This window comes from Oryctolagus cuniculus, chromosome 12 (assembly GCF_051225735.1).
Source record: "Oryctolagus cuniculus isolate XC-2025 breed Fujian yellow rabbit chromosome 12, ASM5122573v1, whole genome shotgun sequence".
In the NCBI taxonomy this organism is placed as follows: Eukaryota; Metazoa; Chordata; class Mammalia; order Lagomorpha; family Leporidae; genus Oryctolagus; species Oryctolagus cuniculus.
The window spans coordinates 6371312-6659669 of record NC_142878.1 but is presented as its reverse complement, the minus strand read 5'-3'; the positions used below and the strand labels follow the sequence as shown (position 1 = coordinate 6659669).

Below are 288358 nucleotides of genomic sequence, written 5' to 3'. Positions count from 1 at the left end.
GCACCTGTTCTAGTCCTGACTGCTCCACTTCCAACCCAGCTCCCTGTTAATCCTCCTGGGAAAGCAGAAGAAGATGGCCCAAGAGCTTGGGCCCTTGCCATCCATATAGGAGATCTGAACAGAGTCCCAAGCTTCCGACTTCAGCCTAGACCAACCTTGGCCATTGCAGCCATCTGAGTGGTGAGCCAGCAGATGTAAGATCTTTGTTGCTATCTTTCCTTTATCACTCTGCCTTTCAAAATAAATGAATAAATATTTGGGGGCAGCATTGTAGAGCGGCCAGTTAAGCGGCCCTTGCATCCCATATGGGTGCCAGTTTGAGTCCCAGCTACCCTACTTCCAATCCAGGTCCCTGCTAATGTGTCTGGAGACATTCAGGAAGCAGAGGAAGATGGCCCAAGTGCTTGGATCCCTACACCCTCATAGGAGACCTGGATGGAGTTCCAGGATCCTGGCTTTGGCTTGACTCAGCCCTGGCCCTTGTGGTCATTTGGGGAATGAACCATGGAATGGAAGACTTTATCTCTGTCTCCCAAGTAAATACATTTTTAAAGGTTTAAATAAATCTGAAAAAAAAAAAAAAACTGATGAGTCTGTATCCCCTGACTGAGTATGTGGGCAGGCTGGAGAGCATGGCACAAGTGATGTTTTCTGATTTCCTAGACTAGGCCATGAACCTTGATATGCCTCCTGGACTGCTTCCACCTGAAGTCCTGATACCACACTGTGCAGAACTGGAAGGGTCAAATGAGGAGGCCACATGCAGGTGTGTTTGCTGACTCCTCAGCCAGGGCACAACCAGCAGTCACAACCCCCCCCCCCCCAGTCTGTGAGTGAACAGCCTTTCCCATGACTTCATCTCCAAGCCATCAAGATATTTCCAATGCAGACAGCTTGTCCCTTCTTCTTCGTGGACTTTCTGGATCCCTGACTAGCAGAATCTCTGAGCATAGCAAAAGATTGTTTCCTGCTGCCATGAAGTACAGGGTGGTTTATAGCAATCAAATTAGAACCCTAACTCTACAGCATTATCCCACGGAGCTCAAGATTCTTGAAGTTCTAGCCATAATGATCCCCTCTCTTACTGCCTCACAGCAATAATTTATCAGATGATACACTCAGAATTGGGCTTGGCTGAATACAACAGAAACCCAACCAAAATTATTATCCTTTGTATTAACAAGTCCAAAAGCAGGCAGTTCCAAAGAGGTTACAGAATTCTGCACCACCATCAGACTCTGGCACTTCCCTCTTTCCTTCCCAGCATCCCACAGTGTGTCCCTTCCACTCTTGTGTTTACAGAGTGGTAACTACACCATGTGATTCGCACAATCTCAGTCACAGCAAAATCAGAGGAGAAGGGTCAAAGGCCATAGGCACGCCACACCAGGACAGTTACCTGTGAAAATAAAAGTTTTCTTCAGAGCACCACCAACAGATTGTAGCTAGTGTTTCTTGGCCAAAACCGAATAGACGCTTCCAGCTACAATGCCTGAGAAATTAGTTTTCTCGAGTGAGCCCACAGCAAAATGGGGTAATCTTGCAAGGGATGCAAGAAGTAGACAGCTCATACATATGACATAACTCTACAAGGCCCTTGAGGATTGTGAGAATGGGAGGAGAGCCCCCTACTTGTTGGCTTTGCTATATAGAAAATGAAGGGAACAGTGCAACATGGAGCAAAGACAGGAGACTGGAATTAGGGATTCAGGGGCTCGAATTACCACCAAACTTCAGGGCAGTTCTCCATGCGTACTTGAACAGACCCCGTCCCCTTCCTCCTTCCTCACATATAATTCTGAAGAACACCTGTAGGATACTGAGAATGCAACCCTGAGGAAGGCAGAGACCCCAGTGCCACAAGAAGCAGGATGTCTTAGCGCTTTAATCCACCAAATCGATGTGGTTCCTGGGCTTGAAGACACAGGACACATTGCTTTTCAGCACCTTTTAGCTGTGGTACAAATAGGCACAGGTGGAGGCTCCATCTGCCCCAGGCAGCATTCCTGAGCCTGCAGGCAATGCTTCAGAATGAATCTTAGGCTTCTGCTGTTCCTTGCTGCCTCGCTGTGAGTAATGAACCCACTTCATGGAACTTGTGTGAGTGTTCTGTCTCAAGGACTCAGGCAAGTAGGTCCCCAAGGAACCATGAACCTGCTGCCCAGAGCTGCTTCCTCGATGGCAAACTGGACATTGCAAGAGTATCTATAGAGTGAGGTTTTATCTCCAGTTACAGCCCCAAGCAAATCAGAAGTCTTATTGTACCTAAGTCTTATTGTACCTAAAGTACCTGCTATTCTCTATAGTCATCCGTCAGGTTTTCAGCCACATTGCAGGGAGAGATTTAATTGCCAGTCACCCTGAGCTGGTCCAGACCCTACTGCAGGAGCAATCCCTACACAGATAGGCCAAAAATCTATCCAAAGTTCAACCTTTACTTCAGTTTAGTACTAAAATTTCTGCCTCAGAAGGGGCTTCAGCCTGGTTACCATGACCTGCAACCTATGTGATGGCATGCCTCCCTACTGCCACTGTGTTCCTCTTGTAACGCCTCTACATGCCACGACAAGAGCCTCTTCTCCTGCAGACTGATTTCCTGCTGGAATAAAAGATACCTGTGGGGACCGGCGCTGTGGCTCAGCGGGTTAACACCCTGGCCTGAAGCGCTGGCAACCCATATGGGCGCCGGTTCTAGTCCAGGCTGCTCCTCTTCTGATCCAGCTCTCTGCTATGGCCTGGGAAAGCAGTAGAAGATGACCCCAGTCTTTGGGCCCCTGCACCCATGTGGGAGACCCGGAAGAAGCTCCTGGCTCCTGGCTTTGGATCAGCGCAGCTCTGGCCATTGCAGCCAACTGGGGAGTGAACCAGCAGATGGAAGACCTCTCTCTCTGTCTTTACCTCTCTCTGTAACTCTGTCTTTCAAATAAATAAAATAAATCTTAAAAAAAAAGATACCTTTGTCCCCTCTTTGTGGAGTCTGGCTTTAGAATTGATTTCTCCCCTTGGCTCCTTGTCTGTTGCAAATAGATCACTTTGTGTGACAACTCCTTCCAGTGCTTTTCTTAGAACACATCAGGAGACGAACCTATACAATTTTGGGTGTGTGACAGTTATGGTGAAGATGACATGGGAACGCCATGTGACACCTTTGGAAGCCATGTAATTTCATCACTTCTGCAACTTGCTTCAAGTCACAGCCCTGGAGGCAAACGCTAAGTGCAACCTCACCTTGGGTTTGCCCTGCCCACAGTTTGTGGTGCTGACCTTCAAAACTTAGAGGAAGATGGAAGCCCAAAGGTAGAAGTTCTCAGACATCAGAGAGCCTGGAGTGAGACCTTCTTCAACGGTCTCATACAAGATTACTGCAGCACCTTTACAACCTTATTTTTTTCAAGTTTCCAAAAACAATGGAAGTCTTACTTATTACCAGGCTAAGCCAGGTTTTATCACATATACTGAGTCATGCCCTCATTCAAAACGATAGATTCCAAGAATCTGATAAGCAGATCTCAATGGTTGGAAGAATATGAGCTTAATGTCTCCATAACTCAGCTAAATTGAACCTAAAAGAAATCAGTTCTTTCAAACAGCCTACTTTTAGGTCAAGGAAAAAATATTTTACTAATGCAGAAAATACTTTGCTTCAGTAAATTGACCTTTGCCTGTGTTAAGAATGGAATAATAAGATATGGTAAGAAATCGTGGGCTGCTTGCAAATCCTAAACAATGTGTTGGTCCCCACTCTAACAAACTACAGAACAATTCACACCATGAAGAGAAACACTAGACTGCTACTGATTGAGCAACTCAGGAGTAGGCAGACACTTTGTGTTCTCTTCTCCATCTATGTTGGCAATACAAGGTAGCAGCATTTGTAGCGAACCCTCCTCTGTAAGAGGTTTCTCTTACACTGCAAATGCTCAGCGTCCTCCTCAGTTCTCCTCGGTTGACCTTGTGCCTTGAAACCAGAACAGGCTCTGCACCAAGATTAGTATGCAGGGAAGTAATGAATGGCACTGAAACATAAGTGGACAAGGAAAGCACCTTCTGTTCTATGAAATAATCATCCTGCCTAATAATTATTTAAATGACTCTTTTTGATCGACTGAAAAAGGGCAAATAGAAGCTAAGGATTATCTTTCATAACTAAATTCAAGTAGCAGACAGCAAAAACAAGGCCCCCCTTAAGAGGAAGTGGCAATAGGCAGATGCTATTTTGATGTTACCAGCTAGTTTACACAAATTTGTTTGCATTTTCAGCTTTTGTAAACTGGAAAAACATTACAGCTGAGTAAGGAGTAAGGTAGAACCCCCAAACTTCCAAGTTATATTCAAAGGGCCAATGGATGTCATTGTTCTCCCTAAAGCTCTCCCTCCTCACTGTGCTATCCTTGCAGACACACAGGGACACAGTGTAAACAAGTTCAGGGAGGAAAAAAGTCTTTGCTAAAAGACAAGTACAAGGGTTTTTTTTAATACATTCATATTTAGGCTGCCAGAAATATACCCACGGTGACATGAAACACTGTTTTCCTGGGGCTGACTGGACACGTTCAGACTTCTTAATAGCATTCCTTTTTTAAAGATTTATTTTATTTGAAAGGCAGTGTTACAGAAAGAGAGAGTGACATACACACAGTGATCTTCCATCTGCTGGCTTATTCCCCAAATGACTAGAAAGGCCAGAGCTGGGCCAGGCTGAAGCCAAGAGCCATGAGCTTCTTTCGGGTCTCCCACATGGGTACAGGTGCCCAAGTACTAGGGCCATCCTCTGCTGCTTTCCCAGGCTACTAGCAAGGATCTGGATCAGAAGTAGAGCAGCCAGAAATGCAACCAATGCCCATATGGGATGCCAGTGTTGTAGTCGGCAGCTTAACCCACTGTGCCACAGAGCCAGCCCCTCAAATAGTCTACAGCTACTGGAATTGTTTCATGTGTGCTTCTATAGGAAATTGGAGCTACACTTTTCTTAGGAAACAAGAAACAATCATGCAGTTTTGGAAGCCATACAGTATCCTTGGGTAAGTCTCAACTATATCAACAACATATTTTCAAAAACTTTGGCAATTGGTAAGACTACTAATAAAGTTATCATTTCTCTCCTTCCTCATTATTTAGTCCTTCCATCCTTTCCACCTTTCAGTTACACAGGAGTTAACCTGGATAATTCCTAGGATAACAAAACACAGACCGTTTATACTGAAGTTGCTTTCCCATATCTGAGAGCATCCTGGAGGATCTTGCACCTGGGACATGGAAGGAACAGAGAACACAGAGTGCAAAACATATAAAATGAACCCGTTGGAGGATTCATGGAAAGATCATGGTCTAGGACATTTTTAAAGATGTATTTTATTTATTTGAAAGACAGAGCTACAGAGAGAGGTAAAGACAGAGAGAGAGGTCTTCCATCCGCTGGTTCACTCCCCAGATGGCTGCAATGGTGGGAGCTGCGCCTATCCAAAGCCAGGAGCCAGGAGCTTCTCCCAGGTCTCCCACGTGGGTACAGGAGCCCAAGGATTTGGGCCATCTTCTACTGCTTTCCCAGGCCATAGCAGAAAGCTGGATCGGAAGAGGAGCAGCCAGGACATGAACTGGCGCCCATGTGGGATGCCGGCGCTTCAGGCCAGGGCATCAACCGGCTGCGTCATAGCGCCCACCCCAGGACATTTTTAAAAAAAGTAATTTTGAGAGGCATATGAAAAAAGTTGAAATACTATTCTGGAATTTGGCAAGGGTGATCACAGATAATATAATGTACCATCCCCTGGGAGGGTGGTTGCCATGGCTTCCTCCAGGCAGCCTGGATTCAAGAGCACAGTGGGTTAGAGTGGATGCTTCCAGCAGAGTTTGAGCAGACAGGGCAGTGATTTCTGGGGCTAGCAGTAGTAGAAGTGCTTTTCCCAAGTATCTGCTTGTTGGACTCTCCTTGTCAGAGGCCACTTTCTCCAAAATCTTTCCCTGAATCTCAGGTTGGGATCCTCGGAGCCCTCCTTCACAACTGCGCAGCTTCATTGCTCATTCCCTATTTTCATTATAAATTGATGATGCTTCTGATGTGGCATAAGACATCACACCATAGAGCCCACATCCACTCAACACCAACCAGAAAAGGCAGCAGGAACTAATGATACCATCATGAGCAAGTCTGACACAGTCTGCTCTCAGGAAGTGTGTAGGGTTTCAGGAGAGGCAAACAAATAGTACATAAGCAAACAAACAAAAAAATGACCAACAAGCTCCCCCTGGGATAACATGCAGTGTCTTGACAAATATCAAAAGTTAGTCACAAAACATGAATGCATAGAAGGTAACTACTTACACGTTTCTCCATAAAAACAATTACCAAACCCTTTGTTTACATATGATTTTTTTTTTTTGGAAAGGCAGAGTTAGACAGTGAGAGAGAGAGAGAGAGACAGGTCTTCCTTTTCTGTTGGTTCCCCCCCAAATGGCTGCTATGGCTGGCACACTGCACTGATCCGAAGCCAGGAGCCAGGTGCTTCCTCCTGGTCTCCCATGCAGGTGCACGGCCCAAGCACTTGGGCCATCCTCCACTGCACTCCCAGGCCACAGCAGAGAGCTGGACTGGAAGAGGAGCAACCAGCAAAGAATCTGGTGCCCCAACCGGGACTAGAACCCAGGATGCCAGCGCCGCAGGTGGAGGATTAGCCAAGTGAGCCGCAGAGCCGGCCTGCATATAATATTTAAGATAATAAGATCAGCAATCATATTTTCAGAATTTAGCCGTGACACTCTCACTGCCATTGAAGTAGACACTGTTCCTAGGTGTGTCCGACTTCCCTGCTTCCCAGCTTGTATTCATCTCTGAGCAGCTCTCATGATGGAAGAGGGGCCTCCAATGGCGGCTGAGTGAAACCTGTCCATCAGAACAGTAGTCGGTGTATTATTTGCAGGGTTTAACTCCTGCCCCCAATATCTCGCAATGCTCCTGGCTGCAATTCGTATTTTCTGTGTCTTTCTTGTTCATGTTGAATTCACTATGTTCATTATTCGAATCCAGTATTTCAATTCATTATACCAACAGTGTTTTTCTCCCCTTCTCGTTTCCAATTGTTTTTCTTTTCTCCCCAATATTCTCCATCCATTTTCATCCAGGAATTTCATTTCCATCTCAAAGTCTGTCTGCACTGTACTCTGACTTTCATTAGCATCTTATCTTGGATTTTTTGGAGTTGTTTGGTATGATTTGGACATTTTCAGAGCTTTAAAAATTCGAAATTGATAAACTCTTGCATAAAATTATTCAATTAAGAAAGTTAGCTCTCATAAATGTATGCAATATAGTAATTTCTTGTGTTAGATACAAAATAGATGATGCTTTTGCAGTGTTGCCCAGAATTTAAATTTAAAATATTACATAAATAAATTATCTTAAAGGCATATTATGGGGGCTGGCACTGTGGCATAGCGGGTGAAGCCACCACCTGCAGTGTTGGCATCCCTATGGGCTCCGGTTCCTGTCCCGGCTGCTCCACTTTCAATCCAGCTCTCTGCTGTAGCCTGGAAAAGCATTGGAAGATGGCCCAAGTCCTTGGGCTCTTGCACCCATGTGAGAGACCTGGAAGAAGCTCTCCTGGCTCCTGGCTTCAGATCAGCTCAGCTCCAGCCACTGTGGCCATTTGGGGAGTGAACTAGCAGAAGGAAGACCTTTCTGTCTCTCTCTCTCTCTCTCTCTCTCTCTCTCTGCCTCTGACTCTCTGTAACTCTGCCTTTCAATCCTTTTAAAAAAGGGCATTTTATGTATGGGAATAGTCACCACCTTCCTGCTCATCTCTGAGTTAGTGTGAAAACTTAGAAATCCGTCACTTCTTTCTGCAGGTCATCAGATGTTCCGAAATTCACTGGCTGGGCAGGCATTCTCAATTCCAGTGGCACGTTAGAGTCATCCATTCTCCATTCCAGACAAATCAAAAAACAATATCTTTGAGTGCATTTCCATCAAATGTATCTTGTAAAAGTTCCCCAGGTGATCCTAAAATGCAGCCAAAAATGAAAACTAAAAGAAACAAACAAAAACAATGAAAACTCAACTAGATCTCAGAGAAGCATACAGAAGCATCTGACACGTGCAGCATGTGAGAAGCATGGGAAGAAGAGAAAAACACAGTAATGACGTAGACTACCATGGGTGTATAAATCATGACTTCTTATACCTGCATTTCCTGACATTCTGACATCTGAGACCTGGCAGTTTGCTAAGACCACCCCTCTCAGAGCTGCCAGTTCCTGCAGAAAGAGAGGTATTGACCTGCACATGTGCCTTTCACTTGCAAACTGACTCATCCAAAGCCCACACCCCAACCACCCCGTTTATCAGGCTCTTATATACCAGACTACTATGCATCTGCTCTAGTCACTGCAGTGCAGGTGCTGGACAACCAGGGACAGCCCGTATGCTCCGAAGGCCACCAAAACTAGTTGAGCAGCCAGGCCTAAATCTGCTCATTTGCCTTGCCTCTCCCGTGAAAACCACATTTAAGGTGCATGCCCACATGTCTCTTTCCTCTGCCTCCTGACCAGTGTCAGGGCTTCCCCACGTGGCCCTAGGGGTCTCTAAGGACAAAGCCCCTCCTCCTTCATGACAGTCATTGCTGTGTCTGCACATCTTACCTAGCTGGTATAAACAAACTCCAAGTACTTTCTGAAACAGGAAGGAAGCCTTCTGAGCAAAGACGATATTTATGCTGAAACCTGAAGAATGTCGGGGGAATAGCTTTCAAGAGGAAGGAACCTGAAAACCCGTGGAGAGATCTTCACAAGCTAACATCCTGAAAATGGGCAAGAACCTGGCTGAATGGGAGTAAGTGAGAAGGAGGCCAGCAGGCAGTGTAGACTTGAAGGCAGACTCTGGGTCATTATGTGTGGACTTGTTTTACAAGTGAGAAGGAGAAATACAGTCCATCCCTGACAAAGGGGGTCGTGGTAACTGAAATCCTTATTTAAAAACTTCCTGATTCCTAATTCTGTACAAATCTCAGAGGTCGATGCCACAAGAAAACAAATCTCTCTTCCATTTTAAGTTGTTAAGTCTAGTAGGAATGGTGAATAAGCAATTAATTCTAACTTAAGGGAGCAGTGAAGTAAAATTATTTTATTAGAACTTAAGAACTTCAACTTTTAATTAATCAACTTATTTGAGAGGCAAAGAGAGATCCCAACCATTGGTTCACTTCCCAGATGCCTGTAACAGTCCCCAGCAGGTGCTGAACTGAGAGCAGTGAACTCCATCCAAGTCTCCCACGTGGGTGGCAGAAGCCCAACTACTTGAGCCATCACCTGCTGCCTCCCCGGATGTGCACTAGCAGAAAGCTGGAGTGAGCAGCCAGAGCTGGGTACTGAACCCTGGTATTCCGATGAGGGAGACAGCCATTGTATTCTGTGCCTCAGCCACTAGGCAGAAGATTCTGAGCTGCAAAGCTTCGTGGGCACATCAGGGTTTTTATGTATAAAGGCTGCTTTTACTCACACTCCTCCCTATTGTTCTCATCTTGTAAAACTTGGTTCATTGCCTGTTTGATGGAGTGAGGTTTCCCAGCACTGTTCTTTTCATCCTTGTATTTTACCCAGGTTTTGTTTTGCCACTTCTTCCCTCAATAACGCCATATTCAGCAATGAAGGTTTACATTTGGTTACCTTCATTTTGGTTTTTTTTCCATTCCACGGACCCCTTTCTTCTCTTCCCCCTCCCAAGGGTTGCACTTTGAAATTAAAATTACAGGCCCTGATATTCTTCCTTTTGTAACTGTCAGATGTAGTTTTGATCTTTCTGCAGTTATCTCCTTGTTTGTGTGTTTCCTGTAAACAGCTTGCAGTTGAGCTTCCTTTTGAAGCCAGCCTGAATCAAATAAAGATGTGGCTCCCCCCTCCCTGGGCAAACCCCTCACCCTACCACACCGCCATGCGCTGTCAGGCTGCCAGGGTAAAACTCTGGCCCACATTTCACTTTGGGCTCCACTTCCAGAAGAGAGGACAAAAAGACAGCCTGTGGAGTCAGAACCAGGTGAAGATGGTATGGGAGCCACGCCCCACCTCCACTGGGGACCTCTGCCATTTCTCAAGACTTTTCTTACGTCCTCTGACCACAGGTTTTCTGTAGCAACCAACTGATTCTGCAATTGAAACAGACTTCACAAAAGGCTCTCAAAGTGGACACTAGCTTGAATGAAGCTTTATTAATTAAAAAAATTTTAAAAACTATAAAATATTGTATCACAGACTATCGCAGATTCAAGAGAATCCACCAAAAAAAAAATACAAACTATACTTGACATTCACTGAAAAGGCCATTTTTTAAAAAATCTGTTCCTGGGCCAGAGCTGTGGTCTAGTGGGTAAAGCCACCACTTGTGGTGCCAGCATCCCATATGGGCACCAGTTTGAGTCCTGGCTGCTCTACTTTTGACCCAGATCCCTGCTAACGCATCTGAGAAAGCAGTGGGAGATGGCCCAAGTGCTTGGGCCCCTGCACCCATGTGAGAGACCAGAAGTTCACAGCTCTGACTTCAATCTGGCCCATCCCTGACTGTTGCAGTTATTTGGGGAATGAGCCAGCAGGTGAAAGATCTTTCTCTCTCTCTCTCTCTCTCTCTCTCTCTCCCCTTCAAATAAATAAATACTAAATCTTTTTAAAAAGGAAAGAAAATCTGTTCATAACATCAGATAAATAAAAAAGCTAGTTCTATGAATTTTAGCTGTTTAAGAAAAAATGAGTAATACATTCATAATACAAGAGTCCTGGTTCCATTATGGAAAGTAAGAGAACCTGGGAGAAAGGGAGATTTCTAGGAACTTCAGCCTAGGGTAGGATAAATGCATAGGGAATTGTCAATCCTGGAAAAGAAGCAGGCCTGGCCTGATGGGAGCAGCCCCAGAAAGTTGCCAGTGAAAAAAGCAGCATGATTCCCATTGGGCATGTCCACTCTGAAGCACAATTAGAAACACCAGCATGACAGATTTTCCCCGCAAATTGGAAGGAGAGCAGATACATTTCTCGCTCTATAGTTCGATCACAACAATTCCTTCCAAATCTAAACTTTCCGTCAAAAGAAAGCTATGTGTTGGATGTCTCCATCCAATCTTGTGTTTAAATCAATAAGCAAACAGAAAAGATACCATGGAAGAAGATGCACTATTCACTCTCCTGTCATTTTCTGCTTGCGTGGGGGAGGCGGAATGGTGACAGGTTGAAACAGTTTATTTTTTATGCCTGCACTGTTTTATGCTGATCTCTTAACAATCACCATTTTCAAAGTTGTGTCACTCAGAAAGCAATGTCCTATCCTGTTGGCTCAAACCAAAAGCTTTAGGTAACAATGAAATGACAGCTGCCACTCAAATGCTTTGCAAGTTATAATCACTACAGAAGTTAAATAATATATCAAGGGACTCTCTGCCTTTTATGACTATAAAAATAGGAAAATAACTACCACAGTGTTTACAATATTGCAAGTATGATAAGTCTGAATGTGTCACAAACTCTTTCCAGCTGTACCTCCCACCAACTTTAATTTTTTTTTCTAATTTCTAATTTCTGCTGGTACATGGATGCTGGGTAATTGGTGCCGAGATTTTTTTCCCCCTCTAACGTTTTCTTGCCAAATATATCATTATGAGATTCTGCAGTAACAAGCATTCTTCTGTTCAAATTTATATCAATTACTTTAGGACAGTAATTCAATTGGATGACCCACTGGATTTTGAAAGACTTGCGACCATGTCAAAGTGACGACCTTTTTCCTTCTCTCTCAGCCAAAAGCAATTTTTTAACAAGAAGCCCTGGAAAGAAATGCTGGTTTAATAATTAGTTATTGATCATGGCGCGTGCCATGGTGAACACCATTGGATTAGTCAGAGACCAGCAAACCGGGACATGGGCGTTCCCCTTGTCAAGATGACCAGGCAAAGGGAAGCTCGGACTGACAGAGTAAGATATCAAAAACAACTTAATTAGCAGCCTTTCCATCTTTGGTGGGGATTCTTCTCATCTTCAATTGCAGACGTAAAATTTTTAACCCGGGTATATTCAAAGCCAAACTATCATAAGGAGCTGTATTAATATAAAGCAGTTTAATCATGTGCCCTTGATTTAAAATGCTATAAAAGACCAGATATGAGTTAAGTAGACTTGGAAAACACTAAAATTGCTTTGAAACAACACCATGCAAAGTTATTTTGATAAATTAACCCTGCTTTGGCCAGCATTTTTGCCTCACTAAGATACCATTAACCCGTGTGCCCTGCAATGCCCATTAGAAACAATTTGGACACACGCAGAAGGAGACCATAACAATTATGGACAGGAGCTTTAAGAGTATAATTGACTTTTCTGAGTGCTAATTTAGGCATCACTTTAGGGCTGCATAAAAATCTCTACATATGCGCCACTTAATGGAAGGAGAAACTTAAAAGAATGATTTTATTGTACTTTGAGGGGGAAAAATGTTTCCATTAGTTGTACAATTTCTTCCTAGAATAGAAAAAAATACTGAAAATGCACTGCAAAGTGACCGCTAAGACACAACTTCCAGCCAGTCTGGAGGTGGCCCTGGCCGGTGCTTGTTGCTAACAACTGCAGATGGGAAGGTCCTGCCATGCTCTGTAATGGATGGGTTTTCAGTTGAAATCAACCAGATCCATGATAAAGTCACCACAGTACAGGAGTACTCTTAAAAATAGCATCATTTTAGAGAAGATTATGTGAATCCGGAGCAGATGAATGAAATCACTCAATTCCACCCCAGTGGTTTTACCTTTTCAGGGGTCACCTTTTTCCCGGGGGGCGGGGGGAAAGACACACTAATTTAGCATCCAATTTCAAGTAGTACTGATCATTCCAGAGAACAGAATTGCACCTAAATGTTGGGACCATTTCGGGTCAACACAAGAAAGAGATACACAATATTCAGCTCCCTGACACAAAATGGAAAGTCATATCCCATGACTCTACTTTTTGCCTATTACAAAAGATGCTCAGATCAAATCTAGGCAATGATTTGATCTGCAAATCAACAAAAGCACAAGTCTAAGATTTTTCACAACTCAGATTGGAGTTCACATGGCTTCTAGCTGACCTCAGATTCTCTAGCATAGAGAATGTGTCTCTAGCCACATAACAACATGCTAGAATCCCTCTTTAAAGATCAGACAACTACAGCAATCAAGTTTATCACTGCACTTTTTTTATGTTAACCTGACATTAGAGGTTAAAAAAATCATTGGTCATCGACAGGCTGAAGTACATTCCTATTCATATTAATTATAACTCTCAAGAAAACCAGCTCAGCCATTTTTATGCATGTGTAAAAGATCAAAATAATAACTGAAAAAACAGTCACAGGTGAAGAGTCCTGGGCTACAAATAAAGTGAGCGTTTTCTGGTCTTGATTGGACCTCTACTGAGCTGACTTAGGATGTCACGTCAGCTCTCTGGCCTTCACATTTGTAAAATCAGAAAGGTGTCTAAATCCTCATGTTCCTGCAGTAGCAGCATCACCCGGGAGCTTATAAGAAGTGCAGAAACCTGGTGCTGTGGTGCAATGGGTCAAACTGCTACTTGCAATGCCTGCATCTCACATTGGAGTTTTTGGTTTGGGTTCTGGCTGCTTCACTTCCAATCCAGCTCCTTGCTATTGCACCTGGAAAAGCAACGGAAGATGGCTCAGATACTTGGATCTGGCCACCCATGTGGGAGACATTGATGGAGTTCCTGGCTCCTGGCTCCTGGCTCCGACCTAGCCCAGCCCCAGCTGTTATGGCCATTTGAGAAGTGAACCAGCAGATGGAAAATATCTCTCTCTCTCTCTCTCTCTCTCTCTCTCTCTCTCTGTTTGCCTCTTCCTCTCTCTGTGATTCTGTCTTTCAAATAAATATTAAAAGAAAAGAAATGCAGAATCCTGGACCCATTCCCAGCTCTAATAAATCAGAACCCACATTTAACAAGATCTCTAGAAGTGAAATCCTAGTCTAAAAGATCTTTAAGATCAGTTTGAATCTTTGATGGGATGTAGGTAGAGACGAAGCCCTTAAACTGAAAAGCATGGCGCAACACTTGTGTGTTGTAAATTGTGGTGTGTTTGTTGTGTGTTGTATGTTGAGGTGTGTGTTGTAGTGTGTTGTGTGTTGTGGTATATGCTGTGTGCTGTATGTTGTGATGTGTCTTGTGGTGTGCTGTATGCTGTGGTATGTGGTGTGTGTAGTATAAAATAGTGTGTGTTGTGGCATATTGTATCTTGTATGTGTGTTGCATGTTGTGGTGTGTGTCGTATGGTGTGTTGTGATGTTGTGGTATGTTGCGATGTCATGGTATGTTGTGTGTTGTGGTGTGTTGTATGCTGCAGTGTGTGTTGTATATTGTGGTGTGTGTTGTGTGTGTTGCAGTGAGCGTGTGTGCTGTGGGGTGTGTTTATGCATTGGGGGGTATGTATGTTGTGTGTGTGTGTTTATTCACTTTCAAATGTCATGGATGCCTGTGAGGTTTCCTGAGCCTGCAGGGTGCATTCGTCTTGTCATCTATGGCTTCACGTTCAACTCAACAAATGTGCTGTCAAATACCCCAAGCCTGAGCAAAACGGGATGAGGTCCCTGCATGTGCGGAGTCGTTGGCCGACTTAGATGTTTTCCACTGGGGTCGTGGCTCAAAGGATGAAAACCTCTTTGCCACGAGAGCTCATCTAAGCTCACATCCAAATTAGGACAGTACAAGAGAGAAATAATCTCGTCTGTCTTGCTTTCGCAGCATCACCTGATCTGTCAAGTCTGTCTTTAGTACCCCCGTGCCAAGCTGACAGCTCCCCCGCCCGCCTCGCGGTATCTGGCTCGGCGGGGACAGACGCCCCAGCCCTGAGAGGATCCACTTACAGTCCCTGCCGAGGTGCTAGCGGAGAATGAACAATAGAAGGTTGTCAAGGCCCACAGCCAGCCCTGAACGTACGAGCGCAGCGCTGACAGCAAGGGCCTCAGAGGGTAAACTGCTTTGCTGGAACTAATTAAACAGATGAAATTATTACATGAATATGCAGATGTTGTTTACATTTTACCATATGGTATTATTTCAGGTAATAACTCGCAGGAGAATCCCTTCCTCTCATCAAGAGGAAATGGGTTGAAAAGGAGGCCCCGCGTGTCACCTTTCCGTTGCTAGGCAGACACTGATAAGGCGGGTTCCCTCTCAGAGTCGCGGGAGTGTGCAGCTCGGACCCCTGTGGCAACAGCAAGATGAGGCTTGGGCTTCTGTCTGGAAGCACTGGGGCCGGGTAGGGGGGAGCCGCCTTGGTTGAGCTCAAAAATGCTTCCAGCTGCTCTAAAATCCACCCCGAGGTGGAGGAGCACCGGCCGACCAGCCTGCTGTCAGCCCCCAAATGGCATGAAAGAGCATGCTCTGTGCACACCTCCGTGGCAGCCACCTCCTCCAGTCGCAGTGTGGCCATCCACCAAAGCCACTGGATCGCAGGCTGCTGGGTCAGAATCAGGCTGTCCAAACAGGTGTTACGCTGCAGAGTTGCTGCCTTCAGAGAAGCTGAGCAGGAGAGGGGTAAAGTGCCCCCAAAGCCAGGGCTGCACAAGGGACCAGAACCCCTGGGCCTCCCACACTTGCCTCAACCCATCTGCCCTCTCCTGCCTGCCTGGGTTAGTCCATCTGCATCCAGACACTCGGCCACCCGACCTTGACCCAGCTGATCAGGAAGGCCTGAAGATTTTGCCTGCAAAATGATCCTCACCCATTTTCCTGCCATCATCCCTAGTGTGCCCTGGCCAGGCCCCCAGCGTGTCTGGGTAGCAACAGCAGCTGCCTCACAAGATCTCCTGTGCTAACCCCGCCATCTGCAGTCTGCCCTCCCCTCCACTGTTAGAACTTGTCTGAAAGGCAAGTCTGGTCAGGCCTCAACCTTGCATTAGAACAGTCAATTATTGCCTGTCCCTGGCTTCAGCCCTGAGTCAAAACCTCAGACCTGCTTTACAGCACGGCTCCAAGTGGGGTCCTCTTCTGTATCCTACCCATTCTAGCTTGCTTCCAACAGTCTTTTAAAGATTTATCTATTTTTTTGAAAGGCAGAGTGACAGGCAGAGAGGGAGGGACTGAGAGAGAACAGAGATAGAGACAGAGACAGAGAGCCATTGGTTATCTCCCCAGATATCTACAAAAGCCAGCCAAAGCCAGGAGCCCGTAACTCCATCCAGGTCTCTGGGGCCATCGTCCACTGACTCTCAGGCACATAAGCGGGAAGCTGAACTGGAACTGCAGAGTAGCCAGAACTCAAACCTGATGTGGGATCCAGGCTGCCTAAGCAGCAGCTTAAGCTACTGTGCTACAACGCCCGATCCCTGGCTCCGGTTTTTACCTGTTTAGGCTTTTTCCTACGCCATCCCTCTTCCCTGGGACATTTCTTCTCCTCCTCCTTCTCCTGCCTCTCGCCTCTTTCTTCCTCCACCTTCTCTTGTCTCCCCAGCTAAAAGCTAATCATTATCTTCTGTCTGTGTTGGGATTTTAAAGACATTTTTACTCATGTCATCTGCACCCCCTCCCCGAAAAACAGCTCTGCATTATTTACAGCTTCAGGATACTCAGACTTGAGATCCTTCTCTGAGTTTATCCATCTTTCCTCAGGCGCATGTCAAAGACACATGGACATACACACATGTAGTCTTTCTTCTGAACCTGGGATCTTATTAATCATGCTACTCTACAAGTAGCTCTTATCACTTTACAATGTTATGGGCACTATCTAGATCCAAAGACAGAAACGCATCACCTTCTTTTCAATGATGCAAAACATTCCATGTTGCACACACATTATCATTTACTGAACTATTTTGCTATTACTGAATAATCAGGATTTTTGTCTTTGTTAAGTGAAAATGATGCTACTACAGATTTTCTTGTGTGTAAGTCCCTACATACTGATGTCTGTACTCTGGAATGACTGATTCCCCAAAGTGGGACTACTGAGTCTAAAGACATGTGCTTTTAAACTTAATAGATATTTCTAGTTGCTTTCCAAAAATGTCGCCATTGTCTATCTTCCCATCAAGAGTATGTAAGAGTCTTCATTCACACACACCCTTAATGATGTCATATTGTACATTTTATGTAATGCTTACTTCTATTTTCCTTTTGCCAATAAAAACATAAAAATCTGTTCTTTGTTTTCATTCATGATTCCTTCACTCTGAAAAGACAGTGACCTTTTACTAAGATCTTAGTAAAAGATCGTTGTCAGATTTCTTCCTCCTTGAATTCTATGCTGACATTCCTTTCCCACGTTTTTACTGAGTTGTTTGTCTGTCTTGAATTTGTAGGACTTTGTTGGCGAATTCTTTGTCACTGATGTGGCAAATGCAGCTGCCCAACCTATTTTTCCTGTAGAGCTTCTGGGTTCCCCAAGTCTCTTCATAAGGTCTTTTCCTTTCCTAAGGTTATTGTTTAGTCAAATCTTCAACAGATATTTAACTACTTCATTTTTATGTTTCTTCTTTCTCTAGAAAAATATTCTTCGTTTCAATATTATTTTTCCATGTGAACTTCAAAATCTTTCTGTTACATTCTTTACACATTCTTCAATAAAAACTGAATGAAATTCAAATTAGAAACATATTAAATGTATTAATTCAAGAAACTTTGATATAGTATGACATTGTGTGATAAAAATATTACTCACTATTTTTTTTTATTTGTATCTTGTTTTCAACCTTCAATGAAATTTGGAAATTTTCTTTAATCCTAAGAATTAAATTTTTTAAATCCTAGGATTCCATGATTAATTTTTTCCTGGGAGTTTTATTTTTTATTGCATTATTGTGAGTGTAATTTTACTGTTCTTTTAACTGATTATTACTAATACTGATATTTATGAATAACTGTTATCTGATTAATTCTAATTACTCATATCTCATCAATGTTGGTAGATCTTAGTGATTTCTCTCACATTTGCCAGTTATACAATAAAATCTTTTCTCAATAATTTTACCTGTTTTCAATAATTATTTCAGCTTATTTTATTTTCTTGCTATATTGCTTTGGCTGAAACCACCCAAAGAATGGTAAATAATACTAACACTTTGGAAACCTATGCAAAATATCTGAATTTAACAGATAATTTCAGTATTCCATAATATCTGATGTTTATTAGTTATGAGATAAATACTTTATCATATTTAGTAATATTTTATGGTTTATTAGTAACAGCTACTGGATTTTAGAAATTACTTTCTTGGACTCTATTGATTAAATGAATTATACTTGTTGATATGATTAATCATGTTAGTAAAACTCCAGATGTTGACTCTTAGAATTTGTTAGTTACATTATGTGATTCTAACAATACACTACCAAATTTAATTTGTTAATATATTTTTAAATTTCTATTTTAAGCAAAATTACATCCTTGGATCAGGTGTTGAAATTAGAGTTCTGCTGGCTTCGTCACCTGGACTGGAAAGCTTTGGAACAGGCGGGTGCAAAGCCTCGCTCCTCTGAGTCCGCTTTGCAGGTCAGTAGCATTGACATCAGCTGAGCTCCTCTGAGAACACTGACACACTCTGCTGTCCAGACCTACTTAGTCGAAATATGCAGTTCAACAAGATCCTTGGTGGTTTGTGTGCACAGTAAGCTTGGAAAGCTCTGGCATAAATAAGTGATCCTTATCCACTTTTCAAAGGTTGTGTGATACTCAGCTGGAAAGCCAGCTACCAAACACTGGAAGATCATTGGTGATCTCCTCAATTTTTGTTACATGCTTGTTGGACCACTGTTTTACTTATTCTTGAATCAAATTTGAGTGTTGCATTTTGCTGACTACTGTTCCTTCTCACTTTTCTCTCTATACCCTTCAGTCCTCAGTGCAGACACACCAGTGTCCAAGGATGGGACACCCAGCGAGCACTCAGTGCCCTGCCACAGCACTCTTGCACTTCACTTCTGTAACTCTTCTTCGTCTGTCATCACACTTATCATAGCTTGATATGTATACTTATCATACTTATCATACTTGATCATAGCTGCCTTCCTCTCAAGTAGAGTGGCCAATCCCAAAGGGAAGAGATGGTGCTATTCTTGTTCATTTTTGTATTGATTGATATCAAACGAACTCTCTACACGTAACAGACCTTTAAGAAGCATGTTCAGTGATGCCTGGATGGATGGATAGATATACGGATGAAAGGCAGAGAATCCTTAAGGGCAGTGGCCAGTATGTAATTATATCTGTGTCCCTTGCACATTTTGTAGTTCTCCTGACACATGCAAGAAACTCCAGTTGTCTTGTAAAACATAAAGTACAAGTTTCAAAGTGATGAAATTGTGCTATTGGAGTGCACAGGTGAGCCTACCCACTCACACTCTAGGAACGTATTTTGTTCTTAATTTGATAAGTGGTATAATTTAAAGAATTTGTAACTCCTCTTATGTTTTCAACATTCATACCTACTTCTGAGAACTTCAGGAAATTGTCACATAAAAAGAGTGTTTTGGAATTAGACAACAATAATTTAGTGCCAGATATGGAAAATAGAGTATATGTTCAAGCCTAACAAGACAATTTCAAGTTTAAAAAGAAAAAAAAGCAAATGTCAATATAAAAAAAGAAAGCAAACTTCTTGGTGGCACACATACATGAAAGTCAAAGTCAGAACTGAAAGAGCAGTTGCTGAAATGTCTTGAACACGGAGCCAATGCACAACCTCTGGGCAAGCAGAGGCACAGGGGAAGTATTAGCTTCTGTATTTGAAAATTATGTAGTTTGGCCGGCGCCGCAGCTCACTAGGCTAATCCTCCGCCTAGCAGCGCTGGCACACCAGGTTCTAGTCCCCATCGGGGCGCCGGATTCTGTCCCGATTGCCCCTCTTCCAGGCCAGCTCTCTGCTGTGGCCAGGGAGTGCAGTGGAGGATGGCCCAAGTGCTTGGGCCCTGCACCCCGTGGGAGACCAGGAGAAGCACCTGGCTCCTGCCTTGGGATCAGCGTGGTGCGCTGGCCACAGCGCACCGGCCACGGCGGCCATTGGAGGGTGAACCAACGGCAAAAGGAAGACCTTTCTCTCTGTCTCTCTCTCTCACTGTCCACTCTGCCTGTCAAAAAAAAAAAAAAAAAGAAAAAAAAGAAAATGACGTAGTTTATCCTTTCTTGCCATTGCTCAATTCATGGATATATTGTTTCCAAATGATCTTAAGGCCTTGCTTGTAATTTATAGTATTGCTTCTAGGAGGGGTGTAGGCATCTCAGGAAGCTATGGGTGAACTCCAAATAGAGTCATGACTCTGAGAAGACTGGCCAGATGGAGCCCCAGAGCAAATATTGAAGTGGACACTGGATTCAGTCAGGGTTCTGTACATAAATGGAACCAGCAAGGGGTGTGTGTGCGTGTGTATTGTTTATTTAAAGAAATTGTGTCACGAATTAAGGAAGCTGGCAAATCTGAAATCTGTAGAGCAGGTCAGAAAGCTAAAAGCTCCAGCAGAAGATGGTGTTGCAGTCTTGAGTCTGAAGCCTTCAGGACAGAGCAGCAAGCTGGAGACTCGGGCGGGATTTGTTGGTTAAACTCAGGAGACAGAGTTTCTTCTTCCCTGGAAAGGTTCGGGCTCTGGAGTCTTCAACTAATTAGATGAGGCCCACCCTGATCCTCGAGCGCAATGCCTCTACTTGAAGTTGAGCACCTCTAAAAACTTACCATCTGTGTCCCCCTCACATGCTCCCTTTTCAGGCCTTCCTCACGTTTCTCCTGGTCCTTACTCCTGTGAATTTATCGTCCTTTTGAGACGCAAATGTTCTGAAAAAAAGCCACTTGGTCAGGCTGATTTATACTAATTTGTAAATGCTAACTGGGATTTCAGAAACCAAAATAAAAACTTTCTGCTTTTTTGGAGTGGACTAGGGGTGATTTTTAGGAGCCACTTACACTAAACCAGGGAATCACAAAGCAGGTTAACAGCAGAGCTGGCGGGTGACAGAAGCAAGCACAGTGGCTTGATTCAGAACAAGGGGTCACGTGTTGGAACTCCAGCAAAGTGGGCAGTGCCTAACTTTTGTCCATCTTCGTCACACAGGAGCAGTCTCAGTGTTGCCTCATTTTTCACTTTTTCAAGAAAAACTAGAAGCTCAGATTTTTATGGGACATTTTCCAATCATGAAAACTGCTGGCTGCTGAGCAGATAGAAGCCTAGGCACTCCCACCCACGAACCGCAGGGCCCTCTGCACCCCTTGCCACAGGGGAGTTGAGACTGTGGCTCTTCCGGGGACACTGCATGTCCAGCAACAGTTCTATTGCTATGGCAACAGAGGGTGAATGGAGTTGAGTGAACAGTGACAAAGATTCTATCCCTGACAAAACCCCAGCAGGTTCCTCTAAGTCCTCCTCTTGAGCAGGCCTACAACATTGTCTCCAAAGATGAGCAAGCGCTAACACAGATGCTCACAATTCAAGGCCACATCAGTATCGGCCACTTAAACTTCATTCCAGAAGCCCCCAGAACAGGGCCCATCTCCCACCCTCCCTGGAAGAGCAGGAGTCTGACTTTCTTAAGTCCCAGTTAGCAAAGCTACCTGGACGTCACATGAACCAATCCATTCCTACTTCCTGTCATTCTCCACTTCCCTAATTCTGCTGAGCCCATCTTCCTCTCTCTACTCTTTCATTCTCCCTACAAAATGCCCAGGAAGCTCTGTGCAAATGAAAGTTGAATTCAGTTCACGCTGAGCTTTTTTTTATTATCGATTAAAACCCATTCTTATCACGTTAGTCTCTGGCTTTCTCTGTGTCTGAGAATGGCTGCAATCCCCACAGCAGTGGAGCTGAGGTCCATATCTACCCCCCAAGGATCATGATCCTGTGGCCAAATTAGTCTATTGCTTTATCAGCAGGATAGAGGAGTGTAAGGACCAGGCCGGAGAATGTGAGGAGAGAGAAACTGACATTCAAAATGGGCTAGGCCAGACGCTGATGTATTTTGCAAAGCCCATGTATATGGGTAAGGGTTTCTATCCTCACAAGTGTCGAGCACATGGGCAAATGCTGTGATGCTATGCACACAGTTTGTGTAGAAAAACCAGGACTCTGTTGGGTCTGGATGTGAATGGTGGCAGGGAAAGGGCATGCGGGGCACAGGTAGATACCAGGATTTAAATGGCCTTGTAGTCCATCCTGTGTGATATATAGGAAGTGAATAGTCGTGAGAGCTTTAACACAAGCCAAGGAAGTACCTTGATCATGTCTCTTGTCGTCTGAATTTTGGGTTTTATCTCCCAGAGGAAGAAGCTGTCCTTACACTGGCCAACCACCTGCAGAGCGAATCCCACTGCCACGTAGGAAACCAGGAGTGAAACCCTGCTGTGGGCCTCCTGGCACAGGCTCCACTCCCCGCAGAGGGTCTGTGTCTCTGGTTTCTGCGGGAAGAGTGCAAAGCATCTCTTGCTGTGTGGGAATTTCCTGCTAACAGAAGCGGGAGGAGCATGAAAACACCTGCTACCAAGAGCTGTAAAACAGGCATCGCCGCGGCTGGAAACTTACCTGCTCATTGTCAGTGAGAGTACTCCAGATTGCTCGTGTTCAGACCAACACTGACACTTGTTGACATTCCTTAAACCCCCAGCTGCTGCCTGTGGGGCCGTGAGCCAGGAGCATGACACAGTCCCAGAGAAGTGTCGGCCTAAAATGAGAATCAGTGGAAAGTCAGGCATCGGTTAGCAGGAGCGTGGATGGAAAAGTGTTGCGCCCGTCGGGAGGAGCAGTACACAGTATATCATGAAGTGATTCCATTTTCATCCAAATCGTCAGAATCCTGAGGTCCACATTTGGAGTAGGATTAGGGTAGGTTTTACACTGAAAGGCTCAGTATGTGACCATCCTGGATACAGCTCTGTAAAACAAAAGTTTTATTTTTACTATATTTATTTGAAAGGCAGAATTACAAAGAGAGGGAGAGAGATTGAGAAAGAGAGAGATAGGCCATCCACTGCTTCACTCCCCAGATGGCCACAACAGTCAGAGCTGCACTAGTCAAGGCCAAGAGCCAGGAATTCCATTTGGTCTCCCACATGGTTGGCAGGGGCCCAAGTACTGGGGCTGTCATCTGCTGCTTTCCCAAGAGCATTAACATGGAGCTGGATGGGAAGTGGAGCAGCCGGCACTCAAACTGGTGCTCTGATATGGGATGCCGGTGATGCAGTGGGTTAGGCTGTCCACCTGCGTGACGGCCTAACCCACTGCATCACACCACCTGTAGGCCTCTTACATGATGAGGTCTTTACATTCTTTGGGTCACACATGCCTTTGAAAATGAATAAAAGGTGGAATGAACACACGTTTTGTTGGATGCATGGTGACTCAGAAAACACTGCCTTTGAAGATCCTGAAGGTGGAAACCACATCTCAGCACAAAGCAGGACCGACCTTCACTCTGGTTGGGGAAAAGCATCCAGGAAGTGTCTCAGGGCTCCAAACAGCAGTTCCTCATTTTCCAGACTCCCGGGATCCCAGAGCTGAAACAGGAGTCATGTCAGAGGAGTCAGGGGTTGGCTCTACTGGGGGATCCAGGAATGACCGTAAACCAGAGTCCCTGCACATCATAGGATCAGGCACCGAGCTACGTTTCTTGGAAGACACACTTGGCAAGAAACGAGGAAATGCTCAGCATCTCCAAGCCCTAATAGTGTTTCAGATGGAATTGGCAGCCATTCCTTTTCTACGTTTGAAAAGGGATTCATAATTTTGGTTTCTTATTTATGTAAAGGGAACAAATTTTATGCACTTCATATATACATAATGATGCTTCCCACCCTTCCTCCCTCCTTCCCTCACACCCTCTCTCCCCCATCCTTTCTTTGTTATTTTTCTTTTAATCTTTACAATGACATACTTTCAGTTTACTTTCTAATCGCAAGCTTAACCCTCCACTAAGTAAGGATTCATCAAGTACTAAGCAGAAAAAAAACCCTGTTCCTCAGAAGTATAGACAGGGCCATAAACAATAATGAAATGTCAAAATGTCAATTTCACTCATAGCGTTACTTTTTTTTGTAGTCTGTATGTTAGTTACCACAGATCAAGGAAAACATGAAAATTGTCTTTTTAAGACTCCTTATTCCACTAAGCATAATGGTTCCCAGTTGCACCTATTTTGTTGTGAAAGACAGGATGCCATTCTTTTAATAAAGATACAAGTGTGCCTTGTTACTTATGAATATGAAATACAGTGCTTTTTTTTAAGTCTCATTCTAACTGTTGCTCTGTTTTGTGGTGAGATGAGGGTATTTTTTCTTAAGATTTATTTATTTATTTGGAAATCAGAGTTACAGAGAGCAAGGGAAAGACAGAGAGAGAGCAAGAGAGAGAGAGAGAGAGAGAGAGAGAGAGAGAGAGAGAGCTTCCATCCACTGGTTTATTCGCCAGATGGTCACAATGACCACAATGGCCAGGGCTGGGCCAGGCTGAAGCCAGGAGCCAGGAACTCCATCCTGGTCTCCCACGTAGGTGCAGGGGCCCAATCTTCCATGTAGGGGCCCAATCTTCCTTTCCTAGGCCAGTAGCATGGAGCTGAATTGGAAGTAGAGCACCCTGGACATGAACTGGAGTCCATATTTGAGGCCAGCATTGCTCGCGATGGCTTTACCCACTATGCCACAATGTCAGCCCCATAAAATATAGTTTTCAAGTCACAAGTATTTTCAGAGTTCTAATAGACTTCCATTGGTTTTATTATGCAAATTAACATACCAGTTTGCTAATAGAAAATAATTAGATGACTGTCTAAAGATCTCACAGATTAAACAATCCATTGCCATTCTTATCTCCCCTTAGGTCAGGTATATAATTTTTAGGATCACTCCTCCACCTAGAATTTTAAAGTGTTTCCATCTTGATGGTATGGTTTGTCTGTTTTGGAAACAATAGAATGAATTGTTGCTGGCATTCTAGTAACTAACTTCTGTTTTGATGGCTTAATCTTTCTGATTTTACAGTCCAGGATTTTCTGGCTGGAGTCACAAATCAGATTCTGAAAGTCACTTAACTTTACATTCAAAGTAAAGATTTCAAGATGAATCTGTTCTTGGTGCATCCAAGGTTCAGCTAGCCTGGAGAAGCCAGTCACACGCAAGAAGCCAATCTTGCTCCAACTTAAGTGAGGATCTCTGTGAACCCAGGCGTGAGCACATCGTGCCAGCCCTGGCCATTGCTAAACTGAATTCCACGGCGAAAGCTGCAGCTGAGAATGGAATCTTTGCAGGTTCCCTGGGTTCCCAGCAGCCAGTCTCTCTATGAATGTACTGACTTTTGTAATATGCATGCAAAGCCGATGCTACAACTTGCAATTACAGTTTTCCCGTGGAAAAATAATCCAGTGACCTTTTCTTTTCAGGTTTGAAGCATTTTTTTTGTCCCACAAGCACAGACCTCTGAAAAAGAAACCACATCTTAAATTAGCTAAAGATTCAGTCTGTTCACTTCTATAGTGAGCGGGAGATGTGCTGTGTCCTACAAACTTTTCAAGCTTGCATTCTCCAGCAGGTGTTGCTAATGTGGCCGGGCCATTTTACTGCACTAGATGATACAGGTGATTTGCCAGCATCTGCTGCAAGACAGAGTGATTTTCATCTTGCAATAGTTTCTATCGCTCACAACAGGTTTATTAAACGTCTAAATACCAAGCATTTGTACACAGTGGTGTACGTACAGAGAATGAGGCCTATGGAACTCACAGCCTTCCTGAGCAGACAAACAACATACAAATTAGGACAGCAAGGCAGGTGCAATGACTGTCAGGCTTGGAGAGTCGCCTCACACAGTGGGACCGTTCCCCTTCATGCAAAAACACCGCAGCTTCTGTCCAACAGAGAAAGTGTCTGAGTCAGCCCTCATAACTGAGTTTTTGTGTGTGTAGACGCTCACTGGGCACTCTGCATGGAGGAGCTAATATGGCATTAAAAGTCTCTGGGTTCAGTCCCTGGCTTTTTTATTTTCCAGCTGTGTCACCCTAACCAAGTGATTTGACTTCTCTGTGACTGAGTTACTACATCCATAAAAATAGGATTAATAGTAGTCCTTGCTCACAAAGTTGATTATAAATATTATGTTGTAAAGAGTATAAACAGGTGGCCAGTGCCGCGGCTTACTAGGCTAATCCTCCGCCTGCGGCACTGGCACACCAGGTTCTAGTCCTGGTCGGGGCACCGGATTCTGTCCCGGTTGCCCCTCTTCCAGTCCAGCTCGCTGCTATGGCCCGGGAGTGCAGTGGAGGATGGCCCAAGTCCTTGGGCCCTGCACCCGCATGGGAGACCAGGAGAAGCACCTGGCTCCTGCTATCCGATCAGCGTGGTGCTCTGGCTGCAGCACGCTGGCCGCGGTGACCATTGGAGGGTGAACCAACGGCAAAGGAAGACCTTTCTCTCTGTCTCTCTCTCTCACTGTCCACTCTGCCTGTCAAAAAATAAAAAGAGTATAAACAGCTACTATTAAGTATTTAGACATCATTTTTCTGCAAAATAGATACTTGTGAGTGAATAAATGAATGCATGAGCTCATTTATAGCCTTTTATAATCCAAACTGGACTAACTATGATGAATAGTGAATTTTGTGAACAGAAAAAGTGAGCCAGGATGCACTTTAAGGTGTTCATTTGTTTCTTCATTTAAAAAAAGACATTTATTTATTTGAAAGTCAGAGTTCAAAGAGAGAGAGAGATCGATCGATCTTTCATCTGTTGGTTCACTCCCCAGATGGCCACAATAGCTAGAGCTGTGCCAATCTGAAGCCAGGAGCCAGGAGCTTCTTCCAGGTCTCCTACGTGGGTGCAGGGGCCCAAGCATTTGGGCCATCTTCCACTGCTTTTTCCAGGCCCTTAGCAGTGTGTGGATCACAAGTGGAACAGCTAGGAGACAAACTGGCACCCATTTGAGATGCTGGTGTTTTAAGCTGCGGCTTTTTCCACTGCGCCACAGTGCCGGCCCCAAGTTGCCTCTTTTGTAAGATTTCTATGAAGACTAAGAGGGTTTTTCGCTCTCATTTGATAGAGGCAGAGCTGGGATCTCTGCTGGATCCTAAATACCACTTCATTCTGAAGAGAAACCCATACAGCAGGTATTGTTGTTCCTATTTTACGGTTTTTCACGGATGATGAAACTGAATCAGCAGGCTGACTTGGTGGTGGAGCTGACACTCAGTTCCTGGTCTGTCTCCCCCTCCAGAAAATGGCTTTGCTGCTGCTGGCTGGAAACGCCCGGGCTAGGGTCAGAGAGAGCTGCAGAAGCATGGTCAGGACAGAGAAGCTCTGTGGCGACAGAGCAGAGATCACAGTGCTGCAGCCCCTCACAGCCCAGAGGCTCTGTTTGCCTATCTTAAATTCACTTCTCCACTTTGTGAATGGTGCTGCTCACGGACCAAGCAGCAGTGGCTCTAGGTGATTCCACCAGGAGGATTCAGACGTTTTCGTGAGTCTGATTCATTCCTAGATACGGACAGTCAGGGACAGATTACAGGCTGGCTGTGTCTCGTGCTTGCCTCCCAAGTCAGATGACACGATAGTTTTTCTTGGCCTATGACTGGCCAAGAAACCATTTTTATGCCTGTATGGTGGCTGCAATGCAGTCGTGAGTCGATCCACCATGAAATGCATGAAAACTGGAATTTTTTTCCAGTGAGAAACTCCCGATGGAAAAAAACACAAAAATATGGTATATCTACCATTTTTATATTATTAATAATTTAGAAGCCAAATAGAATTTTTTTAAATCAAAGGGTAATTATTTATTGTTTGTCCGTAGTTTGTTGTGTGGGGGTACAGGACTACTTCTGACTATTTGGGGTAGTTATATTCAGGCAACATGAGTCCAAAAATAAACCCTAACCACACCTATGTTTCCAGGCTGCCCAGAGTAGGAAATACATTTCCAGAAGTTGGGGGCATTAAGAATCAGCCACAGATGCTTTTCCCTTCAGGTCTACGCATACAAAATAAATACCTAGAATACAGTAGAAATTCCAGGAATATATATTAATTGAGGACATAAATGAGGCTGACTTCAAGGAATTAACCACAAACTTAGCACTGGCAATTTTAGTACAAGCTGTAATTTAATCCTACCTCAAAACATATTTTAAAACATATTTTGCTAATTTGTGATTTGTTCTCAGAAAGTAGAAAGGAGACTTAGACTTATATGCTTTCTCCATTGTCATTATTTCACTAATGCTTCAAGTATTAACAGAATAGGCAGTAAATTAATTATAATTATCAAGCATAAAATACATTAATGAAACATAGTTTTAAAGTTAATAACATTATGTCATTTCAAATCTTGGAGCAGTCTGGTTATTTCTTTATCTTGGTGAATGAATGGGGAATTCTGTACGCACAGAGCCAGCATTTTGAAAGAATGCATTTCTAGTGGCATTGAGATTTTTGCACCTGTAATTATTTTGGGGTACAAAATTGGCTACACCAATAATTGCTCCTATAAACAGCTAATTGTAGCTGCTGTTAGCCACTTGTGGGTGCAATTAGCCGTTGCCCTTAATCTTCATGGAATGCCCAAATCTCCCTGTAATTAGTCAATTGTAGATGCTATTACTTTCACAGGAGAGAAAAGACTGGATTATCGCCCTTAAAAAATTTTAGGCCAAATCTTCAACTTTGAATTTTATCTGATAAAAATTAGAGAGAAAAATAATTCTACTTATTCAGGAAACTGGAAACAGTTGTAGTGTCACTACCTGTATCTTAGAGACTGCTTGTCATACGCAGGCCACAGGGATGTCTTTATAACACATGTGTAATTAGGTCCCCGATTTGTTAACTGGCATTATTATTTTTATTTTTTAATGGTACTCCTACTGCAATTGTGTATAAAGAGTTCAAAGTCTCTTGGGATGATGGCAACAAAATCCTGCTATAGAAGACCTCAACATCTGGGAAGTTTTGTTTTTTGTTTTACATAATGAACTTCTGAAGCTTAATAAAAGTAGGAGCAGACCATCTGAAACTCTGAACTAAGACTTTGCTCTCTCCTCTAAGTTGCCAGCATGGAGCATGCTGCTTCCCTCTGCAGCCTCAGGAGCCTCTCCTGGATCATGGAAACAATGCTTCCTCCAAATCACCAGGTGGTTGAGGGAATCACCCAAGCAATGCATGAACAGGACATGCACTTGATACACGGCAAGGAAATCTCTGCTCCTCATATTCATTGCCAAGCACAGCATCCATTTCACCACGGCGTGGAGAGGTAGCGTGGCTATCTACATTTGTTATCTTTGTTATTTAGGAGGCTAAGCTAAACGTGTTTTAATTCGTGGCCATTACCTGTTTTGTCATGCATGAATTTACAGAATCGTGATATTTGCTTTTTACCAAGCCTGACTGTTTGAAAGTAGAAACTTTCAGTAGTGTGTAATTAACTCCAAGATGTTATCCTGACGAGCATGCACTTCTATTACATAACTCCACCCTCGGAAAAGTTGCAAAGGATTCTTAGAATTCGAATCCTCTGAGCATTTTCACAAGTCAAATGTTGCTCCCAATGAAAGGTAAGATGGCATCTGGAAAGCTGCCCAGAAACCATGTCCTCAGGCCAAGCCCAGCGTGCTGGGGTTATAGTACCAGCACTTGTCCTATTATTTAATTACAGAACGAAAACTCCAAAGCATTTTCCCAGCCCTGGCAAAATTTGAAACATAGTGTTAAACAATAGTGTTCAACCATAACGTTTCTGGTTTGGGCACAAATCATTCGCTGCGCACAAAAGATTCTGTCTATCCTGATTGTCTGGCGTGTGCTCTCACATGTCTGTGTGTGTGTGCACGTGTGCATGTGTATCTGTGTGGATGTGAGTGAATAATGTTGTCATAAAATAGACCGGAAGCTTTGGGAGCTTGAAGCAATATCTTTCTCCACTAAACTGCTTTATTACTGCTATCCCCTCCCTCCTGGGCATGCAGTCAGCGGAGAATAGGCCAAATTGGCAGTCGTTTTTGAAGAGCCTGGCAGGCCTGAGATCCCTGGAAGTCCCCAGCCTCCATTTCTCTCCCAACCAGTCCTTGGAGGGTCAGCAGCCACCCTGGCTCCCGAGTCCCCATTTGCCTGAGCTGGGTCAGGAGTCAGGACCAATATAAATGTGTATCTTAGAGACAGACTATGCGGGCGCTCTCCACCCCTGAGGTGTTTCCACAGTGACAGTTTCTTCGATTGCTTTCTTCAATCCCTGACTTCCCCATGCATCGTGCCAGAATTCTTTCATGTGGCTGGAAGCAAGGGGTTCTTCGGTGATCAAAGGGTTAAATTGATAACATAGTTTTTCTAAAAGAAAATAATAATTTGGGGAGATGTGTTGACTGTTGATAAGCAGACCTGAAATAATAATAGCAGAGCCTGCTTATCACGGGCAGGCAATAGTTCTATGACAATGTTCCAGCTGATGAAAAAAAATGGGAACAAAAATTAAGAGTGACAGTAGTGTTAGAAACAAGCCACAAATTCGATGCTAAGTCATAAAATACAGCCTAACCCAATAAGCACATGCTACCGTTATTATATTAATATTGTTAAAAATATCATAACATTTTAGAAATGGAATGGAGGTGGAGGGACACTTTTTTTAGAGGTAATTTTCACTCCATGTGGCTTCAAGGAAAAGGATTTTTTTCTTAAGTAAAACTCAAACTTAGCACAGTGAAGAACCTGACTCAGACACAGCACAAGTACCGGGTGCTCCCATTTCTGTCTTCTTCACAGAGGGGACAGGAGAAGGAGGTAATATTAATGGAGGGCTCTGAACGAGCCGATTGCTTTACAGCTGTGAGGTCAACTAGTCATCACTCAGTGTGGGAGATAGGTTGTATCCTCCACATTTTGGAACCTGGGACACCGAGTGTAGCTAAGTCACTTTTCAAGGGCAACACAGCTAGTAGGGGGCAGAGCTGGAAACTTAATGGCTGATACCCAATGAACTTTGTAAGTCAGCTGCTGCAGGGGCCATGCCTAAGGCCAGGAGGAGGAGGAGACGGCAGGAGAGGGTCAGCCGTGGCCCATGGGGAAGGCAGGGCCTGTGGGATCAGGCCTGCTGCGGCTCCTTGCCAGCTGACTGTCACCACTTCCAGCCAGGCAGGTTGATTTTTCCAGAGAAGCCAAAAATCCAGGTTCTAATGTGCAGTCTCATTTTTCATACGTGAGCACAAGTGAATCAGGCTACAGCCCACACATAGCCCAAGGCCCAGACCCCTTTCTCCTGTTCCACACTTTCCCTACGAAGAAACTCAGTTAGGATTGATTCGATGGGGTGTGTTTTGACACTTTGCAATTGATGCCTTGTTTCCCTTTAGGTATTTATCCTCCAAGAAAGGTTTTCATTCTAGGTGCTCTCAGCACAGCATTATATCTCCCGTTCAGAAATCCCTAATCACATCGCAGATATTAATTGCAGGCCAATGGAGAGGTGCAGTGTCACGCAGCAAAGAGAGCACTGGTCACTGAGAATCTTTTAAATCTGGTCCCGGGCAGTGGAGCCTTATTGCTTTAGGCGCAGCTAGTGTGGGCTGTTTGACTTTTAAAGTTCAGATGTTCACATTGGTGAGTCACTGAACTTGATTGAGTTTTCAGTTTGTTAGACACACACAGACACACACACACACACACACTATTAGGTGCTCTACAGTCTCGCTCAGGTTTCCAGAAATGAATGTGGTGGTGGTTATGTGCTTCCACGGGCTAAATAAAGCGCCATTGGTAGCCAGGACTCCTGTTTACCTCACTTGAATACGGCCAACAAGCCCATTAAAATAGGAGGGTTTGTATACGTTTCACTTTTACCAAAAATAATTTCCTAATATTTTTGATCTCATAAGCAGCCATGTAAACAAGAGAAATGAGCTCCCCACTGGCTACACATTTTATTTCCATGTTGGCTGCTTTTCTCACCCTTCCTCCCAGCCCTCCGTGTGTGATAGGCTTTCATTTCAACGAGACATCAGAACTTGACTTAATAGGCAGCAAGGGTAAAATCGCCAGCTCCTTACACGTAGGGAATCCTGAGGTGCATACAAGCCGCGTCCTGCGATGTGATAACGTAATCTAAAGCCGGGCCCAGCCTGTCAGTTCAGGTCTAAAGGGATTTGATTCAGTGTCAGAACCTTTGGCTCACGAGGTCACTTTCTGTTCTTGCTTTTCTCATAACAAAAGCAGAGGGGGAAGGGACAGTGCTGGAGTGTGTGTGTGTGTGTGTGTGTGTGCGCGCACACACACACGTGTTTTTTCAGACCTTGTGAATTCCTCAGCTGCTGTGTGTCGAGCTCAGGGCCTTTATTTCGGCCTCCTGGAACATTTTCATTAGACGGAGGCCTCTGAAGCGCGCTTGAGACGTGGATTGTGCAACTGAAACTCTTAGGCCTCTCCAGAAGCAGCCTGATTGAAATCAGCGCTGTGTCAGGGCCTGTCATATCTCAGAAAAGACATAAAACACACGGAAACATCAATAAGCAACAAGCTTCTGACAGCTCTGAGACATTCCAGCTGACAAGAAGAGAAAGGGGGTGAGGTTAGGGCTCAGGGGGGATATTTAAAATGCCTAACAGCCCGCCGAAGTGTTGGCAGGCTTCAGGGAGGCCGGCAGAAGACAAGATAAAGTCTATCAGGTTATCACCTGGTTGGAGGTGGATTCCTCCTGGCAAGGCCACCGGGATGAGACAATGACACACGGCTTGCTCCGCGCCCCACCCCCCCTTTATTTTTAAATGTTTCCAGGAATCAAGCTACGTTTATAGTGTTACCCAGACAACGTTTGTGCAAGACAAGATTAAAAAAATGTTAAAAAGAAAAAAAGGAGAAATCTGTGAGTTAAAGAATTCTGCTTCTAGCTACAATGTACAGAAATCAAAAAGGATTAACAAGGTTTTTTTTTTTCATTTAATTTCCTGTACACCAGAAGCTTTTGTTAAGAGATCAGAGATATTGCTATTTATTGAATTTTTAATATGATCTTTATTAAAAGGCAGCGCACATGTTTGGTTTTCCTTCTGTCTTTTTTTTAACATGCATGGATATAAAAATCAAAGCCCAGAAATGAACTATGGTTGTTTGATTTCAGTGCTTTTATAATATGGGTGAGGATTCAGATATAGCACGTATTTAAAATTTTAAAAAGAAAACAGATAAATGGGCCTCTATTCCTTTTAATGATTTTTGGTCTCATGGACAGAGAATTGGTCATTATTTGTTAACCCTTTAAGTATTTTAGCCGGCTGGAGGGCTTGGAAAAACGTCTTCTGGTCCAGTGTGGTTGCTCACGGGAAAGGGAAGGGAGAGACGGGGCAGTGGTCTGGTCTCTGGTGAATTCTCTTCATGGACCGGACAGAGTACATTTTCTTCCTTGTGAAGACCCCCGGCTGTTATTCAAAGGGAGCGCTCTTCAGTTAGGCTGGAACGCGTCCTTGGAGTATGAGAATTGGTGTCCACGGGCCCTGAAGTCATCAATTACAGACTCCAAAGGAGTGGGGGGTGTTGTCCCCTCATAAATTTGCAGGCAGGGGCAGTGCTTTAGGCCCTGGAGATCACTTCTGCAGTCCCCCATGCGTGTGTGCAATCTGCCTTTTGCATGCTCAGCTCTTACCCATTTCATGTCAGTTATCCTATTCTCATTCATGCTTTCATGTAAAACCTACTACTGTAAAGAAAACTGTAGAAGATACACGAGAAGGTGGTGTGCTGGAAAACCCAACAGCCTGACCTGAATTCATTGCCTGAATTTCTCAGGGGCAACTTTTGGTTACCACTCAATGCCAGTTTTTCATCTTTGAAATGAGAACAATAATAGCAGGAGTTGTTGGGAGTGTGAAATGAGATAGTTCACATAAAACTACCTCTTGGAGCATACAGGGCTTCTCAGCTTTGTCGTTTTAATACAAGCAAAAGGAAGGGAGAAGAAGAACCCAGCACCAAAGAGAAGAAAATTAATGGCTTAAAAACTTGGGCTATAATTGGCAGCTTGCAATGGACAAAAGGATTACAGTGGGCCTCTCTCTCCCAGTTTACTACTGCAAATGACTGCTGAGTCCCTTCTGGCCATGAAATCGTTGTGGACAACTGTTGGTGTGAGCAGCCAAACGCATATTACTTTGAAGGACTAATTACAACAATTTGAAAATTTATCTGATTGCTAGTGTGTCTAATGGGTCCCTTTACGTTGTACTATGTCCTCTGACTCTGACAACTGTTTATGAGATAAGGAATATGTTCAACCCCATATTCTGGATCTTCGAAACCCCAAAACGTTTCAGCTGTTCACCCACCATCTTAATAGCAACAGCTCTTGGTTTTATTAGAAGTACACCCCCTTTTTTGTCATTTCCCTTGTTCTTGTCACACAAGGAATCTGCAGTACTAAAATTTTGGGAAGAAGCCAAATGACAGAGGAGGTAACAGCAACAGAGACAAAGCCAGGTCTGATCCCGGCATTTCCATTCTAGACAGAGTCTTCAGTCCAGTGTGGCCCTGGCTCCTGCAGGGCCTCGGCGTCCTTGCTCTCTCGGATATTCTAACCTGTTCACGTTGTTAGGTGACAGAACTACAGCAGAACTGGAGCCTTAGGAATGCCTGTGCTGTGGTTGTGTGTCCTCTTTGCATGCCCTCATGTTTGGTTACATAGGAAACCAAATTAAAAGCCACCTTGAACCTGATTGTAAGAAATTGGATTGAAATGAGTGGTTTTCCATAATGATTACCTGTATTGGTAATCCCCGGAGTCTACACTGTGAGCAAGTAATCACTCAGCTTTCTGGGCTCCACTGAGAAGGTTCCTTCCAGGTTGAAGGAAATGAGGAATTTTAGTAGAAATAGTGGCTGGGGAGGGTGGGGCTTGATTTTATTTGTGTAGAAAATATAATCACATTGGGAAAATTACAGTGCCCATTACTTTTCAAAAGGAAGAGAGTTGATGAGATGGATAATGTAGAAAGAAGATGTGTTTCTACATTACTCAAGCAATAATTTCAGATAGTGAACATATTAAGTGCGTCCCATGATTTTTCATTATACTATAAAGTTTAATGATAATTTTTCATGTCTTAAGTCTTGATTATAAAATTTAACACCCTCTTCTCTGGATCTTGACAAATGCACAATTTCATAGCACTGTGCTAGAGCAGTAGGTACGTATTTTTATTGTGAAGCAAAGCATATTCCATTTAATAACTGAGTAACGACATAAAACCTGGGGCATCTGCTGACAAGTAAGTGTTACAAATCCCACAATTCCAGGAAATGCTCCCTCCTGGTGTGGGACCTGGGGTAAGGACACACAGCTGTATTCTTGCCAAGCCACCATTTCCTCCTCTACAAACCAGGAAAAGCACAAATCACTGTGAGGATGAAATCAACTCAGGAAGAGTACTAAGGATGAAATGAAAGCCCAGGTAACAGTAGTTACGACTGCCGTCATCATTAAACCATATTTGCAATATTGTTCTAGATAATGGAGCTCATGTGGATGCGCTTGGCTTTGCTTATCTTTGTTATTTTTAGTTCTACTTATTTATCTGAGAGACAGAGAAACAGAGGAGGGGAAGGCTCCCATCTGCTGGCCCACTTCCCAAACGCCTGGAACAACTAGGGCCAGAAGCCAGGAATGAGGAACTCAATCCAGGTCTCCTACACGAGTGCAAGAACCCGACTACTTGAGTCATCACTGCTCTTTCCCAGGACCCATGTTACCAGGAAGCTGCAATTAGACGCCAGAGCTGAGACTCAAACCCAGTTACTTCGATGTGGAATGCTGGTATCCTAAGCACATTTTAAGCACTAGACTGAACTCCCACCTCCAGCTACATTGTTAAAAACATTCTCAAGGGGCCAGCGTTGTAATGCAGTGGGCTAAACTGCAGCCCACAGCACCACCATCCCATATGGAGGCTGTTTTGAGTCCCAGCTGCTCCACTTCCATTCCAGCTCCATGTTAATGTGTCTAGGAAAGCAGCAGAAGATGGCTCAAGTTCTTGGGCCCCTGCACCCATGTGGAAGGAGACCCAGAGAAAGCTCCTGGTTCCTGGCTTCAGCTTGGCCCAGCTCTGGCTGTTGCAACCATTTGGGGTGTGAGCCAGTAGATGGAAGACCACTCTCTATCTCTCTCCCTCCCTCTCTCTCTGTAACTCTGCCTTTCAAATAAGTAAAATAAATCTTTAAAAATATATATACAAGTAAATAAATAAATAATAAAACGTTTTCAAATCCAAGCTCTTGAATTAACATATCACTATTTTTTCCTTCCAGATTGCACTTATTATTCATCTAGGAATATAACTGATTAATTATCTGAGTCATGACATATCATAGCAAGTGGTATAATCCAAGAATCTTCTATTCTAAGAATTAAATATAATGTTTATTTTCTGAGTTTCTCACTCTATAAACATCTTTATATTTTGCTTATTAATTTCATTAAGACCTGCAAGATTTTGAAGCATTACAGTGATGGATAAAACTACACAAATAAAATTCATTCTTCTAATCAGATTATTCCTGGATATCTCATGATTAAACTTCCTGTAAAACATTTATGTAAGAAAAAGTATTATTTTTTATTCCAAAAGGAAATAGGAGAGCAGGCCAAAAAAAAGATCTTTAATGAAATCTTATTTATGTGCTCTTTTTCCTATGTTTTCAAAATAATGTTCCTCCAACTGTATATGAATCAGCCCATCAGCATTAGTACAGAAAGATATATAAAGCAAACAAAAATATCCAACAGAATGAATCCAGGCAGAAATGTTGGGGCCCTATGGACTGATATCTGTTACAAAAAGACTCAAAAGTCCCACCAATCTAAATCACACCCCCTGCAGCATGCTCAGTGACAGGACAGAACAATGCCATCCCCAGGCTTACTGGGGCAGCAGTCTGACAGTGCTCACATCATATTGATTTCCTGGCTCCTTCTGTTTGGGAAATGAATTGCTACTGCCTTCATAGGTATTTTCCGTCCAGGCATATGACAGAAAAACATTGCAGACGTCTCAGAAGAGGACTATTCTGAAACAGAGGTAGCTGAAAAGAGTTGCTCACTGAGTATATTTCTATTTTGTTTCTTCCTTCCACACAAAACAGATTTTGCCTTTTCTATTTTTTGTGTATCAAAATCATATTAAAATAGATGGATTGTAGTGGCTGTCCCTCAAGAATTTTAGTGAAGTCTAAATAAAATAGAACTTGTAAAGTACTTATTGCAGTGCCTGACCCATCATAAGCATAGCATAAGTGCTTTCTATTTTTAAATGTTACCATATCATTATAATAAATCTAAGTGTCCAGTTCCAGACAGCAGTAAATCATGTGTTGCAAGAAATGAATTATTGACAATAACATTGATACAGAGACTTCTTGTTAATTTTGAAAACATTACATAATTTTGAAATAGACTTAAAGCAACTGTCTAATTATAATTGATGATATTCAGTTAATATAGGTTACAAAGAGTATGAGATCCTGCCACTGGAAAAGCTCTCTCTTTGATTTTCATACAGATGTGTGTGACTGTGTGAATAAATAGAGAACTGAAAAGCAGAGATTGAGAACTGATTGGCATCTGGTTTACTAACCTGATCATCGATTTGCAATGACGATTAGGAGGACAATACAGAACAACTCATAACTTTCTTCAGGAATGAGGAGAGAGAAATGACCTCAAATTATTATAACAGATTAACAAATATTTATGCTCACCCCTATTTGGAAGCAAAGCAAACCACTAAGAACTGAGTTTCCAATCTATCTCTCTCTCTTTCTCTCTTCATTAAAGGATGCTTTGAACAAAAGTTTGTATTCATTTACACATATTGAAACCAAGAGATTGGAGAGAAAATGTTGCAATAAGCCTGGTTTTTAATGCAATGTCCCAGTGGAGAATGTTTATAATTCACCAAAGAAGGGAAACCAAGTGTACGAAGAAATAATATTGTGAAAACTTCAACTCAGCTTTCCAACCATTTTCATTCGATACTGTAGTTATGGTTTAAAGTTATAATTCATACTCTAAGCAATTAAGATCTAGCTAAAAGGAAAAAATAAAACAGCACACTATCCAAGTGAAAAAGAACCCTGTTAGGATGAGTGCAAACAAGCAAAGTTAGAAATAAATACACGCAGGCAGAAGGTGAGACCTGCCGGCAGACACACTGGCCCATTCTCTTTAACAAGTCATACTCATGGGAGAGAGAAAGTTCTGAACTGAAGGACACACACAGGCATGACTGCCCGATTTGGTGTGTGGTCCTGCCATGTGCCGGGGAAGGGACATTTGGGGTCAGTTGCGTAATTGAAGCCCAGCCTGAGTATTAGCCCGAGAATGCTTACTGAAATGGAAATATGCACATCATCCGCTGGAAACACAGATTGCAAAACAATGTTTATAGTATGGTGTCGTTTTACTACAAAATGCACGTGTGCAATGACAGCCCCAAGGTATGCAGGAGCTGTTCACAGCAGTGATATCTGTAATGATGACAGATTTTTAAAAATGAACTCTACTGATTTTCTATCTACCTTGCTAAAAGAGCACTGAGCATTGCCTTTTTGTATGTGTTATGGACTCAAACACAAGTGGTTAAAATGTTCCCCTGAAGTGGACACACCCAAGCACCATGTAATCATTGTTACACACACTGTGAAAGAATCGTCTGTATTTATTCATCAAAGTCAAGTACATTGGTGACTTCCTTTTACATTTATCCTACAATCAGTACTGTTTGATGAGTTAGACAAGAAAACTGATTTATTTTTCCATTGCATATACTTAGGAGGTGTACTTCAACCCCTGATGGAAACTGCCTGTGTCCTGAGGTCCCTCAGCTGTTCCTACATGGACTAAGGGAAGCCTGTTTGGTGCCTCTTGGTTCCCAGGTTCGCACTACTGTGCTGGAATGTGACACTGCCACCCCACAACTCCAATTCACCTTCCGTAATTTCCAAGCCTTCCTGAGAGAGGCCCCCTCTGTGTGACTTTACTTATGAAGACAATTAGAGAAAAAGCATCCACATTTATAAACAGTACTGCAGTGCCCCGTGCTCCCTTCTGCTTCTGATTAAGAACTATTATTTATAAAAGGTTATCAAATTCTAAGTAAAGTTCATTCTCTTGTTGTTTTTTTTATTATATCACATGTACCCATTTTTAATTAAAGCGCCCTGCATTGTAATGAGTTTACAATTTATTTGCATTCAATTAATGAGCTTTGGAAAAGAACCATATCCACACACCCTCCTCTGCTTGTTCCCTTTTAAAATGTTACAAAGATAATTATTTGTGGAATCGAAACTGAAAAGAGGAGTTTCAAAAACATTTCCATTGCATTGCTTTAAAAAAAAAAAAATCTTTGTTACAGTGATGTGCCTAAACCCGAGTCTTGGTTTCTGATGCAGAGCCATGATATGGAGCAAGCAACATAGCCTTACTTCACCAAACTCACCAAGACTGGTGCAGAGTCCTCATGAAGAGGAGGACATGGCCCTATCCTGGGGAGACTGGGCAGCTGGATAAGCTGACCCTGTTGGGAAAATTAAAAGCTGTATAATCCTTCCTACATGTGAATTTGCTATGAATCCGACTTTACTGTGTTTTCCCTTCTGTTGTCAGTGGAAGGAATACCCATCCCATTTTCTTGACTTCTTGCACTGAATTAGGTCTCCTGAGGTTTCATTTTAAGGAGGATCCCCTGGGATTTCGAGTGGCTTTAGCTTTCTACTTTATGCATTTGGAATATTTCACATTATCTTAGCTTCCTTCGTGGTTCCCTTCCCTTTTCGATTCTTTGATGTAGCATTATCTTTCTCCCCCCATGACGAACACTCTCGACAGCAATAATCCCTTTCCTCTGCAACAAAAGAATCTGGACTTTTTCATTAAAGTCCAGTTCAGCAAAATGCAGCCATCTGTTTGACTCTGTGTCTTAAATGTCGCGTTGCTTTGATGAGAGCACAGATGCCCAGCCGGCAACTGTACAGGCAGAATTGGGCAGACACTGAGGGTGCAACTTCTGGGACACCTCCTAGGTAGACATTTGGACCTGAACCAGTTTATTCTTAATTGATGAAAACAAGGGGCATGCTTAAGTCATTTTAACATCTTTATTAACCTGTATCTTGGCTTGCTCTTTTTGAAGATTAAATCTGGTCTTTGTCTCTCTTCTTTTGTAGTTCGCATTCAACTCTTGTCTGAAAATGTTTCTACTCCTCCCACTCCACTCCCTTCTGAAGACCCCGGCTCTCAAGGGCCCCTTATGTGTTCCCCCAAACTTCTTGGTGTTTGATTTTCCCACTCCTGATTCTACACTTCCTCCACACTGGATGTGAGACCTGGGGTAATGTGCCTCCCCCCGACCTCCACACACACAAGTGGGCCCTCCTCGAGCTCCGAGTCCCACCTCTTTCACGAAGCTCTCTTTATGTGTTTCATGGTATAGGGAGTGGTCTGGGGAAGTGGGTGATGAGTGTATTCACATATGTAGTTGTGGGTGAGAAAATAGAATGGGTAATTGGATTTTCGAACAAACAGGCTCATTATCCAAACTCAAAACACTAAAACATGAAATTAAGATCAATGGTTATGTATCACTTAATTCTGTCATATATTTCAAATTCTGCAAAGGCAAGGGTCATGGATTTTGTTTCTCTGTATCCAGTCTCTTCCAACAAGGACTTAACAAATAACTCAGAAGGCAGCAGACACCCAGGACACTCCAGGAGGAGAGAGGTGCAAGATAACATTTCTGAGTTACATGAATCTTTAGAGAACCCTGGGGGAAGAAACCTCCAGTTGGCTCAAAAGAGGAGCGACTGAGAAAGACCTGGAAACTTCTCCATCTCAGGTTTGGAATCAGCATTCCACTTCCCTTGTTTCTGATTGCAGCCTGGGTCAGTATATTTTTACAGAAATGAAGTAAGTTTAGATCTGTCTTGTGATTCTTCTTGGCATCCGCATCTTGCTGACAATCCTTTGGTTAACCACTGACCTTCTGTTCAGCACTTGGGCTTTCATTGAGTTCTGTGGAAATCTAAAATACCTGCTTGGGGAAAAAACTACAGGCAGTGGCATATAGGATATACCATGTTACAAATAGACTAGGAAGTCAATGGACAATCTTGAGGAATTTTATAGTATTTGATTTGACCACCTTTCTTTTGTTTTTTTTTTTTAAGGATTTTTATTTATTTATTTGAGATGCAGAGTTACAGACAGTGAGATGGAGAGACAGACAGAAAGGTCTTCTATCTGTTGGTTCACTCCCCAAATGGTCGCAGCAGCCAGAGCTGGGCCAATCTGAAGACAGAAGCCAGGAGCTTCTTCAGAGCCCAAGAACTTGGGCCATCCTCTACTGCTTTCCTACGCCATAGCAGAGAGCTGGATTGGAAGAGGAGCAGCCAGGACTAAACCCAGCGCCCATATGGGATTCCAGTTCCTCAGAAAGAGGATTAACCTACCGCACCAGAGCACTGGCCTGACCACATTTCTTGTCGTAAACAAAGGGTTCTGAAATTTGGAGTCAAAAGAATACATACATATCCATTTGCCTTCAAAGTATATTTTCCTAGACACAAAATGCACAGTTACCAGTTGCAAGAATGCTTTTAGCAGCTGCTTTAAGATGATCACACTCTAGAAGAGAACTTAAGCCACAAAACAATATTTATCCAGTTGCAGGGAGAGATCTACCCAGTAGAAAAATTGGGACCCAGATCAGCCAAAACAACCTTGCAAAATAAGAAAAAATTTAGAGAAGTCACATGTCCTGACTTCAAATCATATCACAGCACTACAATAATCAAGACAGGATGGTATAAGGGTAGACAAACAAAACAATGGAATAGACTTGAGGTTTCAGAAGGGAACAGAACCCTTTATATTTAAGATCAACTGACTTTTGACAAGGATGTCAAGACAGTTCAATGGAGAAAGGATAATCTTTCAACTAGCTCAGAGAAAACTAGATATTCACAGGCAAAAGAATAATATTGGACCCCTACCTCACATCATATGGAAAAATTAACCCAAAATTGATCAAAGACCTAAATGTTATAATTAATAGTAGAAACACTTAGGTGAAATGAAGAAGCTAATTTTTATGATCTTGGATTAGGTAACCATCATATGTGATGCTGAAGCAAAAGTGACAAAAGAAAAATTAGATAAATTTGTCCTCATTGCAATTAAAAATTTTTGTGCTGAGATGAATTTTGTGATACATTTCACATCATAGAGCCTGATCTGAGCCCCAGTTACTCTATGCATCTGATACTAGTTCCTGCTAGTGCTCCTAGGAGGGAATGGATGATGGGCCAAGTACTTGGGTTCCTGCTACACATGTGGGAGACTCAAATGGCTCCTAGATTTGGTTTAGCTCAGCCTTGGCTATTGTGGGCATTTGGAGAATGATCTAGCAGATGAATTCTCTCTTTCTCTTTTAAACAAATAAATAAATTTTTAAAAAAAAAAAGTTGTTGTGCTTCAAACAAATAAATCATAAAAAAGACTGTTGTGCTTCAGTGTACACTACCCATACAACGAAAATACAACCTACAGAATGAGAGAAAATATTTTATGTCAAATGATGGACCTGTATCCAGAATGCAAAACTCTTACAACTCAAAAAAAGACAAATAGCCGATTAAAAAATGGACAAATAATTTGAATAGAAATTGCTCCATTGAAGATACATAAATGGCTAATGAACACTTTAAAAGATGCTCAATATCACTATTCATTAGGGAAATGGGAATCAAAACCAAAATATGATATTACTTCACTCCTACTAGGAAAGCTATAATCAACACACAGATAATAACAAAGGTTAGCAATGATGTGAAGAATCTAGAATCCTCATACGTTGCTGGAAAGTAAAACGAACCTTGGGAAAACCACCTGATAATTCTTCAAAAGATCCAATAGAGTTACCATATGACTGAGCATTTACACTCCCAGATTTGTACCCAAGAGGCAGAAATCAAGGTCACAGAAAAGCTTGTTCATGAATGTTATTATTAGAATTTTTTTCATAATAACCAAAAAGGGCCAACAACCTGAAAGTCGGTCAGTTGATGAATGTATACACAAAATGTGGTATATCCATGCAATAGAATGTTATGGATTATAAAAAAGAATGATGTAATGATACGTGCTACAACAAGGTAAACACTTTGGAAACATTGTGCTCAATGAAAAGCCCTTTTAGTGTGTATGAACCCATTTATATCAAGTATCCATAAGGGTAAAATCCACTGAGACAGAGAGTAGATGAGAGGTTGCCAGGAGAGGATTACAGGGAATGACTGAAGTGGGCATGATATTTTTTTCTTGGGATGATCAGCGTACAACTTAGCAAATATACAAAACCCATTGAACCTTAAAGGGATGAAATTTAAAGTGTATGAGTTATAACTCCAATAAAGCTGCTATTTGTTCAAGGACAGGATTACACAGAAAATGACCAGAAAGCTGAAACACAAATGAAGACAGGCTCAACTGCAGTTAATCAGGGAAATGCAATTAAAATCATAATGAGAGATCTCATATCCGCTTCAAAGTACACCATTGCTTCAAAGTACAATTGTTGGAAAACTCAACACATCTGACCATTCTAAGACTTGGTAAAGATGCCTTGTGATATAACAAGAAATCTCATACAGACTAGCAAGACTTGAATTTGTTACAGTCCATTTGAAGGCAACCTGGCCACAAGTGGTTAACCTGCAAATGCACATATCCATTGTCTCAGCAATCTGACTGCAGATTTAAATCCCAAGAAACCCCTGAATGTGCCTAACATCCACCCATAGGTCTCCTATAGCAAACCACCAGTAACTGTATCTCTATCAAAGAAGATCTATTCACATAAACTGGGACCTTTCTGTACTGTCCAATACTGTGCAGCAAGCTAGATGAATTACACAGGTCTCTATGAACAGATACGTATAGTTCATCAAGTCAGAAAAAAAGGCAAACAATAGGTGGAGTTTGATCCCATTTGTTGCCTAAAATGCACCAAGTAATTTTTGCACACGTATTTGTGTATGTTTGAGTTTGAACAGAAGAGCCCCCAAAGATTCATTATTTAGATGATTATTTCTGATAAAGGAGAAAGTGCTTGACTTTTATACATATTGTTAGTGTACTTATTTCCAAAGAGAATTTTGTCTATGTATAATAAAAAGGAACTTCAAAAGGAAGGTTGGAAGGGTATTAGGAAAGACTGAGGGAAGAAAGGAAAAAGAGGGTGGGCAGAAAGCAGCAAATCATAGCTTATAAGGTGGGGAGGGAGGCTGCCTGTCACTTTCTTTGCCCCAGGGAACCGCAGAGTTTTGTGACCATTAAACTCACAGTTATGGCTTTTATTGATTGAATTCTAATTTCTGTGTCTCTACAGAAAAAATTTCCATGAGGGCATCCACAGAAATGGCTATTAAAGAACCCTCTTCTTGAAAATTATGAATTATACTCCCCCATCATCAATAGAGCAAACCTGTTGGATTAAAGCTATCAAAGGTTGCTCACCAACCAGCGAGGCTGCACCATGAACAGGCTCTGCTCGCCGCTCCCTCTGCTACTTTGATTTAAGAGCATTAGGAAACTGTGTAATTTTTTTGGTCCTCTTTTTATTTCCATTATAATTTATGTCTGTGGGTAAGCATTTTATTTTATCAGAGACATGGGGCTAGAGTTATTTTCCAAGGCGCTTGAGTTTTCCTTTGATGCCACTGAAATTAAAGGCAGAGCAGCAAGAGAGTACCCATGCTGTTTGTCAAAGAGTCAGAGGTTAGAATTACATTTGCTGCCATTTATTGTGACTATTCCGTGCCAGTAGTTAGGGTAGCACTTCTCACGGGCAATGCAGTATTATTAATATTGCAGACATCAAAACATTTGTGAATGGGATATAATTGACTTGTCAGTCACATTAACAATATCCCCTATGGAATACCCTTCCAACAATGGCCAAGCAGAATATTCTTAGGCTATTTACATCTGATTCTATAAGTCTTAAGCCTTTGAAAAATACTAAAGATTTATTTTAGCTTTAACACAAGAACTAAGATGTAATTTTCTGTGTGTAATGTATAGGAAGGTTGATAGCAAAGCTTATTGTCAGGAATACCAAGAAACACTTCTGAAAACAAAGGATTGCAATGATGAATTAGAAACCAACCACCATCGTCCAAAATTTTAGGTGATTTTTCAAAAAGAATTAACATCCTTTAATGTTACATGATTATGATAAGATTCCACAAATTTTTAATTAAGTTTTGGGTAGACAAATAAAGTAAATACTTAGAACTATAACTAAGCTAAGAGTTAAAAGATTCTATGAAGGGGAAAGACATAAATGAGCCTTTTTAAAATTGTGCATAAATAGAGAAAGACAGAATTAGCCAAAATGTAAAATTTGACTGTGACTTAGAATTCTACCTTTTTATCAATGTAAATTTTATCATGAAATGGATCTTGAGGCAGGAACAATGCTCTAGCTAAAAATAAAATTAATACCTCCACCAACTGTAATGAAAAATTAATAGGGGTTAGTAAATGCATACATAAATACTTAAATATCCATAACAGAAAAATTCAGATGGGTTATTAGGAAATCACTGTCTAAATGGTAGATAGTATTTGTTTCACAAGCAAATGGGCTATTTTTAATAATTACATCCATGTTTCGAGGAAAAGAGAAAATTCTCAAATTAATTTGCTGTGAATTTTTTCACTGTGCAGCCCGCCGTTCTCTTATTCAAATTCTTACAGAAATATTTAATTATAAGCTATCTTATGTGTGTAAGAGACTTCACTTTTTATTTCACCTACATGATCTACCCAGCTCAGAAAGAATTCTCTGATCCCTGGACTGAGTCCTCTTATCACATGAATAAATACACTGAGAGTTAATTGTTAGATGGAAACGTTTCAATGACATTAACTGACAATTCCTGCTCCATGATGTTTTGGGTTGTCCTGAAGCCTCTTTCATCTAGGTCAGCATCACAGGTAAAATAAGAAAGGGCACTGGCCCTGTGGTGAGCAGGTACTGCCTGCAGCGCCAATATCCCTTACGGGCGCCAGGACAAGTCCTGGCTGCTTCTCTTCTGATCAAGCTCCTTGTTACTGCACCTGAGAAAGCAGTGGAAGATAACCCAAGTTCTTGGGCCCTGAACCCACATAAGAAGCCGGGATGAAGTTCCTGCTCCTGGCCCAGCCCTGGCTGTTGCGGCCACTTGGGGAGTGAACAAGTGCATGCAAGGTTTCTGTCTGTCTCTCTCCTCTCTGTAACTCTGATGTTCAAATAAATAAAACCTTAAGGAAGAAAGGAAGGAAGAAATAAACTATTTGGGAATGTTTCACAAATTGTGGTATCCTTATTATTTAATGATTAGTGAATTCACCTCTAAGGGAAGTCTTCTGTCTTAACCCACTGACTGGCCTCAGTGTCTGGGTACAAAGATACAAGAAAACACTTGAACTGCTTAACAGACCTTTTCATTCATACAACAAACGTTTACTGAGTAGCCACTGTGAGGCAGGTGATAGGAGGTAGTGAAGGTGTAGAAGTGAGCAAGGCTGGAGGGGAAGCACGTGTATCACATGATCATGCACGTGTGGTTACAGCCTAGGGAAACCATGAGAAAAGGAGCCACGAGACTCTGTAACAGGACTATATCCGGTCCAGGCAGTGGTGTTGGAACATAGGGACTCACAAGCGCCGCAGGCAGGAGGACCTCGTATTTTGAGCCCCTACCTTGCATTATTGCTTATAACTGCTCTCATGAGTGACCTGCGCCTTCTGAGTCAATTGGAAATGCTGGAATGTGCAGAATGTGCTTGGGTCCCGGAGGACGGCAGGGTCAGCTCTGTGTGTCCCAGGTCTCTTGGGAGTAACAATGTCCAGGTGTAGGGTGGCTGGAACCAGGGCATATGATGAAAATTCTTAAATTTTTAAGCTACATATGATAACAATCTAATAGAAAGATCCACTCTTGAAACTAAGAAATATAAATTTTCTCTGCTATTTCGATGTAGAAAATCCAAAAATTCTGATTTTTTCCTAACCATAATATATTTTGTCCAATACAAATGTGAACAGTGCACTGCTTACCTTCCTAGATGATAATTAAAAATTGTGACAAAGCTACCTTTCCTCTTTACCCTAGATAACTTCAAGTTTGAACAACAGAAATATTTGGGAAAATATTATGGAAAGGAGAAATAACCAAGAACATTCTGTTGTCAAAATTTACAAACAAAAAAGACAATCTTCCCTCATAAATAATTACATACCACATAAAAATGTTGCATATGTGTTTACATATATGCGTATATTATATATAAATATAATGTGCTTTTTTATATGTTACGTGCAACTTACCATACAGCCAGTATTAAATCTTAAAGTAACCTGTGGGTACCTGCCGGTTTTTCATTAACTTCAGAATGATTTTTTCCTTACTACACTTTTGAAATCTGAATTAACTTTCTGAATCTTTCAGTATTCCAGCCTATCTACATAATGACCCTTCATACCGTGATCTCTGAAAGAGATCTCTGAAAGAGTAAGAATAAATGTGTGGAAATGGTTTGAAGATGGAAAATGTTAATTTTACAAAGGAACAGTGCTCCAAAGTTTTAGCCTGTGATATTTTTAAGCAGGCTGAGATTGATAACTCCGGTCATACCTGCATCCTAAAGCTAGACCTCTTTGTGTGCCTTCATAAGGGAAATGCTTGAAAATTATAAGGCACATTTTGGGCAGAGTTGACCAACAACCTGTGTTGAAATGAATAATATCGTGGCATCAAGCTAACGCAATTCCCTTTAGCCAGACTTGCCACCACCAAATATCCACCTTTTGTAAGGTTATTATGATGGCTTAATTTAATCTTACCATATGCACAACATGGGTATGGTTACCAGCTGATAACGAAACTAGTTGCATTCATTAAATAGTGCTATAAATCTCTCTTCTGAAATAGCGATTCTATAGCCTTCCAGCAACTACAATAATGTAATGCTTAATCTTTTTTCTGTGATATTCTATACCTGTAGCCTGCAGCTACATTCACTGTAGGTGTTGGGGTGATATGAAGTCCTTGCAGCCCTGTGAGAAGGCAGTGGTGAGGTTAGAAGAGCTAGAGGTATGTGAGGGAAATGTTGGAAGCTAAAGAGACCCCGAATGAGCAAATCTCTTCTCCACTGTGGATAAGGAAATAAAACACATCAAAACTCTTACAGTACACTTTTAAAGTCCCTCTGTAAGACTGTCCCTTTATATTTTCATCAATCTACTCTTTTTCTGAAAGCAACCCCTTATCATTTCTCTTCGAGGGGAGTCAGGAACTCTTGAGACGTCCAGGTATGTGATTCTTCTAATGCTGGTTTCGTAATCTAAAGAATGAACATTGAGAAAGTCGGTTCTTGTGGCATTTGCAATCTCATTTAGAGCTTCGTTCTGCTGAAAGCTGTGTAATGTTTTAAAGCACAAACTCCACAATACATTTTAACCAAACTTGCATTCTTCTAAGAAATTTTCCAGTCTTCTAATCGTTGGAAGCAGAGAAAAGTAGTAGATAATCAGGTTGCATTTTTCACTTGGGAGGGTCTGCCCGTTTATTGTAAAGCTCTCTTTTCTATAAACATTCTCTATATTGAGAATTAAAATGAAAAGAGAGAAAAGAATAAAACCTGTTCCAAAGATCTCAAGCGTGGACAGAGGTGCTTTCTTCCTCTGTACTGGCAGTTTTAAGATTAAGGGCCCCAGTAGGCTTCTCCGAGTTATCAACCTTGTCCAGTGGCTGAATATTCTCTGCAGAATTTGTTCTACAGAAATTTTCTCTGCATAGCTCTGTCTTCACTCTAATTTTTATGGCCGTGAGCATTTCTGAAGCCTCTCAGAATTACTGGCATCCCGATTATTTTCTCCTCTTGGATGAAGACCATGAAATCACAGAGCTTTAGGTAAGCAGACACGCACAGGAGTTGGCCAAGCCAACTACAGGGAAGTTGTTTCAGTGAATTGAACCCCAGGGGGTGCCAGTGTTGCTGAGCTGGGAGAGTTTAAGAACAAACAAGTGCATGCATTATTTTTATTTTATTGCATTTCATTTGAGGAAGATAGCATGGTTACAAGAAACAACTCCTTTCCTCGGTCCCTTGCACTAAAAGCAGACTCTACTAGTGAAGTCAAATGGAATCTTTATGAACAGAAAATTAGCTTATGATGCTTAAGACTGACCTAGAGAGCTTAGATTCACTGGAGCCAACCAGAAATCAATCAACGCTGACTCACCTGGGGAGCCCTCAGTAAGGCAAAGGAGCCTTAAGCTTAAATGGGATGTCACCATTAAAAGGCTGTGAACAGGGCCGGCACTGTGGCATAGCAGGGAAAGCTGCCTCCTGCAGTGCCGGCATCCCATATGTGCGCAGGTTCCTGTCCCAGCTGCTCCACTTCCAACCCAGCTCTCCGCCATGGCCTGGGAAAGCAGTAGAAAATAGCCCAAGTTCTTGGTCCCTGCTCCCACATGGGAGACCTGGAAGAAGCTCCTGGCTCCTGGCTTCAGATTGGCACAGCTCCAGCTGTTGTGGCCACCTGGGCACCTGGGGAGTGAAGCAGCTGATGGAAGACCTCTCTTCTCTCTCTCTCTCTCTCTCTCTGCCTCTCCTTCTTTCTGTGTGTGTAACTCTTTCAAGTAAATAAATAAATCTTTAAAAATAATTAAAATAAACATAAATTAAAAATAATAGGCTGTGAAGTTTTCTCAAGTGGCCCCTGCCTTCCTAGCTCTCTCAGGAGAAACTGAAACCATCCCTGTGGTCGCCTGTCCATGCCCTTCCGAAGAAACTTGCTTTAGGAAAATCGGACATGCCAGCAGACTGAGTTACAACATAACAAGCAGGAGCTGCCTTGCCTAGCTGTGCCGGCACCCCTGCTGGGGAAGGCTGTCTCCCCGAGCTCAAGGGCTCTGATGGCATTCTCCCATGAGCACCAAATGTTTGGTTTGTATGAACAACCCAATAGCATACCCCTGCTTTAAAAAAGACACAAGTGTTGTATGTTTGCTGGAATATACCCCTAGCTCCTGATCACCAACTCTCAAATCTAAATTCTCCTACTGTTTACCAAAGGCTTGCATGTGTGTGAGGGAAGGCAGAGGTGATGGTGGATCTCAAGCTCAACTTATGTCCAGGGCTTTCCAGGGCTGACACAGGACATGTTCATAAGAAATGTGAACATGCAGGTATAAATTTTATGATGCCATGGCCTCAGCCCCAGACCGGACCTCCGACTGCCCAGTAGCTCAAACATCTGCAGCCTTGAGGTGCTCCCTTTCTGGCCTGTCCACAGCCCAGCTGACCTACTTCCCCCAGACAACCTCTCTGGCCCCCACATACACTAACACTTCCTCAGAAATGTAACCCATTGCAGCTCTGCAGGTCTCTCCCTCCTCTTACCTGCCATCAGGAGACCGCTTGGAAAAATTCTTGTGGAAGTCGTGAAGTCACACCCAACCGTTGGGCCTCACATCTGACCTTGTGTACGCCCACAATGAAAGCCCCTGTGCAGTGTCCTATCACCATACTACTCTGCAAAATGGTCATTTTCAGAATGGCCCCTGTGCCTTGGGGTTATTATGAGGATTAAATTAATGTGAAAAGCCCTTAAAGAATGCAAATACTGGGCACTGAGTAAATAGTACTGCCTCCCTTTCATAAGAATCCCCCTGTAATGCACCTGCAGTCCATCCTTTGCTTGAATCCTCATTTTGAACTGCAATCTGCATTTCTATTTTTTTTTTTGAAGATTTGTTTATTCATTTGACAGGCAGTTACAAGAGGGAGGGGGTAGAGAGAGAGAGAGACAGAGGGAAAGAAAGAGAGAGAGAGAGAGAAAGAGAGAGAGAGAGAAAGAAATCTTCCACCAGCTGCTTCACTCCCCAAATGGCTGCAATGGCTGGAGCTGGGCTGATCTGAAGCCGGGGGCAGGAGCTTCTTCCGGGTCTCCCATGTGGGAGCAGGGGCCCAAGTACTGGACCCATCTTCTGCTGCTTTCCCAGCTGGATTAAAAGTAGAGCAGCTTGGACTTGAACCAGTGCCCACATGGGATGCTGGTGCTATTGACGTGGCTTTACCTGCTATATCAGCCCCTGCGATCTGCATTTCTGAAATGATAACAGAAACAGTTAATGGAGAATTTTCTGGGGACTGGACACTGTACCAGAGTTTGGGAACATGACCTTCTTTAATTCCCAAAATGTCCCCCTGCACCCATATGCATTAGAACTGACAGAGGTGGAAACGAAACACAGGAAGGTGAAAGTAGACACTGTGGCATAGGTGAGATTGCAGATTCTCAGCTGGGCACCAAAAGCCTCGGCCTCACTACCAGGAAAGGTTTGGGACATAACCAATCTCTGGTAGTGCCACTATTACGACAGGTGTGGGGAGAAGGCAGAATGCAGTATAGATTTAGATACCAGCAAAGCACAGTTAAGGAAATAAACAAGAAAGAAAATATGAAAATGCAAAAATTATGTAGAACAGAATCTGGCATGTAAAACATGCTTATTAAATAAGGGTTGCATCTAGAGCTGAAATTCAGTCTATACACTCAAGGCTGTAGCTTTGTCAGCCATTAATAGACTCTGCCTTACATGGTCTGTGCCCAAGTCCTCTATTAAATACTGTGAATACCACATGAGTTGAATAAGATAATTTAATATATATGTATCCCTTTATTTCAGTCATAAAATGTAATGTTACCTTGAGCTTCTTACAATTTAGGTTTTTTAATTTCAGAAAATAAACTAAGCTCAAATCCATGTACCTTAATCTGAAATTAGAAATTTAAATTTCCAACTACAGGATACATAACCAATTAAAATCCATGATTTTGGCTTTTAAAAATGTCTTGGACTTGGGCAGGTGTTTGGCATAGTGATTAAGATGATGCTTGACTCTCTGCTGTGGCCCGGGAGTGCAGTGGAGGATGGCCCAAGTGCTTGGGCCCTGCACCCCGGGAGACCAGGAGAAGCACCTGGCTCCTGCCTTTGGATCAGCGCTGTGCTCCGGCCACAGCGCACCAGCCACGGCAGCCATTGGAGGGTGAACCAACGGCAAAGGAAGACCTTTCTCTCTCTCTCTCTCTCTCACTGTCCACTCTGCCTGTCAAAAAAAAAAAAAAAAAAGATGACGCTTGAGATGCTCACATCCTACATCTGAGTGCTTGGGTTTGGATCCTGACTCCACTCCCAGTTCCAGCTTCCTGTCAGTGCACATCCCACAGTGATGGCTCAAGTAGTGGAGTCCCTGCCAACCATGAAGACCAGGACTGAGTTACCAGCTCTTGGCTTTGACCAGTTCCAGCCTTGTGACCATAGCAGGTGATTAAGGAGTGAGCCAGTAGATGGGAAGTCTCTCTGCATGTGTCTGGTTAGCGCTTCCCCCACCCCGTCTTCCTCCTCCAAAATTAATAAAAATAAAATTTTAAATTTCCTTTCAAATTTTGGATGATCTAGTTAATGCTACCTCCAAAACTCAGATCATTTGATTTAAAGGATTTGGAATATATCAAGCCCAGATGATGCAATTTTATCAAGCTGTAGCAGGGATTTTCTGGAATGGGGTCTATTGCAAATATAAATTTTATTTGCAAAAGCATTTCTTAGCAAATTGAGTAGGGGCGTGGGAGAAACTGCTCATGGAGGGTATGTCTCCCATCTAGACTGGGTTCCTTCTCTTTCCCTGTGGGGTTACTCATCCTGGATGTGTTTCTCTCTCACAGCAAAAGGAATAAGAACAGTTTGAATCAGTCCTCATAGCTGTGTGGCAGGAGTCCTTGTTGGAGGTTTAGTGGAGAAACGAGTTCTGGGCATTACTTACAATTTGGAAGGGATGTGTGGCCCCTGGGTGCTGCATTGAGATTTGGGTCTTACAAAGGAAATGAAAAAGAATGCTTCCTGGGTTTTATCTTCCTGAGGCTTTTTATGTGAAAGAAAAAGTTTTTGAACCTTGACTATGTCTTCTGGTACAGATAATGACAACCACTTAAACTGCATTAAAAAGTGCTGAGGAGCTGATCCCGGTACCTAATGATGTTACTCATCTCCTCGGCGTCTGATTGACACTAAAAATAATAAATTAGAACAGAAAATGATTTTACAAGATCTATGGGCTGACGGGCAGGCTGAGTACAATATCCTCCATTACACTTGTCACTGAATTCTCTGTGGCTCAGACCTGAACAAGGAAGACAGGATGACACTGTGATTCCATGATTTTTGTCGCCAATCCTTTATCTCTTAAACATGTAAAAGTAATTCGCCTGGTGACGAATTCAGGCAATGAAAAGGGGGACAGAATCATTCTGTTTATACAAACATTATTTTGGGCAGCCTACTGCACTGGCTGTGAAATAATAAATTAAAAACCGTCATTCCTGGACTACCTAGGATGTAGCCTCAAAGACACCTATTTCCTTCACCTGAGCTAGTCAACTTATAAATTCAAAATCAATCGTTATATCTGTGGAATCCCTGGGACTCACGTGGGAAACAATATGAGTTGCCATCCTTGGAACTATCACATATAATGCAAGGTTTTCTTTAGGCCATTATCAAATGAAAAATTAATGTTCACAATTTATTGACAAGATAGTTGGATAAATTTATGCCACAGGGTGTATTTTTAATTTTGCTATATCCTGGTAATTCTGATATATCATGATAGATTTGCTCTTTGATTTTCTTCAAAAATATAAATTTAAAATATTTTTACTTCTCACTTTAAGTAATGTCTGTGAATCATTGAGGATGATTTTTAATTTTGATTCATTCAATAAGCTCTCCCAGTGCAAAGATTTTTCTCCATGGAAGTCCTTAACCACGGTAGCCATTTGCAGCTGATGATTTTTTTATATAAATAATTTATAAAGCTACTATACACTTATACTTTTACACTGAGAGAGAACAGAATTGCATCTTAAACTCTATTTACAAATTTACCTTGGCAGGCCCTCTTACTGCCAATAGGAAGCGATGTTGCATATTTAATTTGCTCTTTTGTTACATCGGGGCTTAGGTTAGTTAATTTCAATTTTCGATTTCAAAAGCTATCAAATATGGCTCAGATGAGAAATCAATTTTTCTCAGCTGCCTCTGTTTTTGTGATGGGAGGCGTCCCATTGGCTGAAGCAGAGTCATGTGACATGGCAAGAGATTAGTTCACCAGACCCCGTGTTGCTGCCACCTCAATTACTGCCTGCCTCTTGTAATTTAGCCTTATAACACCTAATTTCAAGACAGAACTCATATTTAATTCATGAAAGCTTCCACAAGAGTAATTGTGAAATAAATTGCCATAGAAGATATCCATTTGTGACTCATTTTAATTTTGTATGCTAGGAGCATGCTATTTATTCTACTTGTTTAACACTTTAGCACAAACATTTTTTTAAATATTGAACTTTATGCACTGATAGCTTCATGCTTTGCACCACTTGCCCGCATTACATCATCTCTTTTCCTGGGATTTCCTTTCACCAAACTTCCACCCAGTGGTATTTTCTAAGGTTGTTAAAATCAAGAACTTATAATCTCCTAATGATTGAATGTGTTGTTATGATCTGCACAGAACTTTAAAAGTAGCAACTAAAATCACAAATGACAGCAGATAAATGGTAGTTACATGACAAGGGCTCATTCAAAGGGCTGAGAAATAAATAGAGTTTAATTTAAATAATATTTTAAACAAAGGCATTCATGACACATATTGACATTTTCATTTCAACATTGGTATATATTTTAAAATTCTTGAACCAAAACATATATATTTCCTGTATAGACACACCATTTTGTCCTTTTCCTCCCTGTTGCTATGCCAACAAGGTGGGTGAGGCCTTCTCAACTGCCAAACTCAGCTGTCATCCCTTCACCCTAAAAGCCTTATAATTGCTTTTATTTGCATACGACAATTAGGCAGGATGGCTCACAGCGAGAAAAACCAACCTTTCTCTCCCCAAGTGCACACAACGCCAGCCTGTAATTTATAAAAGATACGCGCCATGTGGTGGAGCACTAAAATAGAGTGATGAGTCCTTTCATCTGATTGTAAGCCATTAACAAAAGAAAACACCCCCTTTCAGGCTATAAAAAATGCCTATCTGGTGTGAACCTGCAGAATCACAAAGTGTCCCCCTCCCCATCCCCCCCACATAGACCCTTCACAGTCATTATCACATTGAACTCAAAAGGAGCCCCAGTAAAAGAGTTACATTTGGGTGTTTATGAGTAACGGGGTGCAAATAAAATCCACACTGGGCTAAAACTGCACCCACAGCAGTTGGGATTTGGGGGTGGATTTCCCTTTCTGTTTCTTCTTCTTAAAAAAAAAAAGAAAGAAAGAAAGAAAGAAAGAAAAGAAAAGAAAGAAAAACCTTGTTTGGCATCGAATTGCATGTTGAAATGTCATGTTAATATAGTCATTATTACCCTTTTTCTTCGGGGAAACCATGACAAGATTTTCCAATCAGCATTCCAGTCTGCGAAAGCTCAAGTCAGGAGGAATGTGGATGGTTTAAATCATCCTCTGTTTCGGTTTTCAAAAGGTCTTCAAAAATTAGTGTCTAGTGTAAAAGGTCAAAGCAGGGTTGCAAATCCTTTCAGTGGTTTATTATCATCATTTTTTCTTGTGACTTTACTTCTAATTATGAAGATTTTTTAATTTTATCCTTACGCATGGCATAGAATCTATGACAAAATTTCAAGCATTCTTTCTTCAGTGATATTTTAAGTGATCAGTTAGGCTGGAGGGTTTTGCTAGCCTTTTCTTGGGGAGTTTGTGCCATTAGAATTGACCATATAGAATGAGTATCAAATTTGGATGTCATTTTCTGTAAATTGTCCCAGCTTTAAAACTGTTATTCAGAACACTAAAATTGTGACCTCTTTCTCTCTCAAAGAATCTTCCAACCAGCTGTCAATGTTCCATTTTTATTCACTACATCCTGAATAAATATTGATCATATAGGGAATTGGGGTCTAGAATCTGCAAATAGATATAACTCATTACAAATCACACAGCTATGTTTCTATTTCTGTGGCTTAGAGGAGAGTGTAATTGGAATCCTGTTGAAATATTATCTAGGTTAACTTTCATAACTGAGTTTTCATTCAAGCATACAGAAGTAAATTATGCTGAAGAATCTGCTAAAACAACAAAATATAAAAGTGAAGAGAAACATACGAGTAACTTCAAAAAGCAACAGTGAAATTAAAATCAAAGCACTGGTTATCTAGTTAAAAGAGCCAAATTCCTTCATAAAATTATGAAAAGGGATCAATAAAACTGAGACACAAAATAAATTTGCATGAAAGAAAAAAAGGCTTGAGCAACAATTCACAAAAAAAATCTATAGCCAATAAATACATGAAAAATAATGCACCTCAACGTAAGGAAAGAATCGCAACTTTTAGAAAAGATACAGTAGAAGTTTTCAGATATTAGAATGCAACAATCAAAACAGTGATATTACCTTATCAGCAAGGATGTGAAGTAACCAGATCTGTAATATACAGTTTACTGACACATGCATTGTTACAACATTGGCAAGATACAATGACATTTTCAATGAGTACATTATTTGACCCAACAATTTCACTTCAAAAATTTATCCTGTGTTAGTAATCAAAGAAGAATGAACAAACCTACGCAAGGATGATTTCACATAATTGCTATTTTATTAACAGCAAAATTTTGAAATAAGCTAAATTTGTTAAGTAAGTTATGCTAAGGCCCTACAGTGGAATATCATGCAACCATAAAAAAGTGGATATTGATGTCTTTTTTTACATGATTATCAATTGATATATGCCAACATTTATATATATAGTTATTTGCATCTATGCTTACATATTTAACTGAAAACTAAGAATGTGAAATTAGTGTTTCACTAATGTAAATATATATTTCTAAATATCTGCCTATAGATAGACACTTCTGAATGTGTAAGAGTACACACACACGATCACATTTTAGACATACACGAGGACTTTGAAAGATATACCACAGTCCATTAGGAACTACACTGCAGTGAGGTGGTCAGAGCTCACAAGGCGACTTCAAACCTCTGCGTGTTGTTTCAGTTCGGCACAAGCTTAGCTTTCAGAGAAAAGGGTTCCGTTCAGAGTAGACTTTCACTGAATCGCGTCAGAGTTTGTAGGACAACGTGTATTAAAACTTTTGCGATATTGCTGTTTCTTTTTTTTTTCTTTCTGGGCCCACTTTATACTCTTTCTCTTTCCTCAAACCCCCACATCTAGTTGCTGTTCCCTCTTCACCTGTTGTTTCCTACAGCACCAAAACTCTCAATTTAGTAGAATTTCTTCATATACTAAAGATTCATCCAGAAAAGGATAGATGCTACACTAAAGATTTAGAAGCTTGAGACTTCCCTGTAGGATTTTTGATATTAATTAAGGAAGAAGGAAAAGTAAGATACATGCCTTTCCCAGAGGAGAGCTTCCTGTGTGAAGAGAAAGCAGGTAAGAGCAAAGAACGGAACTCTGACGGAAAACCTGACTCCTGTCGTCCTGCTGAGTGACGCAGCCTGTTTACTCGTGGGTTTCCAGCATGGCTATAGTAAGTGCTGAATAAATACTCATGGAATCATCAGGATGAAACGAGACGCATCCAAGTCAAGCAGGAAACTCCGTAGCCTACACTGTTCTACTCTTGCTGAACTAGAGCAGAGTGGGTAACCTTTAAGAATTAAACTGCTGGTTTCCTCTCACAGGCAATGTGAAGACGGAAACTCAACTGTTACCTGGATGAGTCAGCCAACAACTACTCAACTTTTTACACATATTTATATTTATTTTACACATATTCAGGTGTGTGATACAGACATTATTTGGCAAATGACTTAATTAAGTTTTGCTGGACCTACTTAGATAATTTATTCTCTACTTCATTTTATACCTGCTCTGAGCCGGAAAATTTTCAGACCCAAAAATAAAAGATTTAATTAACAAAATTTTTTTTAAAGTCTTAGGAAATGACTCCTACTGGAAACATGAATAAAAATTTCAGCCCTATTAATACTTGAAAAATATTCTGCATTTCATCTACATATTACACACAAATGAAATTCCTTAACATCAAGGAAGCCTATTATCTTCATTGACTAACAATGTATGTTGCTTTTAAGGGTTTTTCTTTCCCATAGAAATGATTAATTGCTCTATGCTCAATTAATTTTGTAGGACATAGAATATGGTAAATTATTGTACACATGGGGTCAAATGAAAAGTTTTTAAAATACAACTCTGATGTAAAGCAAAGGCACATTTTTTAAATAAAAATATGAAACATGAGAAATTGAATAAAACCAACATAAATAAGATGACACTTTCTAGGATTATCTAGAACATACTTTGGCAATTCAATAGATTAATGCCAATTTGGGGTTCTATTACCACGTTAAAAAGTAACAGCTCGTGCATCTGCAGGGAAGCATTGTGGTGCTGTGGTTTCATCAGGCAACCCAGAGGCAAGGCGAGACTTCTTGGAATGCAAGAAGAAATACAGCAAATGAATTTTAAACCTATTTGGAAAGAATGTGCGTGCTTTATCTGCATTTCATATAAACTGCTTATTATTTTTTAAAGTTTTCAAAAGTCTGAGTCTTAAGAGGGCTCTGCATACATGCTGTAAGTTTCCCTTAAACACAGAGCATTATTTGGGGGATGAAAATGCACATGGGATGGTGTCAGGAGGAAGAGGTTTGATGGGGCCCTAATTTTGTGCTTTGTCTGCTTCCCCTAAGTTGCCCTTGGTTGGTTTCTGGGGCAATGGAAGCTAGAAATGGTGACAGCCTTGGGAATGTAAAATTCCCTCATTTTCCCCCCACAGAATTGAAGATGCCCATTTCATCTTACTAGGTGTTTTGTTTCCATTTCTGTTTCTCCCGAGACAGTGAGGATACAATTGTGAGGAATCATTAGGCGTTATTGTTTCTCATTATTGTGGTTCCAGTCACACAGTAGCAATGCAGAACTCACTGGCACCATCTGATGAGGTTTGTTGGCGCGATGTTTAAAACCTCAATTCCTTTGGAGCAACTGTCCAGGCTGAATGGGGTGCCTGTTGGCTGTGATTTCTTTATAGAGCTTTCTTTCTTATCTCTTTTTCATTTTCTCCCCACAGCCATAATAAAAAGGAATTCACGGCTAAGAACTCTAAGTCTTAAATGAAACCTCGTGCACAGTGAATATTCCTGAGACATTAATAATAAATTTGGAGATGGACAAGCAGAGGCTGGCCCTGCTCCCCTTTGTATCTCGGCCCCTGGTCCGTGAACTGCAGACTTGACTCTGACACTTTAGGGAACAAAGTACCTCCAGCACTACCTCTCCCCCCTCCTCAATTCAAACCTCATCTGAGAACTCCTGAAATGAAGCTGTCACTCAGGGCTGCTTGGGGACCTGTCAGCACAACATTGAGCCTTTTCATTTTGATGGGTCAGCCTGCAATCCCCTTGAAAGAGAAGTCGGTGCCACCGTGGTTTCTCTTTCCACAGGAATTCTGAATTCTAATGAAACTCCAAACCACTCAATAAAGGCGGAGGCACGAGGAAGTAATCCAACGCAGATCTGAGTGAAATTTGTGTTTTATCTTTTTTTCCCCAGCCCATTATTCTAATCGCTGAGGTGTCTCACAAAGGGTGGGTTCGCAGGGCAGGCGCAAGAGGAATGAGGTGTCCTTTGTCCTGGTGCTGCGACGAGAGTACGGAGCGGCTCTCTGGAAATGAGAGGCCGTGGCTCAAATTTCCTTGGGTAAACACCCATCCACCTATTGTCGCTTGCACCTACAGTGTGACATGTACATTTCGAGTGTGTGCTGGGCTGAATGAGAACAGAGAAATCCACATTAACATAATTTTTTATTATTATTTCATGTGTGGATATGAAACTGTTTTTACAGAAAACCTCATGTGAACTTTTGCCATAAAATGAAGAAAATCCCATTGTTACTTTCTACAGCGTGATCAGAAATCAGACATGCCTCCAATGTATCGTGTGGACAGCATCTTGCAAGTTACTGTTTTCATTATGTTCTTTCAATAAGCTCACATTTTTTAAATACTTACAGTGAATGGTATATACTATTCATGTACTGGAATGGTTAACAGAACTTCTGTAAGGAAGGCATTAATGTAATTGCCCACTAAATCTGCTTGTCAGCAAATTTATATTTATGTAGCATACCTTAGAATTTTAAATGTTAATTCAAATAAAAAGGTAGATCCTCAGAAGTTCACGAGTAAATTTTTATCCCATATGTAATGTATTTATATAAAGAATACATTGTGTCCCTAGCTCATTTAGAAAGATAGATGATAGATAAATAAACTATAGACTGTACATTATCTCTCTATGCATATATACAAAATAAGAAAGATTCGTGGCTTCTCTACAAGCTCAACCCCAGGTAACCTTTGTTTTTGTTATTTAACCTACATGAAGAGCTAACAAGCAATATTTAAAATACATCACCATGTCCTCCCAACCTTTACGATTCTGCAATCCTATTTGTGTTACTTAAAACCTGGGAGCTACCAATCTGGGTTGTCTTCTTCCATGATGACACGTCACCCTGAATGTGTCAGTCGCCTGTACTTTAACTGTCCAGAGAACATCTGTTACAGCTCCAGGTGCCTCAGTGTCCAGACGTCAGTGGTTGTGTTTTTCCCAGATGCTACAAAGAACGCAAGCGACCACTGCACATGAAGCAGTTCCTCCCCATGCCACCGGCTGCTTTTAGCATAGAGTCAGAGGCACATTGGGAAAAAGACCACAAATATTAAGTTACAATTTTTTTCCATAATGCAATTTTGTTCCTTATGAATCTATTACTAGAGAACAGTGAAACAGTCTTTTAAAAATCATAGTCTGCTTCATACAGGAGGGTGGAAGAGAATGAGAGTAGAAAGAAAGTAAGAGAAAGCCAAGAGTTACAGCTTCTTTTTCCTACTCATATTCAGTCTCACATGTGGAATTTTAGGATGAACTCCAAACTCAGGGCAGTCTTACTTGTAAATCTTGATCTTGGATAAGGTTGATTTAGAAGATCACCGTGTGATGGGATTTTTGACATCCTCCCTAAAGCTAATTATTTCTCTTTTCTGATTTTTCCTAGGACTCCTAAATGTATATATCCCCACCACCACACACACATAAAATGCATCCCCTTTTATCTTAATTCAGGTTATGAAACCATCTGTTAAGTAACACACACTCACATACTGGTACTTGGGGAGAACTTTAAAATTACACACCACAGAGGTTTCAAAACTCTCAAACAATACATACAGTTCTCTCTACCACTGCAGAAGCCACTTACATTGCCAGAGGCTTTATTTTATTATTTAGTAGTATTTTCTAAATATGCAGTGTAAGGAGCCAGTGGGAAGTTTGCATTGGATTTCAGTTGTTTTATTTTCTGTGGCTCAAGGAAAGACATACAATGTCCACACTCTTCCATCTCTTCTAAAACTCTACATTTCCTGTGAGAGAAATTATTTTCCTGTACATTAGGGATACACACCCGGTTTGAAATCTAGATCATGAAACGTGGCTGGCTGGTTAGCCGTTGCTCACTCTCAGTCTATCTAATTCAACTCCTGGATCGCTATCCTCCTCTAGTATTGAGGTAAATTGAACTGGCTATAACCTGACACCTGCTTAAAAAAAAAAGCCTACTGCAATATTGACCAACCACATCTATGTTTATGTGTGCAAAAGAGTGTTTCAACAGCTTCATTTTCAGTGCTCCTTGAGAGAAGACATATCCCAACCTGGAAATTCACTTCTGAAGCTTCTTAGACATTTCAAATCCAGAGAAACATTGCTCATTTCTGACGCAATATTGCAACAATTCATAAAATAATATTCACCTATATTAACTTGTGAAACATGCGATGAGAATGTTTGCATTCAGATAATTCCTCAGATTGATATTTTAATGTCAAGTTGCTTAAACTATCCAAATACAGACTAGCCTATAAATCAGATTTTAATAGACGAAGCTTGCATTTGACAATTCGATTTGCTTGTGGATGTATTTAACCATATTTAACCATAGAATTAAAATTGCTTGCCTTCTCCTCCCTAATAGTAGCTGTTATTATATCAAGAGATCTAGGCTTCCAGGTCACATTTCTGCCCAGAAACCTGGATCCAAGTTGGAGTTTTAAGCACACTGTGAGTAAAAACATCTTGTTGCACACAACTCAGTTCTGGGTTTTGGGAAGTGCCCCTAGTCAATGATTTCACTGAGGCAGAAATATACCTGTCCACACCTGGAGAGCCGAGGAGGCTGCCTTTCATTGTCAAAGTAGTTTTTTCTTAGAAACTATTTGTCAAAAGTTCTTTTTTATTTCAAACCACATTTTTAAAAATTAGTTACATAGTTGAGAGGCAGGGAGAAAGAAAAAAAAATGAGCTCCCATCTGCTGGTTCCTTCCTCAAACGCCTATAATGGCCACCTCCTCCCTTTCCCCACTCCCAGTCAAGGGCTGCCAGTCCAGTCTCCCACATGGGTGGCAGGGACCCAGAATCCTGAGCCATCACCTGCTACCTGCCAGGGTTTGTACTGGCAGAAAGCTGGACTCAGGAGTGGAGCTGGGTATGGAACCCAGGCAGCCCAATGTGGAATGTTGGCACCCTCCACAAGGCCAAACACCACCCCATCTGCCCAAAGTTCCAAAAAGTTACATTTATTTACTGTTCTCAGCCCTGCTTGGCAAAAATGACCCACTGTTTACCTCCCGTTCTCCCTCCTTTTGGTAGATCCATCACCATTTCCATGAGTTTGAGCTGAGTGTTCCCACGGAAGGCCAGAATTCTAGACACCAAGCAATGGGCTCCAATCTGGTGTCACATGCCCTTCCATCCCAAAGAGAAAGTCTCCTGGAGGTATTTTGCCCCATGTGCCCTGAGCAGCCAATCAGGCAGGATGCTATGCCTCCATAAGAAAGCAGAAAGTGCCGGAAAGTGATTTGAAGCTGGAGGCAGAAGATGCCATGGAAGTAAACAGTAATTTTATTAATTGCCTCAAAATAGAAAGTGCTGAGCTTAAATCAATGCTACTTTCTTCAGTGTAAACACTAAATATAACATGCAAACTGATATGGATAAAATTAACTTGCAGTTGCTTTTCAAGCTGGTGAAATACAATTTCAAAAAGGGGGGATATTGCCAAATCTCAGTTGCTGCTTTCTTTCTTGTGAATATTATCTGTTCATTCAGGTCTTCATTATACTTCTCAATCGCATTGGAATCCCATTGCATCTGCTTATTCTTGATTTTTATCAATGGAAAAAATTATTAAATTCCCATGCAACATTAAGCACTGAGATAATATACATGAGGGCTGTTGAAGCAACAGCCTGCCACCCTCCTCCTCTCCTGCCCTCACTCCTCCCTCCAATTCTAATTGTATGTGTGTGTATGTGCACTCACATGTGGAGGTGTGTGTGTGTTTGCGTGTGTTCTCCACTCTCAGGCTCTGTGTGCAATATGACTGCCACTGACTGCTCACAGTATGCTAAACAGCACTGAATGGGTTAATTGGCATTTTAAAAAGGTAATTGTAAAGTGTAACGGGCAAGGTTATCACCAGAATTGGGAGGTGGAATGCAGGTCTCCCACCCACTGGAGACTCTCACATCTTGAAGAGCAGACTGAAGACAAAAGTGATGCCACTGCTGTTTCTTGATTTTCCTTTCAGCTACAACCGCTAACCCCCAGTGCTCTTTGTTGAATTGACTGCATCAAGCCAGTAGTTACAGAGAGTATTGTGTGTTGTGTCCTACCGCAGAATTACCTTGGGACTTGATTGTAGCATAAATATGCAGTAAATCATTATATGTGTGGAGTCTTTAAATCATGCATAATGTATATACACAGCATTTGTTTGGAAAAGAGATACAAAATCACGGGAGTCTCCAAGAGACGGATATATTTTAAGACACTTCCATGACTTGTAGCATGGAATCTAAAATTTTTAAATGAGCTTTTAAACAGGTAATTGTAACGCATACATAAATGCCATTTACTGCTGATCACGATTACCCCAAGATAGAGATGCACCTGCCACAGTGGCGGTCTGCCTCTGGCATCTAATGGAACATCTTAGTTTAACTTGGAAAAGAAAGTGTTTCGTTTGGAAGCCAGCTTCCATTACATCTGAGTAAAGGAAAGGCAAGGATTAAAGGGGGATTGTTACACAGTATGACAAACTGCAGAGGCAAATCACACTTTAACTTACATCAGGATTAAACATGCACTCTTCCAGGTTCACACAGTCACACAGAGACAGATACACAGAGACACCCAGGGCTCCACACCCTCCAAGTGGAAGACACCGTCTTTCACTTTTCTATCTCTCTCAATAGATTACTGTAAACTTAATAGGTGGTCAAGAAACTCAAACTCAGTGATTATGTGAGCTGAAACAGAAATAGAAAAGGATCATGGATTTAAAATAAAATATTATAAGAGTCTGGACTTTGGTCACATCAGAAACTGATCTCTTGGCTATTAAAAAAATACAATTCCAACTCAAGAAGAATAAAATTAAGGATATGGTGAAAACATGCTTTCTCATGATAGTAATTGATAGTAATTTTCTGCCAGTGGCCTTATTCTTGTCTTGATGTGGAAGAGGGGATGGCTATAAAAATGGATAAATCTCTCGAACGTCCCATGAATCTTCGCTATAGCAGATGAGATGGTATCAATCGGCGTCCCATCCTTGACTCACACGCACACCCTGTCCGATTACCCTTTCTTCCCCTTGCCCAGAAGCATAGCCCTAGAACCCGTCTTTACAGAACAACTCCCATCACCTCAGGGTTTGCTTGCACAGGAAAGCTGGGGCCTTGGCATATCTTGAGTGTGGCCCAGAGGTCTCTGTCGGAGCCTCCGAGTTCAGGCAATGCCACATTCACACACACGGATGCACAGACTGTGAATTGGCTTTCCCCTGTGCAGCAGCCTGCAACAGTGCAGGAATCCATCCCCAATCCAGCCTTCTCTCCTGCAGGCAGCTTCCCTAACAGGGGAAACAAAGTAGGGGGGATTGCACAGGATCAATACCTCTTCTGGTGCAAACAGAAGGGTGAACAGAACTGTATTCATTTTGGACTCCGAAAATTGCTCCTTTTTACCTCACCTCCTTGCTATTTATAAAAGAAATCTCAATTAATACCCAATTAGTATAATTAGCAACAATTTACTGTGACTTTAATAACTTGGGATAATTTCATTTAATCTAGTTCATATCCGTAGCCAACATTACACTAATAAACAGTTGCATTCCTGTTTGCTTTTTTTTGGACTGGTGTAGATGGAGTTGCCCACTCTCCTGAATGGAAATTCCTTGATGAGTCCCACCTCATGGCCCCCTTCACAGGTGTGCATTAAAATGGCTTCCAGTGGAATTCTACTGTCAGTATCGGAAACACATGGACTGCGCTTCCCCTTTTAACTTCTGCATCTTTACTTACTGTGCCCAGGCCTAATGCAGTATAATTGAAACAATTTTATTGTCTGGAGCTATTCATTCTAATGTTTCAATGACAGAAAATACTGGTCAATTTGACAAGTTAATATGACTTCAGTGGTCATTTGAACTCCTTTAAGCCATTGGGTGCTAAAATTGCTTGTCACCTCCCTTCACCTGCAAACGGAATTTAACCAGGATCTGAGGCTGGGAGGAGGCAGTGGGGGGAGTAGGGTGGAGAAACTTTTCCACTAGAAAGCAGTTCTGTCAGGAGGAATTGCAAGTTTTGATAATTGATAGGACGCTGCCCCTTTGTTCAACAGCAAGATCTCTCTCAAAAGCCACACTTGACTCTCGAACTCACCACCTTCATCAAAAGCTCCTAAACTTTGTATCCTGTCTCCTGTTATACAGGCCTGACCAGTCTCCCTTCACTCCCCTCCAAATATATGAAATGCTGTTCTTAAAAATACCGAGTTCCTAAGGCACCCAATAAGGTGAATCATTACTTGGAACAGCATTCTAAACCTCACCTTGACTGTGTTGCCAAGCCCATGTTGCCAACAGCCATCCAACACAATCCCAATGCAGTAGCTCGCAATAGTAACTGCTTTTCAGGTAAGCTATGAAAAAAAATGGAATTATCTTTTCCTTCGTATTTCTGGATTGTTCCTACATGACCTTAGAATAGATTGCTTTAAATAGAATGTTTTAAGTACGTTTACATATAATGAAAAATCCACTTTTTCAACTACCTAGCTTCAGGTTTTATTTTGCCTAAAAAGAGTTTGGATTGCATCATGGGACCCAGTGTTGTTCTTTTCTATATGTTTCCAAGGAAACCCTTGATTCTAACAGCATCAGGGAAGGCCTGATCAGTGTTTGCTGATCTCTTCTTACTGTGGTAAAAACTTTCTTTACAATTTTGGCTATAGAATCTTCTTGAAAAAAAAATACCCTAAAAACATGTCCTCTTTCTTAAGGAGTTGAATATATCTTTTTATTTCATTGTTGGCTGGCATCACTCTGGCTCTACTTCTAGGACAGCACAGTTGCCACCACACAACCTCTCCCCTCTCTGTTCTCACCGTGTCCAGCCCTGGTTGGTTGAGTCTGAGCACTTCCATTCTGATGTCATCACCAGGCGTTTACAAGACACCGCTGCCTAGCACTGGAAGTGTGCCCACCTCCATAGGGCCAATACATGCCCTTTTGCCACTTCTCACACCAGCATGTAAATAAGTGGTGAAAAAAGCACCACTCTCAACCAGAAAAGTCAAAAAGTTTCTTGGACTTTTAAAAATTCTTTCTCTGCACCATCAATGCTGTTCCAAAAAGATAAAATCCAGTTTATAGTTGAGCGAAGGAGCAAGTAGAATGAATCTGTCACTTGTCCACGCCACCCCGAAGAGCCACAGTCTAGGGTGTGGGTGGATGTCTTAGATGAGGAATTCAAGGTTCTCCACTAAAACCGACTGCCTGAGAATCTTGGGACTTAGACGATGCCATTGTCTTCACCTGGTTGAGGTTTTCCTCATTCAGGTCCTTGGCTTTTCCTGGTGCTCAGACCTCTGTGGAGTGACCATGCCAAGAAGTGTTCCTGGCAACAGAAGGAGGCCTGGCCGTGAAGAGGAGTGGCCTCCCTGCCCGTGGTGCTCTACAGTCCATTTGTGCAACTGCAAAGGGCATCATGCATTGCATGAGGGGAAAAAGGAGGAAAAGGGGGGGGGGGGATGGGATCAAAGTACTCAGTAAGACACATCAGAGAGATTATGCAGACAGGTTTTAGAACCCCTCTTGGAGTCCCTGACCAAAGAAGCATTTAGTCCTAGGTCTGCAGCCAAAGACAGCGACATTGTACGTCACTCCCAGCCTATGCTGCCATATCGTGTCCTTTCTCTCCCTGAGAGTCATCAAAAGTCACTATTAACAACAACAAAAAAAAGTCTATCCCTTTAAAATTAGATCACTGCTTTGTATTAATATGCAGAATGAGTTGTCAATTGACCAAGCAACAAATGTACTTCCTCATCTCCTCATTTTCACTTCTATCTATGAATATTTTAAAACCCTAATGTGCACTTGGCCATTTGGGTTTTAAGCGAAGACTTATCACAGTGCAAAACCCTTCATTTTTATCCCTTAGCTGAGGGCTTCTTTTTCCCTTTTCCAGGGTGTCATTAAAAATCTGATGCCAAGAGCCAGGACTTGGCAAGGTTTGCAATATAATTTGCAATCTGCAGTGTTTGCTGGCTAGCCCCCGCCTGCCCCCCCTTCTCTTCTTTTTCCCCCCTTACCAGCCTGCCTGCTAGAGTCAATAGGGGGCATCGCTCATCTGTCTAAAAGAAAAATAGCAGCATACTAATTAGAATTCTATTTGCCAGAAGCCTCGGAGTTGCTGTGCTTATAGATTTCAAGCTTCTTTTGTTTGAATTAAATTGCCAACTTTTTTTTCTTCCTTCTTTGCCGTAGCATGAGAGAGCGGGTGCCTTATTTGATTGAAGGGGGGTAGGGGAAGGTTGCGCTGGGGAAGGGTCTTAGCTATGAAAATGCTGAGGAAATGTCAGGGTTGTGCTTTCAAATGCCTGGTATGCTTTTCAGGGGCTGACTCCTGTCTTTCGCAGAGTTGTTTTGGGGGAACTGGTGGGAAGGTGGAGAAGCTCAAAGGGCAGAGGCTAGCTCTGGCGCTGAGGCCCCCAGGCTGATGCTGAGATTCTGGGGGAGAGCTGACACTCTGGCCCTGAGCAGAGCCAGATGGTTCGTGCTCGGATGAAAACCTTGGGCTGGGATCACAAAGCTGGTTCACAATGGAGCACACACTCTCCCGCTCTGCCGGATTCTCCTCCCGTGGGTGGAGGGTGGAGCTGGCAGGACCCAGATGCAAAGAAAGGGGCAGATTGAACATGAGCTGTTTGTGCGATGCTTTCGAAACTAAAGTTCTCCCAGCCCCTTCTTAAAATACCAAAATCCCCCAGGAGGAATCTGGAAACAATATCCGTGTTCTATTTGCAGAATGACAGGCAGCAGAAAATTTGAGGCTCCAGAAAAGTGCTCCGATGTTTCACTGAGCAGCGTACGGTGATTCAGCACAATCCCTGGAACTAACCAAATGGAAGTCTAGACCTGGGACTCCAGCCTCGCAGACACTTAGCAATTTGCCTCTGCACTAAGCAAATATAAAGGCTCACAGCAGCTCCTGATTAAGTTAATTGTCCTTGGAAGCAAGGAACATAGGCCCTATTGGATACCAAGCACTTGGCAATGAAATTTACAGTGCAAATGCAATTGTCTACAAAATAATAAGATATTATACATATATGTGAATGTGTAAAGACAAAATTGTGGTAAATATAATAACATTGTATGGACTGATAGAATATAGAGATTGGGCTCCTAGTTTCAAGCAATTCTATCATGAGGAAAAGATTTTGTTACAAAGAAAAATTGGGCATTTTTGTATCTGTATGGTAGGCATTGGGTCTAGCATTAGAGGGCTCTATCCACCCCAGGCTCCAGTGAAGAATGCCCATGCTCGTTATATAGTGTAAGGTATATACTGCCTGTTTATATAGTTGATACAGTATGTTAATATGTATGTATGTATATATGTTTTATATATATGTGTGTGCATATGTACATATATATATGTATATGTGTATATATATATATATATAGCCTGCTAAAGCACTAAAAAGCCAAAAGGGATCTTCATGAATTGAAAATATAAACCATCACCTCTGTTGTTAAGGCTAACTTCTTAGCTCGTTGGTCTAACTTCTTAGCTCATTGGTCTACTTCTGCTTTTACTCACCATTAGACTGCCCAATTCCAGAGAAAATGACATGGGAGCCAGTTCACAGGTAATTATCTCAGGGAAATCTGCTGAGCGGAGTGGCTGCATGGACTAAACGTTCTTGCAGATGTGAGGACGCGCTCCTTGGAATGCACATTTTCGTTACCACAGTCTGGGGTCAGGCCTTGCCTAAGCAAGAGCTTACTTTGCATACGTCTCTCAAGAAGGCAATATTTTAAGCTGTTTAGAAATTGCTATTCTTGTACCTGAAATCAGAATTTTTAGTTGCACAGCTATTTCTTAGTTCTTCAATACACTCCTTTAAATTTCTTAAGCACACTCCAAGCTGGGAAGCAAAATATTGATGCTTACAGTATCATGTAAAGCCTGGAGCCAGCTCCATTCACATCTCTTTGAATTACTTTTCCAATTCTAAGCCTCTAAGAATCGAGTCCTCCTTTATCTGCTCTTGTTATAAAAAGTGGCAGGAGGCAGAGTGGCAGAATGACCCGCAAGATGGCACCTGTCACCAGGGGATTTCTCCTGCCTTCTGCAGGCCAAATTTTGTTTGAACTCACTGTGGCCTCTGTCATATCCTCAATTTCTCTCCGCTCTTGGCCCTACCTCTTAATCCCTTCTTGCAGGCTGAGGCTGTTTACCCGGGTCCCGAAACCTTTTCCTTCGAGAAGCCAAAGTAAAACTTTAATTTGAAATCTGAGCTCAGAATTAAGCAGCAGCAGTGGTGACAGGGTATTGGAGCATGGGCTGGCTGCAGCAGTCTTCCTGGACTTAGAGTCAGTGGTGGAGATGGCTGTCTTAAGACTTTGATTTTTCCCTGTGGCCTTGACCTAACCCATTCAGACTCCAGGCCTGAAGGTGAACGAGCCGACTGGAACACGAATGAAGCCATGGGGTTTGGGATTCTTTTAAGGCACATGCGTGACAAGCTGCTGAAATGTGAGTATCTTGAGACTGCTTTGCGTTTCAACCCTGGCTAGAGTTAAGCAGAGATCTATACATACTCAAAACAAGTTCTCACTGTGCAAAGCAGTCCAAAATCTAATGGAGGGAATAGATCATGTTTTCTGGAGAACTAACAGGTTGAAAAGAGAAAAGACTCATCCCTCAAGACCGGTAGGAGCATAATTTCCTCCAGCATTCGGCAAATCACAAGGTTGCTGTTTCTGCAGCCACTGAGACTGTGGTTTGAAGAAACTGGGATGTGCAGGAGTTTGCTATGGAAACGAGTTGACTTCCGCACATTCCATCAGTCCATGTGTGGGACAGCCTCTTGTGCTGGCCAAAGGCTCACTTTATTGAGACCCATGAACTATCTATAAACATTAAAGCCATCAACTTATTAATATAAGGTTAAGGACAATTATTACCTTATCAATATTCTTTGAAATGAACTCACTTCAAACAGCAGAGACTTTCCATTTCATATTAATTAATAATACCATTCACAATCATTAAAAGCCAGGCTGGAAAAGAGGGCACAGTACAGGCAGGAGCTGGGCTTGGGCGCAGCTACTCATGCTGCCTGGTCTGGTAATGGCTGGGGAAACAGCCAACCCCTCTGCACCAGCAGTCTCGTCCTCCACAACCAGCCCCTACAGCACGGCCTCTTGCGGCAACCCCTGCCTGGCCAAGTCGCAGAAGGCAACAGAGGAAGCTCGCCACCGGCGAGGAACAGTGATCCATTGTGCAACAAGCCCCCGCCTCTCCCCTCGACCCCTCGCAGTCGGGCGAGCCGGGATTCTAGGGCTGCTCCTCGCGGCATATTGCCCCACCAGCTTCTGTAGCCTTTCAGCAATGGCACTAAAGTGGGTCTTAAAGTATTGTAATTAAACTCATCTACAGCTGCTGCAGTGAAACGAACGAGAGAAATGTGTTGTGTGTCAAGGACAGCTACCATCAGTGCTTTTTCATAGTCTTTAAAAAAAATTATTGTCATTTGCCTGTGTTTTGTGGGCGAACACCATGCGTTCTGCTTCTTTTAACCAGCCTGCTCATTTGGGAGTCACTTTTTAAGGTCAGCCAATGTACATTAATTCTGCCACAAATCAAAATTTATTCCTCAAGCTAGAAATGACAGGCCTACACAATAACACATGAAAAAAGTCATCCATTATTTATTTTAGAAAAGCAAAAGGAACGGACTGTCTTCTTGAACATGGCACCAGTGATGTGTCTGTGTGTGTGTGTGTGTGTGTGTTGTGCCAGAAGTACTGTCCCCTACCATGTCTCCTTGCTTTTCTGATCATTTTAATCTTTCTGCACTGGCAGGATTAAAAAGCAACAACAACAACAACTTTTTTTGCTCCTCTCAAGTGGAATATAGTACACATCTTTTCTTCACATTTGCCTCCTGCTCACTTCTGGTGTCTGATGCTGTTCTCTCCCAGTGGATGAGTCTTTTCTTCCTGGAGACATTGAACCATGCAAGGAAGGGAAGGAGCAGGTGCAGAGAGAGAGAGAGAGAGAGAGAGAGAGAGGGGCCAGAAGAAGACATGGAGATACTCACTGTGTGTGCATCTATCTGTCTCTAAGCAGGGGTTGAATATCATTCACTGAGACACTCCTCTCCCTTTTGAGCTGGGCACAAAAACAAGCTCATGAAATCAAACAAGAGGGCAAGAGCTTATCTTCCCCCAACAAATTTATCAAGAGAGAGTTTGTGGTTGGCTTATGAAACTGTCATGGAGGGACAAGGTGGAGATCAAATGTACTGAGGAGGTAGGAAACGAAGCACAAACTTTGCCCAGAGCTTGGGGACAATGATGCTCAAAGATTAACCCACCCTCTCAATTAACACCTCACATGAAAATCCCCGCAAGGTCATGGGATCTGAGCTTCGTTGCGGTCAATCAGCGCGGCCCGTCTCCATACAAACCGAGATCGAATGCAGAATTAACACTGGTCCCCAAGCCCTCGCTCACAGACTCACGTCAGATTAAGCCCTTGCACAGAGAAGATATGAAAAGCATTTCTAATTAGGGTCTGAGGTTACTGGTTAAAATGCAGTCGAGCAGTCTACCAACCATTCTTCTCCTTTTTTATAATTTTAATTAAACTCAGATACTATTTAATTCCTACCTGCATAGATTTAGTGCTACTTGAATGCAAACCTGATAAGGAATACTCCTGATCCCCACTTAGCTGCCACAAGGACTTATTAAAGAGGGGGTGACAGTCTCCAAGATCTTCCAAGAGTCCCTTTGCAATAATTACTTTTCTATCAAATGAAAAGCATAATATTTTTCTGTAAATAGGTTTTTTTCCCTGTGAAACTTTGACTTCCCTACTCTCTTGACAAAATTGTAATTATAGCTTCACTGTGGGGGTTACTTTACCATCAGGCCAGCCATTAGAATGCTTTTTCCTGCACACCAATGCTCTATTTCTTCATGGCTTTCAGAAACTTGATGCTAAAGAAATTTTTTTGCACAAATGTATCACTAATTAGATGTGGATGTGTAGTTTCTGTATTGAAAAATGTTGTTGACCAGACCCTATTTTGAGTTATCAGGAATTCTGCAGTGAGCTTGCATCCTTCTGCCATTGTCTGATTAGGAGTCTGGAGGCTTGATACCCATTTTTAATATCTGCGGTGACCCCGGAAGCCTTAAACAATGCCTTCAGCATACTAACGCCTCATGAAGCCAAAGCGTAGGCCTGAATAATTCAGGCCCTGAGCTGGAAGGTTTGCCCTTATGAGACCATTTGGGCAAGTTTGGGATTCTAGAATCTATAATGCTGGGTTCCTCTCTACAGCCTTCCTGCTTCTCTCTCAGTGGTGCTTTCAAATAGCCACTGCTATTTGAAAAAGTCGTATTTGTGAAGTCATGTTGTGATAATAACAATATCTAGATTTGCACAAGTTAGCTCCTGTTTCAAGTAGTTGTAGCTGAACTGCAAAATTCAGTAGTGTGCAGATCCAACCCTTCGTTCAGCTGGGAAGAAGTTAAAATACACTCTCGTGTTTGATTTCTTATTGAGTATATTCACCACTTTTAAGAATGAAAATAAGGATGGTTGTTGTGGTGCAAGGTTAACCAACGTGCCTGGGCTGCCTGCATCCCGTATTGGAGTGCATGAGATTGAATCCTACCTCTGCTTCTGATCCAGCTTCCTGCCAGCGTCCACCACCCTGGGAGGCAGCTATTCATGGCTCAAGTACCTAGATCCTTGCCACGCATGTGGGAGACCTGGGCAAAGTTGCTGGATCCTGGATCCTGCCTCCAGGAATGAACCAACAGATGGAATTTCTCTCTTTCTCTCTCTCTCTCATTCTGACTTTCAAATGAACTTTACAAAAGAAATTTTTAAAAACTCCACAAAAACAGAGCACGCTTTCATTAGACAACCTATTTTACATTTGAGAAAAAAACATTTTAAATAACCAGTTTGGAATCTGAAAATTACCAACAGCTTTAGGGACCAAGAAATCTAAACTTTTAAGTGATTGAATCAATCTCTCTCTCTCTCTCTCTCTCTCTCACACACACACACACACACACACACACACACAGAGGCTGCTGACTGTAACTCACAGATAGCCAGCAAGACCCTCATTGCCACTCAGGTCATCAACCTGTCCACAAGTGGCATGGCATTAGCAGGGGCGTGCTCAGTGCTGTTTCCAGTGATGTTCTGGACGTTGCGTCAGAACATGCTCTGAGGGCTTGGTGGTAGTCCAAGCCTTTGGAGACATGGAGTACGGCGCAGCTGATCTGGACAGCTTTCATCAGCCCTAGATTTTGCCCTAATGGGGACATCAAGCACAAGAACATTTTCTAGGACAAGAAAATGTCTCTTTGTGGGTAGGACATTTGGCTCAGAGGTCTCAGAGGTTAAGATATTCCCTGGGTTGTCTGCATCCCATATTGCAGTGCTTGGTTTGAATCCTGGCTCTGCTCCAATTCCAGATTCCTGCTAATTCACACACTAAGAGGTAGCAGATAACGGCTCAAGTATTCAGATACTTGCTACCCACTGGGAAGACCAGATTGAGTTCCTGACTCCTGGCCTTGGCCTGGCCCAGTCCTGGCTTCTGCAGGCATTTAGAGGGTAAATCAGCAGATGGAGGCTCTCTCTCGCTCTCGCTCTCGCTCTTGCTCTCCCTCCCACCTTTGAAATATATAAATAATGTTTAATAGAAGAAAAGTTGCTGGGTTCTATCTCCACTGCCACGGCACTGAGTCCTTCTTCACCAACAGGTTACCTGAATTATTAACAGGAATCTGAAAGGTGGCCTCTTTCCTTTTAGTATCTTTCTCCTTTATTTCCGATTTGCACTCAGCCACTGAGATTCTCCTCCTAAAACATACACATTATCTGTACATCACCTCTCCTGCTCCCACTTCCTACAGATCTATTTCCTACCTGCTCTCGAAATAACGTGACTTATACCCCTCCAGGAAGCTGTCATCCCTCCCTCCCAGGACATACACACAGTCTTGAACATGCTGACTTCTTCCAACTAAAGGTTTTGAGCAGTGACTCAGAACAGACTGGCATCCTCTGTCCCCCACTGCCTAGCTGGGTGGCCACATGAAATTTACTTAACCCCTCTCTGCCTCACCTGTAAATAGAGGACAAGGACCCCTATCTACTCAAAGGCTGGACATGATAGCCTGGATTTGTATACAGGAATGACTTAAGACAATGCCCCGCACCTAGAAAAGACCTTCATTGCAGCTATTAAAAAAAAAAAAAAAAGTACTCAAGCCATCATTATCTTGCCTGGAAAGCCTTCATAGTGCTTGTCTGTGTGGCCCCCAGTATTTGTTTGAGGTTCTTGTCTTCCAAGAAGCCCCCTAATAAGCCCAGCCAGAACTGGGGAGCTCTCTCTCCCACAGGCTCCTTTCCACACCCGAGTCCTTCTGGCATCTCCCATAGTTATCGAAGGAACTCAGCGGTTCTCTAACTTTAGAATACACATGCTTACTAGTTTCTCCCAAACTTGGGGCAGTGTTAAAATCTTCTCCAGCTACACCTGAAGGGGTGTGTTCCTCCAGGGGTGCCTCAGAAAGAACCAGAGCTTCTGTCTTTGCATCTCCCTTAGCTCCAAGCACAGGGCTGTGAGCAGAGCATATGCTTAGTAAATGTTTGTTAAATTAAATCTCAGGCAATTTGCTTCGATTTACTTAGAGCTCCCTGGGTAAGCAATCAGTTCCTATACCATTCAATGAGTTTTTAATAGCATTTACATTGGACTCGCCGTACAGGTTAATCAGAACCAGCTCTCCTAACTCTCTGGCTTTAGACTCCGAGATTCCAGATGAACAGACTCAGGTCAGTGCCTTTGCCTATCTTAACCAAGGCTGAAACATTATCAAAAGAGATTTATTTGAAGAGCTAATCAAGTGGGTCTAGGCTTCCAATGAATGTCTAGTTGTCTGAATTGTTGAAAAGAACTTGTTTTCTTTTTTAAGACTTGTTTATTTATTTACTAATTTATTTGAAAAGCAGAATTAGAGAGAGACAAAGGCAGAGAGAGAGAGAGAAGAAAGGTCTTCCATCCACTGGTTCACTCCCCAAATGGCCACAACGGCTGGAGCTGGGCCTATCCGAAGCCAAGAGCCTGGAGCTTCTTCTGGGTCTCCCATGTGGGTGCAGGGGCCCAGGGACTTGGGCCATCTTCTGTTGCTTTCCCAGGAGCATTAGCAGGGAACTGGATCAAAGCTGGAGAAGCTGGGGGTTGAACCAGTGCCCAAAGGAGATGCCAGCACTGCTGGCAGTGGCTTTACCTACTACACCACAGCGCCGACCCCAAGAACTTGGTCTTTTAGAATATTCCATCACTTCAGAAATCAGGTACATCATTTTGGAATTTGTTAAAAATTTTCAGTTATCTGAAATCCACGGGTAGGAGAAGCACCCAAAATTGTGAGGCCAAGATTATCACAAATATTTCTAACACATCTGCCCTATGAACATTGTATCTGACCTGAAAATGATGGCCATTTCATTGAGCTCTATCTCCTTCCCCATAATTTATTTCCTCTTTAAATTTATATTAAGTCCACAATAGTCAAATATAAAAAAGAAGAACATTAGACCCAGTGCTGATGCTTTAAGCAGAAAAATGAGTGAAAACTTAAATGATGACTAAACATAGAGAAGATATTTTCTGAGGAACCATTACTGCCCATGAGATCCTGAAAAGTCATTAGGTATGTGACTTCACTTGCAAAGATACTTCTGGGTCTCCTTGATTGAAAGGAATATTTATTTGATTAGCATATGTAGATTAAGTATAATTTAGAAAATATTAAAATTGTATAAGTAAGACATAGCCCTTCAAATATAATTTCTGGAAATTAACATTATCGTTTGAGAAACACCTTGTGCCACACTCTTACTTGTACTATCTCAATTAATTGTCACACAGCCTGCCAGATTAACCAAGCATGAATCTACACTTCGATAACTCAATGCATTGACTTTCTCTGAGACAGTATTAGTTATAAATAGTAAGCTTTTAAAGAGCTCTTCAAATCATGTATCATAGTTAAAGCACCCATTTCATAGATAGAAAAAAAATGAATTTCAAAGGGAAATAACATGTCATGGTTGCATGATTAGAAAGCAAAATTGAGGTTTAAACTCAAGCACCTCAAACTTGAAGCCCAAATGCTTTCCCCCTTATAGCTCCTTCCTCAAAGAGATCTCATTTATTGATGTATTGTTTCACCAAAACGTGTATCTTGGAAGCCATCTTTGTGACAGGCATTTTCTAAAGGCTCTGGGAATGCAGCAACAAAAACCAAACAAACAAAAAAGTCTCACCCTTCCGTACTGCTCTGAAAACAGGAGATGGCTGACCCTGAGTGCGTTCTGTGACCCTACAGCCTGCAAGTCCCAACAGCAAACACGCACAGCCTGTTCCCGCATGAGGAATGGAACCAATCTTTGTTTTCCATCCTGGTGTCCACCACGATTTTCCCTCTGGTCATAGCAGCTCCGAACACAGAGAAAACTGCAATGACAGAGGAAGTGAGGTCCTACAAGTTAGCAGCAGAGAAACTTGAACTCCGGGTCCCTGAGCGAATCTCTACCTTTATGTGAGTGTTTACCAGTCATTGACTTCACCAAGTGCGTGTCTGAAATGGATGCCGCACACATTCTCCATCCAGACATCTGTGTGACTCAAGGACTCAAGCTCCATGCTCAATATTTCAGATTAATGAGTTTAGGCCCACAGCAAAGCCAGGTTAATATATTTCCTTACTGTCAAATCTGATAATCTCCATCTGATATATCATGCATTAATGTCTCAGAGAGCTTAAGTTGCTTAATAGAGTAAACATAAAAATCACAAAAGATTTTATTTCTTGTGCAGGCTGTATGAAGCAAAATCTGCATAAAGCAATGTTTCACAAGGAACAACAAAAATGACAATAAGATAGTGACAGGCAAAACTCTATCAAAATGTAATTAATATTTTAATTATTTTACCCTGTAATATCTACACCCCATGGTGCAAAGTAAGTGGTTCTCCTGGTTTTCAAAGATGACAAGATTGTCATTTTTCATATTCTAGGATACATGCATTTATATTTCAATGTTATAGATGCTACAAGGGATGGGGTATGCAAGTCATTATGAGGTAAGGATGACAAATCTTTCTGATTTGCCACCTTGGATCTCTGAAATTTAACATTCCATGCTGATCAATAACTATTATGTGCCTCCCACTTGTATGTTCACAAGTCTATTTGTCTACTGAATCACTTTTAAAGAGTTCTTTAAAATTTGCCTATTATCTCACGCAGATAGTTTTGATTGGATAGAATTTTTTAAAATTATAAACAACAGAATACCTATTTTAAGTTTTTCTCTTTTTTTCTGTGAGAATGTTGCTTTTACTGGCAGAAGAAAATCTTAACTTTCCCAATCTTAGACCTCAGGGTTATAATCAGTTAAATTTATGAGACTTTTTAAAATAGTTTAGTTTCCAAACTCTCAAGGCTATCCATAAATAGTGTTATATAGCTACTGAGCACTCGAAATCTGCCTAGTCTGAGCTGACATAAGTTTAAAGTATTGTCTGGATTTCAAAAGCTTAGGACTAAATAATAGTTCTCATTAATAATATTTTACTATTTGTCACACATTTAAATAATAATATTTTGGACACATTAGGGTAGCCATTATCTTAGCGTCTTTTCTTCTTCACCTTTTCAATGTAGCTACAAAAAAATGACTTTTGTAGCTTACCTTGTTTCTGTAGAGCAATGTTACTCTAGAGTTCAATCTTTGTAACTGGTAATCCACCCATTTTACAGATGAGAAAACCCAGTTCACACAGACCAGAAATATGAATTCACACAATTGGGTTCATAACCCCTGTTCTCTATTCTATAGGCTTCAGTGGAGCCAGTACAGTGGCCTAGCAGGGAAAGTCACCACCCACAGTGCCAGCATCCCATATGGGCACCAGTTTGAGTCCCAGCTGCTCCACTACTTCCACTACTAATCCAGCTCTCTGCTATGGCCTGGGAAAGCAGAAGAAGATGGCCCAAGTCCTTGGGCCCCTGCACCCCCGTAGGAGACCTGGAAGAAGCTCCCGGCTCCTGGCTTCGGATCTGCCCAGCTCGATTGGTCCCGTTGTGGCCAATGGGGAGTGAACCAACAGATGGAAGACCTCTCTCTCTCTCTCTCTCTCTCTCTCTGCCTCTCCTTCTCTCTGTGTGTAACTCTGCCTTTCAAACAAATTAATAAATAAATCTTAAAAAAAAAAAAAAAAAGAAATAGGCTTAAGAGCCTGCCATGTTTCAAGCCTTTCCCGTGGGTATCCTAAGCACTTGGCTGATGGGAGAAATTCAAGACCACCAATGCTCAGCATCAGAAAAAATTTCCCAAATAAAACTACAGAACTCTAAGCTGTGGAGCAGACATTGCAGCATGGCTGCTTAAGCCAAGCTTGCTGCATCCCATAGCAGAGTACCAGTTTGAGGTTCAAGTCCCAGCTCCTCCACTTCTGTTAATGTGCTGGGGAAGGCAGCAGCTGGGCCGTGTGCTTGAACCCCCACCATCTATATGGGAGACCCGGATGGAGTTCCTGGTTCCTGACACCCAGCTTTGGCCTGGCCCTGACTTGGCTGTTGAGTCATTTGGTGGAGGTCTGTCTCTCTCTCTACCTTTCAAAGAAATAAATCTTTGAGAAAAACTCCAAGATAGGATGTCAGCAACGTTTGTCTATAAAAATAACTTCAGACAGGATGTGGGCATTGTCTGCAATGAGAACAAGGGCAATTTTTGCTGAGCCAATTCTGCAGGAAAGACAGGGACTGTCATCATTCCTCTCGGCCCCAGATTTGCATCAGTGACTGGCACTCTATTAGGATTGGTATCAAGGGGGTGGGATCCTGGTTTCCCTGGATTTGGGCCTTTCACGCATTCTGATTGATAGCTTCTACTTGTAAAGCAGTCTCCCGCACAGCTGTCTCCTGCTCCTGTCCGCCTTTCCACTGCGGTTGATGCAATTCTGGTTTCATTCATCAGCCCCCTTGAATAGCAACATCCTCCAGTTGGAGAAAAACCTGTCTCTGTGCTCAGCCCACATTTGCATGCATGTGCTGTCCTGCCAAGCACTCCGTGGCACTGTGTCTGCCAACTGACAGGCAGCCCGTGGATCCCATCCCTGATAAGTTTTCTAGTTTCTCAAATTATCTGTGTTTTACTTCACTTTCATGCTCAAAGCATAACAAATTTCTTTGATATGTTTCTGTGTGCTCTGGAATGCCAATGGCATCAATTGAACTGTGTCACACCATGGAAAAGGCTGTTTTGTGGAGCATCAATTGGCCATAAGCTATAAATATCTGCTGTTTCATGATGTCTTTGATTGCTACATAAACTCTGATCATTAAGCATTGATCAAAGATGGCTTGGAATAAATGACATTAGGCTGTGATGATACAGATGCAAAGGCAGGGGTCAGGACCAGCGGCCTTGTACGCGTCCAGACCCTCACTGTGGACAAGCTACCAGTGAACTCAGATATGTCGGATTTTTTTTATCTTTCAGATACATTTAAATATCATGCGTTGTGCTAGAAATTTTATGGCTTATAATATATTTCTTTGGGAATTTGGAATTTTTACAAAACTATTCTGCCCTTCTGGATGATATATAAAGAAATATATAATAAATATATAAAGTGAATATATAAAGATGATAAAATGGAAAATAATAAATAAGTAGTGAAACAGAAAAGACATAGGGAAACATTAATGGAGAGACAGAAAGCATCCTATAGTTTTAAATAATTTTCCCTTTATAGGGACAAAAATAGTAGGTGCTGATTTTAGAAAATTAAGAACATAAAAAATTATCACAGGCTTAGAAACTACATACAATTCAATTAACATTTTCATTTTCACTCTTTAATTTTTGCTATGTGGAAAGACTGTTTTCCCAGACTCTGGAGTATGTAATGTATCTGTCCATGTCATTCTGCCCTTAACACTTATTTTTCACTTGGATACCTGTCCCCAGCATTCCTTCCTGGCACTAAATATTCTTCCATGACATCTGTTGTAGTAGCTATATCATATGGATGTGCCATAACCAATTCAACTAATCTCTCATGTCGCACTTAACTACCTTTTGTCCTTCATCTGTGAAAACCACTGGACTATGGGAACAATTAAACAAAATACTGGTCAAAAATAGAGTAACACAAATTATGCAATCTGAAGACTGACTTACCTATGAGATAATTTATATCCAACATTCTGAATAAAACCAAAATTTCTAAGTGAATTAGAATCATTGGTGATGTCTAAATACGTATTTTTTTCTTGCTCAGTTAATCAAAATCATATCTCAATAGAGAATTGTCCTTCCTGCTTACAGTTGAGGAGTCTTCAATATATGCTTCCTCTCATGCTCCCTGGAAACTGCCACAGACATCAAGTGTTTCCTCATTGTTTTCCTCCACAGTCATTGTTTTCATTTGTAATAACTCCAGTTTAGAGATAAGGTCATTAGCAAAATCCCAAAGACATGATTTTGTCAAGAACAGATGCACTGTTAACACCTTTGACGTCAGAACAACTGAATCAGAGAAAAATGTTTATTTGTTATTGTCATGAAAACAGGGTAAATGGCATGCAATCTAATGGAGATAGTGTTGAGAAATATGTTAGTTCTCTCCTCCACAAGTATGTTAGGTATATGATCTCTAAGTCCTCTTCTGAAATGCCACGCTCAGTTAGTACTTGAGTGAGTCCTTTATTGTCAGTGAAGTACCAAATGTTGAACTCATTCAGTAGACTTGTCTTGGAAAATAAAGACCTCATTTAAGTGTGGGAAGTTTATGGAGAGATTTTTACAGAGAAATAAAGACAGATAGCTAGGTAGGTAGATAAATAGATGATAGAGTGAGACAGAGATAGATAATAGAGATAGATAGATGATAGATACATAGATAGATACATAGATGTTGATGGGCAGATGATAGATAGATAGTAAGTTGTTAGGTAGAAGATAGATAGAAAGATAGATAGATGCAGATACATATCCATATGGGTACATGAATCCATTTGCCTCAGTGGTCCATCAGTTTTCTCTACTTCCCAGTGTTCACTACTGATTTTAAAACAGAGCTAGCTCTGTCACCTACTTTTATCAATATAATATAATATGGACAATGCTATCTGCAGAGATATATCATACTGAAGGCTTGGAAAGTTCTAGAATCTCCTGCCATTGCACTCCTAAAAGCCAGGGGCCATGTCGAAAGTATGACTGCCCTTGTACTAGTATGCTGTGAGGGAACCCAAGCAGTCTATGGATATGTCTAGAGAAGAAAGTTCCCGGTTAGCAGCTCCCAGGGAAGCTTCCAGCTCACCACGCAAACATGGAATGCCTGGTCAAATCACAAAGTCAAGAGGAACAATTCTCATTGCTGTGGTCCGCTTGATATGCACCCATAGAAAACAATGCATATTGATTGCAAAATAGAATAAAGGGGACCAACATTGTGACACACTGGGTTAAGCTGCTGCCGGCAACTCTGGAATCCCATATGGATGCTGATTCATGTCCCACCTGCTCCCCTTTTGATCAACTCCCTGTTAATGCTCCTGGAAAGGCAGCAGAAGACAGCCCAAGTGTTTGGACTGCTGCCACCTACGTGGGAGACCTGGAAGAAGCTCCTGATTCCTGGCTTTAGCTTGACCCAGCCCTAGCAGTTGCAGCCTTCTGGGGAATGAACCAATGGATGGATGATCTCTTTCTCACACTTTGTCTCACCTTCTCTATATATAAGTTTGCCTTTCAAATAAATAAATCTTTTAAAAAATAGAATAAGGGCTTTTTATATTTGCATAATGAATGGAATATATATACATATAGTCAGGTCTCCATATCTATAGGTACTGCATCTATTCTGTGGATTCAGCCACGTGCAAATCAAAATTATTTTTTAAAAATTATTGCATCTGTGCTGAACCTGTGCATTTCTTCTTGCATTATTCCTTAAACGATAATTGAAGATGAATTTCCTGGCTTGTTATCATTGGGATGATTATAATTGGTCAGAGTCTTGCATCAAGCATTTGGGGATTGAGCCAACAGATCTCTCTCTCTCTCTCTCTCTCTCTCTAACTTTCAAATTAAAGGAAAATAAGTTTTGAAAGTTTATTAAAAATGATGAATATTGGATTTGTGCTGTTCCTATATTAATCCAAGTCAACAGATGCATGAATACGATTCCATTCAAGTCAGGAGAAATTGCATTCCACAATCACACGTTAAATTGAGCAGAATCTGTGCTCCTGAAGTTCTGAGGGTGTAATAAGTGTGACAAACGTGTCTGACTTTGTATGGATGAGACAGGGCCTGACCTACAGGTGATAGAAATTAAGCTGCTGGCTCCCACCTCAGGAGGGACACCAGGCAGGCCTATTCCCCTACCCCCATCCATGCTTCTGCCTATCTGGACAGCAGGTGTGTCTCACTTTGACTGTGGGCAGGGACTTCAGCAGAAGTTGGTAGGAGAGGGCAGACCAGTCACAGAGCATCTCTCAACACCCCACCTGATCAGCAACATAAACAAAACAACCACCACACATTTCCCCATCAGCACCCAAACAAGAGGCACCACCTTATCCCATAGGCTTCCTAATATGGCAGCCAATGGAAAAAGCTTTCTTCCCAGCATTACTCCAGAGATGGAGACATTGGAGTTTGCTGTGCAGGACCAGGATGTACAGAGCTCTGAGATTCTCCTCCGCTTTCTCTGCGATCCAAAGACAGGTCCACTGCGAGTGCGAGAATGATGTTTGGGGGAAAATGTAAAGAAAAATCGTCAAGATTAGAAATCTCACCTGGACCCTAGGACCATAGGAGGGTAGGCGATGAGCCAGGGCCAGCATCCTTCACTAAGCTGGGGCTGAGGGAGTCCCCTGAGACACACCCAGCTGGGTAGATTGAACAGCAAAGCATCCAACCAGAAAAGCAGAACCTAGAAGCTCCTTCAGAGCTCCTCACTTGCCCACTGTCACCCTTCACAAACATCAAGAGAAGAGAGATGGATAGAGGTTCAAGTTCATCCTTCTGAGGCTTAATGGCCTCTTGGAACACCTGCATCCCATGATGAAGTACTTGGATTTGACCTACAGTTCCACTCCCAGTTCCAGCTCCTGCTGAGGCTCATCCTGAACGTCAGCAGATGATGGCACAGGTGGTATGTCCCTGCCACCCACATGGAAGATCTGGATTGAATTCCTGGTTCCTGGCTTTGGCTTAGCCCAACTGTAGTTGTTATAATCATTTGAGGGGTGAACCAGTAGGTGGGAGATCTCTCTCTGTCTCTCTCCCTCTTCAATACCTCCAGAATATATAATAAATTACTTTGAATTTAAATTAGAAAATAGATACTTCTTAAGTGAGGCTTGCATACTGTAGTTGTTAGCTGTGGCTACATTGCACGCCAACATAGAACTCAGTGACTTTATACAACATTGATTATTTTTCTCCCATCTGTGGTTTGGCTCAGGTTCAGCTGATGCAAAGTGGGCCAAATAGGATGTCTCTGCTTCCCACATTTCTCTGCCTTCTCCTGAAACGTGTATCTAACCCAGAGGTGTTCTTATGCTGATGGCAAAAGTGCAGCAAGGCAAGTGGAAATACCCAAGGCCTCCTGGGGCCGAGACAGAGTGAGCATTTGGTACAGTGGTTGAGAGGCTTCTTGGGATATCCACATCTCATACGGGATTGGTTGGTTTGAGTCCTGGCTCTTCCATCTCCAATTTCTGTGAATGTGCACCCTAGCAGGCAGCAGTAGTGATTCAAGCATTGGTGTTACTGCCACCCAGGTGGGAGATTTGGATGGAGTTCTGGACTTCTGGCTTCAATTTGACCCACCTCCAGCTCCAGTTGTTGCAGGTATTTGGGGAGTGAAACAAAGGATGAAAGATTCTCTCTCTCTCTCTCTCTCTTTCTCTCTCTTAAATGAAATGAAAATAAATAATTTTTTAAAAAGGAAAACAAATTGGGGTCATAACATCACTGTTATATGGTTAACAAGTACCTGTGATATTGCTAAAAGTCAAGTTACTGAGGTAGAGAAGGGGCTGGAGAGCAGTGGACTCTGATTTCATCCTAGGTGACCCCAGAGGACAGGTCACACTACCAGCTCCACTGTGCAAATGCCAGGCAGGACCCTGTTGACCGTAAGCCCTTGCTGCGATCAGGGAACAGAGGAGAATCTGATGGGGCTTGATCCAGGGACTCATGAGAGGGCAACTGGTGGCTCCTACATCAATAGTGCAGTTGGTGGGAGCAGGAGCATTTTTCCTTCCCAGAAAAGCAACACAAGTGGTCCTGAGAGATGTGAGCTCAGGGTCCTGTGTGCATGTGTCCAGGGAAGTGAGGAGGAAAGGGTGGTCCAACAGGGATGTCAGAGTCACTGTTCAGGGCGGCTGGCCTTTGCTCAGAAAATAGAACCTGCTCTTCCCAGTATTTCTCCAGTCTGCAAGATGCAAATATTATCACAAGAGTCATTCAGAGGGCTTGTGGAAAAATAGAATTAAAAGGTAAGTTTGTTTTGTTGGCAAACATTCTTGAAATCTATGCACACAAAATCCATGCATCATATGCCTTTTCATGAACTTTTGAAGATTCCTCATATCTCTGGGATTTCAAAATTTTTGGCACCACATAAACTTACCTTTTAATTCCATCTATCCACAAACTTTCTGAGATAACTTCTTAGGAGGCCTAGGAACATCTAAAATATCATTTCCATGAGGTGGGTGCTGTGACACAGAGAGTTAAACCACTGCTTGGGACACCATCATCTTATATCAGAGTGCCTGGAATTGAATACCACCTCTACTGTTAATCAAGCTTCCTGCTAAGGCTCAAATGGAGTTCCTGAATCCTGGATTCAACCCGGCCTAGACCCAGCTATTGTGGGTATTTGGAGTGTGAACCAGCAGATGCCAAGATTTTTATTTCTCTCTCTCTTTCTGTCTCTCTCTAACTCCCTCTCTCTCTCTCTCTCCCTCTGCCAGTCTGCTTTTCAAATAAATAAATGGAGCTTTAAGAATAAACTAAAGTCAAATAAATATTGCTTTCACAGGAGGATGTGTTGAAGCACATTTACATATCAGAACAGCCTGTAGCTGGTATGATTCGTTATTTTGCGATTTATTATGCATAAAACATAGAATAAATATAGCTGGGAAAATGCCAGAAACGCTCAGCAACTGATTTCTTCAGTACTGGACAAGGTTGGTGCTCCTTTTCTGATTTGCTTTTGAAAATTGGACTTACCTGTATTTTTCCAGGTTGCTAAAATGCACCTGCATTTCTCAGGTAAGAAAAAGTGTCGAAGTCTGATTTTTTAGGAATTTATACAGATACTAGATTATGATTTTTATTGTAATGACAGTCTTATATGTCTAATTATTTCAAATTAAGCTTCATAAGCCAGCTCAATCACTGCAGTTTGGGCTCCAGTCCAAAGATTTTGCTGTACTTCAAATACAGAAACTTGATTTTATCAGTGAATCCATTAGTAAGAGCCTAAAGGATTAATTAGCTTTGATCAAATTATTAAGAGATTGATTTTTGAAATCAGTGACCCAATAAGCTACACTGAAGAAGAATCCTGTCCCTGGGACCAGAAGACCATTCTGGGGGCAAGGTCCAGAAAATAGTTTGATTGCATGCTACAGAAAATCCAAGCGAATAGTAGCCCAAACGCTCAGGCCTCATTCTCTACACACAAACCCAGCACTCTGTGTCCCACTATGGCCTTTCCACAGAATTCCTAAGCAACCCTTCCAGCCTGCTGCTTCTCCGTCAACACACAGCTCCAGGCACCACTTCACATCCCAACCAACAGAGAGGAGGAAAGAGAAAGGGAAAGGAGCAGCCCTCCCTTGAAAGGCACTTCCAATTGTCGCACAGGTCACTGTGCTTATATCCCGTTGACCCACATTCACCTGCATGGCCATCTCTGGGTACACAAGGGGCAGGGCCATGAAGTCTTTATCCCAAGTGGTGTGTGCCCACTGCTGAGGAGCAGAGTGGGAACAGATCCTGGACAGAAGCCAATCTCTACCACATGTGATGTGAAAAATAAATAGGCAACATACAACCAGTGTGGAAGAAAGGTACTTACATTGCACTTAGTCCATTTTCCTCCCTATTTGAAAGGAAATTTCATCTTAGATTTCCTCTCCTTCCTCTACAATATCTACAGTTGACAAGAAACTTCCATCAGGAAAAACTCACCTGCTGTCTTAGGATCCTCAATATAATAATTGATCTGACAGTTTTATTTGGGGAAGCTGTTTACAGAATCAATATAAGAAGCATCCCATCCTGCATGAGTAAAAGACTTTTTACACCAGAGTGTTGAATATATGCTTAGAACTGAGGGCAGGGGATGGGGGTTCATCTAAGTGCTGATACCTGTTGTTTCCTGCCACCTTCTGGACACATGAGCTTTTTATAGGGCGTTCTGCTCTGTTCCCTTTGCCACACCAGGACATTCATCTGAAGTTCCTGGGCTCCAGGGTCTCTCTTTTTTTCCAATTCCCTGGATAATTGGGCTTGCACCAGCAGTTGCCAGAGTGGGTTTGGGACATTTGCTCTTTGCAGGTACCTTGCACCTGACCCCAAAGCCTCTGCACATGTTACCAGCCAGATTCACTCTGTAAGTCAGCTTGCTATCTGTAAGATTCCTTCGTTCTCCTAGCTCAAAGAAATAGCAAAATGTCCCAACATGGTATCAAGCCAAGGTTCACTGAAGGGGAGAATCATACTTAAATCCAGTATTCCATTATCCCAGCCTCTGTTTTCTGTTTGGGTTATCACTTCAATAGGGAAAGAGAGCAAAGAGGGGAGGGTGAAGAAGAATGAGTTGGCTGATGAATAAAGATAGAATTCGTGGGTATGATCAGCATTTAGAAGAGGAAAGCCCACACACCAAGTTAGCTTGACACTATATTTTTTATGCGTCAATAATAGTATCCTACTGGTCAACTTGTGTGGCTATTGATGTTGTTTTAATTCTTTGAGCCCTACAATTGATTTGCAAGAAAATGAAATCTTCCTGATGTAGGCCCAGGGTACATGTGGCTCACGTCTGAAGACCCATTGTCTAGAGTGGTACCATGCATTTCATAACACCCAGGCGTTGTTTGAGTGATCAATGACTGCCTTATATATTTTATGTGTATATTCACATATATACAGAATACACTTAACACACACACCTCTAATCCCTGTGTGAATTCCCATCTTAGCAGGTACATGGGTGGTGTAACATCTGTCCCACTCCTCTCCCACTGTGTCACTGTTGATACCAGCTTGGTAGCAAAAGCGTCTATTTCCCCACAGAATTTTGTGTGAACAAACTGCTTGTCCATAAATTATGCGTGGGTGTGCATGTCTGCAAGGTGTTAGGAAGTTATTTATAGCAGAAAGATTGTCACCCTGGATTCTAAAGGACCAAAGTCAAGAAATAGCACAGTCTGTCTCCTTTGCTTTCCCAGCAGCTGTCAGTAAGTCAAGTTGTCACAAATCTGATGAGACTGGAATATAACATAAGCTCCCTGTTTTGAAAGCCCTGGTGAATCCTAGGCTGTAGCCCTGCCACCATGGCTGGAAGCCAGGTGACCCCATGGCCCAACCACCAGTGTCACCTCCACCCCCACCCTAATGGGATTTGCTGCTCTTACTTCCCTGCCCTCCCCCCCAGACCCCTCCCCAGGCAAAGGTTTAAGAGGACCTGTTCCTGAACACATGACTCTCGATCTCTCTCTGTGTCTCTCGATCTCTCTCTCTTTCTTGATCTCTGTCTTACGCTCTCCTTCTCCCTCTTTTCTTTCTTCACCCCTTCCCTCCCGTCTATAGGGTTGCCCCCAATAAACCCTTTCCCTTACTCCAGGGGAAAAAAAAACAACTTTGGTGGAAGCTTTGAGACTGGTAGTAGTCACCCACATTTCCCAGACTGAAACTTTGATGTGAGCAATTCTTAGAGAGGATTAACCTACTTTCAAACCTATGCTTAAAAATGCGTTATCATAAATAGGCATTATTTATATATCCTGCTGTATAAAAGCCTTTTCAAACTTATGAAAATGCTTTCTTGAAAGTTAGATGTCATATAACTTAGGGATGCGTGCCAGTTTTAAGCACTATATTCTGTTTCTAAACTTGGCGAGGCCTGTGGAGGTAAGGAAAGAATGCACTTCAACTGTCATTAACTTTATTTTTTAAAAGATTATTTATTTATTTGAAAGGCAGAGTTACACAGAGAGGAAAGGCAGAGAGAGAGATTGGTCTTCCATCCACTGCTTCACTCCCAATTGGCTGCAATGGCCAGAGCTGTGCTGATCCAAACCTAGGAGCCAGGAGCTTCTTCAGGGTCTCCAACATGGATGCAGGGGCCCAAGAACTTGGGCCATCTTCTACTGCTTTCCCAGGACACAGCAGAGAGCTGAATGGGAAGTGGAGCAGGCGGGTCTCGAACTGGCACCTATATGGGATGCCAGCAGTACAGGCGCTAGCTTTACCTGCTATGCCACAGCACCAACCCTTGTCATTAACTTTAATAATTCCTTTGTTTCTAATTAACTCAAATCTTACCAATTTTTCTAAAATCAAACCTTGCTTAAAATTAGTCAATAAAGATGAAGACTAAGACTAAATTTAAAAAAAAAAAATTAAAAGATCTCAAAACCTCTGAATCTCTTTTGAACTCCAGGCATGGGGTCAGTGGTTAAAATGATGGTTTGGGGGCCGGCGCCGTGGCTCACTTGATTAATCCTCCACCTTTGGCGCCAGCATCCCATATGGGCACCGGGTTCTAGTCCCTGTTGCTCCTTTTCCAGTCCAGCTCTGTTGTGGCCTGGGAGGGCAGTGGAGGATGGCCCAGGTCCTTGGGCCCCTGCACCCTCATGGGAGACCAGGAAGAGGCTCCTGGCTTCAGATCGGTGCAGCACCTGCCGTGGCGGCCATTTGGGGAGTGAACCAACGGAAGGAAGACCTTTCTATCTCTCTCTCTCTCTCTCACTGTCTATAACTCTACCTGTCAAAAAAAAAAAAAATCCATGATGGTTTGCCCATCATGTTTCGAGAGACACACTCATTAGGCACCTTGGAACGCATGCCTTTCTCCTCCGTCCTACATTCTTCCCCAACCCTTCATCATAAGAATCGCTCTTTAGTGTAGAGAGTCTCAGGATCCACCAGGTTCTGGACAGGGGTAGCCACACAACAGCAGAGGATGACCACATTAACAGCCTCAGAGGTTCAGGCTGGCTAGTCTCAAAAGCATGGCTCATGGAACACGGAGGCAGTCCTGGACAGCTGGTACAACTATCCCCAGAGCAGAATGAGGTCCTGAAAGGTATCATTGCTCGCTCGATTTAGAATTAATGACTTGGCAAAGCATATGCACTAAGGTAAAAGTTCTGCGGGGAGTGTCCCTGAGGCAGCTCAAGGGCTGTGTGCCCAGGGATGGCCATGGCCAGTCTGTGCATACAAGATGATGCTGACAACGGTGGCTTAAACAGCAGAGCAGTTTGCGTCTCTCTCACCCAGCCTCAGGGTGAAAAGCTCAAATAGTGGGCTGGCTCTTCTTCCATAGTCATCTGTGATCTCATGGCCCTCCTGCCCAGTGATACCAGTCTCCTCTCAGGGACACCATCCTCCGTGCAGCAGCAGCTGAGACGGTGCTAGAACACAGTCCACACTCTGATAGAAGCAGAGAGGAAGAAACCAGGAGCCCGTTTCCATGACTCGAAGTCAGTCACTGAACGTGGCATGCATCGTTTACACTGACAGCCACTGACTACATGTAACCTGCAAAGAGGCTGAGAAATCTCAGCGCCAGTGTGAGGTGGTGTGCCAGCCAAAGCTCCACTTCTGTAACGGAGGAGGAGGTGGTTGGTGGGTATCTATCTACTAGTTGGCCAAAGCGGGGAACAGGCTATGCAAGGCCAGGTTTTGCTTGATATAGAGCCAAGGTGAAATGTTGCCTGTCGATTTTCCCCAAGACCTGTCTCCAGGGTGATCACCCGGTGCTGCCATCTCATGGCTCTGGTCATGGGCTGTGTGGTCCGCATTTTGACAGCTACTGTTGCTCCTAAGAGAATCTCCTGTGTGACAACATCCATTTAAATGAAGCTGATGATTCCCATGAAGGTACTGTTTAAAACTTCAGCACTGTTACTACCTTTTTTTTTTTTTTTGGTCTTTTGAGGAAACAGTCTTGACATTAAAATTCTGAAAATGAAGTCCACGCTCTAGTCAGTTCTTTTCCATTTACTTACATTTAAGAGAGGTGGCTGCCAAGCTAAGAGGCACTAATGTATTCTCCTCACTCCAAATACATCAAAGAAAGAATGACAAGATACTGCAAGGAAAGTTTTCAAAGCCTTCTCTGTCTTTCTTCTTTTTATAAAAAAGACGGCTACTTAATGGAAATGACTACTGCATAGTCCAAAGATTATCCTTATTTAAAAAAAAATAAGGGAAATCCATTTGATGCTTTGTAAAGAGTAACTTTTCAACTTCCAGGTACTTTTAATCCAGGTGCTTCATAAAGGTGACACTCTAGGTGACTGCTTTTAAGACAGGAAGTCCTTACTTGAGTGTGGGAGCTGCCTTAATGCCAGTAACTCAGCTCAGGCTCTGCTGAGAAAATGTCTTAACCTTCTTAGCCGTCACCGTGGGTCACTACAACCAGTCCTACTTTCATCTTTCTAATGTATTCTCCCTTTAAACTGCTCTATTTCTATTTTAGAGAAAATTCCTCATCATGTTGGGGATGCCAACCACACAGATTTTTATCCATGAAGATTTCCTTCTGCTATTTCCCAAGGCCTGGCCTCACCTGCTTTCCTTGCAATGTGTTTGTGCATTGTCCAACAGCTAGCAGACATCTTCTGTCTTCTTTAGGAACTGATGAATACCAACATGGTCAAGCGGATGGTGGCAGGTGAAACACAGAAGAGCTACTCGGCCAGAATCCCTGTCAGGCTCTGTTTGCATGCCACAGAGGCTCTGGGAGGACATTTCAACCAGACTAACTGGGGGAGTGGGTTCAGAACCTTCTCCTCTTTCTCAAGGCTGCTGCAGCTTGGTTCATCTCGGTCAAAAGAGGGTTCACAAGAAGGATTTGTGTTTGTCTTCAATGGAAGCCATAACAAACTCCCACAGATACAATGTTTTAAAACTGCACACATTCTTAACATCACAGCTATTGTAGGCCAAAGGACCACCTGGACCCAGCTGGCTTGTCTGCTCCTGATCTTAACTGTCCAAAATCTCAGCTCTGATCGGCAGTCTCAAAATCAACCTCTGACCTCATCTATGTTCTTGGCAGGACCCAGTTCACTGAAGTGAAGAAGGTTGCCGTTTTCTCGCTGGACATCGACTGGGGGCTGGAACTTCTTTGAAGTCCTTGGGCCTGAGTCAGCAATGGTCTCCCACCTGGCATCATTCTAACTCCTCATTCTGCACCGTTTCTCTGTCTACAGCTAGAGAAAGTTCCATAATTTTAAAGACTTGTATGTAAAAATTATCCAGATAATCCAGAATAATCTCCTTATTTTAAGGTCAGCGGCCTTAATGGTCTCTGAAAAGCCACCTTTGCTATGTGGTGTAGCATGTGCCAGGGCACCAGAGGTTAAAAGATGAATCTTTGGAGACTCATTTTGCCTACCACCAGCCCTGGCTGTGCGTCGCAGAACAGAGATGGTGTTCTCCTCTAAGCAGAGAAGTTATACCTACTCAAGGCACGACATGGGGATGGGAGAGGTATTGGCAATCAGACCACCTTCCTGAATCCCAGAAGGAGGCCCAGAATGAGCTGGACTAGCTGCTCATACTTGACTGATTACTGTTGGAAAACAACCAAGACTTTATACCAGTAGGTCTGACCTGCTTTGTGATAGGTCAGAACTAACATTTTATATGTATTTTTTAACTTTTTAAATTTATTTCATTAATCTAGTTAGCCATTAATGGGCTGTTCATAAACTCATTTATTTATCACCCTACATTTTTACAAATGATTGTGATGGCCTGCCATAAACATGCACAATAAAATAGACACAATAACAACAATGATAAATCAATAAAACCCATCCCTAGAGATATACTGCAATCCATGAAACATTAAGTATCGGTTTAATGGTCACAATTCATGATATTTTTACTTTGGTGGCTGTGCTGAATGATGCTAAGTCATTATGTGTATCCATGAAACAGAAAAAAAGCAGAATCAAAATTTCTTGTCATTCTACTCCTATAGAAGGGACAAAGTTTATGATTTTGTTGGACAAAATAACATAATTTTATAAGTAACGCCAAAAAGGTAAAGCCTGTATTTCTAATAGCCTTCATAATTGGACCCGCTTAACAGTTATCTGTGATTGCATCATGCCTCAGACTCTGGGTCAACGTTTTATTTCTAGACCACCTGAAGACAAATCTTTATTGTCACAGTGCTAGTTGTGAGTTACAGAGAAACCAAAATCAATGCAAAGAAGTGAAATCTGTCTATCTGCAGCTGTTTCTGTTTCTAGCACTCCCTTCCCATTCAGGGACAATCCTTGCTCTGAGAAGCTCATCATCAGGAAACACAGCCAAACACCCTCCCGGGAGGTGAAGGCCCAAATGCACCCTCTTTTTATCTATCGGCCCCGAAGAGTGGGTGTCCACGGAGAGCTTGACCAAATGGGATTCTAGAGTTAAGGCATTATTCATGCAGGAGCAGCAGAAGCATGACTGGAGTCGGCCTTTGGTATTTGAAGGTCCCATCAGGAGGGGCTGAAGAAGACGTTGTACATGCAGAGCTGCTGCTTCCTCTGAGTTCCCGACCATTTGCCACACCTGGCTGTCTAGGCTTCACAATGCTCTCTGAGCTACCTGATATCATTCCAGTTTATCTCTCCCCTTCTTGGTTGAGTTAGCCAGAGCTGGTTTATTATATCTGCAACCAAGAACCCCCACTAGATGTACCATTTGTTGTCACAAGTCTTTCTCTGCTTGGCTGTTACACTGTCAAGGATATATGTGAAGATGAATAATGCAGAAATGCTAATGAAGTCATGTGTCATATAAAGGACTAACAACAATCACGCAAGAGTGACATCTCATAATCCTTGATGGGAATAATAATCCTAACAGAACTATGGCCCAGCATGAGAACTAAGTGGTCAAATGTCCTGTGGACATGGCCAACATGACAAGGGCTCCACAAGAAAAGAGAAACAAGTCACAGGTTGGAAACCAAGAGAAAAGTAGTCTTTGGTCCCTACCAGTCCATTAGACGAAGGAAAATGGCAGGTTTGCAAATAAACAGTAGGCCTAGACCCTTTACATCATGTAATTTTGCTTTCCTTGACTGCAAAGAGAGAATTTTGTGCTTCTTAGAGTCACAAGAGTTACCAATTTCAGGTGTTCTTTAGATGTCTATGATTCACTTCTGATATTACGATATGGAAAAAGGCTCCCATGTTCTTGTGTTTAAAGAATGTGTGCCTAGCTGGCAGCCTGGATTGATGGCTGCTTTTCAGTCAGTTTATCTCAGTGCTGTGAGATGGTGAGATCTCTATAAAACATGAAGCTTCACCTCTTCCCAACTATCATCTTCTGTATTTGAATTTCCAACTCAGTGAAGCCTTATACCATCCTTAACAAATTCCAACTTCTTTCTACAGAGTCAGAGACTGCTTTTAATAGCTGTTTTTACCCTCTATTATTCCTCCACATTTATAATTTCTAATGGCTGATTAAATATCAATGATATCCAAATTTAGCCGGCGCCGTGGCTCAATAGGCTAATCCTCCACCTTGCGGCGCCGGCACACCGGGTTCTAGTCCCGGTTGGGGCGCCGGATTCTGTCCCGGTTGCCCCTCTTCCAGGCCAGCTCTCTGCTATGGCCAGGGAGTGCAGTGGAGGATGGCCCAGGTGCTTGGGCCCTGCACCCCATGGGAGACCAGGAAAAGCACCTGGCTCCTGGCTCCTGCCAGGATCAGCGCGGTGCGCCGGCTGCAGCGGCGGCCATTGGAGGGTGAACCAACGGCAAAGGAAGACCTTTCTCTCTCTGTCTCTCTCTCTCACTATCCACTCTGCCTGTCAAAAAAAAAAAAAAAAAAAAAAAAAAAATCAATGATATCCAAATCAATGTCCCACTTGCTGTTAAATGGGCCTGGGTCTTCTGTTCAGGTTCTAGCATCTCTTGGTGGAGAAGTTTTGGAACAACAGTATGCTTAATCATAAATCCAGCCCATTATCCTACCCACACTGGGGTCTTTATGGAGACAGTCAGGTGAAAGGCTTGCCTGTGGTGATCCAGTTAACACCTGATAAATCAGAGTTCCCTCCTAGGGAAACAGAGTTTCTGGGTAGTCCTGTGTAGACCCTACAGACTGCCCCAGGAAAGGTGCATCAGGTCAGAACTGAGAAGAGACAGCTTGCATTAGTTTCTAGAAGATCCGAAAGCCAGGCTATCAAGGGAGGAGACCCCCAAAGTAATCTAGCAGCACACGGGAAGTCCCCACTGACTCGACAATGTGTTCTTCCACCAAGCTACTCATCTGGACCTGCCTCCTTCTGCTCTGAACCGGTTCTCCATCTTGACCTAGCGTTGTGTAATTTCCCTTTGGCTTCCCTCCCTATCTCTCCTGGGGACATCTCTCACTTGACCTTCACTCACTCTAGCCTCTCTGGGTGTCTCCATTCTTAGACTTCCCCAAGTGGAACATCTGTCTTCTTCTAAGCTCAGATAGCTGCTTCCCTTTATACTGAACCAACGCCCTAGCACTGTAATAAAAGTTGAGAGATGCAGAAGAACATGCTGTCAGAATTTTTGATTGGGAGTCAGACTCTTCCATATTTGAAATCTGTATCTAATTGATATTGTGCCTTTGAGCAGATTATGAATATCTCTGCCCCCTCAGTTTGTTATCTGCAAAATGCAAATGATAAAAATCCTACTTCACAGGCTCATGATGTGACTTCGATTGAGCTGTCTATGTAAAAATCAGTGCTCAATAAACATTGGCCATTTTTATCAACTATTACCATTGGAAATAGGGGGCTCTGAAATACCAACCTACAACACCATAACCTCTCAAAGGAGATTTCTCTTATTCCTTTGTCCAGAGGAAGAAGGTATCCGAACCACTAAGAAACGTGTTTCCAATTGTCCATAGGAAGGGGCCTACAGAAGTGTGTAGGCTGAATCCTTTGAGGGGTGATGTTGGTGGTCCAAGGGGCAGTTGTTCAAGGCTAGGGTTCTGACTTACTGTTTTTAAACTACATTTTTCTGCCTTCTTCTGAAGCCAGATGTTGCTGTGAGTATACAGAATGAGGGAGGATAGTAGGAGGCAGATCACACAGGATCTTGCAGGCCATCTGGCAATTACTTATCTCTATCTCAAGAGCAAAACTACACCACTGAAAGCTTTGAAGCTGAAGAGTGATGTGATGAAATTTGTATTTTCATCATTTTGACTCCAATATGAAAAACAGATTGCAGGAGACAAGCCTGGATGCCAGGTCCCTTGGACTAGGGTAGTGACAATGGATGTGGAGACGCAAGAGCGGATGCCAGAGATACTTAGAAACTGAAATCAACAGCACTGGGTTATGGCTTGAAATGAGAAAGTGAGAGAGAAGGAGTTGTCAAGGATGACTTCCAGCTATTTGAGTTGAGTAACAAACTGGAAGGGTTATGGTGTGTCATACACTGTAGGAGAGAAACTTTTGTTTAGCTTTGTCTTGTATGGAGATGGATTGCAAGCTATGTTCTGAATGTGTTGAATTTTAGATGTCTTTAGACATGCCCAGGTAAAGATGGAATGCAGGAAGTTAGTCATAACCAGCCTGAAACAATAGACGTTGGCAGTGATAATATAAAATCTCTCGTGTGTACCGTGGATTGGTGGTTATCTCACAGTATCCATTCTCCTCTTATTCTACTGCGTGCAAATCACAAGAAAAGGCCACAGATTCTGACCTTCCCATCCAGAGGGTTTGCCGCTGCTGTGGACTGAATGTGTCCCTGAGGAGTTCACATATTGGAAACTTAAATCCTAAATTCTTATCTTAATAGTATTTGGAGATGGAACTTTTGCAGGTAATTAGAAATAAATGAGGTCATGAGAGCAGGGTCCCCGTGAGGGTATTGGTGGTTCCATAAGAAGAGGAAGGGGGACACTTGAGCTGGCATATTTTCTGTCTTGCCATGTGATCCTCTGCCATGTTCTAATGCAGATGCTCATCAGATGCTCTTGGACAGACCAGCCTCCAGAACCACGAATCACATAAACTTCTGTTCTGTAGAAATGTCCTAATCTTAGATTACCCTACACTACCAACAGGAAATGGACTGAAATATTCACTTGGGTCAATGAGCTATTAGCAAATATGACTCTAGTAAAGGCTTACAAATGCATGTGTACTGAGGCTTGCTCCCTTCATGCTGTACTTGCGTGGATGATGTTGCCACCTGATGAGTCCTAGGTAGCCTGCTGGAGGTGAGCAAAGCCAACAACAGCACGACCAACTGCCACACCACTGTGTGAAGCCATCCTACTGGCTGACCGGGACACATGGCAAGTCCAATTCAAGTCAGTCATGCTGGAACAATGAAAATAATTGTCTAGCTGACCCACTGTGTGTGCTACATACAATGGCTAACAGAGCTACTGAATTTGGGTGTTATTTATTTCACAGAGGAAGCTAACTAATGCACAGAGTAAAGCTATCTCTGGTTTTAATCTAGGCACTTTTTCCAGTCTACCTTGCAACTTAGATTTGGTCTAATGACAAAATTCTGGCAGAATCTGGGAAAGTTCTTTTTTCCTTTTGTTTTGTTTTGTTTTAGTTATATATATTTTATTGTGGTAAAATAAAATACATAACATGAAATCTACCCTGAAAACAAACTTTGAGGTGTGTGCAGCATGTGCCACTATAATCACATTGCTACAGCAGATCTCTATGACTTTTCCATTTTTTATAACCGATTTTTTTAATTTATTTGAAAAGCAGAGTTACAGAGAGGCAGAGGCAGAGAGGGAGAGGTCTTCCATCTTCTGGTTCACTCCCCAAATGGCTGCAATGGCCGGAGCTGAAATGATTGGAAGACAAGAGCCAGGAGCTTCTTCCGGGTCTCCCAAGTGGGTACAAGGGCCCAAGGATTTGGACCATATTCTACTGCTTTTCCAGACTATAGCAGAGAGCTGGATCAGAAGTGGAGCGTCCAGGACTCAAACCGGAGCCTATATGGGATGCCGGCAGTGCAGGCAGTGGTTTTACCTGCTATGCCACAGCACAGGCCTCTGTGACTGAAATTTTATATACAGTGAACAGCATCTCATTTTCCCTACCTCCAGCCCTGGAAACAACCTTTCAATTTTCTAGTTACATGATTTTGACTAATTTTTATTTTTTAAATATATTCATATAGAAAACAGATTCCATGTATTTCATATATACAATTGTAAGCACATAATGATTCTTCCATCCTCCTCCCCTCCTCCTTCCTTCCTTTCTTGTTTTTATCTTTTTTTTGTGAATAACAAATTTTAATTTACTTTATCGTCACAGGTTTAGTCCTCCACTAAAGACTTCAAGTTGGCTGGTACTGAGGTTGCTGTTGTGGCTCAATCGCTGAAGCCACCTCTTGGGAAGCCCACATCCTATACCAGAATGTCTGGTTTGAGTCTCGTCTACCCTTCTTCCAATCGTGCTTCCTACTAATGCATTCAAAGGCTGGGGGAGAGGCACAGTAGATGATGGCTTAAGTGGTTGGGTTCCTGCCATCTATGTGGGAGCCCGTTATGGAATTTTAGGTCCCTGGCTTTGGCATGGTCCAATCCTGGCTGTTGTGGGCATGTGAAGAGGAATGAACCAGAACACAGAAAAGAGTCAGTCTCTCTCTCTCTCTCTCTCTCTCTCTCTTTCACTTTTTCTTTCTCTCTCTTTCTCCCCCCCATTTCCTCCCTTCCAAGTAGATATAAATAAATGAACATTTTTAACCGATTGGTACTACCTTCTGTTTTATCACCTCTTTTCCTTTGCCTCCCTTACCTTCTACCTGGACTACAGCTATAACAAAAGCTTCAGCCATCATTCTGGACCACAAGAACAAGGACACATTCTAGGCATTCAGCATTATAAGTGGGAATAAGTTGAGGTCCCTGAAGTCTTCATGAAGAAGAATCCCACACTACTCTAGAGTGTCTGCCTCCATACATTTATGTGAAGCCAAAATCACTAACTTCTACCATGTTTAACCCACTGCTATTTTGGACACACATTGCTTACAAGAGAACCTTAAGGCCGGCGCTGCGGCTCACTAGGCTAATCCTCCACCTTGCGGCGCCGGCACACCAGGTTCTAGTCTCGGTCGGGGCGCTGGATTCTGTCCCAGTTGCCCCTCTTCCAGGCCAGCTCTCTGCTGTGGCCAGGGAGTGCAGTGGAGGATGGCCCAAGTCCTTGGGCCCTGCACCCCATGGGAGACCAGGAGAAGTACCTGGCTCCTGCCATCAGATCAGCACAGTGCACCAGCCGCAGCGGCCATTGGAGGGTGAACCAATGGCAAAGGAAGACCTTTCTCTCTGTCTCTCTCTCTCTCACTGTCCACTCTGCCTGTCAAAAAAAAAAGAGAGAGAGAGAGAACCTTAAGCCCAAGGTTACATCCATCATCAAGTCACTAGATACACAAAGTTTGAATGCCCCATGGTCCTTTGTCTTTGCTTGAGCCCCGGTTTTCTATTTTGCTCTTGTGGTTACAAGCCTGGCAATAAATTGTTAGCTTCTCTGGTCTGGAAATTCCTGTCTCATCCAAATCATAGCAGTTGTGGGATTACCTGGAGAGGTCTAGAGTTGGTCAAAACAAGCTCTGGGCTTATGGTTGAATTGCACCTCCCTCTGCCGACAACAGCTTGGTCTAAACACATATCCTGCCCTGGAGTACCCACTACATTTTTTAGTTTCAAACCAGTTGTACCCACTTCTTCTCATTCTTTTTGCATTGACCTACTAATTCTATATGGAGGCACTTCAAAAGAATTGTGGAAAATGGAATTAAAAGAAAAACTTATGCAGTGCAAAATGTTTGACTTTTGATAGGTAAAGTGGTAAGCAGTGAAAACAGAGTCCCTGCTTGCCCATCCCTCTCTTCTGTTGCTGAAACTGCCGTGGGTGTTGGCACCATCAGTGACCACCACCATAGCAGAGGGTGCCTGTGAGCGGAGCCAGCCCAGAGCAGTACAGCTGAGGGACAGTCAGAGCACATATGAGCCCTGATGCTGTCATTCCAGCTCCCACATCCAGCCCTGCCTGAGGCCTACCGATCCCTGGAATCTTGGATATGTTAACCAAACTTTCCTTCCTTACATCCCACAGGGCAAACAACAGAGAAAGCAGTGCTGTGAAATGAAGCATAGGAAAAAGCAGCAGTAGTTCCAGCATGAGGAAGATTTTTACATCAGATAGTTAGAGGGGGCTTCATGGAGAAGTTAATTAATTTAATGCTCACAACAACCTTAAGGGTTGGCACTAGACCATCTTTACCACACAGATGACCAACACAAGCTAAGTAGCCCACCACTCTGTGCTGCAGAGACAGCTGGCATGCAGGTGTCATGTAAATGAGCAGACTGACGCATATGATTCTTTTTTGAAATTTTTACTTATTCATTTTCATTATGTTTGAAAGAGAGAGCAAAATATTTCCAAGCCGGTTCACTTCCTATATGCCTGCAACAGCCAGGAGTTAGAACTCCATCTGGGTTCTCCCACATAGGTAGCAGGGACACAACTGCTTGAGCCATCACTTGCTGCCTCCCAGCAAGCAGATTAGCAGGAAGCTGGATCAGGAATGGTGTGAGGACTCCACACGCACTCAGATATGGAATGTGGGCATCCCAGGCAACATCTTATCCTCTGCACCCATGATATGTATGACTCTTGTAACATAAAGGCTCATGGAACAGATAATACAGCAGTTTGATTTTTTTAGCAGTTTGACAAGATATTTGGGTGTTGCTGTTGGCAGTAGTTGTTGCAAACTGAAGCTATCCTCGAAGCTACTCCTCATAGCACATCTAGCCAGACTTCTCCTCTGTGCTCTCATCCCCTTCCTCTTTCTTGTCTGGAGATTACCCTTCTGACTTGATGTTGCAACACAGGAGTATTCCACCATCTACAAAACCCCTTGTGTTAGTAACCAATTGGGTTCCAAAATTTATAAGGCAAGAAAGTTGCACTGCTTTATTTTCTAGTCTTGTGAAATACAGTTCACTCCCTCATAGCTAACATCAATCAAAACAGAAGTCACAGCCTTTTGTGATCTCAGAAATGACTGCCTATTACTTGTACCAGGTGGTAGTTGTTAGAAGCAAACCAGTAGGTCCAACCACATTCAAGGATAAGAGATTAGACAAAGGTGTGAATTGCAGTAGGTGGGAATCACTGTGAGCCTGCCACACTGTGGAAAGCATCTAGCTATGTTCATGACTCATAGTAGGCACTCAGCGAATGGCCACAGCAATTACTGTTGCTTTTATTGCTGCTGTTATCATTTGACAATGATGATGATGACAACAACAAAAAGAAAGATGGCCAAACACATTTCAAGCCAATAGATCTTTTTGAACCCAGGCAGATTACCTGGTTTGGACAAGTTACACAACCTCTCTCTCTTAGTTCTTCATTGCTTAAATAGAGATAATAATGAGCTTTATCTCCCAGGGTTTTTGTGCAGAATAAATGACATGAGACAAATACTTTAGCTCAGAAGCTCCGTGGTGGTAAATATGGAGTATACATTAGTGAACACTGAGGTCATTATTATTATAACTCCTCTGCCTCTTGCCTTGGGCTACTCAGTTGGTCAACTATTGCCACAACCATCCGGCAAAATGAATACCTACAAAATCTGAGTGGCAGAAAACAATTACCATTTATTTCTCGCTCATGAGATTGGGTCAGGAAAGAGTTCTGCTCCGTTCGTTTCTCCTCTTCCTATTGGAAACTGTGGTTGACAAGAGCATATTTGTTGTTGCTGTTGTTGTTGTTTGCTTCCCATGGCAATGGAGGAAACCCTAGAGGGCAAGTCCCACCAGGAAGTCTCACTGCAGGTCCACTTTTGTGCAGTTTTTGTGAATATCCCAAAACAACTTACATGGCCAAAGCCAAAACCAGTGGGCAAAAGAATACACCTAACTTTTGCTTGGAGAATCAAAAAAAATTGAATGAGTGTAGGAAGTACAATAATGGATGAGAGAGATAAAAAAATTGGGTCATTCAATCTTCTGTAGCTGCCCATCTCACTTTTAAAAAAGGAAATGTATTTATTTAAAAGACAAAGCAACAGACCCAGAGGAAGATCCCATTCACTACCCAAATGTCTACCACATCCACAGCTATGCCAGGCCAAAGCCAGGAGCCTGAAGCTCCAGCCAGATCTCCCAGATCAGTGGCATGAACCTAAGTACTTGAGCCATCACCTGCTGCTTCTCAGGGTGTATATTAGCAGGAAGCTGGACAGGAAGCAGAATCAGGACTAGAAACTGGTAACTCCAATATGGGATGTGGGTATCCCAAATACACCTCAATCACTGTGTCAAATATCTGTTCCCCCTATGCCCTGCTTATGTATTTGGAAAAGAATGAGTGAAATAATAATAATATCTAAATCATAGAAGCAGAAAATACAAAAATGAGCCAAAGAAAATGAACATATACCAAGCATCTATTACGCTGAACATTAAGTTAATTTTAACATCATGACCTTAGTCATTTTGTAATTTGGGAATCTGAGATACAGAGTTCTGCTCATGGATTGCCTGAATCCAGATGGCTTCTCTCCCTACCACCCAGTGCTGGATGATGCTTGCTCTGTGTGAACTGCAGGAAAGATGACTTGAGGCTAGGACTGGACTAGATTCCCACTCCATCGGGAAGGTCTTTCTTTCTAGATGGCCACAGTTGGAAGAATTGGAAGGAAGAACAGAGATTATTACAGGCCATTCCTCTCATCAGATAAGAAAACTGAATTTCAGGGAAGGCACCAAACCAGTGGGTGGTAAAACCAGGCTTGGAAAGTTCACTCTGGAGCCTCAGGGCTTTTTCCAGCTCCTCCAACTATTCCTTGGCTTACAGCTTTGATCCTTTCTAAACGCAAGTTTTCCCAGGAAGAGAACTTGCAAGAGACCTTTATACTTAAAGGGATTGATGGTGGGAAGCAGAGTCTGTAAGTTCTAAGTGCCTGAGGAATGAAAAAACATTAGCCCCAGGAAGGAAACTGCTGTTCCCCTCTGGGGTCTGCTGAACCTGGTTGCTCTCGATGGTGCACCCTTCCTCAGAGTTCAGGGACAGATGTGACCCCATCGTTGGTCCGAATGGACTGTGGAAGGGAGACTCTAGAGCTGTGTTGTAAACCCTCTCCTCGGGGACAAAGTTTAAAGTCTTGTCCAGGTCACATCGCTAATTAAGGGCACAGGAAAGATTAGAACCACTCGCTCTGATCTTGAGGGGCTATGCCATGTCTCTATACCCACTCAGCCAGTATGCAGACCACACCCTCTCAAGTGCCACGAGGGTCAGTCTCCTGTCGTTGAGTGTGTAGACCATGTTTACCTCAACTGAGCCTTACAAAGTAGCCACATGTGTTCTTAACTAGGAAACAGGCTAAAGGAACCTACCCAAGACTCATAACCCTGCGTTTCATTTATTTCTGTCTCAGTTTAATTCCACTGCAGGAAATATTTGGCTGAGACACGACTACTGTGATAGCTACATTATTAACAGGATCAGGGAAAGTTTCGCTCCATTCTTCCTTTTGATTCTACTTTGACTTCTAGAACAATATCATTTTTCCTGTCTCATTTGTAATGTGATAGCAAAACAAGTGATAAGCTTTAATTGTCTCTGGAAGAAAGGCTTTTAAAAAATGTATTCTGTAATATGCAACATATTTAGAGCTTCCGATAAGCAATTTCTCTGAGGAGGAAGTTTTTCAATGAAAAAAAAGTGACTCTAAAAGTAATTTCAGCAGCAAAGTAGATTAAATATCCACCATATTAGTCACAGAGCATTAGATGGAATTGAATTGACTGAGCAGAGGTCAAAGAGTGGCTGAAGTTTTCAGCCCACCAAAGGAGCAATAAAATCCAACCATACTTAAAATCATTAACTTTAAACCCTTTGATATGAGATCCAAAACCTCGCTGCTCATACCAGGAACTTCCAAACACCACGCCTGGTAAAAGAATAAATCCCTTCAAGAGATCTACATTTCATGAAATACTTTGAAGCAAAATAGAAAGCAATGGAAAGAAACTAGAGTTTCCAGGTTCCTCCAGTGTAGAAACCTTGTTTCTACAAGGTTTGCTAGGCAAACAAACTGCTCCGCCACTCCAGAAAATTCTTGCAGCCAAATGTGATGTGTTCAATACTTAGAGTTAACTTCTATAAACCTCTTGATTGTGAACTTTCTCCTTTGCCTTCACTCAAGCTCAGCCACAGCCCCAATCCTCATTGTCACTGCGCAGGAGGCACTGAGCTCCTACCTGAGGGGCACTGGCTTCAGGATGCCATTGTTTTGTTTTATCACTTATTTTAAACATCATGCTGAGCTACAGATCACCTGAAAAGACAACATAAGAGAGAAATCTAGGAGAGACTGTGCTCTGGCAGTGAGGGCAGAAGTCTTGGGGAGACAGTCCCTGAACTTAGAAGTGGACCTGCAGAGACGACTCACAGATTGAAGCAATGAGTGGCAAGCAAGTGAATAAACTGGAAAAAGGTCTCTCACGTGATAGGGCTGATTGTGAAATAAGTGGTGGTAAGGGACAAACGATAAAGGCACTTTTCACAACAATGAACCAACGTCATCTATTGCTTCCTCCACTTGAACTAGTTTGCTCAACACTGCTGCATCTAGTGCATTCTGTATCCGTCAGTTAACAAAATCAATTTTTTGAACGTCTGTTAAAGGCTGCAATCAGTCTATCTGTAAATAATGAGATGTTCTCTTTAACGGTGCTCAGGAAAAAGAATGAAATACCGATTTTAATTATAGTTGTATTATGACTCAACTATGTATGTGTGTTTCTTAGAAAACAAATACTCTATGGAATTTCCTACGTGCTCAGGCTAATAGATATTTGGAAGAATAACAGAAAATGTTACATTCCATGAAAACAGTGAAGTGCAAAACCTGTGAGGCAAGACTGTAGCATCAGGAAGGATCCTCCACACCTTGAGTTGCTGAGCAGGCAGTGAAAGCTCAGCTTTTGCCAGCATGAGGACACGTGGAGTCTAAGCATGAAGGAGTTGGACTGGGGACAGATACAAACCTGTGTGGGTTCATCAGCTCTAGGATAGACTGAAAGGGCTGCCAGCAGGCCCACAGGTCGGGCAGAGGTATGTACAACTGCGAAGCTGCTCTGGATTTAGGAGGTCCTAATACTGTAATGAAAAGCATTCCTAGTGGGAAAGGGTTAACTCTATCAAGGTCAAGAACCTGAACAAGGCTGTGTATGTGTGTTTACTTATGCATGCTAGATGTACAGGGACACTTCAAAAATGTTATAAAAAGACGGAATTAAAAGATGTTTATCTTAGTGCAAAAACTCAAAATCCATGCATGGTTTTTTCATAATACACATTTTCCATGAACTTTTTAAAATACCCTTCAAATGCACAGACTTCAAATATTTTGCACCAAAGTAAATTTCTATCAATACAATTTACCACAAACTTTTCAGTTTCCCTTCTCTCTCTCTCTCTCTCTCTCTCTCTCTCTCTGTCTCCCTGTTTGTCCCTCTCTCTTTCTCTCTCTCATACACACACACACACACACACACACACACACACACAGAGGGGGAGAGAGAGAGAGAGAGAGACAGAGAATCTCCAAAGTTACCTCTAAAACATTAGACATCTTGGGATGGCGCACAGAGTTAATAAACCCCTCATTCTCTGTGTGAGCTTAGAAAATCAGCTGAAGGGTCAGTGTTGTGGTGCAGCAGTTTAAGCCATCACCTGTGATGTCAGCATCCCATATGGGTGCCAGTGTGAGTCTTGGTGGCTCCACTTCCTATCCAGCTCCTGGCTGGTGCACTTGGGAAAGCAGAAGAGGATTGCACAAGTCTTTGGGTCCCTGTACACACATGGAAGATCCAGGTGGAGTTCCAGGCTCCTGGCTTCCATCTGGACCAGCCCTGGCCATTGCAGTCATCTGGAAAGTGAACCAACCATTAGAAAATTCTCTCTCTCTCCCTCCCTCTCCCTCTCTCTCTCTCTCCCCTTCTATGTGTGTGTGTGTGTGTGTGTGTGTGTCCCTCTCTCTCTGTAATTCTGCCTTTTTTATTCAAATAAATAAATAAACCTTTAAAAAAGGGGGGGGAGAAAAGGGGCTTAACTTCTCCTGCCTTGTGTTACACATCTGCTAGATGGGAGTCATATTAGCAACTCTAATCTTATGGGGTCATTTTAAAGATTCCCTGAATTAATACATGTAGGCATGAGGACAATAGTAGCATATACTGAGTACATAAATATTTGTATCAATCCAAACTTTTGATGACATAAATTATATATTATGTAAATTATCCACAATGGCAAATACTCAAATGTTCTATCAATATTATCAATACTTCTAAGGTTCTTCTTTGATGAAGCATTTAAAAATGTCTTTTTAAGTATTTTATATTTTTAGAACTAGAAAGTCTTTCATTGCCCAAGGTGTTATACATGTAGTTTTCTAAAGAACAAAAGATTTTTCATGAGCAAAAGTCATGGAAATAGATATAATAACACTTTCATGAGAGCTAAGGTTTAATTGATAGATAACAAAGGAAAACTGAGTTACCAACCCCAATTTAGTAATTCTCTCTCAAGGGATAGACTTTTGGCCCAGCGGTTAGGATGCAAATTGAGACACCAAGTCCCAGGACTGGGGTTGTGGTGTAGCAGATTAAGCTGCAACCTGTGACAGCGGCAGCCCGTATGAGACCCAGATCAGGTTCCAGCTCTTGGCTGAGGCTTTGCTGAGTCCTGGCCTTTTGGAGAGTAAACCAGCAGATGGGAGATTCTCTCTCTCTCTCTCTTTCTCTTCCTTTCTCTTCCTCTCTCTCTTCCTCCCTCCCTCTGCATGTGTGTGTCTGTATGTGTGTGTCTGTCTGTCTGTCCCTCTCTCTCTCTCACTCTCTCTCTCACAGTAACTCTGCTTTTCAAATAGATAAATAATTCTTTAAAAAAAAAGACGCCAGGCCCTACATCAGAGTATCTGGTTGTGATGTTTGACTCCGGCTTCTGATTCCAGCATTCAGCTGCTACACATCCTGGGAGGCAGTGGGGATGGCTCAAGTCGTTGGGGCTCTTCCAGCCACGTGGGAGGCCAAGACTGAGTTCCCAAACCCCAGGCTCCCCTCAGGATGAAGTCGCTCGGAAGTCGGTCAATGATAGGCAAAGATCTTTAAAGCACCCATTTCACAGCTTTACACAGAAGATGATGGACAACTAGGAACAACCGTCAATGTAAGAAACTGGTTTTTGGCACAAACATCACAAAATACAAATAGCATTGCTCTATCAAAAATAGATGCTTTTGGGCCGGCGCCGCGGCTCACTAGGCTAATCCTCCGCCTAGCGGCGCCGGCACACCGGGTTCTAGTCCCGGTCGGGGCGCCGGATTCTGTCCCGGTTGCCCCTCTTCCAGGCCAGCCCTCTGCTGTGGCCAGGGAGTGCAGCGGAGGATGGCCCAGGTGCTTGGGCCCTGCACCCCATGGGAGACCAGGAAAAGCACCTGGCTCCTGGCTCCTGCCATCGGATCAGCGCGGTGCGCCGGCCGCAGCGCACCAGCCGCGGCGGCCATTGGAGGGTGAACCAACGGCAAAGGAAGACCTTTCTCTCTCTCTCTCTCTCTCTCTCTCTCACTGTCCACTCTGCCTGTCAAAAAATAAAAAAAAAAAAAAAATTAAAAAAAAAATAGATGCTTTTATTAAAGTCACGTTTGTTTTTATACAACGTAAATTCTAATCTGGTGAAAGGGAAAACACACATGATGAAAACACACCCACAGCATTCCTTGGGGGATTTAGAACAATGTTTAGTAAATATTATGTGTGGCTGCTGTAACAAGACAGCAGCAGCATTTGGTATCATACAACACAGAGTTTCCCACAAAGCCCCTTGTACCCCATAAACACAACACCAGAATTAAAAGTTGACACGGCTTCAAATAAAATTACCTCTGCTACAAATTCCAAACTGTGTCCACGGAGTGACTCATGACTTCCCTGCTTGTTTGGCTGGTATCGCTGAAGACCATCTCACTTGACTTTGTATGTGCTTTCACATGTTTCTCCAATTTGATATTATCTGTGACAGTCAGCTCCTCGCAAGCAGCTTCCCAAATATTTTATAACAAGTCCAGGCTGGTCTTCAATGACTCTCTTACCAGGGCTGGGGCCAAACAGGTATTTGTGAGCCCCTGTCTGCTTTTTGCGTCATAGGGTGGTCGAAAGCTGTGGAGAGGAGAGATTCCATGTGCTTGTGGGTTGGTTCACCCATGAGTAGAACTGGTCGTTTTGCTGGGACAGTGGCTGGGGAGAGCTGAGAGTACTCCAGAGAGATCTTTTGGGGTTGACTTGTTGGCTGCCTAAGGCTCTCAACTGGTTTCATCCTGGAACTTGGGTAGATGAATCTGCTCCAGCATGAATTTGGGCATAGGACTCCTCTCCGGACCCTGGTGTCATCCTGCATCTTGAAGACCAGAATCTAAACCTGCAAATACTACTGGATGTGGTAGACTGGATTATAGCCAGGATGACAGCGACAACTCCCAGGAACTAAGTACAGACCAACCAACAATTTGATCCCACCTCTCTCCTTTACTGGCTCTGTGACCTTGAGCAAGTTTCTTACTAAATTTGCTTGTGCTTCAATTTTCCCATCAGTAAAATGGGCATGGTAGTAATTTCTCCCTCAGTTGCTTTGAGGATGAAATGTTTCATGTAAGTTGCTTGCTTTCTCCAAGTTTCTTGCTATCTGTGATGGTTCCCAGTACATAGTGAGGAGTTCCTAGGGGTAGTAGACATTCGCATCTTTCTCACTCCCCAGCAGAGAGCCAGGTAAGGAGTGAGGATCCAATGCACACCCATACTGTAGTTGTTCCAAAAGACTGAATACGAAAGTTATCCACTATTATTTTTCATAAACAAAATAGAAACCATGAGGACTATCTCATATGGTTTGTCAATTATACATCAGAGCCTCCTGCACCTCTGTCTTTTTACGTATGATCCATTTTATGCCCAATATGAGATGTAAATGCTATACTTTAATGGGGGAATGTTTTTAATCATGCTCCTGTTTTACATGTGAGTATGTATGTGAGAGACCACTTCATCCATGAAAACGTTGAAGCTAAGACAAGCTAAGGGTGCCCCCTGCTTGGAAAGGCTGTCCTCTGGCCTATCTGGGTAATGACCTTATTTTACCTTATTTTGTTTAAGTGGAAAACAAGAGCAAAAATATGCACACACCTCAGGCAGGACATGTTTTATTCAGTTGACCATGGCACCATCCGGAGGTATCATGTTCCTCTGACACTTGCCAGCCATGAAGGCACTGTGGTCTCAGATTGACCGGGTAGAGATTAACGTGACAAAGCTTTCCAACCTCCTGAGCCACTGTGTGTGACTCCATCTTCACTCCAGCTCACTGACTTGGTTTTGTGTGGACCTGGAATAGTCTGTTTTTCTTCTCCAGGCAAATTGGGACTGGTAAGTTTTATTTGAAAGAGGAATGAGCTTCACAAGCAAAATAGCTCAAAACTAGTGTTTGTCTTCAATGGATCTTCTGGTAGACTCCGGTGACTAAGTGCTTGACTCTCATTTTCTCTTCAAATGTGCTTTTCTTGTCTCCTGTCTTGCTTTCTTCATTCGTTTTCTTCCCTGAGGGACAAAAAAAGGCAAGCTTCACTTTTTAGATCTTTATTAAAACTGCATCAGTGAGATGGAGTGAGGATGGAGTTACATAAAGGGAGTTAGGATATCAGAAAGCATTGTCACATCAATCTCTACACCCTGAAGTTGAAAGAATCTGATCATCTAGTGTAGTCTCAATAAAATGCTCTTGTTCCTAGTTAACAACCACTAGAACTCAGATGAGATTCAAATGCAATTTGTGTTGTTTTCTCACGCCTGAACGTCTCACCATCAAGCTGATTACTGTTTTATAGTAAATTATAGTTTGTTACAAAACAAGAACTTTTTCTATAATGCAGAAAGAGTAGGATTTCATATTTTCTGTATTTAAGATACATCACCTCCATTTTTTAGGAGAAATTGTGTTCCTCTGTCTCCCCCACCTAGAGGAGGAGACCTGGCCAACTCACAGGGCAGATTCTCCACCGAGAGTGACCTCCTGTGCGAGAAGAGAAATCCATTTCCATGCTCACTCCTGCCTTCAGCCTGTCTGCCGAGAAAGCCTGCAAGGAGGAAAACATGCTAATGACATAAGTGATTTAATTTTGATAATATAATAGCTGACTATTATTAGATATCAGCCCAGATTCAGGCAGAATTTTCTCTGCTTTGTGATGTCTGAATTGTTCACCAGTGGGCTGCTCTGTGCAGACTTTTTTTTTTAAACTTGTGAAAGCATTTATAAATAATGCCAAAGATAAAATATAATTAAGAAATCTTAAAAGTGGAAAGTACACTAAAATGTGAATGATTTGGGTTGTGAGAGACCAACGACTTGATTTCTTTTTCTTCTGACACACATTCATCTTACAAATGTTTTCTGCCAATCGCTTAGAGATGGGTTTGGAGTGCCTTGTAGACAAATGATCCCAGCTACTGTGATACAGCTAGGGAGAGATATTTCAAATGTTGGCATGATTCATTAGAAAAATTACCAAATATTGCCAAAGGTTAGACTCATCATGTGTAGTGCTCTTCTTGCTACAAAGGTTAGCATCTTTAAGATACGTGAAGTCTTGCATCAAGTATATATTGGTGTTTTCCACTGTAGAAGCCTCCTAAACACAGCAGTCTTTCAGGACAAAGACAAAAAGATCTGCTGCCTCAATTGCAAATACACGAACCTCAGATCTGTGCACTGGAATTTCTTCTCTTGAGTTTTGTGAAAATGTAGAAATAGTCAAAAGTTACCAATACACACTAATCAGTTTGCCATCATGAACAGAAATCCACAGAAGCAAGTCATGTTATCCTCTAATAAAGACACAGAATTTTGTGTGGTTTAATTTTTGGTGACATCAATCACTGAAGTACAACTAGGAAATTGATTCATATCCATTCTCATTTTGGCTTCCAATTCTCATCCCTACCATTCACTTCTGGGGAAAAACCATGGTCATTTCTAATTGTACCCACAGTTACTTAATTACTAGAGTAATTGGTCACTTGTGTGCTCACAATAAGAGGCAAATGCCTGATTTCCACTGCCAACTGCAGGTGTTAATATTTTTTAGCAGAATTCCCACCTGAAATCAGAAATGGGCATGAAAATTACAGGTGTATAAACCAAGTAGCCTAAATTTGGGCTGCATCAGTTTCTCATTCTAATAAAGGTAACTATTAATTAAGAGAAAACAAGTAATGAGTATTGTGTCCGTGACCTTAAGAAAGCCCTAAGAGGGAAATGAAAGGCAATTTCACTGGGACTGTAGGGACAGCAGAGCAAAGAAGAAAGGAGGCTAAGGAGAGAGGAAAGGAAAGAGCGATGGGGAGGGGAGGGAAAAAATGACAGTGCTGGGGAAAAATAACACCACCTTATCGAAACGTTCATGCTACTTATCAGAGCAAGCCCCACTTCTATCATTTAAATCAGAAAGGCAAGAGTGAGGCTCAAGAGAGCAATTTCTTTTCCCAGATAACAGACAAGGGAGAATGCTTAACACCCCAGCACATTTTTGTCCTTAAAAATCACTACCTCCCTGCCTGAAGCTTCTCCCCCCTAAAGATGTCATGGGGCCCAGGGAACCACTTACTGCTCAGTGCCATGCTTGCCCAAGAAGCACAAAGTGTTGGTGAAGTATAAACACAGAGCGCTTTTTCTTTGACCCACTCTGCAGTGTGATGGGGTAGTGTTGTTAGTTTATGTGAGGGAAAATAGCATAGGCTTTCTGAAAAAAAGTGGAATTGGATTAAGGCCTTTGTGCACGCCTCAATGCTGAGGGGAATTAGCAAGAGTTGTAGGCACTTAAAGAGGCCTCATGCTGAAGCTTATCCCAGATTTTGCACAATAAACATTTGAATATCAACAGTGTTTTGCAACTTGCAGCACTAATGTATAAACTTCTCTCTTTTGAAACCCCCAAATCCTTCCAAATGTCTGCAACACCCTCTACATAAACATATAGGAGCTGGAACAGAGAACACCTAGGCAATGGTAGAAGTCTGCCTAAAAAAGATCTTTCTCCTTTTCTATCTTCAGGCTCTAGAATGTTGTATAATGGCTAACGGGTTTAGGGACTTTAGATGCGCTATTTAATTTTAATCATTCAACTTTCTTTCAGGCTTTGCATTCTGATATGGGGGAGGGGGAGAATTCCCAGGAGTGGACAAGGACATGTGGTTGAGTTTAGAACTGTTTCGACCAAGATTTTTGTTGCTGTTTTTTTAAACACCAGCATCCTAAAACAACTTTTATTTTGGAAAGAATACTCATGAAGATATCCAAAAGAAATCCACCTTTGGAAGAAAGAAACTATTTTGTGTATTGAAGCCTGTTGACTACCTAATTGGGAATCTTCATAGGCAAGCCAGTTCCCACCCCGAAAACTAATCTGATACCCAGTCATCCCAACTGAAGACACTGGGCTCATTTTGCAGCAAGAATGTCTGACATCAGAGTTATTTGATGTTCCTTACAGTAAGAAGGTTGTATTTTTTTCCTTAAGAATCCCAAACTACCCAAAGTGATCCCAAGTATTGTAGAACATTGTGAGGAAAAAAAAAAATAATTCTTCTCTTCCAAAATGGATCATGCGACAAATATGATATTTTATTTTCTGAGAACCATATCTACTTTTGGTTGTTGGCATAGCAGAATTCTTCCTTTTAGTCCTTTGTGTAATCTCCCAATTGTGTTACCTCATAAAGGCCCGATACTCTTAATTTTATAGCAAAGCAAACACTTGGGATGCAAGCACATTTTTTCATCAAAATCTGCATTTGCAATTTATGGAACTTAATGAATAAATGGATCTTCTTCCTTTCCAGCATGTATTATCTAGAGGGGATTCTGAGCGAGTCTGCCCGGCAGTAATCTATTCCATCCAACTGAAGAGTTTGCAGAAAAATATATCTGTGGTGACCCAACAGAGTAGTAAAACACTTGTTCAAAATTATTTTTTGTAACTGTGCTTGTTTCCTGCCTGAAAAGACGGTGGTAAAAAATCTCATTGCACTGGGGCTGGCTGGGCTGGGGGGTGGGGATGAAGACGTAAGTGTCCTGTCCAGCGCTGAAGCATGCTGAAGCAGTTTGCCTATTGAATTTGATACAATGATGTGTAGATGAATAAAGTTATCTCCAGTTCTGAATAGGATGGTGTCAGTGGGAGGGTAAGAAGGGGGGAACTTGGAATCTGAAAAGAATTCTTTTTTTTCTTTTTCTTAAAAAAAAGAGAGAGAGAGAGAAAACTTGAAGGTCAGGGTCCAGCTGCCCGGCAAGAGTAGAACACAACAAAAATGCTGGACAGGCCTAAATAAAGCCCACTATGGACACCCAGACATACATATTGCAAAAGTTGCTTGCTTCAAGTAACTAAAGTATTAACATATATTTCTATAGGCAAGGAGCTTTTTTTTCCCTTTAGGCTGCCCTAGACTCTGATGAAAACATAGGAACCTCAAGAGCATCTGTAAAAATTACAGCTTTAATGAAACAGATGAAACAGGCCATCAAAGGTAGGAGAAAAGAAGAAATTCTAATGATTATGGCTTAATTCTAATAGATTATAATTATTATGATTGGTATGAACCAGTTTCTGACTGACATTCCATTTTCCCCCATTTAAGCTTTCATTTATAAAGGGGGGGGGGGGTGGGCAGGGAAAAAAACTAACAGCCACTAATTATTCTGCAGGATTTGCTTCTTGACGCAATACGAGGCCTTTAATCAAAGAGTAAAGAGATAAAACCTTTCCATGCAAATCAGCACACAGACACACACTCTTCCTCATCCTTCCTTTCTCCATCGATTTGGAAACTTGACGTGATTTCTCACCACTCTCGTTCTGTGATACGCAGAGACGATCTGAAGAATTTGCGGGTGGTCAGGGGGATTATGACTACAAGGTTGGGAAGTTTATGACGAATCAACTTGATCTTCTCATAAATGTGCTAGTCAGTGTCACTGCTATCGGTTGCTTTTACTTTTTCACTCAAACGTGCTGTTATTTTCCCTGAGCAATAACGGCTGTTAACCCTTAGTTTGGTCAGATGATGCTCTCTGTTTTTTGGAAGAAAGAAAGGATGAGAGAAAGGGAGTTGGAAGTAGGATAAGGGAGGTACAGCCTACAGGATCTAAAATTAATGGCCCTTCCTGTCACAGCACAGCTGTCCCTCCCCTCCCGCAGGAAGATATGCCTACAGAAAACAATCTCAAAAATCAAAATTTTCGATGGTTTACAGCTATGCATATGCCTTCATTTTGACTTTCATTTTAAGGTATTTTAGAAAGATTTTCTCTCTAATCAGATTGCCGCTAAGGCCATTCCATGCTCTGTGAGAGTTGTGAGAGTTTTGCTTCTCCGTGCTTAGCACTGCAGTGAATCAGTCTTCAATGATGACGCTAAATTACAAAAAGTCAAAATGAATAAAAATCTTATTTCTGTCTGTATTTTGTCCCCACGATTTTAAAAAAGCAGAGTAGAAATATGAATTTATGACTAAACATAAGCATACATTTTGAGAAGGTATTTTCATGGAAATTAAATTTCATTCAATAGTTACAAAATGGTCAAATGTTTCCTACTACCTGAAAAGTATTTAACTTAGAGAAACCATAAAAACACTGATACTAGTAGGTAATAGCCTAAATTGCCTCACTAGCTTACATAACAACATTGCGTACTTCCACCTTTTATCAACTTCTCTTATCCTAGAGGCTTTTCTCTCATCCTGCAATGAAAAAGGCCAGGAATGTCTGATAGATTTGACTGGGATAAGTTCTAAGGGGGCACAGCTTTTTAATCGACAGTTGCTCTGTACTTCCTCCAAAAAAACATTGGGTGCGCTTCTGCATCAAGCGTGTTACCATTAGGCTGTTGACACCCTATTGTGTGGTGGAGAGAGGTAGAGTAACCCAGGAGATTATTCAGAATGTGAGATTGAAAACGTTTCTGAAAGATGTCTTTACAGAAATTATAGCTTCTCTCGTGTGGTCTATGCAAGCTGTAGTGCACGGCGCTGGCACCGCCGTTGTTAAAGGCAGGATTGGTGACATGCTGTGTTTAATGCGACTCTTACCAACAACTTGCAGAGATTAGGAGCCCGGCAGGATGATGTCAATGGAGCTTTAAGGGCTCTGCTTTCTGAAGTTGTTCGGAGTTAATAATTAATGGATATCTTTCTTTGATGGCTCTTTTATATTTGGATGCAGCTGCCTGAAACTCAACCACAAAGGAAACTTGATTTTGTTGTCATTAATTTTGACTTTGCTTAACAAATGTTTTTGTGTGCTTTAGCGTCATCAGCTTCCTAATTTGGCCTCGGTTTAATGTGGAGATGAAATCCTTGATTAGCAAAACTGTTTTACTTTTCAGGGGTCGGTGACAGCATTTTTCATGGAGTTAGTACATTCTAAGCAGCTTTCGGATCTTTTAGATGGGCTGACTCCAAGTAACAGTTCCGTGTGACGCTAATTTTGAGAAAACGTGTTCACAGAGGACTTCCTAGTCTCGTGTTGCATAATTTATTCTGAGTTCCTTTAGCACATGACTACTTCTTCTCATACTTTCTTCTATGCTGCAGTTTTTTAAGGCTAGAGGAAGAATTATGTAATTGCCTAATAAAAATGGTAAATGGCTTCTCTGTACATTAATCCTGTCATATAATAAGCAACAATTTGACCAATTGGAATAGGAAAGATATTGAGAAAAAGCTAAACTTTGAGGAGTCTGCAGCCTTGAAGGTATTCACACAAACTGTTGCCATAGGATACATGTAGTTTACCAAGGTTTTTATTTGTAGTATGATCGTAGAAATAAAATAACAAACAATGTTTACATTTTCTGTGTTTGATATATTTTGGTAGAACCATATCTAAAGTCATTCCAAATGTCTTTTTATGCCAAAGCAATTCCTGTTGACTCATTTCCAACTTCTAATTATATGAATAATCATTTCTGAATCCCGTAGTTCTCCTCAATAGCATCTATTTTAATAACTGCAATTGATCCTTCCATCAGTTAATACACTGTCTTGCTTCAGCAAATAACTCAACATCTGCCAGTTGCATTTGCTGTCACTGAGTAAATGGTTTTATTTAGAAGAAATCATGTAAATTAGAGAGAAGGACAGACTACACCATTTTCCCTTTTGCATTGTCATAAGAGTCTCCTTTCCCTTAAGAACTGTTTTTATACCTGAAGAAAATTGTCATTTGCCTTACTAGCACTCTTTAATAAGGTTAGGGAATAAGATTTGATTCTAGAAAAATAATGCAACAATAAATTCTATTTGTCTCAGGATATTTTTTAATATTCCAACTATTGATATCTAATTAAGTAACTGGGATATGTGAGATCTTTAACACTTCCTAGGACTGGTGCTTAATTTTGCGATAGTATATTATATCACACTCTGATACCTAGGAAATTAGTAGAAGCTTTCTGTCCTGAAATCTGTTTGCTAAGAAAAGGGGCCTGTGTGTTTTCAACACTATTTCTCTTAGCATGTTCTGGGTTTTTTTTTCTTTTTCTGTAAGTATTTCTAAATCTTATAGCCTTATTCTCAGTTTTTTCTAATAGCTACAGATGGCATCCTTTAAAAAAATAAAAAAGAACTTTCCACATCATTCTAGCTTCTCAGCGTTATCAATGAACTCCTGTGATTGATCAGAGCATCTCTCACTTGTTTCTATCTGACAGATGTCAGACGCAAAAGCTCCAGACCTAGGAGGGCTTAAAACACATGCTCGTGTCCTTACCTGTTTCCACTGGACAGGTCGGGAAAAGAAAACTACTACCTCTTCCTGGCTAAGGGATCAGTACTTGGGCTGGGCTCCACAATGCCTTAGAATGATGTTTTAAAAAGATTGAGGGACCATTTACATTAAAATTTCCAAACCAAAATGCTAAAAGGTACCAAGGTAATGAACTCAAACAGGACAGAGAAAAGTCTGGAATTCCTTTAATCTAGGCAGTCAATATTATTTTTTAAAAACAAGAAAAAAACATCTTCCATTTTTAAAAAAGAAAGAAGTTATAGATGTGTTTTATAAAGAATGTTGTTTCTCCCAATTCCACAATTATAAATCAGCATTAACTTGGTCAATACGGAAATAACAAAGAGTGACACTTGTTGCAAACATTTTCTTTTGACAACATCTCACAATTACACGTTAAAATAAACTTTTGCCCTCATAGAAGAAATTATGAGATCAATACTGCAGAAGTGATCATGACCCTGTTTATGATTGATTTCATGTTTCCAATATTCAACACTTTAGCACTCTATTTATTTAAAACAAAAAGGAACAACAACACTGGTGCACAATGAGTGATTTTTATCATCCCTCACTCAATTCTGTTGAGGTTCTTTTAACTAAAAATGGAAATGTCTTCTCTCTGCTTTTGTGAAGATACCTAATTTACTTCATTGTCAGTTCCCAAATTGTCGTACATTTTTGAAGGCCAGAGGAAAAATTACTTAAAAGAAATGTTTGCATTCAGGATTATCCGGGAAAGAAGGTTTAAATTTAACAACGTATACATCTTCTAAAAGAGATCCTGCAGCTCTTTGAGAAACAGAAAACTAGTGCACTAAGTGAGAGTTATGCTTTTTAATCTTAAGGAAGCTTATCATGACATTGAAAACCATTCTTTCTTTGGGTTAACTTCACCGAAAATAGACGGGCATCTTTAAAACATATTACCTCTCTATTGACCAGATCAAAATTCAAATCTGTGCCTCATTATCTTTAATCATAAATACACTTTCAATGGCACAGCACCTACACTGAGAATATGTACCTCACGGAAAAAGAAAGGCTGGGGCATATTCACTCCATTAGCTTTAAAGTATGACAAGATTAAATATTGTTTTTCTTAAGTTGATTTTATGTGTTCCTGCTGTTTTAATGGAGTCCTTCACTTTCTACTTTGGTTATATTACCCTCTGGTCAAAAGATGGCCACTGGCTGGAATATTAGAAAATGGGGAAAAACTGCATTATTGTTCCTGAGTAATAGATATTGTTTTTAGAATGTTTGTCCTTGAGTTTAAAATAAAAGATATGCTAATAAGTGCCCCGTTCAAGACTTTCCTCTCCTACACTAAGAAGCTTGTTTTCATTTGATGAAAACTATTAATGCTAAAACAAAAATTGTTTTGAATTCATTTATGAGGGATACGCACCTACCTCTCGAGTTAAAATCAGTGACCCATTAAGGCTTTCTAGCTTTTTTCCAATCTGTGAGCACACTGGGTATTTAAGTGTGAATAAGAGTGAAGGTGGGGGGTAGGTTTAGCTAAATAAAAGATTGCTTGATATCTGGGGTTCTTTGAAGAGTTTTATAGGCTTAGAGTTCACAGTTTGAATGAAGGACATTTTTTTAACTTTTATATATGGATATTTGTTAACCTGCATTTCAACTATTGAATAATTAATTAATTATACTAATTACCTTGGTGGAAAAAAATTTATACAGTGAGCAAGCTAAACTTCAGTCATAAATTGGAGCTTACAGACTTGATCTTGAAATAATTAAAGTTGTCTTGGGGTGTCAAGAATTCTTATTTTTCAGGATAGAATGTTCACTTTAGGTAGAAAATATTAAGATATTCTGGAATATTGTGTTGGTCTTCATTACGCAAGGTATCCACTTGTTAAACCATCAAAATATCATATGGAAAAAAAATCCAGCTATTTGCCTGTTATAAATAAAGTTCTGCTTCAAGGATTTATAAATATCTAAGGATATTAAAAGTATGTGTACATTAAATAATTTCTTCTGAGGAATACTAATTTTGCATGTCAAGAAATTGAAATTAAGAAACAAGGAAAATGATGGCAAAAATGCAAATTTATCTTTAGAAATTTTGCCTTTTAAACAAGTGTTTTAACATGAACATGAACCAAAGATTCTATAAACGGAAGAAAGAAAATTCATCTTTCTTTGTTGGATGTTTGCTATCTATTTTTTATTTACCTGAAAATGCTTAAGTCTTCCAAAGCACCAGCAAATAAACTGAATTGAATCTTGCAGACTTCCACGAACACATTTACTAACGAAAATAAATAGAGGCAAACAGAGTACACATGTGCCAATATTGACACAAACCCATGAGACACAGAAAATTCACCCTCATTCTGCTCAGAATTTTTCCCCTCTTAGCAAAAACTCTCTGCTACAGTGTTATTTTTAAAGAATAAACAAGATTAAGATCCCAAACTCTTCTCTGGTATATTTGTGGACCATGATACTAACTTAGAATTTTAACAAAACTATGCCTTTGAAAAATGTCTTTAAATCTTTATTCAATGATCTGGAGAACAGAAGTAAGTCTGATGGACAAAACTGACTAAATCAGTGAGTTCTTGCTCAAAATGTTGGCTTAATTTGAATTCAGTGGACCCAGATACTCTCAAATGACTTTGCTAGATTTTGTCAATTATTACGGACTACAGAAACTGAAAGAGTAATATTTCATTATACTTTTTCAAGAACAAATTTTAAAATTGTAAATGATTTAAAAACAAAAATTGCAAAATGAAAATCAAATCTACAATCACTGTTTTCTTTTCACTTCTTGATGTTGCCCTGTAAAATGACTGTTATATTAAATATATCAAAGCAAAATCCTTTCTTATATAGTACAAATTATGTTTCCAAAATGTTTCCCTCTCATTCTTACTGCCCTGGGAATATATATGGCAGTTGAACTTTATTATGTAGGACTACAATTGTGAAGGATCCTTTTTCTATAAATTATAATCAGTGAAAAAATATACTATTGTTTTAAAAATCTCCGATTTCAATAGTCCTTGCAAAACTTGTGACCTCTACCTGAGCTTGATTTTATTGTATCATGGTCCACGATCACAGAAAAATATTCAGATGTTCTTGGGATTAATAGTCTCTAAACATTATAATACATTATTTTAAAATAAATGTAAAGAGAAAGTAAAGTTCTAGTACATTAAAATAAATAAGTAATGTTATTGTTAAGCTCTAATAATAATAATTTCTTTTAATATTATTAAAAGAGATCTTAAATGTCTAAGCATTGCTTTGATACAAATAATTTTGTTAAAATTTCAGTGATTCCAAGAACTTAGGCTTCTTAAAATAAAAACCACAATATTCCAAATTCTATTTCACTTAAGTACACATCTTAAAGAGAGTATTGCTTAGACATAAATAAATATTAATGTGAAATTTATCAATATCTGATATTATGAGAAATCATTGAAAAATGGAAATGACAGAGGACAAAGACAAAATTTCTTTCTCTTCCTGAATTTAGAGTTACTGTTCATATTGAAATATTAAAATAGTACAGCAGTCATTTCAATTTTAGTTAAAAAATCTTTTTAAATACCATTTTAACTGTTTTCAAAAATGAAGCTTCTTCGGCCTCAAACTGTGAAAAATGTTTGTTTGTGCCCTGTGTTCAAACACAGATGGAGATGGGCTGTTTGAAGACTGAAGGCACAGACATAACGTAATTTATAGAAGTACATGTGTATTCAGTCTTATTACTTATTTGAGAAGATCAATAATTAAAGAAATTTAACTTGATTTTTAAATCAGAATCTACTATGTTAAAATTTAACACTATTTTTCTTTTTTGATGGTCTGTACTACATGGTTCCTCACTTATAAATCTTACAAAATCTTAACTAACTGTAATCAACACCTATGATAAGTGAAAACATTGATTAAGATTTTATTTGTAGTGACTGAAATAAAAGGGGGAAAAATCCCTTCTTAAACTACAATCAGTAGGATTTTATTTTATTTAATGTTTTCCTATATATAAATATAGCACACAAAAGATTGAAATCATTATATGATCCTTTAACCAAACCTAACATTCGAAGAAGAGCTGTCAGAAATATGAATTCATCCATGAATCTTCCAGATTTGTCAAAAAATAGCATAATAAATTTAAATGATAAATTAATATCTTATTTAGTTTTTCAGAGTCCAGTTAATTAAAATTTTAATAACAATTTTCTTCATCTTAAATTTTTCTCATGTTACAAAGTCTTCATTCTTGAATACAATACAGATTTAGAGCCTTCTAGAAATACGAAAACAAATTAAATCTAAAGGGAGCCTTCTGAGATAACAAAGGACAAAAATTTCTTAGGCTGTAATATAGCTTTTTTAAAAAAATTTACTAACATGTTTTAAAATCTCATGATATTAGGACTGCCTGTATATGTGTGTTGGCAACAGGAACAGTTAAAATCTTCAGCTTTTAAACAGTGAAAATGTTTTTCTTGTCAACAAAGTAAGGAAGCCCAGATGGAGTAACAGTTTCTAGACGTTTTGCTGATGTGGAGTTAAACGACCTCAGTGTCGTTATGCACCTTCCTCGGGAGCACGTGGTGAATAGATTCACAAAGTAAAACTTTGGATGGAAAACAGATCATTACTTGAGATGAAGATTTTTCTGATTAATTTAGTTTACTGCCTATTAAAGAAGAGAAATGTTGGCAGCTTCCAAAGTAGTGAATTGAGGAGTATCATTATGGTGATGAGACCACCCTACCATGATAGGACAATGGAATCATCGTATTGAATGAAGTCATGCTTAAGTCTGAAAATAATAAGCTAAACTCATCAGTAAATATTCTTAACAGGAATCTTAAAAACATTTCATTATTACCTAATTTAATGAAAAGATTTTCAACAGCTAGCTATAGGCCCACATTCATAGTCAAGAATAACTTCTCAGAAAAATCATAAGAAATAGTGTACAAGGTCTTGATTTCAACCTTGGCTGTTTTTATTTTCCAAATGAAAAAGTCTTCTTACTAACTTCACAAACACTGGTTTCATGTACAGTTCTATAACTGCACAACATCATTGGCTATATATTACTAGTATGACATTGCTTAAACCAACACGTTAATTCAGTACTAATTTATAAATATTTATAGTGGCTTTATGCTACATTAAGTTCAGTTTTATAGGTCCTTCAGATATAAGCAGTGGGTGTATGGAACTCTCAACATGTGTGCCCCAGGAGCAGTGCATAACACTGGGGATAATGTTTACAAGCAAACGGCGGTTCCTATCTTCTCCACCCATGTGCAGTAGCATTTTGCTGGGGGATAAGAGGCCCTGCCCCACAAGGTGTTTTCAGCACCAGAGGTGTTGCAGTCACGTGACCAGCACAAGGCCAGGCACACAGGAAGCAGTGCAGAGATGAAGGGAGTGCTCAGCACTAGTGCTAAATAAAAGGTCTCTCTCTGATAGCTCTGCTCTATCACTACAGCTCAAGGGAAGTTCTCTCCCTGGTGTCCATCTTCAAAGGACTTAGCCTATCATCCACACGTGTTATCAGTACAATGTGCATTACCATCTAGGCTTATACACGGCATTAGTTAGAAAGTGATGCAGGGTGAATGGATTTCAGATGAAATACATGAAAAAGCCATGGAAGATGACTCTGTAGTCGAAAATGCATAGAAGCACCAACCAAAGCCTGTGTCTCAACACAACCTAAGGCTGAATTTACACATATTGGCTTCAAGAAGGAATTACACAAATTGACTGAATCACACAAAGTCACACTTGAAATTTTCCCTAAACAGGAGAACTAGACAGTTTCTTGATTTGTTTAATGTAACCTCGATTTACTCCTTCTTGCTCTCTCGAATGAAATGGGAAAAGGGTCTCTGCTGGACACAAAGGGAAATGGCGTTGAGCCCCACAACCCGCTTGGTGCCCTTTCTGATGCATTTCTCTGAGTGGCCGTGCAGGGAGAAGGGACGGAGCCGTGTGTATGATCTCATGAGCTTGGTGCAACTGGGGGCAGCTCCTCGAGGCAGCTAAATTAAAAACCTCCCTGCAATTTGGATCTTAATCACCCCCTTCCCAGGCTGTAATTGGTGATGGTCACTTAACTCTTTCTGTCCTAGATTCAAATGTGCAGGGTCCCTTTACATACATGTGTTTATTTGATCCCGCCCAGAGAATTCAAATAGCACTGGTGACAAAACCTTCCTGGCTGTGCATCAGGACTGGGAAATTTCCCCTGCATCAGCCTGGTGTGAGCTCATTCCTTCCCTTTTTGAATGAGAGAAGAGCAGGGACACATCTAGAATTGAAGTGTCATCAATTCTTGTCTATTTTAAATGTTTATAATAAGACCTCTATTGGTAAAATAGCAGAGGATTATATTGTCTGTATTGGACCTATAACTGGTTGAGTTAACAAGATGTTGTGAAAAGGGAAGGTCTCTATAAAAAATTTTAGAAATGACACCAAGTTAGAGAAACATCTAATGTTTTAAAAAATCTCTACATGTTGGTTTATCGGAGGTCACTTTAAACATATCTGGGCAGGTCTATTTATTTAACTAAGAGTGTTTGTGGCATCCTGCTTTCTTTTTTGTATTTCTTTTTCATGGAAGGATACATTATTAGGAGTTACAGAAGAACTAAGGTGGTTATAGAAGACATTCAAATCTGGTAGTCTGGAAGATCCTTGTAGGGGCAGCGTGGAGGATTAACTCTGTTTAATGAACACCTACTGAGCTGCGGCAAGCCCAGGAGAGGCCTGGTGGGTGTGGCTCCTTCCCTGCTGTAAGAATGCAGGAGCTCACTGCTCCACGGCAAAGATATGAGACAAAGGGGCGTGTCACTCAAATGCCAAATGAAGCATACAGTGACAAAACCAGGTACACGTGGTACAGATTAGAGAGGCAGCAAGAGCCAGGAGGAAGGCCAAGTGCACGTTCCACACAGTGAGACTGAAGGAGGAGGCAGCCTCTCACATAGCTGTACTGTAGCTCATGCAAGCGAGGTTTACAGTGTCACCTCCACAAGGCCCCCCACAACGCCCAGAGTGAATCATGGGGGCGTGTTGGTGGCAATTTGAAGGCTTATCTCTTTCTTGAACCCTGATGCCAGTGAGAAATCATCTGGATGTGAAGGAGGAGGAACTGTACATGCTGATGGAACGCAGAACCCATTTCTCCACCCAGGGAGAACAATTCTCTGTCAGTTGAGGCCCATGTGTACTCAACAAGTTGAACGCCCAGCCCTGGCAGACTCTGCTTCTTGCAGAGAGGAATGAGAAAGCAATTTCCCAATTCATCCTAAAGACAGTCCTCAATGGCACTCAAGAGACAAGCCAAGCCACCTGGAGGGGCAGCTCTGAGCCAGCACCCAGCCCTGTACTGTGGATTGGCAGCCACTGCGGTCCCGATGGCTGGGAGCTAACGACCATGATTATCTTGAACAATGCCTGACTTTGTACAACAACACTGTGACACTCTGCCTGTCTGTTGGGTCTGCTGTGTAAATTTAATTCATGACACTCTTCACTTCTTTCCCTGGCTTTACAGACTGAGAACTGTGAAAGCCTGACATTGGCAAATTCACGTCAGGTCCTAAAGAAAACCAGGCTGTGAGGTCCCTTAATTTACTGACTATTTGAGCTGAACAAAACATAAGGGACCCTTTTTTCTCATTTCCTCAGGAGAGAGAACTGAGGCCTCAGGAAAAGTGACTTGCCCAAATTAGCACCTTGTGACTGGCCACAGTGGGACCAGAACCCACACGCTGGCCTCCTAGCTAGGGGCTCTTTGCACAACACGAAGAGAACTTGTTGCCACCAGGACTATTGCTAAAAATCTGCTCATTTAGCCCACTCAGGACCAGACTCTCTCAAGAGATATGAGAGTAAACCTGTTATAATTCCATCCTCAAACAATGCATAACCTGGTAGAAGGACAGAAATAACTGGAAGTGACAGTGGAGTGTCTAGTCGCGTGTAGCACTGGCTGGGATCTCAGTAGGCAAAGATAAGGACTGTGTCTGGTATTATTTCTCATTTCCCAGTTTGGGTTCCTTCCCACGCCAGAGACCATGCCAGGAGATCTTCAACTGTTCCATGCCAGGCACCAGGACTTCCCCAGAGAGGCAGCCCATGGTGAACATGCATTCGCAGCATCTTCCTGGAGACACAGACGCAATCAGACACAGCCTGTCCTTCCATCCAGGAAGAGAGTACAGCCTTGAATCCACGCGGAGAACACTGCTTCTGAGAAATGGAGGGACTCTGCAGCCTCATGCGTGGTTTTCCACCCCGGAGCAAGCTGTGAAGACTGCCAAGAGCAAAGGGTGCAGTGGACTGCTCCCTGCACCAGCTTCCCCACCTGGGTCTCTGCTCTGCGGAGCTGTAGAAAATGCAAGACATTAGCGGCACAGAACACACGATGCACACAGACAGCAAGAGCCCGGAACCCAAAGGCTCCCTGCTCTCCATCCTACTGGGTAACACACACTCGAGATTATTGATGCCAAGTACTCTCCTTCAGGAATTTTAAATGTCTTCCCACTGTGCAGCAAATCATATACCATCCAGAGTCCTGATGTGAGCAGCATGAGTTTCCCCAGGCTTTGCGGGAGACATATGGAAGTGGTATTACTTCCTTCACAAGATGCCAGCCCAAACGGATGGACCATTTCTTCCTTAGAAGGGTAGATGCTCCTTATCTGAAAGGTTTGTTTTATGACAATGCTCTGTCAGGATCAGGGGGCAAGTCAATAACTTGGTTACATAGCTCCCCGGTGAGGAAGGTGACGTGGGCATTAGCCTGGAAACTGCCCAGATGGCAAACTTCACGTCCAGATTGGCACACACCAGGATGCATACATCCTGGGACGGACCAGGGTCAAGGATCCAGGCGGTCTACAATGAAAGACTTTGTTCCTCACAGGTAGGATGTACTGGAGGTGAAGAGTGGGAAGAGGTGGGGCTGTAGGGATGTCGGCAAGGGGACAGTCAGAATCAAAGAAGGAACTCTAACTAGTGTGCCGGAACAAACATGCTAGAAGTCGATGCTCAGTGCCAGAGTTGGGAGATGGAAATGGTCTTTCAGTGGGCGAGCTGGAAGTGTATCCCAAGGGAACCCTGGAGGCTGAGGCAGCTGTCAGCAGCCGCACACCTGTGGCTTGACACCTGAGTAATGTTGCCATCTAGTTTTTCGAGAACATGGAGAAGGCTTGGCAGGAGTTACCGTGCGACTGTAGCACCTTAAGGTGCAGCCTTGAGGAGAGTAGAGATGGTCACCATCTTGTTCGTTGCTACTGCCCCAGAAAGTACAGCTTCCAGGAACTCAGCAAACATCTGACGAATGTCAGTGAATAGGCCCTTCCCACGCCTTCCTCCACCCAGGAGACGACGAGCCCAGGATCAGGGCATCTTTTTCACTCTTCACATCCTGGAAGCCAACCACACTTCCCTCACTCCCATATGGAGACAGGAAATGGAAAACGATATAATAATTGGATATGGTTACATGAAACTTTCTGGATTGAACATCTTCATTCACTTATTTACTTAAGCACTATGAGGTAGGTACTGTTATTTCCATTTTACAGAGGAGGAAACTAAAGCAAAATGAAGCTAATGTGCTTCCAAGAACCAACAGTGAAAAGCTAACAGATTCAGGAGTAGAAACCCAGTGGTCAACTACAAGAACCTGTACGTTCTTTTCTTAAATCCAAAGGGGTTTTCAGCACAGAAGAAGCTCAAGCCCTCTAGAGAAACCTTCTGCCAGAAATTTAGTGACCATTATGTTTTCCCTAAACTGGTGGACAATAAACAAGAGTTCACTCAGACTCCTTTGCAGCACACTTCCAATTCCTTCAAAGTTGGCATTGTGGCATAGCAGGTTAAACCACCGTCTGCTATGCCAGCATCCCATATAGGCAAAGGTTCAAGTTCTGGCAGCTCCTCTTTGAATCCAGCTCTCTGCTAACACACCTGGAAATGCAGTAGAGGAAGGCCCAAGCTCTTGGTCCCCTGCACCCACATGGGAGACCCGGAAGAAGCTCTTGGCTTCAGACTGGTCTAGCTCTGGCCATTGCAGCCATTTGGGGAGATAACCAGCAGATGGAAGACCCCTCTCTCTCTCTATCTGTCCCACTCTTTCTGTAACTCTTTCTTTCCAATAAATAAAATAAATTTTTAAAGAAAAAGTTATCAAAAGGTCAACAAGAACAGGACAAACTGAAGGTGATATCCCAAGTCTGGAAGACAAGATTGAAAGGTGATGGATGTAAACCAAATCCTGGTGAGAACAAAGAGCACAGCACTAGCAGGAATTCGGGCTATCACCCAAGTCTGGAAACCTTAGTGCAAGAGAGGTGCTAAAACAAGTAGAAATGAATGAAAGTGGGTTTGAAAAGAAATCAGATTCCCAAACCCCTCCATTTTCTGCACACCAGTTGAACTGCCCCTCCTCCTCCCTGGACTAAACATGAGAGCTTCAACACTCAAAGAGGGGACACATCATGGGGTTCAGATACTTCACTGCTTTGGGACCCACAGCACCCACTCCTCAACACCCACCCCACCCATCCCTTGTGTCTCCAGAACTCCGTCACGTGAACCTACCAGAAAGAGATTAAACACATTTTCCCATAGGAAAGATTTCTTCCTTCTTGCAAAAGGAAAGATTAAAATGTCCTGAGAGTTTGAATCCATCAACAAAGTGGCCTGATCACTTCAAGTGACATGAAATATTCAATTCCAGGCCCCAGCCAGTTCTGAGGATCCCTTGCTCTTAACACAGAGGATCATGGCACTGGGAAAGACTTTAGTATGAAAGACAGAGATCACAACACCAGAAAAGGCAACTTAGAAAGACAAAAACTTCCAATAAACTGTCCTTCATGCCTCTCAAGAATGAGAAAGCAATTCAGCAATGTTCAAAGAGAGGATATTATGCTTTAAAGGAATTTATAAAGCAAACTAAAAACCAAAACAAAAATCTATTAGAAATTAAAAAGTAAAACAGTAGGTTGAAAAGTCTTCAATATAAGCATTAGAATTTAAACAAATGTTCTTAAAGATTTAAAGCAAAGACAAAGAAAAACTAGAAAAAGATCATGAATGTATAAAAATAATGTAGGATCTTCACTATCAGAAAACTAAGAGTTTCAGGAGGAGCAAATAGAAATTGGAAGGGAAGAAATCAATGAAATAACTCAAGGGGTTTTTACAACTGAAGATAATGCAGTCCAGATAGGAAGGGCTCATTAATAGACAAGTGCAAGGAATGAAAGCAGAGCCATCCGCAGTCAGTGTCTTGAAGTTTCAGAATGCTGATGACAGAGGTAAGCTCCTGCCATCTACAGACAGCACATGATGGGTCACACTAGGAATCACGTCTGGAAGTCTGGAGCTAATAAAATAATTCCTTCAGTATTGGAGAGGGGTCCAGCATTATGGTGCAGTGATTTAAGCCATAGCTTGCAGCCCCAGCATTCTATATTGGGCTGCCAATTCAAGTGCCAGCTGTTCCACTTCCAAACCAATTTCCTACTAATGTGCCTGGGAAGGCAGCCTAAACTGGCCCAAGTACATAGATTCTTGCCTCCTACATGGGAGACCAGGATGGAGTTCCTGACTCTTGGATTCAGCTTGGCCCTGCTCTGACTGTTTTGTGGTCATTTGAGTGTAAACCAGTAGGTCAAAGATTGTGTGTGTGTGTGTGTGTGTGTGTGTGTGTGGGTCTGTATGTGCCTTCCTCTCTGTTTGTGTCACTTTGCCATTCAAATAAATAAATAAATCTTTAGAAAATTTCTGAAGACTATGAATATTAAGGATCTTCAAAGTACAAAAATGTGGACTATAAATTATGCATTTCACCATCTTTTGCACCAAAATAAATTTAATCTTTCAATTGTAATTTTCCATAAACTTTTTGAAGTCCTTTTGTGAAAGTAAGAATGAATATAGAGGTCGGTGTTGTGTATGGGTAAAGCTGTCACCTGAGTTGCCAGCATCCCATGTGGATGCAGATTCATGTCCCAGCTGCTCCTCTTCTGATCCACCTCCCTGCTAATGACCTGGGAAAAGTTGTGTAAATTGACCAAAGTGCTTGGGTCCCTGCTATCCACATGGGAGACCTGGAGAAAGCTCCAGGCTCCCAGCTTCAGCCTGGCTCAGCCTTGGCCATTGTGTCCATCTGAGGAGTGAACCAATAGATGGAAGATTCTCTCTCTCTCTCTCTCTCTCTCTCTCTCTCCCTCTCTGCAGCTCTGACTTTCAAATAAATAAAGAAATCTTTTTTAAAAAATGAATGCAAACATTGTCAGATTTGCCAGGTCTCAGGATTGCCCCTGCTCAAAAATGCGACAGGATGTGCTCCATCAAAAGGAGGAGGTAAGGCAAGAAAGAGGAAGATGTAGGAAAAAGAAAACAACATCGTAGATGGGAGAGAAGCAGAGAGGCTCTCAAGCTACAATACAGGGAGATTCCAGGATGGCAGTTGAGCCTCTAATAGAGACACAGACCAGATGAAGGCAGATCTAGGAGCAAAGACACAACAGTGGAATAACAGCACAACTGATCATCTGCATGGCCTCAGTGATCTAAATGCAAAATATTGACCTAACCAAGACTTCAAAATAACTGGATTGAATGAAGGTTAGCAAAAAATTGAAAAAAATCAAGAAGTAGATATACTAAACATGCCACTTAGGGATATGGAGAGACTATCAAAAGTATATGAAGAGCTAGGAAAGTGGCTTCTCTAATGATGTGGTTGAGGGGAAGGGAGGCAAGTATCTACAACATGTATACAATGATTTGACTCTTAACCAGTGTGCATATAAAACTTGGACTTTTTTTGAATGGCCTTGTTTTAACCAAATCATTTGCTTCATAAAGTGATACTAACAAATCATCTGTACTGTTAAATGAAAACACACAATGTTGGAATTGGTAGATAATAGGATCAAAAAGGGAGCAATAAAGTTGGGTTTGAATGATCATAGAACAAATTCCCATTAGACCTAAGAAAGGATTCCCTAATCATGTAAATGATGCATGGCAATGAAAAATGGATGGAAAATTTCCAGAAAGTGGAAGGAAGTTCACCAATCTCAGCTGGTTTGTCCACATCAAATCATCTCATGTGCTTTTCATGTTCTTAATCTATTCCAACAGGTGGTACTTAGCCTGTAAGAAGATTTCATAACTAAAATAATCCCTTGAACACCAAGGAAGCTCAAGGGATAGTAAACAAAACAAGGTTCCCAAAATAAGTGTTTTCTTCATTAGGGACATCTTAAAATATGTTGAACCAAGTACAAAAGAGCTCTTCCTTCGTACAGAAAGTAGTACTTCTGCTATAGCACAGTCTTCTAGCATCTTTCCAGATAATTCAGGGTTAACTTCCCCAGCAAGTAACATGCAAACCAGCCACATGGCACAGCACGGCCTATGGCATGGCCTTCCACACTCCACACCTTGAGAAGGAATCTGCATTTCCTATCCAGCAATTCACACCAATGACATTTTCTTAGGCTCTGCCTGTTTCTCGTCACCACCCCAAGTATGTGGGGAATTATGAAATTAGAAATAAATTAAAAACTGCTGGTTAGTGTACTTCCCTCTGCACTTGCTATACTTATACCTCATTCCTCTACTGAAAAGCAATGTCATTAAACTAGGATAATGAGGGAGATATCACCATAGAACAACCAATGTATTACTAACAAACTACTAGCGACACAGACCTCTGTACACTGAGGCTACACAGGTCAGTTCCTCTACTATGATGCCACACAGAAGTCAAATGCTGGAAAGCACCCCTTCAATACATTCAATGCATTTTACTCTTTTAATAGATGAAGATGTCTTGACAAGTCTCACTGCCAACTGTTCTTGGTAGAGAGGAAGAATTTTCTAGAACCAGGTTGATTCCCCCCAATTTGATTGATTTCCTTTTTATCCTTCCTTTTTATACCTTCAAGTTGCATTTTTCATGTGTCCAGTATTTCTAATTTTTTTTCTTCTAGCCATCTTGCTCTTATAGTGGCTCCATCTAAGCATAGAATAGACTGAAGACCCTACTTCACTTCTGCGAGTTCTGCTGCTTGTTGACCTCTGCCTCCTGCTTTTATGCATTGATTAACTATTCATTTTTATGTAAACACCTAGTTTCACATGTTTCCTTATACAGTGTGGTCTCAGAAGACACAGCTCACCATCTGAGCCTGTTGTCATCACTTTCTGTCTTAAATTTCTGAACTTTGGGTCATACATTTCTATAGCTCCACATATGTCCTCAGTGATTAAAAAAAAATGGACATTTTAGCCAAGGACAGAGCCAGTGTCCAGACATTGAAGACTTCTATTCGAGCAGCACCCAGATGCATTAATCAGCTCTTTTGTTTTAAGAAGTACTCCATTAACATTCTAGGCAACCAGGAAAACCATGCAAATTTGAGATGACAAAGGGGTAGGTCACCTAATTGGTTCCCAAGCCAATGCTCTATACAACTGTGCTCCTCTCTTCCTTGAACATCCTATCTCTGAGAGGCCCCTTTTCCTGTTTCATTTTCTCAGATTATTGCATTTCGTGACTAATCTTTTGGCTCTTTTCCCTCTTGTTCTATTGTCAGACTATAACAAGGCATTCTCTTTCCTAACATGAGACCACTTTGGATTTCTATCCTAACAACTCATTTCTCATGATGTGACACTCGAATGCCATGAACTTGAGCTATCCTGAGGTCTGGCATTGCCTGGGTTTAAATTGCCCAGTCTTGACCACATGTCTATCATGGGCAGATCAACATAGGGCAGCAAGCACAGCCTGAAGTCGAAAACTAGCTGCACCATTTCTGGGTTTTATGAACCTGGCAACTTTCTTATTCCTTCTGTGCCTTAGGAACATTATTGGAGTCTTACTTCCAGCAAGTTCATCATCATCATCTCTGGCATTTTCGAGGTATCTGATCTTTTTCAAGTAATGGCAATAGTGGCACCAAAGGGAGTTTGGAAAGCTCCCCTAACCTTTACCTTGAAACCAATTGTTTTCTCAATTCCATTCAAGAAAATGCTCAGAATTCATAAAATCTATAGGCTTACTAAGCAAATGTGTTACTAAGTCAAATTCTTCCTTGCCAATCATATTCTGCTCCAAAATCCCTCTTTTAAAAGGACCACCATTGGCAATAAATAAGAAGAGCTTTGAAATCACAGCTCTGGATTTAAATCATGTCTCTGCACTCTGATCTTCATATTTTGTGGTCAAACTTCTCATTACAAATGAGACAGAGAATGAATGATCTGAGGTTCACATAAAATTTTTTGAACATTTTTATCTGTTTTATTTTTTATTTGTATGTATCTCATAAATATAATATTAAGAACATAGTAATTCTTCCCACTGTACCCATCCTCCCACCCACTCTCTCCCCTTATCTTCCTCCTCTCTCTCCTGTTTGAGAAAAAAAAAAGAAAGGAAGGAAAGACAGAAAGAAAGGAGAAATAAAATAAAAGAAAAGTAAGAAAACAGAAAGGTAAAATTGTTCCTCAACAGTCTAGAACAAGGTCTGTTCTATGTTATTGCTTCTTGGAAGTGATTTTACTCCCTCCCTTCCTCTTTTCCCTTCCTTCCTCTGCCTTCTTTTTTTTTTTTTTTTTTTTTTTTTTTTTTTTTTTTTTTGAAACTTGTTTTTAAAGAAGAACTCAAGGATAATACATCTTTTGCAAGCTCTTAGACATAACTATAACTCATGAGACATAATATCCTCCATTTAATACACTAAAAGGAAATGGTTCTTGAGAACAAGTTTTACTATTAAGTTCATGATACAACTCTTTGGGGACAGAGGTCTTGCTTGGGTCCATACACTCTTATGTATGACATTGGTGATCACCCAAGGCTCTTGACATGAGCTGCCTCAGCTATGGAAGCCTTTTGGATCCACTAGCTCGACAAGGCCATAAGCAAAGTGAAAGTTCTCTCCTCCCTTCAGAAAAAAAGTGCCTTCTTCTTTGGTGGCTGCTTCTTTCCACTAGGGTCTCACCCACAGGTATCCTTTATGTAGGACATTTTTTGCTAGAGTGTCTTGGCTCTCCAAGCCTGAAATGCTCCCCCTGGACTTTTTAGTCAGACCAGAATGCCTTAAGGGCTGATTCTGAGGTCAGAGTGTTACTTAAAGCAATTGTCATTCTATGAGTCTGCTATAGGGACTGCTTCCCAGTTGGTGCCTTCACTCCATTTTAATTCTGTCTATTATTGTGTCCAAACAGTCCTATTTATATGATCACTTTAACACTTGATCCTATCTATAAGGTCATTTTACCACTTAATCCTATCCATTTGATCTTTATGACACTTAAGCTGCTATTTTTACCGGCCAGCTTAAGGGAATTTGGGGACCTATGGCAAGTTGTTAAGCTATACCCTTAGAAGTAAGTCTGTAGGAATGTTCACATACAGTTTTAAGTGAAGTTACAAGGTACATTTTGTTGTCCAAGGCAAGAAAATCACTAGAAAATTTTAACTGTTCATATAAAAATCATGAGATATTTCTGCCCTAATGGGCAGGGCAGATAAATGCTAGGAAGTTATTAGATTAGGGTCCAGAATGGAGTTCCAATACTTGAGAAAATAGACAATAATTCAGAGTTCTGACACCAGAACCAGGAAAGCAATGTTCTTTTGGGACCATTGAGCTTTTGAGGGAACCAATAGCAGTGTATATAAAATAAAAGAAGTTGTTATCCTTATGATGTCAAACAGCTGTTTGTCATTTCCCCTAAAAGCAGGGGGAAATTGGCTTAAACTGCAAGGGTTTGAGTTAAACATAAGGAAAGAATTCCTGACAGTAGGGTCTGTTAAACAATGGAAGAAGTTAGCAACAACAATTGTGGAATAGATTTCCCAGGGCTCTTCGGACATTGTGTTCCATTTGTCTGGGAGGTTTTGATATAACCTTGCCTATTGGAGACCTCCTGGAGTCTTTTCCAGTTCTCTGGGTCTTAATTAGTTCAGCATGATTTTGCATTAATAGCATTACAATCCTGGTCACAACTGATTAAAAGACAAAAATCAATTTCCCACTCAAATCCCCCAAACAAGAAGGTGTTTTTGCTCCTCTGTGTACAAGAAATGGGATGTTCTGCACATTTCCATTCATATGTTTTTAATTTCTTTGGAGTAGTTTTAAAACTGAGATTACCATAAACCAAAGTTTAGCCCAGAAATACATTGAATTATAAACTGGTGGAAACACTGAATAGAGATATATAATGGAAACATTAACAGAGCTTCAGCAGTGATGGCAATAGTATGTCACCACAATGCAAGGAAAATCGTGTTAAAGTAACTGCTATTGCAGATAAGGGGGTTTTGCTCTTAATAATGGATTTTTCATGCATTACTTCTATGCTTTTAACATTTTTCCTATCATGAACAGTGACCTTGGAATAATGCTAAGAACCATATTTTATATTTAACCTAAATACCAATTTAAAGACTTAAAGAGATAATACAAAGGGCTTGATTCCATGCTGCTGAAGATTGTACAAGGTCATAGAATGCTTCCACAAACCCATACCTAATGGGAGTAAATCTTTCTTTTGGAAAGTTTTTTTTTTTATGGGAGTAAATCTTTATTGAAAATATGCAACACATAACTACTTTCTTCCAACAAAGTCAGGAATACTTTACATGGAAATAGAATAAAATTAGAACAGTATTGATAGGCAGATAAGATGGAAGTCCCAAAGGGGAGTGGGAGGAGAATTAGTCTCCCCCATTAATCCCCATGGTCCCCCAAATCACCCTCGAAAGCTTTGAAGCAAGAATCTGTGTTTGCAGTCATAGCCTCCAGTGATTTCTCAGTGTCCCTCTTCCTCTAGATCGGCTGTCCCAAGGCTCTCCACTGGAATTCTAAAATTCATATGTGTGTCACAGGACAGGGACATAACATCAATGGATATCTGTCTTGGCCTTGGGGGAAACAGAAAGAAAATGAATTTTAGGTTTGTTACCCTGTACCACTTGCCAAAAAAGACTTGCCCACTCTTCTACCTGGCTCTGCTCCATCCCGAGGACCAGCATGCTTGCATCTCCTCCAGTTCCTTGGTCTGTCCTGCCTTTATCTGCTTACGCCACTGCAGGACTCTGTCTTCTCTCAGAATCAGGATGGCAACAAGTTGGCCTGATAAGTGCACTGCCCTATGTTTTACAGAAAAGAGCTAAATAAGTGAAGACCACGAGCTCTGAACAAGGATGCCTAGTGCCAAATGCTACCAGAGCCATCTCCTCCCTTGGAGGGCTTCAGGGTGTATTTAATTGCTCTGTGTCTCAATCTACTACAAACCAATCTACAAAATGGAGACAGTAGCAATATCTACTTCATAGGGTTACTGGAGGGTTAAATGTGCTAATAGGCATAAAATGTAGACTGAGACTGGCACATAGTAAACACATGGTAAGAGTTAGCTGATTATCTAACATTGAGAGGTGACCTTGGTTTCTCCATGACCGGGGACTACTTTGTCAGAATTTCAGCCCAGGGCATATTTGAGGCAATGGGTCCTAGAGTGAAGTGACCCATTTCTCTTGCCCATGCAAAGTGCCTGGAGATGTGTATATAATGTAGAATTACACGTGTACACCAGTCAGGGTTGAGAAGAGACATTTTACTCAACAAGATCCTCCAGCCAACAATTCCTTAAGAGTAAGTTGAGAGGCCGCCGCAGCTCAATAGGCTAATCCTCCGCCTGTGGTGCTGGCACCCCGGGTTCTAGTCCTGGTCGGGGCGCCAGATTCTGTCCCGGTTGCTCCTCTTGCAGTCCAGCTCTCTGCTGTAGCCCGGGAGTGCAGTGAAGGATGGCCCAGGTCCTTGGGCCCTGCGCCCACATGGGAGACCAGGAGAAGCACCTGGCTCCTGGCTTCGGATCACAGCGGTGGACCGGCCGCAGCACGCCGGCCGCAGCGGCCATTGGGGAGTGAACCAACGGCAAAGGAAGACCTTTCTCTCTCTCTCTCTCTCTCTCTCTCTCTCACTGTCCATTCTGCCTGTAAAAAAAAAAAAAAAAAAAAAAAAAAAAAAAAAAAAAAGAGTAAGTTGATTTCCAGCCTCCATCGGTTGTCTGACTGCATTGCTTTGGGCAAGCCAGCTGAACCCAAAACAAGCCTTGTTTTCCTTCTTTTTTTTTTACAATAGAAACACTACTGATCTCACAGGGCTTCAAGAGGCTCAAAGGAGAGGTTATCTATGGCAAAGTTTATGTTAGAAGAAATCACAAAGAATGATGTCTTTCATACATATCACTCTTTTTTTTTCATTTATAGCCAGTTCCTCATTTCTCTAATTTGTGTTTCAAAACAAACTGTACTTTACAAAAACTTAGTCTTCCTTTCCTGGTCCATTCCTCTTTAGATTTGCCTCTAGGAAATCCATCTCCTGTTTCAAAAGCTGCACTTGGAAAGCTCCCTCTTGTCTGCTCTGCAACCAGTGGCTTGCTGACTCCCCTTTACTCTCCCAGGTGAGATCACACTCTCTTGATACAAATCTCCATGCTGCATTATTGATTTTTCTTCCCTGAAAACACCATATCTGAAGAAATCAGTAGAGGCTGGCATTCTGGAACAGTGAGTAAAATCATCACTTGTGATGCCGGCATCCCATAGGAGCTTCAGTTAGAGTCCCGGCTGCTCTACTTTTTTTTTTTTTTTTTTTTTTTTTTTTTGACAGGCAGAGTTAGACAGTGAGAGAGAGACAGAGAGAAAGGTCTTCCTTCCGTTGGTTCACTCCCCATGTGGCCGCTACTGCTGGCGTTGTGCCATTCTGAAGCCAGGAGCCAGGTGCTTCCTCCTGGTCTCCCATGCAGGTGCAGGGACCCAAGCACTTGGGCCATCCTCCTCTGTCCTCCCGGGCCACAGCAGAGAGCTGGACTGGAAGAGGAGCAATGGCGACTAGAACCTGCATCCCAAATGGGACTAGAACCCGGGGTGCCGGCACCACAGGCGGAGGATTAACCAATTGAGCCATGGCGCCAGCCTGCTCTACTTCTGATACAGCTCCCTGCCAATGCATCTGGGAAAGTAGTGAAAGATGGCCCAAATGCTTGGGCCCCTGTACTTATTTGGGAGATCTAGATGAAGCTCCTGGATCCTGGCTCCTGGCTTTGGCCTGGCTCTGTGTTGGTCACTGGGGCCATTTGGGGAGTGAACCAGTAGATGGAAGACCTCTCTCCATCTTTTTCTGTAACTCTGACTTTCAAGTAAATACAATAAATATTTTTTTAAAAAACACCAGTAAACCAGCTTTCTGTTTTCTTCTTATAAGATCTATTTATTTCTTTGAAAGGCAAATTTACAAAAAGAGAGAGAGAGAGGGAGAGAGAGAGAGAGAATCTTCCATTCACTGGTTCACTCCCCAAGTGACTGCAACAGCCAGGGCTGGGCCAGGCTGACTGAAGCCAGGAGTCTGGAGCTTCATCTTGGTCTCCTACATGGGTGCAGGGGCCCAAGCACTTGGGCTATTTTTCACTACTTTCCCAGGTACATTAGTAGGGAACTGGATTGGAAGTGGAGCAGCTGGGATCCAAACTGTGTCCATATGGGATGCCTGCATAACAAACGACAGCTTAACTCTCTATGCCACAATGCTGGCCCCAGCCAGCTTTCTATTTTCTAACAAGAAACTAGTATTACCTAAGTAATAAAGGGAAAAAACCTTAAAATTTTCCAAAATCTAAAAGTCTAGGTTTTCTTTTCTTTTTTAAAAAAAGATTTTTTTACTTATTTGAAAAGCAGAGTTACAAAGAGGCAAAGGCAGAGAGAGAGAGAGAGACAGAGATAGAGACAGAGAGAGAGAAGTCTTCCATCCACTGGTTCACTCTCCAGTTGGCTGCAATGGCCAGAGCTGCACCATCTGTGCCGATCCAAAGCCAGGAGCCAGGAGCTTCTTCTGGGTCTCCCATGTGGGTACAGGGGCTCAAGCACTTGGACCATCTTCTACTGCTTTCCCAGGCCATAGCAGAGAGCTGAATTGGAAGTGGAGTAGCCAGAACTCCAACCGGCACCTATATGGGATGCCGGCACTGCAGGCAGCGGCTTTACCCACTATACCACAGCACCAGCCCTATAGGTTTTGTTTTCTTAAGTTTGCTTTGGTCCCTTCTTTTCTCTGGTTAGATTGTAATACAGAAAGAATACCAGGAGTACATCCCACATTGGAGGATGCTCAGTTCTGTTCTGGCTCTGGCTCCTCACTCCAGCTTTCTGCCAATGCAGACCCCAGGAGGCAGCAGGAATAGGTGCCTGCTACCCACATTGGCAACCTGGATTTCATTCCCATTCCTGGCTCTGGTCCCCACCCAGCATTGGCCATTGCAGACAGCTGGGGAGTGAACCAAAACATAAGACTCTTTCTCTCTTTCTCCTTCTCTCTCTCTCTCTCTCCCCTACCCTCCTCCCTCTCTCCCTCTTAAGTAAAATGCTAAAATGGAAAAAGAGAATCTTGTGAGCAAGTGAGAGGGGCCCCAAGGAAAAGAGACCCATACCCATCTTGATATGACCCAGTACCCAGGAAGACTCTAAACTCATCATTCCCTCCAGATGCCCTGGACTGTGACCATCCATGATCAAATGGGATAACCTGATTCACCCTGTAAGTTGGGGTCAAGATATCCCAAGGGCACTATTTCAGGTACTTGGGTAACACAAGGGAGAAAGGATCAGGAAATGAATATGGGGAGGAAGGTGACCAAGTGAAAGGAAGAAGAGGAAAAAGACAAATGCACAAGGAACTCCGCAGTTACGTTAATTGAGCATTTACTATGGGCTAGACATGTTCTCATTTAAGCCTCCCAATGATCCAGGCAGCCAAAGCTTGTTATCCCACTTCCAGGTGGAAGATGGAGGCCCCAGAGCAACGCTGCACACCTTGCTCTCAGCAGGTCCTGCCTCTTCTGTACAGCCATCACATTCCCACCTCCAGTGCTGCCTCCTGGTGGGGCTCCCAGGCTCTCCCCAACTGGACTGCTGGCTGTTCCCAAACTTCCCTACTCAGTTTCACAGAAAAGACCTTGAAAAAGTCCTACAGATGGCTCATGATGTCTGTTGTGTGTGCATTTTAGCAGTTTAAACTCTAAAAACAACCTTATTTCCCTTTAAGTTCCTGGCAGAGTGTGTGGTAAAGAAAACATCTCATTTGACCCTTTGTACTTACAACACAGAAATTCAATAAAACTCTATTACTCTGGTTCACAACGTTGAGATTATATTTGTACTCTCCATGCATGGCCTACACTTTCCCAGCTTGGAGTTTTCTGTCTACTCTCCTTCCTCACAATCTGCTGATGCTTCCGGGCTCCAACACCTGCTCCTCTACAAAGCGGCTCTCCCTTGGACACCTCACGTCTAGCCTCCAGCTAGCTGGGACCCTCTGGGCCTAACCAGGATGCATCAACACAGTCAGGTGCTGCCTATCTGCTGATTTAGCATCAGAAACCTGGCACCTGATCCTCCCGTCTTTATCCTTGTCCTTTCCCTCCATTCTCCCACCCCTTATATCCTCTACCCCGCATCAATCCTTTTATTTTTGTTTCCAAGACTTAGACCACTGTGCCTACTTCTCATTTTCCTTGTCATTTTCAATATCCTAGGATACACTAGCAGATACTGAACTATAGAAAACTGTAGGGTGATGAATTCCACCCACATCATCCTTTCTCTCCAGCTTCTCTTTACTTCCTCAATTTCTTTCCTTTGGACAATATTGACATTTTGCTTACAGCAAACAAACTCAGGGTATCCCAGAACCCTATACCAACATAGATTCACATAAAAACCAAACACAATGTAAATGGAAAAAAGAAGTGCTTACAGTTCTCATTACTTCTGCTGTCTGATCGTATTTCTATTCTAGACGCGTGTTCTCCCTGTTATTCTCCTGGCTCAATTAGGTCACTGCAATTACAAGGTGAAGATTATGGATATGAAGTCTAGTGCCCAGGAGCTCAAATGAGATGAGGATGCTGAACAGTGGGTCCCAATGTGTACAGGAATAACAGGGTGGTTAGATAGAGATGTAGATATGGATTCCAGTAATTTCTCTTCTTACTTGTTGCCTGGTACTTGTATATCACACAGTTCAGAAACCACTTTGGTGGTTAATCAACCAACAAAGCCATCAGACCTAGGTATTACTTTTTACATAATTGCTTCCCTCTTTTTCGTCCTGTGCTCCTCAGCATCAGAGTGTGCTTTGACTACAAGGAAGGGGTCAAGGGGTGAAGAGACTGCAGTGTTAATGTAGGTGTCATATAAATGCATTAGCTCTGTGGACCAAATAAGGGAAAATATTTTGATGAGAAAATGGCATTTAGAAGCGTTAGTGCATTTAAAACATTTTCCCAGTGTGGTTACATTAGCAGACCTAAACAATCAGGGGCCAGGAGGCATTGCTGCTGGGCTGGTGAGCTTCAAAAGTTACCCTGTTCTGACACCTATTAATAACCACCTTTGGAGAAGTACAAAGCACAGTGAATTGAGGACTGTTCGACTTTGCATCTGCAAATATTCCATAACTGTGATTCATACCCCAAAAATCTATATGGTATGATCCACGTTTAACTCTCTGCTGAACAAGAGGCTTTTGGCATTAAGAAATCTATTGCTAATTCTAGGTGCTGATGGCACTTGGGATTTCCCTGACATTTCTTCCTCAAACAGCAGATTGATTGCAGGCACACAATCATTCATCAGCGAAAGAATTCAGTACGTTCAAGTTTGCTCCAGGTTTGAAAGAATTTTTGCTCCCTGGACTAAAGAAAAGTCCAGCATGTGGGGGACAGAAACTTACTCATCTCTCCACACTTCTGACTCAACTGCCTCCCAGAGCAGGCTCTGAAAGTGCCTCGTGGAGGCCATCCTGCTGGCTGCTTAGATTGCACATTTGATAGGAAGGAGCAGGAAGACCCCTGCAGGGTAGAGAGCTGGAGGGTGTGCTGATACTGGGGACTGTGCCACCACATGTCAAATGCGGCCTTGTGGTGGTGCAGTGGTTCACTAGGCTAATCCTCTGCCTGTGGCGCCGGCACCCCGGGTTCTAGTCCCTGTTGGGGCCCCGGATTCTGTCCCGGGCCACAGCAGAGGGAAGGCAGTGGAGGATGGCCCAAGTGTTTGGGCTCTACACCTGCATGGGAGACCAGGAGGAAGCACCTGGCTCCTGGCTTCGGATTGGCACAGTGCAGGCTGTAGCAGCCATTTTGGGGGTGAACCAATGGAAGGAAGACCTTTCTCTCTCTGTCTCTCTCTCTCTCTTTCACTGTCTAACTCTGCCTGTTTAAAAAAAAATGCAGCCTTTTTTGACAGAGTGAAATGTCCAGGGTTCTGCTATGTGGTGAGAAGCATCAGTAACCACCCCTCTTGTTCCCACTCGTTCTCACTAATCTGGGCCCCCTTGAAATCTGCCCCTGATGCCAAACCTCAACACCGGGAAAACATCTTTCTTTGTCCTGAAGATAGAGAAGTCCACAAGATGAGCACCACACCACACACACACACACACACACACACACACAAAGTTTTCTGTAGTCCTTGCTTCAGTCAGTTCCTGAAAAGCCAGACTTGAGCTCTCCTAGCCCCAAGTGTCTTCCTTCAATGCACAGGGCTTCTGGTTCTAACAAGGGACTCTTGTGCTCACCTCTGGACTGCTGCTGTAAAATTCAGATCCAAAGTGAGACCCCTCTGGCCAAACCAGTAGGGGACCTGGTAAGCGCATTGGTATTTTAAGTCTTTTGGAAAGACGTAAGCAGGTTATGGGGAAAGAAAAATCTGAAGATACGCTCATCTCTGGAGTCAATGTCCACCCTCAGACGCAAGCTCAGTTTGGCAAACGGAAGCCAGTTGTTGAGGGACTCTTACAGCAGGATGCTGATCTTGGGATGGGTGTGTATCAGCAGGACCCAGGCAATGCTGGGCTTATTTTGATTTTTCAGAGCTTGACGAGAGTTCTTTCTCATTACGTATAAGCAAACTGAGGTATAAAATCGTGACATCAATGGAAGTTCGAGACGGAGAGGGTTTTAGAGCCTGTGCTGAGCAATTCTCTGCCTCTTCAGATGTTCGGGTCCCCACTACCACATCAGCTGCAGAAGCAGCGTCTCCATCACGGCCACTATCAGAGCATTAATTACTCATAGTCACTGTGCTCACCCTCCTCAAACGTTGTTCCTCTTTACTTCCCTGCAACTCTGTGGCTTGAGTATTTTAGCCCATTTTACACGTGAAGGAACTGAGAAATTAAATAAAATGAGATATGAAATCAAGAGGAGCTGGTATTTGTTGGATTTTGGGTTCTTAGTCACAGTATTCTTTTATTTCCGCAATTGCTCACTTGCTAGCCACTTGAATACCATTAATGGTGGGGAGCTCAGCACCACCCAACAATTTTTTTCTGTTTTAATACAGTTTCCTTATTGCCTCCATAAAAGGAGATGAAATTTTTCCCTTTGATGAACATTCTGCCTGGGTTTGTTACTCAGCTCCAACTTCCTGGTGACACAAACCCTGGGAAATAACAAATAATTGGATTCCTGCCACCCACACAGAGACCTGGATTGAATTCTGTCTTGTCTTCAACCCCAGGCTGGGGCCATTTGGGGAGTAAACCAGCAAATGGAATCTCTCTCTCTCTCTCTCTCTCTCTCTCTCATCTATATTTCTCTCTATCTTGCTACTTTCTCAAATAAAGAGATATATTTTTAAAAAGTCCTTTCTGCTACAATCCTGCAGAACAGGTCTAATCTTTCATATGGAAACCTGAAACAATCTACAGACAATAATTGTGTCTCTTTTTCTAAGTTTTTGCTTTAAGCCATGGCCCATTTTTTTTTTTTTGTCCTTAGTAATTTTTGTGAGTGTTGACATGAGATTCTATGCTGTACCAGAACAGGAACCATTTCTTACTAAGCTCATAACCTCAGGACCTAGCATTATGACTGGCACAAAGTTTTCTATAATTGCTAAAGGGTATAGTGCATGGTGAACAAATTCCCCCTAGTAGGTATGCAACAAACATTAAACATCTTGAGACTTTATGTTTTAAATTTTGGCATCTTCTCACAGTCCTTCACAGAGTGTGAAGTAAAAATGAAATGCAATCGCCAAAATGAAATGCAATCTCCATGTGTGATTTAGCTTTCAAGTTGAGCAAGATTAGCACATTCTATCTGGGAAGTGCTTTATTACTCTTAATGCCATGTAGGATGGCATCAGGATTTTTGATAGCCTGCTCACCTTGCAGACTCATGCCAAGATTATAGAAAACATACCTCCCAGTCCTTTCTCTATGAGCTGCTAATAACCACATCTGCCAGAGTAGTAGTTTTTAGACCAAGGAACAGGATTGCACCCACAGGAAAGCTCATGCTAAGCCCAAATCTGCCCTGCTGGGAAGTTTTGGGATCCTGGGATCTCTCATGGAAAGGTGTCTTTATGCTTTCTGGCTATGTGTTATTCCTGAATTTGGGAAGCCAGACATTTATGAGCTTAGCCCCACCAGAGGAGAAAGGCTTTCAGGATGAGTGTCCTCCTCTAGACTCCCATCAGCAGATGCTCTGCATCCCCACACTAGCACCAATCATAACTCTTGGAAACAGACTTTGAGGAGTTTCACACCCAGGAGCTGATTTCCATTTCTTCAAGTTTTGATCATTTGGCCTTCTGACTTGCTCCTTGGCTCAGGTCCCTGGGATGGCCATTTGTGTAGTACATGGGTTCCATGAGGGTCATACTAGGTCAAATGAGCAAGGATATGCTGTAAGAACAAACCAACCCCTGAAGTCAGACAGTAACACATGCAGGTTTGTTTCACCCATGTGCAAACCTCTAGCATTCACTTTCAGACTGATTTCATCTTACAGTGCTACCAATTCAACATGTGACTAGCACAGTCAACAAGACAGGGCAAGGGAGAGGGCAGAGGGAACACACATTTGCTCTTGAGTGCTTCCTCCCAGGAGTTTCGTGTGTCCCTTCCCAAAGCACTGGTGCTCAGAACTTAGAAAATGGCTTCCACCGAGCATTGTACTTCCCATGTCTCTTGGACAAGGAAATAGACACAGGACTTCATAAGCACGTAGTACTGCCTTCGCTGATGTGTTGTCTTGCAGTTCCTCTTTCTTCTTTCTCTCTGTGGCTAAATTCCTCCACAGAACAAGCACAATGATGAATTCTCTACTTTCCTGGTGTTTCACTTTAGCTTTGACTCTTCTGGGATTTCTCACTGAGAAGCTGAGAAGATCCCATATATAAGCCAGGACTCCTCTTACAAATAACAGAAAATGCACCAAGATTAAAGCAGGAAAAGGAATTTACTACCTTGTAGAACAAGGAAGTTCAGATACACACCTCAGGTAGGTGTTAAGGGTACCAGAGTCCCTTTATCATAGCATAAAAGCATTTACCAGGGCAGGGGGAGTAGTGACTCAAATTCCTATATAGCACAATTCAAAGTACTAAATACATCTCATTGTTTCTGATTAACTTGCCCAGTTGGGTCTGTGTTCCAATTATTATCTCTAGTAAGATCTAGTACTCTGACTGGACAGAACTGGTCATGAATATATTTCCTGAAGCTCAGTGTGGAAGAACATGAATGCCAAGTAGGGACAAGGCAGATTCTCAAATGAAAACCTGAGTTGTTCCAGAAAGTAACCTAAGTGAGTGCTAGGAGACCACAGATCCAAACTGCCTATGAACTCTACTTATTTTTGTGTCAAGCAGCCCCCAATAGCAGAGTTTCATCCCTGCCTGGCCTGAATTTCATTTGCCATAGCCTTTGCAGCTAACCTCTTTCTCCTCCAGACCCTAGAAGTGGATCTGCTGACCAGGACCTACCCTTATCCCTTCAGATCAACAGACCAGCCTGCTCGTGCCATTCCCATCAACAGGAACTGGATCAGGCCTGATCTATATCCTCTCTATGATGATGAACTGGAAAGAACTTTGGGTCCTGCCACTAGAGACCACCTTAAAGAAGAGCCACACTCTTTACACAACACTCTTTACAAGACAATCCATCCTTGAGCCCCAGATTTCATGACCATATAATTTGCATTTCTCCATCATATTTCACAAGGCTCTTGTGAGAGGTGGCATTGATTGTCTTTCTGAAGTCCATACACACTTTATCTCCCTGTATCCTAAAGGGAAATTAAGTTATTAATCTGGATAGATGTGTTCTCACTGAATCCATCCTGGCCTCTAAAACCACCACTTCCTTTTGTCAAGGGCTCACAGCCCATCCTCTTAATAATGCATTTTAGAATTTCACTCACGGTTGACATCAAGCCCCCAGGTCTGTAGTTTGCAAAATCCCCTTTTCCCCTTTTCAAAAGCTGGGGCTGTGCGTGTCAGCCTCCTGTCTCTCAGCACCTCCTCCTCTTCATGAGAGGCAGTTAATGGAGGATTTGCCTAATGTCTCTTAATGAGACAGTGCAGAGTCAGGATTAGAAGTCAGCAGACCGCGAGGGTTCAGCCTTTTGCATCTCCTTTTCAGCCATGGCGATTTCCCTACCAACTTCTTGTCCCCTAAGATGAGTTCTCTACCAGGAAAGATTCCTGCACTGAAACGGGCCGCCTTCTCCACTCACCCATCATGGAACTGAAACAGATGGAAGGGGGAGCAGGGCTCTGGGACTTCTGGGCAGGTGCAACACAAGGCCAGCACTCCGGGCAAGGGCAGTCCATGCCACCTTTGCTCTCTGGGATCAGTCCCCCCAGTCTGTTTCAGAATTAGTGTGATGAAGCAGTTTTACTCCAAGGTCCTCTGAACCCTCATCCAGAAGAATCATAGGCTTAGGGTCACTTGTGTGCAAATGACAAATTGGAAATTCTCTGTAATCCTCAGTCCAAGCACCCACATTTGTCTGAAACCCAGCCCCCTCTGAGCTGCCTTAATTGAGCCTTCCTCTAGACTTTCTTTCCTTTTTCTCATGTGAATATCTTCTTCATCTTTAAGTATCAGTTCAATCCCCCTTCACATTTTAAAATCCCAACTAAGTTAGCATAAGCTAATTAGAAAATCCACATGATAGCACCTTTAAGAGTTCAATTACACAAAAATCAGAGTGGTGTTGGGCAAAGTAGATTTCCAAATTGGTGTAAAGTGTACTTAATGTTGATAGCTCCATAATTTCCAGAAGAGCTCAGTGACGTAATTGGGCTTTGTTTGAAGTCTTCTCTTAGATTTAAAAGGAAAGAGAGAGTTAAAATCAATATATTACACAGCTCCGAAGTAGGAGTAAGTGAATCACCATCAGCCTTAATTTATTCCATGAACAGAAGAGGATAATATTCACCTCTTTGGGTGATATTTTACATCAGGAGTAGACGCTGTGCTAATTTTTGAAGGCTAAGTTCAATATTTCCACAAAGCAGAAAGCTTGTTTTTCACTCCTGGCTCACAAAATAATTTAATGCAGAAGTGACACATAACAGATGTAGGGGCCCTTTTATCTCAACCTGTAGAGTTAGTGTTGCCTTCATTTTGTGCCAAAGTGTGTGTCTTATGAGAAAACAAATACTTTAATAACCAACCACAACAACAAAGAAAGATAACAGATTTATTTCATTGAAAGGCAGAACAACGGAGAGAGGGAGGGATAGAGAAAAAGAGACCTTCCATCCTCTGGTTCACTGTTCAAATTACCACAAAAGCTGGGGCCAGGCCAGGCAGAAGCCAGGAGCCAGAAACCCCATCTGGGTCTCCCAGGCGCATGGCAGAGGCCCATGTACTTGGCCCAGCCTCTGCAGCCTTCAAATGCATATTAACAGGGAGCTGGGTTGAAAGCGGGGTTGTAGGAGCTCTTCCTGGCATTCCAACATGGGAGGCTGACATCTCAAGCAGAGACCTGGCCCACTGTGCCATAACACTCATCTCTGCCCCTTTTAAGGTGAAAGGGGCCAGCAAGTACAGTTTGTTGAGAGAAGAGGACCCAAGATTAGATGGGGACAAACCGCCCTGAGCCACCTCCCAATGCTGTACTCTGAGGAAGCTCATCAACCTCTCTCAGACTGTCTGCCTTCTGTGGGGTCACAGCACTCACTGACATAACACTCACTGTGCCTGCAGTTGTGTTCTGTGACAAGGCCCCTAAACCTCGTGGGCTCGTGCACAGTGATTTACTTCACACTCATGGTGTAGAGGGACTGTGGTTCAGCTGAGCTCAGATGGCCTTGGCTGGGCTCAGCTGGACAGGGTGGAGGTTTTCTCCCCATGTTCATTCCAGGATGCAGGTGGCAGTAGTGACTGCTACCTGGGGCGCAGCCTTTCTGTGAATGAAATCAGGAACTCAACTGGGATGAGCCATTGTATCTCAGGGACACAGTGACACTTCCACCCACACGGCTTTGATAAAGCCAGAGGCTTGGCCACTCCCAGCCTCAACAGAATGGAAAAGTTGCTATATGTAGAGTGAGCATGAAGAGCATGGTAGGGGGCAATTGTGAGCTAGTGGCTCATTCCACCACACTCCATAATAAGGAGGATCAAAGAACTTAAGCACCAACCACCTCACAGGCACCCAAAATGATGCTAGTTATTATTGGCCATCTAATTATGGGATTAAGGGATCTTAAAATCACCAACATTGCTCAGCCCTGATCTATTGAGCCCTCAGGCACCGGCACTGTAATCACTAGATACTCAGTCAAAAAGGGGGTGATTCCTTGCCAAAGAAGTGTTTTGGCCACTGAAGCCACACATCTCAGTACTCTGGATCTGGCTGAGATACAGGCTGAGGAAGGTGTCTGGAATTGCCATAGTGGAATCACCTTACTTCTCCTTTCCCCCTCTTACAGGCATACAAACCGGCAGCTGCCCTTTCCGTGGTCAGCTGACAAAACTGTTATAAGTTTATGTTGCTGAACAAGGCTGATTGTTGGGATTTTCAGAGTGTCTGGCAGAGAGCTTCTACCAATGGAGACTTCTCGACTTTCAGAATTTGCTTTTTCATGTGTGTGAGCCGCTGTTTTTCAGTTCGTTTCCTAAATCTCTATACAGTTTCCTGCTTGGGAACGAAGGATCAGTTTCAGAAATAGATATTCAAGATTAAAAAATAATCATATAAATATTCTGAGCAGTCAAAAGCAGACCTGAGACCTTGTACAATTCTGATTCATTTCTCCCCCAAACACACTTCTTAGTTTCTGTGCCTTTCCCTCCTCAACTGTGAAGAGAGATGATGTAGAAAATCTTTGCAATCTCAACAAGATAAAAAAAAATTCTATGACCCTAACCTAATTCCTACTCAAATTAGAAAAAGCTCCAGGAGGGATTCAGTCCAGATGTTGAGGTGATGTCAGTCATCAGGACCCTCTTGGTTTAAAGGGACACCCACGGGCACCATCATGGCAATGACTCCATCCCAAAGGTTTTCCTTAGCCATCCTTGCTTTCTCCTCTTGCCTACCATTTGATCTTTACCTCCAGCACACTCCTCAAACCTGCCCAAGTCTCCCCATCCCCAGTGCCATCAGCTGGGAGAGCTCCTCACTGGCCTCCCTGGTTCCACGCCCAGTCATATCTGTTCTGCACCCAGTGGACAGAAGGCTGTCTGTGAGATAAAAACCGCTTTTGCACCTCAGAGTGTTCGTCTTTTCCCAGAACATGGTCCCAAACCCAGCCAAGGTCTACCAGGCCTGCAGCGCCTGGCCTCTCAGCCCTGCCCCACTCACCTCACTGTTCTCCAGCTGTAGAAATATCCTCTGGGTCCCTGGCCAAGCTACATTCATTCCCCTCAGGTTCTTTATTTCTCCATTCTCTCTACCAGGACATCCCCCCAAGTTGTCGTTTGTCAGCTCCCGTGTCACCTTCTGGGAGAATCCCGCCCTTATACTGAGTCTCAACAACATTCCATTTTTAGAGCTCTTATCACTGCAAAATGGTCTTGTTCATTCATTTGCTTTTTACTTAAAGTTACTGCATTAGTTCCATCTGGTCCCTGCTGTGTCCTCAGTAACTAGAATTACGCCTGGAAGATGATCAGCGCCCAACAAACCATGGATTAGTAAATGATGACATAGGTAGAGTGAGTTGGCATATACCAGACCTCACCAGCTCCAAGACAGAGTGAGTTCATAACCCTGTAGCTCTTTGAGTGGCCAGGACCATGTTCTCCCTATAAAAACTGGTGACAGCAGGTGTCTCAACCTCCTGAGGTGACTGAAGACTCCAGAAAATTCTGAAAGAAGTCCAGGTGGACTTCAAAAACCATTTGATGCTAGAGTGACTTTCTCAGTCCAAGAAAGGGAAGGACCTTGACACTCACAGGATACAAGCGAGTAATGTATGGGCACTAACCAGCTTAGCCTTCAGCCACTGGGCTGTCTCTCAGCCTTGGGTTATCTGTGACATGGGACTGATAATAATGATTGTCAACTGGTGGGCATGGGGAAAGAAGAAAAGCAAGTGCGTGTGCTAAGGAAACATCCGTCTTATTTCCTTTCATGGAACCACATTAAGATTCTTTGTGCATCAGAAAAACTCCTAATTAAAATGGGTTAAATAACAGGAGCTTGCTTTTCTCCCATGACATGTGATCAGAGCAGATGGTCCTAGTGCTCTTATGAGAGATGCTTTCTGCCTTTTCCATGTAGGGATAAAATCAGCCAATGGCTTCAGCCTGCAGATCTCCCACCATGAGTGGGGAGGGAGGAAGGAAAGGGACTTCTTGTACTCTGCCCCCGGCCCTGCTCTCTCTCAAGATTGTGGACATTTTATTTTTTAATTAATTTATTTATTTGAGAGACAGAGGGGGCTGGCACCATGGCTCACTCGGCTAATCCTCCGCCTGCGGTGCCGACATCCCATGTGAATGCCAGGTTCTAGTCCCAGTTGCTCCTCTTCCACTCCAGCTCTCTGCTGTGGCCCAGGAGGGCAATGGAGGATGGCCCAAGAGCTTGGGCACCTGCACCCGCATGAGAGACCTGGAGGAAGCACCTGGCTCTTGGCTTCGGATCGGCGCAGCTCCAGCCATGGCAGCCATTTGGGGAATGAACCAACAGAAGGAAGACCTCTCTCTGTCTCTCTCTCTCATTGTCTATAACTCTACCTGTCAAATAAATAATTTAAAAAGAGAAAGAGAGAGGAACACAGTTACAGAAAGAGGCAGAGACAGAGACAGAGAGAGAGGTCTTCTATCCACTGGTTCACTTCCCCAGTGGCCACAATGGCCAGAGCAGGGCTGATCTGAGGCCAGGAGTCTGGAGCTTTTTCTGGGTCTCTCAGGCAGGTGTAGAGGCCCAAGGACATGGGCCATCTTCTGTTGATTTTACAGAAGCAATAGCAAGGAGCTAGATTGGAAGTGGAGCGACCAGGACTCAAATCGGCATCCATAAGGGATGCTAATGCCATAGGCAGGGTCTTAGCCTTCTAGCCATAGCACAGGTTCCAACATTTTCTTCTCCTTCAACACCCACCTTCCACACTCTCCTATCTCTCTGTTCCTTGGACACCTTGGATCAAGGCCAACTCCCTGAGCCTCTGATTTCTGCTTGCAGTTGGCTCCCCTCCCTGCTGGGTCACCTGCAGTGGGAAAGGCCGTGGCTCCTGTGCTGCCAGGTGGCCTCTCCCATAGCTAGAGCGAGTCTCTCTGGCTTCCAACTTCAGTAGCCATTCCCCGCTCACCCTTTCAGCCCCAGAGTGGTAACAACCTCCTGCTGATCCCGACCCTACAGTGGATTCCCTTAACCATCTCTTGTAGGCTTCTCTTCGCCCTATTCAGACCTTTGTAAATAGTCACTTTATTAAATTCTCCTTAATTACCCTGCCTGAGTGAGCCATCTGTTTCCTGCTGGGACCCTAGCTGATACCAGAAGCAAAATCTTTCTCAGGAGCTCCGCCATCCCTCCTCCTGCCTACTGCTCCATTGCAGAGAAAGAAAGAAAAAAGAAAAACAGTCTTTCCTCCAGCTCTCACTCTCTAGCATTGGCCCATGTAAGGAAGGGATATTGGTTGGCAGCCAACAGGCTCCGCCTCAGTGGTCCTACCAATCTCAATCCAAAGAATTCATGGTGTTTATAGGCATTGTTGGGGAAGAAGGCCAGGCAAGGGTGCCACTTCTGGTTTTTTGGCAGCAAACACATGGTTGCAGGTTTGCAGCGGTTGCTGTGGTTATTGGGCTATAGCAGCAGTGAGTGGTCAAAGCTTGCTCCAGAGGGGTCCAAGGATGACAACAAGAGGTTGCCAGCTACCTGCAGGCTCTTGGAAACCCACTCACAGTGCAGGCAATAACAAGAGGAGCCTTTAGCTGAGACATTCAGATACCCATTATCAAGCCTTTCTTTTCAAACTGACTCTCAAAAGGGAAATATGTAGTTCCTGTTGTCCTTTTGCCTAGGATCTTTCCTTTAGTTCCCACGCAAAGAGCATGAAATTCTTTGGCCAGTAGTGACAGATGTACCACTTGCCTTTACATAAATAACATATGATTAACTCTTACCAGCAACAGTCAACAAAGACATCTGAGATTATGAAGACCTGGGAGGGACATTGGTTGGCAGGATGTGGTCATGATGCCTTTTTGCTTTGCATCACCCACAGTGTGACAACCCTTTCAAATGGCCAGCATTGCAAGTCACCCTGTCATCTGCCTTAACAAGTTGTTTGTTATTTGGTTTGGTTTTTGTTTTGGGGGGAAATATTCCTGACTATCAGCCATAAGGGAATGAAGGGAGGAAACTCTTAATACAAAGTGAGACTGTGTTTTGCCATTGAACATACATATCCTCTCCAGCCACTTTGTATGTATATTTGATTTTCTTGGTTTGCTTCTCTTTGTTCACATGCATCTTGTAACAACAACCAAGGTCACTAAATATACACAATATATTATAAATATTTATCTTATTTCTTGAATGTATCTCCTTTTAGCAGGCAGGCACAGGTACTTTTAATTGGCATAAAACAATCGCCTATATTTAAGGGGCACAATGTGATGTTTTAATACATGTATAAATTGCTCAATGATCAAATCAGGGTAATTAGCCCATGCATCACCTCAAACACTTATCATCTGTTTGTGTTAAAAATGTTTGAAATCCAGGCTGGCACTGCGGCTCACTAGGCTAATCCTCTGCCTGCAGCGCCGGCACTCCGCGTTCTAGTCCCGTTTGGGGCATTGGATTCTGTCCCAGTTGCTCCTCTTCCAGTCCACCTCTCTGCTATGGCCCGGGAAGGCAGTGGAGGATGGCCCAAGTGCTTGGGCCCTGTACCCGCATGAGAGACCAGGAGGAAGCACCTGGCTCCTGGCTTCAGATTGGCGCAGCACATCGGCCATGGCAGCCATCTGAGGGGTGAACCAACGGAAGGAAGACCTTTCACCTCTCTGTCTCTCTCTCTCTCTCTCTCTCACTGTCTAACTCTGCCTGTCAAAAAAAAAAAAAAAGGTTTGAAATCCACTCCTACCTATTTTGAAATAGATGAGAATACCCTCAAAAACTTATAAGAAAATAGAATTAAAATGTTTTCTTCAGTACAGAATATTAAAATGCATGTGTAGTTTTTGCATAATATGCATTTTTATGAGCATTTTTAAGACCCCTTGTGTGCATGGATCTCAAGTCCTTGGAGCAAAATAAACTTATCTTCTAATTCCATTTTCCACAGATTTTTGCAGCACCCACAGACAGTAAGCTGTTGTTAACTCGAGTCACTCTTCTGGAGCACAGGTGTTTCCTGCTGTACCTCCAACACCTAGAGTGGTATCTGGCATGTGGTAGATGCTCAATGAAAATATGTTGAGTACAGGATTGGGTGGGTGAATGAATGAACAACTAAACATAACCTCAGACACTGACTGCTGTGTATAGGCCAGATAATAGCTGGCTCATCTTCCCTCTCCACCCTTTGCCAGAAAATAGTCCAGTGAATAAGTCAAGGGTCAGAGTCTTTGGGGTATCCTCTGCAGACTCACACTGAGGTCCCTCGATTCCCAAGGTGAAGACACCTTGCCTGCTTCTTCTCTGTTTTATCAATGCCCCGATAGCTGACACGTGAGCCAGGGGAATACACAACCAAGGCAGGCCAAGGCGGATCTCAGGATGATCTCGGTGTGTCATCCTGGGTTGGCACTGGGTGTTGTTGCTATTGACCGGTTTCTCTGAGCATTGTTGCCACATCTGAGAAATCTCCAAGGCAGAAAAGTGATCCTATTTTCTCCAGAGTGGAAGAAATGTGTTAAACAGTAAGACAAACAGTAAAAGCAGTAAGAGTTGCCCAGCAGGAGTTCGGAGAGCCGCAATGAGGGAAAGCCTCTGTCTCTTCCCGCACTGCTCCCAGGCAGCCATGGACGGATTCACAGAGCACCTGCAGCCTCAGAGTTGCCTGCTGGACTCTCAAACTGCAGACCACCACTTTTGTGGGCACACCACATGGCATCATCCCCAGCTTAAAGGGGCCATAGCGAATGTTCTCCTTGGAAGCATCCCTCATGTGTACAGCCCCATTTACCCTTCCTGGCCAGCTCCATAGTCAAGGAGGCCGGCACTCCTTGGATTCTTGACTCCTTTACACTACTAAAATATTAAAACATCTGAAGTACTTTGCTAATACAACACTATCTGTCAGTATTTACAGTATCAGAAATTAAAATTCAGGGTCTGGTGCTGTGGCCACCCTGGCCTGAAGCACCGGCATCCCATGTGGATGACAGTTCGAGTCCCGGCTGTTCCACTTCTGATCCAGCTCTCTGCTATGGTCTGGGAAAGCAGTAGAAGATGACCCAAGTCCTTGGGCCCCTGCACCAGTGAGAGACACGGAAGAAGCTCCTGGCTCCTGGCTTCAGATTGGCACAGCTCCAGCTGTTGCGGCCAATTGGGGAGTGAACCATTGGATGGAAGACCTCTCTCTCTCTCTCTGCCACTGCCTCTCTGTAACTATGCCTTTCAAATAAATAAATTTAAAAAAAAAGAAATTAAAATTCGTAAGTGCTTAAAATATCAATTTATTTATTTTAAAATAACAAAATGTATGTGTTAACATAAATAACATCATTTTAAAGGAAAATAATATTGTACAAGAAAAAACGTGGAAAGTAGAATTATTTTGCATTTTTACAAATTCATTTTAAGTTTGACTTAATACAAAACAACCGTTTCCTCACATCAGCTTCCGAATTTTCTCTGATGTGATATTACACAGCTTAGACTCTCTGGCAAGTTCTGTCGTACACTCACGAGAAAATGAGAATGAAGGGGCTGGTGCCGTGGTGCAGCAGATTAAGCTGCCTTCTGCAGTGCCAGCATCGCATATGGGCCCCTGTTCAAGTCCCAGCTGCTCCACTTCTGATACAGCTCCGTGCTAATGTGCTGGAGAAAGCAACAGCAGATGGTCCAAGTCCCTCAGCCCCTGCATAGGGACCAGCACAGCACCATTTGAAAGCTGATGAGCCAAGCCACTGGACATTCTTCTTGGTCCCCTTATCCTATGGCTCAGGCCAATCCTCACATCCATGGCCCAGTGCCAATGTCACCCATTCTATGCCCACAGATCCAAACTCATTTCCATGACAACTAAGGAATGTGGAAGAGTAGTCCAGGATTAAAAAAAAAGTGAACAATTATGAGGTCTCATTTTACACTTATCAAAATGCCACTTTTAAAAATTTATTTCTTGGGGCCGGCACCGTGGCTCACTTGGTTAATCCTCCGCCTGTGGCGCTGGCATCCCATGTGGGCGCCGGCTTCTAGTCCCGGTTGCTCCTCGTCTGGTCCAGCTCTCTGCTGTGGCCTGGGAGGGCAGTGGAGGATGGCCCAAGTGTTTGGGCTCCTGCACCTGCATGGGAGACCGGGAGGAAGCACCTGGCTCCTGGCTTCGGATCGGCGCAGCGTCGGCCACAGCAGCCATTTGGAGAATGAACCAACGAAAGGAAGACCTTATGCTCTGTCTCTCTCTCTCACTGTCTATAACTCTACCTGTCAAAAATCAATCAATCAATAAATAAATAAGTAAATTTATTTCTTTCAGTAAAATGAAATAGTGTCTCCACCCTCAGAAAAGGAAAGAAAGTACACAGACAAAAAGACTGGGTCAAGCTTGCGATAACTTTAAACAAGCAAATGTGGGTCAAATCCTGAGTACAGGCCCAGAATATGGAGGATTTTTCACAAAACACAGTGGTTATTACAACCCTACCGCCATGACTCAGATACTATGTGCATTTTTTTTCAGTGTGGGAAAATAAAAAAAAAAAAAAAACATCAAAATTGTGAAGCACAAATAATCACTACAAAATTGCATGTGCTGTGTGGGTCTGTTTTGTTTCCAGTACGTTAAATTGGTTATGTTTGGAGAACAGTAGCTTTATGGTTTTTATTTGATGAATGTGTTACTACATTTTCTAGAATCAAAGCCCATTGATTTTTTTTTTTATCTTTTATTTAATGAATATAAATTTCCAAAGTACGACTCATGGGTTACAATGGCTTCCCCTCCCATACCGTCCCTCCCACCAACAACCCTCCCCTTTCCCACTCCCTCTCCCCTTCCATTCACATCAAGATTCATTTTCGATTATCTTAATATACAGAAGATCAGCTTAGTATACCTTAAGTAAGTATTTCAACAGTTTGCTCCCACACAGAAACATAAAGTGAAAAATAATAGATGATTTTTTTTAAATGATGATGAAATCAGATCAGACCTATTGTCATGTTTAATCCCAGTGAGAGTCAAGTTGGGAATTGAAAATTTCTTTTTTTTTTTTTTTTTTTACAGAAGATCAGTTTAGTGTACATTAAGTAAAGATTTCAGTCGTTTGCACCCCCATAGAAACACAAAGTGAAATATACTGTTTGAGTACTCGTTATAGCATTAAGCCTCAGTGTACAGCACGTTAAGGACCGAGATCCTACATGAGGAGTAAGTGCACAGTGACTCCTGTTGTTGACTTTACCAATTGACACTCCTGTTTATGGCATCAGTAATCTCCCTATGCACCAGTTATGAGTTTCCAAGGCTATGGAAGCCCCTTGAGTTCTCCGACTCTTATCTTGTTTAGACACGGTCATAGTCAAAGTGGAGGTTCTCTCCTCCCTTCAGAGAAAGGCACCTCCCTCTTTGAAGACCTGTTCTTTCCACTGGGATCTCACTCACAGAGATCTTTTTGCCAGAGTGTCTTGGCTTTCCATGCCTGAAATACTCTCAAAAGCCCATTGATTTTTAAGGAGGGAAAATGCTCTATAGATAAATCACTGGACTCCGCAGAGTGTCTGAAGACATCCTTCCTTGCAGGCTCCCTCCCCAGAAACCCCTAACAGCAATGTCCCCTGGAGCTTTGCAGCAGCCTTACCAGCTAGGGGAGAAGTGAGAAAAGAGTTGGTCAGACTTGACAACCCCACCCATGGGATAGGATTAGAGTCATCATGTTGACTTTTGACAAAAACCCTTCTCCTCTCCGCTGGAGTGTCAGTTACAATGGCAGAGGCAGAGGGAAGCAGCAGCTAAGTGGAGAACCCAGAAGTTCAGACACCCTGCAAATCCTCCACACTGCATGGCCATGAGCTGTGATTTGGGGTGGTTTGGGAAAATACTTGGGAAAAATCTTTGGAGTTTCTACTAAAGCTAAATACATATCCATATATTAGGTGTTAAGATTTTAGGTACCAGTTCCTGAGAAATGTGTACATACAGTCACCAAAACACATCATCTAGAATGTTCTGCCAGCAGTATTTGTCATAGCCAAACCTGACACTTCCACAAACGCACTCAAAGACACACTGTAATATAGTGATAAAAAGTGATCTCCAACAACATGAAAAAAATCACAAATGTAACTCTCAGCAAATGAGGCCAGACAGGAAAGTGCACACAGTGTAATAGTCCATTTAAATGGAAACAAAAACACACAAAATACAATCTGTCCAAGCATAATTATGTGATTAATACTTGACAGAGTATAACACTGGAAGAGAAATAAGAAAACTGCACTGCTCACAATGTTCTGTTCTTTTTTTAAGATTTATTTATTTATTTGAAAGTCAAAATTACTAAGAGGGAGAGAGAGAGAGATCTTCCATCTGCTGGTTCACTCCACTTGGATCATCCTCTGCTGCTTTCCCAAGCCATTAGCAGGAAACTGGATCAGAAGTGAGGCAGCTGGACATTCATACGGGATGCTGGCATTGCAGGTGATAGTTTGACCAGCTATGCCACAATGCTGGCCCCAATGTTCTGATTCTTTATGCAGGTGTTACTCATATATGCTCAATTTGTGAAAATCCGCTAAGCAGAAAACTCACAGGCACTTTTCCACACACGTTATATATCAATAAGAAGCTGTTGTGTTGTATCATTGACAAGGCTTTCGTTTCTACTCAAGATGGAGCAAAGGGAACCGTATTTTTCTGCTTACCTTAAACAATTTTAAAAAATGGAACCGAGGGGCTGACGCTGTGGTATAGCGGGTAAAACCATTGCCTGAAGTGCCGGCATCCCATATGGGCACCAGTTTGAGTCCCGGCTGCTCCACTTCTGATCCAGCTCCTCGCTAATGCACCTGGGAATGCAGCAGAGGATGGCCCAAGTACTGAAGGGCCTGCACTCGCGTGGGAGACCAGGAAGAAGCTCCTGGCTCCAGACAGACATTTGGGGAGTGAACTAGCAGAAAAAAAAGGAGAGAAAGAAGGAAGAAAGGTGTCGCTCCCCGTCTTCGTGGAGGAACGACACAGGACCCTGCGCTGTTCTTTCGTCTGCTCGGCCCTCCCCGGGTTTGCTGCTGGTTCTTCCCAGGTTGGCTACCGTCCCTTCCACCTCCGTGGAAGGGCAGTTCCCCCTGCCACATTCCCCACTTCCGCGGGGGAGCGGCACACCGCCGGCCGGCTCTCTCGGGGGCTGCACAGGTGTTCCTTCAGATAGATGTTCCCCCTAGATGTTCCTCGTGCATGTTGTCTCTCTCCTCCTTTATGGTCCTCTTCCGCCAATCCCAACTCGGCTGCCCACTCGCCGAGTACGCTGCTCTCCTCCAATCAGGAGCAGGATCAGCTCCTGGAGGTCATCACTCAAGTTGGCAAGAGGCAGCTGCGTAGAAGCTGTTTCCTCCTCTCCCAGCGCCATATTGTGGGAGAGCAGATGCATAGAATAAGTCTTAATTCCAGTAACTCAGTCTAGTCCGAGTTGCTCCCCACAGAAAGGGAGGGAGGAAGAGAGGGAAGGAGGGAGGCGGAGAGGGAAGGAGGGAGGGAGAGAGGGAAGGAGGGAGGGAGAGAGGGAAGGAGGGAGGGAGAGAGGGAAGGAGGGAGGAAGGAAGACAGAACTGAAAATATGAAGCAGGGGTGTCAAACATCAAACAACAGCCAGCACAGGAATGCCCAGCTGTGAGAGAAGAAACACCAACAGTGTGATCCCTGCCACGGCTCCAGCTTTACTTCCTGGAGGCATCCTCCAGGCTGCAGGACAAGGAAGGGGGACCAGACATGCATGGGCCTCACCAAGCCAAGGAGACATCAGCCTATGAAAGGCCCTGGAGAAAACCGACACGCTGCTACAGAGGTTCCCAGCTCCCGACTTTTGTCCCTCTTTCTCCCTCTCCCTGTCACTCTGCCTTTAAAATAAATTTAAGAACTAGGAAATGAATTCCCTCAACAAAACATTTGTTTAAAAAAGAATAAATTACAAACAAAACTAGAAGACATTCAACGTAATCAAGATGAAATAAAAATAAATCAGAATTTGTGTGATGCCAGTAAAGTAAGACCTGTAGCTTTAGATACTAATATTAGAAAAGAAAGTAAATCATTTATCTATGCCTCAACTTTAAGAAACAAGAAAAGAAATATCAACTTCAATTCAAAAGAATGGAGAGATGAAATAGTGAAAATAAGGCCAGACAACCTCAAGGCCAGATGGAAACAGAAAAGCAGTTGTCCGATAAGTCCATTTGCTTGAATAAAGCAGCTCTAACCATACCAGACAGGAAAAAACAGAGAAGACGCACATGACTTCTCAGCAATGAAGGACTGGAGCTCACAGATTTCACAGATGCTGAGAGGTCAGTAGAGAACTTTATAAACAATGTCATGCCAAAATTTTCCACAATTCATATGACATGGGAAAATTCCTCAAAAGACTCCAACTGCCAAAACTCACTGAGAATAGTTAAATAGTGGCAATGGCCCTATATCTATTTTTTTAAAGTTTCACTTATTAATCTGAAAGTCAGAGTTACAAAGAGAGGAAGAGACAGAGAGAATAATCTTCCATTCACCAGTCTGTTCCCCAAATGGCTGCAACAGCCAGCACTGGGCAAGTCTGAAGCCAGGAGCCAGGAGCTAGGAGCTTCCTCCAGTTCTCCCACGTAGGTGCAAGGGCCCAACGACTTGGGCCTTCTGCTGCTGCTTTTCCCAGGCCATTAGCAGGAAGTTAGATTGGAAGTGGAGCAGCTGGGACTTGAACCAACACCCATATGGCATGCCAGACTTCAGATGGCTCCTTTATCTGCAAAGCCACAACACTGGCCCCTATATATCTATTTTTAAAATCAAGTTTGTGGCTTCTGATCCTCCCCACAATGAAAGCCCAGGATCAGACGGCCTCACTGGGGAAATCTACCAAGCATGTGAGTAATAAATGAAAATGTTGTTACTTACATGTCCTGGGGAACACATAGCATGCCTGGAAACCACCCCCACAGAGGTCAGGGAGCTCAGGACAGAGAGGGTAGGCATCCCAGGTATTTGCTTCCTTGAGGTCCAGGGTAGGGAACATATGCCTCAAAGGAGGAAAGAAAAGGAGTGCACAGAGAATTTAAAAGTAAACAGGCAGGAGATTAGAAACAAACCAATGCAGAACCCTTTCCCACAAGATGTCTTGGAATCCTCCAGTCAGATGTGTGGTTTCAACCAGAGGATATCTAAGCAAGACAGCCAAACAGAAATGGATGCTGAGGAAGCATTTATTTTTACTTTTTAATTTAATTTGCTTATTTTATTTATTTGAAATGCATACAGATCGAGAAAGAGAGAGAGAGACAGAGACTTTTCAACTATTGGTCCACTCCCCAAATGCTCACAATGGCCAAGGCTGGGCCAGGACAAAACTAGGAGCAGGGAATCAATCCACATGTGGTAGTGACCCAACCTGCTGCCTCCCAGAATTTGCATTATTCTTGTCTACTGGAAATTTTCTAAGAAAGTAGATTTTAAGTGCTCATAGCAAAATAAATGTTTCAAGTCCAAGAAAGAAAGGTAATCATGTGAAATGATGAATCTGTTTATTGGATCAACTATAGTAATTATTTAACTATATGTGTACCAAAGCATGTGTTAAATATATACAATGAGAGGAAAAGGAAGATGGTGGAATAGAGAGGAATCTTACTGCTCTAGTTTAGAGGAAGATAGTTTAAAAAAAAAAAAGTAGAAAGAGTTCAGTCTTAGGGAAGAGTTAGAAAGAAAATGTCAGAGGAAACACCATGCAAATTAGAGGGACACTGTGGACCTATGTGGAGGGTGTAGATGCACACAACTCAGGACCCCAACAGCTGAGAACCTCAGCACCAGCTTTGGAGTGAGGTGAGACCAAACTGTAGCAGCCCAAGCCACTGGTGGTATAGCTGCAGGAAAAGCCTGGTGTGAGTCTGGCTTGGAAACAGTGTACCTGTCAGAGACAGTGTACCTGCCAACCTAGAGGGGGATAAAAAGGGAGAGGCACGTTTCTCACTCCCTGACCACTTGGCACTGGTATCCTACAACTGAGAGAGAGGATGGGTGCCATTTTGAATATAAGTAACAGCTGTACCAGTTCGTGTCCATATGACCAGCAACCAGCAAAGAGGAGACACCGGAGTCTGGCTGGGAGCACTGACAGGGGGCTGCATGCTTGTGACTGTGAGCCTTGTGTGCCGGGATTGTGAAAACACTGTGGCTGTGTGGGAGGGTGTGGGGTGCGGCTGCGACCTTGGGCAATCACTGTGGGCAGCTCCACATGTTTGGGGCTCCTGATTCCCTGGTGAGGATCACTTCTGCGTGACCCGTGCTCACACCAAGGACTGCATAGATCCTTTTGTGGTTCTTGTGAGAGCTCAGACGAATATTGTACCCACTAGGGCTGGCGCTTAGGCATTGGTCTCCTCTGAGGAGAGGAGTAAGTGTGAGAATATGCCAACAGAGAGAGCAAACCTCCCCTCTGATAAAAAAAAAAAAAAAAGAGGAGAAGAGGAGACTTACCACACCCAATCTGGGTGTCACCTTGAGCATTCGCTCATCCTGGAACACTGAACAGAACTTCCTGGCCAAAACCAGCACACGTCTCGGGATATTCACTGAAAGAACAGATACTCCACCGAGCCACAGAGCTATAGTTCAAAGAAAAAAGCCATCACAGAGGAAAATTTAGTATCACTACAAATGCCTATTAATAAATGCAGCAATTCAAGAAATAAGAATAAGGAAGACAATATGACACCCCCAAAAGAACACAACACTTCAATATTAGATAAAGAGATTGATAAACTGCCAGAAATGTAATTCAAAAAATTGATCCTAGGATTACTTAGAAGTAATCAGAAGCAAATACATGGACTAAAGAAATCCATATATGACATGAATAAAAATTTTTCCCACAAGATTGAGATTTTAAAGAGAAATCAAACAAAATATTGGAAATGAAGAATTCAATAGAACAAATTAAAAATACTGTGGAGAGCTTTAATAACGGACTTGGTAAGGCTGAAGAAAGAATGTCAAAGTTAGACGACAGATTTCTGTAAATTTTACAATCAGACCAAAAGAAAGAATCTGAAATTGGAAAACTAAAAACCAGTACTGTAGATTCATGGAGCCATGAAAACATAGAAAACCTAAACAAGCCAATAACCAAGGAGGAAACTGAATCAGTAAGATAAGACCCTCCCAGCAAAGAAAAGTCCAGGGCCAGATTGCTTCACCACTGAATTCTACCAGAACATTTAAAGAAGATCTAACTACAATTCTTCTCAAGCTATTCAAAATGATTGAAAGGAAGAGAATCCTCCAAAACTCCTTTTGTGAAGCCAGCATCACCTTCATTCCTAAACCTGAAAAAGATACAACAGAGAAAGAGAAGTAAAGACGAATTTCTCTGATGAACATGGATGGAAAAATCCTCAACAAAATACTAGCCAATCAAATGCAACAAAACATCAGAAAGATCATTGACCTGGACCAAATGGGATTTATCCCAGGTATGCAGGGATGGTTCCACATTCACAAATCAATTTGATACACCACATTAACAAATTGAAAAATAAAAACTATATGATTATCTCAATATATGCAAAGAAAGCATTTGATAAAATACAACACCCTTCCAGGATGAAAACTTTAAGCACATTGCGCATACATGAACCATTTCTGAACACAATCAAGGCAATTTATGATAAACATAAATGTTGAAAAGTTGGAAGCATTCCCTCTGAGATCTGGAACCACACAATGATGCCCACTCTCACTATTGCTAGTCAATGTAGTCCTGGAAGTTTTAGCCAGAGCCATTAGGCAAGAAAAAGAAATTAAAGGGATAAAATTTTGAAAGGAGGAAGTCAAACTATCCCTATTTGCAGATGATATGAATATATATATATTCCAAAAGACTCCACTAAGAGACTATTGGAACTCATAGAAGAGTTTGGTAAAGTGACAGGATATAAAATCAACACTCAAAAATCAATAGCCTTTGTATACACATACAATGCCTAGGCTGAGAAAGAACTTCTAAGATCAGTTCCATTCATAATAGCCACAAAGTAATCAAATACCTTTGAATAAATTGTCAAAGATCTTATGATGAAAATTACAAAACATTAAAGAAAGAAACAGAAGAAGACACAAAAATTATAAAACATTAAAGAAAAAAATAGAAGAAGATACAAAAAAAAAGCTTCCACGTTCATGGATTGAAAAAATCAATATCATCAAAATGTCCGGACTACCAAAAAAATTTACAGATTAAATTTGATACTGATCAAAATATCAAGGACATTCTTCTCAGATACAGAAAAAATGATGCTGAAATTTATATGAAAGGACAGGAGACCCCAAATAGCTAAAGCAATCTTATACAACAAAAACAAAGCCAGAGCATCACAATACCACATTTCAAGACATTTTACAGGGCAGTTATAATCAAAACATCCTGGTACTGATCCAAACAGAGATGAGTAGACCAATGGAACAGAACAGAAATGCCAAAAATCAACCCACGCACCTACAACCAACTTATCTTTGAGAAGGGAGCTAAAATCAATCACTGGAGTAAGGACAGTCTCTTCAACAAGTGGTGCTGGGAAAATTGTATCACCACAGGAAGAAGTATGAAATAAGATTTCTACCTTACACCTTACACAAAAACCCACTCAAGATGGATCAAAGACCTAAGTCCATGACATGATACCATCGAATTACCAGACAACATTGGGGAAACCCTGCAAGACACTGGCAGAGGCAAAGAGTTCTTGGAAAAGACCCCAGAGGCACAGGCAATCAGAGCCAAAATTGACAAATGGGATTACATCAAATTGAGAAGCTTCTGTACTGCTAGAGAAGCACTCAGCAAAGTGAAGAGGCAACCAACAGAATGGAAGAAATTATTTGCAAACTATGCAACTGATAAAAGATTAATAACTAGAATATTTAAAGAGATCAAGAAACACAACAAAACAAACAACCCAGTTAAGAAATGGGCAAAGGACTTAAACAGGCATTTTTCAAAAGAGGAAATCTAAATTGTCAACAGATACATGAAAAAATGCTCAGAATCACTAGCCATCATGGAAATGCAAATCAAAACCACAATGAAATTTCACCTCACCCCTGTTAGAATGGCTTTCATACAGAATCCAACAAACAACAAATGCTGGTGATGATGTGGGAAAAAGGTACCCTAATCCACTGTTGGTGGGACTGTAAACTGGGCCAGCCACTGTAGAAGAGAGTATAAAGATACCTCAGAAATCTGCATATAGACCTACCATATGACCCAGCCATCTCAATCCTAGGAATTTATCCAAGGGAAATGAAATTGGTATCTGAAAGAATGATCTGTACCCCCATGTTTATTGCAGCTCAATTCACAACAGCTAAGATATGGAATCAACCCAAATGCCCATCAACTGAAGACTGAATAAAGAAATTATGGGATATATACACCATGGAATACTACATAGCAGTAAAAAGAAAATGAAATCCTGTCATTTGCAACAAAATGGATGAAATTGGAAAACATCATACTTAGTGAAATAAGGCAGTCCCAAAAGGACAAATACCATATGTTCTCCCTGATCTGTGATAACTAATAGAGCACCTAAAAGGCAATCTGTAGAAGTGAAATTGACACTTTGAGACGCAATAAGTTTGAACAGCTCTTGCCTCCACTGTTGAGCAACAGATGTTGTTTTCATACAATTTGTTGAACTCTATACTTAGTATAGAGTTAATCATATATGTATAAAGTTAATTGAAAATAGATCTTATTAAAAATAAGAATGGGAATAAGAGAGGAAGGAGGAAGAAGGGTGGGAATGTGGATGAGAGGGCAGGTACAGTCTGAAAAATCACTATATTCCTAAAGCCTTATTTATGAAATGCATGAAGTTTGTGTTCCTTAAATAAAAGGTTTCGGGGGGGGAGGTTGGAAGAAGGCCATTCTCCACTCCAGTAACTGCCCAATCTTTAAATAAATGTGTGTATACATATATATGTATATATGTAATGAAATATACTGGTAAACACAATGAAAATACATATTATAAATATATGTTAAAGATTTATTTATTTGAAAGTCAGAACTACACAGAGAGAGGAGACACAGAGAAAGAGAGAGAGAGAGAGAAAGAGAAAGAGAGAGAGAGGTTTTCCATCCACTGGTTCACTCCCCAGTTGGCTACAATGGCCGGAGATACACCAATCCAGTGCCAGAAGCCAGGAGCTTCCTCCAAGAGTGCAGGGGCCCAAGGACTTGGGCCATCTTCTACTGCTTTCCCAGGCCAGAGCAGAGAGCTGAACTGGAAATAGAGCAGCCAGGACTCAAACTGGTACCCATATGGGAGATGTTGGCACTGCAGGCAGTGGCTTGATCCGCTATGCCACAGTGCTAGCCCCATACTGTATTTTTAAAAACAGTTGTTACAGGTCATAAGGAGAGATTAGTTACTGAGCATGAGGGAAATTTTTGGTAAGATGGAAATATTCTAAATTGTGATAGTCATGACTATTGCATGATTGTATGCATTGACCAAAGCCCATCAAACTGTCTCAAAATTGGTGATTTTATTATATGTAAATTATATTTTAGCAAAATTAATTTAAAATTCTTCAAAGAGAAAATTTACTTGAGGGGGTCCTCAAAATGTTCATGGAAGATGTGTGCTGTGAAAAAGCTATGCAAATTTCAATATTTTGCACCCAAATAAGCTCATTTTTAATTTCATATCCCATGACCTTTTTGAAGTCCCTGTCAGGTAGCTGATACACACATAAACTCCACCCATGCCTATATAGAGATTTTTTTTAATTAAGCTTCTACATACATGGCAAAATAAAGTGTCATATTTGAAAAAGATACCAGTTTTAAGAATGATAAGCTCTACCATGATGGTATATTTTTCTTCAACAGCAATTCTCCTAATGAATGATGAAGCTTTGGGTCTCAGTGAAGCAGAAGCAGGAGAAGGAGAAGCAGCAGCAGCAAAAAAAAATAAAACAATGATGAGTTTTTGAGAAAATTTTAACCTGCTTGTCTGCTTCCTCCTTCAGTACAGCATAACACAGAACAATTTTGCACACAGAGGAGTATGATACCTAGCACACATCTTCATGTATACCAAGCATGCGTGAAATGAGTTTCTTTGACACGCCACCCGAAAGCCCTTATTAACTGTAACTCCTGATGCAAACCATAGTGGAAAAATATTCCATTTCTGAAAGGACAGAATGAGATGATGGTTGAGAAAATGCTAACTCCCTGCACACAGTCAGGTGTATTTTATCAGGTGGGTTGCATTTAACAATGTTTGATAAGAGATTTTCCATCTGTTTGTATAACTGTCTCCTAGAGAAAACACAAAGCCTTGGAGACTGCATCATCATCATGTTGTGGCATGTATTTGCTATTTTTTTACAAACAGGACAGGATTCAAGGTGAAGGATACAATACCAAAGATTTGCTCCATGAGCAGTTTTAATGGCAAAAGAACCTTGACTTTTGCTGATTATACTACTTCAACTAAAACTGACCTTCACAATATGAAGATTTCATTTTCACAAATAAATGGCTGGACTGATGTCTTTTATTAGACTCACAAACAGTGATTAGCATAGATGCTTTCAAGGCCACAATCTGTCTTTTAATTCAGCTACAGATAAGAGAACGGAAGTCATGGGAGGCACTAAAAGCTTAAGTAATCTTTGTTTCTTAAGAACGCAGAACTATTTACTTAGGGATCACATTCTGCCACTTTCCAGCATTATCAACAGTTATCATATTTATCCTGTTAACAGGATGGATTTATTGTTTGTGTATAATAATTCGGGCCCCGGCTGCACTGATGTGTTTTATGGCATGTAGTCAACGCCGATATATTGCTGGTCTATAACCGCTCCATAAACTGCAGATGCCATCATTGAAATGAATGAGCCCAAGTATCTACTGAGCTGTTTTTAATTATATGTTTATCTTTCCTCATTCCTTTGACTCACATTTTATTTATACCACATGTGGTTACATGTGGTATAGAAGCAATTTTAGGAGGTTTTGGAAAACCCTAAGCAATCATCTTATTTTACTCCACGAAGCCACATCACTTACATTGACAGCAATTATGTCTCTATATATCACAACATTCATGCAATTTCTGGTCCTCTCCAACCACACCATTCCCCTGTGAAATACTCCTACAGACAGAGGATTTTGAAAGAAAGCTTATTCATTGGACTTGAAATTTTTAATTATTCTCATAATTGTATTTGTAGTGATAACCGTGACATATGTAAACCCAATTATTTCATTATTGCATGTCATCCTACACTAAAAAGAAAATCACAAATATTTACCAAAAATTGCAAATCATCATAGGAAATAGTTACCTGTGGATCCAATTCAAACAGCTGTTTTGATTAATATGCTGTATCTGTTCATGCATTACCTTTGCTGTGTCTTGAAAGGGCTTTGCCAGCTAGTGCAGACAGGAATTAGCCCACTCCTCAAAGCCAAGGGTACTCGAGAGCCAGATGCGGTCACCTGTGTGGACATGGCCTCCTGCTCACACTTTCTAGCCCCACCGCTTGCTGGCTCTAGCGAAATGTGACCAATTGCTGTCCTTTGTTTCCTGGACTTGCCCTTCAGCTACCCGTGAAATGGCATCCTCACCCTCAGCACCCTCCTGCCAACTGGGGCTCTCCCTCTTATCCTGAGTTTTCCTCTCCTCTGCTCTGAAAGCCAGGGTTCTAGGTAGAGACTGCCACCCATCCCCTCCCTGTCCATGAAAGCAAGGCTCAGCTTTGCCTTGTGCTCCAACCGCAGCCTCCTGCACAATGAGACCTCTCTACCCACCCTGAATTTGAAGCCACCCTTTAGGCATTTTGATTGCTATGCCCATACCCTATACATATAGTCTCTCAGTTTCCTGCTTCTCCCCAAGTGCCCTGCTCCCAGGCCCACCCAATTACAACCACGGTTTTATGATATCAAACTGATCTGAATTTTCATTTCTGTATATAAATGAGCTGATTTCTGCATATAAACGAGTACTGTTTATGTATGCTTTTCCCACACTTTTTCTGCTGGTCAGTATCATGAACAAAATATCACTCGGATGACTTCCTTAAAGGAAGGAGGCCTGTGCCCTAGCTCTGTAACTCAGCCTTATCTGCCTGGTCGGAGTATCTGATAAAGAGAGAGAAGTTTGGGTCTGGGCGTTTTATCACCAGGATGGGGCTCTTGGAAACATACACCAAGTTGTCTAGAGATAGCACAGTTCAGAAAAGAGTATTGAGATGTTCCTAATAATTACCATTACAAACCCACTTACACACTTGCCACTTTGGACAAGTGAAGGGTCAAGGGGTTACCAAACAATTGTACACAGTTCATCTAGGCAGCTGGGTGCAGCCAGGCTCACGTGCATAATTTAGTCTCCATCAGATTGGCTGTCAGTTATACTCAAGCATTGGCTCAAGACCTTTCTGCTATAGATAACTTGCTACAAACTGGACACACACACCCAGCATAACAGGTGGGGAAGTGGACTTCTCCTTGGATGTAGTCCATCACCAAACAGAAGCCCCACATGCCTCTGATAAACATGTCTTGACCCTTAAAAAAGCATTCTCAAAAGTCCAATACTTTGTTTCAAAGGCCCACAGAATGCATTCATTCTGCTTTGTTTTCTTTTTCAAGAATTCAATGTGTGAGGCTGGCGCTGTGGCGCAGCGGGTTAAGCTGCTGCCTGCAATGCCAGAATCCCATATGGGTGCCTATTCATGTCCCAGCTGCTCCACTTATGATCCAGCTCCCTGCTAATGTGCCTGGGAATGCAATGTAAGATAGCCCAAGCACATGGGCCCCTCATCCAAGTGAAAGACCTAGATTAAGTTCCTGGCTCGTGGCTTCTGCCTGGCCCAGCCCTAGCTGTCACAATCATCTGGGGAAAGAACCAGCAGATGAAAGCTTTCTCTCTTTGCCTGTATGCACCCATTCCCTCTCTGTAACTCTCTTTCAAATAAATATGTCTTTAAAAAGAATTCAATTTGTGCCTCAATCCGAATTTATCTTTCTAGTGGGGAAGTTCTGTCATTCACATGTATATGTAATTGTCTTTTGCTGTCAAGAGCATTTCTAAGAGCTTATTTTGATCTCAGAAAAGGTTGAAACATTTAAGCTTTGAGGTTCACTCATTCCTTCATTTGTTCACTGAATGTTTCTGCACACACTTTGCCAGGTGCTGTGCCATGTGCTGGAGAGATTGCAGAGGAAAAAGCAGATAAAATATCGTCTTCGTAGAGTTTACATCCTGGTGTTTTGACTGGCAATAAAACAAAAAAAAAGTTAATACTGACAAATGCCAAGCCATAAAAAGCTATCATAAAGAAATACAAAGAGGGAACTGGCTAGAGACAGGATTATAGCTAGGACAGTCAGGGAGGGACTGTTAGGGAGCTAATAATTGGACAGAGATCTACAGACCTGAGAATAGAGACGCGTATAAATATTGAGGACGAGCATCTTCTAACAAAGGAAGTACATAGGAGGTCCAAAGGCCCTGGGGCAGAGGGGAGCAGCCTTGATCTGTTCTATGAGCAGCAAGAGGCCAGAGTCCTGGGAACTGCGGAAGCAAGGGAGACACAGGTTCACAGTCTCCAACATGGTAATTTCCTATCATATTAAATATTTTCCCCGTAGCGTGCTGAGTAAATGCTGCTTTAAATCAAGACTTCTTTTTTTATTCTGACCCCCAACCTGACTCAGAAATCACCTTTGTTTGAATTAATTATTTAATCACTTTCATCACACATGACTTCAAGAACTGCCTCGTGTTTAATTCAAGACAGTTGGCTTTCTCTTTGAAGACAGATTAAAAACGGAGTGGCAAAATAGAGAGGTGGTGTCTTAAGTTTAGAGCCGCTTCAGAGAGGAACAGGGAGGGGTGTGCCCAGGCTTTCCTTTGATGCACAAGAGCTGTCTCAATGCTGGCAGTGACAAGCTCCAAATTCACCAAAGTGACAATGTTCACTTCACAGACCCGGAGTCTGAGCCAGCAGAACAAACAACAAGCCCGGGTGTGCGAGCCACACCTGCACGACTCCCGTCATAATGAGACTTGGGTTCTGCAGACAAGAGAACAGGCAGGCAGGGGTCAAGCTGACTTAGAAAGAGGGCAAAACCCCATCACACAGTCCGAGGGATGAACTCCTGCCTGCTACACTGTCGCTTTATCTGATTTTTTTTATTAGACAGCTGTGATCTCCCTTCAAACCCTTGTCACCGCCGTTCACAGCGATGCGACTGATATGATTAGGGAACATGGCATCTTGTGTAATCAGGCCCAGTCACCACGTGAGGGTTAGGGAACATGACACATGCTGGGTCGAGAGAAGCTGAGGGCAGGCACACGGGCTGGCTCCTTGCTCTGCCCAGCTGAGCCCCCGGGACCTCCCTGCTCCTACTCAACCCTGGGAGCTTCAGGAAAGGACCTGTGCTTGGCAAAGCATTCCTCTCATAAGAAGTTGTGAGTGTGTGAATGCTTCCTCTTGTTTATTGGATGAAAAATTTGCATGCTCTTTGACAGAGGCATTCTGGGTAAGCGATTGCTACAAATAATTGAAGAATTTACCTTGAAGTTTTCAAATAATTCATCCTTGAAATCGGTTTAAAAATTTAAAACAGGTTTTACTTGACTTTCAAAAATTATATCACAAACCTCCATTTTTTAAAAGAAGTATAGCATTGCTTAAGCGTATCCTGAGGTTGAGGGAACCTCATTGCTTATTGGATGAAATGACTTCATGACGTCCTCAGGATGTTTTAAGCTTTAGGTCTGGACTCTCCTTACATGATGGCCTGTGCAGGAAAAACCTGACATAGGACCCTGGCTCTACCACTCTCTGGCCCTCTGATCTTGCACAAGTTGCTTAACCTCTGAATTTCTGTTTCTTCATTTGTAAGAATGCGCTGAGTTAAATAAGACACTGGGAGGCGTCACAAGCATTTATTCCAGTCAAGATTTTTGATGGTAAATAAGAGAAAGATATTGGCTGATTGACATGGAAAGTGAACATTCAGGAAAATATCAGGGAATATTTTTAAATATCAGGGATTGAGGAAAACATGGAAAGTTAGGCAAAGAACCCCGGCCTGTAAATGGCCAGTTAGTCCCACTAGAAGATCTCACTTGCCACACCAGCCTCGGACCATTGACCCCAATGTGTAGCACAACTATGACATCGACCCTAACAATCCGCACTTGTGAGTCTGCCTTCACATGACTCCCTATGCACTGGACAGACCCCTGGCTGACAGAGAAAGGGGAAGGGGACTGGATCCTTTCAGAATTCCTAGTGGAAACCAGGTCCAAACCAACACCACAGAGACATCCCCAAAGAAGGGTGAGGTCAGATGTAGGGCAGACAGCTCATCAGGTACAGGATCAGATGAAGGGATGTGTACTAGGCATCCTTCAAAGAGCCTGGCACGCAGCAGGTGCTCAGGAAGGCTCTCCCGGCCAGCCCCCCGCCTTTATCTTGGCCTGCTGATTACCAAGGAGTCCTAGTTCTGCCATCCACTCTGCCATTGTGATGCTGTACTTACTGAGCGAGTACACCTGAGGACCAAACACAGAAGAGCTGTGTGTACACCAGCACTATCAGCGTCCCTGAACACCTGGGTAAGGGGACCTGCGAAGGAAGCCCTCTCTTCATGTTAGTCTATCTTGTATTCTGCCCACCTGTAGGCAACTGACCCGACATCCATTGCCAAGTTATTCAGGTGATTCTCAGCTCGGTTCTCTCCATTCTCAGCCCTACTTGAGGTATGGTGATTCTTATCCAAACCTCTCCTTATCTTTACTGGTATCTGCCACTCTTTTGGCTGCCAGGATTTTACATGGTGGGCATACCTTCTCTCTCACTCACCTATGAAGCCACCAAGCACTCTGTCATGTACCTCCTGATTAAACCTACCCATCAATACCATCTACTACCTCTATTGCCATACTCTGGAGTTTGCCTATGGCTTCATTTCCTCCAGCCTGAATCCACGTGTAGAGACCCTATTATTCCTACATTACTCATCTTAATTTTTATTTATTTATTTGAGAAGAAGAAAAACACACACACGCACAGAGAGAGAGAGAGAGAGAGAGAGAGAGAGAGGAGAGAGAGAACTACCATATACTGATTCACCTCTTAAATGCCTATAATGGCCAGGACTGGGCTAGGCCAAAGCCAGGAGCCAGAAACTCAATCCAGGTCTCCTATGTGGAAAGTAAGGATCCAGGGTTTTTTTCCATTTTATTTTTAATTAGTTTTTAGCAGATTCAATATAGTACATAGATTTAATTCTCAGAATATAACGATATTGCCTCCCTTCCTCCCTCCCTCTTCCTCTCTCCTTCTCAGCCCCCTCCCTCTTTTTTCTTTTTGCTTGATTTTTGAGATAACATCTTTCAAATTTACATTACAGTAAAAATACTTAATGATTCATCAAATAAGAACCCAAACAAGTCACGAAAAAAAAAAAGACCCTAGTTTACTGGGAGTATAGACAAAGGCTATAAAAAATAACTGGATGGAAAAATGACCATGTCATCCATGTACAGAAATTTCAAAGTAATCACAGATCATTAAAACTTTAGTAGCATAGGGGTGGGATCTGTGGGGTAGTGAGTAAAGCCACTGTCTATGGCACCGGCATCCCATATGGGCACCAGTTCAAGTCCTGGCTGCTGTACTTCCTATTCAACTCCCTGCTAGTGTGCCTGGGAAAGCATCACATGGCCCGGGTGCTTGAGCCTCTGCACCCACGTGGGATACCTGGAAGAAGATGCTGACTCCTGGCTCCAGGTGGGCCCAGGTCTGGCTGTTGCAGCCATTCAGGAAGTGAACCATCAGCTAGAAGCTCGATCGCTCTCTCTCTCTCTCTCTCTGTAACTCTGCTTTTCAAATAAATAAATAAATCTTTAAGCCGGCGCCGCGGCTCCCTAGGCTAATCCTCCGCCTTGGGGCGCCGGCACACCAGGTTCTAGTCCCGGTCGGGGCGCCAGATTCTGTCCCGGTTGCCCCTCTTCCAAGCCAGCTCTCTGCTGTGGCCCGGGAGTGCAGTGGAGGATGGCCCAAGTGCTTGGGCCCTGCACCCCATGGGAGACCAGGAGAAGTACCTGGCTCCTGCCATCGGATCAGCATGGTGCACCATTGGTTTGACAAAGGTATAAAATAAAGTTTTACAAAACTATATTTGCAGCAATACTGATACACACAGATATTTCTTTATTTATTTATTTTTAATTCTATCACCCACATATAAAGGAAAACACGCAGTATTTGTCGTTCTGTGTAGGATTATTTCATTCAACATGATGTCTTCCAGTTGTGCTCATTTTGCTACAAATGGTAAAATTCCATTCTTTTTTTACAGCTGAATAATATTCCGTGATGTATATAGACCATGTTTTCTTTATTCATTCATCTAATTATGGACACTTTGCTTGATTCCAAATTTTGGCTATTGTGAAAAATACCTATAAACATGATCGTGCAGGAATCTCTTTTATATAACACATTCATGTCTTTTGTGTATACACCCAGTAGTGGGATTGCTGGACCATATGGTAAGTCTATTTCTTGGTTTTTTAAAGAAATCTCCATAGTGTTTCTCATAGTGGCTATACTAATTTACATCCCCACCAACAATGTATAAGTGTTCCCCTTTCTCCATGTCCTCCCCAGCATCTGTTACTTTCTGTCTTTTGGAAGGACTCAATTATTGGAGCCGTTACCTACTGCCTCCAAGTGAGCATACCAGCAGGAAATCTGGATTCAGGAGCCAGTTGTAGGCATATTGACTGCTAATTTCCTGACCCTCACTTTCTTTTTAGCAATTTCTGGTTTATCCATTATGAGTCCCCATCTTCTATTGGATTAAGTCCAAATTCTGAGACTTTGCAAGCCATGTCTTCATAATTTACCCAAAATGCTCTTATTCAAACTACAATTAATCAATATCAATAAATAATTACTAGTAGTAGAAATATGAAAAAAAAACTTCGAAATGCTCTGATCGGGCTTCCTTTGTAAAAAAAAATATGTTCATAGGATTGCAAAATAACCAACCTTTCCCAAATGCTTACTATATGCCACGCACATTTCCCTTTCTCAACTACGCCCCTGCCATTTTAGTCCCCATTTTATAAATGTGTGATGAGAATTCTACTGCATTTGCTTTTTTGAACTTATTTACATTGAGGGAGTTCCTAGTATATTCAATGACAGTACGGGACTAAGGTTGGGAAGCTGTGTTCTCAGCTGAGTTGGGTTACCAGAAGGCCAGAGATAACTGTCAAGTCTGTTTTCTAAATCCCTCCTCTTGCAATTGCCTTAAAATATTAATGCTGTCTTGTTTTCAAATATAAGTAGAGCCAACATTTTTGTGTCAATTCCAAGATGGATAGCTTAAAATGCACTCTGATGATTTGGGTTGATTCAGGTCGAGGCTTAAAAGAAAAAAATGTGTACACGGGTAAGTAGTTGAAGATTCAATCTGTAAACACCCCTCCATTTGCTAATGTTCTTTTGTCCTGCTAGGTTTTCTATTTTGCAACAAAATAAAGAATGTGTTGACACTGAATTATATAAATACAACTCTTAAAATTGACTTAAGTGAAATGTGTGTTTTAGGGTAACACTTAGGGTAGGCGTCAGCAGATAATGTGGAGTATAAGGAAAAAGATGCAGGCCTGTCAGGAAGATTCTGCTGGACACCCTGCTTCCTTCATCTCTCAATTTTGACTGTAGTTTGGGCTTCCTCCCTGTGAGAGTCTCTAGTTCTTCACAAAGAAGTATTAACTACCTGCCTCAAGCTTGTACTAGGAAATTAACATAAGATATTTTCATTTGACCATGATCACGAGAAGCCCTCTCTAATCTCATTTGGCACATTACCCATCAGATTTATGGAAATTCCCAACGAACCTTGACCCTGAAGTGTAATAGTTGCATAAAACTGTGGGTGAGACGTGGCTGTGTGTTCACAAGGTGTACCCTTGACCTTGGCTACTGGCTGAGTCCTCGCCTAGATCTGCTAGTCACCCTGGAATCCAAAAGGGAATGCCCAACAAAACCAGGCTTCCAAACAAATGCTCGACACTGGGACTGATTAGAGGGGTAAAAAGGAATTAGTAATGAAGGGAAGAAAGATAGCCAGAAACTGCAAACAGCAGGGAGCCTATTTGCAAGGAACTAGAAAATAAAGTAACAATACAGAGGGCAGTCATCTAATTAAATAATAATTTCTTTCTCTTTAATGATGTCCATGCTACTTAATGTCTTGAGTTCTTCAATCATTTGGGCCTTAATTTCAAAAATTCTCAAAAAGGAACTTGTGAAACTTTTAACAAGCCCAGAATCTGATCATGCTAAGTAATATCTCACAGATGGAGAAAAAAATTGAGAAGTCCTTGAGCAGCAAGGTGCACTCCTACGTGATTGGCACTTAAGGTCATGTTGCTAAAGCCTCCAGGTGAAGCGTGCTTTTCAAACCTTATCTTTTCCCATAGCTATGAGTTTCAAGAGAGGAAGTGGGAAGAAGAGAAATTACAGGGAACAATTACGAATTTCTTTCAAAGTAAGTATTATCTGAAGAGGGCAGTGAGTGGTGTCTACAGTTATCAAATCCTGTATGTATTGTTAAATGTAGGTATTTTTGTACTGTGGTTTAGAGCACAAAGTCAACACTCCTGGTTCAAATTCCCACTCTGCCTCTGATCAACATCTGTCCTTAGGAGCTGGCTGAAACTTGCTATGCTTTGGTTTTCTCCTTTATTTAATTTTTTTTAATTTTTTTTTGACGGTTTTCTCCTTTAATGGACTTCCCTAACCTCTTGGTGTTTGCATGAAGATTAACATTAAAGAATCTAGGGCCAGCATTGTGGCACAGTGGGTTAAGCCTCCACCTACAATGCCAGCATCCTAGATGAGCATCAGTTTGAGTGCTAGCTGCTCTGCTCCCAAACCAGCTTCCTGCTAATGCACCTGGGAAAACCAAAGTGTTTGGGCCCCTGCCACCCATGTGGGAGATCCAGATGGAGTTCCTGGCTCCTGGCTTCAGCCTGGCCAGAACTGGCTATTGCAGCCATTTGGGGAGCAAAGCGGCTGATGGAAGATATCTCTCTCTCTCTCTATCTATCTTTCAAATAAATAAATATTTAATAAAACTTAAATGATCTACATCATGTGTTCACCTGTGGTCCTGGCATATAATTAGTGCTCAATATATTGATACCCACCCCCTCCTCTTTTTCTTCCCTTCCTTCTCGTCCTCCTCCTCCTTTTTCTTTTCTTTTTTTCTTCTTCTTCTTTTTTTTTTTTTTTTTTTTTTTTACAGGCAGAGTGGACAGTGAGAGAGAGAGACAGAGAGAAAGGTCTTCCTTTGCCGTTGGTTCACCCTCCAATGGCCGCTGCGGCTGGCGCACCACGCTGATCTGAAGGCAGGAGCCAGGTACTTCTCCTGGTCTCCCATGGGGTGCAGGGCCCAAGCACTTGGGCCATCCTCCACTGCACTCCCTGGCCACAGCAGAGAGCTGGACTGGAAGAGGGGCAACCAGGACAGAATCCGGTGCCCCGGCCGGGACTAGAACCTGGTGTACCAGCACCACAAGGCGGAGGATTAGCCTAGTGAGCCACGGCGCCAGCACCCTCCTTTTTCTTTTAGTCATCTTCTCTTCAACATAGAGACATCCTCTCCTGACTTCTTCTAGCATGTACCTAGGTAAAGATAGCCACTACTTGACATTTTCCCACCATTTAAAAATTGCTTTATCATAAACTTCTAGAATCCTTGCTGGTTGGAGTCAGGAGATCCACTTCATCCCAACAGAGGAGAAAACCAAGGTCTCAAACACTTGAATAGCTTACCCAGGCAATACCCAACCAGTTACTGCTTTCTAAAATGATAAAACACAGGAAGCTACACCACTCATGCCACAACACTCTAACAAACCCCTCTTACTGGCCATATAAATTACTGCCTTGCTATTTTAAGGAGCACCTGCAGTAGGTTTTCTCAGCCACTGAAAGTCTTTTGTTATACAAACATAAGAACTTATTTTTTTATATTGAACTACCTGGTTTGCACTGTTTTGTTTTGTTTTGTTTTACTTAATTTTTGATGGCAAAAGACAAGCCTCAGAATTATTGAGCATAACAGCACATGAGAATCACCTTTATTAACACTTTCTTTAAAAATGCTTGCTCCCTTGAGACAAGCACGTGGTGCAGCAGCTCAATCCCATTTGGGATGCCTGCATCCCATAGTGAGGTGTCTGGTTTTCAGATCCAGCTTCCCGCTGATGCTATCCTGGGAGGCAGAAGGTGTTGGCTCAAGTACTTGGAAGACCTGAGTTGAGTTTCTGGCTCTTGACTTCCACCTAGCCCAGTGTTGACTGTTGGGACATTTGGGGAGTGAACCAGTGAGCTGGAGATCTCTCCCCACTCTGTCTCTCTCTGTTTCTCTGCCTTTAAATTAAAAAATAGTAATATAAATAAATAATAAATAATTGTTTAAAAATACCTATTCCCGGTGTTATCCCATCTGTGAAGTCAGGATTTCTAGGACACGTGGTGTCTGTGCCTCTGAATCTGAGATTCCACATCTTGGGCAATTTTTAAGATATGCTGGCTGAGGCCAGCGCCGCGGCTCACTAGGCTAATCCTCCGCCTTGTGGCGCCGGCACACCGGGTTCTAGTCCCAGTCGGGGTGCCGGATTCTGTCCCAGTTACCCCTCTTCCAGGCCAGCTCTCTGCTGTGGCCAGGGAGTGCAGTGGAGGATGGCCCAAGTGCTTGGGCCCTGCACCCCATGGGAGACCAGGAGAAGTACCTGGCTCCTGCCATCAGATCAGCGTGGTGCGCCGGCTGCAGTGCGCTGGCCGTGGTGGCCATTGGAGGGTGAACCAATGGCAAAGGAAGACCTTTCTCTCTGTCTGTCTCTCTCTCTCTCTCACTGTCCACTCTACCTGTCAAAAAATAAAAAAAAAATAAAAAATAATAAAATAATAAAGATATGCTGGCTGATCTTGTACCATCTTTTAAACATAGTATTGGGCAAATGGAAAGTGGTAGATTTTATAGGCACTGAATAGTTTTCCTTTGTCATTATCAACTCTTACCAATAATCTAAAGATGAACTTTTTTGTAGTATACAGATATATGCTTAAATAGTATTTTCTAAACACTATTTCCCACTCACAATATTTTAATTGCATTTTTATACTTCCAAGCCACAGTAGCATTGAAACCTGTAATTACTCACCACAATCCTGGTGCCATGGACATTTCAATATTCTCTGTATCTTGGGATTGCTTGTTACCCAATATTTATGAAGCCACCACAATTTGCCAGTCTTAGAATTTTTTTTTTAAGATTTATTGATTTATTTGAAAGGCATAGTTAGAGAGAGGCAGAGGCAGAGAGAGAGAGAGGTCTTCTAGCTGCTGGTTCACTCCTCAAATGGCCTCAATGACCAGAGCTGGGCCAGTCTGAAGCCAGGAGCCAGGAGCTTCTTCAGGGTCTCCCATGCGGGTGCAAGGTGGCATGGACCATCTTCTACTGCTTCTACTGCTTTCCCAGGCCATAGCAGAGAGCTGGATTGGAAGTGGAGCAGTCAGGACTCGAACCAGCACCCATATGGGATGCCGGCACTGCAGGAAGTAGCTTTACGCCACAGTGCCGGCCCCATAGACTGTTTTAAAAGGACTCCTTCTTCTGAAATATCATTAAAAGTCCATGTGAACATAAACATTACTTATATAATTAAACTTCACTTGAATCTAAGCATTTTACAACACATTTGCATTGAATAAAGGTTAAGCCACTGTCCGCAGTGCTGGCATCCACATGGGCACTGGTTCAAGTGCTGGCTGCTCCACTTCTGATCCAGCTCCCTGCTAATGTGCCTGGGAAACCAGCAGAAGATGGCCCAAGAATTCCTGGCTCCTAACTTCACCCTGGCCCAGCACTGACTGTTGGGGTCATTTGGGGAGTAAACCAGTGGATGGAGGATGTATATCTCTCTCTCTGTCTCTCCCTATCTGTGACTCTGACTTTCAGATAAATAAATCATTTTTAAAAAGGACAATTTATAGTGTCACAAAGCCAGAGTCTCTGAATCAAAAATTACAGACGTTTAAATTTATAGAAGTCGCAGTTTCCAAAATGCACTTCTGTAGAGATGCTTACAGCATCGATGCATGCGCAGACACACTTCCTATGGTCTGTACTTGCATCACAATGCACATTTTTTGCCCATTTAATCTTTATGACAACCTCTTTTCCTGCAAGTCACCACAAAGCTTAAGGAGAAATCCTTCACGCAACCAGCATAGTGGGTGGGTTCAGAGACTCTTGTCAGCCAAAATAGAAATCTAACCCTACAGTGAGCAAATTGAGCTGTAGGAATGAGCTGTTCACCCTGCTGGGTGGAGTCAGCTCCCCCAGGACGCCAAGACCCCTTCCAGAAATAATCTCTCGCACAATGGAATCCCAGGGTGAAATGAATGCATCCTACCCAGGTTAGCAATGGAAACATCAGTCCAGTGGAGTTTTGGAGTCAAGGCAGCCTCCTGTCTACGGTTGAAATCCTTGGTTGGAAAAAATCGTTGTGCATGTCAGTTTTAAGCAGCACCCTCGTGGAAGCAAGAGAATGCCTCTTTGATTGTCCAGGGGAATACTACATGACAACTTTGTTTCGCACTTTGCGTCAGCCTTTTGGTAGCGCAATTTAACACAGTGAAACAAAGGAACATGGATGGGATACCATAACCGAGTTGGAGTCAGTATCCTGGGGACGCAGGGTCTCCTTTCTGCAATAATTGCATTTGCTGGTGCCATTCCATTCAGCACAAACGTGGCTCCTAGTACTCATCTAAAAAGTGCCCTCCGGCTTCAACCTTCCCCAAGTGGTGAGTAGGGATGGCACAAATGTGGTTGGGGAATTTAAAACACACTCAAACATCATTAATTAGAAATTCCCTGATGAAATTAAATCTTTGTATTTGGGTGGAATCATTTCTTGACATCCTGAGTTATTTTGCTTTTTAAATTACCAGGTACTCAGGTCTGTATTTTTGAGAGCACCTAATTTTTGAGAACACTTACCAGATTAGCAATGTTTTACCAAAAATTTAAAATTATTGGGTAAATAAGATGATAGATTTTAAAGAATCGCATACTCAAGTGACTGTGGTGTATCTGGCTCCGAGGCCTGAGGCAAGACTTCCAACCAATGAATCCAATGTCATCCCTAAATACTCTTATGGAGCAAACTGGAGGAAACCTACACAATGAGTGCCCATGGGTATTGTGGGCATTAACCATCTGAAAGCGGAGTAGGAGGTTGCGTTGCCTGGCAAATAATAAGAATGATTTTAACTGAATTTAATTATATTTTAGCTTCTGTAAATTTCAGATACTAGAAGGATATAATGGAGACTGGAAGATTCAATATTCCATTACCAAAGAGGGCAGCAGTAACCCATTCACCTCATAAATCCCATTCTAATTGTCCAGGAGGTCAGTAATCAGTCTAGGGCACACTTCCACCAGTGTCTCCACAGTACATTGCAGTAGTTTGAATTGTCTCATACATTTTAATACTTAATTATATTGACACTAGTTACTGGCACTATAGAGCCACCTATTGTTACTTATTAGCAGCTACTGTTTATTGAGTGAATACTGCACGGAAGAACAGTGCTAAGAATTTTACGAACTGTATCTCACTTAATGCTCACTGTAACCCTGAAACAGCTATCATTATTCTCCCACTATGGATGAAGCATCTGAGGACTAATACAGCTGGAAAATTCTGTTACATGCCTACCAAATGAAAAAGCTGGAAGGTCCAATCCAAGTCCATCTGACTTCCAAGGACACACCTGTCTCTCTAACAAATCAATGTAAGGCAAAGACCATGGCAAAGACTCTCACAGCACATCCTAACACAGTTTGTTCAAAACAAATTTCATCACATTATAATTTCTCAATTTTCAATTGAACTAAATTTTTATTTGAGTCTACAAATCAAGACGAATGCATTACAGAATATTATAAACAACTCCCTTGAATATTGTTGAATTGGGTGTCCCAGGGAAATTGGTAGAAGAAGGATAACACAAAGAATTTCATCGGATTGCCCAGCTAATAAACTATACCTACTGATGACAAAAGCAGTCCAGGATATTGGGCATTGACAGATACAAAAGAAATTTAGGATGCACTTCACAAAAATAATATTTTTCACAACCTTAGGCCAACTTACCTTTGGCAAGCATATCTTTTCTCCAAAATTGTTCCATGAGGATTCTTATAATCACAGCTACGTTAGAGACCTTGGGATAGATCCAGGGGTGTTCAAGATTTAGTTATCGACTACTCCCAGTGCAAACAGTCCCATGATAAAGTCAACAGTGCCACTGTCTGAGGGTCAGGAGACTTGAGTGCCAGTTTCGGGTGGGTGACCTTGAGCAAGCCATTAAGCCACTGACCCAGGTTCCTCTATATTAAGCAACCTTGAACACATTAGTATAGCAAACCCAAACCTGAAATGAGCCTGCTGCATTAATTAATTAGTTAGTACAACTTCTATCACAAAAACTACTTATCTCATTTATCAAAAGTCAAAGAAAAAATTCAGGCATCTGCAGAAAATCCGGGAACCACCTAAGTGATTATAGCCAACTGGGTTGTCAAGTCTTTTTAAGAAATTCTTATGCTCTTTCCAGGATACACATTGATTGAAAAACATTTTTTTTTTCTTTTGAAGAAAGGAGGTTTTACACAAGTGGGAAATTGAGGTCAGAAAACAAGTGAGGGAGCCGGCGCCTTGGCTCACTTGGTTAGTCCTCCACCTGCATCCCATATGGACGCCAGGTTCTAGTCGCAGTTGCTCCTCTTCCAGTACAGCTCTCTGCTGTGGCCCTGGAGGGCAGTGGAGGATGGCCCAAGTGCTTGGGCCCTTGCACCCGCATGGGAGACCAGGAAGAAGCACCTGGCTCCTGGCTTCAGATCGGTGCAGCGCTGGCCATAGCGGCCATTTGGGGAGTGAACCAACATAAGGAAGGCCTTTCTCTCTGTCTCTCTCTCTCTCACTGTCTATAACTCTACCTGTCAAATAAAAAAAAAAAAAGTGAGTTGTGTGTCTTCACACCACACAGCTGGGCCCAGTTTCCAATCTGTTTTGATGGTGGGACATTCTCTGACCCAAAACCCCGAGGTGGGATTCAAAGGCCAGTGGGCTTCTCCACAAATCCTGCTGGTGAAGTTGGGTATCCAGAGGTAAAAGATGGTGAATTCTCAGGGTCATATCTTCTAGTTAATCAGCAGAACTAAAATGAAAGTAGTGAAATTTAAACACTCACATTAAGTCAATTAAATGGGTATTTTGCACTAAGTATATCTGTACAATTTGAAATTTTACAACCAGCATACTTTAATTTCATTGTTCAAAAGAGGATAATAAAATATGAAAGGCACTTCACAATGACATCTTGTTAGACTCAAATATTTCCATAAGTATATATTGAACCAAGTTTGGATGAAGTCCTGGGGATACAAAAGTGAAAATGACACCTGGATCACCCACCCTAGATAGGCACCCATGCCTCCTGGCTCTCAGACAATGGCACTGTCCACTCCATCATGGTGTTGTTTGTACTGGCAATTGTTGATAACTAGGTCTTGAATATTCCTGGATCCATCACCCAGGAGTAGGCTGTGGTCGCCAAGCTAAGAATCCTCATGGGACCATTTGGGAGGAGAGTTAAGCTGGCTGACAAGTTTAAAGGCGTTAAAAATATTCTTTTTGTGAAGTACATTCGAAATTGTTTTTGCATCTGTCAACAGCACTCAACAGATCAGACTAACTTTGTCATCAGTAGGTAGTTTGTTAGCTGGGAAATCAGGTAATCATCAACACTCCAGACTTTTTTTTCCTTTTAACTTTTTGAAAAATATAATGCATCTTATAATTTTCTGAAAAAAATAATATCTAATAAAAACAACAGTCTATCAATGGCTCATCTACTTCAGAAAACATGCCAAGAGAATCATTATGCCAAAAAAAATTATTTTTCTCACATTAAAGCAAAGTTACCTGGAGGATAGCATGCATAATCTCACTGCCAAGGAGCTGGAAAAATGCTTTTCTGAAGTGTCAGCTTCACAGCGTACAATCATTTCTTCAGTTTTTGAAAACTGTACAATTTGAAATTTTTACCCATGGCAGATATTTCTGTCACTTAGCCCCTTTTCATATCATCTTTGAGTAGGACTCACAGTACAAATGGTGCTCAAATATTCATATATATGATAAGTTCTCCTTCTGAGATCAAATATCTTAAATATTATATAGTCTTTATTATGCAAAATACACAATACAAAATATCTGGAATGATATATATCAAAATGTAAATATTGATCTATTTAGTGGGATTCTATGTGACTTTTATATTCTTTTTTTTTAAGATTTTATTTATTTATTCAAGAGTAGAGCAGCAAAATAGGATCCAAGTGTTTGGGCGCCTGCCTTCCATGTGGGAGAACCAGATGAAGCTCCTGTCTCCTGGCTTTGGCCTGGCCCAGCACTGGCCATTGCAAACGTCTCTCTCTCTATCTATCTATTTTTCTCACTCTCCGTCCCTCTCAGTAACTCTGACTTTCAAAACAAATAAATAAATCTTTTTAAAAAATAAAAAAGAAAGAATGTGCCCAGGTATGGCCTAATAAGGAATAATTGCATGTAAAACATTGGAAATGGACCCCATAGCATGACTGCATAGCAATCAATGAAAGCAAATGTTGGGACACTATAAGGAGGAGTTAAAAACTCTAGTGAATTTTCCCATTTCTCAAACTCAGTAGAAGTGGGCTCCATAGTATAAAAGCCATTCAGGGTCCGGCACCATGGCTCACTTGGTTAATCCTGCACCTGCGGCACCAGCATTCCATATGGACACCAGGTTCTGGTCCTGGTTGCTCCTTTTCCAGTTCAGCTCTCTGCTTTGGCCCGGGAAGGCAGTGGAGGATGGCCCAAGTGCTTGGGCCCCTGCACCTACATGGGAGACCAGGAGGAAGCGCCTGGCTCCTGGCTTCGGATCAGCATAGCTCCGGCCATAGCAGCCATTTGTGGGGTGAACCAAGGGAAGGAAGACCTTTCTCTCTGTCTCTCTCTCTCACTGTCTATCTGTCAAAAAAAAAAAAAAAGCCATTCAGAAAGACATGTAATAACTAAACCCAGCATGTCTGAATGTATTTCCTAGGCTGGGCTGTAGGATTCTGACCTGTCAACAGATCATCTGACTTGAGAGAAAAAAAATCCAGATTCACAGTATAACAAAGTCAAGAGGAGTTTGAGAGGCAGCAGGCAAAGCCTGAGCAGTATCCTGAGCTGTGGAGGCAGCTTCAAGTCTCTCTATTGCATCCATGGTTTCAACCACAATGACAAGACATTAGAAGGAGCCATTAGGGACCAGTACTGTGGCATAGTGGGCAATAGCGCCAGTATCCCATATGGGCACCATTTCAAGTCCCAGGAAAGCCACAAAACATGGTCCAACTCTTTGGACCCCTGCACCCATGTGGGAGACACAGAAAAAACTCCTGGCTCCTGGCTTTTAATCAGCCTGAGTTGTGGCTATTTGGGGAAAAAAACAGAAGATGGAAGTCCACTCTGTCTCTGCCTCTCTCTGCAACTTTGCCTTTCAAATAAATAAATAAATCTTTAAAAAAAAAAAAAGGAGCCCTTAGGATCAGAGGAGGTAAGCGTATGGTTAGTGTTCCCACAGCACAGACTTCAGAGGAGCATCAACTTTGTGTATATTAATGCATCCATCTCTAAACTGATGACCTTTCAGTTGCCGCACAATTAGCACGTACTATATAGCAGTATACTAAACTTGTGTACTATAGAGCAAGCACTATTCTAGGCAATAGACTTACAAGAATAAATAAAAAAGAAGAAATAAATAAATAAAATAAATAAAAAGAATAAGTGTCATTTTAAACAATAAAGCACAGTGAACGGATGGACTGAAGAGGAAACAGACTAGAGAGTCGTCCAGGTGAGCAAAGTCCTCTCTCTCTCTATCACTCTGCCTTTCAAATATATATATATATACACAAATATATACGTATGTGTATATACTTTAATATATAAAATATATTTTGTATTAAGTATATATTATATTAACTATATCAGTGAGAAAAGAAGGTGTGAGAAGAGCTGTGAGGGCAGCAGGGCAGAGGCTGGTGTATTGGAGTGACCCAGAAAAAGCTGGGGAGCTGGAGAGCACCCCCACCTTGGCAGGTTGTAGGAGAAGCAACTGGAGGAGTCGGTGTGTCATGGCGTGCTAGCACAAAGGGTGTGCTGCTGTGGTGTAACGCATTGGAGAAGGAGCTGAGAGATGACTTGAGCCAATCTGCATCTTCAGAATTCACCCTTCCATCAGAACAGGTTAGAGGTGGACCAGAGTGGATGCCAGAAGATGAGGTCAAAGAACCCCAGTAATTGCTGAGTTCTGGTTTAGAACCAGGAGCTGGCAGCTGAAATGTCAGGAAGTAGCACAATTTTGGTTGTGTTTTGTAGACAGAGTAGATAGGACTCATTGAAAGGGTAAGTGCAGAGAAGTTAACAGGGAGGGGAGACTCCAGGATGAGTCACATTTTTGACTGACTCATTGAACACAACTTAGTAAAACAGGGATGAGAAGGAGGACAGGGAGGAGGGTCACTGAGGAAGAGGCAGAAACATGAGACTTGTATTTTAGACACTTGAAGTTTGAGATCCCTATCAGATAGCCAGGAGGAGAAATTGATTCACCTGTAGCTCAGAAAGGAAGTCAAGACTTGGAATAAAACCCAACGATATGGTTCAGAGGTGATGAATGTCCAGCCCACAGGCCAACTGCAGGTAGAGCTGGAAATTCAATGAAGCTATAGCAGACTAATTTTTTAGACTTTTTAAATTCCATTTATTTGAAAGTTACAGAGAGGAGAAAGAGAGAGAGAGAGAGAGAGAGGTCTTCCCTCAGCTGGTTCACTCTCCAAATGGCTTCAATGGCCAGAGCTGGGCCTGACCAAAGCCAGGAGTCAAGAGTTTCATCCAGTTCTCCCATGTGGGTGCAGAGGCCTAAGCACTGGGGCCGTCTTCGGCTTCTTTCCCAGGAGCATTAGCAGGGAGCTGCATCGGAGGTAGAGCAGCTGAGACACAAACCAGCACTCTTATGGGATGCCAGTGCTACAGGCAATGGCTTAACCTGCTAGGCCATAATGCCAGCCCCTTTAGCAGACTAATAGACTAATTTTTAGGATGAAAATTTTGTAGAACCCACAAATGCTGTTGTAAATTTCCAAATGACTCATGGCAGAAAAAAAAGGTTCCTCACCCCTGCATAATACCTACTGACATGGAAGTAAGTGAGATCGTGTAGAGAGAGTGTCAAGTCACCCCTTGATATCCACAGAGGATCTTTGTTCCAAGGATCCTGTAGTTCCCAAAATCCATGGATGTCAAGTTCCTTATTTAAATGGCACAGTATTTGTATAGAACCTTGGCACATCATCCTATATACTTTAAAACATCTCTAGATAACCTGTAACACTTAATACAGTGTAAATGCCATGTAAATAGTTTATACTGTATTATTAGGAAACAATGACAACAAAACAAGTCTTTGCATGTTCAGTACAGATTCGACCATCATAGGCTTAAGCACACAGTATGTGAATGAGACACAGGTACACAGGCTCAAAGAATGTGGACAGAGACTGATGATTGTGAAATGGCAGGATGCTATAGTAGGGTGTGCCTATGCATCACTTCAACCCCATGGATCCAGCACAATGTTCAAGAATCAAGATTTGCTTCCTAGAACTTTCTAGAATGCTTGTCAAACATTTTGGTGGCTTTTTTTTATTTATTTGAAAGGCAGAGAGAGAGGGAGAGGGAGGGGTGAGAGAGAGAGAGAGAAATCTTCCATTCATGGTTCACTCCTCAAATGGCCAGGACTGGGCTAAGCCAAAATCAGGAGCCTGGAACTCCATTCGGGTCTCCTATGTGGGTGGCAGGAACCCAGGTAACTGGTATCATTAGCAGGGAGTTAGACTGGAAGTAGAACAGCTGGTATTCAAACTGGCACTCATGATTTCATCACCAACTTTGGTATGGAATTCTGGTATTGCAGGCAGTGGCTTAACTTGCTTTACCAAAACTCCCGACCTCCTTCGAATACTTCTGATACACAGTTGCTTGAATCCACAGACGCAGACCCTGCGCATGTAGAGACCAACTGTACATAGAAAGAAAGACAGCTGGGGCCAGGGCTGTGGTACAGTAGGTAAAGCCACTGCCTGCAACACCAGCATCTCATATTGGCGCTAGTTTGAGTCCTGGCTGCTCCACTTTCTATCCAGATTCATGCTAATGGCCTGGAAAAGATGGGCCAAGTCCCTGGGCCCCTGTACCCACATGGGAGACCCAGCAGAAGCTCTTGTCTTCTGGCTTCAGATCAGCCCAGCTCTGGCCATTGCAGCCATTTGGGGACCAGTGGGTGGAAGACTTCTCTCTCTGTCTCTCCCTCTGTCTCTCTGTAACTCTGCATTTCAAATAAAATAAGCAAAGGAAGGAAGGAAGGAAGGAAAGAAGGGAGGGAGGGAGGAAAAAAACAAAGCAAGCTAAGAACTGAACCGTGGATCACACCCCCATTTGGAGGTTAAGAGGAAAAGCGGCTAAAAAGCACACCAAGAGAGAAGGTAAGCCAAAGACACTGTTCAGAGGGCTGGGTGTCTAACCCAGTGGTTAAAACCTGATCCTTCCCATTAGCAGGCCTGGATCCTAGCTCCTGACTGGGAAGCAGCAGCTAATGGTTCAAGTTCACATGGTAGACCTGGATTGAGTTTCTGGCTCCTGGCTCTGGCTTCAGCCTAGGCCCCAGTCAGGAGCACTGTGGATATTTGGGGAGTGAATCAGCAGATAGGAGTTCTCTCTTCTCTCTCTCTCTCTTTCTCTCTCTCTCTCAAATGTTTTTTAGAAGGAGGGAGTGGTTGGTTGTACCATATGCAGCCAAGAGATCAAGAAAGAAGGAAAGATAAAGTCGGACATTGTCATGGGGACTTTTTCAGTGATCCTGAGAGCAGTTGATCAGCGACAGGAATGGGGAGAGAGGAAGGGGAGAGGAAAATTGATGAGACAAAGTTGTTTAAGTGTGATCCTTCACAGGTCATGAAAGTGGGGAGGAATACCCTCATGTATTTCAGTCACCCTAAGCGGAACTCTTTTCAGAGAATAGACCAGATGTCCACATTAAGTTACATATTTTCTTCTCACTTAAGCTATTCATGTGAGGCTTTTTTTAAATCTCAAATAGAAAACACTAATAAGATTATGCCATGAAATTTCAGAATTGTCATTTTATCTTTTATATTTTGCAAAGAAACATGGTTTGGTTCACTCCAAAAAGAATATAATAAAAACTGTCCCTTTAGGAAATTCCTCCCCCATCCACACACACCTTGCATTCCTTTTGAAATTTAATCTATCATGTTTACATGAAGGCAGTAGCTTATTAACAGGCCCCTCTTGAAGTAGGGGTGAAATAATCTGTGTCCTATTTCTTTTGGACTACCAGTATCAACATACTTTTTTCATTGGAGTATATTAGGATGAATTTCTTTGATCTTTTAAAATATGTCCCTCCCTTGAAGTTTTAATCAATTATTGACTGTTTTTAAATCATTGTATGGCTTCCATATTCATAATTGTAAGAAATGTAAATTGGTATCTTAGAGAGTCTGAGAAAATTTTTCATTCCTCCTTAAAATATTTATCATATCAGAGACTTACTTTTTCTCATAAGATGTAAAAGCAATTTTATGCTTTTAATCAAAGTATTTTTTAAAAACCCCTTTCTTGACATATAGTATAACTCTCCATTTACAATAAAATATAATTTTTGTATATGTAGAAAATCCTTCAGCTTAAGATTTTTAGATTGTGTATGTTCATGGTTGGTTATGGATTTAGATATCTGAAATTCTTCTCACTACAGAACATGTTTATTGCAGTTTCACTTGTTTGTTCTCCATTTGTTCTCAAAAATTGAGGCATGAATGATGAGGGTTAAAGCATAATTCTTGGTTAGTTGTAGGTTATCCCAAATGCTTGCATCTGGTCGGAGCATTTGTTAGTTTTATCCTAGGCTACACAGCAAGCAGTAGGTGTCAGTGAAATGAGCATGGACTTTGTGCTGAGCTCGGTCTGCAAGATCTAGCACATGCCACGTCAACTCTCTGAACCCTCATTTTTTTGTGTCTGGTGGAGATCCTTCTATTATCTTCTTCACAGGAGTGCTGAGAGATTAACAAATGATGTATAAATGCAAAGTCCGAGGCACACAGCAGGCACTCAGCAAGTGGACTGCACTGCTCTGATGCTCCTATATGAGTGGAGACCTGTCTGTGTGATTAATCCAAGGAGGGTGCTTATAATCCAGTGAGGCTGTGATTAATCCGAAGAGGATGCTATAAAATACTGCCAGAGTTTAGAAACAGTTCCTGGAACTTTATTAACACATGAAACCTTTCGTTAAGTTTATACCAGGTAATACTAACTTGTAATTAATTAAAAACCTGGCTGTGTATTAAAATGCCTTACAATTTGATTAATGGAAATAGATTAGAAAGCAATGTTTTGTCATACTAAAGGTGCATTCTTGCACAATCAGAGAGAGCAAATGACATGGGACACCATCTAAACAAAAATCAGCAGCTACTAATGAGGCTTGTTAGTGATGCTAATCTATGTAAATGTTATTAATTGAGAACATCTATCTTTTATCTCCAACATTTGGTAATCAGGCAATTAAAAAACAATGACATTCCCGGTGGTTGTTCTTCCTGGTTCTTTTTTTTTTTTTTTTTTAAGTGATCAAAGAGTTTAAAATAAGAAAAAAGAAAGTCCTTATCAAGAGGTAGGCCTTGCCTTGGGCTACTAGGCCTCATTAAAGGCAGAAAAGCTCCGTTGATCACCAATTAACCTGATTTGTAGGAACTCTGATAAAGACCTTGAACAACAGGAGTTTTCTTACTACAGCAAATGACACAGTTTGTTGACAAAAATAAAAGCAATGCATTGAAAAAACATAAAAGAGAACTATAAAGGATTCATTGGAATTGGAAAGTCACAAGAGAGAAGGTTTTGCCTCTCTGGCGGCCTAATGCCCACCCCAAGGAAGCCGATCACACCTCAAGCCAAGTAGAACCAGAACCGAAGACTTCTTTCTGGCCATCTTCCTGCTTCTCCAATCCCAGCAAGTAACTGATTTGATCAATACTGTGAAGGTCCTGGTCCCTGTAGGTACACCACCTCCCAGGAACAGGAGGATTCAAATTCAGATTTTCCCGGTGAACCAATCCTTGGAGTTTTCAAGGATTCAAATTTAAAAGCTAACATTTTAAGTCACTGTGGGCAATTTATCTTGTAGATTTTAATACAGTGAAAATACAGTTAATAGTAGACATAGCATTAAAGGTAGTCATAAGAAGAGTTATTGGGGCCGGCGCCACGGCTCACTAGGCTAATCCTCCGCCTAGCGGCGCCGGCACGCTGGGTTCTAGTCCCGGTCGGGGCGCCGGATTCTGTCCCAGTTGCCCCTCTTCCAGGCCAGCTCTCTGCTGTGGCCAGGGAGTGCAGTGGAGGATGGCCCAAGTGCTTGGGCCCTGCACCTCATGGGAGACCAGGAGAAGCACCTGGCTCCTGGCTCCTGCCATCGGATCAGTGCGGTGCGCCGGCCGCAGCGGCCATTGGAGGGTGAACCAACAGCAAAGGAAGACCTTTCTCTCTGTCTCTCTCACTATCCACTCTGCCTGTAAAAAAAAAAAAAAAAAAAAAAAAAAAGAGTTATTGGCATTTATCACACACACCATGCACATTGCTAGGTATTCTGCAATGGATTACTGCTTTTGAACTTCACAATAATCTCATGATATCTGTGCCATTCCAGAGATAAATAGAACATGATAAATAGATGATGGCTAGATAGATTAGATAGATGATAGATAGATAGATAGATATCCTGTATTTGACATCTCATCCAAAAAGTTAATAATTCATCAAAATACATTAAAACTATTAAAGCATTCTTATTAGGTTCTGCCTTTTTTTTAAGATTTTATTTAGTTATTTGAGAGGTAGAGTTATAGACAGTGAGAGGGAGAGCCAGAGAGAAAGGTCTTCCCTCTATTGATTCACTCCCCAGATGGCCACAATGGCCTGAGCTATGCCCATCTGAAGCCAGGAGCCAGGTGCTTCTTCCTGGTCTCCCATGGAGGTGCAGGGGCCCAAGCACTTGGGCCATCCTCCACTGATTTCCCAGGCCACAGCAGCCGGCACCCATATGGAATGCCGGTGCCACAGGCAGAGGATTAACTTACTGCAGCACGGTGCTGGCCCCTGGCTCCTTTTCCTTTCCCTTTCCTCTCCCAAGTGGCATCCCTCATTTTCACCCTGGGAAGTGATCCCAAGTGCCACACACCCCCCAACACACATACTACACACAGGCCTGAAAAAACTGTGAACCCTCCCTCCTGTGGCCCCCCAAATGGTGCATTTGCTTTATGATGATCTGCTTGACAAATAGCATAAAAGGGACTTGTCCTTAAGATGATCAGAGTCTATTTGCATCCATCTTACATTAATTCTTGCAATACAGTTGTTGATGGTTGTGAGTTTCCAATCAGTATGAATTTGAATGTATGGCCATTTTCAAGTATAAAGTTTTTTTTAAAAAATATGACGTTTCTATGAATTAAAAGTTTAATTAATGCAGTTTTGTTTCTTCCATTTGACGGTCAAGGATAGAATCTTGGACTGAAAGAGAACTGATGATAAAAGCAGCTCATTAGCAAACTGGACTACACTAAACTTGACTCCAATTTTATTTCTGCAATGTAATGAATGATGTAAACTGAAGACTTCCCTAAGTCTTCCTAGACTGACTTCCCTGCATCTTTGTGATTGTGTATTGAGGGATGTGGGTGTAGGTGTAGCATACAGAAAAAAAGCTCCTGTTATGCTTTAATTGGGAACTCGTTTTGCCTAAGCTGATATGTTCTGAATTCTGGATAAAATGTTTAATAGAGCATTTATCAGTATCAACATAAGGCAGTGGTTTTCAAATTTTCCTGTACATAAAAACCTGCTGAGTGCTTGCTAAAATTTGGTAAATTTAATAGAGTCTCTTGAAGTATAAAAGGCATCTCCCTACTACACACACATGCCCCTAACCAGTGTTTCTGTTGCTAGTAGTCCATGAAGTATAAAAGCTTTTAGACTGGTTTTACTTCATTGAAAATTTCTGTATTCAACTATTCAAAGTTTAGGATATGTAAGGGATGAAATCTAGTAACTACAAAAGAGGTAAAACAAACTTTTTTCTTCTCCTTTTGTCTATGAGGCAATTGCAAAGTTAACTCAAAATGAGAGACTTGCTGGTCCATTATACATTGCATTTGGAAGTTGAAAACCCATCTCAGGAGATCTGGATTCATGTTAAAATAACAATTTGGGGGCCAACATTGTGGCATAGCAGGTAAAGCTGCCGCCTGCAGTGCCGGCATCCTATATGGGTGCCAGTTCGATTCCCGGCTGCTCCACTTCCAATCCAGCTCTGCTGTGGCCTGGGAAATCAGTAGAAGATGGCCCAAGTCCTTGGGCCCCTGCACCGTCATGGGAGACCCAGAAGAAGCTCCTGGCTCCTGGCTTCAGATAGGCACAGCTCCAGCCGTTGCAGCTATTTGGGGAGTGAACCAGCAGATGGAAGACCTCTCTCCCTCTCTCTCTCTCTGCCTCTGCCTCTCTATAACTCTGCATTTCAAATAAATAAAATAAATATTTTAAAAAAACAATTTGGTGCTCGCATCTCTCTGTGACATATTTTGCTATAAGAATGTAATCACATTAGCCCCAAATCTCAGGTATTCAGTTCTGTTTCCATTTTAAGGACTTACTGAGTAATGCTAAGGAAGCATAGGCAAGAAGAAAGGAAAGACAGCTGATTTATTGATTAATGATTTGGGGGAACCACCAAGTGACTTGACAGTGTGCTGAGAACACAAATGACACCTCTGTGTTTTTGCAATGCTGTGCTCTGTTTAGTCACCTCAGCAAGGTATGTGAGACCTGTCCCTGGACATGTCTCAGGGACTTGGGCTGTCTCCAGTGACCAAAACCCGGTTCTATATCGGTAGTGTACCAATAGGCAGCTGAGATGTGCTGGAAGGGTTAAACTTCGGCATAATGTGAAAGATGGCTGGAGTCAGGTGGGCATAATCTAGAAAGTTCTCCCTGATAGGCTGGAGCAAGCAGGGCTCGAAGAGAGAGTAACAAAGGTTGCATGGTGAAGATGATTCTGACAGCTGTAAAGGGAGCAGGGAGGGGAGAGATTAAAAGTGACATAAAAAGGGATTGTCTGACTAAAGGTCCTGAAACCAATAGGTAATAATTTGAATATGACCCAGAAGCTAATGGGAAGTCATTTGAGGGTCTTGAGAACGGGAGAATGGAAACAGCAGGCATAAAAGATTATCTGAGCTGCAGAAGATTGGGCCAATTGGAGGGATGAGAGGCCAAGGACTGAGGAAGGCTGGTGGAGAAGCCCGGATCGCAGGGCTGTCCTGCAGCAGATGGGTACTTGGTGGTGACAATGAGGAAGCAAAGCTAGGCAGGATAAGTGGCTTGTCCGGGGCCCCATTGTGAGTTTCTTTGTTTGCTTATGTGTATTCTGCATGCAATTATATATATTTTGTCTTGTTCTTAACCTAAGATTTAATATAGCTTATTCATTGTGCACATCTACTCTACCCATTGCCAAAATGGTTCACTAAACAAGCCATGCACCAAAGTTCAATTAATCCAAAATTTCTGGGTGCAAATCACCCACAGGCTTCAATATTTTTGAAAAACTGCTCAAAGAATGCTGATGTGCAGCAAGGGTTGAAAAACAGTTTTCCAAAGACAGCAAAGAGAACAGACACTCACATCCCTGGGATGCCTGGCACTCATGACAATATTAGAGGCTGAGGCCAAACAAGACAGGCATTGGCAGATTTTTCTTTTTCTGCTAAAAGAAAGTATAAACATATGTTTTCAATGACAGAATTTTCTTCTAGAAGATACACTCAAGTCAGAAAGTAGTGCATGGTGTTTCCATGAGATTTTCACTAAAAAGACTTGTATGACTTGAACAGCCATACAAATCAGTACACATGTGTTGTCCAACGCACAGTTCCAGGGCCACTTGCAGTGCTGGCATCCCAAATGGGCGCCGGTTTGAGTGCAGGCTACTCCACTTCTGATCCAGCTCTCCGCTATGGCCTGGGAAAGCAGTAGAAGATGGCCCAGGTCCTTGGGTCCCTGCACCCACGTGGGAGACCCGGAGGAAGCTTCTGGCTCCTGGCTTTAGATCAGCGCAGCTCTGGCCATTGCAGTCAACTGGGGAGTGAATCAGCAGATGCAAGACTCTCTCTCTCTCTCTCTCTTTCTCTCTGCCTCTCCTTCTCTCTCTGTGTAACTCTGACTTTCAAGCAAATAAGTAAATCTTTAAAAAAAGAAAAAGAAACAAAAAAAATAAATGCACAGTTCTCTAGTGATGTTTCTTGAGAGACAGTTCACAACACCAATACATGATGGAAGGCATTGCTTCAAGAAACTGAGCAAAATGGCCCAGCTACTGTTAAAAAAAAAAAAAAGCTAACATTTTAGATGAATATGAGATGTTTGAACAAACCTCAGGCAGATGCTGAATTGCCAACAACTCATGAAATAATTCTCGAACAAGAACTGATAGTGAAGACAGTTTATGATCTTATTTAAGCCGAGAACCGTCTGCTTTAAACACCAGACATGAACGAAGAAAATGTTATTATCTGTTGCTTGCATGTTAAGGATGAGGCAGTGTTGTGGATTTTTTTTTCCCAGATTCAGCAGGAGGCCAACTCTATTCAAATAAATACAATACTTGCATCTGAAAGTGGGTTTTATTATTTCCAAGAAATGCAGATGCCTGGTTGAGACTCAGAGTTGTGCTTCTTATAACCTGGAAACTGACTAGTTAGAAATCTAGCCAGAGCCACCACCTGCTCAAACATGATTCCAAAACCTCAGCTCACCAGATTGTCCCCCTCACCTGTCTTCCATCCCATGTTTTCCCCTTAGACATTAGGATTGGACCTGTAAGGATAAATACTGGGAAGGAAGAGATGGAAAAAAACAGAGAGAATGAGATTTGATAATGTTATGGAAGAAAAAAAGAATAAGGCATGGAGTAGGGGTTAGAAATTATGTGAGTTTGCAGAGCACCCTAACGCCCAGAAGCAAAAGAATTTTAAGAAAATGTCAGTGATCTGGGATGCCTTTTTTACACAACACCAAGCATCACCTGGGGCATCTGAGAGATGGTGTGAATTCTTCACTTTTCATCTGAATGTTTGGCATCACCTACACATCACCAGACATTCATAGACGGAATGCTGAGAAGATGCCTAGAAAGAGAGAGAAAATCTGAAGGACTTTAACAGAATCCAATTAATCTTATTAATAAGGCAGAAAACTTGAAATCCAAATAGGGGTATATGTGCTTCATTCTGGATCAACAGAAAATACACCACGAAGAACCCTAAACATAGAGCAGCAGTGATTTTGCCCACATGAAAGGGGGCATGAATTAAAACTGCAGCCTCTGCCCCGAGAACATGCTTTGCAATACGAGGAGATTGCTGTCATTGTATTCAGGTGTCTTAATTATATGATTGATGTGTACTTCAAAAGAAAACTCAGAAGCCATAGTGGCTCCAAGGGCATGGGTAGTATCGGAGGGATAAAGCCAGCTTCCCCAGAAGAAAACCACTCGAAGAGGAAGCCTGGGAGGTTTGCATGGCAGAACTAATCAATAATGCCTTGGTTTTATCTATATTAAGTTTAATAAAATTTGATGACATCCATGATTGAAGATCACACACACAATTATGGTGACATCAAAGGTATTCTGTCACATATGCTCAGCTGGAGAAGTACAGCAAACTGGAGTCTGAGTGCCTATGGCACTGTGCACCCCTGGGGAGGATTTGCTCAGTGCCTTCTCCTGTGTTTGCAAAAGGCAAGGTGAACACCCTTCCGTCTCACTTTCCCAGCATTCCCGTCTCAGATTTTACAAAGCAGTGGGTACAAGAGCATGTCTCCAAAATCCAGCAAATAGCCAGACACCTGCATAGACTGGTTCCTTCTTTATCTAAATCCACGAAGCCAGAGGAAGCTGGGTCATTTCAAAGGAGGCTCAGCAGAAAAGGAGGGGGGCAGACTGGTGAAATCTCCACCCAGGCCTTTTCAGAAACGGGGACCAGGGCTTGGCTGTCAAATTTCACATGCAGCAATGCAGAACAAAAGAAGAAAACGAGACCTGCAATTACCTCTGCTTTCAGGGCTCAGCGCAAATCACTCTAATCCCCTGGACTTTGTACCACTGTCATATTCTATTTTCTCTTCAACAGGTGTACAAATTGTTTGGACTGGAACTGAAAAATAGCACTCAGAGCCTACAGGCTGAATGCAAGCAGAGAATCTCATTTGCTTATTTGCTGTTGGTCATCTGGTATTTTCCTCAAAAAAGAGGAATATGTTCCGTTGTGACTTATTTTAATCAGATTGATGGCAGAAAATATTACGACTTTGCTCACAAAAGTGATTCAATCAGGTGAGCATTCCCTGATTTTAAATCAGGCAAGTAAGCAACCGGTGCCGGCTTCAACTCAGCTCTAACAATTCAGGTGAGAAAAATAACGAATCAGTATAGCCTGTCTTACACCTGCGTTCAGTGGCATTTTGTACTTGAGAATCTCTTACAAGATGGATGCCTAAGTGACGTCACACTATAGAAGTTGAGCTTTTATTTTACGTTGCTTTAAAAAAAAAGTTGTAAGTTGTAAAACAAAAAAGGCAATGAAGCCATGATAAATCATTAACAAACCAAAAACTGACTATGCTTCCCAAAGTCATCACTTTTCCTAAAACTATGACTTGGATCCGCTTTTATTATTAAAGCAGAACAGAAATTTCTGGACAAAAGTGAAGTAGTACATTTTTTTACCAAATACAGCTTGTCCATTTCCCTGAGTATGTAAATGATCCAAGACTCTGAACTAGAGCTCCTGGCTCCAAAACCATGTTTTGTCTGCTATACAGCACTACCACTAGTTAAAGGAGTCAACATGATGTCGTGTTTCAAATTTCCTAATTTTTATAGGTTAGCCAATAACATTTTTCTACAGCCATTTAACACAAATTTAGATGCAAGGGCAAGGGGGCCGTCTCCTAACTTTGCAGGAATCTTGGGCTTTGGGTCAATAAATGTCCTCTGAGAAGCAGAAGCCAAGATGAGCTTAGCCATGCAAGAGCCTCAAACAGCTAAGTATATAAAGTCTGGTCTCACTTGGGTAGAATGAGCCAGATCCTGAGAAGATTGCTACTGGTCAGAATTTGGCTTCACCAAGAAGGCACCTCAATCTCTCAGTCCTGGAGAGAAGCAGTGTGTGCACACTGCATTTCCTTGCCGTGTGTGGAGGCACTGTGTTGTGAACTCACTGGAGCCTCCATCCCCAGTGAAGAGGGATATTATTAGCTCTGATTGACCAGGTCTGACGGTAAGAGAGTGAGAGTTAGTGCTACATGAATTACACAGAATGTGTATCAAGATGAAAATAAAAGCTGCAGTGTGCAGACAGAAGAGGTGAAGGGTCCATTGAAAATCAGAGAGATTAGCAACTCATCACATTATTTGTGGGTTATCAGGAGACAGAGGTAATGAAAGTGAGACCTATATCCTTGATCAATAAGAGTTTGACTGCATTTTGAGTTCATTTTCCCCTGCCGAGAGAGAGACAGCAGGCTTACTATTGATCACCGTGTTAATCCATAACCAGACTGGGCCTTAGCCTAGTGGAGCAAGCAGGAAAAATAAGATAATAAGCAGGAACTCTTGATCTTTTATTATGGTGTGCTAGATAAAGAGAGTACGGGGGTTCAAGGTGGAATACTTTATAGTTAACCCTTGCATTCCCTCTTAATTTGGAATGCATGAGATGAAGACATGCAGCCCACCTTACCCTGACTTCCATTTGACATTATTTTGCCTGTTTCCTAACTGAAGTGCATCAAGGCCCCCTTTTAAAGACTGGAGATAGATGCTACTGGGCCAACGAGCAGTCACAATGACAATAGTTCCATAAAAAAAGGAGGAAGCTCCTTCAAACTCCACTCATGAAAGTCAAGAGAGATCAAGCACTGATTTCCTGTTTTTATATTTTGTGTATATTTCAGTTACTGAATCTCATAATCTTTATATACGTGTGTTACCAATAACATATCGCTCTATTGTTTCCTTTATTTTTTAAGATTTGTGTATTTACTTGAAAGGCAGAGTGACAGAGAAGGAGACTAAGAGGGTAGGAGGAGAGAGAGAGAAAGAGAGATCTCCCATCCTCTGATTCATTCCCTAAATGCCCACAGGAGTCACTCCCCAAATGGCCACAGTGACCCAGGCTAGGCCCTGCCAAAGGCAGGAGCCAGGAACACCATCTGTGTCTCCCACATGAGTGGCAGGAACCCAAGCACTTGAGCCATTATCCACCACTTTTCCAGACCCATTAGCAGGGAGCTAGATCGGAAGCACAGCAACCAGAACGCTAACCTGCATTCCAATATGGGATTCCAACGTTACATGCGGCAGCTTCATCCGCTACACAACACTCTATTGCTTCAATAGGGAGTTCCATCTATTTGTGGTTAAGCGAGTGGGGAGACTGAAAGAAGACATTGCAAGTTCTGTTTAAGGCTGCTCTGGTTTCACAAGATCCATCAAGTCACTCAAGCAGGCATCATCACTGATAGGATCATCTTAGAAAGAAGGTCCACTTTTCCTTCAGAATTTCTAGTTACCAACTTGGTCTACATTCAACCCTTGCTATAATTTAGGCATTTAGTGACCTGTTTTTAGCACAGTCACACACACATTCAACACACACCTACAACTCTTGCTCAGTGATTCAATACTTATTCATAATAACTTTTGCTTACACTGATTCTACCACCACTCTCACTAATCCATACAATGCCTTTCTACAAATTGGGAAAATGGGCAAACACAGTCAATAAAGCAACCAGGCAGGAATTGGGTGTCCCCTCATCCCCTTTTCCCATTGTGCTGAGTCCATGACGGTGGCCTTGATGTCTATGCGGAAGCAGTTGAAACAGATGAACTGAACCAGTCCTCTTGTACTTGACAAAGACACAGTTTGGTTTTTGCTCTGTTTCTCATTTAGATGGATCCAGTGCTTATCTGAATTTTCCATCTGGTTCTTCATCCCTCCACCCAAGGTCACTATTAGTAGTAAGTAGAAGCTTATGTCACCCTAGAGTTGAGTATTCAGAAACAAAAGAAGAAAAAGGGGTATGCGTATGTGCACATTATGTGAGAAAGGGGGAGAAGGAGAGAGTAAACACCACTTAAAGTGTTCTAATTTGGAAGCATACTACTTAAAGTACTTTATTTTTTTTTTTTTTGACAGGCAGAGTGGACAAAGAGAGAGAGACAGAGAGAAAGGTCTTCCTTTTTTGCCGTTGGTTCACCCTCCAATGGCCGCCGCGGCCGGCGCACCACGCTGATCCGATGGCAGGAGCCAGGTACTTCTCCTGGTCTCCCATGAGGTGCAGGGCCCAAGGACTTGGGCCATCCTCCACTGCACTCCCAGGCCATAGCAGAGAGTTGGCCTGGAAGAGGGGCAACCAGGACAGAATCCAGTGCCCCGACCAGGACTAGAACCCAGTGTGCTGGCACTGCAAGGTGGAGGATTAGCCTAGTGAGCCGGGGTGCCGGCCAAAGTGCTTTAATTAGAATTGATAATTCCATACAAAAATGAAAAATGTAAGTATAAACTTTTTTTAACGAAATGCTTTGGGATCATTTGACACTTTATCATTGGCTAGCCAGGGAAATTAAACAACTCAAACAAGTTCCTATTGTTATTTATGGGGAAACTAGAACCCAACTCAGGGCTTCTAGGATTGGAACCAGAGATGTTTCCATAAAAGTAAGTCGAAAAAAGACTGAAACAGCATGGGCTACTGAGGAGCTCATTTTGAGAAATCATTAATTCCAGCTTTGAATCACCATATTCAGTGCTGATAATGGATAAGTGTGTGGGGAGCAACTGGGAGCAACTCGGACTAGACTAAGTTACTGGAATTAAGACTTATTCTATGCATCTGCTCTCCCACAATATGGCTCTGAGAAGGGAGTAACAACTTCTACCCAGCTGCCTCCAGTTCAACCAATAAACAGCAGGACCTGCTCCTGATTGGAGGAGAGCAGCGTACTCGGCATGTGGGTAGCAGAGTTGGGATTGGTGGAAGAGGACTATAAAGGAGGAGAGAGACAACATGCACCAGGAACATCTATCTGAAGGAACACCTGTGCAGCCCCCGAGAGAGCCTGCCGGCGGTGTGCCACTCCCCCGCAGAAGTGGGGAAGGTGGCAGGGGGAACTGCCCTTCCACGGAGGTGGAAGGGTCGGTAGCCAACCCGGGAAGAACCAGCAGCAAACCCGGGGAGGGCCGAGCAGACAAAAGAACAGCGCAGGGTCCTGTGTCGTTCCTCCACGAAGACGGGGAGCGACATAATGGTGCCATGACTCAGATATGAAGCCTAGGCAGGGCTTAGTGTCGTTCCTCCACGAAGAGGGGGAGCGACATAAGTGAGTCCTTCTGAAGTGAGTGAAGTTCCTGACTGCTGCCTCAGGAGGCTTGTCAGCATTCATTTACATTTTGTATGAAGAAGAGATTGTTGAACTAGGAGGATTTCCCACTACTCTTGAATAACAAAGTCAACACTGCAAAGATTTCCCTGAAGCTTCCAGAACACAGGCAATGAAGTCAGCAGCATCATGTGGGAATGTAGAGAATTATATCACTATGATTGTGGACCAGTTTGCAGTAACGGATGCCAGAATTTCCATTGGCATTCAGATCTGGCTAAAAAGCCTATGAGAGCATTTTAGGCATGGAAAAACCAAGACAAAAAAACGCCAAGGGGAAAAAAAAAAAACTAAATGAAAGATCTCTGTGAGTGAGATCCCAGTAGAAAGAACGGGCCATCAAAGAAGGAGGTACCTTTCTCTGAAGGGAGGAGAGAACTTCCACTTTGACTATGACCTTGTCTAAATAAGATCAGAGTTGGAGAACTCAAAAGGCTTCCATAGCCTTGGCAACCCATGATAAGAGCCTAGCGTGATTACTGACACCATAAACAAGGGTCAGTTGTTAAGTCAACAACAGGAGTCACAGTGCACTTACTCCCAATGTAGGATCTCTGTCCTTAATGTGTTGTACAATGTAAACTAATGCTATTACTAGTACTGAAACAGTACTTTACACTTTGTGTTTCTGTGTGGGTGCAAACTGTTGAAATCTTTACTTAATATATACGAAATTGATCTTCTGTATATAAAGATAATTGAAAATGAATCTTGATGCGAATGGAATGGGAGAGGGAGTGGGAGATGGGAGGGTTGTGGGTGGGAGGGAAGTTATGGGGGGGAAAAGCCACTGTAATCCAAAAGCTGTACCTTAGAAATTTATATTTATTAAATAAAAGTTAAAAAAAGACTGTTATGAAAAGAATAAAATAAAGTTTGTGATCTGTTTCAATAGGATGTTTCTATGTTGATTTAGGTTTAGTTAACTTTTATTTTTTTTTTAAGAATGCAGTAGGGTCCAACATTGTGGCTAGGTGGGTTAAGCCACAGCCTGCAGAGCCAGCATCTCAAATGAATGCCAGTTCAAGTCCCTGCTGCTCCCTGCTAATGTGCGTGGGAAAGCAGCAGAAGTTGGCTTAAGTCCTTGGGCTCCTGCACACATGTGGGAGACCTAGATGAAGCTCCTGGCCCCCGGCTTTGGCCTGGCCCAACCCTGGTCATTGTGGCCATTTGGGGAGTGAACCTGCAAATGAAAGATTTCTCTCTCTGTCTCTCCTTCTCTCTCTCTGTAACTCTGCCATTCAAATAAATAAATAAGTCTTTTGTAAAAGAAAGAAAGAAAGAAAGAAAGAAAGAAAGAAAGAAAGAAAGAAAGAAAGAAAGAAAGAAAGAAAGAAAGAAAGAAAGAAATCAGGAATAATTGAATTGAGTAGATATTATCAGGAAAAGTTTGTGAAAGCAGAGGAAACCTTGTAATGGCTTTGGGGAAATGCTTAATAAAAATCAGCATGCAATTTTAAATGGAAAAATAATGTTTGATGATTTCTATGCACTGAATGTTTGTGTCCCTCCAAAATTCTTGTTGAAATGTAATCCCCAATGCTGTGGTATTAAGAGTGGGGTCTTTGGGGAAGTGATGAGGTCTTGAGGGTTCTGCCCTGGTGAATAAGATGAACACCCCTGTGAGGGCACAGCCATCGTCCTCTCCAAAAGACGCACAAGGCGCCATATTGGGAGCAAGGGAGGAGCCTTTACCAGACATTGAGCTTGCAGGCCCCTGGATCTTGAACTTCCCAGCCTCTGGCACTATGACAAATAGATTTCTATTCTTCATCAGTGACCCAGCAGTGGCACTTTGTTACAGTAGCAGGAATGGACTAAGATGAGATTTATTTAAACACCAAGAGAAAATCTTCTTATAAAGGTATTGTTTTCTTGACTGTAAAGGAAAAATGGATTTCTTACAGAAAGTAGGACAAACATAAAAACATATGAAAAACAAAATATTTACAGAGATATTGTTGACATTTTGCTGCATAAACTCAGATTATTGTCCTATGCTCATGTGTGCATGCTGACTCTTCAGAAAATTGGAATCATATTATCTTAGTTCACTTTTTTCACCAAGCTTGTATGAGTCGCCATATTCTTGAGCAGTCTGTGAAAAATTTGAGAAAATTATCCTTTTAAATGCAATTTTCCCTTCTATATCAAATTTAAAGTCTATTTCCCCCATTTGTAAGTGGGCTGATGTAAGTAAAAGACATAAGCGACTGCTATTGTGGTGGAATGGGTTAGGCTGCCACCTGCAATGCTGGTATCTCATATGGGCGCCAGTCCAAGTCCTGGCTGCTCCACCTCCAATCCAGCTCCCTGCTAATGCACTTTGGGAAGCAGCTGAAGACACCCAAATGTTTGGACCCCTGACAACCATGTGGGAGACTCAGATGGAGGTGCCGGCTCCTGGCTTCAGCCTGGCCCAGCCCCAGCCATTGTGGCCATTTGGAGAGTGAATCAGTGAATGGAAAAATCTCTTCCTCTCTCTCTTTTTTCTCTCCCTCTCATTTTGAAATTCTGCCTTTTAAATAAATAAAATAATCTTTTTAAAAAAGACATATAAAATCCCTTTTCAAATACTATCATTCAATAATTAAAACATTATTTCTTTAAAAAGACCCACAAAATGACAGTTTCCCACTTTACTTTCATGTAATACTTACTTCCAAGTAGCTTGAGTTATAAGAAATAATAAAAACAAGACCTCTGTGCTGAACAGATCTTTCTTCCTGGGAGCAGAATGAATTATTGCAACATACTTTACCTCTGCCTGTCCTAAGACATTCTCTTAACCACTCCAAATATGCAGAGACCTCATGCACAAAATAAAATGCTTCTGGTCAATATTTTGACCTCAATTTTAAAAGTAGATTGATTAATTGATTGAGTCACATATTTGAAAAGCAGAGAGATAGAGAGACAAAGACAGGGAGGGACAGAGAAAGCTTCCATCCACTGGTTCACTCCCCAGATGGCCACAATGACTAGGGCTGGGCCAGGCCAAAGCCAGGAACCAGGAACTCCGTCTTGGTTTCCCACATGCGTGCAGGGGCCCAAGAACTTGGGCAGTCTTCTACTATTTTCCCAGGTAAACTGGCAGGTTACTGAACCAGATGTGGAGCAGCTGAAACTTGAACTAGTACCTACTTGGGATGCTGGTGTCACAGGAATTGGCTTAACCTGCCGTGCCTCAACACCAACCCATGGTCTCCTCTTTGAACTAGGTTTTTTTTTTTTTTCATTATATATAACGATGTGATTTCAAGTATCAATTTTGTTGTTGTTGTTGTTATTGTTTTTCCTATACCTGTAAAATAAAAATCATAACTCTTGGATTTGGAGGGCCAAGCCTGGTGAAGAGAGCTCTTTGTCACCGAGAATGCAGTATGCTCTGATGGAACGGGTCTTTATCCCTCCAAAGCTAATGAATGTGCACTTTCAACTCAGCTCAAGAATCCTCAGCTGTCTCTGAGGCTCAAATCATTTGCTGCCTTAGAGTTCTGGCTGATTTCTCTTTGAGGTTCAGGGCAGGACTGTGAGCAGGTAGAAGTGCCTGCAAATGAGTGTCTGCTGAACAGGAAGATTCCAGCCTTATGTTTGCTCCACTGACAGCAGTGTTAGCTGCCTGGCACTGCACTAGTCATGCCAGTGCACTAACTTCCTTCTCCCCAGGTCTTTGGACAACAAGCTACTCAATGTAGGCAGTATTAGCCTCGTTTACTAGGTGTGAAAATGAAGACTCAGGGATCTGGAAAACCTAACTGAAATACATACAATATACAGCACAGTAATGATTTACGTTCCTCTCTCTGATTAGGAGGCATGACCATCACCCAAAGTGCAGGGGCCCACTGTCCAGGATGTCAGGAGAGATGGTAGAAACCTGGAAAGGAGAACCTGTGGTCCCTGTGGACCACTTTAATCTGTGTTCAGGAATTAGAAGAATTCAGTCTTCTCCCATGTAATGCTGTGGCGCTCAGGTAGCGAGTGGTATCTCTTCCCTTCACGGAAGCTGAGATTGGGCATCCTCTAATAGCTCCCCTAAACTATCCCACACAAGTAGTCATCACCAAGAGGACTGATGGCCACCCCACCTAACGCCTGTGCCATACAACATCCCAAACACTGGGTTGTCTTTGGAGAAGGCTCCATTACATGTAGCTCGTGCAGAGAGGGGTCATGTGTTGTTGAATCTGTGGTTCTTTATCTCACTGGAGAAGTTGACAAGACTCCCGGAACCTGACTTGATTATGGGGCTCCCAGTTCTCGTTTCACCTGGTCCCACACTCGAGGATGGCAACCCAAATCCCATCTGTTTTGTAGATGCATATGCCATGGTCACAAGGGTGGAGTGAGCTGTTCAGATGCAATGAGGAATCGAAATGAAGTGCTCTCCAGGACAAGGATAAAACACCATTCTTCCTTCCAAATTCCAGACTGCAGATTGCAGTGATGTAATAATCTTCCTCCAAGTTCTCGTCTCTAAAGCAGAAAGAGGGAAACAGAACACAAGCTGGAAAGTTTATACTTTCAAATAGCTTTGCTTTCATTAAGAAACCAATGTATGCTTTAAACTTTAGAAACAGTGAACTATTTACAATTATAATACAGCAAAAAGCTAACAAAGCAACGCGTCGGCAGACCCGTGGATCTGTGTACTGCTTCAACAGTGTTGGAACGGAACAGGCCTGGGGACTCTCTCACAGGCTTGGACCGCCTTCCAATCTCCTCTCCAACTAGAACCTCCGGGACCGCTTCTCAGCCACCTCCTGCTTCTGGGACCAGCCCACAGCGGTTCTGTGGTCATCTCCTCACCGCTGACCAACCACGCCCTCCCAGAATTATTCCACTGAGGTGGAGACTGGTAATTTGCATCTGCCGGCTTTCTACACCCACCTCTCTCTGGGCTTCCATTTCGATCCGACGATGTGGCTCTGGAGGGCGTGGGCCACTTCTTCCAGAAGCTCGAGGCCGGCAAGCGTCTCCTGAAGGCCAGCACGGAGGCAGCGCCCTCTTCCAGGACATGCAGAAGCCATCTCGAGATGAGTGGGGTAAAACCCTCAATGCCATGGGAGCCACCTTGGCCCTGGAGAAGAACCTGAACCAGGCCCTCTTGGATCTTCATGCCTTGGGTTCTGCCCACAGAGACCTGGAGAACCACTTCCTGGATGAGAAGGTGAAACTCCTTAAGAAGATGGGTGATGGCAGGCACCGTGGTTCACTAGGCTAATCCTCCGCCTTGCGGCGCCGGCACACTGGGTTCTAGTCCCTGTCGGGGCGCTGGATTCTGTCCCGGTTGCTCCTCTTCCAGGCCAGCTCTCTGCTGTGGCCAGGGAGTGCAGTGGAGGATGGCCCAAGTCCTTGGGCCCTGCACCCCATGGGAGACCAGGAGAAGTACCTGGCTCCTGCCATCGGATCAGCGCGGTGCGCCAGCCGCGGCGGCCATTGGAGGGTTAACCAACGGCAAAGGAAGACCTTTCTCTCTGTCTCTCTCTCTCATTGTCCACTCTGCCTGTCAAAAAATTAAAAAAAGAAATAAATAAAAAATAAAAAAAAGAAGATGGGTGACAACTTGACCACCATCTGCCTAGGCTGCGCTGGGCAAGAATCTCTTTGAAAGGCTCACCCTCAAGCATGACTAGGACCTCCAGAGCCCAGTGGCCTTGGGGGCTCTCTGCATCTCCTGGTATCCCCAAAACCACCATATTCTAAAAAAGGAATTTTTTAAAAAAATTATTTATTAATTTGAAAGGCAGAGGTACAGTGAGGCAGAGACAGAGAGAGAAAGGTATTCCATCTGCTGGTTCATTCCCCAAATGGCCACAGTGGCCAGAGCTGCACTGATCTGAAGCCAGAAACCAGGAGTGTCTTCCAGATCTCCCATGAAGGTGCAGGGGCCCAAGCACTTGGGCCATCTTTTACTGCTTTCCCAGGCCATAGCAGAGAGCTGGATCAAAAGAGGAGCAGCAGGGACTCGAACCAGCATGCATATGGAATTCTGGCACTGCAGGAGGCAGCTTTACCCTCTACGCCACAGCACCAGCCCCTAGAAGAGGATTTTTAAAATATATATGCCTACATATAAAAACAGAGAATGAAAGATGATATTAAAGCAGAAAAACATTTGGGGCTGGGAAACAAGTGAAAGACTGGCAAATGGATTAGCAGGTCCCAGAAAAATAAATAGCAGCCAAGCATGGGGGAACTTGTGAACCAATATGCATTACATGGAAGAATTTCAAGAGTTTCAAGCAGGGTGGAACCACAGGTTTCTCTGAAACACAATGAAGGTGGGGGAACTGGGACATTAAAATTAGAAAAATTGGTTGAAAAGTTTGCTTAAAAATAAATCAAATTTCTAGATGTCTGCCCCAGCTCACATGGTCAAAAAATGTCCCAACTTCACCCTAGAGAGACAGGACCAGCTGCCACTTTGGTTATGCAGCTCTTAGGAAGAGAAATCAAAACTCAGAGGAGGGTAGGGACGATGTCTGAGGGCCCGCACAAGGAAATGATGTCACTTCTCTTCCTACTCCATCACTTATGTGTGCATATCGAGCTGTGAAAGACCACTGGGGGATGTAGTTGCCAGCTGGGTCATCATATGCTTACCACAGAAGCTCTGGAGGTCCTAGTCATGCTTGAGGGTGAGCCTTTCAAAGAGCTTCTTGCTCTTTACCACAGAAGAGGGGGAGTGGGGGCAGTGCTGTAGTGCAGCAGGTAAAATCTTCACTCGCCATGCTCGCATCCCTTATGGGTGCTGGTTCAAGTCCCAGCTGCTCCACTTCTGATCCAGCTCCCTGCTAATGAAAAGCAACAGAAAATGGCCCAAGTGTTTGAGCCCCTGCCACCCACGTGGGAGACCTGGATGGAGCTTAGAGAGAGAGAAAGAGGGGTTGGAGGTTGGATGGGAGAAGGATACAGTTAGCTGTATTTGGAGGCAAGAAGTAAATGTCTAAGTCCATAAATTCTAGCAGAAATTCAAGAATATTGCTCCAGAAAGGCCAAATGGGACAGATGCTCAATGGATAAGCATTCTATAACAGAGACTCCGGGGAGTGTGGAAGACAAGAGGTAAAATCAAGTGCACTCGTCCCCAGCTGATGCCACAATGCAAAGGAGCAGCAGGAAAGGAAGGAAGCCCAAGGGACTGTGCATTGGCCCCAAAGCAGTATATTGAGTACTGGAAATCTCTTAAACACATCACCAGGATTTCTTGTTCTAAAATTGTCCACTAGAAAATTTTTGTTTTTTTTTTTTTATGTATCATGCACTTTGAATGGGGTCTAAAGTGAAAGGTTAGTGGGTAAGTGTTGAACTCAATAATTAGTGATAATATAGGGTTGGCATCATGGCATAGTGGGTTAAGCCACCACCTGCAATGCTAGCCTATAAAGATACTAGTTTGAGTCCCAGCTGTACCATTTCTGGTGCAGCTCCCTGCTAATGTACCTGGGAAACCAGCAGAACATGGCTCCAATGCTTGGGACCCTGCACCCATATGGAAGATCTAGAAGGAGTTCCAGACTCCTGGCTTTAGCCTGGCCCAGCCCTGGCCATTGTAGTCATTTGCTGAGTGAACCAGCAGATGGAAGATCTCTCTTTCTCTCTCTCTCTCCCTCCCTCCCTCCCTCCCTCCTTCTAACTCAGCTTTCAAATAAATAAAAACCTCTTAAAATCATTAGCAGTGAAAATTCATTTCTAGTCATTTAATAAGAGGTTCATAAAAGAGCAGAAGAAATACTGAAACACTACAGTACACTCATTGGCTACTTCTGACAGCAGCTGGCTGTGTGAGATTGGTAAATCACTCAGCCTCTCTGGGCTTCCATTTCTCTGCCCTTACAAAAACAAAGGCTAGAGTTAAATGTATTAAGTTCTTTTGCCATAAGGTATCAGAACCTTAATGATAATACATTTTATAATTTTCACTTGAGCCAGAGATACTACCCTGAAGACTGAGCCCTGCATGGTTGAAACACAAAACTAAAAGGAGAAGAAATGTTTCATTTGTGCTATCATCAAAATAATCTTCCTAGAGATCACATTATAAATGATTCCCTCCTGCAAGATAGCAATGCTGGCATAAATGCAGATGGATGGATGTAGCTAATGTAAAATTTTCAGCATCATTTCACTTAAATTCAAAATTCAAATTTAACAAACATTTATCGTGCCAGGAGCTGTTCCATGGGAAGAATGTAAAACAGTGACCCAGTCCTAAGAAAGCTGACAATGTAATGAAGGCATTATTTCACAGTAGGTTTTCAACATGAAATAATTTCTACCTAAAATAATAGAACAAAGTAGGAAGACCAAGAAATGCTCCAATTAAATTACAAAGATTTCCAAGCCTTCTCCAAATTGAGGCTCACTTTCAGAAGTGACTCACAAAATCTTTTTAATATTTAATATTTTTGCATATGCCATAAGTAAATATTTGAACCGTGTGTTGTTTGTGTTTACTATGTGTATATATATTGCTATATATATAATTAATAACACATTAATTTTAGTATTAACATCAGCTTTTTATACATTTAATAATTCTTAAATGAAATTTTCAAAATTGACAGAGAAATACAATTGGCATCAGAACAGCAACATGTTATAAAGCATAATTACTTAATTTTTTAAATTAACTCAATGTAATTAACTAATACATCAATAATTAAGTAATATGTAATTAAGTAAGTTGTAGTCTCTGCCACTTAGTCATTTAATCATAAAAAGGAAGCATATTTTTATAAATAAATAGAATAAACATGAAATCTATTAATTAGTTGTGTGGTTGGAGCTAAGAATAAAATTATCTATTTCCACAATCTGTGTAATCAGAACACAGGTTTTATGAGGAAGTGCATAATTATTATATTAGTATGGAGCAGGTGCTGTGGTTCAGTGCCTTGGTTTAAATGCTGGCTCTGCCCCCTTACCAGCTCTGATGTGCGACTTCACCTCCCTAAGTTTATTTATACATCAGTAAAATGAGTATAATAGTAGAGCCTACTACAGTAGGTTGCTATCAGAATTAAATAAAACAATGCATAGATAGATCTTGCTATAACCCTTGACACTGGGAAAATCCTAGGCACAATTTTATCTAGCCTGTGTGAAAAATTGATAATTTGATATTAAATGAGAATTCTGTGATATCTTCCCTACAGTCAACCTAGTACATCTCTGATTGCTAGGAGAAACACAGTAATGGAAGCTGGAATATTATAATCATGATAAAAGTTCTGAAGAACTCCTCCTCCAACAAATCGTGCATTCTCTTCGAAGGATGTCATGATCCTGCTACTAAAAAATTCTCTCAATTCCTTTTGCAAACTACTACAGCAAATTAGCTCTGATGGCTGTGGGCTCACACTTCCAAAAGGGAACACCTATGCATGGGTCTTTTGAAAGCTAATGTCAAGTGAAAAAAATCTGTTGGAAGGACATGAGGAATGCAAAGTATCTTTGTGATGGCTGGAATACAAGATTTGGAACCAGGTGGGAAAAGCGGCCATTCTTGAGGGTGGATGTGGGCCAATAAGGCCCAACCACAGTACAAGAATCACCTGGTCAAAGCCAGCATCTGGGAAGGCAAAGTGTCAGCCTTTCCTCCAACTGTTTGCTAGGCATTGGACAGGTACCCACACCTGTCTGTGCAGAGGAGAGAAAAGAAGGTTTCCCCCTGGACCACTACCAGGAGGGAACACTGTGTGACGGGTGCCTTGAGAAATGTGAATGACTTCTGGACAGATTCAGATCATGGGTTTGTCATAGTCAAATGCGAGAAGAATCCACGGAACTTCAAGGAGCTTAAATATAATTCCACTAACGTAACTAGGGGATACAGGAGAAGCAGCACTCACTGGGAGGGAGATGTTTAGTAATCACAATACTTTAAAAGATTCACATGTGAGGAGGTGATCTAAACACAGAAGATAATTATAAACTACAGCGTTGCAATTTTGGGGGGTGGTATTATTTACTCATACCATGTCTATTAATTTGTAAAACACAACCCACTCCACAAATGTGACAAATATCAGCATCAGTAAATCCCTATCGGAAAAGTAGATACATATTCAGATACAATTGATTGGAAACAAGACATTCTTTTCCCCCACCTATTGTTTTCCTATCTGTCAACTCCCTTCCCTTTAGACAATATGTTGTTCTAAACACAGCAAAGGTAAAATTTTAAGAAAGTCATTCAAAAGAGCACATATCCTTTGGTATGCCAAATACACACACACACACACACACAAGTCTCGTATTATAAAGCTGTTCATAAACCTTCCAGGTTTAATTGGCCATGTTGAGATATTACAAAGAAATATTTCCCGAGAATGGGAAATGCTTTTTAATAAGCCTGAATCTGGAGCAGCAATCAGGTAGGAATTCAGGGAATGTTCTCATATTAGTATTAGGAGGGTGTCTTTGCTTGTGTCTGTTAAATTTACAGTGCTTAATTTTTCAACACCAAGACTCAAATCTCCAGTAGATGTTTCATTCACTTAGTTTCCTTTGTCTGCAGAATGAGGCTCTCACTGAAATATTTCTAAGGAGGTCCCAGACGAGATCTTTATAGACAGAGAGGTAATTGCTTAAATGGAATGAGTTGGCTCTAAATCTTTGTACATGCAGAAAGTCAAATAATATTCCAGTGATATGGGAGTTAACAGATCTGGAGTTTGAAGGTAAAAGCCATGGAACAATACATATACTGAAGAGTGAAAAAGAAAACCATGCAAGTTTAGGTAGAGACACCAAACGAAACTATATTTTTTTCAAAGGCTCAAAATTCTGTATTTTGCTAAACGTTAAAGAGTACGAATTACACTAAAGTTCTTAGAATACATAGAGAAGGGGACAGGCGTTTGACACAGTAGTCAAGACACTGCCTGGGATGCCCGTATCCCATATTGGGGTGCCTGGATTCAAGCCTTGGCTCTGCTTCCAAGTCCAGCTTCCTGTTAATGAGGACCCTAAGAGGCCAGTAGGTGACGGCTCAAGCATTCACGGGTACTGTCGCCCACATGGGCGATCCACATTGAGTTCCAGGCTCCTGGCTTCAGCCTAGCCCAGCCCCAGCTTTTGCAAGCATTTAGGGGAAATGAAACAGAGGATGAAAGATCTCTCTTTGTCTATCTCTGTCTCTCCCTCTTTCTCTCTGCCTTTCAAATAATTAAAAACAAATAGAATAAATCACTTTTAAAGAGAAAAACAGACCTTATGATTCTTCTTAACAATATCATTTGACATGCTCAATGTTTTAATTATAATAAAGCATAATTTATCTCCTTTATATTTAGTTTTGTCGTCTTCTTTAGTGCCTGAAACATCTTTGCTTACCCCGTGCTCTCTTTTCAATTGGAAAAACATAATCTTTGCTTTTTCCTTTTAGTTCTGTGATCCATATGGGGTAACTTCTTGTGTATGGTATAATATGAATGCCACATTTTTCACTTTGATATCCTGTTGCCTCAGAATAATTTATGGGGAAAAATTCCCTTTTTTCACTGAATTGTTTTGCATACTTTTTGAAAATTAACTGATCATTTATGTGTGGGTCTATTCTTGACCTCTCTTTGTTCCAGAGGTTTATTTGCCAGACTGTATACCATACAACGTTATTCAATTATTATAATTATATAGTGAGCCTTGAAATCAGGTAGTGAGAATCTTCCACTTCTACTTTTCTGAAAAATAGTGTCTGCCTACTCTAGCCTCTGCCTTTTCATATATGTAGAGTCAGCCGGCTAATTTCTATTTTTAAAACTTATTTTATGGACTGGCTCTGTGGCACAGTAGGTCAATCATCTGCCTGCAGCGCCAGCATCCTATATGGGCACCAGTTCTAGTCCCAGCTGCTCCTCTTCTGATCCAGCTCTCTGCTATGGTCTGCAAAAGCAGTAGAAGATGGCTCAAGCGCTTGGGCCCCTGAACCCATGTGGGAGACCCAGAAGAAGCTCCTGGCTCCTGGCTTTGAATCGGCTCAGCTCCAGCCATTAAAGGTCATTTGGGGAGTGAACCATTGGATGGGAGACCTTTCTCTCTGTGTGTCTCTCTCACTGTTTGTAACTCGACCTGTCAGAGCTAAGCCAGGAGCCAGAAACTCCACCTGATTCTCTCACATGGTGGCAGCAGTGCCAGTACTTGAATCATCTCCCACTGCTTTCCTAGGTGCATTAGCAGGGAGCTGGACTGGAAGCAGAGCAGCCAGGACTTGAACAAGTGCCCTGATGTGGGATGCCATCGTGACAGGGAGTGGCTTATCCCACTGTGCCAATGCAAGCCCCTGTAGATTTCTTTTTTTTTTAAATCTGGGACAGAGCTACCATATCAATTTTGAACATTCTCAAGCTCTGAACTTTTCCGTGAGGGAGAAATAAAATGAATCTGGTTTAAGTTGCTTTCATTCTGGGGCCCTTTCACTGAAAACCAAAACTAATCCCAGTTGATACCAACTTTGATTGACTCAGACAATTTGCCAAGCCCTGGCCCAATTGCTGTGGCCAGAGAAGTATGAGGAGGCAGGACTCTGGAGTCACAGGAAGTGATGGTAGAGAAGAGCAGGTGTCTCCAGAAAGTCAGGGCACTAGAGCTGGAAGGATTGGAGAGGATGTACAGTTGGCTGAACTGCTAATGCTAACCCCCTGCCAACACAGCCCCAAAACTAAACAAACTGGAAGTTATACATGTCTCAATGTGTCTTGTGTTTGATATTCTGTGTTTTTAAAATCACTCTCTACTTAAAACAAGCTTGGAGCTAGAGTTGATTACAGATTCTGAAACAGGAACTACCACACCTAGAGTGAAACGTGTGAAAGGACACACCCACCCAGGGATCCTGGAAATCCCAGAGCCTGTTCTGCTGGCGAATGCTGCCAGCAGCTCAGCTACCAGAGAAGCCAGAAGCCCATCTTGCCCACATGAACCATGGCACCTGCCATATGAGGAAGCTTCGCAAGATTCCTGGTTCATCTGCTTTTTTGCTTGCTCAGTTTTATTTGATTTGCACTTGTTCAAAGAGCAAGGTTAAACAAAAATAGAAAAGGACACATTTTCAGATTGGAGGACGAAGATTGGGAAGTCACAATTGGAAACTTCATTTTAAAGACAGGTGCTGATGGGACGGCCTGTGCCAAACGCTTTCTGAAACCCCAGGTGAAGTTCTGCAATGTGGAGGTGGCAGAACTACAAAGCCCAAAGCCAAACCCAGCCCAGCCTTCCTGTTAGTGCCTGATGACACCGCATGAGCACTGCAATTGGAATGTGATGTTGAGAGATGACTCAAGTGATCCAGTTGGCAGACAATCTAAATTCCTTGGAAGTGCCTCCCAGCCTGGGTTGAACTCCCTGCTCGGAGCGGGTTGGCTGATCTTCACAGTGTGCAGCTATGGGATGAGAAAAAGCGTCAGCTCGCCTTGCAAGCTACACGGCGGCTTCAGAAGCTACTTGGCCACATTGCAGATGGATGCTTGGCTCTGCTGTTCTGAGGATTACTCCCTGCTCTTCATCCTTGGCCCATGTCTGAGTCCATCAAATCACAGTGCAACTGATGCCTTTCCAAGTATCCAAGCCAGAAAGGACCTTAGAGATCAGTGAAACGCCATCCCCTTGTTTTCGGATGAGCAAACTCATGTACTGGGCCCTCTGGAGTTTTTTTATATGTGGGATGACTTCCTTGCCCTTGAACAAGAAATCTTGTTTTGTGTTTGTCTTGTTTGCTGCCCATGGCTCTTTTTCCTTCTAAAATCATCTATCCTAAAGCCCTCCCTATGTTTCAACCTATCAAATGCATTGAATCTCAAAACAAATGAAATTAGAAGATCATGGAAAGGGCCGGCGCCACGGCTCACTAGGCTAATCCTCCGCCTTGCAGCGCCAGCACACCGGGTCCTAGTCCCGGTCGGGTCGCCGGATTCTGTCCCGGTTGCCCCTCTTCCAGGCCAGCTCTCTGCTGTGGCCAGGGAGTGCAGTGGAGGATGGCCCAAGTGCTTGGGCCCTGCACCCCATGGGAGACCAGGAGAAGCACCTGGCTCCTGCCATCGGATCAGCGCGGTGCGCCGGCCACAGCGCGCCAGCCGTGGTGGCCATTGGAAGGTGAACCAACGGCAAAGGAAGACCTTTCTCTCTGTCACTCTCACTGTCCACTCCGCCTGTCAAAAAAAAAAAAAAAAAAAGATCATGGAAGGATTTCAAATACTGAAGTGTGTGAAAGATATGATATTTCATTTGCTTTAAAGCAATTAATCTGAAATATTATCATCAACCCTTGGCATAATTTTAACTAAGAACTTGTCTGTCTATAGTGCAATGCCAGAGAGCACACAAGCAGGATTAAATGGACGAGAACCATGGCCTCAGACTTAACAGCAGCAGACAGGTTGCTTTGGGGCATTAGCAATGAGTGGCCCTGGTAAGAATCACCCATGTTTTCCAAACCCATAGCTCTCAGATGCAGGTCAATGCCTGAGTACTCTGAGACCCATCAGGGCTTCCTGGGCCTGCACCTGCTCAGGGCCCACTGGGGAGATGAAACAACTGCATCCTCTTCTGCTTATTCTCTGCTCCCGTCTCCAAGGCACCATGTCACACGGTGTCCTTAGGCTCGGAGTCAACCTCATGATTCTAGCAAGAAAATAGGCCTTTACAAGTGACATGTTGCATCTCATCTTTCTTTCCTTCTTGATTTATTTTATTTGCCCTAATTTACTTTATTTATAACACAATTTGAATTTTTGTCAATCACTGAAAATATCTTATGGAATAAGGTATGATTTATGTTATATATCATGCTATATCAATTATATCATTAATGGGTGTGCATGTAAATTTGCGCGTCACAGAGCGTAAGCTTTGACATCACAGCAACCTGCTTTGAATCTCTGTTCTCCACTCAGCACCTGTGTGAGCCAGGACATGCTAGTCTACCTCTTTGAATTTGTTTCTTCATCTGTGAATTAGGAATGAAAATACGTGAGTATCTGCCCCAGGAAAAGTTGTCATCACTGAAGACAGTAGCTGAAATATCTTGGTATGGCCTGAGACCAAGGATCACACATGCATCGTTTACAATACCTCTTTGTGAAACAGGCCACAGGAATTGTATATAGGAATGATTCCGCCTTCTAAACAGGATTGAGCATTTCCTGCCAAGTCAACAATACTGGATCCAACGATGTCAACACTCCACTATTTCCCCTTGCGAAAGCGCAAGCTGCGGCCGTCCCTCGAGTGTCATATTGATACAAGAAGGGAGAGAAATAAGAAACACAGAAGGAAGAGGAGCCAGGGAGACCCCCTGGATTAATCCTCAAGTCTGTACATAACATTTACCAACCCAACAGGAGCAGCAAGCTCCCCACGTGGACGCTCATGGGCCAGTGTCAATCTCAGCATCACCTGGGAACTGGTGAAAAGTGTGAATCTCATTTTTTTTATTGTGTAGCCTGAGAGTCTGTGATTTCACAGGCTCTCCAGGTGACGCTCAAGCACACTAACGTTTGAGAAGCGCTGCTGGAGAATTGTAACGCTGGAAGGTACCTTCAGCCGTCCTCAGCCAGCGAAGGCAGAACAAGCCAATGCCACACAGATCAGATCCAGCCCCGAGGTGTACCTGGTGGGAACTGTGAAATGATTTTTTTAATGACCTTCTGAAGTCTTAAAAAATCAGATTTCCAGGTTATCTTTCAAAACCAAAAACTGTGGCAAAACCAAATCTACATTTCCACAGAATCATATTTAACAAAAGTCAAGGAGCGGAACAGGTCCATCCTCTCCAGTTTGCCAGAGTCCCCTCCAGTGCCAATTCTGTCATTACCTCTATTACCCATCTCTAGTCCCTGTTAGGTCCCTGTGAGCATTTGGCTTGTCCTCTCCTGATCTCAGTCAACCCCTTAATGCCATTCAGAAATAAAACTTTAAGTCAGAGAATTTAAGCAATTTCAGTTAGCAAGCTAGGAATCAAATAATGTATTCTATAAATGATAGCTCACATTACAATATCATTTGCTAAGGCCGGCGCCGCGGCTCACTAGGCTAATCCTCCGCCTAGCAGCGCCGGCACACCGGGTTCTAGTCCCGGTCGGGGCGCCGGATTCTGTCCCGGTTGCCCCTTTTCCAGGCCAGCCCTCTGCTGTGGCCCGGGAGTGCAGTGGAGGATGGCCCAAGTGCTTGGGCCCTGCACCCCATGGGAGACCAGGAGAAGCACCTGGCTCCTGGCTCCTGCCATCGGATCGGCGCGGTGCTCCTGCCACAGCGCGCCGGCCGTGGCGGCCATTGGAGGGTGAACCAGCGGCAAAGGAAGACCTTTCTCTCTGTCTCTCTCTCTCACTGTCCACTCTGCCTGTCAAAAAAAAAAAAAAAAACAATATCATTTGCTAAAAAGAAAAATAATTTGGACCGGAATGCTGCTAGTGTGTGAGACTTCTGTACTATTTTTCTACACCTTTTTCCCTTGCCACCGTCTCTCCTTTTCATTCCCATGCACCCACCTCAGAATGTTATTTGGAGAAGAGAGGAGAAGAAAGTGTGAATCACTGAGATTCATGAGGGACAATCAAAAAAACAAACAAACAAACAAACAAACAATTTTGCTCTCACGGTGACCGGATCTCATCTTGCTATTATGTAGTCAAGGCATCTCATTTCTAACAAATGCCAGAAAATACACTTGTAAGTGGTATGTTTGTGTCTCTGAAAAAAGACACTCTGTGAGTACATGTGATGTGGATATTTAAAGTTTTCCAAGTGATTTTCCAGGTGATTCTGTTCTATGCAACAGGATTGGGATACAGAGATTTGAGCACCCCGATGTAATACAATTGTTCTCTCTCTGCCACCCCTGGAAGGTGACATGACAAGTTTCTTTATTGTTTGTAGACTGAAGGTACTTCCTTATACTTGGCTGAAATCCACCACTTGCAAGATCTCTCTTCCACCTACTTCTCTAGAAAGACTTTTGAGGATATTTTACAAACCTCCACCCAGTCTCTCAATTGTTCTCAAAATGATTTAGTTTCTGAATGGAGATCCATCTTGCCACCACCCTCAGGAGATACAGTGAGACTGAACTTTCGCAGGAAGAGCTAGGAACTTTGGATCCTTTCTCTTATTCACAACAAGCCAGCAAAGTGGATTTCATTATCTATTTTTTAACTGGAAAAAGCAGACCTGGGACTGAGGAAGTCGTGGATATAAAAGCTATGCTGGCCTGCAACCATTGGGTACCAGAACCTGTGGACAGCATTTTTTAAGTGAATGCCTTCAGGCTTACAATACTTTATTTCCAGGTCAAACATCACCAAGCAAATCTTGGCATAATTTGTTTTAGAACCAGCCAAGATCTTACTGAACATAAGATTGGCCTTGCCATAGCCTGGCAAAGGTGCACACTTGACCCATCACATGCATCCACCTAGAAGGGAGAGGTACTAGCCCCTAAACTCGAGACAAGGGCCTTGACAGAAGTGAGAGAACAGCTGATGATTTACTCCTGAGAAGTCCTCAACAGCGGTGGGAAACAAACACTAAATGTGAGTTCTGAATGTTGAAGTGTGGGCTCTCTATGGACATGCGAAAAAAAAAAGGGAGAGTGCCAGGGTTCACTTGGTTTGCTTTGTGTTTGGGGTTTATATAATATATGTATTTTGGGGTTTTAACTGGCATAATTTTATAACTTTATGGAATACAATGTAGTATTTCAATACATGTATGTAATGCGTATGGGATACAACATGATGCTTCAATATATGAATGCAGTGTATGGGACACAATGTGTTGTTTCAACACTTGCATACCATGTGTGTGGGATGCAATGTGGCGTTTCAATACATGCATGCTATATGTGAGGAATACAAGGTGGTATTTGAAGACATGTATGCAATTTGTGCAGGATACAATGTGGTATTTCAATATACATGTATACAGTGTGTGTGGTTAGGGGTTTTGTTTTTTAGTCCCTGTTCTCCATGCTTTCTCCATCTTCCAATTCAAAATAATGGTAAATAAATAAGGGTTTCATTTTTTAAGGAACTGTCACTTGTAATTCCAGCAAAAACTCCCCAACAACAACAACAACAACAAAACATAACGGGAACTGCAAAGTGTTCCAGAGTGTGTGTCTTCCTTTTGCATCTTCTCATAAATCAGGAAATCTTTGCAGGGCTCATGTGTGCTTGGGTTTTGTGTCTCTGTCAATAGGTAATGAGGTGATTTCAGAAACTTCACAGATTCCTTCTTGTATTTTATCTCATGATACTGCAGTTTAGGGGACAATAATGTAATTTCAAATGCATTTATAGGGCGGGACTTGTATCTATTTCAGAGAATTGAGTCAAATGTATTAAACTTGGGTTTCATTGTAGACACTGTTTCAAATTCTGCAGAATGGCTAGCCTTTTACATAATACCCAAAAGAAAATGAAATGTGAAGTCCAATTTATATTTTTATTTTTACATAGTTATTACAAATTGATTCCTCTTTAATTGAAAGTTACATGGTTTGATTATACAATCTCAATAACATAAACAAAGGCAGTTTGCAATCACTTGATTTATTTCATGTTTCTCCACTTTGCCAATATTAAATTAATTCATATTCTAATAAAAATAATTCCTAATGTTGAGAAAATACAGATAAGTAGAGAGAAGCTTTATTAAGATCATTAGTATTAAAACTAAATCCTTTTTTTCTCATTAAAGAAGACACAGTCAATTTAATTAATGCACATTAATCCCTAGTTGACATTAAATTCATCTAAAAATCTACACTCATACGGATTATTAACACCAAGGCATAGAAAATGTTTAAAATGATTAATCCATAGAAGAAACACATTTCTAGAGATTCAAGTGATTATATTTTAAAATGGTCTATAGATGAACTAATCATTGAAGGCCATTTCTTCAGTTTATTAGACACTTTACATTTGAAAAAAGGGAAGCAGAAAAGTCTCTCTGTTTCTAAGGAAAAAAATAGAAAATGTCACTAGAATATTGACTTAGAGTTGATATATTCCTCTAAATTGACATAAAATCACAATAGGAAAGTTAAGCATAAAATTATCTTTATGTTTACATTATTTAAACTTTTATTTTGGAAGATGGCTCTATCATTGTGAAAGTTTCTGGTTTTTTTTTTTTTTCCTTTTACTTCTTCCACAGAATGGAAATTATTATGGAGCAATGAATAGTTCACCCCTACATTTTATAAATCATTGTAGAATGTAAAGCTATTTTATTTTAAAATGTCTTTAAGTATTAAGTTATTTTAATTGGACTTTGAGAATATATTGACCTCTAATTGTAAGTATGTGCCTGGTGGAATATTTTTATTTTGTCTTTATCAATCTGTTTTCAGGCTATAGGTCACTTTACAAAGAATGTTATCACATATTTAACAATAATTTTAAAACCACATTCTCATCACAAGTCCATGTATATCAGCCTTATAAAAAATTAACTTCAATTCATGAACCTCCCTTATTTAGGAGCTCAGACCTGCCACCAGGGCAAGACAAGCAAGACAGAATAACTGTCTTTCCAATAAATACTGACTTACAGAACTTACCTTTCACATTAAATAACAGCAACAAGAAATAGACTTGTATTTTGTCCAGCTTTTCAATTTAATGATAAGCTCCAGAGCTAATTAATTTAATAGACTACAAGATGCCAATTTTCTTTATTTACCTTTTTTGTCTTGATAAACATTAGTGTGCTTGAATGGACACCTCTATTTTCCTTGGAGTTTTAAAGCTTCCTTTCATGTGCATGAAAAATGGCTAAATATGTCAGGGTTTATCAAACAGAGCCTTGCTTTTTTGGCTGGTCCCTTTCTCCTTATCTGGCAAACACATTACCCTCTCCATCAAAATGCGGCAGAGCAAACACTGCAGTGGGCCGCACACACAACCAGAGCTACCTTGAAACAGCCTCTGGACTCTTTAAACTCGGCTAGAAAGCTGATTAGGTCCCAGATCTTTGGGCATTATCTCATTTTTGATAGCTGTGCTATGAAAAGGCAATAAAGAAAAAGCTGTCTAATAGGAAAGCAAGTTAAAGTGTCTGCTTACTTAAGAGCTGTACTTAAAAGGAAGGGGGGAGAACTGTGTAAACTAGTTTAACTATTTGCTAAATCTCAAAGGAAGCAATGTTGAAAAAAAGAATTTATATATGAGTTAAAGGAGAACCACGATGTTTCCTTAAACCTCAGCATTCACATACAGGAAACAGCACACACTTTGGCATAATTTCCTTTGGAGGATATTCTAGTGTCTTCGTGTGTTACCTTTCAGGTAACTTTGAAATGATTGTTAGCCCAAATAGAAGCATTCAAAGATTCATTCCAGGCCCAAGGAACAATTATGAAAAGACATAAGAGAAATCTACGTCTATTTCACAAAGGCTACTTCTATGCGCTTCTGGAGGAGTGAATTAAGTAAAAAGCAAGACACCATCTAAATGAAGCTGAGATTGAATGTCACCAATTCACTTTATCAAATAAAGCAGTAGCATGATATTTAGAAGGAAATGTTGTATTATTAATTTTTAAAATTGTTTATTTGAAAGGAAGAGAGGGAAAGACGGGTAGATGGCAGAGCAGCTCCCACCTGCTGGTTCACTCACCAAAGGTTCTCAATAGCCAGGGTTGTGCCAGCCAAAGCTGGGAGCCAGGAGCTCAATCTAGGTCTCAGAAATGGGTGGCAGGAGCCTAACTACCTGAGCCAACACCCACTGAGGCTAGGCTCTGCATTCACGGGAAGCTGGAATAACAAATAGATCTGGAATAACAAATAGATCTGGAACGTGAACCTAAGCACCCTATTGAGGGATGTGGGTGTCCCAAGCGGCATCTTAACTACTGTGCCCAACACTACCCCTAGGAGGAAATATTTTAAAAGGTGAGCAAAGTCCATGGTCTTGGGCATCTGAACCTCATCTAAAGCTCCGCTTCTCAGAACTTCATGTTTTGGGCTTAAGTGCAGAATGGAAATAGACTGTCTTCTAACACTGGACAAGTTGAAAAGAGGTGAGAAGGATGTAGATCACGGATTTCAGGAGAAGGGTGTGGTTCACAGTGGCAAGGCTGGCACTGGCACTTATCAGAAAACACAGCTCCTGTCCAGACCAGTCTGCCTGAGTGAGCTGGAGGAGTGACATCAAATCGAAACTACTCAGACTGAGGTCCTGGGATGGAATGGTCACAAAACAAGTTGCATTGTGCACCCACGGAGGGTGACCTCAGAGAGTGGGGAGGGTGCTGTTAGTAGCCTTTTAAACACTCTGGTTTCACTTCAGCTCTGGTCTCAAGTTACTATCCACCAACTGAAAAGCTCAAAAGCCAAAGGAAAGATACTACATCGTCCAGGTAATGCTGATACCATTGGTTTTGTCTCCATTTTAAGTCAACATGTAGGGGGAGAAATCAAACCCTAAGAGATTTTATTATTTCAGTCCATTCAATTTCACATCCAGATTCTAGTTTTTAATCGATGGTCTGACATAGAATTAGGACATATGCCTTTCTGTTAAAAATAAATTTAAGCCTAGAGAAACTGATAGTGCATAGTGTCTGGTACATATAAAATGCATATCATAAAAGGATGCCTTTAACAAAGGGTGTTAAGAGATCATTAACATGGCCAATATCATTTACAGAGGATGTTAAAACAGGCTACGAAGGACTGAGGTCCTGTTAGTACAAAGCAAAAGTGGGGAAGGAGCGCACCCGTATGCTTACCCAGTAAAGTGGCAGGATGGTAAGTCGCAGTTACTAGCCTTTTGAGGGGCTCTTTGTAATGTGATCTTGTGATTTTGGGCACATGTATTTCTGCAGCATTTCCACACTCCCCGGATCTGCCTTTTAGCTTGGCTTCTTACAAATGAGGCTATTTAGTGGCTCTGGGGCTTAGGAACACAAGGAATAGCACATTGGTCACTTTGCCCCTTTGGGTGGTAGCTTTGTACTTCTGGTTTTGGCACAGTACAAATTTGAGGCAATCTGTAGATCTTTATGAAACAAAACCACCTCAAATGTAGAATTTAAGTTTTGGAGTCTGGCCATAATGTTCCAGGTGATCATAACAAAATATTGTTGTTGACAATAATATGAGTAAGACATTAGCACATGCTATGGAACATGTCTGGGATTTACTTAATGCAAGGCACAGCATGAACTCACTTAATTTTCACAGCAAACCCTGAGGCAGGAAACTTAGGCACAGAGAAATTACATAACTTGCCCAAGACCCAGACAGTTAAGAACTAGCCAAACTGCAAAGAAATTAATTGGCGTGCATGAGCTTATATGTATATGATCAACATCCCTTGATGTTGGACCACACATAGGACCACACAGAATTTATTTGACTTCCGAGGAGACAACACATGAGGTTGTTTTCTTCACTGTTACAGGAAATGCACAGCATTAAAGCAACCTGGTTGTAGATGACTTCTGAAAGTTTTGTTTCCCAAACAGACCAGAGATTTCTAAAACATTTTGGAAAATGACTACAAATCAATGCACTTTGTTTCTCAAAACTTCGGTACTCACATGATTATGTGTAGATTTTATTCACTACAAACAAGCTGGCCTTGCCTTCACCTTGCTTGGTCTGCCTTAACTCCCCTGGCTGCCACTGAGGGATGGGTAAACATTCTCTGCGCCAGCCTGCCCTTTCTCTTTCTCTCTGGATATTGTGTCTACACTCACTTTTGATAACGGCTGCTCGCTCAGCAGAAATCCGCATCTCCCAGAGTTTTGTAAATATTTTGGTTTTTGTCATTGAGTATCATACAAGGATAAATAGCAACATCTAGGGATAAAAAGAGTTGCTGAACATGACATTATCAGCAGAGCAGGCATGCCGTCAGGATCTCCCCCATGTAAGACAGGAAGAGAAAGGCTTCAGTGTCAGCACAAATCAGGAACACTTGGTAAAGAGAAATAGTAGCTGGAATGGGATGTATGCGTCATATTTGGTTAATGTCTATCATAATTTTTATGCACACAATCAAAACAAAATATACTTTTTGTGAATCATAATATTTGAGATTGAGAAAGAAACTTTTTTTAAACTTTTATTTAGTAAATATAAATTTCTAAAGTACAGCTTATGGATTACAATGGCTCCCCCCCCCCATAACTTCCCAAGAAACTTTTAATAATGTCACTATTGCCTGCTATCACTTGATATATGAGAATTTTTTCCCCCAATATTAACCAAAGAGTTGAAGGGGACAAGGGGATCTGCTTTAGCTGTGTTGACTTGCATTGGGAAAAATTATACACACCTAACATCCTTTTTAAATGCTATGAATCCTGACTCTCCTGTGTAGCATTATCTACTCATGCAATCAGCCACCTTGATGATAATGTTCTCATCCGACCAAGAAGTATCAAATAAAACTCTGAGGCACAAAGAAATACACAGCAATGTTGAGATAGCCTTTTTGGCCTTCAGGAGTCTCCAGAAGACAAATGGAAAAACACCAAGCACAATAAACAGATCTCTGCCACTGGAAATCAGCACAGGTATACAGCCCCACTTTTGCACACACACGAAAAGGCATTATCAGCCAGAACGATAACATTCCAAAAAGATGTTCAGAAAAACATGTCTCATCTTTATCATGGTGAATAATTTATTTAATCAACATACGTTAGTTACTACATATACACGTTTTTGCTCTGTTGGTGTTAGAGGGAGAAAATGTCAAGGAGAAGGCTCTTTTCAGAAATCTTATTGGAAATAATTTTGTATTGGTCTTGCATTAGGTAATGCTAACTTTATGTCGCAGCTTTCAGAGCCCCTGGAAGTCCCTGGGTCAGTGAGATTATTTACTTGGAAACACAAATATTATGAAAGTTCATTCTGCACACTCAACAGTCTGTCACTTATGGAAAACACACACAACTTTCCTCCCCCATAAGGATAAGTAGTGATAGTAAAAATCCAGTTTGCTGGCAGTTTGTGAACTAAATCCAAAGCAACCTCAGCAAAGTGTCTGTGGAAGATAACCTGCTTTTAGCTGCTTCCACACCCCCAAACTTGCCATTGACAGAGGGAGGGTGAAAGAGAGAGAAGTCCTCACTCTTGGGCATTGTATCCACTCCCACCCCCAGTTCAGGAAATGCTGAGAAAGCCACGGATTTAAACTGAATAATCTGATCACACTTCAGGAAACCAGGGTCAATGAAGGTTGTGTGCCCTGTAATTATTAATCACCCAGACCCCACCACCCGAAACAGGCATTTAAAATATTTGGGGGCTGCAGGTGGAGAGTGGTTTCTTGGCGGTAGAGGTTCATTGAAATCTGTCGCAGTATTTTTTTTAACCTAGTCTGTGATGCAGAACCTGCTGTGCTAAATTATGAACCAAAGGCTTTGGGGTGGGAACAATCAATCAAAATACCTGGGGTAGTGTGCAATGTGCATGCTCTTGTCAGCGGGAATAGGCTGCCCCCGAACACAGGCCCCCAGCAGGTTAAATAAATATGATACTATAGACAAACCGACAGGATCACACAGCTGCCTCCGTCAGCTGTGGATAAAATACAATCTTCCTTTAATACACGCTGAGAAAGTTATTTAACACTTACAAAACCTATATCCACTTCTTGTCTTTTTTTTTTCCCCCAGTCTTTTTCGAAAGTGTAACTCTTTTAAAGGGCAAAGGGAAGAAGTTGCGAGAGCCTGGGGTGAGGAGGGGGCGGATTTAATGGCACCAAAGAAACACCGAGGCACAACTAGGGGGTGTGCGAGGGAACTGGCCAGAGGGCCGGCCCGTGTCCACGCAACGCGTCTGCGAAACGTTTCGGCGGATCTGGGAGACCGTGTTGAGACAACTCCTGCGGGAACACCCCGGGTGCCTGCGGGTTCGGCTCCCAACCCAGCGTCCATCTCCGCCTGCGGGTGTCTAGAGCGGGTGAGGGAACTACTGTGTTTTGGCATCCTTGGGGGAGGGGACGGAACAACTGCGCAGGAAATAAGTAAAAGTGGTGAAGGGGAGCTCTCGGTGAACTGCACAGCAAAATGACCGCCTGCAGAGCTGGTGGCAAAAGAGAGGTCACCGGTGGCTTAACATCGGTGGCCCGTCGGGGTCAGACCCGGGGAAGGAGGAAGACGGCGGCGCGAAGTCAGAAGCCAGGGGGTCAGCGCCTGTGCGCGCGGTGGCTCAGAGAAGCGCCCTTCTGCGAGGCAGTGCTCTTCCGAAACAGAACACCCGTGCGCCACGGCTGTCAGGAGCGCCGGCCTGGGCTGCGCCCTGGTTGGAGTAGCTTTTGACCTTCACCTTCCCCAAGCTCCTGGCGTCTCCGACTCGCTCACCTTGCCCTAATTTCACCCTGGGTTCCCCGCGCGCCTCTGTGCTGCACAGGTGCGGTGGCGGAGCCCGGGATGCGCCGAGAGCCGGAAAGCCCCTGGGGCAGGTGGCGGCCTCGCTCCCAACAGGTGAACGTCCAGTCCCATCCGAAACTACGCTCTCAGCGCCGCGCAACGGCTCGGAGGACGCTGGCGGTGACTAGAGGCTCCCCTAGCCGCTATCGAAATAACTCGCCGGGCAGCTCTGGGTGCTGACGGCCCCGTTTGCCAGCGCGTCTCTCCTGCCCCGACCTTCCCGGGCACCGACGGCAGCTCGGCACGGGTCCCGGCTAGGCGTCCGCCGTTCTCCCACGGCCTCCCCGCGAGTTTTCCGAAGATCCCCTCCAGGACAGAGGCTGGGCTGCGGCCCGGGGCCTACGATCCTGGAGTCCGCAGATTGCGACCACCAGGCTGCCTCGGCGTCGGCGCCGCCTGCGCGCAAGACGGGACAGTTGGAGAACCCCAGGGCGAGACGGGCGGTGGCGGTTGGCGGCGGGTCCCCAGCCCGAACCGCCTCCCTGTCCCCGCCCAGGCGCCCAGCCCAGCCCCACGCCCAGCTAGGAGCCGTGGGCAGGGAGCCGGGGGCAGGGAGCGCTCCTGGTGAGGGTCGGAAGTAGAGGAATCTTGCAGCCGTGCCTGAGATTCCCGCCGCAGGAATTCGCTCGCGGTTCGTCACCCTGCGCGCTTGGGGTCCTCGCCTCCTTCCACCCCCGCCCGGGTACCAGCGCCTCCCGCTGCTGTGGTGACTTGGGGAGGCGCTGGAACCCGGGTCACCTTTTCGGAGACTGCGCTTTGAAGAGCTCTTTATCTGAAACTGACACCGGCAAGCCCTCTCCGGGGGCCTGTTGGGCAGATGGAGTGGCAGGGCCAGGCAAGGCCTGTTGGCGAGACACGGGGACATTTGTCATGGGTGACCCGGCGCCTCGGCTTCTGAGCCCACGCCGGCGCGAGGAGGCCCGCGCTAATGTAATAAAGCGAGAGCGACAAGAGGAAAGGCCTCTCTCGCCCGGGGCCGCCACATGCTCACTCCGTTTTACTGTCAGGGCTGGCGGAGGCTGTGGCTTCATTTCATATTCCATTAATATTTACAGCAGCTATTGAATTTCCCATTACAAAGTTCACCATACACACTGCTAATATGAAATTTTAATAGTATTGTGCACATTATGAGAAGTCCCACCATTAAGAGGGGCAGAGGGAGGGTCCTAGGCAGAAGTTGCCCTGGAAGCTACTGGACACTCAAAGCTGGAGCCGCCTCCCTCCACCCCCAGTCTTTAAATGTATTCATTTGCAACTATTACCATAAAGATGTGACAGTGGTGCCCATCTTATCAGCACTGGAATCAAGGGAGGGAGAGGAGGGTGGGAGTGGGTGAAAAGCCCTCTGGGATACTGAGTTCCCTGACTGATGTGGCCTCAGCTTATAGAGGATGTTTCTATCCCTCCACTGCACTGGTGTCCTTGCCCGCCAGGAGTGAGGGGCAAGCAGGTACTTCCAGCTTGTGCTGGGTTCTGCCTGCAGTCAGTCCTGGGTGGAGGCGTCCAAGGCTGGTGGGACTGGCATGTGCATGGCAGTGGAAAATCACCTTCCCCCTCAGCCTTACCCTTCCACGAGCCTGCAGCCCCGGGCCCCAGGAGGTATCAACTGCAGTCCCCAGGTGACCCCAAGGAAACAGAGTCCTCCTGGAGTTGTGAAACTCAATCTCTTCTGTGTTGTTTGAGGATTAGTACCCTAAGAATGTGAGAAACCCATGCTGGGGGACCTGGATACTTTTCCATGTCATGTGCAACCCACTTCAGCGGAGGGGGACAAGTGTCAACTTGGAGTGAACGTGGGAGGGAGAAGTAGGGGAGAGAGGATTTGACCTGGACACCTGGGCCTGGTCATGCTCAGATCCCAACTCCTAAGTCCTACCACCTGACGTCACCCATAGAGTGGCAAACCCAGCTGCTCCAGAATGGTTACATGGAGTGGTGAGGTCAGGTTCCTCCTGTTGGCCTCTGCAGGGCTTTGCTGCAGTGTATCCTGGTCAGGTTCCACCTCAGGCCACCTCTGAGGGCACCTGCAGGCACAGAGGGTCAGCCAAGGGGAGCAGCCTCTGCCCAAAACCCACGGGCCAGGGCAGGCGGTGGGTGCTGCCAGCACATAAGATGTTCTAGGCATTCTACTATAACTGGAATGACGTTCAGCTTCCTGGGAGACTGGACTGGCACCCAAGCTTCTCGGGTTTTGAACTTGGCCTTGTCCCAGAGTGGGTAGACAAAGTAGGAGGAAGGGCAGCCTGAATTTGCTTGTGAGTGGGCAGAGGGTGCTGTCATTCCTCCAGTCTGCACCACCTACAGACCCACCCTCACACCATCCCCCCTGCTGCACTCCCTGGGGTGTAAATTAATGACGATACTTTGAGCACCAGTGTAGTGCCTTAACAAGCTTCTATTTCCGCAATGAGAGGCGATTTCTGAATCTTTAGGTTACTTCTCAGCTAAAGGAAAGTGACAGTGCCAGAAGGTAAAAGTGGGTGACATTTCCATGGCAAGATCTGGTGTTGATTTTTTTTCCCTGAGTTTTAAAAATTATCACTAGTATTATTATTCCCCCATTTTCTTTGTGGATTTTTTTTCTGAAGTCCCTAGATGTGTCATGCTTTGTCACATCCTCTGTGTGTGTTTTTAGAGAACATTTGAATAAAAGGCTCGATGCCAGGTATTGGTGACACAGGGGGTGGAATTTTCAGCCGTTCCACAAAGAGTTGGCCGCCTCTATTTGCATAAGGTCAGAGTAGAGCTTCTGATAGAACTTTACCAGCATCTCTGTCTCTTAGCAACACTCTTGCACTCTTGGTCTCTGCATTAAATTGACTGGTCCCTTCCTTTTCTTCCTTTCATTGGGAGGCTTACAATAAAATGTCACCCTTCCAACCTGTGCCTGTCACCCAGTAGGTCATCTGTATCTCCCTCCTCCCCCTCCCCTTTCCCTTCACTCCTCCTCCCCTTTCTCTCCAGCTCCAATTAGACGATGAGATTATTCATTTGGTGGATTCCCAAAACTGTTTCATTTTATTGTGTTAATTAATATTAATACCATTTCTCCCTTTGTTATTAATAAAAAGCCCTCATAAACAGAGGCGAGATAAGGAGCAAATTGCCAGCACCTGCCAAACAATGGGCCTGGAGAGGGGTAATAAGGAGACCGGGGATGGAGGGGGCCGGGCTGGGGTCAGCCCCTCCACCCATTTGGTGGATGCGGGGTGAGCACAGCACGGAAGCCCTTGAAGCACTTGGAATATGCCAGGCAGCCCTCTTGGCTCTGGGACTGAACCAGTGACAGGATCCAGATGCTGTTAGGTGGTGTTAATGGAGGGTCGCGTTTGGACAATAGTATCCATCACTTGCCTCCTGGCTCTTCTGTCAGAGGGAGTCATTTCTGACTACTCCATCACTCAGATTTGGGATAGATTCAATTATTACCTTCACCTTGGCAACAGGATATACAAATCCATGTCCAAAAGACTCCATAATAGTAGTTATTGTTATTTTTATTACTATTATTAGTATTGCACCTCTCCTCTTGTTTGCTTTAAAAGAAGTCCTGGTATGTTCAATACATTCTTTCCTATTTTATTCTAACAACAGCTGCCCAGTTACTCAATCCCACAGGATAATGGCTGCTTAATTAACACACACACACACACACACACACACCCCTTTTGTCTGAATGCCTCAATGATTATTGCTGAATTTTATAATCTTAGTTGCACACATTAAATAGTCTTTGGATGTTTTCTAAAGTTTTGCAAGAAAGGGTGTCTTTTTGCAATATGTTTGCAGCTGAGTGAACAGGGGAGTTGTATCAAACAGGAAAGAAGGAGATGAGGAAGGGAGGAGACCTCTATACGGTTCCTGATCATAAGGTTATTTTATTTCAAGTTAAAGATAAATTTGAAAACCTGAGAACATCTGTCTGCAGGCATAGGAATCAGAGGTGCATGGGAGGGCTGGTGCTGAGTGTCCCTTAAATTCCATCTCTGCTCTCTTCCAGGGCAGACAGCGCCGGGCTGTTTTCTGTAACACATCCCTCATCCCCTTGAGCAGCGCCATTGGTAAGGCAAAACCTCCTGTTTCCCCTGGTATTTTCGCAAAACCCCTGTTTGCTTTCTCCTCCTTCCCAGTGTGCCCACCCTGTAATTCTTACGGTGTATTGCCAGATAAATTTGCAGGTAATGGGGTCTGAGAAAAGCAACCAGGGTTAAAAGTCAACTAGCTCCGCTTTAATAATTCACCTGTCATATTTCTTCCACTGTGTCAGTTCTGCTAAAGAAGATGTACAGAGACTGACGGGCAGCCACTGGAGTTATTATTCTAAGTCTCGGGAGGAAGGAAATCCGGTATAAAAAAAAAGTTGCTCTCACGTCTCTACCAAAAGGGCTACACAGTCCAGACCTTCCTTGGGACTCAGCCTCCTCCTCCTCTTTGCATGGCTTTCAGGTACCTCTCTTAGCTGCCTGGAAGACTTCAAAGAAAGAGAAGGAAAAAAATCCGTGGGGAGGTCTCTTGTTTTCATTGACTCATTTTTATAATTTCATCTCCTTTCCTCCTTAGCAGACTTTTCATCCTTATACTTCCAAGTGGTAATTCTGTTCCCATTTCCTTGGCCACAAGACAAACCCTTCTTCCAGGTCGACTTCCTTCAAGGGTGATGGATCTGGTTTCAACTCTCTCCCAGAAGACCTCTCTTCTGTTTCCAGTTGTTTTTTTTGGTGGCATTGCCTTTGTACTCATGTCCTCAATATAAATCTCTCTATTCTCTTTCTTTCTGGAAGGGTATGAGGGAAACTGAGGAGATATGATTTTTGTTTTTCTTCTCACTGCCACCATTTTGCTATTTTCAGGAAGAATGAGGGATACAGGACAAGAACATGAGAAATCAAGGAAGTAATTTGATCCTGGGGTACAAATTGATCTATTAGCAGATTGGGGGTGGGGGGTGAGCAGAAAAAGAGAAATAAAGAGTCCCAAATGCAGAAATAAACCTTACACTTGGTCCACTGTGCATTTTCCTACCATTCCTGTTGTAGCCCCAGATTTTTAAGGTTCCTGATTGACACAGCACCAGCCAGGGCAGTGATTTCGTTTACAATGTCTCTCTCCCAATCTTTTCTAGAGCAAAATGTAAGAAGAAGGTGTTGTATCATGAGGCTTTCAACTTTTTCATTTGTTACTTAATGAAAAGAATCACCTTTTCCCTGGTGAATGGCCAATGGATAGCCATTTAAAGAACAATTCCTTTGCATGCTTTTATTTCTGAAGAGTTTCAAACCAAAAATGACCCAATACATCGATTTGGGGGGAAGTATAGTTTCATCTTTTAGGCACAATTCTCACAAGGACACATCATGACATAGTATCTTCCATTCTGTTGTTTCTCTGACTACAGTGCTGTACGAATTCTCTCTTTTCTGGGGGCCTCCCGTACTCACTCAGAGCTGTGGTCTTCGGATGTAACACTAGGTTGGCAGCAGCTGCTCTGCTCAGGGCCCGAAGTTAGATCTTGTTCTGCAGGCTCCGAGACTTCAGCCAGAACCCTTTTCACCTGCGGCCACAAATTTGCATCCACATCTGATGCAAGTTGGAAGTGAGTGTTCCAGAGGGAAAGCAAAAGGTTAAGGCTTATAAAAATCAGGCACACTTGGATAGAAGAACAAATAGTTTTGGAAGAAACTTGTGTTAAAGTTCGAGTAGGGTTGGGAAAGCACAGTTAGAGTGATGTTGATTAGTCATGTTGAGGAGGAGAGGGGGCAAAGTGCATTGGAGACCCTCACTCCAAGAAACAACCTGTTTGACACCACCACTTAAACTTGTTAGATTTTGTCTGATTGAGACACACTCGAGAGCTTGGGGAATTTTTTAAACAAGGGGCAGAAGCCAACTGCCCTTCAGGAATGGGCAAATGGCCATGTGGTTGCACTATACCCACTGCTTCTCCCTCTGTGAGACTCAGACCAGGCTGTATGCCTTTTTTTTTTTTTTTTTAAGGGAAAGAAGAAAAGTGGAGATTCTGTAGTTTAAGTATTTTCCAGGGTGCACTGAGTATTTCTAACAGAAAGTGTCTAGTTTCTGGCTTTAACCGAGCTCCAATACTTTACAGAAATAAACTTTGTAGGGATGCTAGTGACCTGGTCTTCTCTAGGGTGGGGCAGTGGGGATGGAACTGGGAGAAGCAATTTCGTTTTGGAAGACGGGGTCGCTCCAGATCACCGCGCACCCCCTGGCCAAGCTGGCATCCCCAGGCCGGAGCAGATCTCCCAGGCGCCACTTGCAGTTGGGGCGCTGGTGGTGTGTCCTGTTAGGGTCCCCCCAACCCGGCTCTGAGTTCAGGGCCGGGCACGACTCTGTAGGTGAGGGAACCCACGCAGACACAACTATTTCCCAGTGGTGAGAGGTGGTGAAAAGCCTTGGAAAAGCTGCAGGGGGAAGGGGCGGCCTTCCCCGCGCTGCCAAGTCGGGGCAGCTGTGCAGACTCCGGCGCCGACAGAGCAGAAACCCCGAACAGCGCGCGTCTCTGCTGTGACTTCTCCTCCGGTTTCCGCGCCGGGAGTAAAACAAAAACAGCTGGGGAAAAAAAGGCTAGAGGAGTTTGCAGATACCGCGACGGCACGCCTGCCCGCCAGGTCCTGGGAGGTCCGGAGCCCCGGGAGACGCACTGGCACCTCGCCTTCGCGTCGCCTAAGGCACCCAGCTGCGAGCCGGGGCGGCGTTTCCAGGCCGAGCGGGGCCTCGGGGCCGGGCGCGGCCGCGAGCTGCACTGCCCCGGCCTCCCCGGCCCGCGCCGCCGCCGCCTGGGCGCGCCGAGCTAACACCTATCATTTGAAACCATCTTCGCTCTATCTTCCAGACATCTCGGGCATTTTTTATTCCATTCGCCGCTCCTTATTGAGTTCCCCGTGTCTCTCCGCAACTTGTCATAACCTGTAATAAAATGCCCTTTCTGTCGGGAGTCGCCGTCCGGAGGGCAACGGTTCTATTTTCAACTGACAACCGAGAAAAGGAGCCGCGGCGGCCTCCCTTTTGTCTGCCTCCGGGTTTAACTCCTGCGGGGCCGGCAGGAGGATCGCGCCCCGCGCCGCTCGCCCCGGGCCGCAGGCTCGGGTCCGGGCTACTGGGGGCCCCGTTGCCCCGAAAGCGGCTGCGCGGGGACAACGGCGACACCAGAGCTGGCGCCGCGCACACGTGCTGCGAAGGTGCAGGCCTCGGAGGAACGGGGCCCACCCGCACTTTTCCTATTATTATTATTATTAATTTATTGAGGAGGGTCTATGGCGAGAGGAACAGACAGGGTGGAGAAAGAGGCGAAGGGTCCCGAGCAGGCGCTGGCCGCCATCCCCGGCGCTGGACGCCGCTCGGACATTGAAAGGTTTCAGACTCTTCCCTTCCTTACTCAAACCCACCCTGCAGTTATTTTCATAAACCTGGAACGGACACAGGAAGATTGGCAAAGACAGCCTGTCCCCCAGGCGCGCGTTCCGGACGCACGCGGATGGCGCGCCGCCCGCACCGCAGTCGGGGCCTGCGTCCCCGCAAAAGGACTGCGAGCCCGGACGTCCTGCAGGACGCCCCTCGCAGGTGCGGGGAGCCTCCCTGTTGTCCTCTGGCTCTTCATCCTCCGGCCTGGGGGCCCACCTTAGGCTTTTAGAAAGACCCTCGCCCTCACTTCTTTAAGAACTTCTTTTGTGTAAAATGGAGAGAGGGAGAGGCGGTAGCTGTGCCGTCGGGGGTTAGGAAGGCAGGTGAGGGAGGTCAAACCGGCCTGGTTTGCAGTTTGGAGAAAGGGAAGCGAGGCACGTGCGTGTCCCCTCGGCCAACCCTGGAACTCCCTCCTTGAGGTCTCTGGGATTGTTGTCATCCAGCCGCCGAAGCCGACTCAGCCAACCCCGGCCTGCCTTCGCGGCCGGTCCCCTACCTACTCTGGGGCTACCCCAAGAAAGATGCGCCCCGTTTCCGGGGTGGGGCCGCCTCTGCGGTCCTGAGCTCGCCCCTCGGTCGCCGGCTCTGCGCCTACACAAACGCTGGCTCCTTCCTTTCTGACCCGGAAAGCCGGCAAAACCTCACCAACACCGCTTGGGAAACAAGCCACATTCAGTTCTCCACGGTCTCCTGGGAGGTGCGGAAAGCTGGTGCCTAAACGGTGCTAACAGAGAGAAGGTAGTAAGGGTCGCTTGCAGAAGACCGGGTATTCGATTTTCTGCACAGAGGTCCTTTGTGTGCGGTTTTTAAAGGCGGTTCTGTCTTGTGTCTCAGCGGGATCTGGTGGGACGTGGGGAGCACAAGTTTAGCATCTGGGGAAACTTCCGCAGCGCAGACCTTTTATTCCCCAAAGAAGAAAAAGAAATTAAACTTAGGGAGAAGATAGAGAAGCACAGTTCTGTTTTAGCAAACATTCAGGAGTGCTCTGCTTCATTGTTTACTGCAGTCTCTCTCTCTCTCTCCCTCTCTCTCCCTCTCTCTCTCTCTCTCTCCCTCCCTCCCTCCCTCAGGGGTGATCTGTGGGTCTCCAGCAAGATCCTGACTCTGGGCGCCTTAAAGGGACAGTAGCTCTTCCCTTGGGTGCTGATGACTTCAGGAAGGTAACTATTTCTGTCTCTTTCATCTGGGCAAAAGCAGAGTCCTTCTCACATGAGTCGGAGTTCTGTGGAAACCATGCTCATTTCAAACTCTGGTTAGGGATCCTCCACACTTATTTGAGGACCTGACAATTGCAGTCTCCTTCTCCCCAGTTGGCTCCTAGATTCTATTCAGAATGAAGCTATTTGAGGACTTGTAAAAGCCAGTAAATTTCCTGATGCACAAAAGAAAATGGTGCTTTCTGCCCAGCGCCTATTCCCCTCGAAAGTGAATAATGCCCCAGTTACCAGCAGGCCTGACTTGATTTATCTTGGTTAATAGGATTAACGTGTCAGCCTCTCTCAAGAATTTCCAAATGCAGATCTGGAGTGTCACCGACTTGCTGGTGTCCTGTTTCCTCTCTGACGGGCACAATGACGCACCTACAAGCAGAGGGCCTTTGTCCGATGGGAGCAGGCAGATTATCTGTCTCCAGTGAAATAAGGCGTGTTGCAGCCACCTTTGCCAAGACTCAGAGCCAGAACCCAGTCACTATAAAATAATTGTGTCACTGCCTCACCGGTGCACCAACCGCATTTCATTTATCTTTTGACTGTAATTGAATGGTTGAAAAGCAAAAATGTAGACAAATTCCAGCTGTATTGCGATCTGTTTCTTCCTCTCCTACCTCGCCCATCATTAGATACTTTCCCTCTCTGCACAGGAGGTCAGAGTGTATAAATATAAATTGCATTTTGCATTACTTCTAGATGAGTGAAACTGTCAAAGCAATAATATGAGCTTTCAGTCCCACATTCTACCACTTCTTTCCCATTTTTTGGCCAGGAGGTCATGTGCAAATTGAACGTGACAACCCAGAAGACATGTCCAACAGACGCGTATTGTTACCCAGCTCAGCCGCCTGGCTCATAACAACATTAAACCCACATTAGTCCCCAGCCTCCGCCAGGCAGAAGCTCCCAAACAGGGGATCCGGATTCTCAGAAAGTTCACTTCAGTGTTAATGTTTCATCTGAAAGTAGTAGGCAGCACTGACCTAAAATATGTTCCACTCAAGAATGTCATTCTTAGAAAGATGAGGACAGTGTCTTGTAAGATAAAGAACAAAGCAGGGTGAGGATCCAAAGAACAGACACACACACACATACACATGCACACACATACACACAATAACAAACATACATGCACACACATACTCACATGAATGCACACATACATATATGTAAACATGTACAGAGAGAGGAGAGGAAAATACATTTGCTCCGATGAGAGATTATGCATATTTTCCAGAATGCAATAATGGTATGGTTGGAAATAATTTTTCTTATTGCACCAATGAAGACCTCTTTCAGGAAGCTACCTTGAAGTATGCATTATCTTTTTTTAACAAGTATTTGAGAGGTAGAGAAACAGACACAAAGTTTCCATCCTCTCGTTCAGTCCCTAAATGCCCACGATAGTGGAGACTGGGCTGGGGCTGAAGATGGGAGCTGAAATCAATCCAGGTCTCCTATGTGAGTGACCAGAACCCAGGGTCTGCATGAGCAGAAAGCTGGAGTTGGGAGCTAGAGCCAAGAATCAAACCTAGGGACTCCAATGTGAGATGTGGGTGTCTTAACTGCTAGGCTAAATGCCTGCCCCTGACCTTGTACTCTTATTAGTAAGTTCTTGAGAGCATTGTTTAGAAAGAATCCATTGAATAACGAAGTTTTACAGATTCTTATCACCATCATTAGAAGATAACCCTCCTCAAACTGCGTTGTGATGAAGGGATCAGAAACTTTCATCAATTTGAAGGAATCTGCGTATCTTGGTGGACTAGTAATTGTCTATTGATGCGGCCCATCCGTGTCTTGCCCAGATTGCAGTGAACGGAGAGCTGTTGTTCCCTGACAGGGTGTTTGATGGTTTCTAGGAAATGAGTGGCTGTTTTCGTTCCTGTTCCAAATGGACAGGTGTCTACATCAGAATTGGCAACCTGGTTGGCAGACTCCAGGAGTGGCCAACAAGCAAATTGTTTATGGAGAATAAATTTCCTCCTTCCCGTGATGACTGTATACGTGTGTGTGCTGGCAGTGGGGAGGGGGCAGACACGGAGGTGCTGGAGGCAGGAAGATTGATGGGGATCCACAAAACAGAGCGGGGCTGAAGCCCTTTGGTTCCAAGTGGTGCCATTTGTAATCCACCTTTCCTGCAGCTTGGCTGTGCTTAAGCACATTGAGCTCTAAGCGCACAAATACAAGTCCAAGAAAGCCACTTAGTCTCCCTTAGGATGTGCTGGTGAATCATAACAGCCAAAGTCAGTTAAGCCAAAGGTATTTTACACTTTGCTAAACCAGCAATAATTTTATACATGTTTTCTTTCTCAAAGAAAGTGTCCTTCTTCTCAGCCCTTCCGGTGAACTGAATGCGCTTGAATAAGTGAGTGTGGGGAAGTGTAACTGTAAGAAACACATCTTGGAATACACACTTCAAGGTAGGAATTGGTTCCTTTGTCTGGGCTGGATAATACCGTATTGTATCACACATATTACCTGAGGGGGCACCATCAAATACTTGAAAGTATTTACATCTCTTTTTACTTGCACACATAGTGCCTACAACCCCAAGTTATCATTCATACTAATGATTTTTATTTCCTGGGTGCTGACAGTCATTGTATTACCTTAAGATCAGATATCTTTTTATTGCCTGACCTCTATTTTAGCAAGTAGTAAAGTTGTTATAAGTTTTGGCAAAGGTTAATAATAATAAACGCTCCTCTAACTGTGGAAATGAATTGATCACTGCTGTTGACATTGATGAGATTTATGTCTAATTCTGGGCAACTTTTTCAGAACATCTATAATTAATTAAGACTATTTACTCTTGGAAATAAAACGATTTTAAGCTTCTAGGCCAAGTTTCAATTGTTTCTCCCCTTTATGCTAACATTTCTCTTCTTAGCATATGCAAACCTGACATTAATTTTTCAAAGATTTATTTATTTATTTGAAAGGCAGAGTTACAGAGAGGCAGAGGCAGAGAGAGAGAAAGAAACATTTTCTCTCCACTGGTTCATTCCCCAGATGACTGCAACAGCCAGAGCTGTGCCAATCCAAAGCCAGGAGCCAAGAGCTTCTTCTGGGTCTCCCACACAGGTGCAATAGCCCAAGGAATTGGACCATCTTCTACTGCTTTCCCAGGTCATAGCAGAGAGCTGGATCTGAAGTGGAGGGCCAGGACTTGAACCGGTGCCCATATAGGATGCCTGTACTACAGGTGGTAGCTTTACCCATACGTCACAACATCAGCCTCCTGACATTAATTTTTTAAAACATTTTTACTCTATTACTCTGCTAGATGATGCAGCAGTAAAGATTGACGATCTGGGAGTGAGACTGATTCCTACACTGCTGTGTGATGTATTCCATGACTCTGGGCACATCATGTAACCCTGAGGGTCTCTGTGTCTTCATCTCTGAGATGAGGATCTTATCAGTTCTTCCTTTACAAACACATCTGAGAATCTACAAAATAGCCTTTTTTCCTGTCCCAGGATCAGGGTGCCTTCACAGAGTTAAGCGCAACTGTGGCTACTGCTGCTGCTGATGTAAGCTCTCAAACTGTCGATATTCTTATCTTCATCTGTTGTAGAAAACACTGACGTTAGACAAAGTACGTAAAGTATTGGGCCTGTGGCTGCAGTAGAGCTTGCCTTTCATAGATAGGAGATGGGTTTATGGTGTGACAGTGAGGGAGGCACAGAGCTGGGAAGAATTTGTACCAACCAAGTGAGTTCCCTTTGGTAGGACTTCCTGTGCACATCTAGAGGTGCGGTTGGAAGAGGGTGCAGGAATGAAGCCAAAGTTGAGAATGAAGCCCAGTTAGCTTCTTTTGTCCTGTGGCCACAATCCACACCTCACTTTCTCATAAATTCATACTCCTGCAGGTAGTGAGAAACCTCATCATATAGGAGCTCTGGCTCGAGTCCCTGCTGCTCCATTTCCAATCTAGCTTCCTGCTAATGTATCTGAGAAAACAGCAAAGGATAGCCAAGTGCAATTTGTTCTCTCTGGAACCTTACTTTTCAAATAAATAAATAAATCTCTTAGAAAAATAAAAAGAGAGAAAGTGGCAGACACAAGCCAAATTCACCTCTTCCACTGAGGAAATGCATGAAATAAAACCCAGGGCATGTGTTGCACATATCCACAGATATGCCTTGGAATCTGAGCATATTGTTTATTTCCTGATATAATTAATGCACTTCAAGAAATGGTATCAAAAGCCTTCTGGATTCTGAGTCTAAGGATAAACTGTGGTGCCATTAACTTTGTTTAAAGACTTATTTATTTATATGAAAGGTAGAGTGAAAGCAATAGAAGGAGAGAGAGAGAGAGAGAGAGAGAGAGAGAGAGAGAATGTTCCATCTTCTGATTCACTTCCCCAAATGACCACAGCCTCCAAGGCTTGGTTAGAATTAAACCAGGAGCCAGGAACTCCATCCAGGTCTCCAGCATTGGTGGTAGGGACCCAAGTATTGGGCCATCATCCACCGCCTTCCCAGACACATTAGCAGGAAGCTGGATAGCAAGTAGAGCAGCTGGGATTCAAACTGCCACTCTGATATGAGATGCCAACATCCCACCCACTGTACCATGGTGCCTGCCCCTCGGTGATGCCATTTAAAGTTTCCTTATTAGGGACCCTAAAGAATTATGAATACAGCAGCCCCAGTTACTGCAGGCAGAGTTAGGCATTTCTCTGGAAGCTCAGGGAGGAACTGTCAGTTTTGGTTCTTTGGGATCTTTCAATGACCCTGTAATTAAATTTGGGGGGAAGGCTCTTGGGGTTTCATATATCCTGAATAAAATTTCATATTGAAAATAATATTCCACACTTTAGGAAATTTCCTTGTATATCAAGGATCATGGATATAACCTTCCTTGGGGGAAAAAAAGAACCAAGAACTAGAAGTTTCTATTCTGAGCCCATTTATGTGCAACACAACTAGTAAGATTCTTGACCTGATTCTGTATTTGAAACACACCATTTGAGGCCAACATTGTGGCACAGTGGGTCAAATCACCAACTGCAACACCAGCATTCCATATGAGTTCTGGTATGAGTCCTTGCTGTTCTACTTCCAATCTGGCTCCCTGATAATGTGCTTGGGACAGCAGCAGCAGATGACCCAAGTTCGTGGACTCCTGCCACCCCTGTGAGAGACCTTGATAGAATTCCAAGCTCCTGGCTTTGGCCTGACCCAGCCCTGGTCATTGCAGTCATTTGAGGAGTGAAGCAGTGGATGGAAGATCTCCCCAACTCTCATCCAGCCACATAACTCTGCCTTTCAAAATACATTAATACATCTCATCCCCATATGTATATGCCATTCCAAAATTAATTAGATAGAAACATTTTTTTTTCAAATAGTCCCCCATTGCATCAAATTTGGTGCATATGTGTGAGTTTGCTTTCAAAGATACTGCCCAGTGATATTTAAAACCGCTAATGTCTTCAGTTAAGCAAGAAAGCCAAATAGAATTGGGTTTGCTCCATTCTCTCAAAACATAACTGCCTGATTCTGAAAGAGCAAATTGGATTTAGAGAAAATTAAAATGTAAGCAAAGCAAAAAGTATCTCCTCTACTCGGTTGTCACCGAAGACCCACACAGCCAAGTGTTTGGCATTTGCCTATCATCTGCTTTTCAGACCGTGGGGAGCAGCCGGAGTGACAGGCACCCAGATGGACGGGTTGCATGATTAATGGGTCTACCAGACCTGGTAGTGAGGATGCAGGAAATGGTGGCAGAAATGAGCTGGTGCCCTTTATAGTCTACTACTCCTTCCAAGGTTTGAAGAGAGAAGAACAGAGAAAATTCCAGATCCATTCTTTGCTAGAAATTCTGAAGGTATCTTCTTTTTTTTCTTTTTTTCTCCCAAGGACCACTTGCCAAGACCAGGTCTTTAATGGAAAACACATCAACTTCCTGTTTGGCCCATCACAGTTACAAGCTCTCACTCTCTCTTGCTCTCGCTCTCCCTCTCCCCCCACTTTGCTTCCCTCCTTCCTTCTCTTCACTCTTCCTTTGTTCCTTCCTCACCCTCTTTCTTTGTGCTTCCCTGTTTTTTCTCCCCTCTCTCTCAAGCACTCTCTCAACTCATTGAGTTCAGAGTGCAGACTGGACCTCCAGAGTGAGCCCTCTGTGGAGTCTCTTGGGAACAAATGCCGGTGCTCAAGGCCTCGGAGGGCAGGAGCAGGCAGCAGAAAGACCTATCGCACCTCAGCCTCCAGTTTCCAAACAGGTGGGTCATCCTCTAGATTGGTACCTCCAAGGCATCAAGAACAGGAGACCATGATTTCATCATTCACAATGGATCCGACAAGAGGCTGCAGCTTTAGGATCACAGCCAAACCTGAGAATTCTTTCTTTTTGTGATTTTTGATGAATATGTAAGAGTTCCAATGAGATGGCTTTTTAAAAATTTATTTGTTGTGAATAGGTAATAGAAGCATGCAAAATGTAGAAAGGAGTAAAAAATATTTTTCCAGTCCTTCCTCCAAGCCCTCCCACCCAAACTCACCCATGCTCTTTTTTTAGAATGAAATAATTTTTGAGAGTTTTTGACTATTAGAAAACCTGAATGGAATATAGACAGAGTTCCCATGTCTTCTCCTATCAGTTTCCCTTATTATTATAATTTTATCTTAACATGGTACACTTGTTATAATTGATGAATCAATTTTTTTTAAAGATTTATTTTATTTATTTGAAAGAGTTACAAAGAGAGGTAGAGCCAGAGAGAGAGAGAGAGAGAGAGAGAGTCTTCCATTCCACTGGTTCACTCCTCAAATGACCACAACTGCCAGAGCTGAGCTGATCCAAAGCCAGGAGCTTTTTCTGGGTCTCCCATGTGGGTGCAGGGGCCATAGCAAAGAGCTAGATTGGAAGAGGAGCAGCTGGGACTCGAACTGGTGCCTATATGGGATGCAAGCACTGCAGACTGGGGTTTTAACTCACTGCGCCACAGTGCCAGTCCCAAGTCAATATTTGTACATAAATATTGAAACCCCATAGCTTATACCAGGGTTGCTTTAGGTTTTGCACATTCTGTGGGTTTTGCCAAAGGTATAAGGAGCAGCACACACCATTGAAGCACCTAGTCATCGTGTGGCTCTCCCCATTTATGTCTCCTTCTCACCTAACCGCTGGAACCACTGATCCTTTTACTGTCCTCACAGTCATATGGCTGTTTCATGCATTGTGTAGCCTTTCAGACTGACTTCTTTCACTTAGCAGTATGCATTTGAGGTTCTTTCATGCCTTGGTAGCTCATCTCTTTTTAAAGCTGAATGATATTCCATTGTCTGGATGTATCACATTTTGTTTATCCATTCACCTGTTGAAGCATAGCTTGGCTGCTCCCCTATTATGGTCATAAAGCTGCTGTAGACATTCCTGCAGACATACATTTTCAACTCATCTAGGTGAGTGCCAAGGACCACCATGGATGGATCTTACCCTAAGAGTATGTTGAGCTTTCTAAGAAGCTGCCGAACTGTCTTCCCACCCCATGCCCTTTTCAGTGGTTTCAGCGGATGTAATAGCACAGTGGGCACTGAACAAAGGTGGAGACCCAGGCCTGCCAGTGGCTTCTGGTGGACACGGAGGAAAGAGTTTCCTCCCTGAACACAGGGTAACTGTGAAGTGCAGGGACTCAATCAGGCTGCTGGCTCTTTCTTGACTTGGCAGTTTCCTTGCTCTGTGACATCAGGCGAATGACTCAACATTTCCACGCTTCTGTTTCCTTGGTAGGAGCACCCACACACACAGGCTTTGAAAGTTCCCTGAGATATTCCCCACACGTCTGAGCACCGCTCTTGGTGCAAGTAGCCGCTTAATAAATGGCAGCCACTTTTATTTCATAAACCAGCATTTTCCCACCCCAAATTAGTCAGTACGTTCTTTAGGGACAAGTTGTGTGACAATGCATTTAGGAGCACCAAAGATAAAGCAATCTGACACATTGTGAAATCTGAAAAAATGCATAGCAGCTAAAAGAAAAGGAAACCAAAACTGAGACAGGAACTTCATGAAGTAAGATCGTGTCCTCCAAGATCTTGGTTTAAGGAATAAAGCCCCTCCCTCTTCTAGCCCTTGGCTCCCTGCAGAGACCTGCTGGCTCAGAACCCTCTGCAGTGTGTCTTGGATTGTGAAACACTCCCTCCCTGCCTGCTCCGCAGCTGCCCAGGCTAACTGGCACTTGCTTGAGAAGCAGCCTCAGGGCCTGACCAAGCCTCGTGTTTCTCCTTCCTCAGACAGCACCACAGGCAAAGGGGAGGGAATCCATTGAGCAATCCACAGCGTAATTTTAAAAAATTCTTTGGGCAACTCTTAGATGATGACATAATTACAATGTGCTGACAATGAGAAATAAATGCACGGTAGCTGTATCTTCTTGTGTTGGGTTCAGTTCAGAAATCAACAAACAAAAGGCAAATTCTCTCCTGCACAGTCCTGTTGAATTATCGATGGCTCCCTGCAAAGCCAACAGGACAGTGGGGCTGGAAACTTTCGAGTGCATCCCCCAGCTGATTTGCCTTCATAATATCAAATAACCATTTTTCCTGGCCAACTCCATGGGTAGGGCATGAGTGTCAGGAGGTCAGAGCATATGGAATTTGTTTTAACCAAGAGTAAACAATGAAACCTGATGACTTATACAGGACAAATGGCTACAAAGCAGGCCCTCACTGATGTAAGTCATAGCCACACTAACAAAGCATGTCTTAGGAGTTTATTAGGATGCAAGTATTTTTGAATAACAGTAAAACTCAGAACCCTACCTAGAAATTACAAACAAGGCAAGTCTGGGGAGTGGGGTGATAAGAGATGGGGGTCTACTGTATTTCCCTGAAAGGATGGGCCACAGCCAGGTTCTAGGAGGGTTTGGCCCTCCTGTGGGAAGGAGACTAGGGAGCAGGCAAGGGGTCAGAATGGACATCTTCATCTCCCTCCCTGCACTAAGGTGTCCTCAGCAGTTCTGCACAGCTTAAGGAAAAGTTGTGGGAAAAAGGAAAGGAAGAAGAAAGGAAACAAGAAAAGAATCCATGCCAGGGTAGGCCGCTCATTCTAAATTTACTTTGGATGGCCTAGGGCCCAGATCTCTCTTCTGGTATCTCTGGTGCTCTAAGTTCAGCCTGGTCAGTCTGCATAGTGCACAGGGGCAGGCATTTGACCTGCCGATTAAGCCACCAATTAGGATGCCCATGTCCCATGTCCAAGTACCTGGGTTCAATCCCAGGCTCCGGGTCCTGATTCCAGCTTCCTGCTAATATGGACCCTGAGAGATAGCAGTGATGGCTCAAGCGGTTGGGTTCCTTTCACCCATGTGGAAACTTAGATTGAATTCCTGGCTCCAGGCTTCAACCCCTCTTGCCATTGTAGACATCTAGGGAGTGAACCAGCAGATGGGAGCTTGCTCTGTCTCTGTCTCTGTCTCTGTCTCTCTCTCTCTCTCTCTCTCCCTCTCCTCTCTTCTAAGTAAATAAATTGTTTTCAGTATAGCACAGAATCCAGACTCAGACACACTCTACTGGGAGTCCAGCTCTACCTCTCACCAACTGTATATGTTTGCACAGGTCTTCTGTATGCCTCAGTTTGCTTAACTGTGAAATGGAAATAGTAACAGGAAAATGCCTCATGCTGCTCTAAGGGTGGCATAAATAAGGGTGCCCACAGGTCTCTTATGCGTGATGAGTACTCTGTCTGGATACTTTTACACTACTGTGGTCATCATTACCATTCTGATTTGACTAATTAGTTGTGAAAAGAAATGGGAATTTGAACCAGGAATTAGGTAGGAAAGTGGTTAATTGTGGGGTTCAGGTGTGGATGCCGGGGCTAGGCCTCAGCATCCCTAGATGATGTCAGCTGTTTAATGCAGCTCTGAAGTCTTTTTCTGTGGAAGACTCCGTGAGGTGTTTTGTAGAGTAGCTTGGGGCAGAGGGACAGCACAGTGCCAGCCTGGGGGACCTGCAGAGATGCAGCTGTCCTGTCCAGCTGGGGTTGCCACCATGTAGAGTCCCCTTTAAAAAACTAATTCCTCAAAGTACAAGATTGACTTCATTGAATCTGAACTAATACACATAATATCCTAAACACTGTTCTTAAAACCTATGTGATATTTTTATAAAACAATGTCAGTTTAAAATCTTTTTTAAAATTTGACCTGTAAACTGCTTGGAGATGCACCCATTAAAAATCCAATAGAAAAATAAAATCTATCTAAATGAAAGAGTCCTGACCTATATAATCTCCTTGAAGAAAGACATTGTTCCGCCATTGTAAGCAACCCATCAGTACCAGGCATGAGGGAGGGATGCAAGGCTGTTCCTCCCTTCAGATGGAACCCACTTGCTGCCTCTGTATAGACATGACTCTGTGGTGGTTATGTGGTAAGTAGGCACACAACCTGCTTCTGTTAATACAAAGATGCTGAAGCCGGAAACTGTATGATATCTGAGGATCCTATGCTGACTCTCCAAACTTCAGAATGATTTTATCCCTAGAGTTGCAAAAAAAAAAAAAAAAGTAGCTTTACTACCTCTCCTAACCATTTGCCCTTGTTACATGAAACAGAGAGGCTTGACTAGGAGAGAGAAGTTTATACATAGATAAGGCTGGTAGTTGAACTGATGCAGCAAGGTGTGGAATATTTGGAAGCAGGGTGTGGACTCAGACTGCATTCTCAAACAACAATCCAGGCCTCTGTTAGGCAGAGCTACACCCAGTTCTAAGGAAGCTTTTTCCAGCAAATTCTCCTCCCCACTTGAAGCCAAGTGTCTCTTACCCACTGTCCACACCAGAGACATGGAGCGGGATGGGTGGGAGGAGACTGTCTATCTCCAGGAGTGTTCAGAACCCTGTGATTACTTTCCTGCACCAATAGAGGGACAGGCAGGGAGGTCGTGACTCCAACCCTGTATTCCGTCTCATTGTCAAGAGGATGACCCTCCCCCTGGGAAGAAAATCTCACATTGCTTAATTTTTATGATTTATGTGGTATTAACTACCAAAAGCAAGGAAGAAAGTTTGAGAACTAATGTTCCAAGTATGACATACCTGGAGAAGGGCTTTCTATGGTATCTCTGAGTTGTGAGGACTTGATGCTGAAAGCAACACTCTCAATAGAAAATCTTCCTATAGGTACAAGGGGAAGCCTCTTTCCCAGCTCACAAACAGCCTCCACTGCATCCCACCCATCTCCCTGGGCTGCCCAAATGCAGGTCCTGTTTAGGGAAGAGGAGACAGGGTGCTGGGGCTTCAAATATTCTTGAATTTCAAGCATGCTCTTCCTTGAAGCTATGAAGCTATGCCAAGTGATTTTGTTGTAATGATTCCACTTGTGCTTAGTCATTGTTAGACTGAGAAAAGGAGATACCCTCTTTCCCCCAAAAGAGCGGTCATTGGCTTTGTTCTCAGGACATCTTGCTGGAGAAGTCCAATCCAGGGTTCCCTGACTCCAACCCCTGTTCTGCCACAGGCTTCTTTTGTTCTCTGGGTTGTTTTTTTCTTTCCTCTAATTCCTCCCCCTCAGCTACCTCCACCCCATCACACATTGGACTTTACCTTGCTTTCCCACAGAAAACTTTCCCAGCCCCTTCAACCAGAACATGTGCTCCTTGTCCATGCTCCTGGGGTACCCCAGTATCACCCCTAAAGCAGTTGTTCTCTGGCTGCCTGGTCCTGTTCTGCACACCAGGACTTAGTGCTGTATCCCAGTGCCTAGCACCATGTGGGCACACAGTAGGTGCTAAGCAATCATTGATGAAAACAAAAGAGATGGCGGGGGGAAGCAGGAAAATAGAAGGAAGGAAATGAAGAATGAAGATGGAGAGGAGGAGCCACTTCCAGTCTGTCACCCCTTGGCCTCACCCCATTACTTTCCTCTTCACAGAAATGCCAAAACTAAAATGAAATTAAAAACGATCTCTGGGGGCCGGCGCTGTGGTGACAGCATCTCATACAGGTGCTGGTTCAAGTACTGGCTGCTGCACTTCCTATCCAGCTCCTTGCTAATGGCCTGGGAAAGCAGTGGAAGATGGCCCAAGTGCATGGGCCCCTGCACCCACATGGGAGACCCAGATGAAGCTCCTGGCTCCTGACTTATCTCAGCCATTGTGGCTGTTTGAAGAGTGAACCCACAGATGGAAGCCCTTTCTCTCTGTCTCTCCCTCTCTCTCTCTTACTCTGCCTCTCAGATAAATAAACAAATCTTAAAACAACAACAACAAAAAGCATCTGCCTTCTGTATGTCCCCAATTTGATTTCTGTTTCAGGGCTTTTGTTTTTTGCTTAATTGTGTGTGTGTGTATGTGTGTGTGTGTGTGTGTGTTGTCACTCTGAACCCTGATTCCATAAATTCAAGTATGTTTCAAAAGCCTATGGGGCTGGCGCTGTGGCTCAGTAAGTTAATTCTCTGCCTGCGGCGCTGGCATCCTATATGGGTGCCTGTTCTAGTTCCAACTGCTCCTCTTCCAATCCACCTCTCTGCTATGGCCTGAGAAAGCAGTAGAGGATGGTCCAAAGCCTTGGGCCCCTGCACCTGTGTGGGAGACCAGAAGAGGCTCCTGGCTCCTGGCTTTGGATTGGCACAGCTCCAGCCATTGCAGCCATTTGGAGAGTGAACCAGTAGATGGAAGATCTTTCTCTCTGTCTCTCCTTCTCACTGTCTGTAACTCTATCTCTCAAATAAATAAATAAAATCTTAAAAAAAAAAAGCCCAGTGTACTTACAACATGAAGTACCAGGTCTCTGTCACATACTTCTCAACAAATGGTGACAAAAAATGTTTTATTAGTATTATCTTTTAATTAAAGATTGAAAATCTTACAGAACAGGGACCTTGCAAACCTAACAAGAAGAAAGCACTGAAAGTAGTAGTAATGGCAGTACAGGCACATGAGGCATATTTTGGGGAAAATCTGGAGAGAATATGGTTTTCTAGTAGATGTTTTATTTGTACTTTTTAAATGTTTATTTGATATCATTGATTTGAAAGGCAGAGTGACAGAGTGACAGAAATATCTTCTATCTGCTGGTTCACTCCCCAGATGTCCACAAGAGCTGGTGCTGGGCCAGGCTAAAAATCAAGAGCCAGGATCTCCATCCCTGTCTCTCATGTGGGTGGCAGGGCCCAAGTATTTGAGTCATCACCTGCAGGCTCCCATGGTACGCATTAGCAGATAGCTGAACTGGAAGAAGAGACCGACCTCATGTACTCTGATATAGCACAGAGGTTTCCCAAGTAGCAGCTTAGCCCACTGTGCCTTATTTGCTGTTTTGTTTCATTAGTAAGTAATGTTTGAGGAGTATATCTTAGAAAATAGCTGTGTATCCTATTTAATAAAAAAGTAGTCTTATTTTCTTCCCCCCCAAGACATGTGAAAATAAGAACAAAGAAATGCCATATCTAGGCCTGCGCCTTGGCTCACTAGGCTAATCCTCCGCCTTGCGGCGCCGGCACACCGGGTTCTAGTGCCGGTCGGGGCGCCGGATTCTGTCCCGGTTGCCCCTCTTCCAGGCCAGCTCTCTGCTGTGGCCAGGGAGTGCAGTGGAGGATGGCCCAAGTACTTGGGCCCTGCATCCCATGGGAGACCAGGAGAAGCACCTGGCTCCTGCCATCAGATCAGCGCCGGTGCACCAGCCACAGTGCGCTGGCCGCGGCAGCCATTGGAGGGTGAACCAACGGCAAAGGAAGACCTTTCTCTCTCTCTCTCTCTCTCTCTCTCTCTCTCTCTGTCCACTCTGCCTGTAAAAAAATAAATAAATAAATAAAAAGAAATGCCATATCTCCTTTAGGACATTTCTCACAGAACATTTATTAAAGGAAGAAGAATAAGGAGGAGGAAGGGGAGGAGGAGGGGAAGAGGGGCAGGAGAAGAAGAAGAAAAGAAAAAGAGAGGAAGTGGTGTGACGTACTGGGTGAAGCTGCCATCTGCAGTGCCAGCATTCCATTTGGGCACCAGTTAGAGTCCCAGCTGCACATTTCTCACCCAGCTCCCTGCTAATTCCCTGGGAAAGCAGCAGAAGATGGCCCAAGTGCTTGGGCCCCTGCACCCATGTAGGAGAACTGGAAGAAGCTCCTGGCCCCTGGCTTCAGATTGGCCCATTGCATTGAGCCATTTAGGGAGTGAACCAGCTGATAAAAGATCTCTCTCTCTCTCCCTCTCTCTCTCTAACTCTGCCTTTTAAATAAATAATTAAAATAAAGAAAAGACCATGTGATGTAATGCTGTAGGAAGGTGACATTGCACTGCATGTGAGTATGAACTAGATAAAAATCTTTTAAAGGCACGTTCCAAGGTGTACAGTGAATTTCCTTTTTCGTGTGTGGAGAAATCAAGAAGATGAAAGATATAAGAGGGCACAGTACAATAGCATTACAGGGGAGAGTAACACAGCCACTTGGGTCACGTCTTCATCATTACTTCCTCGTGTTAGGAAATGCAGTGCAGGGATGGCTGAGTTTCAGAGCAGGGTGAGAAAGGGAGCACGGTGGAGAATCACTCATGACAGGAGATCTCAAAAGTTAGAATGACTAAGTCTGGGCTGAAAAATAAGAGTGATATACTTAGGCATTAAAGATACGCTGTAAGCAGTAAAACAGATAGATCCTTATTACATAGTTCCGTGAGAGATGAGGCCACTTGGTTAATACTGAGGAAATGTAAAGCAAAGTATAGGAAAGACTCCTCCACCTGGGACAGTTCACGTGAGAAAATGTGCTGCCACCAGCAGTCATAAGATCAATCAGAGAGCTGGAGCTTGCAGAGGGGCAGGATAATGTATAACCCACTCTCCTGGCTCAGTGGGGAGAAGAGAAGCAATCAATTCACCTGCTTCTAGGAGAGCACGGTTGATTACAAGTGGGGTCAGCAGAGGCTGTCCCCCACACTTGATCAGGATAATTAAAAAGCGCTTGTCCATGCTCACAAGTCCTAGAAAGACAGTGGAAATAGGATACAAAGATCAAACGACCTGATCCAATATGACAAATGTTTTTTTGATGAGAACAAAAAAAAAATGAAACCACACACATACATACAAATCAATTCCAGTAACTAAAGATGTAGCTAAAATGTTTTTCATAGAAGTAATATGTCTCCTGGTAATATAAATATGACTCAATATTTTTGTTTATTTATTTGAAAGGTGGAGTTAGAGAAGAGGGAGAAATCTTCCATCTGCTGGTTCACTCCCCAAATGGCCTCAACTCCTGGGGCTGGCCAAGGCCCAGAACACCATTCGCAGTCTCCCACATGGGCAGCAAAAGTCCAGGCACTTGAGTCATCTTCAGCTGCCTTTCCAGGCATGTCAGCAGGGAGCTGGATCACAGGCAGAGCAGCCTTGAGCCAGACTTGAACCAGCACTCCAAGATGGGATGCCAGGCTCATAAGCACCACAACACCAGCCCCCGTTTTTGAATTTTAATCTGATGCCTTAGCAAGAACTCTGGAAGGACATTTGGCACACTTGGGAACCGTTCACATGCGTGACTTCCTGCTCCTAAAGCAGAGTGTAGTTGAGAAGTTGTGCATGAACTGCAAGTCTTAGCAAAGCATTGCTATTTTGAGATTGTCATGTTGAATGTAGGTAATAAAGTCTCTTGATGAAGTCCTCACAGTTTAAATACAGCTTCTTTTTTTTGAGCTATTATCATCTCCCACCTCTTTGAATATTTTTCTCTCTTTAAAATGGGATGTAGGCCGGTGCCGCGGCTCACTAGGCTAATCCTCCACCTAGCGGCGCCGGCACACCGGGTTCTAGTCCCGGTTGGGGCGCCGGATTCTGTCCCGGTTGCCCCTCTTCCAAGCCAGCTCTCTGCTGTGGCCAGGGAGTGCAGTGGAAGATGGCCCAGGTGCTTGGGCCCTGCACCCCATGGGAGACCAAGAAAAGCACCTGGCTCCTGGCTCCTGCCATCGGATCAGCGCGGTGCGCCGGCCGCAGCACACCAGCCGCGGCGGCCATTGGAGGGTGAACCAACGGCAAAGGAAGACCTTTCTCTCTGTCTGTCTCTCTCTCTCTCTCACTGTCCACTCTGCCTGTTAAAAAATAAAAAAAATAAAATAAAATGGGATGTAGAGGCTGGCGTGATGAAGCAAGTAAGGCTACCTACCACTTGTGCCACCTGTGCCACCAGCATCTCCATGGACACTGCCAGTTGGTTTCCCAGCTGCTCCACTTCCCATCTAGCTCCCTGCTAATGGCTTGGAAAAACCCGTAGAAGATGATCCAAGTGCTCGGGCCCCTGCGCCCATAAGTAAGACCAGGATGAGGCTCCTGGCTCCTGGCTTTGGCCTGGCTCAGCCCTGGCTGTTGCAGCCATCTGAGGAAGTGAACCAGCGGATAGAAGACCTCTCTCTCTGTCTCTGTCTCTGTCTCTGTCTCTGTCTGTCTGTCTCTCTCTCTGTAACTCAGATTTTCAAATAAATAAATCTTTAAAAAGAAAATGGGATGTAATTTCACAAACCTCACTTGATACTGCTGCAGAGGCTTCTAGAGTGATTTTCATCTTTGGCATCTTATTTATAAGCTTCTGAATGAGAGACTAAGGGCACATCAGGGTGGGCAGAGCCTACATTTTCATTTGGGGACAAGAAAAATCACAGTTTATTAAAAAGAGAAATTTTCCATAAAAATTGCAAAACAAAATAAAATCCTGAATAAGTCAAAGTAAAATCTAGTCTTTGCATTTCAATGAGGTGTAGCAGTGCTGAAAAAGCTATGCAAATGCACTGTTGTCACTTCTGGAGAACCAGGATGTGTTACTAAGTCTGAGGGACAATGACCTGTCTGATTCCATTACCCACGTTAAAGAGAAAGCAAAAGTCAAGCTAAAAGGGGTCTGAAAGCTCTTCTGTGCTAAACCACCATAACTTGCAGGCCCACTGTACTGTGGAGCTTAAGAGCATCCTTACTTTGTTTGAAATATTTATTTATTTATTTGAGAGGCAGAGTTACAAACAGAGAGAAAGAGAGTCAGAGAGAAAGATCTTCCATCCGCTGAGTCACTCCCCAAATGGTCACAGTGGCCAGAGCTGGACCCATCCAAAACCAGGAGTAGGAGCTTCTTCAAGATCTTCCACATGGGTGCAGGGGCCCTGGCACATGGGCCATCTTCCACTGTTTTCCCAGGCCGTAAGCAGAGAGCTGGATTACAAGTGGAGCAGGCGGGAGATGAACTTGTGCCTGTATGAGATGCCGGCACCGCAGGCAGAGACTTAGCCTCCTATAGCACCAGCCCCGAACATCCTTATTTTCACAGGAACATGTCATTTAAACATTGTTCTGGCCAATCCCCTCCACCCTTTACAAATGGACGTAGATTTCTCGATGCTCAGGGAGTTTTCTGTCGTGGCCATGCGCTGTGTGGGAAACTCTTCAGAGAACACCTAACTGCTCCCAGCCTCCTTGTAGAGAGCCCATCTCTGGGGCAGGTGCCCTGCATCCCCTCCTGGCTCGGCCTCTCATCAGCTGCACTTCCCTGGAAATCACCTCACTGCCCTGTCCCAATGTCGTCCCCTGTAAAAGGGGCAGGACAGCATTGCCTACCACAGAGGACTGCAGTAAGTTTAAACCTATGCAGAGGAGCTAGAACTCCATCTGCAGCTCAGTAGCTCTGGGCACAAAGGGAGATCATCTTTCCTATAGGAGGAAGAGGTACAGAGGCGATCTCTTCCACACTCCTGGTCTGGAGATAGGCATGGGAGAAGTTCTCTTTGTTGCATTTCCCCTCTATTTCAGCCTCTTCTCCTTACACCACTCTCCTAAGAGGTTTCCCTGAATTCTGCACCCCACAGACCTGCTAAGCTCACTCCCTCCTCCAGCCCTGCATCTTCTCCTCAGTCCTGAAACTGTTGCCTCTTCCTTCTCCTGTCCGACCTGGACTTGAGTGTGACACTTAACTTATACTCCTGGGCCAGCCCTCTGCTTCCATGCCACCGCCTCTGAGAACTCCGAAAATCTGAGTTTGGTGCTCCTGGTACTTGCATACCCAGCCCCCTATACTTCCATCCCGTCTTTCTCTGCATGTTTACTTCTCTGTGTCCACAGTAGACTGCAAGCCCCACATGGTAAGAATTTGGCCTTGCTCTGTCTGATGACCAGATGTGGATGAAAGCTCTCCTGGTCACCGGAAAGGCTGTTTCCCCACAGAACAAGCTTTCAGGTTTCATTTGCCTTTCTTCTACAAAACCACCTGCTGATTAGGGTAGGCAAAAATGAAGTTGATGTGTTTTATTTAAAATGTTTTATTTATTTATGTTCATTTATTTGAAATGTAGAGAGACAGACAGAGAGAGATCTTCCATTCACTGGCTCACTTCCCAAATGCCCCATGATAGCCAGGGGTGGGCCAGACTAAAACCAGGAACCAGGAACTCAATCCAGGTCTCCCACATGGGTGGCAGGGACCCAAGTACCTGCTGACTTCCAGGGTGAGCACCAGCAGGAAGTAGGGTCAGAAGTGGAGCCTGGACTCAAACTTAGGCACTGTGATATGGGATGCAGGCATCCCAAGCATTGTTTTTTTTTTTTAAATTTATTTTGTTTATTTGAAAGGCAGAGTAACACAAGGAGAGAGAGAGAGAAAGAGAAATTCCATTCACTCATTCACTCTCCAAATGGCTACAATGATAGTAACTGGGCCAGGCCGAAACTAGCAGCCAGGAAGGACTAGAAGAGGCATTCCAACATGGAATGCTGGTGTCACAGGTAACTTAACCTGCTGTGCCACAATGCCAGTCCCCCAAGCACCAAATGCTCTCAGCCGAAGCTGATGTTTTGACCACTATATTCCATGTCAACATTGCAGAAGTACCAGTGTGGGAGTAGTGTGGAAACAGCTGGATCATCTTTCCTGAAACTGATACTGAGAAAATCTATAATGTAATAGGAATTGGGAAGAGTTCAAAACAAAGTGAAATGGGAGAAATACTACCTTTTTTGTTTACTAAATCTAGGAAGAAAGACTCAAAGGAATACTTTTATTTTTATGTGAGTCTAAACTTAATTGTTTAATCAAATTACAGAGTTTACACTTATCTCTCAAAACATGCAAATGTCCTCATCTTTTAATCATTTGATTGCATATAGCATATATGAAGGGGCTTCAAAAATTCATGGGAAATGTGCTTGGTCTTTTAGCTCCATTTTCCATGAATCTTTTGAAGCTTCCTTGCACCCAGCTTTGTGGTGCACAATTAGAATGGGAAAGCTCAGTAGGAAAGCAAGCATGGTGAGGTGGGTGAGTGACCAAGGTGATGAGGACACTTTTCCTTCCATTCTTGGAAGGTGCAGTTGTCAGAAGCAGGAGTGTGGCACAACCTAGATGCATCAGTGGGTTCTTTGCTGCAGTTTGCAAGTGCAGGTGGGATACACACTTAGAGAAAAATGATGACAGCAGAAACTGGAATATTAAAGCCAGAAAAACATCCAGAGCCCCTGATAACCACTTCCCATGCATTAATTCACTTAATCATCACAAGAATGGGCAACAGGTATGGAACAATTTAACAGCACAAATTAGTAAGTTGAGGCTAAGTAGTGAAGAATGTGCCAAAGGTAACACAACCAACAATCAGCAGAAGCAGATTTCAAACCCTCCATCAATCAGTCCCAGTTAGCCATCCTGACCCAGACTCAGACAACGAGCAGTAGTAAGACAAAGCTGAGGTCCCTATGTGCAGGCTTACATGAACTCTGGCTTCCATGAGCTTGAGTTTGTCATCTCGTCTCTCCAGACCTCTGCTTCCTTATCCATGATATGAGAATAATATTACTATCTGCTCTGCCTGCCTTCCAAAGCTTCTATGATAATCAAGTGAGATAGTTTACATATAAGAAGTTAGGAAACAGGAATGTGCTGGGGAAATATTAGATGATAGGTTTATTGAAAAGCATAGGTTATTGATGGATTTATACAAATTTAGTTTCTGTTTAGGGAATATTTCACACATCGCAGTTGAAAATTGGTGCTACCCAAGCCAGATAATATCAATAGATGAGGATGATGGAGAGGGGCAACATTGTGGCACAGCAGGGTAAAGCCAACACCTGTGATGCCAGCATTCCATATGAGTGCCAATTTTGAGTCCTGGCTGCTCCACTTCTGATCCAGCTCCCAGATAATGCACCTGGGAAAGCAGCAAATGATGGGCCAAGTGCTTGGGCCCCACCACCCACATGAGAGACTGGTATGGAGTTCCTGGCTCCTGGCTTTAGCCCAGCCCAGCCCTGGCTTTTGGAACCACCTTGGGAGTGAACCAGCAGATTGAATATTGATAACTCTCTCTCTCTCCATCCCTCTCCCTCTCTCTGTAACTCGGACTTTCAAATAAATAAATGCCTTTTTTTAAAAAAAAATGATTTTGGCTAAAAAGTAAAGAAAATTATGGACATTGTCCTCACAGGTAAATGGATGTGACTTCAAGGAGAAAGTGGCAATCCCATAACCATACATTCCAGGCTTGAAGAAGTAGTAATTGGTATGCATAGAAAAACAGGACACACATACACACACACACACACAAAGAAAAACAGGACACAAAGACAAGTTGCCATTCTGAACATAGTTGTGCATAAAATCATCACTGTCTTCAGATTAAGCAAATCTGAGTAACAGGAAATTCCAGGACATCAAAAAGTGATCTTGGGGCTGGAGCAGTAGCATAGCCAGTAAAGCCACTGCCTGTCAGGCCGGCTTCCCATATGGGTGCCGGTTCAAGACCCAGCTGCTGCACTTCTGATCCAGCTCTCTGCTACAGCCTGAGAAAGCAGTGAATGATGGCCCAAGTCCTTGGGCCCCTGCACCCATGTGGGAGACCTGGAAGAGGCTCCTGGCTCCTGGCTCCAGATCGGCCTAGCTCCGGTTGTCTTGGCCATCTAGGGAGTGAACCAGCAGATGGAATCTCTCTTTTTCCCTCTATCTCTTTGCCTCTGCCTCTTTGTAATTCTGCCTTTTAAATAAAATAAATAAATATTTTTAAAAAACTTTAAAAAATTGATCTTATCTGAAGAATAAGTCAGTGTCTCTATATTGGATTATTTGGAGAAAATTAATCAGTCACAAGGATTTAAAACTTCACTTTATTGCATTTGGTTCAGTGGCTAATGTGCTGCTTGGTGTGCCTGCATCCCGTATCAGAGTGCCTGCTTTGAGTCATAGCTCCTCTGCTTCCAATCCAGCTCCTCTGCTTCCAATCCAGGTGAGAGCTTTATTACTTACATCTATGCCACCCACACTGGAGGCCCAGATTGAGTTCTGGACTCCTAACCTTGGTCATCCCAGTTCTGGCTGTTGTGGGCATTTGAGAAAAGAACCAGAGCATGGGCATGGACGATCTCTCTCTCTCTCCCTCTCCCTCTCCCTTTCTCTCTCTCTCTCCCTCTCCCTTACTCTCTCTCTCTCTCCCCCCAACTCTCTCTCTGCTTTTCAGATGATAGATAAATGAATAAAATTTTTTGAATATTTTATAGCCTACACCCTTCTTTCATGTGTTTTTCCACAAAAATAAAAATACAAAAGTTGTTATCAGCCTCTGTGAAATGTGTAAATCTCAGTGTCAAAAAGAAGGTAATCTGAACAAATTCCAGCAACTAGCTTTCTCCACCTGTTCCTAATGCCATAACTATCCTTGTTTTCAGCATAACACAGTGACTACAATAATTTATTTTCCATTCCACATTACTTGAGATCTCAAACATGTGGTCAAGTACTAGAACAGATATCTGCAATTTTTCTCTCTCCATCATCCATTCCGCCTTTAGTAACAGCAGCTTAATTTTCCTTTAGGACACCATCGCCTTTCTCCATGTTCCATTCTTTAGGGTTAAACAGGGTCAGCCCTTCCCATTCATAAGTTGGCAAGTGACTCAACCCTGACCAATCAGAAAGATGGCAATGTCTTTCAAGACTTACGGACTTTTTTCAAGGCTTATGGATGTTAACCCTGAAGTTTCTGGTGTAACTTTTGAGAAAGAGAGAGAGGGAGAAGGAGAGGGAGAGGGAGGAAAAGAGGGAGAGGGAGAGGGAGGGGGAGGAAAAGAGGGAGAGGGAGGGGGGAGAGAGAGAGAGAGAGAGAGAAGGGAGGGAGGGAGGAAAACTTGAGATGCTGCCAACTACCTTTGCTGCCACTTGAAGAGAATCTGAGAGTGAAGTTGACATAAAAGAAAACAGAGATGAAAGACAAAAGTTAGTTTCCTAGTGGCATCATTTTCACACGTAGCACTTCCCCTATACAATACAAACTATTAGGTCAGTCTTTGATAAGATTTTATTATTTATTATTTTTGTGATTTTGTGAAAGGCAACCTCATTAACCCAAGGAGCTATTGCAGCTGTGCCAAATTCCTGTGGATTATATATAGTGTCTGTCAGGATTCCAGCAGCTTCTAAGGAATGGGAAGTAGGGATCAAATTTGTAGAGCCGGATTTACATGTTTTTTGAAAAGGTTTATTTTTATCTATTTGAAAGGAAGAGTTAGAGAGAGACAGAGGGGGAGAGAGAGAGAGAGAGAAGTCTTCCATCTACTGGTTCACTCCCCAAATGGTCTTAGCAGCCAGAGCTGGGCCAAGCTCCTTCTGAGTCTCGCATATGATTGCAGAGGCCCCAGTCTTAAGACATCTTCCACTGCTTTCCCAGATACATTAGCAGGGAGCTAGATCAGAAACTGAGCAGCTGGGACTTGAACTGGTGTCCATATGGGATGCCAGCTTTGCGGGTGGTGCCTTTACCCGCTACACCACAATGCTGGCCCTGTAAATTTACATGTTTATTTTCCTTCTCTATCCTTGAATATTCCAGAATGTTGAGTCTTAGTAACGGTGAATACATATGGAGCACAAGCAACAAGACAGGCATTCTTATAATCTCATGTTATTGATGTAATTATTAGCCCAATTTTATCAGCTAAGGATACCAAAAAGACAGAATTGTTTCCAGTATTTCAAAACATATCAAAGCACAGGAGATGTAAGTTTAACCTCACATAATAGCTTCCAGATGTCAACATGTGTTGCATTTTTATCAACTTAAGAATCTAGCAAAAACATCCTAGGTTAAGAATCAAATCATGCTGCTCATCTTACCACTAACAAGCTGGTGACGCTTGGAGAAAGTCACCTAATTATGCCTTTCACACCAGAAAATCTACAATCCCAGGAACAAGGAAGGAAATTGGCTTTCGTCCTTGCACCGAAGATTCAAGCTTTGCCCCCAGTCCCAGGCTTTGTGAGTTCAGGCACATCACATCACTGCCCTGCAGGCCTGTCCCATCAGGGACACTAAACCTGCTTACCTCAAGTTATAGGTGGAGCAAAAGAGGAAAAACATTTGAAAAGGCTTTGAGACATCTAAGGTTCTGGGTACCTACAAGATATTATTATTCCTAGTAGTCATATTGGCAATCAATCATGTATGCTTAACTATTTTTCCACATATTCTATGGCTCTGCACCATTTTGGTGCCATCATTCCCCACACAGAAGAAGAGTTGACTGCTGTAAAATAATAAGAGAAGTAATATCTACTACCAAAGGGGCTGCACACCAGCACTGGCAGAGGTGACTGGGTCACTTTGCCACCTAGGATTCTGGCTCCCTCTAGCCCTTGGTTTTCTTATTTGCCCAATGAAGGAATTGAAATCTGTAACGTGGTGGCCATGGCTGGCACTCACTGATATCTGACTCCCCTCTCCTTTTCAAGCACAAAGAAGAGGGGCCCTGTGTAGTTACGCTTGTCCAGGTGACTAGTTCTGGCCTACAAGATGTGAGTAGAAGAGACATGTGTCTCTTCTGGGTATTTCATTGCCCAGGAGAGACATTCCCGTCCTGTGGCCACAACTACTATGAGATGGTCCTGCTGTGGATGGCAGTACCTCTATCACCCTGAGCTCTAGAGTGGGTATGTGGAAGACAGTTCACCTGCTAACTATAACTGTTGAAATGTAGTGTAAATGACAAATGAGCCTTTGTTGTATCAAGCCACAAATATTTTAGTGCTCATTTGTTGTAGCAGCATATCTTGGTTTATCTTAACAAATACAGGCAAGGTCTATATTTTATCTCAAATTTCACATTCTACATTTGCTATATACATATATTTTTTTCTGTACCTAAACAATGGATTTAGAGCAAAATAAAGCTATGATTTCCACAGACCTAGTAGGATACTTTTCTTTGTAGGTTGCAAGGAGCAAGGGAGTAAAGAGAGGACCCATGGAGGGTATATTCTGTAAGATCTCCTTGAATATGACTTCTAATTGCTCAGAAAGACTTTTTTAAAAAAGTAAAGAGGTACTTTATTTCACTAGATATTAGAAAAATATGTCAAACTTGAACACTAACAGAAAAGTGTTCAGAATAGAAATGTAGATTTTATATAATTAGATACCAGATTTAACTTATTCATAATATATTTGTGATGTAGCCTGAAGAACTAGAATAATAAGTGCATTTTTAAAAATCTAATAAATAAGACCATATTCCCAATGTGTTCCTTGTAGTTTTTACCCCTATAACCAAGAGGTATGTTCAGACTGACTGCTGTAGGGGAACTTTTTTAATTACAGTTTTATTTATTAATAAATAGAGAACAGATTTCATTGATTGTAAGGGTACCCTTATGTATTTGTGGTATTTGAGATACTAAGATATTTTGTCTTCTTCTTTTTTTAGAAAAATTATTGGATTGGCAGAGTAACAGAAAGAGATAAACAGATAGAGAGGTCTACCGTCTACCGGTTCACTCCCCAAATGACCACAACATTCAGGGCTGTGGCGTGCTGCAGCCAGGAGCCAAGAGCTCATCCAGGTCTCCCGATGGGTAGCATGGGCCTTTGTGCTTCAGCCGTCTTCTGCTGCCAAGATGCGTTAGCAGGGAGCAAGTATCAGAACTGGAGCAGCCAGGACTGGAACTGGCACCCCAGTACGGGCTGCTGATATCACAAGCTTAACCTTCTGTGCCACAACGTTGGCCTCTTGTTTCCTTTTTGTCTGCTAAATAATCAGAAGATTTAGTCAAGTAAAACACCAAATCGATGGGAGTTAAGAATCATGCTTGCAGCCAATGAGGAAGTCAAACATGAAGGCTGTTTTGTGCACTTTACCCAAAGCCCTGCTTGTATTTTATCAATGCCTACATAAAGCCTAGATTTCTATCTAAAATACAGATGGATCCATGTGAACAAAAACAAACTCATCTGCTTGGCAAATTCCAAAGTGTTTCTGCAATGCAGGATGTGACGTGAGTAAGAAAAAGGAGACAAGGAAGGAACAAAACTGGTTCCCATCCCACTTGTTTGCCTCATCTTGAAGGGGAGTGAACAGAAAGGATTTTCAGAAGAATGGGCAGGTTAAAGTAGAGGGGGAAATTGTCAAAGTGAGAAGGGTTAATAGAGAAAGAAGAGAAACTGAGGGAGGCTTACACAGTTTCAGGTGCAAATGCAAGGTGAAACAACCAAGAGATGAACCAGAAAACCTTGACTTGACTTGTTCACTGTTCTTGAAGTGTTTGGCTGAGCTCAAATCACAGAAGTGCAGCTTAGAGGTGCACAGGACCCACCATCGAAGTCATATTGGAGCAGAGGAGCCTCAAAATGGGCTCTTAAGAGAGACCAATGAAAAGGCAGAACCATAACTGAAACAGGGGCCATGTAGAGCACTCATATGAAGCATCTCTTCTAGAGTCCAGCACTACAGACTGACACTGTTATCATGTTACCTTTTTCCCTCTTCATCAGTCTCCTCCTAGACCTGTGAAGTCCGGCGACAACACTCAGATCATACTTCTTATCTCTATTTTTCAGACAATTCTATCACATGTGCATTTGTAAAAAGCAGGGGAACATGGCCTGGTGCTCTAGAACACATGGAAATTCAACCAAAGAAAAAGCAACGAACAACAATTTAAATACCTACCATGTGCCAGGTGGTAAACTTAACCTTTGGCATGCCCTGTCTTATGTAACATCTCTATATCGTCCACTTGTCTGTTCTATTTACAGACTAAGAAAATTAGGCTCAAGAAGATTAAGTCATTTAAGATGGCACAGTTGGCAAATGAGAGAGGTAGAATTAGAAACCCAGATTTTCTGAAGCCGGAAACCAGCTTCCACAACATTTCACCCCAAATTATTCCCAGTAACCACTGATTGGTGTTATTCATACCTCTTCGTTTAGTGATGGGTCTCATTCCTACCTGTAAATAGCTCAGGTAGATCAGCTCCTCTTCTACCACTTTCCCTTCAGCTTTCTTGATCAGCCACGTGTTCTCAATCTAAAATCTGGGCTTTAATCTCTAACGGCACAGAGTCTTGGAGAGAGATGGAGAGAGGGAGGGAGAGCAAGAGAGAGCAAGGGAGGGAGGGAGAAAGAGGGAGAGATGCTCTTTATAAAAGTTTGGCAATGCTCAAATGGTTTCGCAAGTATTTCCTGGTGGGAGAGAGTAGCTCATTGGCAAACAGTAGCGGTAGTAAATATTTGTTGAATGACTGAATTTTAATAATTAAATAGCTCTTCCCTAAGAAACACTCTTTTGTGAAGCTACTAAAAAAGAGGTTATAAGAATAAAGAAATCTATATCAGACTACAAAAACATTTGCATGTATTCATTTTAATTAAAGCACTTAACAAGTATTTATCAAGTGTCTTTTCTAGTCAACACCAGACAATGAACTGCTTCCTTCATAGGAGTGTACAAGTTATCAATTGCTATGTAACAAATTAACTAAAAACCTGGCATGTTAAGATGGACAACAGTTATTATCTCATAGTTTCTGAGGATCAGAATTCTGAAAATGCCCTCTCATGAGGGCACAGTCAAGTAAGGAGCTGAAGTCAACATAAGATTTAACTGGCAAAAAAAAAAAAAAAAGATTTAACTGGCATCAAAGGGTCTGTTTCCAAGCTCACTGGTATAGTCAATAGCAGGCCTCAGTTCCTTGCTGGCTGTTGGGAGACACATTCATTCCTTACCACGTGAGCCTTGCCGTAAGGTTTTGCAGAATCAATGATCCAAGAGAAAAAAGGAGCATGCACCCAAACCAGAGCCACAATTGCCTTTTAAAAAAAAATAGGTTTTTTTTTTTTTTTTGAAAAGGAAAATGACAGAAATACATACACATGGCCAGCGCCATGGCTCACTAGGCTAATCCTCCACTTGCAGCACCGGTACCCCAGGGTTCTAGTCCCGGTCGGGGCGCCGGATTCTGTCCCGGTTGCCCCTCTTCCAGGCCAGCTCTCTGCTGTGGCCCGGGAGTGCAGTGGAGGATGGCCCAAGTGCTTGGGCCCTGCACCCACATGGGAGACCAGGAGAAAGCACCTGGCTCCTGGCCTCAGATCAACACAGCACGCCGGCCGTATCAGCCATTTGGGGGTGACCCAACGGAAGGAAGACCTTTCTCTCTGTCTCTCTCTCTCACTGTCTGAACTCTGCCTGTCCAAAAAAAAAAAAAGAGGAAAGAAAGAAATACATACGCATGTGCACATGCTTGTGCACACACACCTACAGTAGGAGAGAGAGAAGAGAGATCTTCCATCCAGTGGTTCACTCCCTAAATGGATGCAGCAGCCAGAGCTGGGCCAGGTTGAAGCCAAGAGGCAGGAACTTCGTCCAGGTCTCCCACATGATTGACAGGGAGATAAGTACTTGAGGGAGATAAGTAGTTGAGCCATCACCACTACTTCCCAGGTGCAATATCAGGCAGTTGTATCAGAAGTGGAGTAGTCAGGACTGGAACCAGAGCTCTGATATGGGATCTAGGCACCTCAGGCTGTGGCTGAATCCACTGAGCCATGGCACCCACCTCCACAGTTGACTTCTTATTGCCTAGCGTACAAAGTAATGCAACATCACTTCCAGGAATAAGTCCCCACTTCTTTTTATTTTTCCTTCTTTTTTTTTCTTTTGAACATCAGAAAGACATAGATATGGATGAGAGATATCTTCCATTCTCCAGCTAAGTTCACAGATGCTTGCAACAGCCACCTGGCGCAGGCTGAGGCCAGGAACCCATCTAGGTCTCCCATGTGGGTTACAAGGACTAAAGTACTTGAACCATTATCTGCAGCCTCCCAGGGTGTGCATTAGCAAAGAGCAGGATTTGAAGAAAAGTACTAGCAGCATAAACCAGGCATGCTTAGATGGAATGTGGGCATTCCAAGTGGCATCTTAGCTACTGACCACATGCCCAGCCCAATATTCACTTCCTGAATGGAACAGTATCAAAGAGCTATATATACATTTTTTTATTTGCTAAAAACAATTATTTTTATTTTTGATAGGCAAAGTAACAGACAGGGAGGAAGAGAGAGATAATGATCATTTATCAGCTGGTTCATTTTTTCCAAGTGTCCACAACAGCCAGAATTGGACCAGGCCAAAATCAGGAACATGAAACCCCATCTGGGTCTCCCATGTGGGTGGCAGGGTCCCAAGCACTTGGGTCATCTTCCACTGCTTTCCCAGGAGCATTAGCAGGGACTAGATCAGAAGTAGAGCAGCTGGGGCTCGAACCTACATCTATATGGGACAATGCAAGTATCAGCTTAACCTGCTACACCACAATGTCCCTAATGGATACACTTTTTAACTAGGGTGGAGAATCGGAGGATTGGCCCATGTCTGTTGTGGCCACTTGGGGAGTGAACCAGCAGGTAGAAAGCAAAACGTAAAATTTTCAGTACCTACTTCCTTATTTGTTGAGTATAAATTACATCTGTTATTCTGTGACCTAACTTCTGCCTAATTGCTCACTGAAAAGGCTTAAAGGAAATGTGTATTCTGCAAACACTGTGCATAGATTTTAACTTGTTGGTGGCAAATAAATGTATCTCTCAATTTCCTTTTTCCATGAAGTTTTTGAAGTCCCCTCATACAGAGCCAGACTGGAAGGGAGATACTTTGACTTGGGTCCAGCGTGGCAGGCACTTGACCTCTTGAGAGAAGGGGTGTTATTTTCCATTCCTATATCAAGGTATCACATAGACCCAAAGTTCTATTATGGCTGGGTTCCTTTGTAGCTCAAAGCAAGTGGAGGAAACTTGAGATGACACAGAAACTTAACATCACTGGGGCGCCTGGAAACTGCCATACAGACGTATTTCCCACTGAATTTTAATGTTCCAATTTACTTCACTTTTAATTGTCTGCCTGCATTTGTGACTTGCTGGACTGCTTAGCAGACCCACATCTTCACCATTGTTCTTCGCATCGTGTAATGCATTCAGAAGCAGAACCTCCACCTGTCAGTTAAGAGAATGCAGCATCTCAGCCTCACATTGAAATCAAGTTCCCTCACCTTCCAACAGCCAAGGTGCCACTTTATCCTCAGCAGTGTGGGAGGCCACAGATCAATTCAACTTACCTTGCATTTTTGAGTACCCATGAATGGCACTTACAGAAAGAAGTAGTGGTGCTCCGCAAAGGTGTGTAAGTCAGGCAGTGGCACACGTGAGGGCAGCGACATTTTCCTCTGTGTCCTGTGTGACACTCCAGCAGGGCTCTGTATTCTTTTCCCTCAGGCACACTGCCACCCCAACATCACAATATGCCTTGTCATTTTATTGAAATCTAAGAAGGAAACCACATGCAGTGATCTGAAGTGCCGCCAGTAGCTACGAAAGCCTCAGGTTGGACGGCAGCCCTGTAACCCCCTCGCAGGGGTGGAAAGCAGACCACTCTGTGGAGGACTCCAAAGACACACTAATGCCACTTCGAGTTACACTCTACATTTCACTTTCTGCTTAAAATCTCCACTGGCTGCACATGCGAGAAGGCTTCAGAACAAAATTTATGCCATATAAGTTTGCTAGTAATTTATGCCCACTACAATTGGCAACACAGGAACAATGTTTGCATGGACTACCATAGAAATTAGTTAAAGTTTTATGAGTAAATACAGCTCAAACAGCCATACTTTGTAGAAAAGGAAAATCCCTAGCATCCTGAGTTTTAAATGAAAGTAATTTTTATCTTTTGTATTTATAAACTTACAATATCAGTTTTTAGATAACTGTCCCTTCACACATAATCCTTCTCCAAATACTCAAATTCCAGGATATACTTTGTCTCTTTTAATCTCTCTCCCCCAAACTGGGTAAACACAAAAATAATCTGATTTCTATAACTTACTCTACTTCTGTGCTTTTTTTTTTTCAATTTGAGATTTGTGCCAAGATAATAGCTCACTGCCCTGAAATGCTTGCTTTCCTGACAGGTAAATATTAACTATTTGTTCTCAGCTTTACTTTTCTTAGCAAGAGACAGAATTAGCACCAGTTTCTCCAATGCTTTGTCCCTGGGTGAAAAACAGATTAGTTCTATGTGCACAATGCCAAACCTGCGGTTCCAAAGTAGGAACTCTGTTTCCTCATTTAGATAGAAACTCAAACATTTCCATAGTTATACTTTCTGTTCAATGATTAATGAAATTGTCATTTTCCTTCCAACTTTTTTTTTGCATTTACTAAATACGATTATGGATTGAAGAATGCTATTTGTGATTACTTCACAATGAAATAATAGATCTTCCTCCTTTATTAACTCTTATGTTTGCATTAAGAACATTAAATGGATACATTGTTGCAATACTTATTTAGATTCCTAAGTATAAGCATCTGTGTATGGGCATCATTCTCCAAAGTGGTAGGGGCTGTTATATTGCCTTCCTATCAGAATCATAAGAGCAAAGTTAGGCTGCCAGCACTGTGGCATAGCAGGTAAAGCTGCTGCCTGCATTGTTGGCATCCCATAGGGACACATGTCCAAGTCCTGCTACTCCACTTCCAATCCAGCTTTCTGCTATGGCCTGGGAAATAAGTAGAGGATAATGCAAGAGCTTGGGCCTCTACACCCATGTGGGAGACCTGGATGAAGCTCCAGGGTCCTGGTTTCAGATCTACCCAGCTCTGACCATTGCAGCCATTTTGGGAGTGAACCAGTGGATGGAATACCTCTCTCTTTTTATGCCTCTGCTCTCTGTAACTCTGCCTTTCAAATAAATACTTAAAAAAAAAAAAGAGTAGTTAGTCTCCCCGCCACACACACACACACTCTAGCCTGCATAGAGCTATCAGAATGCAGAGGGGTTGACAATTAACCTAAAACTAGGTTCCCCAAATTTTGCATTTGTGTCATTCAGTCCCATCTGAATCTCTTGTAAACAGGCTCCCTAGATTCCATTGTAATATTGGCAGTAAGAGGCCGGCGCCGTGGCTCACTAGGCTAATCCTCCGCCTTGCAGCGCCGGCACACCAGGTTCTAGTCCTGGTCGGGGTGCCGGATTCTGTCCCGGTTGCCCCTCTTCCAGGCCAGCTCTCTGTTGTGGCCAGGGAGTGCAGTGGAGGATGGCCCAAGTGCTTGGGCCCTGCACCCCATGGGAGACCAGGATAAGTACCTGGCTCCTGCCATCAGATCAGCGCGGTACGCTGGCCGCGGCGGCCATTGGAGGGTGAACCAACGGCAAAGGAAGACCTTTCTCTCTGTCTCTCTCTCTCACTGTCCACTCTGCCTGTCAAAAAAAAAATATTGGCAGTAAGAGAGTTTGATTCTATCCTTATCACCAGAGGCCTCTAGTCCTCAAGGTTTTGCCTGTGTTTGAGTCATGTGTTGGTGGCTGAATGATATTTGTACAGTACCTCAACTGTCTGGATACCAAGATGCAGGCTAGTGTCTCTGCAATGTTTATCAAGGCTAATGTGGCCTTTTCAACGCAAAACAAACACAAGCTATAAATTCCTTTGCTGAAATTTTCTACTGCTCCCTAGAGCTGGGAACACCAGTAAACATAATATTGGAAAATGTATTCTGTTTCACTTGTGAAGTGCTTTGCAATTGGAATTCTTAAGAGAGAATTCATGAGAGATAGAAGGTAGTAGGAAGGAATCATTTAAAAAGGAAGACTGTGTTTAGAAAAGAAGAATGAAAAGATGCCTTGCCACGAAGCCAGTGGGAATTTGAAATTACTCCAAGCCAGGGAGCCAGGAGAGTGGCTGAGACATAAGGTAGCATTCAGAGGGAGTTGATCATGTTTTGATCTCATTTAAGGCTTTTTTTCATGCTTATTTCTGACACTTAATTGGTGCCTATGTGGAGAAGTGTTAGTGCAGGGCAGTGGTGTAAAAGCCCATCAAAACATCTTAAAGGAATTTGTTGTAGATCCTGCTTTCTCCCTGAGATAGTGGGCATAATAAGATCTTAACTTTCAAGAAAGCAGGTTATTGCCATTCAAAATAATATGAAAGCCACAGGACAAAGACAATGCCTTCTTAGCCCACTTTTCATTTGTTTTAAAGATTTATTTATTTATTTGAAAGAGTTACACAGAGAGAGAAGAGAGGCAGAGAGAGAGAGCGAGAGCGAGAGCGAGAGAGAGAGGTCTTCCATCCACTGGTTTACTCCCTAATTGGCTGCAACAACCGGAGCTGTGCCGATCCGAAGCCAGGAGCCAAGAGCTTCACCAGGTCTCCCACGTGGGTGCTGAGGTCCAAAGACTTGGGCCATCTTCTACTGTTTTCCCAGGCTTTAGCAGAGAACTGGATCAGAAGAGGAGCAGCCGGGACTCGAACCAGCGCCCATATGGGATGCCGGCACTGCAGGCGGTGGCTTAACCCAATATGCCACAGTGCTGGCAGCCCACCTTTTAACCCAGCTAAGAAAATACTGTGCCTAATGCTCACACTGTACATAAAATGACAAATTCGCAACAAGAAAACATCTACTGGGGGCTTGCACTTGGCACAGCAGTTAAGATGCTGCTTGGAAAGTATGGAAAGCCAAAACTCTGTGGCAAAACAATAGCCTACACAGAGGATCAGTGGAAAGAAAGGGTCATCAAAGAAGGATATACTCTTCTCTGAAGGGAGGAGAGAACATCCACGGTGCTTATGGCGGTGTCCAAACACTGATGGAGTCTATGGTTACAAAAGGCTTCCAGAGCCTTGGCAGCCCATGGCAAGAGCCTCGGGTGATCACTAAGTGTTAACTGTTAAAGGAACAACAGAAGACACTGTGCACTTACTCCCCAAATAGGACCTCCATCCCTAATGAGTTGTACTATCAAAAAAATATATAGTACTACCATAAACAAACAATCAAAAAGATGTTGCTTGGAATTCCTGCACCCTTATTGTAGTGCCTGAGTTTGAGCCCTGACTCTTCATCTGACCCAGCTTCCTGCTAATGTGCACCCTGAGAGACAGCAGGTATGCTTAGGCCCCTGCCACCCTTGTAGGACACCTGAATTGAGTTATTGGCTTCTGGCTTTGGGCTGGCCCAACTCTAGCTGTTGTGGGCATTTGGAGAGTGAACCAGTGGACAGAAAATTCCCTCTACCTTACAAATAAATAAAAACACCAAATGACAAACACGAAAAGATATTCATATGTTCCATCCATCAGTAATACAAACCAAAAATTAATGTTCTCAGACTTTTATCATTCACCCACTCAGAGTAGACTGAGCTGTTACTGTGTGCCCGGCACTATGCCAGGGCCTGGGAACAGAAGCAAATCAGCCAGACTCCTAGCCTCCAGGGAGCTTCCAGCCCTGAGGAAGAGAGACATGGAGAAAACTGACTGAAGCAGTATGCTTCATTTATTCTGACAGGGGCAAAGACACCAAAGAGAAAGGTACCAGCATTTTTGGCACCTTTGCAAAGTGAAGCATCCATTCCGCAGGGATTGAATTTTTGGCCACAGTTCCCGTGTACTAAACTCTTTATTTATTTCCACAACTTTGCCTACGTTTGAGTCCTCCTCTCTGCCTTAAATGCTCAATTCAATGTCCAGGACCTGAGAAGGACATTAGCCACTCCAGAAGGAAATCTAAATTTCACTTAGAAGAAACATCATCCACTTGGAAACATTTCTACTCCACCTCTCTCCCATGAAAATGACCACTTGGAGAAGATGCCCTCTTAGAACTATGTGGGAAGTCTACAGTTTCTTTACAAAATCCCTGTAATCCCAGGAACGATGGCTTCGAGTGTTCCTAGGGCAGTAAGGACACAGACAAATAAGGACACAGCCTCACCTCCCTTGCTCAGTGCTTCCTCCAGTGAAATTCCCTGTTCTCTCTTCCTCACCCTTGCTCCGCCCCTATCTCTCATGTCCTCTGAGTCTGAAGTCAAAATCACCTCCACTGAAGGCTGCCAAACTGGCTTTGGCCTGGCTCAGCCCTGGCAGTTGTGAACATTGAGGAAGTGAGCCAGCAGATGGAAGATTTCTCTGTCTCTCTGTCTCTCTGCCTCTCAAGTAAAGTGAAAATAAATTTAAAATTTTTAAAACTCACCTCCACTATGAAGTCTATCCCAAGCAGTGCTCCACAGAAGAAACCAAGTTTCCAAAGTGTTTTGTACTAGTTACCAGAATGCAATCTCAAGGCATTTGCTCTTGCCTCTGCCTGACTAACCTAGGAGCCCCTTGAGGGCAAGAACATCTGTTGTATCCACGGATACCTTCTACCACTCTGGGTACATCCTACGTACACAGCAAATGGGTTTTACTAAATGCACAATGAGAAAGTTTCTCTGAGAAGCAAGAAAATGATGACTCTTCCCCCCTACATACTGTATTCTTGCATTCTCCACACTACATACTCAGACCCAGGGTTCCACTGACACTCCCACATCCTGCCAGTATCCTAGGGCCCCCTTCCCAGGTTGGGAAGCTCTGCATTCAGAGTAAGCCTGGGATATAACCAGTCAGGCACAGCTGCTGTTGACTTTCGATATTCCTCCAGGGCAGGCTGGCCTAAGCTGATCATCTCCACGCAGATGAGTAACACTCACACAGGTGGCTCCTTCCTACAAGCTGGTGATCTGTAGGCTGGCTCTCATTCTGGTCTTGAATCAAAAAGAATGTAAGTAACTAGGTACAGTGATTTTTGTTTCATGATGGGCTTAGAAATATTAGATGCTTAGCCTCCTGGAGATGTAACTTGGGCATGCATCCAGTTATCAAACATGCGTCTGAATCACCAGTCTACTTTGCTTTGAGTTCTCCCTGTTTTTGGTTGAGATGTACTTTAAATTGGCTTCTCATGCCCCACTGACCTGTCACAGAAAACAGGCAGAGAAGGCTGAGGCTGTTAGAACTTTGGGAACCAACATCTGAAATTCTGCTTTACATCAATGGGCCCTTAAAACCAGCCTGAGCCAGCTTCCCAGGGGGCAAAGCACTGATTCCCTAGCATTTGAGCATCCACGCAGGTTTGACTCAACAAAGATCCTTTCCTGGTGTGGCCTGAATATGCAATAGCACCTCTTCTGCAAAGAACAGGAAAAGATCCTTTACACAAGGAAGAAAATGATCTTCAGCAAGCACCCAAAACAGGCAATAAATCCAGGAAACTGTCTAAATGTTTGTGCAGGTCTTCAGTGTGGGATTACACATAAGTCAGGAAAACCGCTTGGCTCTTTTAAGGAAGTAGAAATTTTGAAGACATAGCAATTGGATGGAAAATTGAGGCATTATGTTGGCATAGGTGGAGAGAAGTTACAATTGTATTTACCTCCCCCACCCCTGATTCCACTTCTTCCCCCCAAAAGAATATACTGCTAAGAAAATATTTTTGCATATAACCTTCCAACAGACTTGATGAAAATGGAGAAACTTATGATATTGATCTTATAAGCAGAGGCTGCAATCAGACAGCCGCGGTTCAAAATTTGCCTCTGTGCATTGGCCTTGGACGTACAACTTAACCTCTGTGCCTCTGTGTCCACATCTACAAAATGGGGATAATGACAACCATTTGTGACACATGCTACCACAAGAGTTAAATTAAACAGCAAAGGAAGTAGGAAAACGCCTGGATCACACAGCCAAGTTCTTCGAGATGAACCAACTGTGATGCTACAGGTATTAATATCAGAAGTGACAGGATACAGATGAAATCATTTTCATATTGTCCACTGGCTTCCAGTTTCTTGGCTTGGACTATGTGGTTAATAGCAGGACAACCATAGGCATTGCTTGTTATTTGACATACATGTGTCAAATCCCTAGACAGATGCATACATAGATAGATGATGGATAGGTAGAGAAACAGGCAGATAAGTAGAGAGACAGAAGATATTTTGTTAAATTGCCTGAATGTAGACCTGCCTAGCTTAGAATCCATCCTCATGAGAAAGTTGAAAAAAAAGAAAAAGATAAGAGGTTGGGCTATACACTAGTCACATCAGTTTGGTAGGGTAATTAATGGTTTTCTATCATCACTACTACATGAGTTTGTCACAGTTACCCTCAAGGCATAATCTGCTTTCCTAGCTGGAAAAAAATCAGTTTAAAAGTCTAATTCCTCATGAAACTGTTGTAAAAATAGCATGGCTGCAGATTCAAGCAAAGTAGGAAGACGCCCTGCTGGCCATCTGTCCCTGCTCTAGCCCCTGCAGACATTTACCTCTGTTAATGCAAACGGATAGCTCCTGACTCACCCTTGGGACATTTTCCTAGGGTCCCAAGAGGATTTCTTAGGAGAGGGAAATTCTCCAGCTTGTGTGCTCACATCAGTGTCTCTCCCTTCCTTACTGGAAACACAGTAGTGTTTGGAATGTGACTACTTGTTCTCATGCTGCAGATTGCACTATTTGCTATCCACCATTTGTGTTCATCTCCTGGGAGCAGCATGTCCTGCAGTTACCTCCTATTTAAGGGTTTTCTTTCTTCTTCCCACCCCCCATCATAAGTGGAAGTGTTCTTTCAATAAGCTCTCAAAGAGGAGTAATCACAGCACTTCTTTAGCAGGAACACAGGGCACAAGCACCCCTGGATCCTCTGTGAAATTGGCAAAGAACAGGGTCACACCAGCTCCCAGCCCTGCAAGCAATAACCCCTGCCATGTAGGGTGGGGATCGCACTGGAGGCCCGGAGGCCACTCCTGGCTAGCCCCCTGCAGACTGGGACATCTCTCCAAGAAGAAGCAAGGCTCTGCTCCAGGGAGGTGCTCCACTGAGCCTCTAAGCAAGTGGGTTTCTCTCCTGAGCCAGCCTGGGGTCTGAGCTAACGTCCAGAACGATCAGCCTGGTGCTATCCCGGCCAGACCTGTTTGCTGCTAAACTTGCTCAGGGCGCATCATTTACCAGAACCTCAGGGTTTTCAGTAAGGAAAATGAGACAACAGTAAAAGATATGTCTTAGGAACGCGGAGAGGCTGTAACAAGAACTCAGCTAAAGGCTGAGCTGCAGGCAGGGCCCACAGCCCCTCTTCATTCCTCCTTATTTCTATTTTTCCACATGCCTTTTTCCAAAACAGTCTTTGTAGCTGCTGACAAACAACTTTGTTTGCAAAGGTTAACAGCTGGCAAAATCCGATGCTGGGCCAAGTCTACAGGGATGGGAAACGCAAGAATGCCAGGAGCGTGCACTGTGGGGCTGAAGTGGAGCCGCGCAGTGAGCTGGAGCCAGGTCACGAAACAAGCCTGGCGGTAGCTGTGGTTCCCGGCCGGGCGGCTCTCAGGTCAGCCCGACTCGCCGCAGCCTCGCTTGGCCCAGGGCGAAAAGAGCGAGGTCTGGCTCTGGGCTTCGTAATGGGCTCTGAAGCCTCTTCTTTCGACTTGGAGAGCGGCAGGCGCGGGCCTGTCCCACTCGCTCGTCTCGGGAGATGCGGAGGTGCAAATCTAGGACCCGAGCTCCCGCAGAGAAAACCAAGTCCACGTGCATTCAGCTGTGAGCTGTTTCTTCCCAGTCCAGAGCTGAGCCGTGAAGCCCTCTGTCCCCAGCGCGGCCTGGGACCTCCGCAGCTGAGCCAGCGCCTCCCCAACGCCACCGCCCACCTGTTCCTTCCGAGGCAGGCCGCGACCATCAGGCGGCATTGAGTCCTCCCCACCCCACCTCCCAGCCACGCAGGGAAGGATTCAATGTTTCTCGCAAATGTTTGTTTGGCAATGTTTGATTCACAAAACGGTAGGTGTGGACTCCCGGTTTTGCTGGGAGCACCCCGAGCGACACCTCCCAGGAGTCCCAAAAGCACGCGTTAGCGTGATCAGATGCCACCCAGTGCGTGGAGTGGGCTTTTTGGTTATGACAACCTAGGAAATGCCAACGGAGGCTGAGGATGTCCCAGTAAAAAAAGTCAACTAGAGTCACGGCACGCCAAGCCCTCGCAGCCCCGCCCCAATCTTCCTCTCACTGCCCTTGCCAAGTGCGCAAGAAAGCGCGCGCGCGCGCGCGCACACACACACACACACACACACACACGAGCGCACGCACTTCAGGCGAATCCCAAACGCCAGCCATAAGGCATCCTGGACCGGTGCGGAGGGTCAGACTGCGGGGACCGCCTCCTCAACCCAGAGCGCGCCCGCTTTGTCCCCTGTTCCGCGCTGGGGCGGCAGTTCCAATGCCCTGCTCTGCACTCCACCGCCACGTTCATTTCTGCCACGCACCTCGCAGGTAGCTGCGGGTCCCGCGCGGGCGCGAGCTCCCACAGAACCCTGACCTTCGTGGTCACATGGGACTGAGGATGCCGGGTCCGTGGGGGCTCCCTTTGGGCCCAGTGCACTCGTGGCAACCACACTCTGGACACCCTCGCAAGACCGGGAATGCACACTCCAGCCTCGAGGGCTTGGCTTTCCATTGGAACCGCTTTTAAAAGTAGCCATGAGGACTCCATTGGGGCGACAGAGTGGGGACAGCTCCCCTCTCCGCCTCTAGCGACTTTTTCCAATCTGCTGCGCTCCTGGCCACAGCGCCAAAGGCCGCGGGAAGGATCTGAGTCCACGGTTTGCTCTCTGTGCCTAGAAAGCAGTGTGCAGATCCTGAGAGGGACCAGTGAAGGGTGATGGAAGGTTTGGGCCCCAGAGTCAAAGTGAGAACACTCCTGGGGTAGAGAGGGAGAAGGGATGGAGGTGGCAGAAGTGAGCCAAGATTTGACTGGCCGAGGATGGAGCCAGATTCTGGGGCTGAGAAATGCAGGTGGTGGCTGATTCTGCTGGTTTCAAGGTCCCCTACCCTCCAGCCTCCCACCCTCCAGGCCTGCAAACCAACCGGAGGCTGGGGAAGGGGGGTGGATCCAAGCTGTGGGAGAGGGATGGAGCTCAGGGTGCCGCATCCCAGCACGGAACCCTAGGCTCTGACTCTTAGCCCTGCAGCAGGAAACTTTTCTTGCCGCCAGGAGGTTCCCAGAGAGGCACCAAGACTGGAAGGAAAGAGAGGGGGAGGTGAGGCTGAGCCAAGAGCTCCAGATCAAATGCAAGAGTGAGAGCAAAGGCCTTGGTCAGGCGGAGTTGATGCCCGACTGCTATTGATTTTCTCTGTCTCTACAATTCCAGGTCCTGCCCCCCATGCCTTATTCAGGGTCGGCTTCGTGTTCTGGCCCACTCGGGAGTCCTAGGCATCTCCAGATCAGAGTAAGGCCAGGGTCGACCATGGCCCTGCATGAATTCGCCTGAAACTGGGCTCCTTGGGGATCCATCCTAGAGCCCTCTGAGCCAGGCACCCCCATCCACGTGGCACAGTGCTGCCCAGCCAGCCCCCAGTGAGCCACGAGGAAAGCAGGCAGCCACAGGCCGCCAGCGCAACTTTTTTTGAAAGCATTGCTCTCCCCTTGAAAGGTGTTATAACAGCAATTCAATTACAGTAAATGGCGCACAGCGTCCTCGCAGCTGGAAAGCCGGTAACTAACGGTGACTCACCGGTGTGAAGGAATCCTGCTAGAGTCGGTTACTTTGATTCCCTCCCGCCCACCTTTGGAAACCCCCTACACCCTCCTGTTTCGCTTGTATTAATTGTAGCTGGACCACAGGTTAATTAACTCCATAGAGCTTAGTCTATCTGGACAGAAACACACTGAGAAATTGGCAAGAAATCCTAAACATTGGACGTGGCCTCAAACAGATCGCTTAAAAGTTCTTCGCGTTCCCTTCCACCCTACAGCCCTAGCCTGCAAGGAACAGCTTGAGTTCCCAGTGGCAAAGCTGCATGTGGGTGTGGTCCTCCGAGTGTAGCTGCCGCCCACGCACTCTCATCACTGCTCTGACCAGGGGGCCTCGTGCCAGCAGAGGGCACCCACTAAACCCCACGTGGCCTGGACTGCAGGCAACCAAGCAAAGGCCGGGTCCTCTGCAGGTGTATTTTGATTCACAGTTCACTGAAAATAACCAGCACGTGCCTTTCCTTTAAACTTTTAATGGGAGCGGAAGACAGGAGTGGTGCTAGCCCCTTACTGTCCTCATTAAACTCAATCTAGAGGGAGGGTTGCGGAGGGGGAAACCCTCTCACCAGTCGGGCCTCAGAAATCGGTTAAATAATAGTAAAATTAGCGTGCGCTCCTTTGAAGTTAGAGCGAAGATGGCTTGAAAGAGGATTTTAGTTAGTGCGTGTCATCGCAAAACAAGAAGAAAGGCGTTGCCTCGCCTGCAGTGTTCAGTTTCATGATATTTAAATATATATATGTGTGTGTGTATATATATATATATATATATCTTAGACAAGGCAGAGATGGCGAGAGGCGGGAGTCTGAGCGCGCTCTCGCCGCCAGCAGGGCAGACCTCGACCCGCGGACGCAGCAGGTTTCCAGGCGCGGCAAACACTCGGTTTTCTGGGAAGACGCCTCCCGAAGTGCCCTCCTCCTCGCCCAGTATTCGGCTAGGCCCTGAGCGCTTTCAGGGTGACTCCAGGAAAAAGCAGAGGTTTGGGATGGGGCCCGGTCGGCAGCAGCCCAGACCGCAGCTTCCCGCAGTTCTCCCCCTGCGCTCCACGCGGTCCCACCTATGGGTTGCGCCCCCCGCAGCCCACTTGTTGGGAAGGGGCGAGCACATGTGAACAGAGGCACACGCGGGGTCTCTGGATTCGGGGTCAGTCAGGCGGAAGCCTGCAGCAGCTCATTCCCAGGGCTGGTCCCGATGGACCCGGAGCGCAGCGAGTGGTGCCGGCTCTGCCCCAGACGGATCGCGGGAGCTGCGGCCCACACGGCATAAGGCATTTGGGCTGTGTTCGGCTTTGCTTGAAAATCTGGAAGCGCCATTTCAAGCTCCTTGGTGCCTCTGACCTCTCCTCTGGGCCTTGACTTTTTTTGGGGGGGGGGGGCGGTTTCCCGCGAGTCCTCGCTCTCGGGGCTGGCGATGGGACGGGAAACCTGTCCTGGTAGCAGCAGGTCAGCGGAACCTGGGATCCGGGTTGGCCATCTTCCCGCCGCTAGAGTTCCTGGTTGAAAAGTTTCGAGGGAGCCATCCGCGCCTGTCCCTGACTGCATCCAATTGCGCGGACCTCGCCTCCCCTCCTGGCAGGGAAAACCCGTGTTTTGTGGGCAAAGTAGGCGGCCCTCAAGACCTCTGCTGCGGTGTATTTAAGCAGCGCTGGTCGGGGAAGCCCAGGCCCTCCCACGGTCCTCCGGAGGAGCCCCAGAGCCTTCTCGGGCCTGGCTCAGGGGACAAGCCCGCGGCGGAGCTGATCTCAGCGGAACACTAACCGGCTGTGCGGCCTCGGGGCTCCAGGAGCCACGGTCCGCTTTTCCGCCGAGCCGCTTTCCTGATTCATCTTGCCGGCTCTACTCTCTAGGAGCGCTTCTCCCGGACGCCAGAACGGGCCTCCTCGCATTCACTGCAAAAACCCTGCTTTTAAAGCCCAGCTGGGGGCCTGGGTCCTTCCTAGGAGACCCCTAAAGACTGAGATTGAGAGCCCTGTGGGTGGCCCTTCTCCAGAGAAAACTCCCCTTCGCTTCCATCTCTGCTCAAGTATTTTAAACGCGAATGTAGAACTTTCTCTCTATCCCTTTACTGTGGCTCCGGAAAAAAAAAAAATACTCGGAGAAGCCAGCCTGAGGGCAGTGCAGCCACGCAGACGTCCGGCCGGCGGTGCACTTCCAAACCTCCGGGGTGAGAGTCCAGGAGGACTCTGGATGGGGGACTTGAGGGTCATTCACAGTCCACACCTCTCCAAAGCCCTGGTGCCACAAGCCCAGCTTTCTTGCTCCACCCGATCGGGATGGCTGGGACCAGCCCTTGGGGGTCTGCCTAGGAGCCCGAAATCTGCTGGAGGAGTCAAACATTTAAACTTACCCAGTTAGACCAATTCCTAACAATTTCTACCTTCTGCCCACCTGTGAAACAATACACATTATGAACAGTAGCTAATTCAGAAAACAGGAAACTTTTTTTTTAATCTGTGTCTCTTCTTCCTCCACTGTGGCTTTCCTCCTGCACAAACTCCTCTTATGTGCACTTAAAGGAAGTTCTCATCTTGGTGTTAGAGTTAGTGAAACTGAACTGTAATTCAGGTTATTTCCCAAACCACCTTGTCTGTTTGTCTAAGGTAGGTAAAAACTAAAACTGGCAAAGGAATACTATAGTCATCCATTCTTCTGCTCTCCCTAAATTTGTGAAATCGATAGCAATCAAATCCAGAGGATTCGTGGTTTGACATAATTTCCCTCAGGTCTGGGGTTGTTCTCAAGGCATCACCCTTGTCCCCCTGGCTGTCCGGACAGCTTCTTTGCATCTCTAGCAATAGCCCCATTTAGAGTTTCCCGGTTAGATCTGCTTTCCCAGAACTCCCCTCCCTGGATCCTTCTATATTTTCTCTTTCCTGTTGAATCAATTGCAGAGAAAATTGATTTTTCTGTGCCCCTCCCCCCCAGTTTTTTTGAACCAGAAAGTGTTGACAACTTTGGAGGTGAGCAAAATATGAGTGAGCATTAAGTTCCATAGAGCACAGGGTGGGCAGCAGCCAGACCAAAGCGCAGGTTTAGGGGTAAAAGTTGTATGTGCACACACATACATATATGTTGAAATGCACACTCGTGTCATCATGCTTACGCACCTGCATACGATTGACCGGTGCAGGAAATTTGGCTGAATTTTTCAATGTAAGGCTGGGCTGTAAATTTAGTAAGAAATCACCTCAATTTGGATAAATGAAAAGAATCAAACCTAAATGTCTAGGAATAGATCATTAATTATGAAATCTGAAATTCTTTTCAGCTTTCTATGCCTGCCAGAAACAAACCATCTTCCCACCCCCTACCCCGCCTCTTTTATTGAAAATAAGACCTTAAATTCCTTTTGACTGAAAGGAAGTTACGAGACAAGATGCAATTTTCTCTCTCTTTTCTGACGACTCTGTCATCCAGAGGATCACAGCCGTGTCAGGGTGTCTGTCTCGGAAAGGAAAAAAAGAGAGCGAGCGAGGGAAGCACCGCAGCCCGTGGCCATCTTTGCATCAAAATTTTCCAGACCTCTATTTTTGATTGTGATCCCACTGATCTGAGTTTGAAATGCGAACGCAGTGAAGCCCCTAAGCCTTCAATCGTGTGAAATTTTCAAAAGATCTCTAGAAGCAATCTCAGGCTGCCTGACCCCTGACAGGCACCGGTCTCTTTATTCCTCTCTCTGCCAGCACTTCATTTGTTGGAATATCTTTCAGATTTGCACCTCCAGACGACAAACCCGAGTGTTTATTATGTGTACATGAATCGGAAATCTTCAAGCCCGCACAAAATCACCATCTTAAACATAATATTTAATTTCGCAGCCTAAGTGTCTGCTTCTTTATTTGCTTTTCATTAGCTTAAATATTTTTTCCAGGTCTCCCCATGTGTCACTTTGATATTTAGATGACTCTCTCTTTTAATCATCATTTCCCCCTTGAAAAAATCCCCTGTCGCCTGCGTCTGCGGGCTCACTCGGCCACGTCACCGTGCGGCGGGCGGCGAGCCCGCGACGCTGGGCAGAGGATGTGCCGGGAGAGTGGGGTTCGTCTCTCTGCGGAGCTGGGGGCCGGTGGGGGGCAGGAGCAGGGAAGCGCTTGCTTTAGAGCCAGCGGCCACAGCTGGGCGCGGAGCAGTGGTGAACCTGGCATCTCACTCCGCTCTCTTTCAGGCCTTTTAAATTATTTGTGTTATTATTTAAAACAAAACAAGACCTCAGGTGGCTCGCGAAAGGTGTTGAGAGCGGGCCCGGCTGCTGGCGTCTCTGAACGTGGGCGGTGGGTGTAGACCTTGCGCCCCAGTCAGTCAGGCTCCCGTTCCTGCCCCGGACTCCTTCCTGCCTACCTTCTAAGTGTGGGACCCTAAGTTGGAGGGGGGGTGCCTTGAGAGAGCCGCAGAAGAGGAGGGGCGAAATGCGCTTCTTGGGTGAGGGCTGTTTTTGTTTAAAATCCTCGCGCCAAATTATTCTGGGTACCAGACCTTGGGCTGGAGACGTCGCCCGCCCCTCCCCCAGTGCCAGCCGGGCCTCCAGGTGGACTGAGGTGGGACAGGGAGGACCCCCATGCTTGCAAGCCCCAGAGGCGAACCGCCACTCCCCCAGTACAGGCGAGGACTGGAGGTGATGGGCTGACGCCTGAGCCCCCTCCCTCCGTGTTTGGATGAGCCGTGTTGCTATGATTAACTTATTAAACTCCCTCGTAATTATTTTAATTTGACTCGAAAAAATACTTTGGGCGGTGTTGCGATGTGTTTGTATTTATCCGTTCCTCCCCCCCCCCCCATAAAACCTGTGTTAAAACAAATGTTACTTTTCTCCTTTCTGTACATAGACCCTCCCTTTCTGAAATAGACCGCAGGGACTGCCATTAGATCGAATGGCAAGTCTTTATGGAAAGTGTTTTGCATAATTACATACCAAAGCCAGAACAGTCACCTCCACATTTTATGGGTCACAAACCATCAACAATTGCCACATTATTGTCCACGAAACCTTCGTCCCTTCATTGATGGAGCGGACTCCACTGCCTAATCTAGAACGAGAGAGGATGGAAATTTCTTCTAATAAGAACCCGAGAAGATTATGTCCCCACTGACAACGTGTTTACATAGAAAGTTCAGAGGATCCACGGCGACAGGGAAGAAAACCGGAACAGGCCTGAGGAAGAGCCGCGCATCGGTCCACGCGGAGAGCGCATCAAGCCGGGCGCGCTCTGCCTCTCCCCTTTCCAAATTCGACCCTCTTTCTACCTTTGTGATGCAGTAATTAAGATATTCTTATTTAGACAGACAGCTTCTCTGGTAACTAAAAAATATTAGCTCCTTTGATGTCAAACTTTCGACAGTTAGCACACCCGCACTGTGCAATTTAGCACAAATGTTCTCCGAAAGAGAGAGAGAGAGAGAGAGAGAGAGAGAGAGAGAGAGAGAGAGAGAGAGAAACCCCCATCGGCTTTGAAGGAATCTAATAAGTGTGATCCTTATCATCAAATGATTTAAATCGCCGCCGACAGGCCGCCCAGCTATAAATTACATTCGGTTGTACATGAAGAAGCCGGATTTGGGTTTTAGCTCTTTGAGTCAGTGTTGGGAGAAAGTACGATCCAAGCTACGCAACCCCAGCCCCCCACTGCGGGCCCCTGCACTCGCTGGCCTCCAGCGGAGATCCTGCGCTAAGTGCCGGGAGTCGGCGCTGGGATCCCGCGGGGGGGGGGGGGGCAGAAGAAGGGGGCAGGTGCGGGCAGAGCCCACCATGGCCTCGCCCCAGCTCCGGAGGGTCGGGCAGGACCTGCTCCGGGGATGAGATGTCGCTGTTGCTTTCCCAGCTTGGTCGCCAAATTTGGGATTTGCCAGATGGCAGGATTATCTTCGCGTCTGTTCTGTGTGTGTGTGTGCGTGTGTGTGCGCGCGCGCGCGCGCGCTCTCGTGACGGGGGCGGAAGATGGAACTCGGAGACAGGGAAGTCCAAAAGACTGCGCTGGTTATCCTAAAACACACACACAGCCCCCTCTTTGCCCACTCCCCGGCTGCCGCAGCCTGGAATCCTTCCAGAGTTCTTGGCATCTCCAAAGAGGCCCCGCGCGGGCAGCAGGAGTGCCCGACACCCCCACCCGTCGGTGCCGGCCCCGGCCTGCAACTCTAGACCTGCGGCCCAGAGCACAGACTCTAGGGCGAGCTTGGGCGACGGGCAGGGTGAGCGGGCCTCCCCCAGAGGAGAAAACGGAGTCGTAGGTGGGTCAGAGGGAAGAGGCCCACGAGGGCAGGTTAGGAATGATGGCAGTGCGACGGTGACACCTGGAAGGCATTGTCCTGGCGAGCGACACCTGTCAATCTCCTCCCCGGGTCCAGGAGCCGGGGGCGGGGAGGCCGCGGGTCTCCGCGGTGATGTCATCTCAGAGTCCCTGCCAGGCGGTGGGCGGGAAGGGCTGGGAGGGGCCCGGAGCGCGGCGGGCCTGGCGGAGGGTGGGGGAGGAAAGGGGAAAACACAGGTCGTTCTCACTCGCAGAGCTCTGGTCTCGCAATTTACATGGAAATCAATAATCCAACTTTAATGTCATTGCTAATCTTGATTGACCGCCTTGCCTTTTCACTGGGGGAGGCGGGACAGGGTGACAGCGCCCCGTCCGCAAAAACCTGCGCGATCTCTGGGAAGCCCCTGCGCCAAAGCTCTGAGCTGCCCGCACCCCCCCACTCCCCCCAGAGCCGGCTCCCAGCTCGTTCCGGCGGGCCCGGCAACCGCAGGCTCCGGGCTGCAGGGAGAGCGCCTGGGGATGAGTTCTGAAAGTCTTCCGATATCGCTGGGGGTGCTGGCGGAGTTCCCCAAGGCTCGGCTTGCTCAGCCAGTGGGAGCCGGGGCCTCGGCGTGGGTGGGCGGGCTGGGTGCGGCGCGGGGGTGCGCGCGGCGCGGGAGGCTTGTGATCCGGCCTGCAGGCCGTGTCTGGGGGAGGCGACCCACGCTGGTCTGGGCTGGGGGTGGGAGGCTGAGGTGCCCCGCGGGGAGGAGGGGTCTCCTGCTGGCCCTGGGGAAATTCTGCTCTCCCACCTACCGAGCCTCCCACCCCCACCCCGCCGTGCGCTACGGAACTCTCATTCTTTTCGGTCGGAGCTAATTAGCAGCCTGCCAGCGGCCTGATTTATGGAAACGCTCGGGCGGGCGGAGACGCACCGATAGCCGAGCCCCGGCTGCCTCGGGGCGGAGTGGAGGAGGAGCCTCCACCGTCCCCCTCCGTCGAGTTTCCCTCCAGGCGGGAAAATGAAAGTTGCCAATGGCCCAGCGCCAGCACCGCCGAGGTCCAGGAGGGCCCCCCACGGCCACGCTGCCCCAGCCGGGGGGCGCAGGCAGCCCTGGCGCCGCCAACCAGCACGACGGATTGGGGGCGGTGGCTGCTTAGCCTACGCGAACTGGCGAGGCCGTCAAGTTTCAGCCCTTGCTCACCTCGAGGGCGGGCTGGGCCCAAGTCGAGCCCGCCTCCCGTTTGCTCGAGGTAGTACAGTGTTGGACTCTCCCTTCTCGCCTCTGGGTGCCCCAAGAAAGGAAATCAGAGTTGAACGGGGAGAGGGCGTTGCAGTGGACAACAGGCTCCCAGGCCGCGGCGAGGCGGCGCAGGCCAGGAGGGGACCCAGCGGAGCCACCGGGTCAGCTGGCCCGGGAGTTCCCGGCGGGCAGGGCGTGTCCTTTCCCCGGTCCCTCCCAAGCACTTTGCCTGGGTCTCAGCCTCGGAGGGCTTCCCTGAAGCGATCCTCCAGCCAAAAGTGAGGCAACTTCGGGGGAGGCGCGTGCGGGCCCCGGGCAGGTTCTACCCTAACCGGGTGTTTTGCCCTGCGCTTTCTCCTCGATGCTCTTGGTCGTCAAGGGTTGGGAGGACGGGGCGAGGGGCACTCCTTCTTCCCAGTAGACCCCCGGAAGTGATTGGAGAGGGAGGAAGTTGCGGGCGGCAGGGAAGAGGGAGCAGGACTTTTTGCGGGCTCCCCGTAGCCTGCGCCCCTTGGTGCCACTATTTATCCAAGAACTGGGGCGGCGGGGCGGGAAGCGCTCTGCGCCCGCTCTGCTTCGGGGAAGCGTCGGGCGAGAGACACCAGCAGATCCGAGCACTCTCAGAGGCTGGGGCTTCATGGGGACGGCGCTGGGTTTTGGGGGCAGAGGGGGGAATGTTACGGGGAAGAGGACTACTCCCTGTCCCCCAGGCCTTGCTGCGGGCGAAATTATAGTTGTGTGGAACTGAGGTCGCCAAGGGCACCTGCAAAGTTGACTCTGAACCGCCACATCAGTTCACTTTTTTCCGAAGCCGTTTTGGGCCCCCCTAGCTGGGGGCAGGGAAACAGTAGCCCTCCTCCTCCCCATCTACTCCACACCTCCAGACGAATACTACCAGATCTCCCTTTGGCTGGGTTTCCCCGGCATTGCCCTCAAAGATGAGTGTCATTTAATGTCACCAAGATCCTAACCTCTGCCCACCCCCACCCCCCCTTCCAGGGCCCTAGGAAATTTGGTCTGCTCCTCTTCCTCTCTGGCCTTTGCTGCCACCATTTCCACAGAGTTCGTAGGGTTCACAGAGCTCTGCATGCCGGAGCCCTTCGGGACAGGTTGACAAGCTGGGCTGATCCCCTGTCTACAGCAGCCTAAAGTCCCCTGGCCAGCGGTGCCCCTGCATTTACCACTTTGCTGAGGGCTGGGGTCACCTGCATGGGCGAAATGCAGTGGTCCAAACCTGGGGCCCACACGCCCAAAATGTCTCCTTTCATAGGTGGGGTCCCAGGCCCGGAGGGGTCACACTCCAGGCCAGGGTCTGACCGAGTCAGGCAGCTCCAGGGCCGGCGGCAGGCTCAGCAAATGCTGGCGGTTAGGTGCCCACATAACATTCTTTATTCGTGTTTTTCAAAGTTGATTTATAGCAATCGACAGGTTAAAGCCTCATCTGACTTCATTACTTTTAAAAGCTGTCTATTTCATGACTGTCACTTTTCATCACTTAGCTCAAATAAACACTTGAAGAAATGAATTGAAAGAGACTTTTAGATCATGTTTGTAATTCGTGGTCGGCGCGTTAACATTCCTAATGGCCTGACCTTCTGAGTTTCTGCAGACTCTGAAATTAGGCTGAGAAGGCCTCCATTTGTACGAGAAAACTTCAGGGAAGGTTAAGGGGAGCCGGAATTACCGCAGAGGTGCAGCTGGCTGCAAATCGGTCACCGCGTGCAGCCACACTCAACTTCTCGGGGACAGTCCGGACCCAGGCCCGGTGCCCAAGGCTGAGATCCCGCCCGCGCCGCCGCCAGGGATGTTCTGCAGGGCTAGCAATGCTGCGAATCGTGACACCACCGCACAAAAACGGCTTCACAGGGCCGCACGGCAGCCGGCTGGAAGCAGCGTTTCCTCTCGGGCGCCTGGAACTGAGCGCGCTTGAGACAGACCCCCCAGGAAGGCCAGGTGCGAGGGCGAAACAGCATGGACCGAAGGCCGCGCCAGAAACCCAAGCGGTTCCTTCAGTTTTTCTGCCTGTTCCCCAGTGCTGGGGTCTTCTAAGGCTGCTGGTCAAACCCCTGTCCTCTCTCTCTCCCCCTTTCTGTCTCTGTCTCTTTCTCTCTCTCTCTCTCTCTTACACACACACACACACACACACACACACCAGCTTTCAGAAATAGGTAGGAAAACGGAAAAATAAAGAACGAAAGAAGGGAAAAGAGGGGAAATTACAGAGGAAGCAAAGGTGACCGAAGGAAAAAAAATTGGAAGGAAAAGGAAAACAAACAGGACACTGCCTAGTTTGGAACTAAGGTCAAGCGCATTCGATTTTCTTTCCTTTATTAGTATTTTTTTTTTCTTTAAAAAGGAAGGAAAGAGGAAGAGAAACAGCGAAGCCCCCGAGCTCGGGCTGCGAGGATCGCCGGGCGGCTCTTGGCGCGGTCGGAGCCCGCCTCCGCCGAGGCCCTGAGCCTGCGGCCCCGCAGTCGGAGCGCGGAGCTCGCCCGCGCCTCCGCACAGGTGCAATCTCGCGGATGACCGGCTGCGCTCGCAGGCGTTCACCGCCTCGCCGCGTGGGGGCTTCGGGCCTCCGCCCGCCGCGCGGGACCCTCGGCCTAGGCGTGCCAGCGCGCTCCGCGGCCTTCGGCGGTGCGGCGTGAAGACCCCCGCGCTGAAGTGCCGGGGCGGCCGCGCTCGGCGGTGCGGAGCGGGGCGCGCTGCCTGCCGTGCCCTGGAGCGCCACCTCGCTGCGGAAGAGGGGATTACGGAGCCTGCCCGCGTCCTGCAGCCGGACTTGAACATAACCCGGGCTTTTCCGGCTCCTGCAAGCCCCGGAGAAGCCGAAGCACCCAGGCCTCCTTCCCACGGGTTACAGACCGTTACCCGTGACCCCTATCCCCCACAGTGCCCGCACAGGCTGCAAGGGAGAATAACAGGGACAGAAATACACATCCAGGTACCCAGGCACAATTCCACCCACTGTGGGCCAGTGCCCCGAGCGGGGGAGTGAGCCGCCACCACCAGGGAGGGCTGCTGTGGCGATTCGAGCGTCTCCCTTGAGGCCGGTGACTGTGATGCCATCCCCTCTTAATGAGGATTCCCGCCCCCTTCCCCCAAATCCTTTCCCTTTGGTCCTTCGGGCATCAGAGGGGCTCTTGCTGCGCCAGTCGCCAGCCTCCGGGGACCTCATACGGGACCGTGTCCAGCTTTGGTGGCCAAAAAAAATAAATAAATATAAAAAAAAAAAAACCACAAAATGCACCTATCAGCCCGCGGCAGGAGAGACGGCAAGAGTTGCAAAGTCTGCGCTTCTTCGAAGTGCACCCCACTGGACCCTTACGGTAACGTAGGAGGCTCGGCCGCGCGCGCCGGCCCATCCACGCAATTATTAAATAGACGAAAGACATGATCCCCGTCTGTGGAACGTCTTCAGTTTGTTCCCAAAGCGAATCATCCCAGAGATAGGTGTTAGCAGTGAAAACAAATTTCACTCGCCAAACACGACTGCTAAGTGGTGCCCCTCCATTGTGGTACCGTGAGGATTTGCCGGGTTGCCTTATTTTGAAAGGGGGGTCCACAACCTTCATCTAATGTAGTTTTGGTTGTAAGTTTCATATTTTTAAAATTAATAATTTCAGTGGATCCCACACAAAATGATGGCTGAGCTGAGGACAGAGAGTGTGTGCAGGCTATGGGCCCCTGAATTTCCCTACCTGAGCAAACTCAACAAGGGCGTCTTCTCTTGAACCCAGTACTGCCCTGAATTGTCAGGGAGGACCCCCCCAGGGGGCAGTCAGGGGTAGAGTGCCCCCACTGCAGACCAGGGTCCCTAGGGCTGGGAAATTACGGGGTTACCCCGGGAAAATAGCCAGCTTTGCTTTCTGGGTGGCTGGTCCCTCTTCCATCAGTCTAGGATTCCTGAGCCATCACACAGCAGAGAGGCCCTAGTATCACTCGAGAATTTTGATGAGCATTCCTCTTGCAGGGCAGATGAGGTGGGGTGGCTGAGCCTCTAGGAATCCTGGGACTTCCTGGGGTGGGGCAGTGTTCTAACCTGGGGAGAAGACACCTGCCGAGAGCCCCTAGGAGCTGAGAGGCAATTTTTCCACTGAGGGCCCATCCGTGAGGAGCAGGGACAAAAGCAGCAAAGAGGTGCCTAAATGATAGACTTGGACCTGCACGTCTACAGTTTGGAGAAGAAAAGTCCTAAACTGGAAAGGTTTCATTTGCTTCTGTCTCTTTCTCTCCTTCCCTCCCTCCCTCCTCTTTCTGCTTTTCTTTTCTTTCTCCTGCACCCCTTCCTCTTCTCACGTTTGGGTTTTGTGTCTTCCCCCCCACACACCGAATAATGCCTGGAGATGAAAAATGATTTTTATTGCTATTACACTTCCTACCGCAAGATGCAGTGCAAGGCGGCAGAGTTTGTATTACAACTATGTCACAATGTTTCACTGATGCAAAACATGTAGCCAGAGGGTGTTGCTAATGACTCCTGGATTACAGTAAGATTGAGACTGGGAGAAAGAAAAAGAAACAGCAGACTGAGGAAGGGAGCAGAAAGAAGAATTTCATTAGAGAAGGAGAAAAAAAAATCACCATAAATCAGGACTAATCATCTAACCAGGATATTTTCAGATTTACAAGTTTTCTACACGTTTGAGAGTGTGAACTGGAGAGAGACTATTATCCTCTAAAACATCACAAAGGGTTTTTTTTTTGCATGTTAATAACTATTAATTATGTTTACAGCCAGTTAAGTGACGGACTCTCCTTTGACAAGCACCAAACTTTGGAAAACGCTCAGTAGCACACTCAAGGCTTTTCCTGGAACCGAGGCCACCTGGAGGGAGGTGCGGCCGGCTAATCACCCAAGGGTGTGCGGAGCGCCGGGCGGCCGACGCAGGCTCAAAGCCCTTGCCCCGGCGGTGTACAGAAACGGACAAACGCCTGTGGCCGCCTGGATGGGTCCAGGGCGTCCCGATGGGGTTGTGGCAGAGCCCCAAGGCGCAAGCAGCCGCCCGGGCTCGGCCTCCGCTCAGTCTTGGCGAAAGTGTCCCTCGGTGCTCCGCGCGCCCCGGCGCCCTCCCCCGGGACCAGCGCTATTTAGGGAAGCGGGAGGTTTCGCGGTTCCTACCGTGGCCCAGGCCGGTCCCACCGCCCTGCAGTCCGCTTCTGCCCCGGGGCACAGCGAGGAGGGCATTCCCTCGGGGCTGCGGCCCTTTGAACCCGGGAGCCCTGGGCTCCCGCCCGGACGCGCGGAGCTCGCTCGGGGCCAGGCTGCGGAGCCGAGTGTGGGTGGCGGGTGGGGTTGAAGGGGAGTGGGGGAGGCGGCGGAGGTGGGGGTGGAGGGGCGGGGGCGGGTGCGGGCGTGAAGCTGGAAGCTTGGCTGTTTACCCAAACGATTTTCCTTTCAGGCCGGAGACGCCAATGAGACAAGATCAAACTCCCGTCCTCGCAGTGCGTGTGTATGTGTGTGTGTGTGTGTGTGTGTGTGTGTGTGGCCTCCTCCCAGCGGGGCTTTCTGAATGCGGGCTTCTGGACGCCGGCTGGGAGGAGCCAGAGGCCGACCCGGGCACCAGCGCCTCCTCCCGGGGGCTGGGAGAAGCCGGGCGCAGGGCGCGGGGTCTGTGAGCACCGCAGCGCAGCCGGGCGCGCGGTGCTGGGGCCGAGAGACACGAACGACGGGGACGCCGGCCGAGGAAAGCTAAGGGCCGTGTCCCTGAAAGCCGAGCTAGGCGACTCCCGGTGTGAGTGGGAGGGAAGGGGGAGATTGGCAGGACTCGCATCCTCCTGTCAGTCCCTTCGTTCCGATCCCTCCAGAGCTGAAACCTCGCTCCTTACGCCACCGGTTTCTTCGCGACTCCCTCGCTGGAGCCCTATTAGCTGCAAATTAGGCCAAGGTTTTGGCGATTAGGCTACAATGCAGGCCGCGTGACACGCGCCGCCCGGCCTGCGCCTGGGTCCCCCTTCCCACCGCAAATGGTTGGAAATCGAGAGAGGACAAGCAGTCTCCACTGACAAGACATTAGTCATTTTTAAAGGGGCCCAGACCCAAGAATATCCATCAGCCTGAGGGGTGGGGGAGAGCGAGCAGAAGTCTGTGCGGTAGCGCAGCAGGTGACGGTCGTCCTGGACTTGGCTCCCGCCGCTGCTCCAGGGGCCATCCGGGACCGAAACGCCGTGTGCAGAATAATATTATTATCGAGAATAAAGAGAATCCAAAGGCAGAGTGGTATTTATTTGTTAAGGTCGCAGGACCATTAAATCCTGGGTACACGGGCGTTGTTCGTGTCTGTAGCGGCGCGCTCTCGGCGGAGGCGGTTATGGGCTTACCTACGGAACTGTTCTTGGGAGAAAAAGTGTCATTCCCACGCTTCCACTCCGCCTCTGCGGCTCATCCTGCCCCAGCCTGCCCCTCCCCACCACAGACACTTGCTCGCTGTAGGATTCCATTTTACATTTATTTTTAG

The 288358-nt window shown here is 43.7% G+C and overlaps 1 long non-coding RNA gene and 1 other non-coding gene across 11 annotated transcripts; one reads left to right on the top strand and one right to left on the bottom strand.

Annotated features, from left to right (window-relative positions):
* The first annotated feature begins 165721 nt into the window (after positions 1-165721).
* On the top strand, positions 165722-165791 carry LOC127484030 (small nucleolar RNA SNORD56). The gene has a single exon (XR_007910811.1). It is a non-coding gene; the product is annotated as a small nucleolar RNA SNORD56 (small nucleolar RNA).
* Positions 165792-186048: 20257 nt separating this feature from the next.
* LOC138844525 (uncharacterized) lies at positions 186049-287229 on the bottom strand. Of its 10 annotated transcripts, XR_016218705.1 has the most exons (6): positions 287023-287218; positions 207362-207552; positions 205646-205913; positions 198632-205231; positions 195329-195431; positions 187969-190757 (listed from the first exon to the last, which is right to left on the bottom strand). It is a non-coding gene; the product is annotated as an uncharacterized LOC138844525 (long non-coding RNA). The 10 variants fall into 10 exon arrangements; XR_016218706.1 differs by having other exon boundaries at positions 186050-190757; positions 195329-205231; positions 205646-206261; positions 287023-287228; XR_016218704.1 differs by having other exon boundaries at positions 186050-190757; positions 195329-205231; positions 287023-287227.
* Between the last annotated feature and the right edge of the window lie 1129 nt (positions 287230-288358).